Below are 285,112 nucleotides of genomic sequence, written 5' to 3'. Positions count from 1 at the left end.
GGTTTAAAGGTGTTTCATTTTCTTTCTCAAAAAGAATTTCCATATTTCTCAACTTCCCATGTTTCATGATGTGATGAATGAGGATGAATGCATCAAAACACATATGCATGGAAGTAATAATCAACTCACATGTGGTATAATGTTCAAAGTTCTCAAAACTTAACCTACACATGATATTCACCCTCAATAAATAGTAACGGGAAGAACACACTTTCATTTAAATATTCACCCCTTTCTCAACAATATTTCAATACTCAAGTATGCTCAAAACCCCCAACTCAATCTCTCAGGCGGCATCACAAGTCAAATAATATACTCAAGCCTCTCTCTTAGGCAAATCATAATTCACATGCTCTCAAAGCAAATAAGATAACAAATAAGGCCCCCACACGGGCTATGTAATACAAATAAACCCCGTCACGGCAACACATTAATAAATAAGCCTCCACACGGACATCATAATATATATAACATTCTCAACTCATACTACAACCCCATCCCAAAGTCTATAACATATGAATGATTAATTACCCCATCTCAATCTCAAAGAAAGATAGCCAAACCTACCTCAATTGCCGAAACCGCACTCGAATACCTCCACCGGACAAGTAACTCTCGAATTCAGCGCTCGGAATGACAACCCACTATCAACAATGAAACATACACGTCACAAGGAGTCCAATGACACCCATATTGATAGGTTTCGGAACCGGGGGTAAAATGGTCCAAAAATTAACTATTTTCGAAAAGGGTCAAATCTGTAAATTTATTGAACAATCCCATTCTATTGGTAATAAGGAACTCATGGTTGAAAAACCCATAAAAATAGAGCTCAAAACGAGTTGGAAATCACAATTTTCCTTAAATTCGGATTAGGGAAGAAACAAGGATTTTTGGGGTTTGAAACTAAAATTTAAGAGTTAAAATCGTCAAAAACTTAATGAAAAAGGAAGGTTTTAGGTCAAAAATCACTTACCCAACACTTTGCCTCGAAAATCTCTTCTCAAATCACCTCAAGGAGTTCAAGAACTCAAACAAATGTTGAAAAATATTGAAATGAGAAGAAAGGGGCATTTTCTGCCCAAAAAGTTACTGTTCACGCGTGTTACTGTTCACGCGTGTTTTGTACAAATTTACGAAAATCACCCTCAAGGTCATTACAATATCCACCACTAAAAAGAATGTTCGTCCTCGAACATAAGATAAAATAAAGTACCTGGGGTCTCAAAAAGCTGAGGGTATCGAGCCTGCATATCAGACTCTAACTCCCAAGTCGCCTCCTCAGCAGGCCGATGCTGCCACTGCACCTTGACCGAAGCGACCTCCTTGGTCCTGAGTCTACGAAGCCGCCTATCTAGAATAACTGTCGGCTCCTCCTCATAAGTCAAATCCGGACTCAACTCTACCGCATCATAAGAAATCACATGAGACTCATCCGATATGTACTTGCGAAGCATGGAAACATGAAACACCGGATGGACAGCTGACAATTTAGGGGGTAAGGCCAACTTATACGCCACTCCACCTACTCTCCTCAGGATTTCAAACGGGCCAACAAACCTTGGGCTAAGCTTGCCCTTCTTTCCGAACCTCATCACACCCTTCATGGGCGATATTTTAAGCCACACGCAATCACCCACCATGAACTCTAAGGGACGAACCCTCCTATCAGCATAACTCTTCTGACGACTCTGAGCTGTCAATAGTCGACCCTGAATCAAACGTACCCGCTCCACAGCATCCCTAAGTAAGTCAGTATCCAATGCATCAACCGCAACAGAATCAAACCATCCAATGGGTGATCGACACCTACGACCATACAATGCCTCAAATGGTGCCATTTGAATGCTGGAGTGATAACTGTTATTATAGGCAAACTCTGCTAAGGGCAAGTGTTGGTCCCATCGGGCACCAAAATCAATCACACAGGCCCTAAGCATATCCTCCAACACCTGAATAGTCCGTTCAGACTGACCATCGGTTTGGGGATGAAATGCTGAACTCATCTCTAGTCGCGTACCCAAACCACGCTGTAATGCCTTCCAAAAGTGAGAGGTGAACACTGAACCCCGATCCGATACAATAGAGATAGGCACCCCATGCAGCCTAACAATCTCACGAAGATAGATCCTAGCTAACTGATCCGCATTGTAGCTAGTCTTCACCGGAAGGAAATGGGCTGATTTGGTCAATCGATCCACAATCACCCAGACAGAGTCATACTTACCCAATGCCATGGGTAATCCAGACACGAAGTCCATAGTGATACGCTCCCATTTCCACTCAGGAATGGGCATCCTTTGCATAGGACCACCCGGTTTCTGATGCTCATACTTCACTTGTTGGCAATTTAGACACTTAGCCACAAAATCAATAATGTCTCTCTTCATGCCACACCACCAATAATGTTGTTTCAAGTCATGAAACATCTTTGCCACTCCCGGGTGAATCGAATACTTGGAACAATGAGCCTCCTCTAATATCATACGTACCCATTCACTAACCTTGGGCACACAAATGCGACCATTAATCCTCAAAACTCCTTCCTGATCAAGAGAGGCTGATTTTGCTTCACCACTCAACACTTTGTCTCGAATGGCCCTCAACTTTTCATCTTCAAACTGGTGTGTACGAATCTGGTCCATCAAAGTAGACCTAGCCTCCACAAATGCCAAAATACCATGATGTGTAGAAATATCCAGTCGGACCAACTGTCTAGCCAATGACTGAACCTCCAACGCCAAAGGCCTCTCCACAGCCTTAAGAAAGGCCAAACTACCCATGCTAGATGCTTTGCGACTCAGGGCATCCGCTACCACATTAGCTTTGCCCGGATGATAAAGTATGGTAATGTCATAGTCTTTCAATAACTCTAACCACCTACGCTGCCGCATGTTCAGATTCGGCTGAGAAAAGATATACTTAAGGCTACGGTGGTCAGTATAGACCTCGCAATGCACTCCATAGAGATAATGCCTCCACAACTTCAGAACAAACACCACTGCTGCTAACTCTAAGTCGTGGGTAGGATAGTTCTTCTCATGTACCTTCAACTGTCGAGAAGCATAAGCTATAACTCTACCTTTTTGCATCAATACACCACCCAAGCCGACTCCCGAAGCATCACAAAACACAATAAATGCCACGCCCTCCTCGGGTAAGGCTAGAATAGGTGCTGAAGTCAATAATTCCTTGAGCTTTTGAAAGCTCGCCTCACACTCATCAGTCCACTGAAATGCCACGGTCTTTTGAGTTAGCCTAGTCAATGGGGCTGCAATAGAAGAGAATCCTTGAACAAACCGACGATAGTAGCCTGCCAACCCAATAAAACTCCGAATCTCGGTAACCGAAGTAGGCCTAACCCAATCACGAACCGCTGCAACTTTGGCTGGATCAACCATAATACCATCCTTGGTCACTATATGACCCAAGAATGTCACGGACTCAAGCCAAAACTCACATTTGGAGAATTTTGCATACAACTTCTCCTCTCTCAATCTCTGAAGGACTGTCCTCAGGTGCCTAACATGATCCGCCGCATTCTTGGAATAAACCAAGATGTCATCAATAAACACAATCACAAACGAGTCCAAATAAGGTCGAAATACCCGGTTCATCAACTCCATAAAAGCAGCCGGGGCATTAGTCAACCCGAAGGACATAACCACAAACTCATAATGCCCATAACGAGTCCTGAATGCAGTCTTCGGGATGTCAGATTCTCGAACTCTCAACTGATGGTAACCCGACCTCAAATCAATCTTTGAGAACACCGATGCACCTTGAAGCTGGTTAAATAAATCATCAATGCGAGGGAGAGGATACTTGTTCTTGATAGTGACTTTGTTCAACTGTCGATAGTCAATACACATCCTCATAGTACCATCTTTCTTCTTCACAAATAAAATCGGTGCACCCCACGGTGATACACTAGGTCTAATAAACCCTTTCTTCAATAAATCTTCCAATTGTTCTTTCAACTCTTTCAATTCTGCCGGAGCCATCCGATAAGGAGAAATAGAGATGGGTTTAGTGTCATGCTCCAAATCAATCACAAAATCGATATCACGATCAGGAGGAACTCCCGGCAAGTCTGTAGGAAATACATCCATAAACTCTCTCACCACCCTCGTAGTCTCTATATGAGATGACTCCGTGGTGAGATCACGTACATGAGCCAAATAAGACAAACAACCCTTATCCATCAAGCGACGAGCACGAATATAAGATATCACCCCCTTAGGGTATGAACTCGGATTACCCTTCCATACTAAGCTAGGTAAACCGGGATAAGCTAAGGTCACGGTCTTTGCATAACAATCTAATATAGCATGATAAGGAGATAACCAGTCCATACCCAGTATCACATCAAAATCAAGCATGTCTAATAAAATCAAGTCTGCACGGGTCTCTCTACCCGAAAATATCACCAAACATCCCTTGTATACCCGATCCACTACTAAAGATTCACCTATTGGGGTAGAAATAGTAATAGGCACAATAAGGGACTCACTCACATAATCAATACCCACATCAAAATAAGTCGACACATAAGAATAGGTAGACCCTGGGTCAAATAATACTGAAGCAGAACGATGGCAAACTGGAACAATACCTGTAATAACTGCATCAGAGGCTTCTGCCTCATATCTACCCGGTATAGCATAGCATAACTGACGGTCACCCTTAGCCTGCGAACCACCACGAGCACCACCTCGTACTCTACCCCTAGCACCATGGGTGCCACCTCTAGTATTCTGCGAAGAACCTCGAATAGTTGGAGCATCTATAGAATGAACAACTGGTGCCCCAGGCCGTCCATTAGAAGGAGCACGTTTGGGGCAATCTTGGGCCTTATGCCCAAACTCATCACACACATAACAACCTCGAGGACCTGAACTCCGTGGGGAATAACTAGAATTGTCAAAACAACCTCCGGAGCTCGAAGAACCCTGAATAGCTGCCTGGACTGGTCTGCCCTGATAACCATGGGTTCCTGAACCCGAATATTCTCTACCCTTGGAGGAATGATCGCTGAATTGACCCTGCCGACGGAACCTCTTGGCCCCGCCCTGTCTAGCACGTCGGATACTCTCTATCATCCTGGCATGATCAATAATACTCTGAAACGTACCCCCAGACAGTACAAGAGAGGTTGTAGCCTCCTGGAGATAACCGGCGAATCCCTTCACTAGTTTGCGAATCCGCTCGAATTCGGTGGGAATACTCGACATAGCATAACGAGATAACTCATGGAAGCGAGTTTCGTACTCAGATACAGATAAGGAGCCCTGCTCCAGTCTGTCAAACTCATCCCTACGCTGATCACGAAGGCTATATGGCACAAATCTCTCAAGGAACACCTCAGTAAACTGTTCCCAACTCATCATAGGAGAACCAATAGGTCTACGAGCAAGAACTGACCTCCACCATTCTTTGGCCACTCCCGCAAATTGATATGAAGTGTAAGCAACTCCATGTGCCTCTAAAATGCCTAGGTTGAACAACCTATCTTGACACTCAGTCAAAAAGTCATAGGCTTTCTCTCCGGCTTTACCATCAAACCTTGGAGGTGCCAATCGAACGAACCTCTCGAAACTCTTCTGCTCAGCTACCGACATGGCAGCATTAGCAGAAACTGGCGGAGCTGCAAATCTCGGAGGTGCAATAGAAGGCATTGAAGATGAACCAGGAGTCTGAAATCCTACACTAGGCCCCTGAACTGGCGGTGTAGCACCAACTGTGATAGGAGAACCTATAGTACCTGAAATAATACCAGAGGTAGGAGCACCATCCAGTCTAGCCAATAATCGAACCAATAGCTCTTGAAGCATCGGAGTACTATCGGGAACCACAGGAGGCTGGGATGGCCTCTCCTCCTCAGTCTTCTGCTCTAAGTCATCCTCATGCTCATACATGGGCTCAGGTGATAGCTCTCTAGCTCGTCCACGAGCAGGTGCCGCTCCCCTTGCTCGGCCTCGTCCCCTGACTCCACCACGTCCTCTACCTCGCCCGCGTACTGGGGCTTGAGCAGCAGGTGCAGCCTCACCCTCAGTAATTGTGGCTCTAGTCCTCACCATCTGCGCAGAAGGAATAGATCAGAGGTATACAACACTTGATATGAATAAATCGCACGAAGGGAGTAAAAAGAAAGAAATTCTCCTATTAAGTATCTTGTAGCCTCTCGAAGATAAGTACGGACGTCTACGTACCGATCCGCAAGACTCTACTAGACACCCTGCTCTTTAACTTATAAGACCGGTGAACCTAGTGCTCTGATACCAATTGTCACGACCCAAAAATTGAGGTCATGATGGCACACATCTCAAAACCCAATCTGATGTGTAACCCTAAAAATAAAATTCATACAAGACTTCCAAAGAGGAAAGTGATTCCACGATTTAAATAAAAAGAAAAAAAAAACAATGAAGAAATTATCCCAAAACCTGGTGTCATAAGTATAAAGAGCATCTAATACAAGGTTCGAATCTGAAGATACAACATAAGTCTCTGAATGATACAAAAGACTGAAAAATAAAGATAGACTAGTGACGATCCGAATTCTGGGACCTCACCACTAATCTGAGAATTACACAATCCGCTAGAATATTAACTGCCACGTGGGGTACCCCGACTAGTATCTGCATCAAAAAGGGACACAGAAGTAGGGGTGAGTACAATTCACATGTACTCAGTAGGTTTTAGCTGACTGAGTATAAGGAATTAATCGAACCTATGAAATAAACTAAGGAACGCTTTCACCTGCATATAGAAAAGTCCCACTTCGGCATCGGTGCCGCCAGTTTATATATATAGTGGCACGAATAAAGTATAATAACAACTCATAATCACAATTAATCAAATAATTCAAGCAGCACAAATGTCAATGCAATGCAATGCAATATGATGATGCAATGATGTGGTGGTACGGTGGAATCAAGACTGTCGCACAGCCTGTCGTATACACCTGCCGAGCTGTGCTACCAAGCAGGACCCATGGGGGTCTCGCAGACCATATACCTCAATCACAATATCTCATTATCCTTGCCACCTCCTCGTGGTCAAGGGATCACAATGCATCCATTACCCTGCCGGAAAACTACCTCGGTCAGGGACTCAAGATACAAAGGTTGGGATCACAATGCATCCACTACCCTACCGGAAAACTGCCTCGGTCAGGGACTCAAGATACAAAGGTTTAAAGGTGTTTCATTTTCTTTCTCAAAAAGAATTTCCATATTTCTCAACTTCCCATGTTTCATGATGTGATGAATGAGGATGAATGCATCAAAACACATATGCATGGAAGTAATAATCAACTCACATGTGGTATAATGTTCAAAGTTCTCAAAACTTAACCTACACATGATATTCACCCTCAATAAATAGTAACGGGAAGAACACACTTTCATTTAAATATTCACCCCTTTCTCAACAATATTTCAATACTCAAGTATGCTCAAAACCCCCAACTCAATCTCTCAGGCGGCATCACAAGTCAAATAATATACTCAAGCCTCTCTCTTAGGCAAATCATAATTCACATGCTCTCAAAGCAAATAAGATAACAAATAAGGCCCCCACACGGGCTATGTAATACAAATAAACCCCGTCACAGCAACACATTAATAAATAAGCCTCCACACGGACATCATAATATATATAACATTCTCAACTCATACTACAACCCCATCCCAAAGTCTATAACATATGAATGATTAATTACCCCATCTCAATCTCAAAGAAAGATAGCCAAACCTACCTCAATTGCCGAAACCGCACTCGAATACCTCCACCGGACAAGTAACTCTCGAATTCAGCGCTCGGAATGACAACCCACTATCAACAATGAAACATACACGTCACAAGGAGTCCAATGACACCCATATTGATAGGTTTCGGAACCGGGGGTAAAATGGTCCAAAAATTAACTATTTTCGAAAAGGGTCAAATCTGTAAATTTATTGAACAATCCCATTCTATTGGTAATAAGGAACTCATGGTTGAAAAACCCATAAAAATAGAGCTCAAAACGAGTTGGAAATCACAATTTTCCTTAAATTCGGATTAGGGAAGAAACAAGGATTTTTGGGGTTTGAAACTAAAATTTAAGAGTTAAAATCGTCAAAAACTTAATGAAAAAGGAAGGTTTTAGGTCAAAAATCACTTACCCAACACTTTGCCTCGAAAATCTCTTCTCAAATCACCTCAAGGAGTTCAAGAACTCAAACAAATGTTGAAAAATATTGAAATGAGAAGAAAGGGGCATTTTCTGCCCAAAAAGTTACTGTTCACGCGTGTTACTGTTCACGCGTGTTTTGTACAAATTTACGAAAATCACCCTCAAGGTCATTACAATAACTTATGTATCAGCAAAATTGAAAAAAAATTGAAATCGAATTTGGTTTGAATTTATGCTCTGTTTTTGGGCTTGAATCTTCATGTACACAACCGTTATTTTTTTTTAACCAAATTAATCTCATTAATTAGATCAGTAATTGATTTAAATAACTAATCATACCTTATATTAAGATAATATTCATAAATAGATGATCTTCATTAATTATTCTACAGCTAAATTGATATATCAGATACATAACTAATGTATCCGAAAAATTGAAAAAAAAGGGAAATCGGGTAATTTTGATACAATGAGGGATGTATAGTAATTAGACTTTTTCATTATGGGATTTAGGTAAAGTTTGCAATAATGTTCCCATCTTTTTCCATCGATCCTTTTTGGCTTTTGTGTTACTGTTATTGTCTGTGTTCTCAATTTATTTGAAGTTGTGTAATTAAATACGAAATTTAACACGAGAGTTTATTGTACGCAGTTTTATCTTGCATTTTTGTCAGAGGCTGTTTTCAAAGCTTGAACCCGTGACCTCCTGGTTACCTGACTTTATCAGTTATTCCAAGGCTTCCCTTTAACTTGTGGTCTAAAATAAGTCTAAAAAAAATATGATTATAACTTATTAAGAATAAAATAAGAAGTTTAAAATTAAATTATTATTAAATACATATAAAAAAGATGTTATTTTTTCTAGAACCGACTAACTGTCACATAAATTAGAATGAAAGAGAATAGTTAATTAGAGATAACATCCATCCCATTCTCATTCTCACATCTTATTCTAAAACAACAAAGACAAACATAGAAACAACTAGAATCAAATGTACATTAGTTTAATTCATATCATTCAGCATAACACAGCTTTGCTTTAATTTGGCTAAACAAACTTTTCACTATATACTATGAATCGACCTAATTGGTGGTTCCAAATTAACATAGTGAATCACAAGGGAAGGCAGAGAATAGAAATTTCATAAAAAGTGTATTAAACAAATTAAAAGAGGATAAGTACACCATTGCAACATTTACAGGTCTCAAGTCACTTTCAAATCACCACGTGATACCTTCTTATATATATGCTACTTTAAAAATATTTTCTAGTAACACAATCAAGATGCTATTCTGCCCAACGAGTGCCCAAGAACAAATAAAATTGTTAGTATTATAATCTATGTGCAGCTATCATAATTCATATACTAAGATGAAGATGATGTATAATTACAATTAATGTCGATTCATTCACATTTTCATTTTTCGCCGAAAAATGGAATTTTCAAAATTGAAATTGGAGTTGGAGTTGTGTTTTTGGGCCCTTCATTTGAGCCCAATACTTGCCTTGGGCAGGTTGGCCCTTTAAAGATTGGTAAAAGCCCAGAGCTTTTAACGCGCAAAGACGAAAAGCGTGCCGCCATTTACTTAATGACGAAGCTACGTGTCACCGTCAGATGCACGCCGTCTTGCGAATTTACATATATATCCATTTGATCCATCTTCGGCTTTTACAGTTTGTTTTTTTTTTCAAAAGCTTCCAAATTAAATCTAATCAAATTCCCTCTTTTCGTATTTTAGCTTTCCACTTTTCCCGGATTTCGAATTTTGATTAGTTTCTTCTCACCTTAGCAATTCAAAGTCTACTTTCCCGGCGATCAACTGCTCTGATCATTTGATCGGAATACCTCAATCATGGGAGCTTCTCACAGTCGCGAAGGTCTAGAACTTTCCGATGAATCGGATTACGAGGACGACGAGGGAAGCACTAAAACGGAAAGTGAAGAACAGTATGAAGACGCCGCTGAAGATCACGCTCCGATGAGGACTCCACCGGTGAGTAACAAAGCCCTTGACGAATTGGATTCTAAACTGAAAGCGCTAAAACTTAAGTACGGTTCTGTGGAGACACCGACGAATCTAAGAAATGCCGTTAAGTTGTACTTACATGTCGGCGGTAACACGCCGAAAGCGAAATGGATAATTTCTCAGAAGCTGGCTCACTATGAGTTTGTTAAAACACTGAAAATCGGAGGTGATGATGAAGACGATTACGAATTGTCAAGTGGAGGAGATGAGGGCTTTTGGGTTTTGAAGGTGGGGAAGAAGATTAAGGCTAGGGTTTCGACTGATATGCAGTTGAAGATGTTTGGAGATCAGAGGAGGGTTGATTTTGTGGATAACGGAGTGTGGGCTTTGAAGTTTTTTGTGGATGACGAGTATAGGAATTTCATTACCAAATTCCAGGACTGCTTATTTGAGAATGTGTATGGAATGGAGGCTACAGAGGCGAACAAAGTGAAGATTTATGGGAAGGAGTTTATTGGATGGTTAAAACCCGAGGAATCAGATGATGCAATGTGGGAAGATGCAGATTCTGGAGTCTGGAAGGGTAGTGGAAAGAGTCCCATGACGCCGGTGAGGGATAGTCAAGATTTACTGGAGGAATTTGAGGAAGCTGCTACTGGAGGAGGAATACAGAGTTTGGCATTAGGGGCTTTAGATAATAGTTTTCTTGTGAATGATTTGGGAGTTCAAGTTGTGAAGAATTTCAGCCATGGAATCCATGGGAAGGGTGTTTATGTGAAATTTGATGAGAAAGATAAGTGGTCCGGAGGCACAACGCCTAAAAAGGCTCTTTTGATGCGTGGAGAAACTAATATGATGCTAATGAGTCCTTTTAAGGAAGGGAAGCCCCGTTCAACTGGACTTCACCAATTGGATATTGAGACTGGTAAAGTTGTTACTGAATGGAAGTTTGAGAAGGACGGGACTGATATTACCATGAAGGATATAACAAATGATACAAAAGGGTCACAGTTGGATCCTGCTGAATCGACATTTTTGGGCTTGGATGATAGCCGGCTGTGTCAGTGGGACATGCGTGATAAGAAGGGAATTGTTCAGACATTAGCAAATACGAGTTCTCCAGTATTAAATTGGACTCAGGGGCATCAGTTTTCAAGAGGAACAAATTTTCAGTGCTTTGCCACGACTGGTGATGGCTCCATTGTTGTTGGATCACTTGATGGGAAGATTCGCTTGTACTCGAAGACCTCTATGAGGCAAGCAAAGACTGCATTCCCTGGCCTTGGCTCTCCAATTACACATGTTGATGTTACTTATGATGGCAAATGGATACTGGGCACGACGGATACATATTTGATCTTGATATGCACTTTGTTTACTGATAAGGATGGGAAGACCAAAACTGGTTTTACTGGTCGAATGGGAAATAAAATACCAGCTCCAAGATTATTAAAGCTGACTCCTGTTGATGCGCATATGGCTGGGGCAAATAACAAGTTCCATGGTGGACATTTCTCTTGGGTAAGAATGCCTAATTTATTTAGCTGCTTAACATATAAATGTTGCTTAGCTAATTGCAACTCTCATGTTGCTTATATTTTGAAGAGACTATACATCAACATTCATGTTATCTCCATGAAAATTGTTTTTTGTGTTGTGAGTTCATATAACTTGGTTGTTGCTCCTTCTGTGTAAGCTCTTATGCTACTTTTAGTAAATGCAATGACCTTAGAGTGAAATGATTATTATGGCATAGGTAATCGACCTCAACTTTAGTAAAAAAAAAATAGATCTCTCTCAGGAATCAGGATGATTAGCAAAGGGGATCTGAAACCTCATTCCGCTATCTTAGAAACTCAACTACTATTAGAATATGAAAAATCTTTACTCAAGTATTTTTTCCATTAAAAGAACGTACTCAAGGTGCAAACTCCAATTGGCTGCTGAAACTGGCAAGTCTCAGATGGGCGAAAATGTAATATCTTCTTTGTTTTCCATATTAATTAGGCTAGAGGATATCCTTTTTTAAGTCTGAAACATATTACGAGAGTTGGCAATAGAATAGTAGACCGATGCACTTCTTTGTTGCCTGCCATCTGTTGTTACTGTGCTGCAGCAATTCATTTGCATGGAATATTACAGCTTTCGAATGACAGTAGTACAACTTGAATTTGATTACAGTTTTTTACTTGCACCAGATCCACCAAAGATCTGGTTAATGTTCGTTGCATGATAAATTTGTTTGTCATAGCAGCTCTTACCCTCTTTTTGCATGATAAGGGATTGCTTGGAAGTCTCTCTCTTTTTAAAAAAAATGTTTTTCTTTCTCTGATGCAGAATTATACTGTAGTTGCAGTTCATGCTTGTGTTTCTCTCTTCCTTGAGCTGAAAGTAAGCGACTGACCTGACCTGCCTTGTTTGTATGTCATTTCCAGGTTACCGAAAGTGGAAAACAAGAACGCCACTTGGTTACAGCAGTAGGCAAATTCAGCGTGATATGGAATTTCCAACAGGTGAAGGACAGTGCTCATCGTTGCTATCAAAATCAGCCAGGCCTGAAGAGTTGTTATTGTTACAAGATAGTGCCCAAGGATGAATCCATTATTGAGAGCCGTTTCATGCATGACAAGTATGCCGTCAGTGACTCACCCGAGGCTCCCCTGGTTGTAGCAACTCCAATGAAAGTTACTTCCATCAGCATGTCAGGCAAGAAGCGTGGATTTGGGAAGTAGTTGACTGATGATTGATCAATGTGCGTCAGAAGATTTTTCTGTTGTGTACATAGGGAGGTCCTAGTTATGTTCTTTTTCCTTTTCCAATCCATAAATTGTGTTTGATTGTTTGCGTTTATGTTTGAGAAACCTCTTTGCTTTTTACACTCTATCTATGGGTGGAATTCTTTATGGCATGCACGTTTTTATGTCAAAGGATGTTTGAATGAAGAAGTGAATGCATTGATTCAAGCCCTATGTTTTTTTCTTTTGGCAGTGGTCCTGTTGTCCATCTACTGTGCATGAATAGGAGGGGTCCGAAGGATCTTTGCACTCTTTTACTTTATCAGTGCTCTTATTTATATAAGTATCAATTAAGGAAGAAATTCTCTACTGGTTATAAACCCCAGTACTTTTGAAAGGCCAGATTAGCCATTACTAGTTCTAACAGAATCTATCAATACGACGAACACAAGCAAACCAAGGTAAAAACAATCGCAACAGCATGAGGGGAGGTTTGTAATGTCTATGGAATGGTCAGAGTAGCAAAAGGGTATTTTCACACAAGGTTCGGCATAGGCTTGCAACACTCATAAAGCGTCTCTGGCAGCAATTCTGCACGTTATAGCATCTGCAAGTGATGATATCTCCAGCTCCAGATTAGATATCTTGTAATGCTGTCAGAAATTCGAGTTATTAAAATCCATTATAAAGAAAGGAAGCATGACCATCAACGATACACCATAAACCACTTGGAAAGTCAACTTCACCCAGCACCCACCTTTTGAATCTGAGCCTGGTTTATTCTTTGTTCCAATTCCTTCAGGTCAATCTCATTGCCCTTTATGAGTTTTTCTATGGCCACCATCTAGTTACAGAGTAAAAGCACATCATTAATGTCAGGAAAAAAAAACAAAAAATCAGCATTGGTGACATAATATTGTCGCCTTACCTCATCAGCCGAAGCACCAAAGCGTGCTGCCAGGATGTAGCTTGTGTTGTCTGCGATGCCACATCTTTTCAAAGACTCTGAAATCTACTATGATAAAGCCAAGTAAAAGTCAATTGACCACAAAAAGATAAATCCATTATATTTCAGATTAAGCCTAAGAGCTTCTTACATGCTTAGATCCCGAGAAGTTGTAAACAAGCTCAGAATGGAGGGTCCGTGTAGTCAGTGAATCCCTTGATTTAGCTGCAAGTGTCTTGTGTGCAGCTGCCAGAACAGGAAACACATCTGGGATCTGTTGAAATAAGCCCAGAGATGAAATCAGCTGAAATGCAGAAAGCACAAGTAGTGAGCTTTGAGAATGTGTGAAGAGAGTGTGCTTACAAGTGATGCATTCAGAAATGCTACTTCTGGCTCCAGTGTTGCAGACTGCATTAAGTCCAATAGTTCTCTGCGAAAGATGAATCGTTTAGATTTGTTTAAAACTTACAAATAATGTACTTTCGTTTGAAGCATAACTTATTTCCCTGATACTAATAATTCACATTTGCTGATGTAGTCATTTACTTAGTTAGAAATAAATGTCTGGCATTAATTCTCTCCATATATAATGTAGGTTACAGGCTCATAACCAAGTTACGTGATATCTTTTCAAGCTTAGGCCTAAGCGTCCAAAACTTAACATTGAGCTTAGAATTTCATTCTCTTCATCAAAGTACCATGTCCATTTTTTCTACACCCGGATAATTTTGTTAGGCAACCAATTCATTTCCTGAAGCTTTTAGAAGTAGCATATCCTTCAAAGTACCCAAGGATTTACCAAAAAATTGTGCAAGAAATACTTCTGGCCAATACTTAGCAATCCTGGAAAGAATCTCGCTAACAGACATGGATATGCACATATCTTCATAATGGTTACACTTGATGTCTCAGTGTCTATCTGCCATTAGTTCCAATTGAAAAAACTACTGAAGTGCAATGTAGTGAATAGAAAATCCAACTTTACAAGGCATAGACAGCGAAACCATCCATTAAACTAAATGAATAGAAAATTCAACTTCACAAGGCATAGACAGAGAAACCATCCATTAAACTAAAGAGTTCCCGTTTCCTGTGTATAGTTTCATAAACTAAGATAACGTCTCCCCTTGAACCCTGAACTTACTTTCCTCATGAATAAAAAAGAAAACAGTTCAAAAAACCTAAACCTTATAGGGCCCCATGATAGCTCCTTCGCTAGTGCAATCCAAAAGAAGATAAAAATGAATAGAAAGTAGTAAGCTTGTTTCTCTGAGGCATATTCATATCCACGACAGCCATTTCTCAGTCCAAAAAAAGAAAGGAACATGTACACTTTTTAGCATTAAAGAAAAACATATCAGCAACAACACAAGTCAATAAATCAACCAAGCAGGTAGCAGCTCATTTATAGGCTTATACCAGCTTTTACACACATCTCTTACTTCTAAATAAACGATAAGCTCATCCCCATTTACAAGTCTCCAATAAGTTCAGAAATAAGCCGAGAAACTTTTATCAGAAATTACAAGTCTCCAATAAGTTCAGAAATAAGCGGAGAAACTTTTATTAGAAAGAAACCAACGTACTTAGAATTAGTAACATCGCTGAAAAGGGCAAGACAAAGTGTAGTTCCACCGACTTCAAACGCCTTCATTGTTAACTGAAATCATGAAATTTCAAATAAAATCAAATTTAAAATACGAAGAAAACAGTAAAGCAGGAAACTATGAAATTCTGCTAACAAGAAAAGGATTAAAAAACCTTTTTCGCACTTAGCCAAGGCGGCTCAACCCTAAAACCAGTGTCTTTTACGCCCAAAAAATAAGGGCTTCGAAGAACCAAAAAACCCCGAAATTCAGTTACGAAAACATACGAAGATGCACAAAAAAGAAACAAATTCCAGCAAGAGGCAAGATTAAATGAAGAACCAAAAGCACTGAGCAGACAAAAGATGAAGGAGATTACATACATAAAAGAGGCAGCCAGATCTGATAAAACAAATATTAAGTAGAACATAATTTTTTTTATGTATTTATTGTTGTTAGTGTAACGTATGCTATAAATATTTATTTTAAAATAGTTGTTAATTTAAATAATTAAAAAAAAATTAATTATTTTTTTCTAATTTTGTCTTTAACGTTAATTGTTTTAGAATTAAGAGGCACGCACACATACACATATATATATATAGATTAAATAATTAATAAGAGATATATTGTTCTAACAACACTCTTTATTTTTTTTAAAGGTTGGGTCAAATCTTATCATGACAACTAAAAACGAACGGAGAGAGTATTAATTGAAATTTTCTTAATAGTTTGTTGCTAATTTCTTACTTCCTTCGTCTCATATTAGTTGATCATTTTTTTTATACGTATATTAAGAAATTATAAATAAGAAGATAATTTTATTAATTCACCCCTTAAAGAGTTTTTTAGGAATTTTACAAACAAATGTGAATACTTTCAAAAATAATTAATTGCAAGGGTAATATATGAAAAATTTAATTAATGCTCTCTTGATTTAGTAAGGCAGACAATTAATATGGACAAATATTTTTAATAAAATGATCAACTAATATGGGAAGGGAGGGATACTAATTATTATGCACAATTTTTTAAAAATTATTATTGATGTGATTATAATTAAAAATCGTACACAATTAAATTTATAGTTAGTTTTTATTTCTTAATTTGTCCAATTCACTTCAATTTGAATCAATCATGTTTTAAGATTAGCTTTGTAAGATTGTCTTCAATTCTTTGAGATGGTCTATTAAGCATTTCAAACTCAAACTAATTAGATTATCAAATAATTAAATTTTAAAAAATATTGTCTTAACTTTGAATGTCTTATAAAGATAACAATCACTATAATATTGATTTTTATAATTAAAAGTATTACGAAATATTATATAAGTTTTAAAAAATGATACTCTAATTGGCATATTCAATGAAGTGGAGTCTTAATTTTATTTTAAAATACTTTTAGAATAATTTTGATAGTTTGTATAATAATTGATTCCATTGAAAAAGTTTTCAAAACTATAATCAGTAAAAGATATTTAAACATTTATATTATCTTGTAACGTACAATAATTTATATATGTTTATTTTTTTTTTACAAAATATTACAAGAAATGTTATATTGAACAAAAACCAATTATTAAATTATAATCAACTACAATATTTTTTTAGAATTTATGAGAATAAAATATATACATAAAAAGATTAAATAAACATAACTCTATTTTCTAAATTTTGATTTTAGACCATCTATTCTATTGAGACGCTCCTGTATTGAGCTTAACTCAAAGAAATGAAGAAGAAAATAGAATTGTAACATCGCTGAAATGAGCAAGACAAAGGGTGGTTCCACCCACTTCGACGCCTTCATTGTTAAATGGAACCATGAAATTTCAAATAAAATCGAATTTAAAATATCAAATTAATGAATAAAACACTAAAACAAGAAATCATGAAATTTTGGATGCAGAAGTGACAAGTAAGAAATTTGAGAGGGTGAAAAGGATAGAAAAATAAACTTTTCCGCACTGAGCTTAACTTAAAAAACTAACGAAGAAAATCAAGTTGTCGACGGAAACAACAATGGCGGCTCAAAACTAATATCTTTTTTGCATTTTTTTTATTAAGGTGAATTTTTATCGAGTAAATTAAACAGTGGATCCAAAAGTATGTATAATACTTTTTTGCTCTGATATTTTGACCCGTGTTTATAATATCCTCAAATTTAGTTTTAATGTCATTCTCATACTAAAATTAATGCATAAAAGGGAAGAAAAATATTTTCTTGTTTCCCATATAGTTGAATGTAAGGTTGCTTGTCGGTCGATTTGACCCCTTTTTTATATTATAGGTTAGATTTATGGATAATGTCTTTGATTCGGCTTGGACAACCATCCTTTCTTTGAATTAAGCCCAAGATCTAATTTTTTTACATGATATCAGTCATTTGAATTAGGCCCAAGATCTATTTTCTTACATGATATCAGACCTAAACCCATATCAATTTATGATTACTAATGTTGGACCTCCATATTAAATTGTTTATAGATAAGTTGTTCAATCCTAGGTGTGAGTTGGGGTGTCGAGTCCCGATGAGATGAAAAATCTTGGACTTTTTTATATAACTTGGCCATCCTCTTTCATTTGAGCTATTTTTTTTTGATTGAGTTAGATTTAAAATTTATTTCTTTTAGATTTAAAATTTATTTCTTTACCCGACAATTACTATTTTTATAAAGAAAATAACCATCATGTACTAATACTTAATTAAAATTAGCATTTTTATTTGAGATTACATAATTCTTTACTTCATTAAACATCCAAAAAAAAAATAAATGCAACGTAAGGTGATCCAATCAATCTCCTAAGAATGGAATAATCTCCATCTCTTAATGCCCAAAAGCCTTTAATTCCTCTTTCTTTCTTTCTCCCCTTTGCCAGGAGCAACCAGGCCTCTGTCTTATTCCGCCAACAATTATTTTCCAAAAAATGTCCACTTCCATTTTCCTCCTTTGGCTTGTTAGCATTCCTCTAACAATTCATGCCGCCATTAATGTTAATCCACCTCAAGGTAAAATTATTGTGCATTTCAGTAAAATACATTAACATTGTCTTAATTTTTTTCGGGTTATGTGAATTAAATTGAACATATTAAAATGTATACATATAATAAGATCGCGCTCGAATCCGTTAATGTTGTTTCAGGTTTCCTCTTAAATTGTGGTGGAAATGAAAAAATCATACAAGATTCACTTACATACGGACCGGATGATAGGTTCATAAAAACGGGGAATAAATCAGAGATAAAACAAGAAGGTCTAGTGCCATTATTGTCCTCTGTTCGCTATTTCCCGGATGATGCTGAAGAGAAATTTTGTTATAATTTCCCAGTGAACAAAGGGAGGAAATTGATTATAAAAACTATATACTATTATGGAGGTTTTGATGGAGGCACAGAGCCACCAATATTTGATCAAATCATTGATGGTACAAAATGGAGTATTAATACATCGGCGGATTATGCAGCTGGCCTTAGCTCTTATTATGAGGTTGTTATCGTTGCTCATAATAAGATTTTGAGTATTTGTCTAGCTAAAAATGAGCACACAACTTCGGACCCTTTTATCTCAGCAATTGAAGTGTTGTATCTTGATGATTCCCTTTATAATACTACTGATTTTGGGAAATATGCAATGGTTACTCTTGCTCGTCATAGCTTTGGATCTCATGATAAACTAACGTACGTATGCCTTTTACCCTCTTTTATCTATTTCCTTGGAAGGAGTAACATCTGGTACAATCTATCCTCCCAGACTCCATTTATGGGATTACACTGAATTTGTTATTGTTGTTGTATCTATTTCTTTGGATATTGTTTATTAGTTTTTCTTGAATGGTCATCCAACATTCAGTTTATTGCATCAAAATCATATGTTGTGCCTATTATCGTGGAAAAACAAACAATGCCAGAGAAAATGCTATATTCGGTCCCCAAAAAACACAAGTTTGATGCCACATGAATAAATTTTATAGGAGGTATGATCATGTCAGTAACTCAGCTTACATAATATTCACGTGGCACCACTTCAAATAACAAAAGCTAATCTTTCAACCTAACCTAGTACTGGAGCTCTTCACCATGTGGCGCATCATGCTCTTTTTTTTCCCCTTCGTTTGAGTGGCTCTACATGGATATTATGCAAGGTGAGTTGTTGAAGTGGCACCTAGTATTTATGGAATCGGATTTAGCATTTTTCATCAACTTCTTTTATCTTCTGTGGTATATAGTCATTGCCAAGTTATTTTTCCATCACAAAAATTAGCTTTATTATTTTGGTACAACAAATTGGAAGTTGGATCCATTTTTGGGCTGAAACTAGCATAAATATACATCTATTTGATGTTGAAATTTTCACTATATTCTTCTTTAAATATTTTTAGTTACATGCATATTAACTGACATTTGATAGATGATGTTGAACTAGTTTTCCAGATGACAAATTCAATCGACATTGGGATCCATTAGTAGACGACAATCCAGTTGTAACAAGCCAAGCCCCGGTAACTCCAACAACATTCTGGAATATGCCACCAGAGAAGGTGTTTGAAAATTCAGTGACAGCCAGTAGAGGGAAGTCTCTTGTGGTAAATTGGCCAAAATTTCCACTTCCTAAGACTTATTACTACCTTGCTTTGTACTTCCAAGAAAATAGAACTCCAAGTCCCTATAGCTGGAGAGTTTTTGATGTCTTAGTGAATGGAGTAAAATTCTTTAGCAACCTTAATGTCACAACCAGTGGTGTAACTGTTTATAGCACAACTTGGCCTCTTGAAGGAGAGACAACGATCACATTGATTCCCGCGATTAATAGTCCTGTTGGTCCGGTGATTGCAGCTGGTGAACTCCTCCAACTTTTGCCTCTTGCTGGAAGAACTCTCACAAGAGATGGTAATTGTTCATTTCTACAATATTTTCTGTACTAGTCAGTGACGGATCCAAAATATAGATGATGTGGATTCTGAGTTGATAGTCAGTACGAAAGTATGTTTAACTTATCTGTCAATTTAGGTGTTAGCTTCTAGAGTAACACATTTTTGTTGCACTTGAACAGTGGCAGTAATGATTGATGTAAGGAAAAGCTTTAACAAAAAACCTCAAGATTGGCATGGTGATCCATGCCTTCCGAAGGACAAGTCATGGACTGGAGTGATATGTTCTTCTGGCATGAACACACGAATCATCTCCTTGTAAGTTTAATTTCCCGATTTGATCCACGATTACTATTAGATCAATGATATACAACTTTTCTGATGCAACTTTTGTGCTCTTGGTTATGTTTTCTAATAAAGGAATTTAACCGACGCTGGAATTTCTGGATCATTGCCACCAAGCATATCTAAATTAACTGCACTCAGTCATCTGTAAGCTATCCTTTATCATATATTAGATTGCTTGGTTTTGTTATCTATCGATGGAATATATATACTAATTATGAACGACTCGTTTAAAGGTGGCTTGGAAGCAATGAACTTACAGGTCAAATACCTGATTTAAGCTCATTGCAGAACTTAGAAACTCTGTAAGTTCCCATTTGTTGTTCTTCTTCCTATTCTCTTTTTCTAATGACTGAGAAATCTCAGAACGCCAACTGGCTCATTGTTCGATAAGTAATGAACCTGCTTCTCTACCCTTCTCCACTTAATAATCAAGTTTTTCTCGAAAAGGAAAAAATACGAGATTTTTGTTCTTCCTACTTTACTCTAATTCTTATCCTAATTTGTATTTCTAACAAATATATTCATTTCCCCTGCAATGGAAAAAGGCACTTGGAGAACAACCAGTTGGAAGGATCAATCCCTGAATCATTAGGAAAACTACCAAAACTTCGAGAAGTGTATGCTCCTTTTTTTTTTATTACTTAACTCAGTTTTTTATTTTGTATATTTGATGATTACTGTTCATCTCTGTAAGTCCATAACTAATATTTCTGTTTTTATAGATTTCTCCAAAACAACCGTCTCAAAGGGAGTATTCCAGGAAGCCTAATAAACAAAAATGGCATAAACCTTAAGTAAGCAATCTGTAATCTTGAATTGGAACATATCACTTTTTCCAGTTTAATACAACAACTGATCCTGTTGATGTTATACAAATATTTTTTGTTTAGGGTATCTCCTGGAAATGAGGTATCAAGTTAGGGACTGGCATAACGAGAGAATTAAATGAAGAACTACCAGAACTTGTTACATACTTTTCAGAAAGTGGACAGAGTTATTCGGGACCTCTCACGGGAAACACAAGTTATAAGATGGACTGAAGGGATCCGGAAGAAGAGCTTTTAGTATTGGTGTACTTCGTGTATAGCATAAACATAATCACATCTAATAATTTTTTTTAAAAAAAAATAGCAAAGTAAAGGTGTATTTGTACATCAGTCATGACTAGTAATCATTTAATAGAAGATAGATGTAACCATGTCTTCTTATTTTCTTTTTTTGATTCAAATGAAAGGTATGTGTAAAAAATTCGGTATTAAAGGGACTTTGGCAAAGCTATAGAGAAAATGTAAACTGTCATCACGTATTCTAACCACCAAAAAGTTATATTAAGTTAATTGCATTAACCATTTCAAACTTATTTCTGATAGTAAGATTCTTACAAACAGTCAAACCCTTTGTTGTTAATCTCAGGCTTCAGAATAAGGTTGAAAGATAACACAACAGGATAAACAGAGTACTTAATAAACATTTAAATCATCTCTAGAATAATGTTTGAATTCAATCAGGATACGTTTATTTGATACAGAGTCAAAAGTATAGTTAGTTGTTACAGAAGCTAAAAGGGGCATTCCCTTGTAAATATGACTGCCCCTTTGTATCAAAAGATTAGTGAAAAAAACCATAGACATAACTGAATATAAACAACCGTCTTAGACGAAGAGTAAATGCCTAACAAAATAGAAGACATGTTTCTAATTCCGCCTTGTCACTGCTGCTGTTGTTTCTTCTCCAAACTTGAATTCTGGAAATATGAATCCTTTTTCGCTGAACAGCGTATCAATCAAGTTCTCTAAAGCCTCTGGGGTCAGTTGAAATCCATCCCAATGTATATAAGAAGCCCTATCAGAACACGTAGCAGCAGCTCCACTGCCCCAACATACCTTCATCAAATTCTCTGTCTTGAATCCCAGAAACGCGCGGTTTTTAAGAACAGCCATGAATGCTTTGTAGTGATCTGCATATATGATGTGAACATCAGGGTATTTTACACGCAGCTCCAGAATTGCTTGCCAGAGGTGATCATTGTGAAACATTGAGAACATATTCAGTCCCCTGTGGCATCTGTTTTTGCCAATGGCATCGCCCTCTGGAAACAGAGTCCGATAACCAGGAAAACAGCCCATGGGTACAATTCCAGAAACCATAATAGTTGTAGCTTCAGCTTCTTTGATGAGTCTTTCAACTGAATTCTTAATGGTCTCCACCACTTCAGGCACGAGATGGGATGCCTCTGAAATAGATTTTCCATTTAAGAAGGCATGCTTGTAGTCGTTGACGCCGGGTTGATCCATAAAGATGAGGGCTTTCTGAAGAAGCTTGTTTTTGGCGCAGTCATGAAAGTTGAAGCAATGTTTATAAAAGAACTTCATGAATGTGACAATCTGTGATAGTTCATGAGACGGAGGAGGTGGTGTGATACCATTCTTGAGGAAGAAAAAGGGTTTCATGATGGTAGCTCCAGGGGTCGCAAAATTAAGACCAGAGTCGAAGAATTCTGTGCCTAGTAATTTGGTGAATGATTGTGGAGAAGGCAAATTGAGGGTTGCAGCAATATGATTAACGGCTGATGATGATGAAGAAGACCCTAAATTGTATATGGAATTAAAAGGAGCAAGTCGTAGAGCTTCTTTGGCGAGAGAGAAAGAAGGAAGAGAGTAAGAGAGTAAAAACAAGAACAACAAATAGCGGCTGCTGCAATGGGAAGCCATCGAAGCAGAGAAAGAAATTAAAGAGATTAGGTTTGTAATGCAAAACTGTGACTTAGGGTAGATACTGTATTTATAGATGCTAACATGCATGTTTCCTACGTTGATTAGGATTAGGATTTGTTAATTATAATTTGTTTCCTAAGTTGATTAGGAATAGGATTAGGATTAGGATTAGGATTAGGATTAGGATTATATAGTTTTCGTTTAGAAATTTACTGGTTCTTTCCATATTTTCTAAGAAAACAGAATTCACTTTTCTTTTCTTTTTTTTTCACAAAAACTAATGAGGAAAATAAAAGGAATATATTATCTTTCTAGTATATTCTTTCAGGAAGCGAAAAAATTTGGGTCTTCCTGTTATAAACTACTGTTGCGGGGCAAATTAGCAGAACAAACTGCTCTTTCCTGCTGTCTTTTGGTACTCACTTCAACATGTTTTGCAGCTACCAAGACTGACACCATGTTGTCTCTGGCTAATAATAAAGACGAAAGTGAAAAGTGATTTCATGGAATCAGTTTTTGCAAAGTAAATCTCTTGAAAGAACTGATTCAACGAAGCATGACATCCAAAAAATGACACTGCAGTTGCCAGGAACAATGTGATATTAATAATATTCAATAGAGGGGTACGGATGCAATTTGTGCAACATAATCAAATACTACAAAACGCGTTTTGAATGCATAGTAAAAAAGGAAACAAAATGCGTAGTCAAAAAGAAAACAAAACGCGTTTTGAACGCGTAGTAAAAAAAACGCGGTTTGAACGCGTAGTCAAAAAAGGAGGTGCAATACGCTGATTTTACACGTTTCTAATTTCCTATAAATAGAGGGTCTCTTGCCCTCATTTAGATTATCCCACAAAATACAATCTAAAAGAGTAAGAACACAAAGAAAATTATACACCAAGATAAATATTGTAGTCTTGAATGTCCTTTTTAGTGAATTGTTCCTTTTACCATAGAGAAGTGTTAATTGTTGTTTTCTCCTTGTATTTGAGAGCAGTGTACTCCCATATTATCATAGTAAGATCCTTCGACCCCGTGGCTTTTCCCTCTATCTATTTGAGGGATTTTCACGTAAAATTCTCGTATCCAATTTATTTTCATTATTTATTATCATATCAAACTTTAGTTGTAGTGTTTTCTTCTCCAACAGTGGTATCAGAGCCCACAGTTATTCTGTCTGTTTTATGCGAAGGTACTATTTGTAAATAGTAAGTTTCTGTAAATAGTAAAATTCAGTGAAAAGTACTATTCACGTGAATAGTAAATTTCGATGACGGTACAGTTTGTCACGATTGTTTGCAAAAATATTTAGAAATAATTTAGAAGGGTGTGAAGCAAATAACAATATTGAGTACAACAAAATTTGACGTTGAGAAATTCAATGAGACTAATTTCTTGTGAAAAATAAAAATAAGAGCGATATTGAAAAAAGACAATTGCTTAGCTACAATTGAAGGCAGACCTACAGACTTTACTGATAATAGCAAGTGGAACAATATAGACAACAACGCAGTTGCTGATCTACTCTTGACACTAGCTGATTAACTGTTGTCTAGTGTGGCTGAAAAACGGACGGCAAAGAAAATATGGGATATTCTTACGGGATTGTATGAGGCCAAGTCTTTGCATAATAAAATCTTCTTAAAAAGAAGATTGTATACTCTTTGAATGGCAGAGTCCATATCGGTTACTGAACACATCCATACTTTGAATATTCTGTTTTCGCAACTTACAACAATGAGTTGCAAAATGGAGGGGACTGAACATGCGGAGCTTCTACTTCAAAGTCTGCCTGACTCATATGATCAACTCATTATCAACCTGACAAATAATACGAATAGTCTAGTTTTTGATGAAATTGCCACTCCTGTCTTAAAAGAAGAAAATCAATGCAAAAATAAGAAAGACAGACAAACAAGTTCGCAGCAAGCTGAAGCTTTGATGATAGTGAGAGGAAGACCAACGGAATGTGGCTCTAGTGGAAGTCATAATCATGGTAGATCTCAATCAATAAGTAGTAAGAATATCAAGTGTTACAACTTTGGCAAAAAAGGACACATTTGAAGAATGATTGTCAGTTCAAGAAGAAGAGTGAACACACTGAGTCATCAAATACTCAAGGAAATATTGCAAGTACCTCGGATGATGGTGATATTTTATGTAGTGAAGCAATATCAAATAATGAAGGCAGAAAACGTTCACTGATGTCTGTATCATGGACACAAGAGCAACATGGCACATGACTTCTCAGAAAGAATTGTTCCATCAATATAATCTTATTTCAAGAGGGTCTGTGTTCATGGAAGACGATCATGCTTTGGATGTTATTGGTATTGGGTCCATCAAAATAAAGATGTATGATGACACGATACACACCATCTAGGAGGTACGACATGTAAAAGACTTGAGAAGCAATCTATTGTCTTTGAGATAATTAGATGATAATGGATGTTCATATAAGACTCATGGTGGAGTTATGAAAATATCAAAAAGAGTGCTTGTAGTAATGAAAGCAGAAAAACTTACTGTAAATCTATATATACTTAAAGGTGAAACACACTAAGAAGGAGAAACATCAACCGTATCACCAAGTTCATTTGAAGAATCAATGTTGATGTGACATCGTAAACTTGGCCATACGTCGGAATGAGGTTTGAAGATTCTTGCTGAGCAAAAACTTCTTCTAAGGCTTAAAAAGGTTTCACTATCCTTTTGTGAGCATTGTGTTACCAGTAAACAATATGGACTGAAGTTTAGCAGTTCCTCTATTAAAAGCAAGAAAATATTAGATCTGGTCCACTCTGATGTCTGGCAAGCACCGGTGGAGTCTCTAAGAAGAGCAAAATATTTCATGTCATTTATCGATAATTACTCGAGGAGAAGTTGGGTGTATCCAATCAAAAGAAAGACAGATATTTTTTTGGTTTTCAAAGAGTTCAAAGCGCAGGTGGAACTTGAATTTGAGAAAAAGATAAAGTGTTTGAGGACAGATAATGGAGGAGAATAAACTGGTGATGAATTTTATAACTTCTGTAAATAAGAAGGTATTAAAATGCAGCTCACGGTGGCATATACTCCACAACAAAATAGAGTAGCAAAGCGGATGAACAGAACCTTATTAGAACGGATAAGAGCTATGTTGGCAACTGCAGGGTTGAAAAAACCATTCTGGGCAAAAGCAGTCAAAACCGTTTGTTATGTGATTAATCGGTCACCATCAACCACAATTGATCTGAAAATGCCAATGGAGATGTGGACAGAAAAATGAGTTGATTATTCTCGCTTACATATATTCGAAAGTCCTACTTATGTTATGTACAACACCCAAGAAAAATCGAAGTTGGATCCGAAATCCAGGGAATGTATTTTCTTAAGGTATGCTGATGGAGTTAAGGGGTATCGCTTGTGGGATCCCAATGCCCGCAAGGTGGTAATTAACAGAGATGTGTTTGTTGAAAATAAAATACAAGCAAAACAAGGTAGCACTTCGAAAGAAAAATCAGATACTACTGCAATTGAAGTTCAAAAAATAGAAGAAGCTCCAGTTTCTTCTGAGACAGTACCAGAGCACGAAGAACAAGAGCAAACTGAGATCAAAACTCCACAAGTTCGACGGTCAACTAGGGAGAGAAGAGAACCATCTTGGCACTCAGATTATTCTATGGAGGGCAATGTTGCATATTGTCTCTTAACAGATGATGGAGAACCTTCAACTTTTCACGAGTCTATGAAAGGCCAAGAATCATCTCTGTGGATGGCAACAATGCGAGAAGAAATTGAAGCTCTTCATAAAAATAAAATATGGGATCTTGTTCAATTTCCACAAAAGAGAAAGGCCATTGGAAACAAATGAGTCTACAAGATCAAACGGGACGGTAATGATCAAATGGAGAAGTATCATGCAAGATTGGTGGTGAAAGGCTTCGCTTAAAAAGAAGGTATAAACTTCAATGAGATATTTTCTCCGGCGGTTCGACTCACAACAATTCGAGTGGTCTTGGCGATGTGTGCTACATTTAACTTTTACTTGGAGCAGTTAAATGTCAAAACTGCATTTCTTCATGGAGAGCTTGAAGAAGAAATTTACATGTTCTAACCAGAAGGTTTTGAAGAACATGGAAAAGAGAACTTGGTTTGCAGGTTGAACAAATCTCTATACGGTCTCAAACAGGCGTCGAGATGTTGGTATAAGAGATTTGATTCCTTCATTATAAGCCTTGGATACAACAGACATAGTTCAGATCCTTGTGTTTATTATAAGAGATTTGGTGATGACGACTTTGTTATTTTGTTGTTGTATGTTGATGACATATTGGTAGCAGGCTCCAACAAAAATTGTCTCACAAATTTAAAGGCACAGTTGCTTAGGGAGTTTGAAATAAAGGACTTGGGACCAACAAACAAGATTCTAGGGATCAAATTCACTGAGACAGAAATAATAGGAAGATTTGGCTTTCTCAAAAGAACTACTTGAAGAAAATCTTGCAACGCTTCAAGATGTAAGATTGTAAGTCAATTTCTACCCCACTTCTTATTAATTTCAAGTTATCCTCAAGAATGAGTCCTAGAAATGAAGCAGAGAGGATGGAGATGTCTCGAGTGCCGTATGAATCAGCAGTAGGAAGTTTAATGTTTGCCATGGTATGTACAAGATCTGACATTGCACAAGCAATGGGAGTGGTTAGTCGATTAATGGCTAATCCTGATAGAGAGCATTAGAATACTGTTAAGAGGATACTAAGATATGTCAAGGGTACCTCAGTTGTTACTGTTAAAGGTTATGTTGATTCAGATTATGCAGGTGATCTTGATAAAAGCAAGTCCACCATAGATTATGTGTTTACTCTTGTTGGAAGAGTTGTAAGGTGGGTTTCAAAACTGCAATCTATCGTGACTACATCCACGATGGAAGCAGAATATATAGCAGTTACATAAGCTAGCAAAGAGGCAATATGGATGCAAATGTTACTGGAGGAGCTCGGGCACAAACAAAAGAAGGTTGCTCTGTTTTGTGACAGTCAGAGCACTTTGCATCTTGCAAAGAGTTCGACATTTCATTCAAGGACAAAGCACATACGAGTTCAGTATCACTTTGTTCGTGAGAAGATGGAAGAAGGTAGTGTGGATATTTAGAAAATTCACACTAATGACAACCTAGTAGATATGTTTACGAAGTCGATCAACAGTAACAAGTTTATATGCTGTCGATCTTCTGTTGGCCTAGCAGAAATGTAACATTGCAGTAATTGGGTAGAAAGGATGGTGTGAATACTTAATTGATTCTCAATTAAATCTTCAAGTAGGAGAATGCAAGATAGTCAAACACTACAAAACGCGTTTTGAATGCGTAGTCAAAAAGGAAACAAAATTTGTTTTGAACGCGTAGTCAAACAGAGAGGTGCAATACGCGGATTTTACGCGTTTCTAGTTTCCTATAAATAGAGGGCCTCTTGCCCTCATTTAGATTATCCCACAAAATACAATCCAAAAGAGTAAGAACACAAAGAAAATTATACACCAAGATAAATATTGTAGTCTGGAGTTTCCTTTTTAGTGAGTTGTTCCTTTTACGAGAGAGAAGTGTTAATTGTTGTTTTCTCCTTGTATTTGAGAGCAATGTACTCTCATATTATCATAGTAAGATCCTTCTATCCCGTGGTTTTTCTCCTCTATCTGTTTGAGGGGTTTCCACGTAAAATTCTCGTATTCAATTTATTTTCATTATTTATTATCATATCAAACTTTAGTCGTAGTGCTTTCTTCCCCCAACAATTTCCTTCAAAAGAATATAGCGTGTAGTAATTCTCAGGTAGGTAGAAATGTTTGCATCGATTTTATCATACAATAAATGTTATGAACAAGCATATTTCTGATTATTCAAACCAGCTCTCAACTATATACCTTGATCTGGTCTTGTGTGTCTCCATAATCTCTAGACATAATTGCACATTCCATCAGTTTCTGTCCCTGTTGCATAAAAATTATGATCTAATCCAAATTTAATTAATCTTCCGTTTCTTCCCTTTCTCGTGGAACTGCACCAAAGTTCTTAACTAGTAAGTCCACGATAAGTGGTACTAATTCATCACAAGGAACTGCCTTCTTGTATACTTCTCCCAAATGTGAATCACTCCCTATTCTGCCTCCTAAGAAAACATCGGCGCCTTCCACAGTCTTCTTGTCCTTATCTCTAGTCAGGCATCCCATGAATCCAATGTCTGCAACTTGAACTTGTGCACACGTATTCGGGCAGCCTGTCCAGTGCATCCTGACTGGCCTTGTTAGAGATACTTGCCTTTGAACCTCTTCAGTGATCTTCAGGGAACGCGCTTTTGTCTCAATTATGGCTTGTCCACAAAACTGGTTACCAGTACAAGCCACTAAACCTTTCATGAGAATAGGTGGATCAGGTGAAAATTTGCTCAGAAGAGGCTCTTTAAGCAGTGCCTCAATCTTTGAATTCTCAATGTTGGGAATAATAATGTTCTGTTCCACAGTCAGCCGGAGCTCTCCCGAACCATACTCATCAGCCAAACGAGCTAGATCATCCATGTCGTCCGCTTGGACACGCCCCACTGGAACGTGAAGACCAATAAAGCTATAGCCTTCCTGTTTCTGTGGATGCACACCTAGATAATCTCTTCTTTCCCATTGTTTCTGAACCAAGTCTTCTGGAGATGCTCTCTCTAGCTCTTGCTGAGCCATTCTCTTTTCAACCTCTGCCCTGAATCCTTCTACACCCTGCATTAGTTGAAATTGAAACAAGTTAGACCAACTAAAGAAAATTCTGGTCCACCTGATAAGGCATGTAACAGATACCTCCTAGATGAGAACCGATCCATCCGTTTTCACCATTACATGAAGTAGGACTTGCTATAGAACACTATCGAATCAGAAGATAATGTATTTTGGCTGGAAATTAAGCCCTTGATGTAGTTATAAACAGTTCAACTTAGAAAACTTTGTTGAGGCCATTTACAAAACAAGCATGAAAATGGCCAATGTACCGAAGTATCACTCACCAGTTCATCAATTAACCACATCATTCTACATTTCTGCCTGTTCCCTCTGAAACCAAGATCTCTAAAAGCTTCCAGTATTGCTTTGCAAACCGGAACAACATCATCGGCTGGAACCCATGCATCAAGAGGAATTGCCTCATCACATCGTTTCGCACTGAAGAACCCTCCCACAAGCAGGTTGAATCCAAACCGTCCATCTTTTGTGGCAGGCATGTATGCAAGATCATTGATATGAGGGTGCTCATAAAGATCATGAGAGCCTACTACACACGGATTCCACTTCCTTGGCCTGGGATAATATTGCAAAACTCTTGTTAATACAACTACTTTAATTTTCTCCCTCAATAACAAGAACATGAGGCGAATACTCTTTCTTTATACAAAATTAATGATCCCATTCTTCACAATTGTTATCATAAAGATAATTACTCCTAGACTGTTTGCACATAATCAAGTACGCTGTAATTTAACAGAACAGATATATCCATAGATAGGTATGCTAAATCCATTAAGAACCAAAAAAATGATTATAGCACGAACCAACGCATAGAGAAACATATTGTATGGAAGACTTACAAGTTAGAAACTGCCGGATTTCCACGTGAATTACCAGTGATAAATTGGGAGAGCAAATTAGTGTAAGGCCTTGTGTCAACTATTTCTTCAGGATCAATTCCAGCAAGAGGATTTCCTACTGGATTCCTGACATTATCCATGCCACTCTGCAAACTGGTCAAGCCAACTTCTTCAAGTCCCTTTAGTATCTCAGGCACATCATGCAGCACAACTCCACGAATCTGCCAATTTTGCCTTGTCGTAATATCAGCACATCCTTCCTCTCCGTATTTCCTTACCACACTTGCCAAATATCGAGTCTGAGCACTCGTTGTTACTCCATTTGGAAGTTTCAACCTCATCATGAATCTCCCATCTGGTCACACAAATTTGGTAATGAAAATAACATCTTCAATTGAAAATTTGATTACTTGAATAGAGCGGATAAGTAAAAATCTACAAATTCAGCCATGAAAAGGACAAATTTTGATGCATAGAAATCTGGAAACATGAGTTTCTTAAAATATAACAACCACTTTCAAGTCTCAAGTCTAGATTAAGGAAAATGTTAAGGTATACCACAACAAATATGAATTAATTTGCGATTGAGATGTAGTTGATAGTGGCGCCGGATGCACCATACAAATGATGGATTCAACTGATTGCATCAGTTTTGACACGGAATGTGGATACACTTCTAAAAACAATACTAAAATGCCAAACAAATACTCACTCTGTCCCAATTTATATAAGTCAAACTTATTAATTTGACCGTGAATTTGGATATCAAATCTACATAAGTATTATAATTCACAATAATTAATACTTAAAAAGACATTTAAAAATGGAGTCCTTTGTATTGTTGCAATAACATATATATATATATATATATATATATATATATCAAGTTAAAAATTGAATCTATCAAATTTAAATCTTGGATTCACTTGTGATAGTTGAGTTAGTTATATAAATGGAGTGAAGCTGAGCTTGAGAACTTACACTGATTCTTTCTCCTATGGAAGAGGCCAAGCCACTTAAGCCTAACATCAATGTCATCCTTAGTTAGCTTGGATTGATCTATCTCTTCAATAGGGATTTTAGCTAGCTCTTCAATACCATTTTCCATGAACAACTTCATAGGTTCCCTCTCAATCTTCACCTTCTCTTGAGGATTAATTCCTTTCCTAAACTGCTCTTTTAGTATCCAATATCCATCTTTTTCCTCAACTCTTGGCTCTAGTCTCTCAGGAGCAACCTCTGGAGGCGCCGCAGCAGCCACCGTCTGCAGCGGAGTTGCATTGAGCTTGAGAGTAATACTCTTGGAAAATCTAGTTGGATTTGGCAATGAAGGTGCCAAAAGTTTGATAGAAAAAGATGCCATTTTGGAAGTTGGAAGGGGAAGGAAAAGAGATGTCACACCATTTTGTAGAGTTGTGGGAGTGAGTGGATGCGTGGCAAAACGTTTAATGGACTCTTGATTGTTGCAAAGGGTCGTTAATGTTAAGACTTGTTCGGACAAGAATGTCCCTGTTACCGTTAAAAACTTTTCAAAAATGGTAGGATATAATAGCAAGTTTCGGTGTCAGGTGACCATCAAAAGGGATTGGATGCGGTGAAGTGAAATTTATTAGGGAAAATTACCCATTTACACGTGTTATATTACCATATTTACTAATACTCTCAACTAGTTGGAAAAATATCAAAAATCCCTATTTTTTTAACTCTCTCCCTATTTCACTGATACATCACTTTTACCTTATATCAGTTACCTAAATTTACGCCTATTCTTTAGCCTCCTTGATGGCAGTTTCTTGTTTTCAATTTCAGTCCATCTATTACTCAATTTCAAGAATCCAAGTAAGGTATATTCAAGTTTTTCCTTTAATGGTGTCTCACTTCATTCTCACCTTCTTCGATTTCCTCTGTTTTCTTCTGTAATTTTTTTTCTCACATTGTTCACTGATTCACATGGAATCCGCTCCATCTTTTAGTGTTGGTCTCACTCAGTTGAATAAAAATCAAGAAAATCTTGATTCACCGGACGAGGTTAGATCCAAACATCGTAACAATCCATCAGTGATGGATAAGCTCCGTGAGAAAATTGAAATCAAAATCTCAAGTTCAACATTCACCCAAAGAAGCCAACAAGAAGATTGAAGGAGTTTCAACACGCCCTTTTTTTAATGTGGTTTTTTACTGCTCCTGATACATATAATTTTATGTATCAGATTCGTATGTATCAAGCTTGCATGAGAATCTGATACATCCTGTTTATATTTTTTTTAAATGTCATTTTTATAAAGTTTTACTAATTCCTGATACATATACTTTATGTATCAGATTTTTATCTATTTCATGATACATTGTCTTTTTGTATCAAATGCTCATATATCAGGATTTACTGTTTCTGATACATGTTATTTATATATCAGATTCTCAAGTATCAAGCTTACATGAGAATCTGATACATCCTGTTTATATAATTTTTTAAATGTCATTTTTCTAAAGTTTTACTGATTCCTGATACATCTATTCTATGTATCAGATTCTTATTTTTTTTGATACATCATTTTTTTATCGGATTCTCATGTATCAAACGTTAATGCTCCTGATACATCTTGTTTATGTATCAAGATATAATGCTTCTGATACATCATGTTTAAATATAAAAATTAAGTTGTATTTAATCAGTTTCCATGTCAATGCAGGGAATGAAGTACGTCATCAAGAAGATCCCCTCACACTCCCTAAGATTCGGCACTACATATACGACTAATTTTATTGATGATTTCAAATCATAAATAAGTGATGAAGCTATACAATTATTTCGACAAATCATACTTGGTCACTATCTAGATATGCCACAGTACAATTTTCAAGGGCAAATCATCAAATGTCTCTTACTTCTTGAGGTCGAGCAAAAAAACAGAGAGGAATTGCATAGTATGGGTGCATGTCTGTAATGTCTGGAAGGCCACGGATGGTTATGTTAGCGACAACGATGATCCAAAAAAACCTAAGAGAGATTTCATACATCCTGATCAAGGAGAACCGATGGACGTTGAGTAGTTTTTATTTTTTATTTTTTATTTTATAGTAATAGAATGTACAATTATATTTTTGCACCAATAGTAAATATATTTTTTGGCTATTCAACAATTTAGCAGACTTTTAAGTTTTTCTAATATTTATGTATCATATTTTGATTTATCAAACTTGAATGCTTTCGATACATCTACTTCATGTATCACATTGTAATATATCAAGATTTAATGATTCTGATACATCTACATTTTTGTATCAAAATCTCATGCATCAATATTTACAGCTTCTGATACATATTGTTTATGTATCAGATTGTAATGTATCAAGATTTAATAATTCTGATACATCTATATTTATGTATCAAAATCTCATGCATCAATCTTTACAGCTTCTGATACATATTGTTAATGTATCAGATTGTAATGTATCAAGATTTAATGATTCTGATACATCTACATTTATGTATCATAATTCATGCATCAATCTTTACAGCTTCTGATACATATTGTTTATGTATCAGATTGTAATGTATCAAGATTTAATAATTCTAATACATCTACATTTATGTATCAGAATCTCATGCATCAATCTTTACAACTTCTGATACATCTACAACCTATATCAATACAACATGTTATGTATTAACCATAATCCAGTTGACAAACTAATACAACAACCTTTAAAGTATCAACCTTAACACGTCGAATGTTTATGTATCTGCTATTCATATGTATCAGATTCGAAATTACTATCAATACCAAGTAACTTACAATGAACATAATTACCAACCATCCATATATCAATTATTGATATTCAATTACTATTCTAGTTAATGTATCAAATACAACCCACAATGTAAAAAAAACTATGTAAATATAAGTACATGATCCAAATAAAATGTATCCTGGCATAACAAAACATTATTTCTCTTTGAGAATGAAATTACAAGTCTTTCTGTTATGGCCTTCATGGCCACAACGACTACAAAAATTTGTGCTCGTTCTTATCTTCTCACTAGAGTACTTTTTTCTTCCTTTCTTTGGTCTTCCTGACATCCTTTTGTATCTTGGTGGCAAGACGAATTCTTCCAAAATTTCTTTCAGAATAGAACAATCTTTCTTATCTGGCATTGGAACCATTGGAAATTCATAAGTAATTGCCAACGCCTCTGGCTTGTAGTAATCAGAACAGTATGGGTGCATGTCTGTAATGTTCTTGCTCTTCAACACTGCAATTGCGTGTGGACATGGTATCTCGTCTAATTGAAACCTGCCACAATTGCATGTTTTTCTTTCAAGACACACAATGTATCTTATACCTGACTCATAAACAGAATAAAGATATTCTGATGAAGCAACAATCTGCATTAAATAATTATCATAGATATGTATCAGCAATGATGTATCAAATACAGAAATGATGTATCAGGTAATACTGATAACAGAAAATACAAAACTAATGTATCCTATAGCTATGTATCAAGCAACTATGTATCAAGTAGATAACTTTTCCAATTTAACTGTGATCTCTTTTATTTAGTTAACTAGCCTTTTTTTGGTATGTGGTGAGATAACTGCTACGATCCTCTGTTGTGCAGACAAAATTACTTAAAAAAATAACTGGTGTGTACCTTCATTCTCGAACACTTCATTGTGTTTGATACTAGGATATCTTCGAATTTCCTACCCAAAGTATGTTTTGTATAAGCTGTTATTTCCCTATTTTTGCAGTTCCAAGCACCAAATAACACTCTCGTTTGCTCCAAAAAGTCAATTATAGGCAACTCTCGTGCTTCAACAAGACATCCATTGATATGCTCTGTTTTTGAGTTTTCTTTCATAGTCAAGATCTGTTTCTTTTTTTAAAGAATTCTTTGCCTTAATTAGCATGGTAATTGATTGAAACAATCAATCATAACTTGAATTACGTTACTTCCCATAATTAATCCAACAACATTAATTGTTTTACACCCAAAAACTGATGTATCAGCTCAGCAAGTAATGTATCAGAAATTTGAAAAAAAAAGGGAAATCGCGTAATTTCATAAAAATAAGGGATACATTGTAATTGAGCCTTTTCAGTATGTGATTTAGGTAAAGTTTACAATTTATTAATAGTCTGTTATCGCAATGACTGAATTAATTAAGAGTATTACATTACCGATAAAAAAAAGATTAAAAAATCATTATATGAATTATTTTATGATGATTTTTGAACTTTTCATAGAGATAAGAAATAGATTAGAAACAACATCAAATGTTATGTCAATGATACCAAAGGATATTGAATAAAGAATTTGAATATGGATGGAATATAATGAAATAGTCTTTTTGAGGTTTCTTAAAAATGAAATAGGTAGGAGAGCAATTATGAAAAAGGTTTCGGAAATTATGAAGGAAACTTCGAGTTCGTACTAGTCATCAGTGACACAGATATTCTGTATGTAGGATTTAAAGTTGAAACCTCAAGTGAATTTTAAATTCTAAATCAATGAGCCAACCTCTTATTTTGTATTCAAGAGATTTAATATATATCCATTAATTATTTTTTTCAAATATCATATATACATTATAAATTAATGTCAAATAATTTCGAACGAACACCCTTTGGCTCCCTTCTAGATTCACCCATGCTAGTCATGAGTTTGAGAATTGATATTGAACTATATGAGAATGAGATCAAATATATCTTCTTGAATTTCTCTACTCTTAATTCATATTTCGAATTTTCCCCTATTACCTCTTATTAGGTTTACTCAGCGTGAAGTTAGATTAGTTAGCCCGATGGACTTGGATACCTAATGGTTTAGGTCTCGAAAGAAAAAGTTGTGGCACGTGAAGCATGTATTTAAGTAAATTTAAGGCTACCCTTTTGGGAGTATCAATGGGTAAGAGAATAGAGAGGCATGTGGCTATTGGTGATGATAAGAAATTAACTGGTTGGCTGCAGTTTTCCTACTTGGCGGGAGCCCACTCTTCCTTGTCTTGGCATTCTTGGAATTCTACATGATAACAATAATTCGAGCTTTTTTGGGTACGAAATCACTTTTGTTAGGGAGCGCTACTTTTCGACGCAAATTCGAATTTAATCAGATTCCAATACAGATACTGAACATCAAATAAAAAAAAAATAATTCAACTTTATTGTTTCTCCATTCTGAAAATAGACAGCTAAATAGAAAGATGTTTTATGATCACTAGAGAAGATATTCTTTCTTTTTTTAAAAAAAAAAAAACACAAAGAAACCTTTTAAAAACTTTTCTTGAAACAAATTTAGAGCCCGTTTGGATGGGCTTAAAAAAATAACTTTTATGTATGAAGTGTTTTTAGAACTTTGAAGTGCTGAAAGTTATTTTTATAAATAAGCAGTTGAGTGTTTGGATAAAAGTGCTTAAATGAGGAAAATGATGTGAATTTTAGGGTTAAACGAATAAAAATGGTAGTTTGAGAATTTAGTTAAAATATAAGGGATATAAAAGTAATTTTCATGGTCAAAAGAAAATGACTTTAAGCACTTAAAAAAAAAAGTTAGGAATCCTAATTTTTCATTTTTGACTAACTTTAAGAACTTTATGGCTTAAAGTTAACATTAGGCAAACACGTCCAAAAGCTAAAAAGGGGCTTTGAGTTGGTTTTGATCAACTTAAAGCCCATCCAAACGGGCTCTTAAATATTTTATAAGAATATTATTTATGGAAAAAAAGTGGCAACTTAATTTTGTTTCATCAAAGTTTTGACTTTATGTGAAGATGAAATTTCTTTATTCAATCAACCACATCTTGTAAGTGTAGTTAAACTCACGACGTTCCGAATGAAACAATTATTTTAAAAAAATTAAAATATAAATTCAAATTGATCTAGTGAGTAATAACTCATAACATTGAGTGGGATGTTCTTATTTCCAGAGGAATCGAAGCAAATCACTTGTTTAACAGGGACTACGGCATTCGTTGTTCATGCCAACACCATGCGATAATCTCAATCCCAAATAAGTTGAAGACCGCCATAGCCTATATGAATTCTCATTTAGTCATTTAAACTCGTATCCTCATCATTAATAATAATAATAATAATAATAATAGCAACAACTACTTCCCTTTTTTTACAGATTTTTTCTTCAAATTCGTAAATGTACTATCCTAAAAGATTTAAAGAGAAATTAAACTATTTCACCGTGAATCGTGATCACCAACTTTACGGGCAACATGATGGCATAATAAGTCTACAATTATATATATATGTACCATTAATTTCATGGACAAGAAGTGACTTGACTTTTTCAAAAAAGGAGGCAAATTAGCAAGAAGAGCCAAGAGTCCAACATACTGCCATAACTGTGGCCTAAAGTCTTTTGTCATTATCTTTGTCCACAATGTTAAATTATTTGTTGCTACGAGATTTAAGAGAGAAAAATCATTGAAACTTGTGATTTAAAAAGAATATTGATATTTGTGTAAGTATTAGTTATCTCATTAAAGTTTAAAGTGAATTATTTTAAATATAAAAAAAAAATATTCTTAACCACATATAATGAGACAACAGGTAAGTAGTTAGAAGCGAATAAGTTTCGTTATGCATAGTAATGAAACGCAAGAAGCGGAATTCAACTTGTTCATGGCAAGTGCAGATGCACAATATATGGTACGGGTACAACAGAATCCAGTCACTTAGGCCCAAACTCTGTATATAAATTTAAAAAATCAACTAAAAATGTACATATGAAAACTGAGAACCAATTGCACAAATAGGTTCTATATTGCAATTGTTTGATCCACCTTTGGAAAAAGGGAAGGGAAAATGAAGACCATGAAAACTGAATCTCACACATATAATCAAAAGACTCCACCAAGTGTCACACTATTATATGCCTTGGTGATTCTTTACATACTTGAGACAGTAGGTGGCATGCAACTGCTACAGTGCTACAGCATTTTCAATTGGTATTACGTATCATTTTGCACCATCCTGAAGTCATCAACTAATTAAAAAGAGGGGAATGGTTTTCAGACCTATAACGGAGTTCGAGAAAATGGCAAAATTTCCAGATATATACACAGCCAGAGTACAAAACTGATCCAGGTTCATAATTATACAGCAAAATTCTACAGGATTTATCTCATATGCTAACGAGTCTCCTGCAGAATAGATACGTTATATACATGTGTGGGAAGACAGTAACGGCATATCCCCAGAAGCAAGTAAAAGTGCCTTATGTACATGTTAACAATATATAAAATCACCACTTACTAAAGGCTCCCAAATAGTTTCTTATCATCAAATTACCTGAAGCAAGTGAAGAGTGACTCAAACGCTTCCCAGACCAATCAAATGGTACATGCTGCTTTCCATATATCAACAGCTCTCATACACACCACATCATGTCTGCCCATCCCATTAAGATAGGAGATATGTTACTCATTTAACCTGTACACTTTGTGCTAGTAGCCAGCCAAATCAGATCAGCTAGTTAGTTTCACCTTGAAAAGTGACCTCCAATATTTCATCATAAACTTTTTAGATCATAGAGGTAAAATTCTGATATTAACCATACAGTGCATCTCGAAGAAATGCGAAAAGCCGAAGTGAGTTCCACAAGAAAAGGCCTCATAACCGAGAACGGCGGAAGTTTTTGATGGCATTTAGCGGTGAATGCTTACGCGCTGAGGAAAATGGTTGGCCTTTTAAGGAAGAAGTATACTTAACATCCCAACCTTCAACATTCTTAGGAACACAAGCATCAAAAAGGATTTGTCCAAGCACAGTGTGTGCACTTAAACTGGGATTTGGCCAAATAGGCAGATCTTTTCTTTCTTCAGAGGAAGAGCCAGAATCACTAACATTTTGACGGTTGGATGAACTTGGCAAGAAAAAGTGATCATTTGGCCCCCCTGCAACTCTTCTTAAACTTCCATTCGAGTCAGCTGCTGCATTTTGGAGGTCACAAATCAAGTGAGATATCTCATCATGCATATCATCCAAGCCATTTCTCTCTCCTAGTTTCTTAATTCTGCTAGTGAAAACTGAAGTTGCATGAGCAAGTAGTTGATCTATAGCAATGCTGTACTGGATGGGATCACTCTTGTACATACCTGCAAGATGACGATAAATGTTTGATGCACGTGTTCAAAACATGGAACTCAGAGAAAATTGGAACCAACAGTATATCTGCAGAGTAACCGCAGAAAACCAAAAGGGACACAAACGCTACATACAGAAAACAGTGTGTCCAAAGAACAAAAATGCTTAAACGCCCTAATGATATGACAAGAAAAGAATATATCAAGAGACTAGTGTAGTATCAACTGACCTACATGACAGGAATTCTTCCACATTATCATTTTGATATCTGCCCCCATGTCTTGCAAGCTGTGAGCAAATTTACATACAGATTGATATGGAGCAATATCATCATTTTCTGAGCACAAAATGAGAAAAGGGGCCCCAAAACTCTGCAGCGGAACAGGATAAATCAACTAGGAGGGGTAACATAATAGGAATATCGAAATGACTTCCGGCTAGTTGAAACTTACAACCGAGGAGTAAAGAGTACGCCAATACTCAGAACGCTGGGATCCAAACCTAGTTATGAATAAGGCATCCAATCCAGAAGTAAAACCTTTCGCAACCAGAGACAGTAGCTTTGTGGAGCCGGGGAACTTTAGAATTGTGGGAGGCACAGCAAATTGTGTTCCAAAGTCTGCAGTGAAATCAACAGGACAAGAATCATAAATTTGACCTGAGATGCAGTTAATGACCAATTGGCTGTCCTCCTGCAAAAGAGTGAAAGATTCAATAAATAGTTAATGCTATCAATAATTTATCACAGGGGGAAATATGGATCTCAGAATACATAGCAATATATGTATTCCAACCTCACAGCGGATTCAGAATTGCGTACCAGATTAACTTGAGCTTCAGATCTCCCTTTAACAATCTGCATCAAGCGAAAAGTATTAAACGCATTGCTCTACAGTAACCAAAGACCAAGAATTTTATCCTTAGGCCAACATGATTTGCTGATCAAACCAACAAGACACTTCAACGAGGTAGCATAGGGGATGCAAACACACAAAAAGAAAGGATGCATTCAACCAAAAGTGGAACAGTGTACATCAAAAAGTCTTGTGAGTGATTGTCGAAGTCAAAATACCTGAAAAAACTTATACATACAGGCCTTAGAACCACCAGAAAGAGCTGCAACAACAACTGGACAAGGCCGACATCTTAGTTCCTACATAGTTAAAGACAAGAATATTAGGACATGAAAATGGGAAATTTGGGCCAAGAAATTACTACTCTACTGCATGTTTCGACTATATCATCATAATCCCATCATCGTTCACAGATTCTGTCTCATACAGTCAACAAATCCTATAGGACAAAGTATACTAACATCAGCAAAAGCAAAGGTAAACAGCTGACCTCGACGAGCTCTCTTAGAAGAGAATATGCCAGTGATGTAGCCTTCTCAGGTATGTATCTGCATAGATTATTCACTGCTCAAACTTTCAAACTACCCACTAAAGAAAAAGCAACAAATAATATTCATCGGTGTACACTGTTCATGATGCAGTATTAAAACAAGAGGCAAAATCCAGATTGCGACATATTTGCAATATGGAAACCAGCAAATAAATCAATATATGATCAAAATCAGCTTGATGACAATGGCTATGGAAGCATCAAGAACAGAGATGCATTACATTCAAATTTCCGCCTTCTTGACGCTTCAATTGTAAAAAAATTCCATCACTTCCAAACACAGTGCATCATACTAGTACATTTAAATCATACTGCTGCCACACAATAATCATATAACATCCCCACCATGCCCCATGCCCCATGCCCCATCCCCTGACCCAGGGTTTCTCTATTGTCTCCTTCAATCACATTATAAAACAAGATAATCCTTAGCCAAAACTGACATTCCTGAAACCAATCTTTAGCAATCCAACACCAAGTGCATCTCAACTTTCAAAGTTTCAAACCCATAATAATCTCCGGGGAAGTTAGAATGGCAAGACACAATATACCTGCTTCCTAAAGAACCTAAGCTTTCATATGAAGAAAGTTGCAAAAGATTAATCTGCTCATGTACATCACCGAACTCGCTATTTCCTATCCTGCGAAAAGTGTAATGTGATTGCCATGCCACTAAGCTTTACATACAACAGGAATTGCCGAAACTCCGGCATGCTCCCTTGCACAACCAGAATTGTAAACTCAAATCTAAATTAAGCTACTTGATACTCTTAAGGAAAGACGAGAAGTCAAATACAAAATGTGCCCAATATTCCCCTGTATCAGGAAGATAACTAATTTATGTGAACTCACTACCAAACCATCAGATCTTAAACACCTTACCTCTGATTGAATTCAGACTCAAATATGAACACTAAACCAATATAACCACTAACACCAATTTCAATACTAAAATAAAACAACTTACTACACAGTCGATAATAGATTTGCGTTAAGCCAGTTCTACTCATTAGATATTCTTCTAATTTATCTTGAGGTCTTTACTAGAAAAAACACAAAACAAATGGAATGATAAAATTACAAATAGGTCAAAATTCGCACAATCACACTCCCAATCCGGAAAAAAAGAAGAGAGTTCAATTGAGCTTACAGGGTAGCGAAATCAGCAAGGCATACAAGGGAGTTCCAACCAAGAGAATCATAAAGATTAACATAAGTCTTCAATTCAGTTTCCTGAATTGAAACCCAAGAAAAGATTATGACAATTCCTTTGACCTTTTCATCGGAATTCCTCTCCCAGTAAAATCTTCCACCGTCGATTGACATGACAGCTACAACAAAAACTCCGATTACTAAATCCTGTTCCTCTAATGGAAATGAACTTGACGTGAATCGGGAAGTAGAGAGATGAAGGTAGAATGTGGGCGGGTGGGTGGGTGCAATATCGCATATGTGCCACCTCAGATTGTAAGCACGCGTTTAGGATGATTATCCTCCGCCACTACTAGAAAAAGTCCATAACGGCGTCGTATTAGAATAAACTTGTGCCAATTAAGTGAATCCTGACATACGCCCACATGGAAATTATGCTATCGGATTTGGATGTGGTTCACAGGTACAGTACTCTCTGAAATAAATTGAATCCATCGATAAATTGAGTTGCTATTGGTTATTAGATTAATAGATTTTTAATTATTTTATAAAAAAAAATTATCAGTTTATTGGTTTGATATTGATTTTTAATATTGAGTTATTGGGTATCAATAACTCATTAAAACAATAGTAATTTACTATTTTATCCCTAAATAAATATTAAATATTAATATCAATACATTATTGGTTATTACCTTTCCTCTTTAGCTTTCAATTCATATTATTGTCCTAGTTCTTTTCATATTAGTCATTATTGTTTCTAATTTATGAGCATTTCGTAAAGTTAAATTATTGTTTTGTCGCTCCAAATTATTGGAGAAGTCTTATAATAATTTTATGAGCATTTTCTTATTGGTTAAACCGAAAATCGAACCGTTAAGGATCAAAATCGATAAACCAAAAATCGATTAAAAAATAGTTTATTGATTTGTTATTGATTTAACATATTTCAAAATCAACAATCGATAAATCAAATCGATAATACATAAAATCGAATCAATCGATGCACACACTTCTATAACGAGGGGTCAGAAAATAATCACTTTATTTAGTTTTATAATTAAGAAAAATACATAACAATGTATCAAATTGAGCATATTTTCTGTATGAGAACACGTTGCTGTTTTCCTACTAAAATCTTCACTTAAATTTATATTAATCCATGTGTATCTCCAATATCCAATTTGTTCTGTCACTAGTTCTTTAATAGTTTGCGTAATTTTTATTGGAGACTTATGTCAATTTTAATTTCCTACTTCTTCCCTCCCTTTTTCATTAGCTGGTATGATGGAATTGTAGGGAAAAACAATTTGCGGATGAATTGACATGACATATTCAAAAGTAGGTGTGTCATGATGTATGTTATTTGTAGATGACATAATATTGATTGACGAGATATTGTATTTAACAATAGGTTGGAGGTTTAAATACATGCCCTAGAGTCTAAGTTCAGCATGACTAAGACATGGTCCTTGGAGAGAGTTTAGCGAAGTAACTCACGTGGCAAATGCAAAAGTAAAAATCGATGCAAAATTCATTCTGGCGAGAGGAAGTTTCAAGTATTTTGAGTCTGTAATTCAAGAAAACGGGGAGATTGACGATGATGTTGCTCTTATATTTGAGCGGGTGGATGAAATGGTGGTTCACATAGGTGTTTTATGTGATTAAAATGTGTTACCAAGACTTAAAGATAAGGTGTATAAAATTGTTGTTAGACCAGCTATGTTGTATTGGGCATAGTGTTGGCCAATAAAAATTCGCACATTTAAAAAATAAAATTAGCGAAAATAAGGATGTTGAGATGGATGAGCATACTATGAGGGATAGGATTGGAAGGAAAATATTCAAGACTAGGTGGGAGGCCTCCGTGGTGGACAAGATGAGGGAGGCATGAGAAGAGGTAGAGGTAGGCTGAAGGAGTATTGAGGATAGATGATTAGACAGGATATGGTACACTTACATCTCTAGATAGGAGGATTTGAAGGTCAATGATTAGGATAGAAGGTTAGAAGGTAGTCGAGTTTCTGTTTCTCTCCTGCCATCTTATTCTTTGATTTTATTATTTCATATTGTTTTCATACTTGTTTTTGATATGTTTTTACTTGAGCCCAATATCTAACGAAAATATCATCTTTATCTTCATAAGATAAAGGTAGAATTGTGAGCACACTATTTTTTCTGGACTCCATTTGTGGGATATATTTGATATGTTGTTGTAATTACAATTTCTTAGACATTAATTCTCTAATGCTTAAACTTTTCTCCAGAGATTACTGACTGAAATTTTATAAAAAGATTCGTGTTTTAATTGGTATAACAAAAGAAATAATGTTTTCTCTCGACATTATTATGGGATCGGGAGAGTGACACATTATTCGACTAGAGAAATAGACCACAACTGTACTCTAGGAGTGTAGGGAAGGGCAACTGTCACAGCAAGGTTACTGGCAGTAGCTTCAGCCGAAAAGAGAAATGGAAATATATTTACTGCTAACTCCACTAGCACACAACTATATATATATGGTCCCCAACCCCTATACTTTTGTCTGCTACTTACTAATTACTCTCCACTTCTCACTGAAATCCATTTTTATGATCATACTTGCTAATGGATTGAGCATTGTAATCAGTGACAAATTCGAAACTAAACTCTTTAACCAACCTTCTTCTTCTTTTATTGATCCAATGTCCATTATAATATTTACAACATTCCCTCTCTATTTTGAATGCATCAGATCCAGCACATGGAAGTCAGCTGACCCCCACTCCTCTACGGCACGTGCACACCTCCCTCCTACTTCTATACATCAATCTCACATACATACATACACTGTAGCATAAGTAGTATAGAAACATGAATAAAATAAAAACTACTATTCAAATCGTGAAGTCTAATTTCCAACTAAATAGTTCATGTATTTTATTACTTATTAAAAGGTACAGTTGATACAACTCTTTTGGTATTCACATGTGATTGGTGGAATTTTCTTGCATGACACAAGGGTCCCATGGAAAGGGCTTTGTGTACTACTTCCCACATTTTTCTTCCTATTCCTTTTATGGGGCTTCTTTTGAAAAAGAATAAAGTATCAAAGAAAAACTTTATGCCAAGAATCACACAGATCAGCAAGCGAAATAGTACCCAATTAGTTCTATGCCACCTTACTACAAATTAAACTCCATTCTTGGAAAATTTGACTATCTTTCTCTGTTTTGTTTGTACCTTATCATTTTATCTCCCAATATAATGTTCAATAATATCAACTGTTGACTATGTCCTTTTAACTGTCTTTTCCAACTACAATATTCTAGAGTAAAACAAAGCTAAACACTAGGAAATATTGAAGATTAGAAGACAAAATATTGATGAAACAAGATATATAATCCCCACATCACCAACTAGCAAATTAAGCAAACCAGACATATTCATATTTTTCTGGCCGGTGGGCATATATCATTTACTTCTTTCCTTCAAAATAGTATAATGGCCATCCCTTCAGAAAAGCTAAATGACAAAAATCTTTAAATGGATCCTCTCAAGTCCTTTCACATGCCCGACGAAATAGTCATATGCATGCCCACATTTCTATTAAAGACGCGCTCTTCCTTCTCCAACCAAAGAGAGATAAACAGAAAATTGAATTGGCACTTCCAAATAGAATCAATCATCTCTTCATAATTCCAAGCAGAACAGAAAAAAGTACAGCTTTCAACATTTATGCAAGTTCGTTATCTTCTCCCCTTAAAAAAAAGGCAAAACTACGCCCAAATAAAACAAGTTTTTTTTAATAAAAACAAAGAGGACACACAAGAATACTTATTAATTAGATTGTATTTTTCAAATTGAAATTCCAGATCCATCACCATCTTTTCATGCCCAACACAGATAGATAATCACTGGCTCGCACACAGTCTCAGTGTACTTTTTACCATCCAAAAACAGAACCAAAAAGCACACATTTTTTAATGCTGATAGTTCCTACTCATGGGGAAGGTTGCAGATTGCAGAAACAAGGTTCAGTTATGGCACTACTAAAACCAAGAAGGCTTCACATAAATAGCTTCTTTACACAAATATGGAAAGGCCAATGGCTGTACACCGATAAAGCTAAACTAAGCTGAAACAGTAAATAGTAAATGCTGATCTAAAACTAGAAATGGAAAGAAATTTAAAAGGATCAGAGTATTGGATTCCTTTTTTTTGAAACTCGCCGTGTAAACCATCTTTAGCAATTGTACTCTCATCTCCTTTTCTTCATTGATTTATTCTTCAAGGCTTCAAACTAACCCACTGGTAACGTCCCTCTAATGGCGCGTCCTTCACGATATCGTAATTGTACCTGCAAGCACCATTACCAGGAAATCATTACTAGCATATCCTCTCTTTTTTTCACCTTTTTTGGGTCACACTAAAATGAGCTCGTGGGGGTGTATGTATGTTTTCTTATCGTGCACACCCGCAGCTTTTAGCACTTACTTTTCTGCGAATCTTTTTTGCTCGCGCTTTTCCGCGGCTGAAAAGAACTCTTCAATTTCCGCTTCTGGTGGAACCTTCGATGCAGACGCCTTTTTCCGGTGAGCACTGGCAGCCGAAGATGATTTGTTGGTTGTTGTGGATGATGACTCCATATCTTCCGAGTCTTCACACTGCTCACTAGGTAGATTCGGCTGATCAATTGGCTTGAAATTTTCTCTGCTCCAAAAGAAAATTGAGAAACCAACAATAACAAAATTAGATAAATAGAAACGATTTTCTCCACATCAACGTAAACACACGCAAAAACAGCACTTATATAGAAGATGAAATGAACTTGAGTAGTGGAGGAGATTTTTGGAGTTACGGTTTCCAGTTGGAAAATAAAGACACTCACAGCCACAGCCAAAAGAGAACCGTATAAAAACGTAATGTTTACCTGAAACCGCCGTTAAAAGAAGCCGAATTGTCAGTTGCGAATTCCTCGGCCTGCAGCAATTCAAAATTTAAAACCGAATAAGAATTTGAATTTATTCAAGCAGTTATGGCATATGAGAAAAACGATTATTTAAATAAACAATAAATTTGAAATAAATGCGTTCTTACATTTAACCTCACCTTCAGATCTAACGATTCCAATACATTCTTCATCATAACTTCACCAGACTCATTACAACTCGAACACTGCGAATTCGTCGGAATATGAACAGACGTTACAGATGTAGCCTGCGAAGTTGAATTCTCACTAAAATCAACGTCAGTTACAGAATCATCAAATTTTCTTCTCTTAGTTGAGGAGATCATAGAATTACTCGTAACCTCCACATCATTATCTCTTGTCCTCAAACCTCCATTTCCAATCTCCTTCACCTTCATCCCAGCTCTGATTTTCTCGCATTTCTTAAGATAGTCTCCCATGGAAGTCTTCATGTCTTTACAATGAAAATAATGAGTATATAAATATGAATTTACCTTGGAATGAAAAAAGTAACTGGAAAGAGAAGCGTCTCCTCCAGTAGCAGTGATAGCTGAAATTAGTTAAAAAGCAGAGTAGGGGCAAATTAGGAAATTCACAGATTTAATAGGGTGGAGATTAAAGTAGGCGGTTACGGGAAGAGAAACATGTGGTCATAGCTCCGTTAACGGTGACAGCAGAGGCACATGGGAATGCCGTTAAGAAGATCTGGCCGTTTCGTAGAAGAATGATTACCGATGGATTATCGAATCAGAGAGTGACACGTAAGAGAGTAAATTGACCGGTGATGCCAGTCGAAGTAACCGGGAGTAAACCGAGTCGGGTAGAAAGTTGGTTACAAGTAGGCAGAACCGAACCGTACAAAAAATATTCATGCAGTTTGTTTCCAAATTGCCTTTCTGGTAAAAAGCAAACAGTGCTTTTTCATCAACTCTATTTTTTTTAGTTTTTAAAAGAAAAATTAGTTTTCTTTCTTTTCAACTTCTACTTGTTTTGTGAGTCTGAAAGTACTATTTAAAGTACTTAGTTATGTTTCATGAAGTTTTTTTTCCCTCTTTTTACTTGTCACAATTAAATTTTTTGATAGTCAAACTATCTATTTTGACTATGAATTTGATCATAGAGTTTTTAATTTCTAAAAATAAAATTTACATATTTGATAACTACGTAAAAAATACTAGAAATTATAATAATTGACAATTTAAAATATTTAAAAGATATATAAAAAATTATTATCAAAGAATTTTTTTTTTGAATATCAAAATTCAAAAAATATCACATAAATTGAGAAGGACAGAATATAAGATGCTTACTAAATTAGTAATTTAGACAATTTAGCTATTCATAAATTGCCCCGAAGAGCCTAGAGTTTTTTTATATATATAATCATTCATAGAACAAATCAAATATGTAATTAATTCCAATAACAATAATTAATTTCAGAACTGAAATTTGAAAAGTATAAGAGGTAAGTTGACCTTACTGTTATTTTCAGCTCGAATATGTAATTAATTATTAAAATAATTATTGGAGGCTGCGATTATATCTTTATTTTATGTCTAGTTCTTGTTTGGTCCAAATAATACAATACATGCATGCCTTCACAATTTCCAAGAGGGAGAATTAATTTGGAAGTTGATGACGCACAAAATTTAAACTCTCCAAAAGATGTGCAAAAGTTCCAAAATTGTCCCTTCTGGAAATCTTGTGCTAGAGTAATGTATAACTGAAGAAACTTCTCTATCATGTAGTGCAAGGAGACATTTTAAAAAAATATAAATGTCATAGTCTAGAAATTAAATAAAAAATACAAGGAGGGACGATAGATGATATTTTTTAATAATGGAATACTTTATAGAATACTTTAATTTGGAATCCTCCTATACCACTTCTTAATTTCTTATATATATATTTGTATGGTTAAGCACCTCCACCCACGACCGGTAGGTCCTGGGTTCGAGTCACATTGGAGGGGAAGTGTGGAAACACTATAAATCCTCCAAAATGGGGGGTAAAAAAAATAAAGAAAAAAAAATAATATATATATATATATATATTTGTAAAATTCGGAGAAAATTATGCAACCAATAATACATTCAAATAAATATTTTAATATAACGACAGAAATAATTAAGAAGCTTCAAATAGAGATCAAGAGTTATTCGATGATCCATATATACTTGCAAGACTCGAAATTTTTTCCTCTATTCACTATTAAGCCAAGATCCTAATATAAGTCTCTGAATCAACTTAATTTTTGTTTTTTGAAAGATTCTTATATTTCCACAATTCAAATAGATATGATATATAAATTTTCATTTCATAATTGTGGAAGTAGTTCTGTTCATGCATTTTGGCACCATTCATGGCGTTACCATAGAAAAATGTTTATTTTATCGTATTGTAAGGTTATATTAAATATAATATTTATCTTGATTGTTACTTAAATTTTATTATAATGTATTGTTAAATTCATTATTAGGTAACAACAAAAAAATTCATTTTATTTAAGAATCCATGTGGTGTGGTTGCTTCATTACCTCTCTTTTTTCTCATTTTGTCTTTTACTTATTATTTAATAATTTTATTTCATCCTTGTTAGTAAACTGTATTGTAAATATTAAAACAGTAACAATAACTACTAAAAGTAATAAAAGACAGAATCTGGACTGAAACTGAAAATAATAACAGTATCTGGAAAAATTAATGTCAGAACAAAAATCGAGCCCACTGAATACACAGTGTGAACTTATCAAGTATGTTTTCAATATAATGTGACTGTGATAATGCTAGACCTTGTGGAGTTTTATGGATCCTAATTCCTAAGATCAAGTCAGCTAGCCGTAGCCGTAGCCGTAGCCGAGTCGATCGAGCGACGACGATGACGGCACGAGGGGAGATCCTCTTCTTGACCCTTTAGCAACATGAAGGAGTGCTTCTACTTTTAAGTAGGAGACTTTTTCTTTCCACCACATATGTGAGACTAATGTTTATTTCATAAAGCAAGAGAGAACAAATCATTTTTTCCTCAACTTCTTTTCACTCCATTTTTCATTCAACCTATCAATTAAACCCAACAATCCTTTACCCTATTTTTTTAAAATTATAACTCTATCTTTATCCTATAACAATATTAGAGTTTACAATATGATGTATATTGCTTAATTAGTTGTTTCATGACCTTTTGATATCTCGATAACAATTTATAAAGGAGGGGGCAACTCGAATTAGACAAGAAGCAAGCATGTAATTTCAAAGAGACTCGATGGATCGGATGTCATGGAAATTGGGCAAGTACGTACGTACGTACATTAAAATAAGTTAAAATTATGATTGACAATAGGACAGTGTGTAAAATGGATCAATTCTCCTACCCTAAAATAACCTTTGACTTCCACTCCAAACTTATTTATTCAATTTGTAATGTTTAACTACTTATAGTACTACGACAAAGCAAAAACATCAAGAGCCATATGGAAGGACGTTATTGAATGTTTAAATTTGAAGGTACAGAGTTCGAGAAATAGGAAGGAAAAAAAAAAGTAAAAAGCATTTCTCACTATTTCTTTGTCGGTATATATATATATATATATATATATATATATAGTTGTTATTTGGCATTTATTAATTCGGCTAATTTAAATTTGTGGCTCACAGAGCACAACTCGCAAGGTCTATTAAAGAGAGGAGCGTCTTCCTACCAAAAATTTCTTCATTTTCACAAGTCGAGGAACCACCATATACATGATGACAAGTGGTGGCAACTCCGTAAGCAGTACCGGAGCTATTCTTGTCCATGGATGTCCATTAATGACACTAACATCTTCCGCTTGAAAATTAGGACAGTATCGTAGATAGGTAAAAAGAAACTATATATATTTAGCTATTTACTATATGTTAAATTCCTTTGAATTTTTCTTGTTATATTTTGACTTTTTAAATGAATATCTGTATAAATATCGGACAGGTAGGAAGTAAAGGAATAAGTATGTTGTTTCATTTGAATTATGAGAATTTTTAAGGATATAAATTCATTACTGATTGAAATTCATGTTAGTCAGAATTATAATTCTTTCGTAATTCATATAAAGATGATCTACATTCACTTTGTTGGCAACATTATTGTATTATACCAAAATATCTTACTACTAATTAACTTAAGCACTTCAAAAGATTATTTCACGCGTCCATTTTTTACAATCGTGGTTAAGATCAGTTTGCACATATTTTAACTCATTTATCGACTGCCTCCCATCAACATTGATTATCTATACATGTAAGTAACATAAATTGGTAAATACTCCTTCTATTCATTTTTATTTGTCATTGTTTGACTTGGCATACCCATTAGGAAAATAACTATTTATATAGTTATTTTACCACACTATCTATATTAATTGATGTTTATTATTAGGTCTTGAAAAATAAACATTTAATGCTAAAGGTAAAAAATGAAAAAATATAATTGTCTTTTCTTGATATATCAAAAGTGACAATTAAAAATGAAAATTTATTTTAAAAATAAGTGACAAGTAAAAGTGAACAGAGGGAGAGTAAGTTAATTCGAGCAGAAAGGGAAAACCTAACTATTCTCATAAAAGACAATGAATGCAAATGAATGAAGTATTTATTAGCGAAGTATAATATATAATACCCGTTACAAGCAATTAATAACTATGTATTAAGTTATATTGTATGCCTTTAATTACGCAACATCGATTGCCCAATTCAACATTACAGCTTTCCATTAATACTTCTTAAATAGTTACGCAAAAGAAACTATAAAAGTTAGGCAAAAAATAATTCAAACCAAAGTCATTGGAAAAGAAAAAATCAATAAAAGAAGGAAAATGCTAAAATTTTAACTTTATATTACTCGTTTCAATCCCTTATTAGTCTCTAGCACTCAAATGTTTCATCGAAACACTTTCCAATTTGTTGATATTATTATTAACATTTTTTTGTTTTTGCAAAGAATAATAGAATTGAAGTACATAGGATTCCCCCATATTGATTTGTTAAGGGTTGTGGCAAATATGAAAGAGTTATGGGTAGAGACAAGGCCCCCTAAAAACAAGGGAAAATGCCTCTTTATATCTGTTTTTCAACTAATTGTCTCCACATGCCATATGTGGAGGACCACCTCATCTTATTTCTACCCAAGAATGGACGTAACAATTCAGAATTATATGTTGCTATATAATTAACCACAATTATTGAAACAATAACATCGCCTTAATTCCAAGCATATTTGACTAATATTATATATGATGTACTGTAACCTTCTTCCTTTATCAAAACTTTGGAACGTCCAACAACATGAGCAAGCTCACACAGGCGGAAGTTTTTTTTTTTTTTGCTTTTTAAAACTTCTCCCTGCATTGTGGACAGTTGAGAAAGGACTTGTACTTTCTGTGTCCTTGCAACAACTCTGAGTCACAAAGTTTTGATATGATAATATGGGAATAGCTTTTTGGAAATCTCAATTTTAAACTTAAAAAAAAAAAAGCTTTTTCAAAGCTTCAAATGCTCTAACATAATCTGGTACCGATTCTGTAAGTTGCAACTTGTTAAGCAATTTAAATATCTATAAACAAAAGTACTGATTATAAGTGCATTTCCTTGTGAAAGATTTTCATCAGAGTCCCTGTTGATTATTGAATGAAGGAATGCAAGGTACAAAGAAACTCTGAAAGCGTGACATTGTCCAAACGGTTTCAAAGAAGTTAGAAATAGTATAACTAGGCAAAATCTCTTAAAGAAAAAATTGAAGTAGAAATGCCTTAGAAGTATTATTAGAGTGCCACACAGACTATCCCCAACAAAGTTTTAAGTATCTTGGGTTCGTAATTTAGGTCAGTGAGAACATCAACGATGATATCATATATCGCATTGGAGCGGTATGAATAAAATAGAGGTTTGCCTTTGGAGTCTTGTTTGATAAGAAGATATCACCTAAACTTAAAGGTAAGTTTTACAAAATGATGGTTAGACCGTCCTTATAATATGGGGTGGAGCGCTGGCCAGCTAAGAATTCACATGTTCAGAAGATGTATGTTACTAAGAGCGAAAAGATTAGCAATGAGGTTATCTGGGAGAAGGTGGAAATAGTCTTGTAGCAGACAAAATGGGAGAAGCGAAGAGAAGGTGCGCTAAAGGTAGCCCAAAAAAATATTGGGGAGAGGTGATTAGACAGGACACGACGCAACTTTATATTACTGATGACATGACTCTAGACAAAAAAGAGTAGAGGCTTAGGCTTGTTACTGTCTGTCATAGTACTAATCGTGTTCTTGTAGTTCTTGTCATATGTTATTTATTGTATTTGGATTATAACATTATTTTGTTGTTATTATTGTATCTTTCTCATAGACCTTACGGTGCTTTTCATATCAACGGTTATACTTTATTCTATTTTCTTCTTATTCTACTTGGATTTGATGCACTTGAACCAAAAGTTTTTTCATAAACAATCTCTCTGCCTTAATAAGGAAGTGGTAAGATATACATACACTCTACCCTCTTTAGACCTTAGTTAAATTTCACTGGATATGTTGTTGTAATTATGGTATGAAATTCTTCGACTTAGTGGTAGTAATTTCAATCCATTTTTGCCTCGCCCTTAATAAACCCCTACTCAACCCATAAAAAGGTTGAAACGGGTCAAACCCATTCGGGTCTATCAATATCCAGTTGTGCTAAACTCGGCTGTATAAAAATGATTTATAGCATTACAACTTGTCGCACAGACCAAACAATAGCTTTAAAAAAATAGCTTCTTTTACTTTATAAAGGTTAATTATACCATGAAAATGCAAAATGGAATAGCATTATCTTAACATTCAAGCGACTTTTTAGCTGTAAAAGCAGATAAATTAAGCTGTTAGAAAACAATAATCTTGGGACTTTACAGTAAATAATGTGTGAAGCTTAAGCGGTTATTGGAACTTAAATATATTGGCAAGCTAATTTCTTTGCCTTCCAAGGCTTCTGTAAAAACTTGCTACCATCTATGTTCTCAAGAAAAAAGAATTGGTATACTTGCCCATTCAATCGAGTCTTTTTCTTCCCTTTCTTGGCTTCCCCTTTCTTTTAATCCAGGATTTGAAGATTCTAACATCAAATAACGTATACAAGCATTTTCTGAGAAAGACTTGATCAGTATCAGAGTGCTTTCCTGACTTCCAAGAAGTTGGAACGCTCCTTGTTGGCTGCCTCAACATCATCTGGTGATGCTACAGCAACAACCACCCCTTTATCTTTAACTGCCTCCATGACGTCTCCAAATTTCTTGAAATCTTCCACCCTATGAAGGAAACAAAGCATGATTAGTAGTAACTTTATACAACTCATATGGAAGAATAAGAAACTGCTATTGCACAACAGGTTTATAATTGCAAATTTGATTACTAATTTTCTACATATTCAATATTGATCTTTCTTTGCATTGTATGCTGACTTACACAAAGAGTTGTTTTCCATTGCTGATCTATGCTTTTGTATACTTCATTAATTTTTTACTAGGTTAAATGATCTCATCATCCCTAATTTTAAAACAGAACAGGGCTTATCAAGTGAAAATGAAATAACATAACAGCTTATCAATTTGGGGGGAAGTTTACTCAACAGCCAGCAAATAGTAACTTCATCAAATAGACCATACTAGTTCATGATATGATAGATCATTTGCAGCAGCTCACCAGTGCTGCATAGGAAAGCACTAACTATATATCTGCCATATCATATATCCAAACGAAATTCAGCTGAATTTGGTACTATGTTTAAATCTAAAATAGGAAAAGAAATGCATTCATATCAGCCAGAGAAATACCAATTATATATATGTCATAACATTTATGGAAACAAAATTGCACTTAATTTAAAACTATGTTATATCTAAAGATAGAGAATTCATTCATATCAGCCAAGAGAAGGGGGTGGCTACGGCATTTGCTGTTGCTAGAAAACCATGTATTAGACATTACTTGCACTCACTTATTACTATTAGGTCAATATTTAAGCTAAATACAGAAAGTTTCAACACTTTTACCTTGTTGATAATATCTCCTCACGTCTCCTTTGTCTTTCTTCATCTGTTACTCCCAGTAAATATCGTAATAAACTGAGAGCATGAGTACACATCATTAGATTCAAAAAAAAACAGTGAGCATTTTATTATTACCAATGTCAAGAAAATTCTCAATTAACACACAGACCGGACAGAATATAAGGTCAAACTATTACACTCTTTCCTCCAGAGATTATAGATTGACAAACAGTTGGACATTGGCAGATTAAAATAAACTTATTATCAAATCCTTATAGAAAATAAAGAATATGCTCAAACCAAAGACAATTAAGCACCATTTTGGTAGTTTAATTTCTTTTGCCTCTGTATTTCAACAGTTCTATAGATCGCAACAATTTTAGAACAGATCAAGCCTCACTAATCTGAGAAAACACAGACTATGCAGCCTATAAGCATATCGTGAAGAAAAAACATTGACAAGATATATACCGTGTATTACCAAACAGAACATCTAGCATTCACTGAAAAAGAAATCCTTTTCAAAGCACTCCAACAGTATTAAGGTAAATACCGAATCAGGTTCAATATTGACAAGAAACAAGAAAGAAACTTTAGTTATGAAATAATCTAGCCTAGAGAATGGAAGCATACGAAGATATTCTTGCAATCGGAGAATAATATGAGCACAGAACAGGACTGATCATCCACCTACCTACTGTATCCTTTGGCATCAGGCAACTGGTAAGAATCTACATCTCCAATAGTCCCAATAATTGCCTTCGTGAGTGCATCATCATCCATTTCAAGTTCTTTAAGGAAATTACTGGTTCCGTCATACACATCAAGTGTCTTCAATAAATTTGGATCTCGGTAGGATAAAAATGAGAATACCCCTGATGAACCACAATCTAAGATGTTAACTAGAGAAACTTTGGACCTGGATGTGCATCTTCAGATATGATGAACACAAAACCGTACCTGAATGGGAGTCAAAACTACAAAATCCTCCATAAGCTCCACCACTAACACGTACACGATCCCACAGCCATGTATTACTTACATAATTAGAAATAACATAAGCACTGCCTTCAAGCTCATAACCAGCTTCATATAGATTAGCTGCTTTTCCAACATAATTCACCTATAAGAAGGATCCATAAAAATCATCAGCTGAATTTTGACAGTGAGATAGTGTAAAGTCGAAGAACAAAACTTTAGGAGACAGCTAACCTGAGTAGGAACAACAAAAGCTTCATTTGAGCGAGACAACTGTGCATTCCAAGCAGCTGGCTCCACTAGAGATGTGCTTGGAAGCAAATCAAGAAATTTGCTAATATGTTTCTCTGCATTGTTGAGATTCTTCCCATCAGCTGTCAAATTTATCAGACACCCATTCTTGGAAAGTAAGGATTGTCGGATCTCCTCAAGGGATGAAGATATTTGGGTCCAATCCTTCTCAACTTGGTCTTCAAGACCCTTCAAAAATTCCAAGTAGCTGTACACACACAAAAAGAAAAAGAGAGGAAGGGGTAAATTATACTGTTTCAAATATTTATGTTCTCCTTTTTCCCCTGGATGGAGGATGTTTAATCGTAAGTCAATCTAAAATAAAAAAATTATATAAGCCACAGAAAAATTATGGAAACCAATACAGCTAGAACATCAGAAAGAAAAATTCAAATCAGCAAAGGCTGGAGGCCAATCAGGATCAATATGTAGGTACCCAGAGGGATGGGCCCATTGAATATTAAAGGGACAAAGTCATCTAACCTTACACCACCCATTTGTTCAGATATCCACCCGGCAACGTTAAGCTTTGCACCCATCCTTGCAGCAGCAATGCTATGACCACTGCCTCTTAGACGATTCTAGAACCAAAAGTTCATGGGAAAAAGTTAGATGATACACCGTGCACAATCATTTACAACAGCTCTTACTGTTTTAAGACTTCACGTATACCTCCATTCTCGATCTGCTTTGAGAAACAAACTGCTTGAAACGTTTTTGGTCATCAAGTTGTACATCTTGAAGAACGCGGTTGATCTATAACAAACAAATTGACAAGATCTTGTCAATAAAAAAATGGCTAGAGAAATTACGAGCTTCATAGGTATCTACTACCACCATGTTAGAGGTCATATAACCATGTTCGATACTTTATAATTAGAAGGTCAAAATACGAGCACGATTTACATCAAAACTCCTTCCAGATTGCAACTATGATTTTATGATATTGTCTACCCTCCTATGTTGGTATGAGAAATTTGGTGCTTTGCTCAAAATCGAGGTTTAAACCTAAGACTTGAATATAAGGACCTCAACTCCAAATGCCATCACTACAAAGACCTTGAAACATAAAATAACCACCCCACTGCTCACATACAATTAAATCACATCATGTCTCCTATCGCTTGGAAGATGACCATTTACAGCTATCAATTACCAAAGAAACTGATTTACCAAGTTAAATAAATCTTCTGTACGTTGTGACGTGGCTTTGCCTCGAACAATTATCTTGCTACATGGATCCACCTTGCCATGCACGGATGAGGTGAAAGGATAGACTGATATCCCTCCAGTTTTCCTTCCAATTAACTGGTTCAATTGCACAAAGTCTAAATCCTTTGTGCCCATCTCCAGCAGAGACTGACTGTTAAGAAATTTTGCACATCAGAATCAAATAATCTTTAATTCATGAACTCACATCTCACTATTAAAAAAGCTAGGAATGGGTTTCCACATAAGATATGTAGAAAATATGAACTTATTTACACTACCCCAATGGTTAAAAGATGCATTGGCCTATTAGATCATCATAATCCTGCTCCTTCTCATGTTGTAGCTCACTATCATCAGCTAGTCCTTTCAATCACACAATGTTGAAAAGTACTAAAGTAAAAACAACCTACCCTGAACACACTTCAGAAAACCACAAAGCGTATTCTAGAGAGTGATGTGAATATGATGCATAAGTTTTAAATAATGCAGGCATAAACTAGAGACCACTTGAACAAACAGGGACAGACAGAAGGATGGGAAAAACCACTACCGATCTACTGAACACATTCTCGAGAAGAAAGAAGGCAAACAACAAGACTTAGGTTATATGAGAACAAGGACCACTATAATGCTTGAAGATGGCAATGGATTCTGACAGAAACCTGATGCATCTCCCTACAACCCAAGGAGCAAAGAAACCTATACAAATTCCAATCTTCGAGTTCAAACAACATATCAAAAGAATACGAGACCGCAACTACTGGTCCAGTGAGCGCCTACATGAGTGTAACTTTTACCATGCCATAGCCTATGGAGTATGAGTTCATTTATTTCCACTGTGTTTGTTTCACTTCCCTATTAAAAAATCTCTTTCATTGTTCCCTTTTTGAGAAGCAGGACCGACACTGCGAAAGAAACATTAATATCTACGCAGTTCAAAGGAACATATTACCAGAAAAGTGGGACCAATGGTAGCAACTCTTGCTTCAATGAGCTCATGTTGAAGACAACTTCAGCATAAAGAACATCATTTGTGAAGAGATCATGCTTCAAAACTTTTACCCCATTGATGTCTCCAATCTACATAAAAGGGCAAACAAGTTAAACTAAAATGGAATCTATTTAACAGAATCAAAGCAAAGAAAAAGGTAAGTTGTGATCACCTCAGTTGGAACTAGTACAGGTTTTCGAGGAATATCTTGTAAAGAGAGGCTGGGCACACTCTTTAGAGCTTCTGGTGGGTCAGGAGTTTCTTGCTTTAACCGTAGCTCATGTGTTGCTCGAGCCAGCTCAGCAAGATCCTCTGGGGTCATGCTTGCTTTAACTTTATCCAATGTTTCTTTTTCTATTTGTTCCTCACGAGATGCCTTCTCCGGGTCAGGCTGAAGGAAACAACACTCATATTTAACAGACACCAAAAGCTCATATCTTCTCAAAGAAAGGAAATTAGAATTAATGATAATAACCTGCATCTCAACTGTTACACGGTGTGGATTTCTCAAGATGTATTGGTCTATTAAAGGAGCAAAAACAGCTTTGGAGCCTTCCTTAGCTATTCTGGCTTTCAGGGCCTCCAAAGGTTTCTGATACTTCAGTGGTTCAAATGGATCCATTTCATAAATCCATTTCCCCTGAAGAAACATCAGGATGGAAAAAAAAAATCATCCGTTATAAAAGAAAGGAAAAAAGAAAATGCAAGTGATGAGAATCAAGATAAAGGATAGACTTATGAAAGTTTTTCCGTACAATGGAGCGGAGCATCAATGCTAAGCCACGTGGGAATGAGCCAGTGTTATTTTCTCTAAGGGAAAATTCAATTGTGTTCATTGATGCCTCCACAGCATCTGAATCAAAACCTTTCTCAGCTAAGCCTTCTAGGGTGCTCATGATCAATTCTTCAACCTTTTGAATGTTCTCTTCTGAGACACCCTTCAACCCAATGCTAAACTGAGGCTGAAGAAGCTCATCCTCAATCCCTCCACCAACAATAGCATCTCCTAAACCACTTTCTAGCAAGATCTTCCTCAAGGGAGAAGCTGGAGTCCCCAAAAGCAGATGATCCAAAAATCCTAGGGCAAGCTCAGTTTCCAAATCCAGTGGCCTGTCACATAGCAGCCAATTAACGCACACCATGTGCTTCTTTTTCAGGTCCCCATCTTCCCCAACAGGATATTTTTCTACGATCCTGATCGGCTCCGAAAATAATATTTGTGGTTCAACTCTTGATTCGTGTGGAGCTGAACTGGCATCAAACATGTTCAAATACTCTGCACGTAATTACACACATTATAGGAACATGAGATCCACCAGTTTTCAAAACAAGCTTCAGGATTCATATAAAAACTGAAGTCATTACTGGGTAGAACGAACACAGCTTATACCATGTAAATTTTCACAAATTTGCGCGACATTTGATCAAAATATAATTGACATTCGAACTCTATTTTAGCATGTTATACTTATTTATTTCAATTTCTATTTCCTGTTCATTTCAACTATTAGAGAACTCTTGGAATTTTTGACGGCCAGCATATTGTTCAATACCAACAGAGAACAAAGAACAAAAGTTGGACAAGTACATGTATATAAGCTCCACAAAAGGTACAGAAAGCGAGCCTGAGATGTAGCAATAATATATTTTTGGCAAATGTCATATGACTCAAATCAAAGGAAAACAGAAGAACACAGAAACAAATTTCTGACCACATAGTGGGGTCAGATGACTGGCACTACCAAAATAACATCTGACGATTAATAAAATTGTGATAAGATAGAGAGAAAAAAACAAGTACATAGTGAACAATGCGACACATAATAAACTAAATAGTAGATTGGGAACATGCTTTTCATTACCTTGGAAGTTACAAATGCTTCTTCCAGTGTCCCTAGTTAATCTTGGTTGTACTAGAAATTATATACAAAATAAATAATGTAAAATGTGTCATGTCCCCCAAGTTTTAAAAACTGTGTTATGATGTCCATATGCTGTTGAGCTACGTGCAAAAAAAAAAGGCCTCCAATAGGTGTAGCTTCCCTTTTATCTTTTTGAAAAACAAGCAAAAGTCGTCTATATATTATGACATGACCTTTGATAGGTGTAGGTAAAGTTTCTGATATTGGCATGTCAACGATTTTGTTATATCCATGTGTCATTTAAAACATCTAAAAAGTACATAAGAGTAACAAATATACGAGCCAAACCGCTCGTTCAAGAAGGATTCCTAAGTAAAAGGAAAACACATGAAATTAACACTGTTCATGTTCATTTGAAATTGTAAGAGGTAAACGAATAAGTACCACTTAAGATCCGCAGACGTTCATTTGGGTCATCGTCTCCATAAAACCATATTCTTGCATTGCTTGGATGGTAAAATTTTCTGTGGAACTCCTGCAAAAATATAGAACAGAAAACACCAGTCACACTAGGAGGCTAAGGAATCAACTCTTAAAGCAGAATTCCAGACATGTTTGTTAATTAGCCACGACTACTCTTCCTTTTGCCAGCATTTCCAAGTAATAAGTGTAGTTTGAAATAAATTAAGAAGACATATTGATGCATCACCAACATATACACTATATGCACTGTTTAAGATTGCAGTTGTCTCATTGTGCGTCTTCTTTTCTTTTTGATTCCCCAATGCAACTATATACACGGCTCAGTTACAATACAGGATATTTGTCCAATGTGTAACAACTAACAACATCCAATTTTAAGGACTTAACTCTTCCAATAATTTAACTTTAACATTTTAACAGGAACACCAAAGGATTTGCCGCAATAAATGATGAAAACTTGCGTGAAAGTCACCATCAGAACCTTCCAGGAAAAGCCTTGGTTGTCAAAATTTAATGGAAGGTTATAATGTCTTAGATATGATCGGAAATAATGGACACAGGAGAAGAGGTAAGGTGCCACCAAATCAGCCACCAGAAAGAGAAAAGAGAGGTAAGGCTTTGACCAGGAAATAGCGTAAGACCGTTTACTGATAGCTGAAGCAACTTAAATCTCTACAAAGATTGAAGAAATTCTAAAACCATGTGTATGAGAGAAAAGAAGATTTTAATTGAATACAAAACATCTATGTATTGGTGTCGAACACAATACATATAGCAATGTCCATGTAGCACAATATCCAATTTAAGAAGTTAACTCTTCATATATTTATAATTAAACAATCTAATATTAAAACTTAACATCTAGCAATCAACAAAACTTGTAACCATTTCAAGAACAAAAAGGTACCTAATAAACCAGGACTCATTTTTGCCTAATCAATGACAATGGAATCACTACAATGGCCAAGGTAATTCTTCCTGATACCCAAGTACTGACATCTTGCACTAAAAACCGTGATTTCATATGTCCTTCTAGTGTTGTCAAAAGCAAAGTGTAAAAGCGCCAAAGTTAGCTTGGAAATTAGTCTGGTAATTGGCAAAAGTTGTGTTAGTGAAGAAAGGCGTGCATGAAGAAAACATACACACAACCACACACATCATGCTAAAACTAACCATAATAAAAACAGTACCATATTTAAAAAACAACTATAATAAAAACAACCATATGGGCAAAAGAATCGACAAAACTACTACTTGCGTAAAACATGTGAAGTAAAACCATGTTAATTAAACTCAAAACTACTTTAATTTTTGTAATTTAGATGGAAATAAATAGTTGTAACCTCTATTTAAATGTAGTGGCTATATTTCTTATAATAACTTCTAATATCTCTAGCAATTCTTTTATAACTTTTATTAACAATAAGTATGCCAATCCATGGGTTAGTTAGCTGTATGCCAATCCATGGGTTAGTTAGCTAGCTTTTGTAGAGACACACACCTTCACCTTAATGCTTGTAGTGAAGCGCTACCTTACGGAGCAAAACGTCCAGCTTTTACTATGCCTGATATCAAGGTTTACGCATGACTTTAACAACAGTGATCCTTCTAAGAGCCTCAACGAATATTTGCATGATATCTCTACCATGCATCGCCCAAAGCATTTCTCACCTTAAAATTAAAGCATGTCTCTAGATTCTAATGTGTTCAGAACCCATGAAAGCAAGATGACAACAGTATGATGGAAGAACAACCACATCTGCACAACTTGATTATAGAATGATGACAATTCACAAATGTGATGGTTTTTTAATTGTGCATGGAGCATATACAAGGTTTTGTATAACTTGTAAGCAGGAGTGAATCCATTGAACATCATAACTCTAGCTTCTAGCTTATAGGCTTTACTTCGGCAGCTACAAGATGTCAGTCAACCAGATAACATAATGACTTATCATCACCAAAAGGTAGCAGCTAAGTTTTCTCTTCGCACGTGAAAACGCAGGTACACTTATAATACATCAATGGAGCATCTGTATACATGAAGCAAGTAATACAACCACAGACAATTCTGGCCCACAGCTTTCAATAACATCCAAATTCAACTAAACACCTCACAACAAGCATGAAAAAAACATTGGGGAATACTATGAAACAATGGGAAGAATCCAAGAATTGACATAATTAAGTTATGAAGATTAGCATTGTATGATTGTAATAACAAAACTTGTGAATGCTTTGAATGCTTCTTTTTTTTTAATGAATAATGTGAATAGTTTGAAGTTTATAATCTATGAACAAGCAAACTAATGGCAAAGAGACTACCAACCTTAAATTCCTCAAAAGAAAGGCTAGGAATTACTCGTGGGTCACCGCCACTGTCAACACCATAGGTATTATCAGGAAAAAGCGCCTGTAGAAGACATAAGTCACTACTTATAAAAACAATAGTCTGACACGATATAGCACTACTTCTATTTTGTGGAAGAAACCCATGAATTGAACTATAGAATAAAGAAACCTCTGAAGTGTATTGGCATCATCAAATTACATATCCCTTACATGAATTATTAGCGATGTACACATCTTTGTGGTGTGCTCTTTGAATTGACACAAGATTTAACATTTCATAACTTACTTCCAAGCATGAAATTTAGTAGATATGACAATATAAAACAAAGTACTTCACCTTGTAAAATGCACAAAACATTTCTTTAGACACATACAGTTATTCAGTGTTCTTCTGAGTCCACCTGATTTGTTGAGATCATGAACTAAACTACTTTTTGGCATTTACGCTCTAAACCTTGTTAGCATCTACAGTGATTACATGCTTGATATGAGATAAGATATTAACTAATCCAGTGAGCACCATTTAATCAGGACCGGGGAGGTCTTTAAATTATTGAATGAGTTAAAAATTGGATTCTATTCATTGACAACATTTCTAGAGCACATAATCATTAATTATATCCGATCAATAAAAATTGTTATATCTAATAAAAACATTCAGCGATAACAATCAACCCTATCCACATACTCGCAAAAATATAAGAATATTTAAACAATTAATCACAGCTTGTCAGCCCTTATACAAATGTTTGATGACTATCTTAATCCAGAGAGAAACGAAGTCGGTCAATTGGTGGCATCCATACCTGCTGGGAGGTTCGTCCCAGTAGATTATCAGGCTGAGAATAAACTCCCTTCATCTCATTGAACACAACCCCTGAAATTTTACATAAAAGCTTTTGTAAGATATGCAGGGACAAGCTGCAGATGCACCACTATCCATAGGGGTCAAAGAAGAAGACAAAAAGAATTGTTCAAAGAAGCTACAGCAGAACATTGATAAAAACACAAGAAAAAGAAGTTATCACAAGAAACAAACAGAAAAAGAAAAAACAAAGATGATTCAAGAGGCTAATGGGGGAAACCTTTGAAAGTTATGTCATCTGAGGGGTCATTCAGTTCATAATGCCAACCCTCTTGTTGAAATGTTTGGAAATCCTCCACACATTTAGGGAAAAAGACAGCATCTAAGTACACATCAACCAGGTTGTAAAAATCCTGTTTGGAAGAGATAAGCATGAATTAGATGGAATAAAACTTTAAGTTCCATATTAATAATGTTCAACATGTAAGGCTGTCCTAACCTTTGTATTTGTGGACGCCACAGGATAACATGTTCTATCCGGATATGTGAAAGCATTCAGAAAAGTGTTCAAGCTTCCCTTCAACAGTTCAACAAAAGGTTCTTTCAAGGGATACTTTCTTGAACCACACAGTACACTATGTTCCAATATGTGAGGAATTCCGGTAGAATCTTTCCTGCAATAACATTAAGTGTTAAGGCATAGGCTGCTACTCGTTTTCCAGAAAGAAAAACACAAGTAAATTTTATCAAAATCTTGTTTTCCATTGGCAAATAGCTCTTGCTTTGTCTTGCTTTATTTCACTACTCTTAACAGATAAAGAACTTGTCAAGAAACAGATTATTTGTGTAACTTTACAGTCAAATACCACGTAAATACGCTCATCAGCCACATTGATAGAGATAAGTAGTCCTTATAAGCACACTATAATACGAGAAGATAAACTTACGGAGGCGTACGGAAGACAACACCAAAAACTTTATTCTCGTCGTCATTCGACACTGACATTACTTCAGCGCCAGTTTTCTTGTGTTTATACAAAACAGCTTTAGATTTACACTCATCAATAAACTGCTCGGACACTTTCTGGAACCCGAATTTCTCAGCAACTTCATCATCAGCACCAAGAAACTCTAACAAGAAAAATAAATTAGATAGGAAATAGTCAAATTAGAAGAGAGCAATGGAGTACTCACCTTGAGATGATTGAGGGGAAGAAGTGGCGATGGCTCGAACTGAGAGAGGGTAAAACTGTCTTTTCAAGTTGATTGAAGGCGATATGCCGCGAGCGTTGGTCTGGATAAGTGAACGCCGGCGGTGAAGGTTCTGGAGTAAACGGTGTCGTCTAGCTGAGTAAGAAGCGCATCTGTGTGAAGAGCGTGAGAAGATTCTAGAGAAGGCGAGACTGGAAGTGGAAGACAGAGAGCGAAGCAGCACCGCTCTCTCCATTGATGGCTTGAGGAGAGAGGTAAGAGAATGGAAGCAAGCGTGTGAAGAAGATGGGGTTTTGCGTTGAGAAGGGAAATATAGAAATATCGAAGGGGGGGTTTAGTGGTGAACGGTCTAAAATGATTTTGGTTCTTTCCAAATTCTTTTGTTTGCCCAAAATTGTTTTTGTGGAGAACCATTAGGCCATTTTGCAAGCTTCTCTACCTCCCAAATTAGAAGAAATAAATAAAATAAGCTTTGGATTATTCATCAAATTTTTAACTATATGTTAAGTACTATTTTTCAAAAAACTTTCGATTATTAAAAATAAATTGACTTAACAATTAAATTAAATAATAGTAAATATTTCTATGCAAAATCTAGCATCACACCTTATTAGTTGTTTTTTCTTAACATTATAGGGTGTTTTTAACTCAGTTAGTATATCATCAAGGTCATTTATAACTCGAGGAATTTGAGCTTCTTTTTATCGAATGTTTCTCATCTGTTCTGTAAGATATTTCAAAAGAATTTAAATAATCCTAAATTATACTACTTTTAAGATTTTTTAATTGGATATTCATATTCTTTCATACAATATCAGTCAAATCATGGTGAGCTGATTTGATCAATTTTTATCTCTTGTATTTTATCATTCTAGGCTTCTCCTTATCAAATCAACCCATGTCCATCTCTTTGGGCTTCTCCACCTTCCTCAGGCTTTTTTTCAAATCCATTTATCAAGCCACTAACATTGTTACAACCTACACATTAGCATGTTGAGTTTAATATATCTTTATTTCAAAAAATGGCAAAAAAGGAAAGAAAAAAATGTTCAATCCAGTAATCATATCATCATATTATATTAAAAGTGGAAAAAATCTTAACTTAAAAGTAGATTACAAAAATGCCCTTGAAAACTATTTTATTTTTTTACTACAACACTATTTCAATATATGTGTTTGTAAGAAGAAAAAAACGTACACTCCAATTATCAAAAGTAGGGGAATGCATCGGTTGGTTCCGTTCTATGCATTATGGGTTCAATTTATCAGTTTTTGGATTTTAAACACAGTAAACCAATAACTAATCGAATAAGATATTTTTTATCAATTTATCGATTTTTGGTCCTAGTTTGATTTTCAATTTAACCAACAAAAAAATGCTCCTAATATAATTATATGATTTCTCCAACAATTTGGTGCGACAAGACAATAATGTAACTTTAGAGAATGTTCATAAAATAGGAACAATAGTAACTAACATGACAAAAACTATATTAGCGCAACACAAATAAAAGAATTAGGACAATAACGTGAATTGAAGGTTAAAGAACAAAAATAGTAACCAATAAAGTACTGATACTAATATTTAATTTATATAGGGTAAAGTAATAAATTAATATTATCTTAATGAATTTTACTGATCTACCCAATATTAAAAAATCAATATCGAACCAATAACCCGATAACTTTTTTTATAAAACTATTAAAAATTCGTTAATCCAGTAACCATAACCCAATAACATTTTTTTTCTATTCGATTTTTGCACGCCCCAAACGAGAAGAATGAACTTACATTCAATTGCAATTAATAAGGTCAATGAAAAGATCATTGTTTGACCTTTCATCCGTTGTTATAGCCTTCTCAATTAACCTTAATTACTTCATCTTCCCCATTGATTGAAAAAATGCACGGATATTTATGAGAGAAAAATGGGAAATCACGACACATATCAAGAGCACTCAAAAGAACGAGAATACAGAGATATATCATTTCAAGGCATCACAACAACAAAGCGGTACCAAATTTTGTAAATATATTCCAGTTGGGACACGACAATTGTCGTATTTATTTTCACTGTGTCGAAGAATATAATCTCCAAATCTGGAAAGTGTATTGAGTACAAATATTTAGGAGTTCATGCTAACCTTTTCTTTCTTTCAATGGAAAATTTCTTGATCTTCTCTAAATTCTTGCATGAAAAGGTATGATGGCACAAAAAGATTCTAAAATGTTTGTAATTGTTATTGATCATTAGATGGGCGTACAATAGACCTATGAAAGAATGAGTCACAGTTTATTTATTACTTATTTTCATGTTAATTTTCGTTTGAGTTTTGTTATATATATTATGATAATTCTTCCTTGTATTTTTAGTGAATTAATTAATTGTCAAATTTGAATAATATGTTGGCGTAACTGTCTAAGGTAGACTACAATTTTGGGATATGTTTGAATTAATATTTCTGAAGAATTTGTTATTGTATAAATGATCATTTTTTCTATGATATAATCCTAATAATAGAGTCATAGTTTTCTAATTAATCAACAAGCATGTTTTTGTAAAATTTTAATTGTTCTGACGAATCTATAATTATTTAAATGGACACATGTGTAATGCACGTGCCCAGAGATCAGTAGATTATAAAATGGGAGAATGTTATTGTCGGTAAGGAAATACAATTACAGTTGAAAAATAAAATGCATAGTTAGACTGGATCGTAAATATTTCGCTTTTATTAAGGATATTCAAACCACTAATGTAAAATCTTCACTTGTCCAATATTAGTCCTCTTCACTTGTCTTCTCCGTGGTACAACAACTCAACAATATTATATGACTCGAAGTAGCTCTAAATAAGTTATTGAGTCTCAAAACTCTATTTCCTCAATATTAACCTCACATTTTCATTCAGTCTATAATATGTTTCACATCCAATTGAAAGATCATGGAGCCATAAGTCATGAGAATATAGATTGACGATTCTAAGGAATGGGGATGATAATAGGGTGGAACGGAACGAGACGGGACAGGACAGGACAAGGCAAAGCGTTAACGGGGTAGGACAGGGGAGTACTTAAATAGGGTGACGGAATAGGGGAGAGCAAAACTCATTATGTGAAATAATTTTATGGGGGAGGAGGAGGTGTAACGAATCCAATTTTTTTTTTTTTTAACAATAACTCATAAAATAAAGTAGACAATTTTCTTTAGACGTTAGAAGTCAATTTGTTGTCTGTATTCTTATATGTTAGCTTCCTGCAAGAATATGTAGAAATGAGCCATAAAATACTTTCTCTTCAAATAACAATAATTAAATGTAAACTATGATGTAGTAATATAAATTTTTTTATAAAAAAACATAGCTGAATGTTTAGTAGTTCTCATGCTTAGTTCCCTGCCTTGCTCGTTACTAACATGTTTACCACTGACTACTAATTGATGTTCATCCTAATCTAGTTTAGTGTGAAAAAATCAAACAAGAATTCAGTTTCAACTTTTTAATAAGAAATATATTAAAATAATAATAGTAAGAAAAGGGAAGGAAAAAACAGGAAACTTACTGTCAAATGAGCCAACATACTAGACTCTAAAAAATTAAAAACTTCTTGTCTAATAAGGCAGGGCGAGTCTTAGAGGAGAAGGGTGGGGTGAGACAATTTTTAAAAAAAAATATTAAATCGGACGAGATAGGGTGAGTTAAAATCTTAGCGGGCCAAGGCATCGTTGAACCCACTCTAGTGCCATCCTTGTCAAGGAATTATGATCACTTTCTTTATCGAAAGAGTAGCTTAGGTAGTATTTATGACCACTTTCTTTTCTCTAAATAGCAATGATCATTAACATAATTTAATATTTTTATTTTGTAATTCAATAATTATGCTCGTCTCTCATCAGTTGTGAAGATTTTCGTATGACTTTTAGATCGTTCCAAGATATTTTATCTATCACTATAACATTTTGAGTTAGATGCTTAGATGGTAAAAAATAGAAACACAATTACGTCCAATTGATTCATAAAAACAGTACTCAATTCATTTTTGCAAGCCTTGCTAATCTTTATTGTCCTACTTTGGCAACAGCTGCCTTATTGTAGAATTTCCAAGACATACTTTAGCAAGATTAAAAATGAAAATTTCCATTATTAGGCTTCTCCTAGATTAGGCATGGGACTGATTAAGGAAAGAGGCCAACTTTTTCAACATGGCGATGGCATTTTCAGCTTGTGGAGCAAACAGGTGAAACACATGTGCCTCATCTTTAACCTCCACCGTCCCCCGCCATCCACTTTTCTCCAACGCCTCCTTACAGTAAAATCCCCTGAATCTCAACGGATCATTTCGGGCGACATACACAAGTACTTTCTCACACCCTAAGCTATACGATTTCGGATCCTTTTCCGGGTTTATCAACGGGTCATCTAATCCGGAGCTATTGGGATACACAAACACCATAGCTTCTCAAACAAATCCTTGGCACCCAAGTTTTCTCCCTCACCGTCAATCGGATTCTTTTTCGGGTCATCTAATCCGGAGCTATTGGGATTCGCAGACAGCCATAGGTTCTCAACGAAATCCTTGGCACGCAAGTTTTCTCCCTCACCGACAATCGGATCCTTTCCCCAGAAAGATGGACGGGTAAGGAAAATCCCATCAAGTTTCACACCACCCTCCAACTTTTCCGACCCGACCCGAACTGCTATATGGTATGCGATGTTACCACCCGCGCTATCTCCCCCTAAATAGACGCGATTGAAATCGGCATTATCTTTTAGCCATGGCTCATCACCATCACCATTAGCATGTGAAGTGACCCATTTGAAAGCTACTCATGAATCATCATAAGCTATGGGTAACGGGTACTCAGGAGCTAACCTGTAGTTAACAGAGACGATGGCAACTTTTGCTTCAGCTGCTACCATGCTAAGATATTTGTGAAATGTAGGTGAAAAAGCAGATTCGATAACAAAGCCTCCGCCGTGAAAGTAGACGAAAAGGGGAATTTTCTGGACAGGGTCGACATTTTTGGGCAGGTAAAGTCTTGCTGATAGGTTAACTTTTGGATCAATTTGAACGTCTTTGATTTGTAGTCCGGTTTCAGGATCCGATTCAGGTGGGTCAAAACCTTCGCCCATCAGCCTCTCGATCCGTCATTCTTTGTAAACTTTCATCAATGGGAAAAAGTCATGTACTATTTCCGCCATAGCCAAAAGCTAAGTCGCAAGATAAGTTGGTATACTATACACAAGTGCTGTGACAACTACTTCTATAACCAAAAATTGAGAAAATGACCAAAACGGTCCTTATGCATGGGTAATGATTTATTTTGATCTTTAATATATTTCACTTAATTAAAATGGTTCTTAGTGTATAACAAAAATATTCATTTTGGTTCTTAATATAGTTCAATTGATTGAAATGGTCCTCAAAGTATAACACAAGGTGTTTATTTTGATCTTGTACCTTACACCTAACATATTTTTCTTTAGAAAGTGTTAAATTTAACTATAAACGCTACATGACTAATAAAATTCACCATTTTTTTGTTAGAGGAAATAAAGGCAACGTTGTTAGATTTCATGTAGCCTTTCATTGGAGCTAACGAAGAAAACAACAATGGTTGTTTGTTAGCCACGTAAAGTCTACGATTAAATTTACCATTTTTTTGGAATAAATCTATTAGATTTCATGTAGCCTTTCATTGGAGCTAACGAAGAAAACAACAATGGTTGTTTGTTAGCCACGTAAAGTCTACGATTAAATTTACCATTTTTTTGGAATAAATCTATTAGATTTCATGTAGCCTTTCATTGGAGCTAACGAAGAAAAAAACAATGGTTGTTTGTTAGCCACGTAAAGTCTACGATTAAATTTACCATTTTTTGGAATAAATCTATTAGGTTTGAAGTAAAAAAACAAAACAAATACTTTATGTTATATATTAAGGATTATTTCAATCAAGTGAAATGAAATAAGGATCAAAATAAACACATTTGCTACACAATATGAATTATTTTAATCAAATAAAATATATAAAAGACTAAAATAAAACATTACTCATAACATTAAGGATCATTTTAGTAATTTTCTCACAAAAAAAATTGCTTTGGATTTTTATAGATTATATTCTTTAAATTGATGGATTTTGAATCGAATGTCCAAATATCTTTTTTCCCTTTTATATGAAAGCCAAAAAGCTAGGAGTTTGAGGTCAAAGTGTTTACTTAAAGTAACTAATTTAATTTTGATACTCCCTTCATTTTTTTTAATTGTCAAATTTTAACTTGGCATATCTATTAAGAAAATATAATTGGTGTATTGAGTTTATCATTTTATCCCTATTAATTGATAGAGTTTTAAACATATTTATTCACTATATTTTTCAAAGATATTAACTCAATATTAATAAATTAAAGGTATAATAGGAAGAAAAAAATATCCTTTCTTGATTTGTCAAAATTGACAAGTAAAAAAGAAAATCAAATTAACAAATATTTGACAAGTAAATAAGAAGAGGGAATAGTTTTTATGGCCATTGCATTTAATATTTGTGCAATAACTTGTTCATCCCAAATCTGAGCAAACTATTGAGTCCCTAAACTCCAAAAAAAGAACAGCATTCATTTCAACAAATAAAACTCTCTTCTTTAATACTAATCTCATAATTTCATTCACACTACAACATTTATCATATCCCATTAAAAGATAATGGAGTAATAAGTTATGAGAATATAGATTGACGATTTCAAGAAATAATGATCGTTTTTCTACCTCATGAAAAAGTGGCTTGATATGAATTATGACCACTTTCTCCGCTAAATAGCCATAATCATTAACATAATTTAATATTACTATTTCATAATCCAACAATTATGCCGGTCTCTCATCAATTATGAAGATTTTCGTATGGATTTTAGATCGTTTTATAATATCTTATTCATTATTTTAAGATTGAGTTAGATGATTAAATACTTTCAAATACTAGCGATGTTATAATTGCTACGCCAATCTTGAAATAATTTCTAAAAGGGTTTTAAGCAATCATGGTTATTCTATATATTTTTTAAAAATTTAGATGAGTTACTCATATTTTTTTATATGATATTCGAGTCAAACTTTAATGAAATTATGTGCGCAACAACTTTTCCTCTTATATTTTTTGGCATATATTCTGCCAACACACTCACACTGGCTTTTTTATTTTTCCTCTTGCAAAAATAATTTCAAAAATTAATTTAATAACAAGTAAGGATATTAAGTGAATTCAAATATGTTATTTCACTCATATAAAGAGTGATATCATGCAACATTTATCGCAGCAGTATCCCCTGCTTAGATGGATGCCTAAAGTCGACACAATCCTTGCTCATTTTAGCTATTGGGATGAATGATGATTATACATGCTTGGTTAAATGAAAGGGTATTAAGGTAATTACCCTAGGGATTATTATGTTATGTTTGGACATGATTTGTCATCAGTTATTTGAGACCAAGTTGATTTGTAGTTGAAGTTGTGTTTGGATTTACAATTTGAATTTCTAAAGTAGTATCTCATAAACATGGAAATATCATAAATTATGAAAACTATAAAAAATAATTCAATTCTTGTACAATTCTATCAAATAAGCAAAAGTTAATAACAAAGTGTAATACGATACCTCATGATCTTTCTAAATAATTTAACATTTATTGATCGTACTTTAATTTAATAAAATGAAAAATTGAACACGAATTTTCATGTAACTATTCTTTAATATAATCATTCTACATAATACGTATACCATTGTCCCATTCTATATAACACTTTTTTCTTTTTAGTCGTCTCCAAAAACATGTCATTTTGTTATAATTAAAAATAATTTAATTTTAAAATTCTCTTTTTACTCTTAATGACATGATTCTTAGCTACACAAATATTCAATGATTGTTTTAGATCACAAATTTTAAAAGTCTTATTTTTTCTTAAACACCATGTCAAGTCAAAAAATGTCATATAAAATGAGACTGAGGAAGTATAATCTTTTCACATTAAGTATGTATTTTTTGATAAATATTACCGAAAAACGAACCAACATTGTCATTGTAGACATTTTTGTAGAAGTAAATTTGAAACATTAGAGAATGAACTCACTCTAGAAATAAATTTGTAGATTAAATATTATACAAATTTTATAAACAAACGTTGATTTAGCTATTACGTAAGATTTAAGAACAACGAAAGTTTTACCGAATGCGAATTGAAAGGGTAGGTTTAATAGGTTTCCCTTGTCGATACAAAAAGAAAAAAATCAATCTTCAAAAGGATACATTCTCCGAAGATTGAGAAATAAAAAGAAATATATTATGAAAAAGATTTCTCCATGAGAAAATCTGTAACAATTACATCCAATTTTTTTTTGTTGGGTACATTAACAATTATTACATCCAATTTATTCATAAAAGAAATAGTACTCAATTCCATGATTAGACTTAGGTCTTGGACTGATTAAGGAAAGAGATCAATTTTTTTAAGATGGCCATGGCATTTTCAGCTTGTGGAGCAAACAGGTGAAACACATGTGCCTCATCTTTAACCTCCATAACCTCCACCGTTCCCGGCCACCCACTGTTCTCCAACGCCTCCTTATAGTAAAATCCCCTGAATCTCAATGGATCATTTCCTGCGACATACACAAGTACTTTCTCACACCCTAAGCTACACAATTTCGGATCCTTTTCCGGGTTTATCAACGGGTCATCTAATCCGGAGCTATTCGGATTCACAAACAACCATAGCTTCTCAACGTAATCCTTGGCACCCAGGTTTCCTCCCTCACCATCAATCAGAGTCTCCCCCCAGAAAAATGGACAGGCAAGGAAAATCCCAACAAGTTTCACACCTTCCAACTTTTCCAACCCGATCTGAATTGCTATATGGTGTGCGATGTTACCACCCGCGCTATCTCCCCCTAAATAGACGCGATTGAAATCGGCATGGTCTTTTAGCCATGGCTCATGACCATCACCTTCAGCATGTGAAGTGACCCATTTGAGAGCTACCCATGAATCTTCATAAGCTATGGGTAACGGGTACTCAGGAGCTAACCTGTAGTTAACAGAGACGATGACGACTTTTGCTTCAGCTGCTACCATGCTAAGATGCTTGTGATATGAAGGTGAAGAAGCAGATTCGATTACAAAGCCGCCGCCGTGAAAGTAGACGAAAAGGGGAATTTTCTGAACTGGATCGACATTTTTGGGCAGGTAAAGTCTTGCTGATAGGTTAATTTGTGGATCAATTTGAACGTCTTTGATTTGTAGTCCGGTTTCAGGATCCGATTCAGGTGGGACAAAACCTTCGCCCGTCAGCCTTTCGATTCGACCATCTTTGTAAACTCTCATCAATGGGAAAAAGTCATGTACTATTTCCGCCATTGCTAAAAGCTCAGTTGAAAGGCAAGGTTGGTGTTATTATACACAAAGTGTTGTGACTGCCACTTTTAAGAGCCATAATTTGGAAATTGGTAAAACAAATTGGGTTCTTTTGTCTAATTATTTGTCTCCAGGTCGTCTTAGTTTAGCCAACCAACTTTTTAACTATTTAATTTGGGCTTTTAAAATTTTATGAATTTTGAATTGAATATTCGAAAATTCTAAAACTTTTTGGCTTATATCATATACCTCCAATGTTAATAAGTTTAATTTTTAAAAGTCCAATAAATAAATATTTTATTGTCCAAGCAAGTATATCATATTTGCTATCGAATAGCAATATATATGATTTCATTGATTAACGTAAAATAATTCTATTGTCATTTCTAATATCATGTTGTTGTTTTTTTGTTTTGTTTTTCTTTTTACTAAGCTAGTTGAAAAATGAAAAATTGCCAATGCGTAAGTAAAATTTAATCCACGATATGAGTGACAGAGTGATTTTAATCCAATTATAGAAAGTTATACATTTTAATTAACAAATTACTAGGTGAATTGAAGTTATTAATTATTACGATTTGCTTTAGGCTTAAAAATTCAAAATTGAAAATTTAATCAAAACTGATTAATTTTAAATAAATCCTAAAATCTTCAATTGAATCCTAGCTTACTTGAATTGAATTTGAATTATCATTTCTTTGATGCAAATATCAAAAACTCAGAATTAAAATTTTCATATTCAATCTAAAAAGTGTGTACGCCCACTCATGCCACCTCAACATAACAAAAGAAAGAGAGGAACGTTAACACGCAAAGATTAATTAGCAAGTTACAAATGAATGTAACACGGGTAATCATTTCTTCCATTATCACTCAACGTTGATTAGATATTTTATTAAAATAAATTTTGAACATTTAGAAACAGTACACTATAAATAATTAGAAATATTTTATAAAATATAGGAGTAATTAAAAATTAAGGACATCATTCTATTTTAACTCAACATCTATAATAATGTTTTCAAAGTATAGAGATTTCCTTCCTTAATCACAAGTCTCGAATTTGAGCTCCGTGTTTGAAATTTTCTTGGTAGGGAGTAGAGACGGATCCAAAGTTTCGATTAAAGAGAGTCAAAATTTTAAAAAGTAAAATTGTGTAGAAGTCAAGAGGTGTCAATATATAATATATATACATAAAGAAATATTTTTAATTAGCTAAATAATATAATTTTTCGACGAAGAAATATCGATTGACACCCGTCAAGTGCATGTGGCTCCGCCACTGATAGGGAGGGCTTTTCCTCAGCTACACGGCGTAAATTCAAAATAATCAGGCTTATCGAATACTAGATTGGACAATTTATTTATTTTTTTTTAAAAAAAATCTATTTTCGTCCTCACTGATTTTCTTATTCTTATTCATATACGTCCACATCTGATCTTTTTCCCCTCTAAGATAATGATTCATGACCATATATACAAACAATTCAAGTGGCGGAGCCCATACGTCACGAGTCACGACCAAGGCAAGTTCTATTATCTCTACAACTTAACACTACTAAAAACTAGGTTAAAACAGACGGACACGATCACGCCACATCGACGGTTCTGTGCACGGACAAGGTAGGGTAGATATATTTACATGTTCAATTTTATGATAATTTAAGATTTTATTTGTATACACCAAAATACAAATAATACTTAAAATCAAGTACAATAATAGGTTTATGTTTTATGTCTATTCTTTTTCATCACTTAAAGAAGTTTGTTGTCTCAGAAATAAGTGAATCTCTACTTTTTTTTTAATCATTATCTTAAAATTTTTAAAAATCTTTTTCCTGAAAAATTATTGAGACGGGAATTATATGTTGAAGTAGGTTCATATGGATAATAACAAGTCAATATTGACATTGCGCACTAACTGAGAGTGCTTAAACTGCTACTAATTATGAGGGGTGAGTTATTAACTCTTAATGAATTCATAGTCCTTAATTAAAAATAGTGTATTTAAAGCAGTATACACTTGAAGAATTCACCTATATGAGAAATGGAGTGTGGTCGCTCCTAAGACTTTGGCCTAGTCTCTAGAGCTCTCATGAATAACCAGACCCACACATGACTTATTGGCGCAAAACCGCGTTGAACAGCAAAATTACTGAGGTCAAAATGTGATTGAATGATAAAGTCTCTGACTTACGATAAATATTATTGGTTCATAGAAATATTATATTTCACCAATAATTTTATAAATTAAATTTTATCGATCTAAGTTTGATTCATAATCCAAAAAGCATTAAATTTATTGCATTTTGTCCATACAAGTCCAGCAAGTTATATTCTTTTTATATATAAAATCTTTTGAAATATGTGGGAGATTGTAAATAAAATATTTTATTTCAAAAGATTGTTTAAACAGTGTATTGGAAAAGCTTCTCCAATTACGTGGAAAGCATAGCAATAGAGAGAAGTGCTGGCACTCCTTTGAGGACAATTGTCAAGACACTTTGGCTTATTTTTTATTGAAGTCATTTCTCTGTAAAAGACTTGTTCTTTCAACAACAAAAATAAGTTATATACTTGTTTTGTTGTCTCTCTATCCCACTCTCCCTGCGTTCTTCTTCTTTTCCTTTTATGCAATTCTAATTTAATTATCTTGTTTTCTGTTGGCTTTATTTTATCCACTAATAATTTGTTGATGTTAATTAATTTGCTGATTTTTGTATCCTTTTTTAAATAGGAAAGGTTTGTTTAATTTTGGAGAAACATTTTATATCATTGAAATAGTTTATTAGGACAGTGCCCATCACGACTCATGTATTATTTATATGTATTATTGATAATTATTATTGTAGTGATTTCTATCTAATTTTCAGTTTATTATTTTGCTAAATATAAGTTATATTATTATTGTGTTATTTTAATTGTTCCCCAACAATCTAAGCTTGGCTGAAACACAAGGATCTAGCTACTGCCATGTGTAGATTATGCTATTTGTTTTATTTATTTAATTAATAATTAAAGAAATGAATTCCATATGTTATGGCCTATGGGCAATGTATGTAACTATGTATTAGTCTTTTCATTTACTCGAGGTTGTTTGGCTGACCACGCAAGGGAAAAAAATCGCCATCACAATTGCATTGTTTGGCGAAGATAATATATAATTAATACTCTTATTAAGAGTGTGTTCTGTATGAAAGAAACTGTTTTCTAAAAAAATAAGTGTGTTTTTATTTGATAAGTAAGTAAAAATTATTATCTTAAATATTTTGTATATAAACTAAACAAAATATTATAAGGGGTAAAAGTAGGAACTGTAATGGGGATTACGGAGTTGAAGTGAAATGAAGTGTGTTCGAAGTTGTTGAGGTAGGTGAATCTTATTTTTTCTGAGTTAATATTTGACAAGGTCACTCAAATTTGGAAATGTATTTAGCAAAATCATTAAATTTTATTTAGTATTAATAAAATTACACAACATAGACTTTTATATCAATAAAAATCATACAATTAGTAAATGTATGATAATTTTCACCAAGCAAAGTTGTGGATATACCGTATACGTGAGCAAGCTATGTCACTGAAAATGATTTGATATGCTAAAAAAGTTATTACTAGATTAAAAAAAGAATGACCTCCTATTTTTTTTAATTTTTTTTTTAAAAAGTGATCTTTTTCTTTTTTTGGTAACATTTTTCTACGTGACATCTTTCGTATCACAAGATTAAAAGACATTTTTATACATTTGATATAACTTTAATTTAGCACCGATCAACAAACAAGATACTTGGAAGAATTAAATCCGAGATGCTGGTAGAATGGAGTTGTTCCTCTATTTACAACTCTCTAACCCACATTACATTATTCACCCTCGTTTTCTCCTTTCATAGGCAGATTATTCAGATAACAAAGTGTAATGTGCTACCGCAAGATCTTTCTAAATAATTAAATATTTATTGATGATGAACTTTAATTCAATAAAGAGAAAATCTTTAACAGTTACATCCAATTCATTCATAAAAATAGTACTCAATTCCATGATTAGACATCTCCTTGATTAAGGAAAGATACCAATTTTTTCAACATGGCGATGGCATTTTCAGCTTGTGGAGCAAAGAGATGAAACACATGTTCCTCATCTTTAATCTCCATAACCTCCACCGTTCCCGGCCATCCACTCTTCTCCAATGCCTCCTTATAGGAAAATCCTCTGAATCTCAACGGATCTTTTCCGGCCAAATACACAAGTACTTTCTCACACCCTAAGCTACACAAGTTCGGATCCTTTTCCGGGTTAATCAACGGGTCATCCAATCTGGATCTATTGGGATTCGCAAACAACCATAGCTTGTCAATGAAATCCTTGGCAATCAAGTATTCTTCCTCACCGTCAATCAGCTCCTTCCCCCAGAAATATGGACAGGCAAGGTAAATCCCAACAAGTTTCACACCTTCCAACTTTTCCAACCCGATCCGAATTGCCATATGGTGTGCGATGTTACCACCCGCACTATCTCCCCCAAAATAGACGCGATTGAAATCGGCATGGTCTTTTATCCATGGCTCATGACCATCACCATCACCATTAGCATGTGAAGCGATCCATTTGAGAGCTACCCATGAATCTTCATAAGCTATGGGTAACGGGTACTCAGGAGCTAACCTGTAGTTAACAGAGACGATGACGACTTTTGCTTCAGCTGCTACCATGCTAAGATGCTTGTGATATGTAGGTGAAGAAGCAGATTCGATTACAAAGGCGCCGCCGTGAAAGTAGACGAAAAGTGGGGTTTTCTGAACTGAGTCGACATTTTTGGGCAGGTAAAGTCTTGCCGATAGGTTAATTTGTGGATCAATTTCAACGTCTTTGACTTGTACTCCGGTTTCAGGATCCGATTCAGGTGGGACAAAACCTTCGCCCATCAGCCTCTCGATTCGACCATCTTTGTAAACTCTCATCAGTGGGAAAAGATCATGTACTATTTCCGCCATTGCTAAAAGCTCAGTTACAAGATAAGGTTGGTGTTACTATACACAAGTGCTGTGAGATCTACTTTTAATAGCAAGAATTTGTTAATTGGTAAATTCATAGTTTTGGCTGACCAACGACCAACGACCAACCACAATCACATAAGTAATTTCATAAAATTAGATTATGAAGAGAGTAAAGTGTAGGTATATTTTAGGGATAATCTATTAGTACTCCTTCAATTATGATCGAAATTTCAGAAATATATGATAAATATACATGAATCTTATTCCATCGAAATTATTTAAAGTGTAATAAACACACGTTTAAACCTATATAATCAGTCACTGAAGGGAGGTGTTTCACTAGGATGAAATTTGCTGAGCTTTGAATACATCATTTTTGTTCAATAGGTTAGTTGAAGGAGGTACATTAAGTTTTAGGTATATTTAAAGGATGTTTTTGGCAAAAAAATCACTACATCACTCTTGCATTGGTATTAACAAACTGATGCACATGTTTTTATCAGAATTCTTGTTTTCTTAAACCCTTGTCAAGGAGCTTCTACCTTTATGCTTTCTTGGTGACTCGAACCCACAACCTCAAGTTGGAGTTGAAGACTGTTTATCATCCAAGCAAACCCTTTTTGTCAATTTTTGTGTTATTAACTGGCCGGAGAAAGGGTGAATGTGGCCTAACTAGTTTGAGTAGCCTATTATCAGGGTTGTCCTCGAGAAATTGTTATCTTCTCTTTTTTATTTTTTTACTCTTTCCGATTTCCTGTTTCATCCATTTGTTGTGTAATGATTTTGCACGGGAGGAAGAAGCAAAGTCTGAACATGTTGAGGAAAAATAAGCTGAAGCAGTGGAGCCAGATGTTCAATAAATGGAGAGTCCAGTTAAGGACTATGATAGTGAAGATGATTTCTTGAAATGGAGTCAGTATACGAGTGAAGTGTAAATGTTAGTTTCAGTTAATCTACATCCTCCTGCCACAATTGCAAGTCCAAACAAAATTTCAACTTCAAATCAACCTTTATCCAAATCAATAATCTCAAATTCAAGTCCATATGGCTACCTATTCGATCAAAAAAAAGAAAAAAGAGAAACAACTAAAATAGTACAGAAATTCTACACAGCAAGAATTCAGGTTGATTGTTGAAAGAAATTGGCCAGCCATTTCATCAAGGCCTTAGCTTTCTCACAAGTTGGCTTAACCAAATGGAAAACATGTTCTTCCCCTTCTGTTTCTTTAATTTCCACCTCACCTTTCCATCCACATTTCTTCAGCGCCTGATAGTATGTCCACCCTCTGTCCCTTATAAAATCCTTTCCCCCAGTGCATATCAGAATCTTGGAACAAACAAGCTTCGATAGCAAACTTGGATGTGCTGCTGGATTGAATCTTGGGTCATCAGTTTTGGGATTTTCCGGGCAACAATACGACCAAATTCTATCTGGGTTATTGCTACCAAAATAGGGATGAACTAATGCCATTCCAACAAGCCTTAAGCTATCTCCAAGTTTATCTTCATCCACACTTGCTCGCATCATCATGTTATGAGCAATATTGGCTCCTGCGCTATCACCTGAAGTGACAAAATCAATACATTTTCAGTACTCATTCAATCTGCTCAAGTTTCTAAACTTCAAAATTATTGGATCAAAACGAGTCAAAATAGGTAACCTGATTGATCAAAATGCAACCTAAATACAAATATGAAGATTTAAACTAATAATTCAAGAAAAATATACTACCAGTTTTCATATTTACTGTCAAAAGGCATAAAAAAAGTATGAAGATTGGATCAATTTGGGTGGGTTGACTTATGCTTTGTCATCTGTCCATCCTGATCCAATCCAGCAAAAATCAGTGACTCATTTATTGATGTAAAGATATGACAATGTAAAAATATGTTAGCTAACTCAATTTTGAAAACTAGCTCGTGAGCAAAACTAAGTTTATATAAGGAACCATCCGTTCATTCCGCAATTTGACAGTACTTTAACCAATTCTAATAATTGATTTGACCCATTTCACTCCGTTCAATTTGATCCAACCCGGCCATTTACCTGACAAGAAAACTCGGGAGAAGTCAGCATGACTTTTCAGCCATGTTTCAGTTCCCTGTTGATTGGCCTGCTGAGAGACCCATTTCACGGCAGCCCACGAATCATCATAACAGGCAGGAATTTTGTGTTCAGGAGCTAATCGGTACTCGACAGATACGACAAGTACATTGGTTTCTGCAGCTAGAGAGTGAAGATAACTATCATAGTAAGTAGAAAACGCCGATTCGATCACAAACCCACCCCCATGGAAGTACACAAGGAGTGGAAATTTCTGATCATCATTTTGGGTGATTTTAGGAAGGTAAAGGCGTACCGTTACATTGTTCTCCGTTACAATGACGATATCTTTGGATCGAACACCTGTAATTGGATTATCGGAAAGAGGGGCAAAATCATGTTTTCGATACTTTTCGACACGGCCATCTTTGTAGACCTTAAAAAACATCGGGACATCATAAATAATTTCTTTTGAATCCATTAAGTTGCAGTAACGACAGAGATGGAGTAATGCAATGTGATGCTGGGTTTTTATGTGGACAAAAACTGGACGGTGAAATTAATTAGGCGTTTTTGTGTTTATACCTAAGGTTTGAAGGGTAAGCTGGCGTAGGTTACCTGCACATTGTACACTCCGCAATATCTTCCTTATTGGCGCAAAGCCCATAACTTTTCTAGAATTCTTCTCTGAAACTTTTCTAGAAAAGGATCTACTGCCAAATGTAAGGCGATCTCTGATACCTTTCTATGCATAGAAAATCATTTATAAATAGAATAAAGGCGATTTGGTATTTGAGCAAGGATAAATTTATTAATTATTTTAATAGTTAGAGAAATGGTTCCCTATGTTATGGCCTATGACTTGAGTTTGTTTGGTTAGCCACGTTAGGGAAAAAATCGCTTCCACAATTACATTTCTTCATTTTTTTAGTTGAAGGCCAAGTTATGCACTCCTTATCTGATAAAGCTACTAAAACTTGTCATGCTGTGACTTAGAGCCTGATGAGATTGACTTTTGATTAAGCATTTTCTAAATTTATTTAAATACTTAAAAAAATATTAAAAGTTATTTTGACTTAAAACTACTTAAAATAAATTAATTCAAATAGGTTTTTAAGAGTGTTTGGATTGACACTTTTGGTTTTAAGTTTATAAGTCATAAGTTATGATTTCTAACTTATTAGTTATTTTTATTGTTTTAACTTAAAATCATATGATTAAAAATAACTTTTTTATTTTATTCAAATATTATAAAAATACTTAAAATTTATTTAGATTAAAAATATTTAAAATAAGTCAATTCAAATATACTCTCCATGATAAAAAGATAACATTAAAGGCAAGCGCATCCCTTTATTAGATAACCGTAGTGGTAGCTTTAGGCAAAAAGAGATTCTAACACTGGAATGGTTTGGCAGTACTTATGGTTGAGTCTCCTTCATACATGTATTAGTAATAGGCTACAAGCCTAGAAGTTCAGGCAGTGGCTCAAGTATTTTGGTGGCTTAAAGCCAAAAATGAATTGCAGGCCTCAAAATTTTGAATAATACTCAGTACTTTTTTATTGAAAGTATTTTTTTAAGATACAAAGTCATTAATATATCTCATAAAAAATTATTTTGAGATGCAAAATTGTTTCTTTCTTTTTTGTAGGAAAAAAATATTTTCTTACAAATAGTACTACCTCAGGTTCAATTTATTTGTCTGATTTTAATTTTATTTTGAGTTTGAAATTCAATTAAAAAAAAAGAAACTTTTGAATATTAAACTAAAATTTGGAATGGACGATACAATTTTATTTTATTTTTAAAATACCTATAAATAATTTTATTATTCCTAAAAAAAATGAGGCCCCTCAAATTTAGGGGTCTAATGCAAGTGCCTTATTTTGTAAGGCATAGAGCAGCTCGATTATGTCTCATTTGTTTTCACTAACATTAAAACATTTAAATCTAAATGTATCTATGAATGATTATTAAAATATTATTTTTAGATATGAACACTTAATAATTAAAATTATTTATTTTTCAATATTTGAATCATAATTTATTTATTTAAAAATAAATGAATATAATCAAAAAGGAAAAAAAAATACAATCTCAACTTTTAATCCTAGCCTGCAACATTGCCATGTAAAACTTTTCCTACTGGCGTTGCCCTTGTTGGTCCACCAACAAATTCGAACTTTCAAATATCCACTAAATTTTTATTTTAAGCTTCAAAACTCAACTTTCAAAGAAGAACAAGAAGTAAAATTAGATCAATTTTTAATTAAAGGATGGCAGATTAAAATTTTCAGCTATGAAGGAAGAGCTACTCTTGTGAAATCTGTGTTGCAGTCACTCTCAATTCATCTCTTGTCTGCTATTGCTCCGACTATCATTACCCTCAAACAAATTAAGTCTCTCATAGCAGACTTCTTTTGGAGATGGGACAAAGAGAAGAAAAAATACCACTGGGCATCATGGGAGACTCTCAGCTATCCTACTGAAGAAGAAGGTATTGGCTTGAAAAAGTTAACAGATGTGTGCCTAGCCTTGCAGTATAAACAATGGTGGATCTTAAGGTCTCAGAAGACTCTGTGGGGGAACTTTCTGAGGGCCAAGTATTGCCAAAGGGCACATCCAGTAATCAAGAAATGGAACACTTGCCAATCACTTATGTAGAAGCACATGATGAAAAATAAATCTGCTATTGAGCCTCATATACAGTGGCACATTAATTCAGGCTCCTGCAGTTTCTGGTGGGATGATTGGTTAGGAATTGGCCCTCTAGCTAATCACGATGACTATATTCCTAGACTTAACAATATCACAATCTCTAAATTCTTGATTAATGGGGTGTGGAATGAAGAGATGGTGAGACAACATGCCCCACAACACTTGGTACAGAAAATTCTCAGTTTCTCCTTCAAATATCAACCTGACACCCCAGATACAGTATGCTGGAAGCTTAATTTAGATGGAAATTTCACTTGTGCATCAGCTTGGAACCAAGTCAGGCAAAAAAGGAGCAAAACCATGACTGATAACACTATATGGAACAAGACTATACCTTTCAAGGTATCATTTCTAATATGGAGATCCCTCAGAAACAAACTTCCTATAAATGAGAGTATTAGCTCGTTTGGTCATGAACCTGCCCAGTGTTCTTGTTGCTACAGACCAGGGTGGGACAATATAGATCACATATTTATCTCAGGCCACTTTGCTAGACACATTTGGAAGTACTTTTTTGACTGTTGGGGTATACAACATAGCAGCAGCCCCATGATATGTTTTTTGATGAAATGGTGGCTATCTAAACCAAATAATAAGGTTCATAAACTCTTATTGCAAGCTACACCTATATTTATTTGTTGGAATCTATGAAAGAATAGATGTGCTAGCAAATATGGAGGCAAAAGATCTAGTAGTACTAGAGTCAAATTTTCAATCATCAAATATCTTTATATGTTGATTTTTAAAGCTTTCCCTTACATTAATTGGCCAAGTGACTAGAAGGAGTTACTATCTATGGTGGAAAGATGCAGTCATGACATGAAAATTATCCAAGTTAATTGGCACAAACCTCCTTATAATTTGGTTAAACTAAACACTGATGGAGTGCATTAGACAATCTAGGAAGAATTGGAGCTGGGGGTATCTTAAGAGATCACAAAGGAAAGCTCATATATGCCTTTGTTGCACCTCTTGGCCTTGATTCTAACAACCAAGCTGAGGTGCAGGCTGCTTTATTGGGCATCACTTGGTGCATTCAACATGGATACAACAGGATTCTCTTGGAGGTTGACTCAGAGCTGCTTGTGAAATGGCTAAAACAAGAGATCAAACCTCCTTGGAACATCAGGAACTACATCACTGAGCTACAAGATCTGATCACATTGCTGGATCACTTTCAATGCAAATACATTTTTAGGAAAGCTAACTTTGCTGCAGACCTCTTTCCGAGCACAGCCATAAGGTTGACAAGTTGTATCAATTCTACAATTTTCAGCAACTTTCTAAGGAGACAAGGGGTACTACATATTAGACAAACTGGAAATGACAAGTTTCAGAAGGCAAAAGCTGAAGAGGATTAAAGATCCACCTTAAGTGAGCTGCTGAAGATTGGCTCAAGAGGAACAAAAAACAATCATGAGCTCTTCTTATCTATTTTTCTAATTTTCTTTTTTGGTGCTATGTAGTTCTTCACATTGGCTGTCTCTAATTATAGTTATAGCTTCTTTGAGGAATACTTAGTTAGGATTATATTGTTAAGGGGAGAGTCTCCCTTGTTTTATTGCTTTCCTAGTTACCTTATATTGAGAGGAGTCCTCTCATAGGTGCATAGTTACCTAGGGACCATTATTCTCTATTTTCTACTCTTGTGCAAGTACATTACAGAACTGTAGAAGCTGCAGTTTGTGATATTGCTAGGAGCCTTACATGGTGCATACTAAACCACCTAGGAGCAGCATTCAACAATAGCCTGCAACAACTCGCTGTGGAGAAGACCATAAAGCTTGACAACAACATTCAGCAGCTTGTGATATTGAAGGGAGCACTGCAAGATGCAGCCACCTAGGAGCAGCACTCAGCACAACCTGCAACATCCTGCTGAGGAGAAGATCGTTGGATTCTCTATTGAGCTTGGCATAATGTCACATTGGCTGTAATGTAGAGCTGTAGCAGCTGATCCAATTCATGAAATTCTTTCAATGCAAACATTTTCCAAAAGGTTACTTCAAGTTGTCTAAGTACTACCATATACTTGAGCATACACAACCAAAGTTACTTCGAGGGGGACAAACAAGGAATGGCAAGCGTTAGAAGAACAAATCTGAAAAGGACCAAACAAGACTCATTGTAGGTGTTCCTTTTCTATATGTAATTTAAGCCTCCCTTTATATTTGCATAGACTTTTCCTTTATATATGTAAGGGGAGAGTCTCCCTTATTTGCGCTTTCTTAGAATTATTGTATTGAGAGGAGTCCGCTCTTCGGTGCATAGTCTAAGTTTGCTCCATCTTGTAAATGGGGATAAGTCGAATGGCCTTAGTAGGCTACTCGACTTATAAACCACCTTAATCACGCAGGTAAGATTTATGTCCCCCTCTATGTATATTTTTCTGCTTTTATTTATAAAAAAAAAAGATCTATTTTTAACTTTATTTATTTTTGCAATTCCCAAGTTTATCTCACCACTACCCACACTATCAGATCCACCATTTTTGTCGTTGTCACTTAACGAAAAACTACCATTGTCAAGGTAGTGGTGGGTCACCCCTATTCTATTAGCAGTGCATTTTTTGAAAGAGCTCAAGGTTTTCTAATCTTGTTCATGGTTGTTTTAACAATGGAAGTTAACATACAAAATCGAAAATAAGTTATTGTTGCCATTTTGATTTCTGACAAAAAAATGTTTTTTTATGGCATTTGTGTTAGAGATCCGATGTCAAAGGAAAAAAGTTAATTGAAAAGGTAGGTATGGAAATTCTTTGCCATGGATGATGTGCTTATGCAAGGAGTTGGTTTAAGGTCTGAATCCTTTTCAGACTTGGTTTAAGACGCTATTCAGATGTTTTAAGTGGTGAGATCTTAATAAAAATAAATGTACTTAATGGATTGAAATATAAATTATTTAGATTCAGACCTCCAAATACAAACAAATAAGGCCATAATCGCTGTTGGGTAATGACACTTGTTGAAGAAAATTCATTTATTATGTCAACTACGTGAAATAAATTTGAGAAATTTTAGTAACTAAGGTGGCAGGTTACGTAAACTTTAACTTTATTAATAAAAATTTAATTCCTGACTTTGTATTCTTTTTTCTTATTTCTACTTCCACTATCCCCAAATTTGTTTATAAAAAGAAATATAAAATAAACGTGGATATATTGAAGTTTCTTTTGATTTCAAAAACTAAGCTTAGTTTGGACATGCCATATGGTTATAAATTTCAATTTAGTGTTTCGAAGTGCAATTTGAGATCATGATTTCAAATTTTAAATTTCAAATTCTAAAAAAAGAAGTTGATTTCAATTTTTTTTAAATGTAAAAACTTAATTCATAACTTGATACTTTGTTAAAAAAAACAAAAATAAAGAGACTCATAATTGATGTGAAGAGATTATCTGTAATATATAAAATGATTATATAAGAGATAGCTAGGTACTATTATTGTTGATTAGTATATCTTTATTAAAATTTAAATTGTGTGTCTTTAAAAGTTTGCAATCACAAATATTTATTTATAAAATGAACATGAAAAGGTGCAGTTTATCCATACAATGCTATAGAATAATTCGATGTTTTACTTATAAATTATAATTTACTTATTTGACAAAATTGTATAAGAATTTGAGAAATTTTGATAGTTTTTACAAATGGTGAGAGTTTCATATTTATAAGAAATAAATATATCTTAAAAATCTATATTACATGCTCAGCAGCTAGATTTCCTGGCTGCTCTCACCTTACATTTCAAGTTATATCTGTATATGATACCATAAAATAACTCGAAACAATTGTAAACTTTAATAGTGAAAATTAACCAAAACATAACATTATACTGCTTTATTACGTTTCATTATACATAAGCAGCACAGGGGCAAATTAAAGCAAGTGCCGTGGATTAAAAACTAAGCTATAAAAATATAATTATCGTTATTGTGAACTCACGAACTCTAGATTCTGAATTGACATTTTAACGAAGAATTACCATAACACTAGGCTAAGAAGTGGGCTATGGATTTCATCAAGGCCATAGCTTTCTCAGAAGTTTGGTTATATAAATGGAAGACATGTCCCTCACCTTCTAACTCTTTTATCCCCAATTCACCTTTCCACCCAATCTTTTTCAACGTTTCGTAATAAGTCCAAGCCCTGTCTCTCAAAAAATCTTTTCCAGCAGTACAAACTAAAATCTTTGAGCATTTCAACTCCGATAGCATCCTTGGATGAGCTGCCGGATTGAATCTCGGATCATTAATCCCATTACCTTTTGGACATAAATATGTCCATAGTCTATCAGGCTTACCATTACCGAAATACGGATCAACAAGTGCCATTCCTACTAATGATGGGGCAAAATGACTTTCCTCACTTGCCCGAACCATTAAGTTGTGAGCAATATTAGCTCCAGCGCTATCACCAGCTAAGAAAACACGCGAAAAATTGGCGTGTATTTTGAGCCAGGGCTCTGTTCGTTGTGTAGCCCAATTCAGGACGGCCCACGCATCATCGTAACATGCGGGGATTGGATGTTCTGGGGCTAATCTGTAATCGATTGATACGACGATTACATTAGCCTCAGCGGTTAGCTTGTGGAGGTAACTATCATATACGGAAGAAAATGCTGATTGAGTACAGAAGCCGCCCCCGTGGATGTAAAAAAGCAGAGGAAATTTCTGTTTTTTTCCACTGATTTTCGGAACGTAAAGTCGTGCTGATACGGTTTTCTGGGGGGAAATTGTTACGTCTTTGGATTGAACCCCTGTTCTGGGATTGTTTGACGGGGGGACAAATTTGATCTTTTCATACCTGTGAACAGTTCCATCAGCATCAACTTTAAAAAATGGATAAAAATTCTGGGCTTTGCCTGCAAAGGTCGAATTCATACATAAGCAGATAGTAATTATAAGAAAGATTGAAGGAAAATGAAGATGACTGAAATGTAGTGCCATTGAGTTATGGATGATGGTGAATAAATGAATGGTTCGTAGATTTTATAGAACTTGTTTGTGACCCAAATGAGAGCGAGGACCAACATTTTTTTTATTTTCACCCAGTGTTTGATACTTGTATTGCAGTGCGATTAGATTTGAATTCACATAGTAAAGTTCTATATCGAGAGTAAAACATTCTCTAACAAAGACGATTCTATACTAAAAAAAAACAACTTACAATCACAATCTCTGATTAAGATGAAAAGTATTTACTACTCCACGATAATTCTCGTTCGTTAGATAACCAACAGTTTGTGTAGGGCGCCACTAAAGCGTGGCAGATTGTTAGGAATAAGATTGTGTATGTATTATTCTTTTTAAATTACACTTATAAAAATATTTTAAACATGTTAATGTTATTATACATGTCATACGGAATTGGCGTAGTAAGTATGAGTACGATCTTCCATTTAATTTTATACATAGAGATATATTTTTATTGAATATAGAGTTTTTTCTTTTAAAAATGATTATTTCTAAATAATTATTTGTTATAAATGATTTTAAGACTTATGATATTAAATATATCATGACGTTTTTGTAAATAAATGCAGTGGTCCTTACGGCAATTCAAAGATAATGAAATTTTTGACGTTTTTCTTACCGCAATTCAAAGATAAGAAAAAAAATATCTAAATCTCAAGGTCCTCACGGACAAAATTATTAGTATGGACAAGACATTAGTGTTCTTTTTTTCTTCTCTCGTAGACTATTCTATCTTACGCGTCATATAATAATGTCTTAATTTTGTTTGTTTCTTCGTTAGACAATTATATTCTCCCTAGATGATATACATCATATATTAGAGTGTCTTGCATTTAAGTATTTAATGAAAGATATATATTTTTGCTGATTGCGTAAATTGCAAATCAAGACCCTTTTATAATTGTTTTAAAATGAACTCTAATCTCTCACTTAATCCCCAACTAAATTAGTATTTAAACCAGCCTCAACAATATATCATTCACTGTTAATCATCTTTTAGTGACTTTAAATTTTATTTATTATGCGAAAGTGGATGTCCTTTTCCCCTTTAACTTTTTCTTTCTTTTCTCCTCATTTTTTTTCTTCTTTTTCCTCCGCCAAATTTTGTCACCCTCCAAACCAACTTATATACTTCTTTCATTCGCAGTGGCTATCTGCAGTTATACAATAACAACATAGAATTCTGCAAACTCTCTCTCTTTCTCTTATTATCTCTCTTTTTTATTGATTTGCCAAGTTAATTTATTTTATAACACGTTATCAGCACGAGCCTCCACCACTTTGAGCTATTTTAAGAAGGTAACAAGAGGTTAAGAATTTTATTTTCTTAAAATGTCTAATATCTCTAAACTTGAATTTGTTGCTTTTGATATATCTGAAAAATGCTACTCATCTGGCCATTAGATGCCGAAATACACCTAGAATCGATGAGTCTGGTAGACACCATCAAAGATGACAATACGACATCTAGTCAAGACCGTGCCAAAGCCATGATATTTCTCTGTCACCATCTTGACGAGGGTAAAATTACAGTAACTCACATTAAAAGACCTCCTTAAACTGTAGAAGAATCTAAAAAAAAGATATGACCACCTGAAGTTGGTCATCCTTCCACAGGCTCAATCTGAGATTAATAAATTTCAAAAATATAATTGAATATAATTTTACTTTGTTTAAAATTATAGCCTAGTTAAATTTATGCAAAGAAGAAATCACTAAGCAAGACAAACTTGAAAAAACATACTCTATATTTCCACCCGCGAATGCTCCTACAGCAGCAATATCACGAAAAGAGATTTAAAAAATATTTGGAATTACCTTCTTACCTTCTTATTGATGAACTCCACAATGAACTGTTAATGAAAAATTATGATAGTTGTTCCGTTGGTTCTTTGTCATTTCCTAAAGTGAATCAGCCAAACTATAACCAACGAGAAAGAGGTCATGGTCCGAGTCGTGGTCATGCTCTGATCGAAGAAGAAATTATAATCATGATGCTCGGATGGCACCGAAAAATAATCAACAATATAAAAAAAGAGTGAAAAGCCAGAAGTTATACCAAAGAAAAATTCAAAAAGTATATGTCATAGATGTGGATGTATGGGACACTGGTCATGGACCTGTCGATCATCAAAACGTCTGATTCAGCTATATCAGACATCCTTGAAGAGGGAAAGAAAATAATCCAAAGACAAACTTTATTTCTGAAGATAATATTGAGCCTATACATTTAAATGTAGCTGATTTCTTTAATTTTTGAGATGAAAATATGAATATTGATAAGTTTAATAATATTTAAATCATTTTCTTTTTATTTGTCTGTACTAAATAATATGTTTATATGTTTCTGATTCATGTGAATAAATAAAATTTATATAATGAGCAATGTTTTAATTATAATATTTACTTTATTTCTTTTTGAAGAAAAATATGGATATGCCTCAAATTTTATTTGGATCAATGATCAATCACGAGGATATTTGTGTAATTGATAGTGGAACGACTCATACGGTCATACCATTTTTAAAGACGAGAAATATTTTTCTTACTTGCTTAGAATAAAAACAAATATTACTAAAATTTCTGATAATTTAAAAATTATTGAAGTTTTCGGAAGAGCTACTATATTTCTGCCTAATGGGACAAAAAATATTATAGAAGATGCACTATTCTCTTCTAAATCCCAAGAAACTTGTTAAGTTTTAAAGATATACGCAAAAATAGATATCATGTTGAGACACTATATGAAATGAATACTGAATATCTTGGTATAACCAAGAGTGTCTCAGGCCAGAAAAATATATTTTAGAAATATTACCAACTTTGTCGTTTGACCTATATGATGCAAAAATTAATGCGATTAAAGGACATTTAATCGTAAATCAAAAGTTTACTGATCTAAATACATTTGTGCTATGGCATAATCGAATAAGTCATCCTTAATCAGTAATGATGAGACGAATTCTTGAAAATTCAACTAGACATCCGTTAAAAAACTCGAAGATTCTTACGAATGATGAATTTTCATATGCTGCTTGTTATCAAGGCAAATTAATTGCTAGACCATCAACCCTGAAGGTTGGTATCGAATCTCCTGACTTTTTAGAGCGTATACATGGAAATATATGTGGACTTATTCATCCACCTAGTGGATTGTTTAGATATTTTATGGTCCTAATAGATGCATCATCAAGATGGTCTCATTGTACCTCTTATCATCTCGTAACCTAATGTTTGCGAAGTTGTTAGCACAAATAATCAGATTAAGAGCAAAATTTTCAGATTATCCAATTAAGGCTATTTACCTTGATAATGCTGGAGAATTTACATCCCAAGCTTTTGATGATTATTGCTTATCAATTGGGTTAAAAATTGAACATCATGTTGCTCATGTTCATACTCAAAATGGCCTTGCAGAGTCATTTATTAAGTGCTTACAATTGATAGCAAGACCTGTACTAATGAAAACACAATTGCAGATTACTGTTTGGGTCATGCTATCCTACATACAGCCGCACTTGTACATCTCAGACCAATAAATTATAATAAATACTCTCCGTCACAATTATTACTTAGTTATTAGTCAAATATAGCCCATCTTCGAATTTTTGATTATGCGGTATACGTGCCTGTAACACTACCACACCGTATAAAGATGAGCCATCAACGAAGGTTGGCTATATATGTTGGGTTTGAATCACCCTCAATAATTCGCTACCTTGAATAGTTGACAGTAAACTTATTTACTACTCGATTTGCAGATTGTTGGTTTGATAAAATAACTTTTCCACAATTTAGGGGAGAGAAAAAAGATCTGAAAGAAAAATTGTGTGAAAGTTTTATCACTATCTCATTTTGATCCACGTAACCGCATATGTGAGCATGAGGTCCAAAAGATCATCCACTTACAGAAAATAGCAAATCAAATGTCAAATGGATTTACTGATTTGAAACGGTTAACAAAGTGACATATCCATGCAGTGAATGTGCTATCCGAATTAATGTCCCAAAAGGACCATCTACTAGTGTCATAACTTCTGAATTCCAAACACGCCTGAAGCGTGGTAGACCATTGGGTTCAAAGGATAAAAATCCTAGAAAGAGAAGAGTAAGAAATAATAAATATGATACTACAAAAGAACTTCCCGAAGAAGGTCAAGATTTGAGTATCCTGATATTTTTGAAGAAATTAGAGAACCCGAGATTCAAGTGAATGAAGAACTTTCAATAAGTTTTATCGGTGTTGAGATAAATTTAAATCGATCGAAAATTACGATTGATAATGTTTTTGCATATAATATTGCACTTAACCTCATGCAAGATGGTGAAAGTCTTGAGCCTAAATCCATCAAAGAATGCCGACGTAAATGTGATTGGACAGAATGACAAAAGACAATTCAATGAGAATTAGACTCCCTTGCTAAACATGATGTTTTTGGACCTATAGTCCAAATCTCTGAAGGTGTAAAACAGTTGGCTATAAATGGATTTTTGTGCGAAAATGAAATGAGAAAAATTAAATTGTAAAATACAAAACACGCCTTGTTGCACAAGAATTGTCTCAAAGATACGGGGTCAACTATGAAGAAATATATTCACCTGTTATGGATGGAATAACTTTTCGATATCTTATCGGTCTAGTTGTACATAAAAATCTTAAAATACATCTAATGAATGTAGTTACAGCTTATCTCTATGGTTCACTTGATAATGAACTTTACATAAAATTTTCAGAAGGATTAAAATTGCATGAAACTGTACTAAGATCCATTTCGACCTCCAGAAGAGAATGTAGAACTTCTTGGTCATGAAGTAACATATCTCAGTGCTATTGGTGCATTTATGTATCTTGATAACGCAATCAGACCTGATATAACATTTTCTGTTAATTTACTGGCAAGGTATAGTTCATCCCCAACGCGAAGACATTGAAATGATATCAAACATATTTTGCGATACCTAAAGGGTACCATTAATATGAGTTTGTTTTATAGTAACAAAGGTTGTGCAGACCTTATTGGTTATGCATATGTAGATTATTTATCAGATCCATATAAAGCTTGATTTCAGATAAGCTATATATTTACACACGAAGGAACTGCTATATCATGACGATCTACAAAGCAATCTATCGTTGCTACTTCTCCAAATCATGCTGAAATAATAGCAATTCATGAAATAAGTAGAGAATATGTGTGGTTGAGATTGATGACAAAGTTCATTAAAGAAAGATGTTGCCTAAAGTACCCACAATTATATTCAAAGACAATGTCGCGTGCATTGCTCAATTGAAAAGTAGCTTCATAAAAGGAGACAAAACGAAACATATTTCATCAAAGTTATTCTTCACACATGATCTCTAGAAGAATGGTGATATTGATGTACAACAAGTTCATTCGACTGATAATCTTGCAGATTTATTCACAAATGCATTACCAATATCAACTTTTAAGAAGCTAAGGTATACGTTTGGAATGCGCCATCTCCAAAATATTAATAGAAGTTTTGATCAAGGAGAGTAAAATACGCGTTGTACTCTTTTTTTCTTAACCAAGGTTTTGTCCACTGGATTTTCCTGGTAAGGCTTTTAATGAGGCAGCACTCAAGGCGTATTACCATATGTGTGTACTCTTTTTTTCCTCATTAGGGTTTTTTACTGTATTTTTTCCAGTAAGGTTTCAATGAGGCATAAGATCTATGGGTGTTGAGGATAACTATATATATTATTTCTTGTAAAGTTTTTAATGAGCCACATTACACGTGGACATCTAAGGGAGAGTTTATGAAAGTGGATGTCCATTTTCCTTTTTACTTTTTCTTTCTTTTCTCCTCATTTTCTTTCTCCTTTTTCCTCCACCAAATTTTGTCACCCCATCCCCACCCAACTTGTATACTTCTTTCATTTGCAGTGGCTATAAATAACCACTGCAGTTATACAACAACAACATAGAATTCAGCAAAATCTCTCTCTTTCTTATTAATTTGCTAAGTTAATTTATTTTATAACAATTTATGAATTCTAGCAGAACTTAGAATCGCCCGAATCAAAAGTTCGAGTTGATTTCTCCCATGTTAAAAAAAAATTAAAACAAAAAAAGCACTTTTTGAGATAATAAATTTTAGCTGATTAATCAGATTATAAATCAATATATTATTCGGATAGTGGCAAATAATCAGGATCTTCGGAGTTAATTTCTCACACATCACTTAACTAACAATTTTTATCTCATAAAGTACTCACTCAACTTTGTTTTGTAATATAAAAGTTTATCTCAAAAAGTCGCTCAATTTTGTTTTGTTACAGAACAGTCACTCAACTTTGTTTTGTAATAGAAAAGTCATTCAATTATTTTTATTTCAACTACAAAGTGACTCAACTATGCTTATTTCACCTACAAAGTCACTTAATCAATTCAAGTAATGTCAAAAAAATTAAATTAATTTTTTTAAAAGATAAAAAGCTTATCGTGAGTGCCAGTGAAATGCATAGATGATACATAGCAACTTTATTTGGACAGATCTTCGAAAATGCTCTTTTGGTAAAAAAGAAAAATATATGGAGAATTTTTCTTGAGGAATACTTTTGAAGAATAAGTATTCTATGTTTATTAATTTGTTCTCTTCCAAAAGAACTTCGTTTAAAATATTTCAAGATTGTCAGTTGTGAAAACTCCTATAATATTGTGATTTTAGAGATTTCTTTTGGTCTTATGGCTATACAGAATTAGAGCTTGTTTTTATCCCATTTTAATTTTGTCTGCGATTAATTTCAAGCAATATACGGAAAGGGAACAAAATTCAGAACCTTGTTATAAAGTAAGCCACTAAACATATTTAAATTTGGAACTGTTTTATTTCTTAAACAATTAGCTTAATTATTTTTTTTCACGTTAGCAATATCTGTTGAAAATATCGTTTGAATTAGTTGAGTGATTTTATAGGTGAAGTAATAATTAGTCGTGAGACCAGGATATCCATTGCCAAGCTTATAGAAAAAAGAAAGACATACGGTATTATCATCCTCTTAGGACCAATATTAAACATTGTATTTATTGAAAGTAAATAAAGTCACTATTATATATATTTGAAGGAAAGCAAATAAATTTGCTGATTATTTTCTTAGCATGACAAATATTTGTTAACATGGGAAGGAAGACGCCTCGAGGAAATAAATTTTATTCTTCTAACAAACTTTTAAGTCATGCAACTTACCAAAGATATTGAGAAATTTATTTAGTTTTCGTAATGTAACCATACATACAATAACAACAACCCAATGAAATACCACAACGTGGGGTCTGGGGGTAATGTAACCATACATAAACTTGGATATATAGGAATTAGGAGTACAAAGGTCGGTAAAGAAATTACCTACGTAACTTGGAACAACATTTCAACCAGTGTGACAATGCAACGTGACTAGAAATTTATGTGACATTTAATTCTCTACCTGATTTTTTTGCTATGGTGGCGTCTCATGGGTCATGCATGATCCTCCCGTCCTTTTCCACCTTATGGTACTATTCATGGCAAGCCAGACTATTTATTAAAAAAACATACAAAAAAGATTGATAAGAAAATTCAACATACATAAATTCTGTTTGACCTATCTATACAAGATATTTTTTCAATAAAAGAATGATAAATACTCTTGGACAAAGACAGCTCCGCCACTGTATTCCGTTCCTAAATATAGGAAGGAAGCAACAGTTCAGTAACTATGTACCATACATAGGATGATTCTGGGTTTTAGATCTATTGCTAAAGCTCAAATTTGGAACCACAAGAAGAAGAAAAAAAAGGAAATGAGCGTTGTTAGGTTAACCACATGACCAAGTTTAATTACTCATATAAATAAAGACATTTATATTCTGAAGCAAGACACATTTATATTCAACCATTCAATTAAAACAAATAGCAATTCTACATCACATAGATATTTTTATATAACGACAACGTCTGATATAGCTCTCCTTGCTGTTACACTTATAATCACATAAGCATAAGCAAAGCTTTTTCAAGATAACTACTTTTAGGATTATTGGTCATAAATCTATTGCTAAAGCTCAAAATTCAAATACCAAAAACCACAAAATCAACATGTAAATTAAATATAAGAAAAGTACCAGAATTCTTGCAAAAAAAAAAAAAAAAAGACCTTAAAACAAACTTATTACTCTTGCTTCAAGAAATCAACTAGTTTATTCACAAGAGCAGCAGCTTTCTCCGATTTAGGATTAAAGAAATGAAAACAATGGCCTTCGTCTTTCGTCTCCATTATCTCAATTTCTCCATTCCATTCACTCTTCTTCAACCCCTCGTAATAATTCATCGCTCCTTTTTTCAGAGAATCCTTCTCCGCTAAGAAAAACAGAACCTTCTTACACGCCATTGATTTCAACCTTGGATCTATCAAAGGATTTACCCTCGGATCTTCGAAGCATCCTCCAGTAATTGTCGGATTCAAAGCCTTGTACAGCGGATCATTTTCAATCCCAAAATATGGATGAACCAAATAAAGACCCAAAATTTTGATTTTCGAATCGAGATTAGTTACCCCTGCTCTAACGACAAGGTCATTAGCAATGTTTGCTCCAGCACTTTCTCCACCAACGAACAATTTAGTAAAATCAGCATGATTGTTTAGCCATGAATCTGACCCTTTTCCATTAGCATGTGAAATTACCCATTGAAATGCTCCCCACGAATCATCGTAGGTAGTGGCAAAAGGGTTTTCCGGGGCAAGTCTGTAATCGACAGAAACAGCAATAAAATTCGCCTTTTCGACTAACGAGCTAATAAAATGGTGGAATGCGGAGGAACGAGCTGATCCCATACAGAACGCCCCGCCGTGAATGTAAATCACGACGGGGATTTTCTGTTTCGGGTCGGTGATTTTAGGAAGAAATATACGTACGGAAACCCCTGTTTCCGGCTGAATTACGACATCCTTGGATCGGACAGGAGCTTGTGGATCGTCACAAAGTGGAGCATCATCTGCTGGACGGAGTCTGTTGATGCTGCCATCTTTGTGGAGGACGAAAAAGGGGGTCATATCAACTGCTACTTCCTTTGTATTGGGAGCCATGAGAATTGAGTAATGCACAACAGAAATGTGAATTGTGAAGTGAGAAAAAATAAAGAGTGATGAAAAGCCATTAATGGTGGGAAACAGCTATAAATAGCTTGGAATGGACCGGGGCCGGTTCGGACAGTGTGGGGGCGGCGAAAAAGGAAATTTCTATGGTGGGTGAACCGTCAACCGTTTCTTTCTACCTAAGAAATACCAAGAACGTTTTAACATATGCTAGTCTATCTCCTATTAGTTTTTTCTATCGTGTTTAATATATTCCTATTCATATTGAACTCCGATTAATTTGAATTCGTGGATTACAGATTGTTTCATTTCAAGGCTCAAATATAAAATATCTGATTACAAATAGATAGATCACAATTATCCTACTATAACAATACTTGTGTTTTAACTTTGATATGCCAATTTTTATTTTTTTATTTTGGTGTAATTATTGTAATATATGAATTAATAATTACTGAATTATTCACTGCTTATATAATTTTTTTAAGTGAATATTCGATTAGTTAAATTAAGATGTGCTATGGTATATAATTTAATAGATAAATATTTTACTATTACTGTAAGTCTCTAATAAAAAGATGAAATAAAACTTCATTCGGTTTTTTGAGTGTTTTGTCCCCGTAAAGCAAATTTTTGCATAAATTATCTTATGTTGGATTCGATATAAAATAATATCTCAAATAAAAATTGATGGGCTTTTAAGAAGAAGACAAAAGAAATCAAGAAAATAAGAGAGAAAAGAGCAAAGAACAAGAAAGAAAGAGTAATAATATAAATAAATATGCGAAAAATAACATATACTTTACATGCCGAATGGTACTTAATATTTTAGGGAATACTGAGAATATTTAATAGTTTAAATATGAAAGAAATAGCATATATATAATTTATGTAGTGTTTTAATATATTTTTTCAAAAAATAATAATAAAAAATAATTATTATTTAACTTTCAAAATTCAAATTTCACCACCTAAATTGAAATAATTTTTTTTTAATACCTGCATTGGATTAAAAAAGGAAACAAAGAAACTAAATTTAATTCCCCTAATATACTGACTATGGAAATGCAAATAAGTTTGGGTTCAAAATTAACTCCCCTAATTTACTGGCTAGAAAATTGCATAGAATATCGTTGAATACTTTTCTGTTCTATTTGAACAGATTATTTAAATTTTCAAAATAGTAGAAAATTTTCCTCTTGGTCTTCATTCAAACCATGACTTATGATTATTTGAAAAATGGTTAACCTAACTTGCGCAAATATAATTAAATCTTCTAGAAGTTAAGTAAAAAAAGACAAGAGGAGAAAAGGAAAAAAAAAGAAGGTATTTCTTCCGTCACATGTTACTTGATCACTTATTAAATTAAAATAGAATTAATTAACTTTTTCGCATTTTACCCCTACAATTAATATGACATTTTGAATGTGAACAATTCTCAATACTAGCTATTTCTATACTATATGTATATTGCATTGATATAAACAAAGGACAAAATAGTAAAAATAATAAATTTTATTAATGATTTTTTAATCATCGTATAAAATAGAAAATGTTTATCTAATATGAGACGGAGGGAGTAACTGCTAAAATTATTTAGAGCCTGTTTGACATTAGTTGGGAGGCAAAAACACTTATTTTGAAGAAAAAACACTTTTATATAAAATTTAAGGCGTTTGACAATTAGTAAAAAAGCTTTTAAATGAAAGTAGATGAAATGACCAAAATATCTCTTTCATATGCTCATATTTACCAATACATCCCTTATTAATTAATTAGCATATTTCATAAGTTTTGTTAAGTTTCATTTAAGAATTTTATTTTTTATTTTTATATAATAAACTTTTTTATTTTATTTTATACCTTCAGAAATACAAGATAAATATTCTACTATTATGTTGTATTATAAAATTTGGGATAAAATCATTGAAGTTTTTTGTGATGTATGAATTACTTTTATTATTTTTTGTGGTGATTTTTTTCAAATGTTGTAATTTAATTTGCGGAATGATTTTTAAATTTATTTGTTTAATATTTTTAATTAAATTTTAATCATCAAGTTAATATTATATCAATATTTAGTTAATTTATTTATTTATCTATATATAATATTGATCTTTGAATATGTACAATTTAATTTAGTAAAAGTAAAATTTTAATTAATTTTTTATAAAAGATATTTAAAATAATTTCTTTCTATAAAAATAATTTTAATAGTAAAAGTACATTAATACTTGTTCTTTTTTGTAATTTAACTTTTAAAAATATTTTTTTAAAAAAGATTAACTAAAAACTATTTTCTTACAAAAATATTTGAATTAATCGAACACAAACTTACGTTGAAATAGTTATTACTATTATATTCTTTTAAAGAAATTAAATTTATTAATACAACACACCCATAAAAATAAACTCACAGACATATTAGTCAGCACTGAAGCATGGGTCAAGCGGAATACGCATCCCAATACTCTCAGAAATTCGATCAGTTAAATATTGCTCCATCTAGGCTGGACATAATATATATAAAAATAAATTATATTATCTAATCAAATTGAAAATTTTGATAATTTGGTATTTGAATATTTGATATTATATTTGCGATTTTAGAATTATAGTATGCGAGTTTGAATTTAGTACAAGATATTAGTACTACTTATTTGATATTTGATATTTTTTGAATATTAAATTATTTATTTAATGAGGAGCACATTACATATCAATAGTTTCATAAGTACAAATTCAAAGATATCGAATAACCATATACCAAATTATCAAAATTCTCAATTTGATTCGATAATATCATTCGATTATAAAATTATTAAATTCGAAATTTGAAAATTTCGAAATGAATGTTGAATGTCCACCCCTAACTCTATCCATCTTAATTTAAGTGTTTTATTTTATCTCTAGTCTATTTAAAAAATCTTTTCATGTTTAGGAATTTTCTTTTTAATTTTAAGATTCCATATATAAATATTTAATATCACAAGTTTTAAATGATTATGGTTTATAAATATTTTTAATTTAAGATCATAAAATTTAATTATTATTTTTTAAATTTTTTATGTCTAATTAAGCGAAGACACTTAAATTAAGATGAATGGAGCACTATGGTACTCCTCCATTTTGCTGCTAATAAGAGTCAGTTTGAAAGCTTCTAAGAATTACTCTTGCATGTTTTTTTCCCACTTAAATTCTTTTTAAAATAAATTTTATTTTCATTAAGATTTAATTTCGATTTTATTATACAAAAATTAAGGGTAATGCTAGATGAATTTAAGTATTAAATTTTTTACTATATTAGAGGAATGGTGAATAAAAAAGAAGAAGAAAGTTATGTTGCACAAATTATGATAAAAACATGAGCTGCAGTGGCTAGAATTAAAGCTAACAGTAAAAGGAGTAACTTTTTACATCTTGTTTGAAGGTCGCCTAACTTGTACAGCTGTAAAAGCCGGAGTTGTTTACAATTCCTTCAAGACAATTACTTATCGGTAATCGCACAGTTCCAATGAGATTATTCTTGATATAAACGAAAGCATAGTTTTCAACGCAGACGATGGAGGTATCATCGGAAATGAATTCCGGCAAAACACGAAAAAGGAATTTGTCGTTTCAGGTAGGATTTTTGTCACCATGATGATCGATTTTGATACGGAGCTTGGTGGATGAGTCAATCCAGAGTAAGGCGTAAGTTTGCATACGGCGCAAGTTAGCAACTGGGATTTTGAGGGATTGAGCAGAGATCATGGTTGTTACGTGTTATAATATTATATTGTTATTATAGATATAATATTTATTTTAATTGTTATTTAAATTTTATTCTATCGTATTGTTTTAAAGTCATTGTTAGATAACGACGAAAAATCTCATTTTGTGTAACGATCGATTTAAGTGATCGTATTGTTATCTTAACATTCTCTTCTTATTTTATTTTTATTTATTATTTCATAATCTTATTTTTTTTATTCTATTTTTTCATAGTAATTCTATACGTACTCTATTTTTATCGTAGATTTATTATTTAAATTCTACTTTAATAAAAATAAAATCTACGTATACTTTATCCTTTTCAGACTCCACGATGTAAGACTCCATTAAATTGTTATTATTATTGTGTATTTATTATTTAAATTATTAATATGTGAGTTTTGACATTATATAACGACATAAAGTATAATATTATATAATACATTATCTAACAATCATCCAAATAATGAAATTCGCAAGTAATGATTATAAATTTGGTTGACGAGATCAACGCCCGTTTAAACGGTGTCGTACAATATCATTTTTTTGTTTTCTTTCATTCGGATTCGGATCCTACCAGCCATGAGACTCCACATGATTTGCAGAGATGAAGAAGTGGAGCTGCTGTAAATCACAATCAAAAAAGGAGAAAGCAAAAAGATGGAGCGTGATAATTGAACAAAAGGGTCACTAAAAGAATCCTTTCATCATAGTGTTTTTCACGAGAAAATGCTCATTCCCTGCTTTAGTTATTTTCGTATCTCTCTTTCGACATAATTATGTGTGTCTGCATGTATTGTGAGGAAGAAGAGGCGAAGGAATTAGAATGAATAAAGCTAGAAAGAAAAAGGGTATCTTTTTTTGAATCTGGGTGTCCCCAAATGCCTTCTTTTTATACTCCTTTTTGAGCATTTAACCTATGGCTGACTATTTCTGTTTCTTCACCAAGGTATGTAGTGTTACTTATTTTTAATCTTTTTTTCCCCCTAAAAGTTTCTTCTTTTGCCTTTTATTGACATCTGTATGTGCTGTTTTGATCTGGGTGTCTGCTCAATCGCAAGTGTTTGCTTTAATTTGAACTTTTTTTGCTTCTTATGTCATAGCATTAAGTTTCAATTTCTTGTATATTCTATCATCTGTAGTATTTGTATTGTCATGTTAGTAAAATTAGATTAATTAAGCTAGGAAGACAGGTTGTAGGGTGCATCTATTCAAATAATGAAAAGCAGGAGCACTTTAACAACAACAACAAACCCACTGTAATCTCACAGGTGGTGTCCATTTATGGTAGAGTTAACAAAGACCTGAGGCTATTTCCGATAGATTCTTGGCTCGAAGAACGACAAACAGAGGCAGTAGCGACAAAAAAGAAGGAGCACTATTAACAGATATATATTACTCTTATCTAGGTTGTGACGTTCCTGAGATACTGTAGAGTTTACTGGACTCATTTTGAGAATTTCCTGTTTGAGCAAATACTTTTAGACTTCTACAGATTCTAATAACGAGCTCTTATTAGCAGTAAGAGATCAATAAAACCGTATTATCCCTTAGTTATCTTGGATCTTGCTTTTCCCATTTGATGAAACCTACCTAATTTGTTTGAATAACTTTGCAATCAAATTTATTTTATTGAGACCCTGAAGGAAAATTTGAATATGAAAAATGAGATTTAAAATCCTAAGCATTTGAAAATTGAACTTCTGATTCAATTCCAGGATACTTTCATCATAAAGCCACCAAAGAAATCTCCACTGCTGCTGAGAATGGTGGTCTTACTTTTTGCAATGATATGTGGAATTTATATATGTTCAATTTGTCTGAAACAAATTGGTTCGCGTTCCAGTGGACCGCTTGCGACTGTTCATGTTGTTGAAAGGCCATGTGAGACGACTAATGTTGACCCTTCGGAAAAACCTTACATACACTTCCCCAAGCCAAAAACTTTTAGCCGGTGAGACATTGACAATCTGTTTGTATGTTTTAGTATCTCGTTATGGATAAAACTACTTACTAAACCTTGCTGTATCAGGGCTGAGTGTGCTTGCAATCCTGTAAGATTTTTTGCAATTTTGTCAACTCAGAGGTCTGGCAGTGGATGGTTTGAAACATTGTTGAACAGCCATATGAATATAAGCTCTAATGGGGAGATCTTTTCTGTTAAAGTCCGTAAAAGTAATGCATCAACAATTTTGGAAACATTGGACAAACTCTATGATCTAGACTTTTTGACCAGCTCTTCCAAGAATGAATGTACAACTGCAGTTGGTCTGAAGTGGATGCTTAATCAGGTAAGTGCTATCTTCAAAATTCTATTTGTCATGTCTGTTTCTAAGCATGTGGTCAGAGAACACAACTATGTAGTGAGAGTAGCTGTGATTTGTTGAAAACCTTTTGTAATCTCAATTCGTTTTATCAACATTGTGCGTCAGTCGTGTAATGATATAAATAATTTATCATGTTGAGGTTGCTTCTTGATTTTTCTAATGTGAAATTGGCATGTTATGGTTAGTGTCCATATATTTTTCTGTCATCCGAATTCGCTGTTTTCATTAAGATTTTATTTCGGTCGTGATAATAAAATCTGATTAAGGAATTAAAAAATGGGAAGATTGTTGGTGGAATTTCACAATGTACTATTTACTACCGGGCTGTGTTAGCTTGTCTTAAAAGAAGCTTAGATTTCTTTTTTCTTATTCAACATATTGGTTCCTATGTGAAAATATGGTAGCTTTGTTTTCCGAGTTTGGGTCAATGTTATTTACTTATTCATCTTATTCACTACATTGTATGTATGTGTTTCAATATGTAGTGATTATGTTGCAATTCTGGCCTTGCGTAATCAGTTAAGTTCTGATGGTTTCTTATCACTTGACTGCTTCTGTAATACGGTGTATAGTAGATGGACACTAGTATTGGGATAACGAGTAAGATAGGGTCTTAGAATCAGTAACTTGAACGAAACTTGATTTTATGGGATCATATTGAATATTTGACGATACCTTGCGTAACTTGCTAAAAATCGATCCTTGAAGAACCACATGCATTATGATTTCAGGAAAATAGATTAGTTGAAAAAACACTCAAAAGTTAACAGAGACGAAATGCTTGGCTCCTAACTTCTCCCCCCCATCTCACCTGTTTCATTTGAAAAGTGAAGATGGTATTAAATCCTAAATAAAAAAAAAGGGCAGCCCGGTGCACTTAAGCTCCCGCTATGCGCAGGGTCCGGGGAAGGGCCCGACCACAAGGGTCTGTTGTACGCAGTCTTACCTTGCATTTCTGCCAGAGGCTGTTTCCAAGGCTTGAACCCGTGACCTCCTGGTCACATGGCAGCAACTTTACCAGTATTAAATCCTAAATAACTTGGCTTAAAAAGGACCAATCTTATGGATATGTGAAATGCAGAATTTCCATTCCCAGCAAGAAAGGGAGGGAAACATATATTCAATTCAGAAGTGAGTAAACAGTATTTCAAGTTCGATCTCGTAGGTACATATAGTATTCTGCAGAAAGCCATATTTTATGTCACCACTGATCCACCCATGTACAATTGAAACTAGGTAGGAAGGAATTATGAAAATTGGTCTACAAGATATGTCACCTTATGAAGAACTAAATCATGTAAATATTGGTCTACATGATGGTATTACCTTGTGAAGAGCTCATGTAAACTCTGTAAGCAGCTTACACCTTGGTGGCTTGGTTCCTTTTGTCATGGTTATGGATCATGATGGATTGCCTGGACATTTACATGTTATTACAGGGTCTATTGCAGCACCATGAGGAAATTGTTGAGTACTTCAAACGGAGAGGAGTTTCTGTAATTTTTCTTTTCAGAAGAAATCTTTTGCGCAGAATGGTTTCAATGCTAGCAAATTCCTATGATCAGAATGCTAAGTTGTTAAACGGAACCCACAAGTCTCATGTACATTCTCCCAAGGAGGTCAGTTGATCGATCCCTATGATGTAGAGACACATGCTTATGTCTCCATGATGTCTTAAGCAATCACGTTTTACAGGCTGAGATTCTTGCAAGTTACAAGCCTACAATAAAAACAACTACGCTGATCGCTAACCTAAAGCAAATACAAAGCATGGCTGCTAATGCTTTGGAGTACTTCAAAAGCACTCGGCATATGATCTTGTTCTATGAGGACATAATAAAAAATCAGACTGTAAGATATTTGCATATTCTACTATATCCCTGATATTTTAGTTCTCTTGCGAGGAAGCTCGTTTTTTATGTCCACTTCCTGCCATCTTTTCACAGATGGTGAATGATGTGCAAGATTTCCTGAAAGTTCCAAGAATGAATCTCCATAGTCGTCAAGTGAAGATACACAAGGCGCCACTGTCTTTGCAAGTTGAAAATTGGAGTGATGTTGAAAAGGCACTAAAGGGAACACCTTATGAAAGCTTCTTACACGCAGATTACAAAATATGAATGTGCAGTCCTTGTGTGTATATGTAGCTTGTGTTGTTTAACTTTATTCTTTCATTATTTATGTGTAAGTAGAGGCTAGCGGGATTTGGCTGCAGCAGGTTATCATCAAGTTCCACTCGTTCAGCTAATCAATTTTCGGGTATGTTTTTGGGTCGTCATGTTAAATAGGTTTTTGTAGCTGACTGTGAATGAAATTAGCAATTTTGACATCGAACCATTTCTCCCCCTGTCAATTTGGAATTGTGATTTTAATCCAGTTTTGTTTTGCATTTTCCCGCTGTAGGTAAATCACACATGTGGGATAGTCCATAATTCTCACTTCTCATAACCAAATTAAGTGTATTGTGTGGTTTACTGATCTAGACAATGTAAAGAATGAGTGAATTAAGTAGGTGAAAATGTACAAGGAGAGGAGCAATAAATCAACACAACCAAATGTTTAAGCATTCATTGCCTTCATTTGATGCTAATACCTATAGCTACTATTCTACTAAATCATCAACTTTTTTTTTGTATCCACCAACCTTGTATGACGTGAAATGGTGGAAGAAGAGAAAAGTTAAAAGATTTGTCGATATTTGTTTGTATTTAAACAAGAAAAGTTGAAATTTGTTGTGCTAAAAAATGCTTGATTAGAGTTTCAATGCAAAGAAGCAGCAAAATAAAGGCTAGTTTGTACATTATCATTTTCCCCTCCTTTTTGGTATGTACTACTTGGTCTTGGTATGGACAAATTTTGTGCGCATTTTAACTAATTTCACGGGATATTTGTCGTCAACAGTAGATATCTAGTAACTTTATTTATCAAGGATAGGACAAATGAAAATAAATCTCCTAATATTTTTGTCTCAATTAAAATTTGAACATTCTCGATCCAATTCATTGATTACTATTCAATTGACCCGATACCATTAGTTTAGCAAGAAATGTCAATCTTAACAATAACATGATTATTATTCCATAGAGACAACTTTATTAATTTGACAGAATTGGTGGTGTAATTAAAGTAAATTGGGTAACAAAGTAAAACAAGTTAAAAGTCCATTGACATGCACACACTGGAGAGTCATGTGCAAATTTGTTTTTTCTCTCAGTTTTGTCGCCAAATTAATTAAGAAAGAAAGTGAACTACTTACATCTGCAGTTTTGTCCGATAAACAACATCTTCCAACATTAGGCACGCTAGGTGTTCGATAAATGCCTACATGACCCTAGTATGAATGTTCTTATTAATATTGGTCTCAATTGACGTATGTTTTTACTAATTCCTACTATTTCATTTGATACAAATTAGTCCAATGTTTATCTAGGACAACAATTGACAAGTTTATAGTATATTACTTCCAAGTTGCAATTAAAAAAAAATAGAATAAAGGTGTTCAGACTCTTTAAATCAACGGAACGGAATGGTAAAATGTAGCAACATCTTCACACGTCAATATGGACAGATGAACAGCATGTGCATGTTGTCCATGAGCCAACATGATACAAACAACTTTCCAACTGTAAAAACTGTCTCAATCTCATGTTTTCACCCAATAACAATACCAATTTAGTACTATAACTACCCGATTAATTGATTTAATTATCTGTCTTAGTTACAAAAAATAGTTTTTTTTTTCAAATATTAGTAATTATTCTTTCCAATTTTACCGTAGTAGATTATTGTCATTTCAGCACTAAATTTCTCTTGCTAATTATTTAACGTCAGCTCGAAATGCACACGCGGTTGCCGTCACGAACCGCCGATAAGTGTTTTGACTGAAGACAAGGAGTGGGACCCACTTTCACCACCGCGTATCAGCTGGTCCCACAACCAACTTGTTGTTCATCGACGGCTACTATCAAAATTAATCGGACGGTGAAGATTGAAGGTCGTTATACACGAGCGAGATAGAGACCCTAGATCCCCTCTAGTGCATCTTTGTTACATATAATAGTAAGCCGACCCTTCAATAGTCTCCCTTTTTTCTTCTTCCTCTCTCTCGTGACCCAAATATATCTTTGCTCTCTCTAAAACTCCATTGAAGCAACTAGAGAGAGAAAGTGAGCGTGTGTGTGTGTGAGAGAGAGAGGAAGAAGAGGTAAAATTTGAGTGGAAAAAATGAACGGTGGAGATATGAATCAGCAACAGCAACAACAACAGCAGCAGCAGCAGCAGCAGCAGTGGGTGGCGATGCAGCAGTATCAACAGCAATGGATGGCGATGCAGTATCCAGCAGCAGCAATGGCGATGCAGCAACAAATGATGTATGGTCAGCAATACATGCCTTACTACCATCAACAGCAACAGCATCAGCAGAAGATGCAGCAGCCGCCGACTCAGATTCAGAACTCATCTGAAGATAACAAAACGATCTGGATTGGTGATCTTCAACAGTGGATGGATGAAAATTATCTTCATTCTTGCTTTTCTCAGGCTGGAGAGGTTTCATTTATCTATTCATTTTGCTCTGCTTACTACTTGTATTTGACTCCATCTTTAATTGCTGATAACAATTTTGTTCAATTAAACGAGATGTGAAACGCGTTAAAATTGTAGTATCATAGTTAAGAAGTACTAATTTAACTTGGATATTAGCTGCGAACAAGATTTGACCTTACTGAGATCTAAGTCAATGCAGGGGTCTGAGATTTGGATGAGAAATTTTGGGATCTTGTCTCCTCTATTTTGATTAGGGGATTTTCCGGGACAAATATTGATTTTGAGCTTGTTAAGCTAAAATGGTCTCTCCCCAGGGAAATGTCGGGGATAGGAAGGAATTCAAATGCATTTGACTATACAGGATCAGGATATAGAGTTTTCATGCCTTGACTTCTCATTCTTACGTACTAAAAGAAACATTGTTTCGTACAGTATTTAACTCGAATTCAGATTGTCGCGGAGATTCATTTGGGTCTCAAATTTGGGTAGTTGAGATAGTAGAAATGATATATCTAACTAGAATGAGACAAAGTATTGTTAGCTTCATAAGAGTTCTTGTGACTAGAAGAGAAAATTGCCAGCCATGTGTGGCGGTGTCACCTAGGAAACAATTTATGTGATCAAGAGGCTAAAACTGCCGTGGACGAGTTTCAGTCCTAGTTGCACTAACCAGATGAGCTTTTATTGAAAAGAAGTCCAGCCTGTATCCTGAGCATCTAATGTTGGTCACCACTCTCTGGTTACACGGCTTCAGATTTAGTTTTGGTGCTTCATAAGTTTTCACTTTTCTACTCAGCAGCACTGGAGAACATTCGTCTCCCTTCAGTTTCCGTTTCTTTTGAACCTCTATTTCTAGTTAAATTTTGACATCAATTGGTTTCTACATTTGAGAAATAGCATGCTATTTTTTCTTTTTCGAGCACCCGTATGAGATTGTGTGTATCTTCCGTAAAGAATCACATTTCTCTGTAGATTCTGTTTTTTGGTATATCAGTTGTACTTGAATTCTTGATTTTTTCTTCCCATCATCAATATTATTTTACAACTGATATTTTACCTTATTAGTTGTACACAAATTTCCAATAAGATTGTACAATTAGAAGAATACTACTACAAAAGAACCAATGATGCGCACGGACTAGTGTTGTGAAAGGCGATCGCCTCGTCGCCAATGGCGAGAGGCGAGGCAATCCTTCATTGCCTATTAACTTTGTGACCAGGCGATCTTGAAAAGACGACTCCATGGCGACAATCGCAAGAAAGGCGTTGCCTTTTGTATTTTCTTAAAAAGGCGATCAATTCAGGGTTTTAAAAGTTAAAAAGTAATTTTAGGGTTTTCTTTTCAAATTTGCATAGTTGCACTCTTTAGACTGTGACTGCGACTCCAACCAGTCAACTCGACTAGACTTCTCCGGCGACCAACCAAACTCTTCCGGTGACTTTCAAGTCCAACCAATACGTGTATTTTCTTTTCTTCTTCTAATTTCTTCTTCCTCTGTTTCTTTTTCGTTCTTCTTCTTCTGACTTCAGAGTTACTTTTATCTCTGTGTTTTTTTCTCACTATTTTGACTTTTGTTCTTTTTTTTCTCTTTCAAGTTCTAGACCTTTAGTATGTACTATCTATTTTCAATTTTTTAATTGAAATATTTGCTAATATGTTATTTCTATTGAGATTTTGATTATTTATATATGCAATTGATATTTTAATTTTTTGGTATTAATTGGTGCCACACTTCAAAAAGGCGAGGCAGACCCTTGTCGCCTTTCGTCGCCCAAAACACTGACATGGACTGTTATGTAGTTGCATAGAAAATCTGTTAATTTTCTTATCTTCTAGGAAAAGAATTAATGATTATTTGAGGATAATTATTTGTGACAGATGTAAATGATATTTCTTTAGATATTAAAACTTGAAGAAAGATACTTTGATCGTACAGTTTGTTCGATGGCAAAACACTAGAAAATGGAATAGCGAGGATGGAGAAATGCTTTTCCATTCTCAAAACGGAGATTTGAGCTGGCCTGACTGCATTTGATTGAATAATTCTAGCAATTTAGCTTTTCTTTTTTGGAATTCCTTTGCCTTATACTGTAAATGCTGTGGGAAACCCTTTCTTTTTGTGGTTGAAAATTGAAATAAAATTATTCAAGAATTATGTTACCAATTTCAAAATAAAATTATCTCAAGAATATCTTTTTTCAAGCTTATACATTGGTACAAGTATAGTCTACAAGAATTTGATTATTAAGCATGCACTCTGTGATAGTACTTGACCATGAAATCATGCAGGTTATTTCTGTGAAAATTATCCGAAACAAGCAAACTGGTCAATCAGAGCGTTACGGATTTGTTGAGTTCAATACTCACGAAGCAGCTGAAAAAGTGCTACAGAGCTACAATGGCACAATGATGCCAAATGCCGAGCAACCTTTCCGCTTAAATTGGGCAGCCTTTAGTGCTGGTGAAAAGCGTGCAGAAACTGGTTCTGATTTCTCAATTTTCGTAGGAGATTTGGCTTCTGATGTTACTGACACAATGTTACGTGACACATTCGCTAGTAGATATCCATCTGTTAAAGGTGCAAAAGTAGTAGTAGATGCAAACACAGGCCACTCAAAAGGCTATGGCTTTGTAAGGTTTGGTGATGAAAGTGAGAGGTCTCGAGCCATGACTGAAATGAATGGTATATATTGTTCGAGCAGGCCCATGCGTGTTGGTGTTGCTACCCCAAAGAAACCATCAGCACAGCAACAATTTTCTTCTCAGGGTATGTGATATTGCACCTTGTTTATTTGTTCTGCTGCAAGTCATTTACTAGTAAACTAAATATACTGGATCAGATGACCATCAGTGTATGTTGTGTATGCTCTTGCCATTCATACTAATGACTTCTTCTTTCAAGATTCGAATGGTCTTATTTTTTACCAAAGCTTTTGAAATGATTCTTTTAACATTTATTGCATCTTTTTGAATCCTTTGGTTGCTTCATAAATGTTCGAATTTTATCTTCTGGAAAACCAAAAAAAATGACAAATAAAAAAAGAAACATAAAACAATTAATTATTTTCTAGTTAAATCAAGAATTTTGTCAAATTGAAGCTTGACAAACGTAATGGATGTGCTGTTTAGAGCAAAGACAGTATCAACTTTTCTACCAGTCTGAACAAGTTCTCACTGCAAAGCATTGCTGCTATATTTATCCTGGATGCACCAATTTTTGCTAGATTTATTGAGCTTGGTTTTCTTCTGGTCGTTTATTGTGACCAGTTATTTCTTACCTATGTGCTCGCAGTTCCATGTTTGCATCCATTTTTAGATGTCATGTTCAACTTTTTTATTGAGGCCAGAAATGCTTACTCTGTTTGTTCAGCTGTGATATTATCTGGTGGATATGCATCAAATGGTGCTGCAACCCATGGATCCCAGTCTGATGGTGATTCATCAAACACGACAGTAAGTGCTCCGTTTTCTTGTGGAAGTTGGTCATAAGTTAGTTAATTGGAGTAACCCCCCCTTCAATTGATACTTATAGAAAAATAGTTAGTTGGTCTAACTTTTTCTTTATGGTAGATTTTTGTTGGAGGACTTGATTCTGATGTCACTGATGAGGAACTGAGGCAGTCCTTTAATCAGTTTGGGGAAGTGATCTCTGTGAAAATACCTGCCGGAAAAGGATGTGGTTTTGTACAATTTTCTGACAGGTAGAATTCTGTAATGCTCGACTTGAAATGCAAGGTGGTTAGTAGTAGTGAATTTTTTGCGCATCATTATCTGAGAAACTAAGAAAATAGATGGTACGAGTCTTGATGCATGGACATTGATTGGTAGATAACTTCTGTATTTTTTATCATTTAATCTCATTTGATAGTGTACCATTTAAATAATTGGATTAATTCTAGATATTTAATTAAAATAGTAGTTCTTTACATTTAAGGATCTCTGTTATTTGGTTTGGTTTATGATTCTTGAGAAATTGCCCAAGACTGAACACAAATACTGATTTGAGAATAAAATGGTGCGTCTGTTGTGGTAACAATAGCCACTTATGGGCGGAGTATTGGCCTCATATTATTGATTTGTTTCCTTTTGGTCCATTGTTTTAACCTAGCATACTGCCAATTTATTCTTTTTAAAGCTTTGTTTAGTCTAGCATTTTTTTGCCAGAACCACCCAATATTATGTTGGTTCTTCCTTGCTTTTTAGCAGTTAACTCAGCTTCAATTTTTGTTCTTTAAACCTTACGTTTGCACATATATTTTTTTCCTTAATATTCTATCATGTTCTTTTTTTGAAGTAACTTTAACACTGCAAATCATCACAATCTTCTGTTGCTAACTAAAGAGTGTGAGCAACAATAGACTAGTAGAAACTGGATTTTTAATTTTTTATCATGATGAAAAAGTTATTGGGACACTCACTTTTCTGTCGGGCCTTGTGGTTCACTGCTTGATGGTAAATTTTCTTTTGACTTCTAAGTGAAAGTAGAGTTTTGTATGGAGAAATACAGCACGCAGAATATGATATATTTTCTTGGTGCAAGTTTCAGCACAATCAAGATGCAAATATTTTTGCTGAATTCCCTACATGTTTAACAATTAAAAGGTCTTTTTGCTGTACATATTAGTACCTTCTTGGTGCAATTATTCAAATGAATCTTGCTTGTGCCTGGACAACAAAAAATAGAAAAAAACGCAGCATGCTTGACAACCTTCTGGATTTTTATATTTCGTAGGAGCTCTGCTCAGGATGCGATACAAAAGTTAAGTGGAGCTGTAATTGGCAAGCAGGCAGTTCGTCTTTCCTGGGGGCGAAGTCCAGCAAACAAGCAGGTATTTCCTACATCAATATTCTATTCAAACAATATCAAATGTCTGATCAATCAAGTTCTTTTTTAAAATAAAAAATAAAAAAGGGAAAAGAGATATTGGCTGGCTTCTCAATAAAACAATTAAATGTTGGCAGGTGATCAGTTCAGCCTGCAGCCTTAAAAAAGTTGTTGCTTTGCGAAAATGATCGAATCTTCTAAAATGCTACCTTTCAAATGTCGACCTTTGTTCTATATCGAATGTTCTACAAAAGCTTTTCATGTTCACTTATTTAGTCCCTTATTTGAAATCTTTATATGGTTTTGTTTTACATGTTGCTGTAGAAGTCAACCCCTTTCCAAAATTTTACTTTGGGGCTTGATACTTTTACAAAAGATTTCTAATGGTAAATCTTAGAATATGAATTTTTTTGGCCAATTTGAGTAGTTTTGGATGTTATTGATAGTTTCTTGATTGCTACTCCTGCTTCATACGTCTCAATCCTTCTGATTTTCTTTTGGGTAATTGGAACTTCAAGAGTCCAATGGCAAAGTTCAGTTCATGTATCTTTTTGTATGCTCTCCTAGTTGTCTTTTGTATTGGGGATTTTTGATCTATTCAAGCTTCTTGCAGGCTGCATTCTTCAGTCTTATGTTTTGTTCTTGTGGTAAATTACCTTCTTCTGTAACCCGTTTACTTGTCTCTACTTTTGCAGATGAGAACTGATTCTGGTAATCAGTGGAATGAGGGAGGCTATTATGGAAGGCAAAATTATGGAGGATATGGATATGGTGCATCACAAAATCAGGATTCTGGCATGTATGCTGCTGGAGCAGCCTCTAATGGCTACGGAAATCAGCAGCCTGTTAGCTGAACTATAGTCAACCGCTGCTAAATGAGACATTGGCAAAACACTCTCTTTTTCTTTGGGGGTTTCAAATTTAAATGGACTTAAAAGATTAAAGCATATAGTGTTTGATGAGAATTTTGTAGCTGGATTTATTTTATGCTTAGTGAGTGTTAAGATACGTGAAACGTTTTATACTTAGAGATGTGAGCTTATGATGATTGGTGAAACTTATTTCGATTTCTGCTGCCTTTTAAACTTATCTTGATGTCTAGGATCAAGAAATGAGGAAACTTTCATGCAGAATCACATAGCTGCAAGTTCTCCAATGTATCAATCCTAGTATTTTATATACTTGTGTGAGTAGAAATGGTTTGGCAATGGACTTCTTTTTTATTAGTTTGGTGCTTATTGAGATTTAGGTAAGAAACATGTTTTTGACCTTAACCAAATAGTCATAGTACCGGATCAGTATGGTACCCAACTTAGAAGAGGTGATAAATACGAGACTATATAAGATCAATATTCATCAGAAGCATGTTTTATCTATTTGTTCTTTTATCGATGGCCTTTAGAAATGAATGATCAATAGGAGAAATGTGATACAGTGTTAACTCCCTTTGTTTAGCCGAAATCAATATATTTCAGTTTTAGTCCTTCATAGGTCGTTTTTCCTTGCGACTTAAAAGGATGAAACTGCAAAAGTGACTCTAATAGCCCCTGCACCACTAAAAGATTCTAATGGGGTGGTAAGAAGTCACTCTCTTTTAAGGAACGCTTTATCCCAAAAGATATGGTTGTTAAAAGATTGTAGTAGGATGGTAAATACTACTCATTCTTCATCAGAAGTTTTGAATTTGTCGTCTTTTGTATGGCTGGCGCGTCTTGCCCCAAAAATGGGACTTTGTGAATCTAAATGAATCGACTCTAAAGCAGGTATAGAAAATAGGGTGGGATTAAAACAACTGAAAAGAATACACTTTATATTTGATAAAAGTATCAACTGTTAAGGAGGTTATGTGCCAGAAATCCAATGAGAAAAAAATTGCATTCCACAAAAGGACACACTTGATAGAAAATTGTATTTTTCCTCCTGTTGTTGTATTAATATTGTGGAGCAAATAATTGCTCAAGTGTCTATTAACAGTCAAGTACGACTAACTAGTCCCACTATCTTGTAAGGATCAAAATTGGATTAATATAGCCATCATTACAAATAATTTGAAATTCTTTTAGATGGTGGACTTATCTTTCTTGCTACCCCACGGTCGGTCCACAAAGAAAAGCATATTGAAAATCACACTCATGTGTCCCATTTAGTCCCCGTTTTAGCTATGGAATATGGATAGTTCACATTTTTTTCTCCAGAATTTTAATTTTAAAAAATGTTTGGATATACAATTGTTATAATTCTTTTAGAATTCCAAAAGCTTCAAACAGTTGATTTCATGATATTTACTCTTAATCACTCATAAAAATTAAAAATAACTCCAATTTTTTCAACTTTCAACTTGAATACAAATACCTACTACTTTTGTCCAACTTTCATTATTCCTTCAAAGGCGCACTTAATCACACTCTAGAAAATATGCAGTCTTGAACATATAAATAAAGATGATCAAGTTTTCACTTTCACCCCCCTATCGCAGATTTCTTTTTTAAAATATTTACAAAAAAATTATGCAAAAGATTTGGGGATTATGTGCCAAAGAGAATTGACAAATCAACAAGGGCTTTTTAGGCAAACATAATTCGGGTTGAGAACTCGTGAAGTTATTGATATTTCTCGTAATCCAGCGTTTCACCAAAGTATTTAAATTATAAATTACTAAGCTTACAATGTAATTTTTTTGCACAGTAAAGTCTGCGGACACTCTATCTTTTTCAAATCCCACTTAGTTGAATTTCACTGAATATATTGTTGTTTTCGATGAACAAATGTGCAACTCGATGAATTGCAAAATAGAAGTGCATATTGCAGATATTTTTTAGAAAACATTTTTAGCAAAGCTGAGCTGGCATTATGACGTAGGTATACTAGCATTGTTATTTTGGGAATTGGCAACAAGTAAAGTGGTTGTTATTACATATATATGAGCCTGCAATGAAGAGCATCTTGAATAATTGAGTTAAAGATAGGATATGATTATCCATTTTTATCAAGTTTATGCCGAAAAGACAAACTTACCCTCAAATCATATATACTTGTCCGCATATATATCTCTCCCTCTCTATATGTAAAAAAATATTTAACCTTAGTTTCACTAAATACAATTAAACACAAAATAATGGAGAAGCAACACATGAAATACATGTTCCTCACAAAATTGAGTTTTGTTTTTCTTGTAACATTAATTTTTGATGGTCTAATTGTCCATGGCTTCAAAATGGATAATCAGGCACGTACGTTAATGTCGTGGCGTCGTTTGAAAATTCGTTCTCGGACAAGTAATTCTACAGAAGAAAATAAGTTGGTATTTGATTCTGATATTGAAGAAGAACAAGTAGTACATGTTGGAAATATGGAGGATGATTTGATAAAAGGTGGTCTTCCAGGGCAGCCAAAATCAAATTTCAAGTTTAAACAGTACGCAGGTTATGTTAATGTTGATGAAAAAAATGGAAGAAGCCTTTTTTATTACTTTGCTGAATCTGCTTCTGGAAATGCTTCTTCTAAACCACTTGTTCTCTGGCTAAATGGAGGTGATGTCGTCTTCATTTTCTCTTCCTTATCTTCGTCGTTAAATTACTCCTAGTTACTAAATTTCTCAGTCGATAATTTTTTATGTTTGTTTTTGTTTCAATATTTCCATTTCTGTAGTGTGCACAAATATCTGATGATTCATTAGAATTTGACTACTAGCATTTAGGTTTTGACTTTTATTTTTTATATGATTTGAAGGTTTAGTCATTCTTCTATACTGTAGGTGCATAGAAATTAAACCTGACTAATAATACTTTATTTTTCCCCTCAAGTTCATGATTTCTCGTGATAGTGATGCTCACTAAGTCTCTATTATAAGTAATTCTAAGGGTATGACAACTCACACATTCAATAAGAAAAATCATACGATAACATGATAAGAGAAAGAGACTTATTTGACCAATTACCTTCTTTCCTCTATCCATTTTTATTTGTTCATGATTTTAAAAATATTTTTTTACTATTATTTGTCTTTTTCTATATATCAAAAAAAGACAATTATTCTTTTCATGTTTTACCCTTACCCAAATCATTTTGACAATTATTCTTTTCATGTTTTACCCTTACCCAAATCATTTTTTCAAGACTTAATACACCCTCTATTTCATATTAATTAAATTTTTGGGGCTCTTTTCATAATTAAAAATAAATGAATTGTTCAAATTTCAAAATAAATATTTGAATTTTTTTCCATTCTTGTCCTTCATTTACATTTTCTAGGTGATAAGTTCAAGATAATTAATTGTCCATATTTATGATTTTACTTTGAATTATTTCTATTTTCAAAAATAGTTTTACAATTACTAAAAGGATAAAAGTGGAAATGATGTTCAATTTTTTTTCTTAATAAGTGTGTATTGCCTCATAAATTCAGTTAATATGAAATATAAGGAGTACTAAACATCAATTAATAGAGATAATGTGTTAAAATAACTATGTTAATTATTATTTTCTTAATGGGTATGCTAAATCTAAATATGTCAAGTAAGAGTGAACGGAGAAAGTAGATATAAATTTGATTTTTTTTATTTGGATCAAATTTGTAAGATTATAGAAGATCATTTATTGAAGAGGAGGGATATATGACATTTAATTTTCGAAAAGGCATTTAATGGTCCGAGGAACATTTTCCACTCAGTATATAGTTCATAGAAGACAGATGGAGTAAATAAGTGGGGGACGCATAATTGAGAATTATTGGTTGCTTTATTCATATTGTTCACTTCTTTTATTTCTTTTGGTTCTTTTTTTAAAGTAAAAAGAGAAAAAAGAAGAAGAAGAAGATGAAAGTTTAAAACATTATTGGTCAGTATGAAGATAAGAGTTGTCATTTTGTATGGCAATTAGTTAGATGAATAAACATTATTGGGTTGCATTTGCAGGTCCAGGATGTTCATCATTAGGAGTTGGGGCCCTGCTAGAGCTTGGGCCTTTTGGTGTAAACCCTGATGGTAAAACCCTTTATTCCAGAACATTTGCTTGGAACAAAGGTACTTTGTCTGAATAAATCTAACTGATAATATGTAACGAAATCTTAACATCATTAAGATGTATATATTCAAAAGATTTTACAAGGAAAGTAGTTCAAAAATTCCATCCCGACACTATTGTTAATTGCTACAATCAGTCGTCATTATATATGACCAACCACGATTATCATTCACCATCTTCATTAGATAGCACTATCATCCACCATTTTCACTAGCTATTACCTACCATAACACCTTCATTAGCCAATACCATCCCCAATCAACACCATTAACCATCACCGTAAGCCATCATCATCACCAACCGCCATGTAATTTTCAAAAAGTTATATTGTTGATATAATATTAGATGAATCTAATATTTTATTGAATTTATAGTTATTAATGTGTAAAAATATGTCTTTTTTATACAGTTGCAAATGTAATGTTCCTGGAGTCGCCAGCAGGGGTTGGCTTTTCCTATTCCAACACTAGCTCAGATTATGCACAATCAGGCGATAAGAGGACTGGTACACTACACATAACACACCTAACCTTAATCTCCAAATAGTACTAATTGTCTGATTTTTTTAAAATTTAATTTGACAGTCAAAATCATGAAATTTCACTCTTAAATTACTTTTAGTTGTTTTAAGAAATCATAACTTACAAACTATGTTATTGGATGACAGCTCAAGATGCATATAGGTTTCTAGTGAATTGGTTCAAGAGGTTTCCACATTACAAAGGCAGGGATTTCTACCTCATGGGTGAAAGCTACGCAGGTACATTTAATTTACTGTTCCCTCCATTTCAGTTTATTTGTTCTATATTTCTTTTTGATCCGTAAAAAAAATATGTCTTTTCTTTTTTGTCAAATTTTTAATTATAATTTTTCACCTAATATATTTGAGATCATAATATTAAAGATAAACTCCACGGTAGTAATTAATTAGAAAATGAAAAAAAGGAGAAGATACTCTGTTATTGGATCTATCCTTGTAGTAGTGAGAGCCCATGATTGGGTTCTGTCAAATAAGATGTTAAATTTGTAAGAATTAAGGACCACTTTATGAGAGACAAATGTCTGAGCATTCATGATAATTGATCATACAATAGAATACAATTGCGTCCTCTTCTCAAAGACGAAATAGACATTTTGATTGAAATTTTGGCTATTATTTGTTATATAATTATCTAAGACATGCACTGGTCAAGTAGACAGCTAATATTGCTGGATGACAGGATTCTACGTGCCAGAGTTAGCAGACATCATTGTCAAGAGGAACATGCTAACCACCACAAACTTCAACATCCAATTCAAAGGAATCATGGTAATATTTCAATTAATTCTTTACTTTTTCTTTTATTTAATTTATTTCTTCGTTATCATATATCTAGCTTGTATGTATACCTACTGTGACTAAAGACTAGATTAGTTCACAATTTGAACTGAAAATGTATAATTGAAATATTTTATTAGGAGTTAAGGTATTTAATTGAAATAAGACTTAGTTCAAGTATTTAAATAAAATATTCTGACAAATTTAAGGAGTAAGTTATGTATTAAGCCTTTAATTTAAGTCTAAAATATATATTCAATTTATTTTTACATTCTAATTAAATTTTGCGTCAAATCAAATTAACACACATAAAATAAAATAAATAGAGTATATTTAAAGTCTTTTGTAAGATTTGACTTTAGACTATCCATTCCATTGAGTTGCATATTACCTATATATAAGGCTTAAGTCATCAACGGACATTTAAAGTTATTAGCATTTTTCACTTAAACACCTCAATTAAGACTTGTACCTATTGAACACTTCTAGCACTTCGAATTGATATCACTTGAACATTTTTGCCTATGTGGCATTTTGGGTGTGATTCACGGATAAGGAGCGTGTGAAAGCTGAAAGTGTTTGATTAGATTTTTTTTAAAATTAAAAAAATCTCTTTCTTCTTCCTTGTGCTCCGTTGCCAGCACTTTCTCCACCTTATCACCACGTCGTCGCCGCTATAAAACATCCTTCTTTTATTTTTTTTCTCCGGCCACTTCACCTCCTTAATCATCGTGTTCATCTTATTTTTTTTCCAAATTTGTCATTATCATTGTCATCACATCTAATTTTTCCTCCTCTTTTGAGCGACCACCACCCTTCTGCCATTAACGCCATTTTTTTTTGTTTAGATCTAGAATCAATTAAAATTTCTTTCTTTCTTTTCTGAATCTTTGTCATAATGTTGATTTATAGAAGTAAACAATGTTACAAATTTGCAACTTAACTTACTTTATGAGACTTGTGGTACCGGAGCAAAAGGAACTCGAACGGAACCTTTGACGAATTCGACGACGATGAAAAAAACGACGAAGTTCCACACAATCTTTACAAACCGATTTTTAACCTTAATTCTTCTTCATCTTACGATATCCCTTCTGCCATTGACGCCTTTTCCAAAGTAAAGTTCTCTAAGTTTTTTTTTCAATTGGAGCAACAAAATGCTAATCTAATTGGATAGGGTACTTAGAGAATTGTACTCCTTTTCATGTTATTATTTGCAATGCAGTTTGAAATATTAAATATTTGAAATTATTGAAAATTTTCAAATGAAAAAGCTGGAAAGGATATGGATGGACTAGCACATGGTGAGATAGCAAGGGAAGGGTTTGCGTGGCGGGTGGGGGTTTCTGATTTTTTTAATATTTATTTTTAATATTAATAATTTTCTTTTTCTTTCACATTATAATACATTTTAAAATATTTTTTTGGACCCAAATGACACATGTCATTATTTAATTCGTTATGTTTGTCAGGTGGTGTATTAGACACATTATATTCTTTTGGTTGATTGTTAAAAAAGTGTTCAAGTGACATCAATTCGAAGTGCTAGAGGTGTTCAATATAGGTATAAGTCTTAATTGATGTGTCTAAGTGAAAAATGCGAACAACTTTAAGTATCCGTGGATGACTTAAGCCCTATATAACACTACATACAATGTTTTTGGCCCCCAACTTGTGCCTCGAGATGAATCTCCAATCTTTTCATGGCACGTACGTCGACAAAATATGGTCTATTATTTGTATCTATGAGAATAACTAGTATAATTAAACCTGCATTATTATTTGTTTGAAAACCAAAGAATTAATTGGAGAAAAAAAATTAATTGCATGGATGCAGATAGGAAATGGTATAATGAACGATGAAACAGACGAGAAAGGGCAATTGGATTATTTATGGAGCCATGCATTAATCTCAGACGAGACTCATCTAGGCATTCAACAACATTGCAACACACAAACTGAGACAAAAACATGCCAACAACTTCAAAGCACAGCCCAAACTGAGTTAGGAAACATAGATCCTTACAACATCTATGGTCCCCTCTGTTCCATTGATAACGATGATTCATCGTCATCAAAAAGAACAAAAGTATTGAAGAAAAATGGATATGATCCTTGCGGACAACATTATGTTCGCGATTATCTCAATCTTCCACAAGTTCAAAAGGCCTTGCATGCCAATCTCACCAACCTTCTTAACCCTTGGGAAACTTGCAGGTAAGCAAGGCCTAAAACATGTTAAATTACACTGATAATATACAAATTATTTACATTGTCAGTGTATATTCGTTAAACTTTGTTATATATATAATTATTTTTTTTCATTTGGTGTATTAGCGATCTGGTTTGGAAGGATAGTCCATCAAGTATGTTTCCAATATACAAAAGACTTATTGCATCTGGTCTCCGGATACTTCTTTACAGGTAAATTAATTATGGGCTTAGATTATAATTAAACATTTTAATTAGGTTTATGTTTTTGATACTACTATATTCTTATTGAATCTGTTCTAATATTAATTAATTAATTAATTTTGTGTGGAAACAGTGGAGATGTGGATGCAGTAGTTTCAGTAACTTCAACTCGCTATAGCATTAGTGCTATGAACCTTACAGTCATCAAACCTTGGCATGTTTGGCATGATGATACAAAAGAAGTAAGTTCTTCAAATCTAATTAATTCTTTTATATATATAAAAATAAATCTTACGAACTATTTAATTTCCGTTTCTTTTTCTTAATTTAAAGGTAAGTGATTTGTATAATTAATTTGTGCAGGTAGCTGGATATATGGTGGTGTATGATGGATTAGCTTTTGCAACAGTTAGGGGAGCAGGGCATCAAGTTCCACAATTTCAACCACGTAGAGCTTTTGCTTTGTTCAATATGTTCTTGGCCAATCATTTTTAGTATCTGGGGATTGGCCCTATTGGAAGTCCATTTCAAACTCATTAGAATAATTGGACATATTTTAATGATCAAAGTCTTCTTTCATGATGGAGTTTTTATTTTTTTTTATTTTTTCATGATAAGAGTCGAGGAGAAAAAAGATGAGCAAGAATAATCCTGAAGTAAATTTGCTTTAAAACTATTGGGTAATTAATTAAACTTTAAGAGGTTTTAAATAATTCATCCAAGTTTAAATTGATTGAATTATGACCTTACTTGTTGATTCAATGGGTTCAAATTGAAATGTCTCATCAAACTACCAAACATACAAAATCAAATTTTAGAAATTGATAATTATATGTACTTAAGAGGAACTTAAGCTAATAAATTAAGAGAAGTACGTACAATAACTTTCTTTTCGTTCTTTTTTCAAAATGAAAAGTAAAAAGGAGGGGAGGTTGGTTATGAGCTCATTATTTGGACAGATTAAGTTATGACATATTTATTGATTTGACATATTTTATAATATTCAAAATGATTGAGAAATGGATCTTAAACATAATTCAACTCCAAATATTAACTCGCAGGGTAATAAAAATTCCCTAAAATAATACGTCTCTGTTCCATATTAGATGAACATTTTACTACAAATATTTGTCTTATATTACTTGATTACTTATGAAATTAAAATAAAATTAATTAATTTTTTCCTATTTTACCCCTATAATTAATATGACATTTTGAATGGAAATCACCTCTCACAAGAGACAACCTCAGAAGCTTGTAATGAGTACGTTAAGCAAGCAGATTCATCTCAAGGCAATATATATGCTTATAACACATATTCCCAGCTATGCAACTCCTCTGCCTATACTTCCCTTCCTGTAAGTTCGAATGGCTAACTGCTCATTCATTATTGAGGAAACAGATATATTTGTAACCAATTTTATACACATTTAAGTGCCCAAGGTTGAGGATCATGGTGAGAAAAAAGAAGACCACACAGCATTCTGCACCCCAACAGGCACACCTCTCTGTAGATTTTACATGCCTTCTATTAAGTTTTGTGATGGAAACTTTTTCTTTTGTCTATAACAGATATCTGGATTTGATCCATGCTCAGCTAATTATGTAGACAATTACCTAAACAATGCTGAAGTACAAAAGGCATTTAATGTCAAAGATATACCCCAGTCCTGGGATTCTTGCAAGTATGCATTTGAGTTTTCTAAAATATTTTCATTCTTCAGGCTGATTATTTCGTTGGGATTAGTCTCACTTTCTTCATTTCTCACTTGTGCAGTGGTTTCATATTCGGCTCTTGGCAGGACTCCCCACATACTATTCTACCAGTCTTTCAAGAGCTCATGCAAACTGGCATTAGGGTTTGGATTTATAGGTAAGTAAATCAAGCAATGAAGCAGTCATCAGAAAGAATTTAGAATTTTAGTGATTTCAAAACAATTAATATATTTATTTTTTTAAAGAATTTCAGCGGAGACATAGGTCATGTGTTATCTGTAACGACAAGTAGATATGCCATAGACAAAATAGAAACACCAGTCAAAACACCATGGTACCCTTGGTTCTTCCAAGGCGAGGTAACGAAGTTGTCATTATTCTTCAACTCTATGTACAGTCTCTCTTTTCAGAATATCACGTATGTACATGAATTAATTATTTCATATAATCCTTTCCTTTCAAGATTGGTGGTTATGCAGTAGAATACCAGAACTTGGCATTCGTGACGGTAAGAGGAGCAGGACATTTCATTCCAAGCTATCAACCTGGCCGTGCATTGACCATGTTCTCATCTTTCATCAATGGCACGCTCCCTCCTCATCTACACTAAACAGAAGAGAAAAGATTATTGAAGGGGGGAAAAGAAAAGGAAAGCTGATTTCATAAGGAACATTAATTTTCTAGAACTACTATCCAATTATGTTCCTCCTATGGTATTCCAAACAATGAGACGTAGTATATATAATGGAGTATTTGACTACGTGTTTATATGATTAGTTTGAAATAGTTCACTTTAATAGATGTCATTTGTTGCATTGCTGTATCAGAAATGGTTAAATTTCCAGCCGGAGCTCCCTTTTCCTTTTCTCCTATTCTGCCCTGGACCTCTCATCACTTTGTACTTTGAAAAAGAAAAGTAACATAAAGAAGACGAGTCTGTGAATATTCCTCTAACAGTTAGGTTCAAGATTTGCAGCACAAGCATAAATCACATGACGGCAGCAAAAATATACAACAGGAAAAGATGCAACCAAGTCCATACACAATATGGATTCTAAGATATATGAAGTTGAAATGATGTCTCGGCAAAAAAAAAAGTATGTAAGTCGCAAAAAAAGAATCAAATGGACTGCACAATTTGAATATGTGCCCCTACATCCTACTGTTGCTAACAATGCTAAATCGTCTACCCATTCTTCTTTTGTTTTCTTTTTTTCCCCCAAACAAGATGAAGGATAAGTCCTGTCTTAGTCAACATAGCAGGCACACTAAACATCAGGTACTCACTCTCTGGGTTATATCACAACTTACATCGGCTCTTGAACACGTTTTACACTATGAATAACTACTAGAACGACAAATTCTTCAACCCTTCATATTCTTAAGATTGAATTCAACATGGAAATAATTTGCAAAAGATGCAAGTGGGACGCTAACAATTTATACTCCAAATAAACAAAAGTAAATATAAGTTTCAGGTAATTCATAAATGGGGGATAAAGATACTGATTACTGAGATGTGCAGAGTCACTGAAAATAATTAAGTGAAGTAAATAAACAATTATCAATCGAAATGTCAAAACCTAGGCAATTATAATGACAACACCAAGATCAGCATCTAAAGAAACATACATACTTTCACAATTTTTATATAACTGTAACTTAAAAATAACATTCACAAACCCTAATCCTTGTCTGAACAAAAAATGGATCAAAATTAAACCCAACTTTCTCAATAAGAAACACACACAAATTAAAGAGAGAGACACAATTTGGTTTCTGCCAGATTCATCATCCCGCAAATACGAAGAAAAGGAAGAAAAAAAGAGTGATTTTGATGGGAAATTTAAGATGGACCGAATAGAGTAAATTTGGAGGCGTAAACTCTGTTCGTGCTAAACTAGTATAGAAACGCGCGATATATTTGGGGGGAAAGTGGGAAAAAATACAAAACTAATGAACCGTTATATTATATAGGGCAAAGGGCCACAACTTTATGACATTGTCTTTGTTTAAAAATTAACTCATATATATTTTTATTGTTATTAAAATAACATATATATACTCCACAGTTATAAATTAAAAATAACTCATATATATCCTTTTCATCTTAAAAAAGTGAAAAAATTATTTTTTTGATTTTTAATTTAAAAAAAAATTATGTATGAGTATATATCTTTTTTGAGAAAGTAAAAAAATTAAAAATTAAAAATTTATATACCCATACATGTAAAAAAAAATAATTAGCAAAGCTTAGGGGTATATATAATTTTTTTCACACATAATTTTTTTTGACTTCTTTAATTATTATTATTTGAGTTTCTAATTCTTTTTTTTTCATTCTTTAGTGTAAATATAAGAGAAATAAAAAAGTATGAATAGAAAAAAGAGAAAAAAATAAGAAAAAAATTTAAAACTATTTTGCAGCTATATTGTAATTTAAAACTATTTTTTTGGATGCTATATTGTAATTTAGTTTTTGTATCTATAAAAAAAATTGGGGCATGTATAATAAATTTTACAATAAAAGTAGTGAGAAAAATAAATTTGACCATCTAAATAATAAATTCAAATTATCCGTTGAATCAAAAAAATAAATTATATGTGAGAAAGATCAATTATACCCCTATATGTATTTTTTTTTAATAAAAAACTTTAAAAAATAATTTTAAAAATAATATTTTCACTTCTGTTAGAAGAAAAGGGTATATGTATGGGTATATATATATTTTTTTAAATAATTCATTTGTGAAAAAGATTATATATAGGTTAGTAAAATAAATGTATTTCTAATTTAATAAAAAATAATTTGTAACGGTGGGTGGTATATATGTGTCATTTCAATAACGGCAGGGGTATATATGAGCTAGTTTTTAAACAAAGAATATATCAGCTCCATATCATAAAGCTCAGGGGTAAATCAGGCTCTTTGCCCTATTATATATACTTATATTACAGTATAAATAAACAAGAACAACTGTTAGCTCTTGTTTTTCAAGCACTTGAGAAAAAAAATCAAAGTTTTTTAAAGAGGTAATTTATTATTTTTGACCAAATTATCAACAAACACAATTTTTTTTTAAAAATGGTCAAACTATTTTCACCCATTTTTCCAACCAATCAGACAAAAACCCTGCGTTAGAAATGAATAGGAAGTTTTCCTTCCACTGTATGTATTTCATTATCTCATTTGATTTAACGAACAATTAGTTATGCAGAAAATACAATGCAGAAATTGTTTTAGCAATAAAAATATAGTAGGGATTGTTATTTTGAAATTGTTTATTTTAAATATTTTTTTGTTTTAATATCAACTCTTTCCAATAATTGCTATTATTTTTGTTCATATCTTGCACAAAATAATACACGTTCTTCTATAACTTCAATTTTGTAGGTATTAAATAATATTGCACTTTTAAAATTGTAAAATTTAAACTACAAATCTAATCAAACCATCTAAAGTGTATTAAGAAAAATGTTTCTACTTTGAAAGTTCTTTTTTTGACAATAGATTAAAGTCAATCAGCCTATAAGAACTGGAGGAATACTCTCCATCGCAAGGTAATTAAACGTTGTGCGTTGAGGTTTCCCTAGGAGTATATAGTGGAGTACTACTAATAATCTTCATAAGTTATAAAAACGATTAATGTAATACTCATCTTCACTTTATTTATTTTTTACTTGAGCCTTTTCCGTCTGATCAAGAATGACACAAAAATGAAAGCCAACAATCTCCTTAGTAGTACAAGTACTTATTAAGGAACAAGTCATAGCTGTTAAATGCGTATAGCGTTTTAACCAAAGAGCACAAATGACAAAGATGTTAGTCCAATTTGAGTACAAGAAAAAATATATGACGACCTTCTCAACGTTTTGCATAGACTATATAATAAAGAGGAGTAATTGTTGTGTTATCACTCGCCATTTCTTGTTTCATTGAATTGGGAAGGAAGATAATGAATATTTCCTCTGTTTTAAGTCTTTTTCTAGTTTTGTGCTACCTAAGTGCCCAACAATGTTACGCAGGGGAAGTAGATGTTATACGCGAATTTCTCAAGGCTCGACGGGCAAAAACAACAAATGTTATTAACCGCGGCCTAGCGCTTGCTGAGAAACAGAGATCAGTGTCAGAATTCATAGTGCCACAGGAAGGATCAAAGGAAAATGATAAGATCACGGCATTGCCAGGGCAACCAAGTGGGATCAATTTTGCCCAATATTCAGGATATGTGACTGTTAATGCTAATGCTGGTAGAGCCCTGTTCTATTACTTGGCAGAATCGTCTAATGATCCTACTACAAAGCCTCTTGTTTTGTGGCTAAATGGAGGTAAATACACAAGAATTGTCTTTAAAGCTTAACCTTAGGACCATATGCAGTCTGTTTAAAAAAGAACATATATATACCATTTTACCCCTCACGATAGCTCTCATAGACATTAATCAAATTGTAATGGTATGTTAAAAATCACAAGTTCTAAGGGTACTTTTGTATGAATTTGATAGGACCTGGTTGCTCTTCATTCGGAAATGGAGGGATGGTGGAACTTGGACCATTCCGCGTCAATAAAGACGGGAAAACCTTGTGGCTCAACTCATTTGCCTGGAACAATGGTACTTAATACCAAAATCTATTATCACTACTGAAAAAAATAATCAGAAACCTATAAATAACTATGACATTTTTGTGACTATGATTATACAGAGGCAAATATCCTCTTTTTAGAATCACCAGCTGGTGTTGGATTCTCTTATTCTAATACATCATCAGATTATACTACTGGAGACGAAAAGACTAGACGAGACAGTTTCACCTTTCTCATCAATTGGATGGAAAGATTCCCAGAATATAAACACCGTGATTTCTACATTATTGGGGAGAGTTATGCTGGTCACTACGTACCTCAACTTGCTCAGCTAATCTTATCTCACAAGAAAACAGAACGCAACCTTGTTATTAACTTGCAAGGAATAGCTGTAAGCTAATTAACTTGTTCAAATGATAATTTCCTTCCTTTTTTGTCCTGACTAGACCGCTAATGTTATCTTATTTGTATATGACATAATTTTAAGACCGGAAATGCCCTCCTCGACGACGAAACTACAAATAGTGGTTCATACGACTTTTATTGGTCGCACGCACTAATATCAGATGAAGTCCATGAAGGAATTGTCAAGAATTGCAACTTCTCAACAGAAACATCTACCTCAGAAGCTTGTGATGAGTACACAAGTGAAGCAGATTCATGTCAGGCCAATATATATAATTATAACACATATTCCCAACTCTGCAACTCCTCTGCCTATACTTCCCTTCCTGTAAGTTCCACTGGCTGACTGCTCACTCATTCCCAGTGTCTATACCAATTTAAATAATTCAACATCTTAAGTGTCACTAATTAAGGCGAAAGAAAAATAAACGACGACATCCTACGCCCAAATTTCACATAACTTTTTCTTTTGTGTATCATGACAGATAGATGGATTTGATCCATGCTCAGCTGATTACGTATTTAATTACCTAAACACTGTTGAAGTACAAAAGGCACTTAATGTCAGAGATATTCCTCATTCCTGGGAATCTTGCAGGTAATTGATACTTTGAGTTTTTAAACATTTTGCTGATCCTTTTTTGGATTAATTTGATCACTTTCTTAAACACTTTAAACTTGTGCAGTGATATCATAGGCATCTCTTGGCAAGACTCCCCAGATACTGTTCTACCAATCTTCCAAGAGCTTATGCAAAGTGGCATTAGAGTTTGGATTTATAGGTAAGTTAATCAAACAAGATGGAATCAATCACCATAAAAATTACTAATACTGAAAACTTAAGCAATTCCGAAACAAATACCAACATTTTCTGATCAAGTTCCTCTTCTTCTTATTATTTTCTAGTGGAGACGTAGATCATATTTTACCTGTAACGACAAGTAGATACGCTATTGACAAAATCAAAACACCAGTAAAAACAGCATGGTACCCGTGGTTCTTCCAAGGGGAGGTAATTAACCAAGTTGTCATTATTAATTTCGATCTTCAACTCTACAATTTCTTAATTTTCAATATGAATATGAATTTAAGTATTTCATATCTCCAGGTTGGTGGCTACGCAGTAGAATATCAGAACTTGACATTCGTGACAATACGTGGAGCAGGACATTTCGTGCCAAGCTATCAACCTGGCCGTGCATTGACCATGTTCTCATCCTTCATCAATGGAACACTCCCTCCTGGTTTCGACTAAACAGATGATACATTGTGAAAAGAGGATTGCTGGTTTCATGATATGGAATAAATTTTGTAGAACTAATTACATTACTGTTTTATGGTTTGTATTTGAGCATTAGAGGGCTTATGATGTCTTTTCTTGTATGTCAACTTAAATTTATAAAATGTTTAAATTGAAGGGTTTCTGGTACGTCAATTAAATTTCGAAATGTTTATTTTGGTTATTACATAACGACTCCGCCTGGTACAACTTTTGTTATGTACGATTAGTGAAACAACATGACTAATGAAACTTAATAATGACATGCTTTGTTACATTTGAAAGAAGTGATTTCTTGATTCTAAGTATAGTTTCTACCACATTGGTGCCTGTAATTCATTAATGCTCTACCTCTATTAATCACTGATCTTTGTTAATGTAACACTAGCTAATACGATTAGGAGTGGTTTGGTAGTTTGTTAGAATTATGCAAGTATTAATAATGCATGTATGTATTAGTTATGTGAGTATAAATAATTTCATTTTCTATAGATATTTCTCGGCTGTTCCCCTTTTAGATGGAGGGCGTCATCCTGTTGCATTTTATCTTGGAATTTCTTCAAAAAAAAATTAAAAAAAATACTTTTCTTGATATTCACAAGTTAAAGCCCATCCTGTAAATACAACGAAGAAAATTAGGTAGCTAGAGCTTTGAAATAAAACCAAATGACAGAACTATTGCTTCAAATCAGATTTAAGAAAAACAAAAAAACATGATCTTTTAGAACTAGTACTAGTTATCCTCAGTTAATACGATGAAAAGGCACAAGTCTAGCTGTCTGCATCCCTCTTAATCATACTTGAAAAGCCTAGACCATAAGTTTCTCTTTTTAGTTAACTATTCAACGGTGTCTTTGTTTCCTTTCTGAACTACCTTTTCTAATTCATGGCTGTTCGAGAACGACATGAAAATGAAAGCCAACAAACCCTCCTTAAATGTATATCCTTCATTTTGCGTGACATTTAACCAATGAAAGAAAGGATGAAGATGTCACTACCACGGGTTCAATTTGAAGTAAAAGAAAAAAGCATCACAAAATTCTCAGTGTTTTTCTTATTTTATAAACAATGAAGAAGAATTATCCTTGAGTTATCACTCAATGTTTCTTGTTCTTGCATGAGTAGGAAGAAAATGAAAGCTAATTCTGTTTTAACTCTTTCTCTTATTTTGTGCTGCGTAAGTGCCCAACAATATTGATATGCAGGCGAAGCAGATGTTCTACGCGAATTCCTCAAAGCTCGACAGGCAAAAACAACAAGTATTATTAACCACGGCCTAGCGGCTTCTGAGAAACGGAGATCAGTGTCAGAAGTCATAGTGCCACAGGTAGGATCAAAGGAATACGACAAGATCTCAGCATTGCCAGGGCAACCTAGTGGTGTGAGTTTTGATCAATATTCAGGATATGTTACTGTTGATGCTGATGCTGGTAGAGCCTTGTTCTATTACTTCACTGAATCAACTCAAGATCCTTCTACCAAGCCTCTTGTTTTGTGGCTAAATGGTGCTAAATATACCCACGGTTACCCCAATTGCCAAGAGGAAGAATGTTTTAATTTCTAACTCTAGCTTGTTTCATGCAAAACTAGAAAGTTTAATATCATCTTTTTCTTCCCTTGGGCTTTACTGTGTTATTATGAGTGTATTCTGGCTGTGTTGCTTTAGAGCTTATGATGGCTAGCTTATCATGTTTCCTTTGTTGTTTTTGTATGCAATTGGTATATAGGGCCTGGTTGTTCTTCATTAGGGGCTGGGGCAATGACGGAACTTGGACCATTCCGCATTAATGATGATGGAAAAACCTTATGGCTGAACCAATTTGCATGGGTACTTAATTACCTCTTTCTTAAGCTAGAAAAATCTGTCATCATTTGGGTGTAACGATGATACCTTTTTGACATTAATGCAGTGGCGAACATCCTCTTTTTAGAATCACCAGCTGGTGTTGGATTATCTTACTCTAATACATCATCAGATTATATTACGGAAGACGAAAAAACTAGACAAGACAGCTTTACCTTTCTCCTCAATTGGATGGAAAGATTCCCAGAATATAAACACCGAGATTTCTATATTGCTGGAGAAAGTTATGCTGGCCACTATGTGCCTCAACTTGCTCAGCTGATCTTATCCCACAGGAAAACAAAAGCCAACCTTGTTATTAACTTGCAGGGAATAGCTGTAAGCTAATTAAGCTTATTCGAATGATAATTACATTTTTTTCCTCCTGATTAAGTCACTACTATTATCTTATTTGCATAGTAACGTGATCTTTCACAGACAGGGAATGCCCTCCTAGACGTTGGAACAATGCGGAGTGGTTCATATGACTTTTATTGGACACATGCACTAATAATATCAGATGAAGTCCATGATGGAATTGTCTTGAATTGCAACTTCTCGGCAGAGACAACCTCAAAAGCTTGTAATAAGTACGTAAACCATGCAGATGCATCTCAAGGCAACATATATGAATATGACATTTATGCCCCACTGTGCAACTCCAGTGAGCCAATACTTCACATCCCGTAAGTTCCGAACTGGCTAACTACTTATTTGTTGTTCGTGAGAAGATTTTCATTTACTATTGCTGTTTGTGTAAATAAATGAAACATTAAGTGTCACAAGTAAACTGTTTTATTAGATACAACAGGCTTATAAACCTGCTTCTTATTCTACAGTTCGGATGTTTTCATCCCATTTCTCTAGCATGCACACCCGCAATATCATAAAATGCATAATTCAAGTTCTGATAATCATGTAGGGTTTATAAGTTTTCCAACATAAATAAAAGGATATAATAGAAGTATACATCTTCACCAAGATGACACCATGCACAACATCATCATCCAATGCCTCAACAAGCACCCCTGTGCAGATATTACATTCCTTTATTAGATTTCTAACTATTTTCTTTCTTTAAAACAGATATGTGGACTTGATCCATGCACAGACGATTATGTACTCTTACCTAAACTCTGCTAAAGTACAAAAGGCACTTAATGTCAGAGGAATACCATATTCCTGGGCTCCTTGCAAGTAATACATACCGTGATTTTTTATAGTAATATTTTCGATCTTCAAATTGGAAAAGCTGATCGTTTTCTTCTTGGTTTAAATTCACTTCAATTCTCACTTCTGCAGTTTGGAGATTCACTTGGGTTGGCAGGACTGGCCAGATACTGTTCTAACAATCTTTCAGGAGCTCATGCAAAGTGGAATTAGGGTTTGGATGTATAGGTAAGTACAGAGGGAAAATAGGAAGAACTCATAATAAACTAATTCTGAGAATGTAGCAGTTCAGTAAGAATAACACTTTCTCATGATTTTAACGTGTAATTACAGAGGAGTTACAGATAAAATTTTGCCTGTAACAACGACTAGATATGCTATAAACAAAATCAAGACACCAGTCAAAACGCCGTGGAATCCTTGGTACTTCCAAGGCGAGGTAACAAAGTGGTCATTATACTTCACTTCTACGATACAATACTCTGTTTCCAAGAATATCATGTATGTAATTAATTATTTCATATATCCTTTTCTTTGTATGCAGTGGAATATGAGAACTTGACATTTGTGACGGTCAGAGGAGCAGGACATTTCGTGCCAAGTTATCAACCTGGCCGTGCATTGACCATGTTCTCATCCTTCATCAATGGCACACTCCCTCGTAGAAGATAAACGATCATTGTGAAAAGAAAAAAAAGGAAAGTTGATTTGAGATGGAATAACTTTTAGAATCTACTACCCAATTATGCTCTTCATCTGATATTCTTGTAACAAAAAGACTTAACATCAATTATCAGTCTTGACAATGTCTGTTTTTTATATATATAAAAAAAAACATTATCTCTTATGTGGATGTCACTCCAGATGTTAGTTAGTTGCATCTTGAAGATTTTGTTTGCATCTGCAAGTTTATTTCAGCATTACCAAGCCAACCAAGTGGATTTTCTCTTCTTAGAATTAATCATCTGCAGGAGTTGGATTTTCTAACCTCTTATCGATCATCAGATTGTGCAACTGGAGATAAAGGAACTTCTGAAGATAGTTACACTTGTTTAATCAGTTGGATATAAAGCTTAGCTGAAAATAAAAACAAGGAATTTTATATTGCTGGAGAGAGTTATTCTGGACATTATGTGCCCTAACTAGCCAACTTATCCTCTCATAAGAAAATCGACCATCATATTGTCCTTAACTTGCAAGGAATAGATTGCAGTAAGTGTTTACTTTAGAATAAAACTATTGTGAATTCGTTAACGAGAAAGAGTCAAATTTGTCCAAGTCATTCGTCAAACTCTTGATCTATGTATCATTTTTGCTCTTGTCCCCTAATGAAAATTCAACTTGAGGGTACTTATACTTAATATATCATATTCAGAAGTTAAGGGTTAAATTTGGATATTTTACTATAAGACAGTTGGGTAACGTGGAATCCACTCATTTTAACTGAAGCTCTATTAATAGCAAGGGAAAATATGAGTCGATTTGTGAATAGTAAGAATCTGGATGAACCAAAAATCTAATGGCGGACAAAAAATTACCCAATTTGCATAGTATAAAGGTAAATTTGGACCTTTTCCCATTTGATTTATAACTCCACAAAGAATATTGATTTGAATTGTATGTTTTATGCTTTATTTTTCAGCCAGGAAATGCGTTCATTGACATCGAAACACAAAATAGAGTTTCATATGATGCATTAATTGGTCCCATGCTATAGTATCAGATGACGGAATTGTCTTAAATTGCAAATTTTCTGCACCTAGCTAGTTTATCAGAAACTTGTTACTAATACAAAGAACAAGTAGATTTCTTTTGAGCAGAAGAAGCAGATCTAGAATTTTAAATAGGGACAATTTCAAATATATATAATAAACTAATTAATTTATAATAAATATAGTCATGTTTTATTTACATAAAAATAGACAAAATCATAGGAAATATACAGTGACTACACAATATAGCTTGCCAAAAGTCATAGAAATTACACATTAACTATACAATATAAATTACTTATACATGAGCTATACACTAAATATACATTATGAAACACTCAAAAACTAAATATAGCCTAACTATACATAAAATATACACAACCTATATATGCCTATACATCGAAATGATCATTTTTTTGATAATTACTTTTCCGAGTAGTTATCCCTTTAAATTTGGATAAAATATCACTAGTTACGTTGGCCCAACATTGTTGAGATAATCCTTTGGGTTTCCCTAGTCTATTTTCAACCGTTACAAGTGTTCTATCAATATATTTGGGCATATCCTGTTGATAAAGACTCCCACATGCAAGTTCCCTTTTTCCTTCGACTAGTTCTTTTTCTTTTCTAATCAGCACGTGTATATATAAATCAGATCTAGTAGGTTTTCCAACTACTCCAATGTAGGAGCTAGTAATAAATAAATAAATTAAAATCATATATATTTGCTATATATCCTCCCAAACAAAATTATATTGTATTACCACTCGTTTAATCAACCAGAAGATTTCAAGAAATGACGGAAGGAATTATTTTAAGGGAATTTTACGTAGTATATCAAATATGTACTATGTATTTAATAATTATAGTTGTATTTTAAAACTGTTACATTCTATAACTATACTCCATTTTCTCTATCATTTTTCTTTTCTCTCCTAGCCTCGTTTGCCTCTCTCTCTCTCTCTTGTTGCATCTCGCCTCTATCTTCCTCTCTCGCCCCTGCTCTCTTTGTATTGTATATTTCATTGTATGATACTTCATAGCAGAGACATACAATTCATTCAATTGTATTCTGCCAAATATATATAGGGAATGAATACATAGAGAAAAAAGAAAGAAGTACTTGTATCAATTGTACTATCACTTAAATAGTTGTATTAAGTATCGACATATAATCTTGTATGAGTACATATGTATCAACTTATGTCAGCCTGTATGTGTCAAAAATGAATACAAGTGATATAACCTGCATCAAGTGATACATCTTGTATGTATCATCATGTATGTATAGGTTACAACTTGTATCAACTTGCAATGAGTGGTTAATACTCAAATTACAGCTATAAATTACTAATAACATCCAAACTCTGGAGATTTTTTAAAATTCCTCTAGTTTTAAAAATCGTGTTAAATTCATGGGCATATGATATTTGACCTGCAAAACACGTATATACAATTATCTTAGAACTAATCTCCCTATTACGTACATATAGGGGTGGCAAGTGGATATATTGAATTTAATTTGCGCAAGTTAAAACTTAACGATCCACTCAAAAGTTATTTGGACTAAAAAGCGAGTTAAAACTCAATTCTTTTGAGTTTTACTGAGTTTTAATTATTTCATTTTGTTCTTTTATAATATTTTAGTATCTAATAATTTATTTTATTTTATTATGGCTATAAATAACATATTAAATAAATAAATAAAAATTTATTTTGACAAGATTTTCATGAATCAATTTGCATTATATAAATATCAGTCCAAGCTTGATGGATTGAAATGAGCTAATAAATGAATGAATCAATAATCAATTCAAACTTAGACGGATTAAATTTATTATAGTTTTATGGACTAATTTTACCAGCTCGCACATGTGTGTATACTGTGAGTTTATTCCAAACTCAATGGCTAGAATCAGTAAACGATTGTTTATGATCACGTTTCGAATATTTTTAGTTTACTCACGATTAAGATAGTGTTTAATTAATTTTTGGTCAAACCATGATCATCTAGACGTACCAGCTGCCAATTTGTGAAAGTTTAGACACCCGACTGATTTATGAAAAAATCCTATGGGAATATATTTATTTTTTGGGTAAAGAGGAGTTGGAATATTCTATAATTTATATTAAAATTGGAGAAGACTTTAATTTTGTAAAATAAAAAATAAATTGGAGGGTTAAAAATAAAAAGTTAACAAGACACAAGTCAAGTGGGTACCGAATGAGGCTTTTGGATCGTCAAAATTCTATATCAGCTTTATAATATACGTGATTACCTAACTTATATTTATTTTTCTATTTGTTTGGGAAGTCATGAGTTTATTATTCATAGCCTATAGGAGTATTATTTTCCTCCTTTAATCAATTTTTTAGTCTTTTGACGGCTTGGTTCCAAGTATCGACATTTTTTTATTTTTTTATTTTATTTTTTTATCCCCCAATTTTGGAGGATTTATAGTGTTTCCACACTTCCCCTCCAATGTGACTCGAACCCAGGACCTACCGATTGTGGGTGGAGGTGCTTAACCAACTGAGCAACCCTCACTTGTCAAGTATCGACATGAAGGTTATATGGTTAGGTAGACTAAATTTAAAATTGATGGGGGAGGATATTCTGTCTAAATAGTAAACATAGATAATAAATAAAAAAATACTATTAAAATGATACAATTGATAAAAAGCGATGGGTCATCACCTATCCAAAATTTGTCTAATATGGATTTGGTCAATTTGAACAAAATAATAAATCATTACACAATTACTCAGCTAAATCATGACTATTTTTATGTAACTCGTTCAATTATCAAACCAAAGCATGAAAAACATCTCTCCCCCACCCCCACCTTTCTCTATCATTGTCATATAAACAAAACAAATAAAATAACCTTGTTAATACATGTGTATATAAATAGTATATTTTATCTTGGGGTAATTACAGTTGATGGTTATTCTATTATTTTAATTACCAAAAAATAGTTATTCGATGTATATTCATGTATACTCAATGTATATTTCATGTATACTCAGTATATATTTCATGTATAGAATGTAACATAATGTATATTCAGTGTAAAAAAAGGGCAGCCCGGTACACTAAAGCTCCCGCTATGCGCAGGGTCCGGGGAAGGGCCCGACCACAAGGGTCTATTGTACGCAGCCTTACCTTGCATTTCTGCCAGAGGCTGTTTCCAGTGTATAGCTCATATATAAATAATCTATATTGTATAGTTAGTGTATATTTTCTATTACTTTTGCAAGCTATATTGTATAGTCATTGTATATTTTCTATGATTTTTAGCTATTTTTTATGTAAATAAAATATGATTATATTTGTTGTAAACTAATTAGTTTAGTATATATATTTGAAATTGTCCCTTTTATCTTTTAAATGGACCGATATTTTATTTTTGCCGTTTTAAATGAATTGATTTATAAAAAGAAATTTTTTTATTAATTGAACTTATGTCCAATAAAATATAAATTCTTTAGAAACTAAAATTACGTGAAACATAACTTATAGAATATTATAATAAGAAAATATAATTTTATGCTTGAAAAAAAAGTTAGTACTTATTATAAGAGCCCTAAATAAAAAACCAACACAAAATAAGAAAAAATGCAAATGACCCGTTCTTGCATGTACTCAAACTTTTAACCGAATTAATTAACTCGAGTCATGCCCAAATTGACTGGCAATAAATATATGAGTTGAATAGCCGAAAATAATATTGTTAGATCTCAAAGATATATGTAAAAATAGAAGATTATTATGTATAAAAATTAAAATTTCTTGTAAAAAAATATAAAAATAAATTTGTAATTAAAGCACTACAAAATCAAATCTCATTTACATGTATTGTTTAGTTTGTTCCTTTTGACCCGCAAGAACTATTTTAATAATCAGGGGCTGATCTAGCCTTTTATCCGCAAATTTAAGAGAATTTAGTAATTTTTATTCAAATTTTATATTTATATTAAAAAAATAGTTAATATATAAATATTTGACTTTAAATCTAATTATTATTTTATGAACTCAAAATCTCAAATTCGTGCCTCATATTACATATGTTAGAAACCATAAAAGTTACTCATAAGATTGAATACTGGTCTAGCTAAAATGCAAATCATGTGTTAGACAATAATATTATAATTGATAGAGACCATTCACATGAAATGTAGACCAATTTATGTACCTAATATATTCTCAGCAAACCAAAAATTCTCCAAAGCATGAAGTTAATTTATTTATTTATTAAGAAAACATTATGATCTACTAATGATATATTCTATCAGAATATCATTGTCCATTCTTAGTCAATTTATGGCTCACCCAACGTGGCTCATACACTCATGCAACTAGCTTCTTCTTTTTTTTTTTTTATCCAATCTATTATTCGATATCTACATTAAAATTTGACTAAATTCATTTTCGTATCAAAATTTTTTGAAGTAAAATATAATTATTAATTATAAAACACAATGATAATATATAATTCGCTCCGGGAACGCGATCATTCAACTAGCTTTGAGTTATGACTCATGAAATATAATACCAAACAAAAAATTACAAAGAAACTAGTGGTTAAAAAATACAATGGTAATACCTGCCTTATTAATCAAGGTTAGGGTAGTAGTTAATTATTAATTATAAAAATAAGAAGTCTGAAGTTAATGAGTGCTTACATATACGTTACTACTAATTGTGTACTCAACGCTTTGATCCTAGTAATAAATCCATCAATAAAAATGCAAATCTGACTTTTCGTTAAAATCTGCATGATATTATGGGCATCATTATTTCACGCGGTGATATTCCTGTAACCGTTCTGATTGAAAGTCATTCAAGAATCGGGGAGAAAATATTTTTGAAAATTTGAAAACATAGGCATTAATTAGTTTGCAAGAAAAAAAAATCAAATATAGAAATATCAAACTAATTAAACAAGGGAAACAAAATTAGTGTATTTTTTTATCGGGAGAAGAAAAGGTCAGCCAAAAAGTGATAATCAATAACAATTTTTGAAAGTGTGAGCAAAGTGAAGTCAGAAATCTACTTTTATGAGTTGTGATGTTGGGTTCGGCCGAATACGTGTTCGGGCTTCTAGCTCTGCTTCTGAAGGTGAGGTGAGGTTTTCTAGAGATTATTTATAAGAAATAACAATTTTTTCGTGAAATTAATTAAAATATTAAATTTATCGTATTGAATTTAAAATAGATAAATCAAAATAATACGAGGAGAGAAAGACAGAGTAATTAGATTTAAATCAATGACAGTTGATACATTTTTAGCCTCTTATTCTTTGAACTTATCGGCATGATCGAGTGAAAGTTGAATTTGATTAATCCATTCTTCACATTTCTTTTCTTCTTTTGTTTTTAAATCCTTTTTGCTTTGTTTATTTTTCTTCCTCATTTAGGAAAAAAGAAGAAGATTATTATGTGTATGTCAGCCTAGATATCCACTACCTGCATTTAGCTGACTTTAATCTAGCCGTAATTTTTTCATCATCATAGCTTATAAGTTTTCTATCCTTTAATTTAAACTTCAAACAAAAAGGGAAAAAACACTTAAAATGGAAATCAAACGGTAAAATCACAAAATATTCGGATTCTTACGTCACCCTTTGTTTGTTTGTTTTCTAATTAAATGGACAATAAAACCCCTACAGAAGTTATCACAACACACCATTTATCAAAATGAAACAGGGGCAAAATAGTCCTTTCAGAAGTAGTTGCTAATGAGTCTTCATCATCGGGGGGGAAAAAGTCCATAAAAACAAACATATGAAAAGGCGACTCTGTCTCTGTCATTGGCCCATAGCCATTGCCAATTCCTTCTCTTTTCCTTATATATCATTCTTCTCTTCCCCTGTTTTTCTAAAACTGAAATTTCAGTATTCTCTCTTCTTCTTTTTTTCTCTTTAAAACAAAACATCAAACAGTTGGTGTGCATAAATGGAGATAGAGGTGATGATGCCATCTCCGGCGCCGGTGGATTTCAACGTCGATAGTGGTTGTACTACTCCTTACATGAGTGCTCCGTCAAGTCCTCCACGTGCTGCCACGTTGTTTTACAGTGCACCAGCTAGTCCTACTCGGATTTCCCCTCTTTACGATGAATTCAATTGGGAAGAAATCCCAAAAGAGAAAGATAACCCAGATGAAGATGATGAAGATTTTGCTTTTGATTTCAGTGGGCAATTGGAAAGGATTTCTTTATCTGCAGCTGATGAGCTCTTTGATTGCGGAAAGATCAAACCTTTGAAACCACCCCCACGGTTTCAGTATGAAGGAAAACACATCGATTCTCCAAAATCACCGAAGAAATTGTTCAAGGAAACATTTTCCCCTCGACACAAGAAGAAGGATTTTGACCCATTTGTTGCAGCTTTTCAAAAACAGAGTCGAACAGAGGACCCACAAAAGATTTCAAAAATGGGAAGAAATCAGAATCTGGACAAGAGCAAAGAATTGAGAGTTTCCGACTTATTATTTGATCACGAAAGCAGTCAAGACAACACGAAAAAATCCGCCTCTGTTTCGTCATCTTCTTCTTCCTCTTCCTCCTCTTCGTCTTCTTCAGTTTCTTCTATGATCTCACTCTGGTCCAAAAAATGGAAAATCAAAGACTTGTTGCTATTCAGAAGTTCTTCAGAAGGTCGACCAAGTAGTACAGAACAATTAAACAAATATGAATTGTTGAAGAAAACCCATGAAGAAGATGTTAAAAATTCGAGCTTTAGATCAACAGGAAGTGTGAGATCAAGAAAAAAAGGACCCGTTTCTGCCCATGAATTGCATTACACAATGAACAGAGCAATATCAGAAGAGATGAAGAAGAAAACATTTTTACCATACAAACAGGGCTTATTGGGTTGCTTAGGCTTCAATGCAGCGCTGCAGGATTCTGTTTCTAAAAGTGTCGCTAATTCTATGTCTATGACTCGTCGTTAATACTTCACATTCTGTAATTTTTTCCCCTTAATTTTGTTACTCATTTGATCATTTTCCTCTTGGAAAATTAATTTGTTACATATATATTTCTCTCTGGAAAAATATTTTTAAAATACAAAACAGAGAGTGGTTACATTTTCATATTTTGTGTATTTTAGATGAATTTTATTGTGCATAAAACGTTCGCTGCCAAAATCCTCTTCATACACTTGTGTGTATGAATAGTACTAAAGATTACAATTATTTCTCTTCGTATTTTGCTATTTTATTGTCTTCTTTATAATCCTCATTGGTATTCTTCTTTTAAATCAAAACTCCATAAAAAATAATACATTCGAACTTTTGCAAAACTCATTTATGAAATTATAATAATGTTCTGACTCAATATTTAATATTCACATTGAGAAGCCTCAATTATTATAAATTCGCATGATGTCGAAAATATGCTTTCTAACAAAAATTTTCCCTATTTAAAACTCAAAACTCAAAATCAGTTATTAAAAATAAAGCGATACTACCTATCCATCACAATTCTTATAGATGATTCACTACTTTTAGACTCGAATGTTTATTGGTCCTAGTTAACACGTAAGAGTACATATGAGAGCTTCACTATAATAGAATAATAGTTGTAAAATGATTGATATATCTACTTATTTATTACTTAATAATATACTCTTCCTATAATTTCCAATCTTCTTTCACTTATGCATTATATATCATGATGTGTACTTTATGGATGGCACGTCTTATGAACTTACATATCTGTTTTAAAATTTTAGTTGCACATAAAAAAAATCCATTTTTAGAACTATGCAAATGTTTGTTTTTATTTTAACTTATTTCTGTCATTCTTTATATTATACTACACATTCTTATTAGGATTATCCACATGAAGTCTCCGGACAATCAATCAGTATCTAGATTTTTATTTCTTTACAATTTTTTGCGGCTTAAATTTAGTGCATTTATTAAAAAAATTGCAATGAATAATTTAAGATTCTTAGTAATTACCTTAGGAATCTTTGGCATGATTAGTATTCGTTGTTTCCTTTCTGATGATTAAATTACTTTTAACAGTTTTTAAAACTAAATATCCTACAAAGCTAAATTAAAATTGGGCGTAATTGGTTGTACCTCTTATTTGACTTATTTTTGAAACGAGAAAGTTATGAACTAATTATACGATTTCATTCGTTATTTCATCTAGCATTAAATCAATAATCAAATAATATGAGACCTTTCTAAAGCATTTTTTATTTTTTAAAGTTTGCATTTTTTTTCTCTAGGTATAATCATTTGGTATTTGAAAACCTATATATTTAATAACGTAAGTGCTCTCTAATATGATTTCTCCATTTTAAAATTCAAACTCGAGACTTCTAATTTAGAGTGAAAGAAGTTCACCATATCCCTCAATGGTATTTCACGTTTATATCCTATAATTTAAAGTTAGATTGCAAGGGTTTGGAAAAAAGGAACTCCATGGCATTCCCCTTAAGAATCTGAATTGAGATGGAATAAAGTATATGTTGATATTTTTATTACAATATTTCATATTAGAAGGTCATGACCAAGTAGATCATCATGACAAATATTTTTCGGCCGGTGGACAACCATACTTGTGTGGATTCATGTACTATCTAATATAATAAAGTCCACAAAAGGTTGCATAAAAATAATGTGACAAAGTACATACTGTAAGATAAAATATAGGCCATTCAAGAATCTTAAACTAACAAAATTTTCTGATAATTCGATAATTTTTTTTATTTAACTACAAAATTAGTCCATTATTAATTTCTATTATTTTAATAGTGAAAGACGTAATATTTATCGATCTGCGATCAAAACTTTACCTGAATAAATATGGATGGACCAGTACACAAACTACAAGTAATTAAAGTCGAAGCCTAGAGGTACAATTTTCATTATGGTCCAGCTATTGCTATTACTTGGCACAGTTCAATTAAGCAATTAGGACCCCCACCCTAATTATTATTTTTTACTAATTATTTATATCGTGTGTAAGGAAGTGCCAAGTTGTTTATAAATTTCAAATAAACAAATTAATTAGTTGCCAAATGAGACCTTTTTTGGCATAACAAAATTAATTTCCATGCCATTACAGCTCAATGGTATATATTAATATTTTGATTATATACTCAACACTTTAATCCAACTTTTGATATCATTTTCATTTTTAATTACTTCGTTAGTTGTAATTAAAATGTTGTACTACAGTGTCAATAATTTTTTCAAAATAAAATAATGCAATGACTAAAATATTATAAGAGAACTTTGTGCTTTTTTTTAGGGGGAAGTAGCATCATTACGCTGGTATAAACTTTTATTTAAGGAATAGTTAATCTTGTAGGGTAAACGACCACCATCGCGGGAATCAAAGCTTTTTTAGATGTTACTCAAATGAAAAAGAAATGAAATTCATTGAATATAACTATATGTGATATGTTTTAGCTTTTTCTCTTTGTTTTTTTTCTTTTCTATTCTTGATTTACTTTGGCTTAAAATCGACCATATATTCTTATGATTAGATTAGGGAGTAAATGGCGGATTAGATTAGCATCAACGGAGGTGGATGCAATTATTTGGACCATTTGGTGTTACAAATTATATATATATATATATATATAAAAGACTTGTTATTTTTATTTTTAACATGACAATCATGACCTTACAGTGTTTGTGTCGGTGGTTGTTACTATAATTTGTGTTCTTCACAGATGTACTGTTTTTTTTTGGGAGGAAAATAAGGTAAAAATGTTGACGTTTTAGTTGTCATAAAAGAAGTATAGGAACAATTTGAACGTCTTATCCCTTTTGATTCATTTTTCATTCGAAATTGAACTTGCAAAATACGTTTAATCGTTATTGTTGCCTTTGAGGAAAGTACATTGCAGAAGAATTATTTATGGAAGAAAGCAAAAGAATAAAAGCTGATCTGAAAGAAAAGCCATGAAACTAATGACCAGATAACCTTATTGAATGCTAAATATTCAAACATTTTATGTAAACTTAGAAACTCGTTCGAATGAGAACTTTGCCATGTCTCGCAAAATTGTGCAAACTCTTTTATACCATTAAATATAACTAGACAAAGAAACAGTTTTGCTCCTCAAAAACACGATTTTTCTTTTATTAGAAATCAAATCTCAAGCTACTCATACGTAAAACTAAAATATCAACTTAGTAAGACTCGAAAGTACTTATCTGCATCCGGTGTTACCACATGAATAGATTATAACAGCATGAATACTCTACATCACTTTTAAGTCATTAAAGTTTGTGTCTTTGCATTCATTTTCTTAAGCATTTTTTTCATAGCGTAAGTCAATACAGCACTGAAAACAATTAATGAAACGAGAGACTTGTGTGAACCCATTGACCCCATTGTACTACAAGTATCAGATGTCCAGAAAGAAACAAACACAAAGAGCTCGTACTGTTGAGGCATTTATAGCACTTTTTAAGTTCAAAATGCATCAGTCAACCACGTGACTGAACCCACTGGAACACCAATGACTACTAGTTTCACAGTCACGGCTGATTTATTTGACATTCAAAGTCAAATAAAACTGACCCACCTAAGTCAATGTCAATAAACACAATGTTTAATACAACTTGGAAAAGAAAAGCAAACAAGAAGTGTCTCTTTTTCGTTCAATTTCTCTGAATTAGGTGGGTAGGCGGTGGAGAAGACAAAATGCAAAGGGATAACTTGATCTTGAAAGTCTCAACAGGGCAGGTTATAACAGAACGGAAATAATAAGATATCAGTTTCGTTCTTGAACCAAATATCTCCATTTGCATTGCACTCTTTACAACTTTGGGCTATATAGCCACACAAGCGAAATGTTTTACTTGGAGAAACCGCACATGATACTACAACCATACAACTTTGTGATGCTAATGGTAGCTCACTCACTGGAAATGAATGAATAGATTAGGCTGCATATCTCACCCAGACTCCTTGTGTAGGGGATCTAATATAATACACTGTCGGTCAAGTAATTGGCGAAACAGTAACATCACCTTCTCAGACTAACATTGTGTAAGGTGAAGATGAATTTTGGATGATTGAATGTTGTAAATGCCAATGAACAATCCTCAGCACACTTGTTTGGCATCACCTCATCAAATATTCCTGCATTAAATATAAGATGAAAAATACTCAAATGACACCTGTGGTCAATTCTAATGACCAATAATAAAGCCACAACAGCCCTTGACCCCTTTCTTCCTTTTCATGGAGGAGAAAATGAAATTAGGAAAATAGAGACCTGATCCTAACACGTAGAACATTTTTACTACTGTGCTACACCAGCAAGATGTACTTCCTAGGAAATTGGAAAGCCAGGTTGAGAGCTTCCCTAATGATTTGCATATCAGAAGATTCCAGCTAATAAGACAATGCAATCATTCAATAAAACAACCTTGGTGGTCTAACAAGGTAATATGTAAAGTGAATAAATGCGACAAACATTTCAAGTAAACAAACAAGTGTACATCTTTAGCACAAAATAGAATTTCCCATAAAGAACATCATTCACTAAAATATAGGGACATCAAATGACCCAACAAGGCACCCTGACGACAACACCACAGTAAAGTCTTACAAGCATACAAAGACCCAATATGGCTCCTTGATAGCTTCCTGACTGATAGTTTAAAATTCAGACTAGACACAATTCATACTGAAAACTCACCTCCTTTCAGCAAGAAAGTGTTTGATAAAGCATACACAAATCAATGCTTATAAAGACCAAGCAGTGATTTCTCTCTCTCTTCAACTCTCTTCTTTGCAGCTTCCCTGGCTTTGCGTGCTGCTGCTTCCTCCTCAGTGACAGATTTTGGCTTCACATTCTCCCTTTTTCTTTTGTTAACCATCAGTGAAGAAGGTTTACCTTTAACAGATCTCGTGGGATTTGGAGGGGTTGAAACAACACGCCCTGGTGGAGGACCACTTAGAGGAGATTCTGTGCTTTTATTTTCTGAAGATCCATCACCCATTGTTGATACAGGTACTTTTGCTAAAGGTGTCTTTGTCTTTGAAATGGACGTTGAAGAAACTTCAGTTGCAGCAAGTGCCTCTTCCTGACTTACCCACCTACCTGTCACATTTCATTCTATTAGACAAGCTGCCAGAAAAAAGTGTGGGGTAGCTTAACGGAGCTCTGGGAAAGCAAATTTACCTAAAACATCTGTATAATAGAAGCCGGAGTTAGGATCATAGTAGCATCCATTACTTTGATTGTAATAGTAGCCAGATGAGCTGTCATACTCCCATTCTGTTATTAAAAGACACAGATTTAGGTCATACAATTATCAAGACAACATTAAGAAGACCACCATTTTGACTCAACCTTGAAGTAAGTGATGTAAATAGCCTAAATGTGGAGAGAAAGGAACTCTTAGGCAACATAAACCTTTTGTGTTAATTGTCAATACAGTTAGAATCCATCCTAGCAATGTTAATTTCCTATTCACTTCACCACCCTTTCAATCCCCTAACATAGAAGAGAACTTTGCCACTAAAGCAAAATGAGCAAGTTCTTTAAGACGGGAAATTTTCACCCCCCTAAAAAACTTATCATAGGGAAACAGAACAGTAGTATTCTGAAAAATGGAGAAAGGGAGGATGTTTTGTTCATATTGTCACTTAATGACCTGATAGAGTGGTTCCCAGAAAAGAAGTGGATTGTTAACTTTGCCTATTGTTTTGGTATAACGTAATCAAGGTATCCTGTAGACACCATGAGCTGCAACATTGCATTAACCAAGGTGGTCGCGAAGGAATTGCAAAGAATCAGTAGTAGGTACAAAAACCTTAGCAAACCAAAAACCAAACAACAAGAATGAAAAACTACTAGCAGAGATTACTTTTTTGTATACAACAACAACAACATACCTAGTATAATCCCACAGGTGGGGGGGTCTGGGGAGAGTAAAGTGTACGCAGACCTTACCCCTACCTTCTAAGGGTAGGGAGGTTGTTTCTGATAGACCCTACACTCAAGAAGAGATGAAAATGAAGCAGAAATAACAAGCAGTAACAACAAGAAGATAATAAGATAAATAAAATGGAAGAAACAAACATGTAGTTTCTTTATTCATGAAAGTTAAAAGAGTTATTTAACCTAAAATATCAGGACTGCAATCCAGATAATTAAGTGGGAGAACTGAAATATTGTCAAATGATAGTTTAACTCATATGCAATTTAACATAGTAAAAGTTTTTTTCTCAAAATTGACAAATGGATACAAGCTATGAACTCTTCATGAGATATCTCTAGTTTATAACCAACTCCTTTTGTTTGGAAAAGTATCTCTACTTGAAACCAATTGGAAGATGATGTGTCTAATTCAGAGTCAACACAATTATAACCAAATAGTAAAAGGTGTAATGTCATAGGACAGCAGAGAATTTGAACACCTTCTGATACAGCAGATCCCTTGGTAGTAGCTTGACCATTATCATGAGTAGCCAGGGCCTGTATATTGATACTTCTGGCCTCTTTAACTCGAGCCATATCCTTCTGATAGCTGCGTTGCGCTTTCTGGTCAATAAAAGAAAGACGTAATTAATCCATCACATTTTGGTTCATTCAAAATTTCCTCAATGTTCTGCTTTAAACTATAAAACAAGTCAAAAAGACAAAATTATATGAATTCATGTAAAAGAAAAATTAATACCAAATGAAAGAATTACAAAATTTTATTCGTGGAAGCTTAAGAGAATGTATGCAATAAAGATCATGTCAATTATTCCAGAAACAAATGAAAGATAAAGCTGCATTTCTAAGGGAGAGAGGAAATGCATCTTCCCTGAAAGGAGGTCATGCAAATGTCCAGAGCTATGTACTTTACAGTCTACAGGTTGTGAACGACAGCTATTGCACTACTTGCTTACCCACATCAAGAGATATCTTTTCTTTTTAATCAGGATATCCATTTAGTCAAGTGTTCCACTTTGAGCTATCTTATGATAAAATAAGTTGGTACCAACAGCATATTTTGAGAAGCTACATAACCTGCTAATTAAACAATTAAGAAGAATATCCCTCAAAGACACTTTCTCTTGGACATGAAATTATACTAATCTCCCCTAGTTGCTGAGCAGACCTCACCTAGTGGAGGAATTGCAGTAATGGTACTTAAAGAAGATTGCCTTAACAATTTTTAAAACAGATACTTTTTTTCTAAATTAAGTGTTTTAGAACATATATGTAATTACAGAAAGAAACATTAAATGATCTGCACACACAAAAGAGAATGTTTCCGAGGTATAGATGAAGCGCTTCAAATTTAGATAAATATAAACACACACACACAGAGATAATGTAAAACCATTTACATATCCTTCATAACCGTTGTATCTTCTTTTGGATGGTAAATACTGACATCAAAATTTAAGCCACAGGTCCTATCATTTGTTATCAGAAAACTGAAATCCCTTGTCATAAATGGGTAAACTTATATGTAACATATATCCCAATATAATAGCACTTACTGCTTCAATTTGCTCCAGCGCACGGGCTGCTTCTTTTAACTCTTTGTCTTTTGTAGCTTTCTCTTGTCGCATTGTGTTGAGCCTATTGCCCACATTTTCCTTGTGACGCGTACCAAGTTCATGGTTCCTAATGCTCGTAGGATTGTTCGATATGAAGATTTTGCAGAAATCACACCATTTATTTCCTTGGCTAACCCAAAACTGTACAATGAGAAAAATAAGAAACAGCCATATTTATAAAATTGTAAGTTCATCACAAGAAAGTAAACATCAGTATAATTATCTCTGGTTCTGTAATTGGATATTGGAGAAGAAAGAAGAAGAAATCTAAATACAGAAAAGTAACAGGTTAAGGAAACAAGAAATATGCACAATATTCTGGCAAAAGGCTGGACATTCTCATACAATAATAAAAAGGTAGAGCAGAACTAAATCAGAAACAAAAGCAAACCCAACTAAAAGATGATTGAAGAAACAAAAACTTTGTAATGGATGGAATGAAATTGTTGTTAGTTATTCGAATTCCAAATGTCCGTAGCTAAATATGATTATAGGAATACTAGAAACTAAACAAACAGCTAATTTCAAAAAAAAAATCCCCAAAACAAAAAAAAACAACATGAATATTGCTTTCGATTTCTACAACACACGAAAGATCATGACCTTGCAAATTAATCCAAACACTAAAAGTGCATTACCCTATTACCAAACATACTTATCCAGCACAACTCAAAGAACCAGTGAAATGGAAAACAACTTAGGGAAAAAAAACAATGAAAACCAAAAATTGAAAAGTGAAAATCTAGACAATATAGACGATATGAAATATGTGAGCGGACACATTGACACATTACACTTAACAAATGTACAATGAAATAATCATGAAGAAGGAAGCACTATAAGCAACCCCAGAGAAAGATAATCATCATTGATAAAAATTCAAATTGAAATCATAAACTCTGTACTAATTCAACAGTGGTCTATGTTTTTTGTAAGAGGGTTTCACATTGCTTGATCTGTTGCTCAACTAAGGGTGCATGACAAACTAAATAGTCAATAGTGGCTCCTCAACCATGACAACTTAACCATTTCTTGAATGTTCTTTAACATAATTTCTACTGTATAATTCATATCTGAACCAAGTCATATTTCAAAGATTACCAATTCACAAATTTGAATCATTTTACCAAATTGAGCCTATCTCACAAGTGATCAAATATTAACACAGTTGATCAATCAGAAGTCCACAAAAAGAAACCACAAATAACCATTCCTATCATCTAGATAGAATTAGTAGGAATTCGCAAGTAGAAATATGGGGGAAAAAGTTATTTTGAAGTTGAAGAAAAAATGAAAGATTAGCAGAGCCATACCTCAGTCATGGCTGCAACAGATATAAGAATGGATGGAATGAAAGGAGAAGACGGTGATTCCCAAGCTCAAATTTGTTCCCTATTCAAAATCAACGGCCTTTTCTTCTGAACCCTAATTTTGAACCAAAGAAGTAGATTTAATTTGAGGAACAAAAAATAAAATAAAAGAACTCGGATTCGGGCCCCGACCGATCCGTTTTGAGATATTTGTTTCGTGCAGGAGAGAAACGATTTACCAACAAAAAAATGAGAAAAAATAAATAAATTACACACCAACAACAACAACAACATATATCCACATAAAATCCATAATTAGAGTCTGAAAAAATAGAATATACACAAATTTTATCATCAGCTCATGAAGATAAAGAGTCTGTTTTTAAAAGATCCAATAAAATTATACACCATCATTTGATAACATTTTCCTATTTCCTTGACTTTATATCAATTTTAAAATGAATTGTACTTAATTCTTATACATTGATTTATGAATAAACTTACTCACGTTTTACATAACAGGAAATGTAAATTTCTCCATTAGTTGTGATAATATTACCAATACATAATTTAAGATTGGAAAATAAATATTGCATTATTTAAACTCCCTTGGTACTCATTTATGTGTAATAGTTTGTATTTCAAGAGTTATATTTTTAATTTTAATCATAAATTTAAATATCAAAATAAGATTATAATTTAAATTAAGTGATTTTTTAATCATAAAGAATTACAGCTTTACAAGACAAACTTAAAGAAAACTATGACTTGTTATTTCTTGGTTCATAGACCTAAAAAACAAAGTAAACAATAAAAAAAAGTACAAAATATTGTGTTAATAGAGTTCAGAGAAGGACACACTCTAGTAAGTGATATAACACAATCTATCTTAATACAAATATAACTCAATCTTCCATTAACTTTAGTACATTGTGCTGTGTGTTGCCGCCGAAGTTGGGCCACCCACTTGCATAAAGAGCCAAAGAAGCACAATCAATCTAATAGATGTGTTTGAGTTTTTTAAAACTATACGATAGTTCTTTAAGGTATATATATATATATATATATATATATACACGGATGTATATAGAATATTCTTTTTAAGTTAATGAGTGCATGTGCATTCTTTATTATAGGCTAGGTCTGCTCATGAATAATTGTTTTCATGACTCGAATCCTTATTCTATAAGTCACACACATGAGTAAAGTCACCTTAGACGTAAGGTATATATCCTTCGCTGGCAAATTATATGATGTACATAATTTTTTTAATGCTAATTATCATGAGTGTAATTTAATTTGTAGACCGTTAACATAATTGAGAAGAAAATTGTTCGCAAACTTTTTGGACTCGTCATTGATCACAAAACAAGTTTAAATATTGCGGGTAATTATAGACGGACATATTTTATACACACTTCCTCGATGACTTTTACCCAACTATCTCCATGTACAAAGATTCCAAAATGAACTTGAAAATCATGAGCATGAAGCAGTAAAAAATAGGCATTCATTGCCATAATAATGGTGCTTACAGAACGATCAATATCAAAATTAAATTATGTTAATTATGCAAAAACTATTTTAGTAATGTGAAATTTTATACAACAAATGGAGCATTGTACTCCTTTAGTTTATTTTTAAAAAAGAAAATGAATTTCTATTAAGATGGCTTAAATTTCCATTGCACTAAACACTAAGATGGGCTTATTTGCTACGTTGCGAAACTACATGGACTTATTTGCTCTTCTGCTATTAATTCTTCCACCCCCACTCCTCCCACTCGTCGTCAAATATGAATTGTCTTGATTGACATTGCCGCCGGTGGCTGCAAATCCTGTCGGTCGTCTCCGGCAAAGTCGACCCGCAACAATGGATCAATCTTTCCTGCTGATGCTAACAAATCTTCTTCACCTCCACAACCACCTTGACCCCACCACCTCTCTTCTCTCCGATTCCACCTCATCCTACTCTTCCTCCGTCGCTTCACCCACATCCCCTACTTCCCTCCTCACCTCTACCTCCGCCGCCCCTCTCCTCTTCTTCACCATCGCATCCGTTCTCTCCTACCTCGCTACCCACCCACACAAGAAAAAACCCAAAACTTCCACTTCTTCACCTAATAACAACCCTTCTTCTCCATCGCCCGCAGCCGCTGAATTCTCCGTCTCCGCCTTTCGTGCCCTCTCCACTGAACATATTTGGGCTATGGAAGCCCCTCTCCGTGACGCTCAGTGGCGTTCCCTTTACGGACTCTCGTATCCTGTTTTCACCACCGTTGTTGATAAGCTGAAACCCTACATTACCCAGTCCCAACTCTCTCTACCTTCTGATTACGCCGTTGCTATGGTACTTTCTAGACTCTTCCACGGCTTTTCTGCTAAAACCCTAGCTACCCGTTATGGCCTTGAACCTTACCTGATCTCAAAAATTACTAACATGGTCACCAGACTCTTGGCTACTAAGCTTTACCCGGAGTTTATCAAGATTCCGGTGAGTCGACGGCGTCTTGTGGAGACCACTCAAGGGTTCCAAGAGCTGACTTCACTACCCAATATATGTGGAGCTATTGATGGAACGGCCGTGAGGTTGCAGCATCTTCCGTCCGAAACTGTTAACTCGTCCATGTACTATAGCCGATATGGGTTCCCATCCATATTACTTCAGGTTGTTGCTGATCACAAGAAGATCTTTTGGGATGTTTGTGTGAAAGCCCCAGGTGGATTTGACGATGCTACGCATTTTAGAGATAGTCTCTTGTATAATAGGTTGATTTCTGATGATATTGTTTGGGACAAAGTGGTTAATGTTAGAGGAGAACATGTGAGGCCCTACATTATTGGGGATTGGTGTTTTCCGTTGTTGTCGTTTTTGCTCACTCCATTTTCCGGGAATAGGACTGGCTCACCTGCTGAGAATGCCTATGATGAGGCCTTGTTAAAGGGGAGGAAGATGGTTGAGGAAGCTATAGGTTTGTTGAAAGGAAGGTGGAAAATTCTTCAGAATTTGAATGTGGGACTCAGTCATGCACCCCAAACTATTGTTGCTTGTTGTGTGTTGCATAACTTGTGTCAGATTGCAAGGGAGCCGGAGCCAGAACTTTGGGGGGAGCCAGAAGAGAATGGTTCCCCTCCAAGGGTGTTAGAGAATGAGAAGTCTTTCTATTATTGTGGTGGAAGCGCGAGGCAGGCCTTGGCTGATGATCTATATCAACGGCTCTCATCAAGATGAGAAGAGTTTTCAGAAAGATGCTTGCTTTGATGTAAGGATAATTTTACTTGTTAGTTCTAGTTTTTGGTTCATGGTAGTTGATATTGCTCTTTGACAAGGAGTAGCAATGTACTGAATATTGCCTATAGTCTAGGTTTTAACCTTAAAAGTACTTCAACATTTACAATATATTGATTCCATTGTGGAATAATTCTGCTACGTTCTAACTCTGCTATCTGAAAGATTTTTTTTTTTTTGATGACAAGGGAAACCTGCAGCCGCTATCCTTTGGGGTGTGCACAGGGTAACACCCCTGCTCCTATCCGAAAGATTTTATGCTGGAGGAGGAAATAGAAAGATTTACTTGTCTGTGATTCATGAGCACATATGCATCTGTCTTTGTTCAGCTCCTCATTTTTACCTTATTCTGACTATCATGACCTTTTAGTTGTCTATATTTCTGCATTTGCTTGACCTAAGTTAGAAGGCAGCATCCGGAGTCATTGACCATACATAAGCTTGAGATATAAAATCATACATTGATTCTTCATTTATGAAATCTGGAGTAGTTTTCTTCTTTTTCCCCCCTTTCAAGTGATAATGAGACAACTACCCTAAAGGAGCCCACACATTAGTAATCCTTAAAATCTTTAAATGGATGAGAAGCTACTCTTAGGCAAGTCCACACAGCATTTGGTATATGCCAATGTAGACACTGAAATTATAAAATTTAGTGCAATTGAGCTTTATGTTGTTTTGGCTCTCACCAGTTGTGGATAATTTCATGGTTCAATGCTATTGATTTACTGCAACATTGGAGAATGTAAAACTACGGCCAATGTGCTTTTCTTGTTTGTATGATCCCCATATGTTAAGCGGAAGCCATTTCTTTACCTAATTGCCATTATGACTTTGATTCTTTTTGCTTGATTTCTCCGACTTTTGGAAGATCAAAAGCTCATGGTAAGGGGGGCAGAAAAAGAAAGGAAGCCTTGTATTTTGTTTTGAAATTATGCCTGAGTTGCAAAATCCAAAGGTTGATGTTAGTGCAATTTTATATTCCTCACAGCTTGATGTTAATGCAATTTAAAACTCCTCACCCAAGTAAAAAGATAAAGAAGTCATGTTTTTCATTTGTTGTGGAATCTGCTGTAGTACTAAAACATTTTCTTTTGTTTTCACTTTGGAAGGGAAAGGGTTGGTGGACGGGTGAGCGAGGTGAAAGGAAGTAAGTTCAGTTTTATGGAAATGGGGGATTTTGTATTGTACATTCCAACTTTATGCTTCAGATAAAGACGTGAAACTGGATATTTTTCGTGTGAAATCACAGCTAAATACTCATTTGCGACCACTTATTTTTAGTAGAAGATATTGTGCTGTAATATCCCTTCCCCATTCAGTATACTTCGAAGTCTACTTAACTCGTAGATAGTTTATTTGCTGTCCAAAACTTTGTTAAAAAAATGTTATAGTGACGAAGATTAGTGGCCAGGATAAGAATGACTAAAAGGAAACAAGGATACCGAGTGTTGTAACAAAGACAAACTCGAAGCCAGACAAATGGCATCTGAATTAAGAAACTGATCATAGTTTTTCGAAATTGAACCTAACAAATACAGCCTAATTCATCGATACCTAAATACTACTCCGTACTAGCTTATTAAAAAATACAACTTTTTCCTACGTATTTTTTAAAATTTTCTCCAGAATCGAATCCAAAAGCTTTAACAAAATCAAATTGAGTCATCTTGCTGAACTTGCTTGTTTCTGGAAATTCGGAAAAAATAATCTTGCTTACTAGCAAATCAAAATCAAACGATCAACCATTGTCAATTGTAAAGACAAATTAGAGACATTACTGCAATTAAGTTTGTTAAAATTAAAGCCACAGCCACTCTCTTTCATTGCATAACATATTTTTCGAAATTTCAAACTTCAAATTTCCAAGGAAATGATCTCCGACGATGAATTATAATTTGAAGAGAATAGAATGATACTACAAAGATCTCATATCTTATATATAACCATCTCCTGGGAAAATACACAATATAACTAAAACAACATTTGTAATAACTGATCTCCACTTTGCACCATTTCATCCATAAAAGTGAAATATTTATTCAGTTTTCTATTTCCTTGGAAGAGGGTTTTTGGGAGGGGAGGAGGTTTAACAAAGGGCTTGTTACAAGTAGGGAAAATTATCGGTTCCATATAAAACCGAGTTTTCGTCAGTTGTGTGTTGACCTGGAAGTAGAAGCCTAGCAATAAAATAGAGCTTCGTTAAAGTAAATAATTAACCCCAACTAGATTTTCCAAAGAACAGGTGCTCTTGAGCTGCTTAAGTGGCCGTGAACATGATCTTGAAGGACGTATGCCCCATCCAAGTAACTTCAGAGCTTTCTTTGAGAATGAACTTGCTGAAGTTGGGATGAAGAAGTGAAGAACAGAAGAGGCCGCTGTTGTTTGATCAGATAAATCAACGTCCAGCTGTATAAGCAAGGAAAAAACATCTATATATTAGAGTTGGTTCTTAATTCAGACAATTAAGCTCTCTAGGTTCAATGGAAAACTTCAGATACTGTGGATACCTATTTTGCACTCTATGAAGCAATCAGGTACAGCCTTGCCACACCATTGTGAAAATGCAACTGATGGCTGATCTAGTTTGTACTAAAATTTTCAGCTTCACAAGCTTGACATTGAGCACCAACATACTCCAGAAGCAATAATCACCAGCTTATATAACAAACTTCATGACCAATGACCAGAGAAATTCGAAGGATACCCATTTTACATTATGACCAAGACTTAAAGTATCGCCATCTTGTCCTCATCATCATGCATGATGCAAATGAAAAATGCCGTATGCACATGGCTAGTGTTCCAAGCCTTTAACATGTGACAATCCAATTAAAGTATCCATGTCCTTGACCATCCCATAAATATGTATCAACAACATACCCAGTGTAATACCACAAGTGGGGTCTGAGGAGAGCGGTATGTATGCAAACCTTACCCCTACCTTTGTGGATAGAGAGGTTGTTTCCGATAGACACTCAACTCAAAAGAAATGTATTTGAAGCAAGATTGAAAGAAAAATATGACAAAAATCTATTGAAAAAAAGAGGATGTATAATAATGAGTTAATGACGAAGGCAAAGCTAATAAATGATATAATTGTTCAATGAACTGCAATCAATAGATTTAGCAACCCCCCAAGTTATTACAGCCTGCTGAATATCCTGGTCAACCCAATTTTGCAAGTTGTGAAATCACCCATCGTAGTACCAACATCCCAGATACAGTTTCAATACAACAACACCAACATACCCAAACACAGTTTCAATCTATAATTAAAACAAGAAAAGGCTAAGTCACCAAATTCATTACGAAAAATATTGAGCATGATACATGACAACTTTATCAGCAAAACCATCCCGCCACGGACCAATAAAAATGTTCTGAGCATTTAGAATGCCAAAGTCAGAAGACGATAAATCCAATAAGCTTACTTTACTGACTACAAAATCTTTCACTTGGAACTGCCCCATATAAATTTTGCAAAATTATCACCCTAAGTTACCGCAATATAAAAATATAGAAATAAGCCCAGGAAGAGTTCCCTAACCTTGAACAAATTTAATTTTCTGCAATAAGTATCTGATGCTCCATCAGCACAAGTAGATACGATAACTTGCATTATATAATGCTCAAGACTATCAGCAGTACATCTGTGAAGATAATGCCTCTCGCTCAGTGAATGTTCCTATAGAAAAATGCCAGTCTGTAAGTGAATTTTGAGATGCATGCATAAGGTTCAACCTGGTATGTGAAGCCAACTCTTATTACCTAGCTAGCGCAATGTTGGTTAAAAACAATTTGGGCTGTTCCAACTTTACCGGATGTCCCCAACGGCTACGCACAACAACTTGCGTGTTTTGAGACCATCTAGTTTGCCAGTTGTGCATTTATTTATAATTCTTCCGTTTTATTTAGCCATAATTTCTGTAATCATACATATTTGGCCACAAAGAATGAGCATACATTACAAAAGGGAAACTAAAAAGTCAACATTTTTACCTCATTCCCACCCACCCACCCACCCCCCCAAAAAAAACAGTACATTTGTGAAGAGCATAAATTATAGTAACAACTACTTTCTTATTCAAATCAAACCTTGCTCCAATAAATGATCTATGGAGAGATAATGGATACTCCCTCGGTCCCATTAGTTGTCCACTTTCCTCTTTACACGCCCCTTAAGAAATCATAAATAAGATGTGTAGTTTTACTATTTTACCCTTTATCCACTCCTTTGAAAAGGTAACCTTTTGGAATTTATAAACTCGTTTAGGCTTTCAAAAAATATTAATTGTAGGGGTAAAATGGAACATTTTAAATTAATTTTGTCTTCGTTTTGTAAATTGACAAGTAATTTGGGACAACTATTTATAGAAAGGTGGACCACTAATATGGGGCGGTGGGAGTAACTTGAGGAGATATAAAGGTTAACTTAGTCAAATAACCCTTATTATTATTGTTATTAAATGGTTTTCTTAATGTTTATGCCAAAAGCTTAAATTACATTTAAATAGGAATTAAGGTAGTAGTATATAAATGTCTAATGTTCCTGATCCTTGTTGGCTCAGAGGGACTTCAAATACTGATTTTTTTTGTTTGTACTAATATTGTGAACAGATTCCTAAATGTAGGAGGGACTTCTTTCAGGATTAGGGAGCAAACTAGGTAAGACAATTAAATACTAATTCTTCCTTGACCTCTTCAAAATTTTCTCAAGATTGTGTTTTCAAAATCATATGTTTGCTGCTAATGCTAATAATGATTATTTTGACAAGTAAAGGAATTTTATATGGTGTGCGAAACAACAATATTAGTGAAAGTACATGTCCATTAGCTACTCTCAATATCGTCTACTCTGGAGGTACAGTTGTAATGTCACAAGCATGCCCTTGAAGCAAAAATACAGAAATAGGCTTGCTGGTAAAGAAGGAAAGCTAATCCGAAAGACAACAAGCAGGCGTACTTCTTGTACACCGCTCCACCATTTTTCTTTTTCTTTTTTGGCATAAAATTGTATCTCCTGCCGATACTACTTCCTTCTTTGGCAAAATAATCAACTTTGTAGATTAAGCATTCTAAGTTTCAAACAAAACTAAGAATACGAAGGTACGACCCTGTTAAGAGTTCCACATGGGATATGGGAGGGGTAATTGATGACTTGGACAATCCTCACCCATAAGCTGACTTTTGGGGTTGAGTTAGGCCCAAGATTTATTCTTTCTTTAAAAACCCAAAAGTAGCTTTTTTCAGTTGTATGATCCTCCAGAGCCCAAGATGCTTATTCAGTCCCAAGAATCACTCCTATAGTTTCCTTTTTCAGCTATCATCATTTACAATTTTACATTGCTCTGCCACAGTTCAAAAGAATGACAGAGATTTTAACATTCTCATTTCTTCCCACGTTCCATTTTCCTTTTCTAAGTTGTAATATATTTTACTCTCTTTGCTCTTTTCTTTTGTTTTAGTATTTCCTGGCATTCTTTGAAGTTTTATGGTTGTGAATACATTTTTTCGATTTTACACTGCTTGTTGCTTTTAGTATGTCTACTTCATATTACTTCGAAGTCTACCTAGTAATATAAAAGTATAAATCTATTTTGAAATGTTATTACATGTAACGTGGCGGATCCAACATTTTCACTAAGGGGGTTCGGGAAAAAATGTAGTGCTTGAGATTTGAACTTGAAACCTCAAGATGAATTTTGAACCCCCCGTACCACTAAGTCGACCTCTAATCTTATGTTCAGGAGGTTCAAAATTTATATATAAATAAATAAAATAAATAAAAAATACCTTATATATACCGTGTAATTTTTGCCGAGTGGATTTAGGTGAAGCCCCTCGCGACCCTTTCTAGATCTGCCCCTGGACCTATGTTGTTACGTGGGGGCATTTATCAAACTCAGTACTGAGTCTTAATTGTTCCTGGATTATGTATTAATGGCTCTCTAGCTTCTCTTTATTGTAAATATTATCGACTTGTCGTTATAACTTAAAAGGAGATCAAATAGACTTTGTGGTCGACTTAGTTTTCAAACTTTTTGTGGTTGAGCATACCTTATCCTAAAGCTGACATACCTATTTCTTCAATAATCAGAATTCCATCTCCGTATACGGAAGAAGATGCAATAGAAACAACATTTTAATGAACAATTTAGTGACATACCCTTGATGTAGTATCCATATAATGTGGAGCGGGTCTATTTTCTCATGCATTTGCTTTTCCACCCTCATTTCCAACAGTTTCATTTTGCATAGCCATATGATCTAGAAATTTGAATGATTGGGAAATTGAAGGCTTTTGTCAATTACTCCCCCAACTGGATTATACCCACATTGATCAGAGTAGGGAGATTCACTAGTATGGATAGCTAGTAAAGATGGAACCTTTTCAGTAAAAAAATGTTATAGTCTTCTGATGAAGCAAACAAGATTTTGTGATATTAGTTGGCCATGGAAAGGGATTTAGAGAACTAAAGCTCCTATAAAGGTAGCTTGTTTTGGTTGGATTGCAGCATGGGGAGCTTGCCTTACTCAGGATAATCTTCAGAAAAAGGGTTTTGTATTAAGTAATAGATGCTACTTATGTGAAGAAGAGTTGGAGACAGTGAATCACCTTCTTATGCATTGCAAAATAGCTAGACAATGTTGAGAATTTTTCTTCAGTATTTGTGGGTTCTATTGGATCATGCCTCAGAATGTGAAGGAATTATTACAGAGTTGGCAGCAGCAGAGAACACATAAAACTTTGAAGCAAATCTAGAGAACTATACCTTTGTGCATATTCTGGACTATATGGCTAAAAAGAAATAAAGTTTGTTTTGATGGGCAAAAAGACCATAATTCTAGAGATAAAAACAAGCGTTTTACATAGTTTGTTTTGTTGGTGTAAACGTAGTTTCATTATTAATATAGATCAATATATGGAGTTTTTGGAGTTGCAAGGGAGATGTTGTAATTGACTGTATGGATATTCCCAACAGTCTTTCGTAAGTTTTGGTTTTGCTACCTTCTTGATACTTAGTCAATAAGCCTTTACCTTATCAAGAAAAAAAAGATCTAGTACATTATTGTTTATCCTGAAACAAAGTGTAATGCAAGCCATTACAGTTGTAATGACAAGCATATGTAAGTCAAATGTCCTTTGAGACGTTACAATGTAAGTCTACTGTGGAGTCCAGGCAAACTATCTGTAGAGAATGGATATTGGGTTTGTTAAGTCCCACATCGGTGGGATGAGGGAATTATAGACTTGCACAATTCTCCCCTCATAAGCTAGCTTTTGGGGTAGAGACGTAGAGTTAGGCCCAAGATTCATTTCTTTACACGGTATCAGAGTCAGACTCATCCCAATTTATGATTTACCTATGTTGGGCTCCATATTATATTGTCCACGCACCAGATGTCCAGTACCGGGCGTGAGGCAGGGTGTTAAGTCCGACATCAGTAGGATGAGGGAATTATGGACTCCTTATATCCTTATATGGACTTGCGATCCTTCCCTTATAAGCTAGCTTTTGGGGTTGAGTTAGACCCAAAAATTCATTTCTTTACACTAACAAACTTACACGTAAGCACACGGTGACAGACATCAGAATTGACATATTATATGAACCCAAAAAGCAGAATAGACATATCTAATTCATTGAAATTCCATCCAATAAAACGGAAGAATTGGCAAACTAGATGGTCTCAAAACATGCAAGTTGTTGTGCATTGCCGTTGGGGACATCCGGTAAAGTTGGAACAACCAAAATTGTTTTTAACCAACATAGCACTAACTAGATAATAAGAGTTGGCTTCACATACCAGCTTGAACCTTATGCATGCATCTCAAAATTCACTTACAGATTGGAATTTTTCTACAGGAACATTCGCGGAGCAAGAGGCGTTATCTTCTGCCATTGGAGATAGAGATGAGTGTTCTGCAGTAGTAGTTGGTGATACGAGCAGCTTAGCTCCAAGACCAATCTCATTAGGAGGAATGTATTTGTTCCTTGCATAAATTAGAATATTTTCATCATCGGCAGAGATATTTTCAAAGTCTGGTTCCTGTAGATTGTTATAAAGTTGCCTCTGGAGTCTTTCAACAGGGGACAAAATGTGTTGTCTAAGCTTTGATCTCTTTCTTCTAGGGACACTGTCAGGATTCCAGAGAGGATCTTTGTCTGCTTCTCCTAACAAAAGGTGAATGTTAGCACAAACAAAACAATAAGGTTTAATACAATAGATCTTTTTTCTTTGGGGTAAAGCTTTTATTATTTGTATGGTTAAGGTGTAGTTGGACTGATCAGTTCATGTCTTTATTGAAAATCCAAATTACCTATAATTTGTCGATGTCAATTCATTGTGTAAAGGAAAGTAAGTTTTTGAAGCTTAGGAGAGGCTATAATTAATGGTCTATGAGCAAGAAAGAAACCCAATATTTTGTTTATACAGTATCATATAATGATTGATCCCCTACGGCTTTTTTTGGTAAAACCCTGAATGTGATTTGACAAGCACATCAAAATAATCGGGAAACGAAAAGAATTTCCTGCATAAAAATAAACCCGAGTGTCGTGAATCTTGATACATGTTTATCAAGTTGTCTTAGAGCTCAAGTTTTTTGTGGGCGGGTGGGGGGGGGGGGTAAAGGGTTGGGGGTGGGGGTGGGGGGTGGGTGAGCAAATTTATCCATTTTTAATCAATAGAATAAGAGAAGTTCTTAATTGGAATCAATAATAATATTGGGTGAACTGTCTCTTCCTTCTCTTTTGAATCAGAAGACTGCACTGAAGGATTACTTTTTGGGAAGGTGCATCTACAATGATTTGGTAGTCTAATTTCATCTATCTCAGAATTTTCTTTGACATTAAGAGTTTTGGGATTACTATCACACAAAACAGAAGAAAGCAATCGGCCAGAAATTGAATAGGAAGATATTAGTTTTTTCCATTTTTATAACCCTTATGCTTAAGAGAGGATTTGATTCAGAACGCGCAACATATTTGCTGAGACAAGTTAAGTGCTCTATATAAGAGTGAAATTATTTTACCACTTATTTCTTCCATCTGCATGCAGTTGCCTGAAGATGACCCTGCTGAACCTAAGCTTGATATGTTATTCATTTCCTCTTCAAGACAAGCTGAAGAGCCATCCTGTCCAGAAACGTCTACTCCAACTTCTAGCTTTTGGTCATCACAAGCCGGCTTCATCTCAGAATGTAACTGATAGCTCTGTATTTCTCTGTTTGCATGTCTGGGAATATAGCCATCTAGTGTCCTCCTAACCCGCCATCTTGATCCACATGCATTGCAGAGCACTGGTTTTTCAGGTGGCCCATTTCTCCAAAGAATAGTTTCTGTGTGCGTTCACAATTAATTAGTGTTTAAACTGGGACAAAATATGAATACTTTCTTACAGGCAGAAACTTATCTCAGAAACTAAAGCACAATGATCATTGACAATTAAGACTTTCTGTAAAAAGGTATAGAATGTATTACACGAGAAAGGAAGCTTCATGAAACTAGAGTATGTTTAGCGGGGAATTTCTTTGGAAAAACAAGAGGAAATATCTTTCAGTGAAACTTGCATAGATTTTTAGGATGTGTCAACTGCTTTTGTACTCACATTTTCATCAGCATGTTAAGGAACCATACAAAATAGTTGAACTTTGAGCTTTATAGTGGAAAGATTGAAAAGGATTTGCTTGATATTTGAAGGAACCATGCAAAATAGTTAACCTCTTGGCAGACTGTATTTGTTTGCATGATATTTTAAGGAGGAAAGTCACCATCCAAAACGAGTGATTAACTGTACAATATTCAACAGGGACTATCTCTTTCTCCAGCCCCTCTTTATTTCTCCCTTTCTCTCCCTCTCCCTCTGTTTTTTCGTTGCATGCCTCCACCGGTCAGCAAGCATCCAGAACCCCCATCCCGATGACCAATGATTCACCAACTACAACGACCGGCAGACCAAGGAGTACATCAGACCTCGCCGGATTTCAGGAAATCTGCCCATAGTAGTTTTTTTATTCCCATTGACTCCAAGGTACAATCCATCACCCCCTTTCTTTTCTTGTCTTATCTAAACCTGATTTTTCCTTAACAGATTGCGCAGCCTCTTATTGTTGCTTGATTGTTAACTGATTTCCTTAAATCTGATATTGCATTCGGGAATTTATTGCTGCACCCTTATAAATATTACTGTGTTTTTGATTCCTACTTTTAACTGGTTATTGCTTCTTTTTATTTTCTTCATTGTATTGCGAGACTGTCACTGTTCAGATTTAGAGTTTTTTGACATTATGGCTCGCCCATTCTTTGTGTTGTTTATAGTACATTTGATTACTCTATAACTAGAGTTGGTGGATTCGGGGTTCGACAGTAGTTTAAGACTTTAAGGTTATGTCCTCCATTGGGAGCGAGGGCGGGAGGCAGGGTGGTAAGGGTACCAAGGGAGCTTCTAGGTTGAGAGTTGAGTCTTGAAACATAGGAACATTGACGTGGAAGTTAATAGAGTTAGGAAAGATTCATAAGAAGAGGAAGATCAATATAGCTTGTGTTCGGAAACCAAATGGATAAGAATCAAGGCTACGGATGTAGCCGGGTTTAAGTTATGGTACTCAGGAAGCTCGAGGTGTAGGAAGAAAGCTTGAGGAGGAGGAATGGAGTAGGCATTTTAGTAGACAAGGAACTCAGGGAGTAAGTGGTAGAGGTTAGGCGGGTGAATGATAGGATTATGATCATTAAGCTAGTTTTGTGCATTATCACTACAGGCGGGTTTGGATGAGAAGGTCAAAAATGCTTCTAAAAGGAGTTGAACGAGGTAAATGCATACTAAAACTAATTTAGAAAGTGAAATTAGTGGTCACATAGGGACTACTTCGAGAGGATATGATGATGTACATGGAGGTTTCGTATTTGGCCATAGAAATGGAGGAGTTTCCTTTCAACTTTGTGAAAGCTTTCGAGTTGGTGGCACTTGGTGACCTACCGTAATGTGGTGGCTAAGATTTAGATAGATTATCTGCTCCTTAGGAAAGGTGATAGTTTATGCAAGGACTGCAAGGTTATCCCGAGCGAGAAATTTACAACATATCATAAGCTCGTGTTATGAATTTAGATATCAAGGAAGAAAAAGAAGAAGAGGGGTGCATATGACCAACCAAGGATTAGATGGTGAGGGTCAGGAGATTGAAGAGGAGTTGGTGGTTATAAGGGCTTAAGGAGTAGCGGGGATGCATATAGAATGTAGGCTAGGACAACTGACTATACCATGGAATCAACAAAAGAGGTGTTTGAGGTCTCGAGAGGTTACCTAGGCGGGCATAAAGGGGAATGGTAGTGGAATAGAGAGGTCTAAGGAAAAGTGAAAGCCAAGAAGGTTGCATACACAACATTAGTGAAAGGCTTAGACAAGAAGGAATAGGGAGAGGTACAAGACGATGAACAAGAAAGTGGAGCTAGCGGACACGACGGCTAAAATGATCGTTTTTGAGCACGTGTATGAAGAGCTTGAGTGGAAAGGTGGAGATAGAAAATTGTACAGGCTTACCAAACAGAGAAAAGGTTCAATCACCTGGAGTACATCAAGGACAAGAATGACAGTGTTAGTAGAAGGGGCATACATTAGACAAAGATGGCAGACGAATTCACTGGGACAGGGATATCGTGTTGGCGGAGCTAGCGCGTTTCGAGCCAAATGGGATGGATTTTTGGAAGAATGTAGGCGAGGCAAGTATGGAGTGATCAACTAGATTGTTTAATGTTATTTCTAGGATGATTAAAATGCCAGAAGAATGGAGGTGAAGTACCATGGTGTCGTTGTACAAGAACAAGGATGACATTCAGAATTGCAACAACTATAGGGTATCAAGCTATTAAACCATACTTTGAAAGTTTAAGAGAAGGTGGTCGAGATGAGGATGAGAAAGGGTGAGTCTATCTCTGAAAACCAATTCGGATTCATGTCAAGGTGATCTACTACAGAAGTCATTCATCTTCTAAGGAGATTGTTGGAGAAATATAGGGACAAGAAGAAACAATTACACAATGTTCATCGACCTAGAAAAAGCGTACGATGAAGTCCCTAAGGAGATACTTGGGAGATGTTTGGAGTTCAGAAATGTGTTTGTGGCTTACACTAGGGAAATTAAGCACATGTACTATGGAGCCAAAACCTTAGGGGTTAGGACAATGGGAGACTCGGAACACTTTCGGTCATGATAGGATTGCACCAAGGATCAAACCTTAATCATTCATTTTTGCCTTAGTGATGGACGAATTGATGTGACATATTAACAGGGAGGTGTCGTGGTGTGTACTATTCATAGATGACATAATATTGATTGAACAAGACGCGCGGTGGAGTTATTGATAGACTGAAAGTTTGGAGACAGACCCTATAGTCTAAAGTTTTTAGGTTAAGCATGACTAAAATAGAGTACCTGAAGTGCAAGTCCAGTGACATAACACGTGAGGCAAAGGTGGAATTAAAGATTGACGCACAAATCATACCCGAGAGAGTAAGCTTCAAGTATCTAAGGTCCATAAATTAAGGAGACGGAGAGATTGATCATGATGTCGCATATCGTATTCGAGCGGAGTGCATGAAATGGAGGCTCGCATCTAGAGTCCAGAATATGTCGCCAAGGCCTAAAAGTAAGTTTTACATATTGGTTGTTATACCTACATTGTTTTATGGGCAGAGTGATGGCAAGTCAAGAATGCTCACATTCAGAAGATGAATATAACTGAGATAAGGATGCTCAAATGGATGTGTGAGCATACTAGGAGAAAGAGGATTAAGAACAAAGTTGTGAAAGGTAAAGGGGGAGTGACCTTTGTGGCAAACATGATAAGGGAAGCAAGGCTTAGATGGTTCGGGCATGTAAAGAGAATATGCGCGGATGCACCAGTAAGGAGTTATGAGAGGTTGGATGAATCAAAAGTTAGGAGAAATAAAGGTAGGCCGAAGAAAAACTAGGGGAGGTAATTAGATGGGATATGACACGATTTCAACTTAATAAGGACTTGACCAGAGATAGGAAGGTATAATGATCGAGTATTAGGGAAGAAGATTAGTAGGTAACCAAATGTTGTCGCACTTTATGTGGAGAGACCAGGGACTAGCCTTATCTCGTCTCCTTCTTATTAGTAGTGGTATGTAGTAACCACGTAGTTTCTTATTCTCTAATGTGAATTACTGTTTGATGGTGTTACTTACTTTGTGTCTTACTATTTTGTTGTCATATTTTCTTGCAACCCTACTTTGAATAATCCTCTTTTGAGCCGAGAGTCTACCGAAAACAACCTCCCTATCCCACAAAAGTAAGGTAAGGTTTATGCATATACCCTCCCACACCTGACTCGTGGATTACACTAGCTATGTTGTTGTTGTCTATGTGTCGATACGGGTGCAGATCTAGAGTTGGGATCCTTCATGATCTAAATTTTAAGATTCGGGGATACAGATCCAAGTATGAATACAAGTGGGGTGATTCGGCTAAAAATAATTCAAATATCTAAAATTAGAATTATAAAACCTAAATTATGAGATATTAGGTGGAAAACTTTAGGAGAAAATACTGATCAAGAGAAGAATCCGGGAAGGAGATAGAAGGAAATCAGGAGGAGAATCCTACACATAGCCTCCTCCACCTCATTGGTACTTATACGTCTACAATTCCCAAAATCTTGACAACTCTAAGAGTGCTCGAGAATATTAGTGTTTCATGCATGTGAGTTTATTTGATGAATATCAGGCACATAAATTCTAAGCATCACTGAATCAAGTATCCTGTAAAGCATGAGATTATTGATAAACATAAAAGATGGGATATAGATGGTAAATAGAACTTACGCTTGATGCCACAATGGAAACATGGCCCCTCTTTACCCATAAAATCTGGTTCTGAATGATTCCAGTTCAAATCAGATTGAATGTGCTGCTGCTAACCTAGTTCGTCTTGCTCTGAAAATCTAAAATGTCTGAGTGAGGTGACAGATCACAAGATATATAAACAGATAAGAAATCGGTAGACTAAAACTTGTCATTTCCATGGAAATAGATGTATCATGATAGAGTTGTCATTAACTTCGATCTATTCTGAACAATTTTGTTTCCCCTTATGACAGGTCATCAACTTTGATTACTGTAATTTCTCAACTACGTACGCTATAACTCCAATGAGAGAAGTCTTAGATTCTCTAACAAAAGAAAAGGGGCTGGGGATTTAGGGGGTGGGGCGAAAGCTGGATTTGGTGAATCTTCATAATTTTTGGCCTTTAGTCTAGTGGTCAAAACTTGTTAAGCAAGAATCTCAAAGCAAAGGAGTGTTAAATAGTTTCAAGATGATAATTTGAATATCTAAGAGTGAGCAAATAAAAGAGTTGCCAAATAACAAGGATGTAATGCAGTAATTGCCTGCAATTGTGGAATCAGATTTAGTGTTGAAATATCCAAGGCCCTCAGATTACACTACTGAGAGCAGATCTAGAAAAGAATGACTACATTCAATTTCTTTGCAATAATGCTTTTTTACATCTGTTTCTCTTACTTGCCATTTTTACATCTGTTTCCCCTTGCACAGTTGCACTAGAACTCCGGGATATGGATTAATCATTACTTACCAATTTGATGCCATAAAGCTTGGGAAGTATGGATGCAGAAACAGCAGCAGCATTTCGATACCTTTGAGATAAGATAGGCATGTAAATAGTATTAGCACTTTTCAAGAGTTTTTTTTGTGTGTTCTGCATCTGCAAGCAGTGCTACAGGATGTTCATTTGTGGCATGAGCTATTGCCTTAAAATCTTCTATTCTCTGCACAAAGCGATTATTCATGACAAACAGAAATTTTCCCTCATGCCCAATCTAGAAGAAACACAGAACTGAATAACAACACTCAGAAACTAACTATGATGCACACGAAACAGATGCTCCCAACAATCAACATCGCACTCTAGTAAGATGAGACGTCTACTGGTAGCCAGGGAACAGTTGGTCTACATGTGTCGTCAGAACCATTGGAAGCAAATAAATCAAATGTAACTTCTGGATGAACTTGCAAACAGCCATTTGTGGGGCAATATGAAAACGCCCTGCCGCTTCCTGTGAGAAGCCTATTTAACACAAATGCACCATAATTTCTTGAGGTTCATAACATGTTAGCTGTGAATAGAAAGTGAGAAGACCTGGGCCAGTACTCTTGGTCTTTTCTGATCCCATTATGTTCTCAATTATTTTTGTATACCATTATAGTAACACCACACTGCACGTCAATGTATGAGAAATTTGGATGGAGTGTTTAACTTGTCAAAAGACATATTTAAGCCAGAACTAGTTTATACAACCGAAGTTTTTATTAAAGGGGAGAACGCCTTCTACCCTAATTGGCCATTCTGGGCTGATAGACTTCAAGCTTCAAGTTCTTTTGATAAAAATTACAAAAATCAGAAAGTTCTGGGACTAGTTGCTAGACTTGGATTATTACATTTGGTATTAGAATGGAAAAAGTTAGTCCAGAAGTGCAGAGACTAAGTGATAGCTGATCTGAAGGCAAGACACTGTAAATCAAATCCTACTCTCGAAACAGCCATGCCCATCCATAACAGACTTCATCATGGTGCAAATAATGTTCTTGAACAGACAAGCTCCTTAGGCTGCATGGAATGAAGATTTCACAATGGCAAACACGTATCAAATTACTGGCAAAAAGAGTTAAATTATAACAGCATTGTTTTGCTTAAGAAATACTTCAATTGTTCTTTCATCTACAATCATGTCATTGTCTAATGTAGTTTAACTATGAGAACCAAATGTACTAGTAAAAGACATCATACCTGGAGTTTTCACACTTTTTCGAATGAAACTCACTTCCTTCTCTGCATCTTGTTTCACCTTTTCAAATAAGCACCCTACTTATATAGATGAGAGGAATTCAAAACTGTCTGTTCATCTTTTTGTGAATGTGTTGCTGGTATATGGACCCGACCTACCACTAAAATATAGCAGATGTAATAGAGATAGACATTAGGAACATGAGCATCACATTGGCAAGGCCAGTAAATCAGCAATGGGAGAAGGCAATGTATCGGATGGAATATATGACAGATATGCTGGGAGTAAGCAGTTAGCATGATAATGCCATTTCAGAAGAGGAAATCCCGATTTAGCATGATGATGCCATTTCAAAAGACGAAAACCCAAAAAAATTGCAGCTAATGTCTGTACATTGAATTTCCAAACACAGGAACCTAAAACTAATATAATTAAACTTCCTAAAGAAAGTATAAAAAGTGTATTTATGCAGAAGTTAATGTGCAGGAAATTGACAAAAATTGAGGTATGTACTAAGTCCAAAGATAAAAGGAGTTTAATATCTGACCTTCAAGCATGTGGAAAGTTATACAATTTTCAAGCAAAGTGGGAATTTAAACCGCTCGAAAGAATGTTGCTCATCTGAATAAACTAGCTCTCCCCACATTCACAATGGCATGAGAAACCTAAAGGAGGGGAAAACAATTTGTTGCAACCCAGTTTCCTGCTTGCTTGACGCCCTCTACCTCATGCATGGGAAAAGTTGGTGTGATTATTTTTAGACAAGTACTTTATTGTGGCATGTGACAAAAAGCGGTTTTCCCACTATTTGGAAGAAGGCCATCCTTGGCCATATCAGTAAGTGCACTAAATACTGCATCCATGTTCCCTTCCTTGTAGTTCACCTCAATAATAACTTTTGCTAGCTCACCATCAGCAAGTTTACAGGTTTCCAATGTGCTTTGAATTACTTGATTTAATTCCTCACTCATCCCTTCTTTAAAAAGTCCTTTCATCAGCACAATAATACTTACTGTATGAGGAATAAATCCAAGATTAACCATTTCTCTGTAAAGATTCAAGGCTCTATGCAAATTCCCACCCCGGGAATGACCGTGTATAAGTAGGTTATAAGCTACTTCACTCGGCTTCTTGTGTTTTTGCAGCATCAACTCAAAAACTTGGTCAGCTTCATTCAACAAACCTTTCATGCAGAATCCTTTAATAAGATCTACCGCAGTCTTACATTCAAGATCTTTGCAACTTTCTATCAGCATGTCGTAAGTGACACTATTTGGCACTGATTGCTCGTACAACAACTTGAACAGAAGCCGCTTTGCTTCCCTAGTGCGAGCTTGTTTCCTAAGCCCATTGATTAGGACATTGTAAGTGACGACATCAGGAAAGAAACCCTTATAGATCATTTTGTTATGCAGGTGAAAAGCACCCTTAATATCCCCATTTGCACAGTATGCACCAATAAGTGTAGTATATGTAAACTTATCTGGTTGCAGACCTACTCTCAACATCTCTTGGAAAAGTTCACAAGCTTCAGTCAGGCATTGCTGCTCACAAAGACCTTGAATTAGGGATGAATAAGTAATAACATCAGGTAAAACCCCTTTTTCAACCATCTGCTGCTTAACACAGAATGCTCTTTCCAATTCACGGTTTCTACAAAACCCAGATACAATTATACTATAAGTTACAACATCTGGGACCACCCTTCTCTGTTCCATCTCTTGAGTCAAACGTAAAGCACCCTCCATCCTGCCCACTGCACAATGCCCATAAATTAAAGTATTGTAAGTTACAATTGAAGGGGAAAAGCCATTTGAAATCATTTCATTCAAAAGCTTATAAGCCTCATTCATAAGACCCTGCTGAGAAAAGCCAACAATCAATGTTGTGTAAGTTCTATCGTTGGGATATAATCCCCTAGCACGCAATTGATCGAAGAATTCCATAGCGCGGTGCAAATTTCCGGTCTTGCACATGCTATTAATCAAAGAAGTATAAGTCACAACATCTGGAGACAAACCATTCCTTAACATTTCCGAGTGCAAAACAAGTGCTTGGTGGAAATTACCCTCTCTACAATAGCCATTTACCAGTGTGTTATATGTCACCTCGTCAGGCATTAATCCCTTTCCCCTCATCTCTTCCAAAATCTCACTCGTCTCTTTCATCCTTCCTTCTAGACACAACCCATTAATAATAGCATTATATGTGACCACACTTGGTTCCAAGTACCTCACTTGCATTAGTTTCAACAATTCGACTGCCTCATCAACCTTACCTGTCTTACAATAACCACCTATTATGGTGTTATAGGTTACAACATTCCGCAAGCAGCCACTTTTTTCCATTTCATTGAAAACAACTAAACCCTTTTGAAGATCCCCTTTTGCACAAAGCCCTCGGATCATAATATTATAAGTATACACATTAGGTGAAACCCCAGATTTAACCATATCATCATAAAACTTTTGAGCTAATTCAAAAGACCCATTACATGATACCCTGATCAATGCATCAAGAATGGAATTATAGGACAACACAGTGAGCATAAACCCATTAGACTTAGCTAATTCGAAGACATTAATAGCTCTGTCAATCATTTTCAAATGAGAATAGGATTTTACCATCAAGTCGAACACAGCAGAGCTTGACTTGCAAGAATGGTAAGTGTCCCTGAGACAGGAAAAGACCGACTCACCCTTGTTATCGCCGAATTTCAAAGCGACATCCTCCGCAATGGATTGGGCAGTCTTGTAGAGCTTGAAACGAGTGAGAATATGAATGGAAATGCACTTGCAATTAAGGTTGAAGAATTGGCGGTTGCGTGCCCAGTTGATGAATCTTAGAGCAAGGGGTTTATCGAATTGGCATTGGAAAAGCACGGAAGAAGCATATTGAGGAGTGAATTGGGAAGAAATGGAGTTCAAGGAAATTGGGTCGTGACCTTTAAGAATGGATACAGCCCTGTCGACAAAAAGGATGATGGAGGAAGGAGATGGTGAGTCTACGGTTTCGGATTGGACTTGCCGAGTTGAGCTATGGAGGGCCCTCCGGTAGGGTTTAACAAGTAGCATGTCGGAAAGTGCTACAACCGGAGCTACGGCAACTATGATACTAGTTACTAAAGGAATTCAGCATATGACTTCACTGCTGTATTTATCTAAAAGTAGAGAGAACTTATAGTAACTATATTTTTATTTTTTATTTTGAAGTAGCGGCAATTATTTGTAGAGTTATTTAGAAATTAGTACATGCCAATATATTATAGTAGTTTCTAGCATATTTTCCCCGTAAGCATGAAGTAACCAATCAAAATAAAAAATACTCACACAAAAGGAACCGCTAATAATAACATATTACGAGTATTATCAAAAAGCAACGTATTCTCATAATCATCATATGTGTTTGTTATAATCATAGATTCTAAAAAAAAATAGAAATTTTCCCATCCAATGAGCCGAAGTACGAACACCAGGTGAAACACAAAAGTAAAATCCTTAAAGCAAACAGAAAATAAATTACATATACTTGTAGATACATTTTGAGTACATAGATGTACTTTAGCAGGTTCAAGCCAGCAATTACACTTGTACAAACATAACAGTCCCAAACTCCCAATACATCATTGCTATTTGGTATGCTCAGTTGAGCAGAACTGGTGAAATATCATGTCAATATGGAGAATAATACTCATTCCCATTGATTGTGGAATGTATTACTTGAGGCAGCATTATTTTAGTCATTTGGTTTCCAAATAGAAAGCACCTTTGAGATGATTAGCCACCTGAAACAGAAGCACCTTTATCTGCTAAGAACGAAGATACAATTGAACTCCCAGGCAACTTTAGCCTGGACTCAAATTTGGACAATAAATATAAATCAATCAATCAATTCCAGCACTGAATCAACTAAGGTCCTATAATCTATACCGACACCACAATCCCAATTTAAGTGGCAAACTAGCAACTACATCTTGTTAATCCCTGTTGGCAGGAGTTGCAACCAGGACCATTCCCCTTAGTAACAAACAACTGCAAGTCCAATCAACCATGTGTTTACCCGCACAACATCAGAAATCTTTACACTACATGGTGTGGAAGTAAAGCAATCAAATATGTGCTGAGAGTGAAATCCGTGAATCAAACATACTCCAGCAAATTGAATTCAGAGCAGGCCTAGGAATTTTGACGTTTCAGTGCAAGGTGGCTGATATCTGTAATGTTGAAATGCTTGAAGACTATCTCAGCCACAATGTCTAGACTCTGGTATATCGGGCACTCTTGAAAGTGGTTCAAATGTTACTGCACCTTTGCAAGTCCTCGGGTCGAAGGACCATGCAACAATTTCACAAAACCAAGAAAACTTAGCTTTCCATCTGTATGCCTTATCCAGTCATTAAGGACAGCATGAACTGGTATTGAAGGACCCAGTCCAAGTTCCTGAAAGCGAGATTTGATCGCAATATTAGGCATATAATGAAACATACAGTACCCTGTATTCTCAAAAAGTCCAAGTGACAGAGATACAACACTAACATGGGAGCATAATATGGCATTTGTAAGAAAAAAAAGGAAACTTACAGATGCGAGTTCTTCTATAACAATAGCCCTATTGCCATCCTTATCAAAAATTTCATACGCACACCTAGCATGTTGCTCCCAGCGCTCAAGAGCCTCCAGCTGATGAACACTTAAGGCAGCTGCGCAGAATTCTTCAAAATCCATCTTTCTATATTGAAGTGCATTAAGCTGTCAAAGACAACATTGGAAACCACTATTCATAAGCTAGAACCACAGAAGAAGCAGAGAAACACACAAATGGTGGCTATGTCAATACCGAGGCAAGAAAATCTGGAATCCGAGACTCCTTCATAGCATCTGTTCCATATTTCACTAACGCCTATAAGGAACAAAAATAGCAAGAACATGAGACCTTTTTGATAAGGAGACAAGACCTTCAGGCTTGAGCAAACAGCACAGAACAGCTAAGATGAGAGAGTCTAGATACTAACTGATCTTATATTTTCTAGCTTTATGTTGCCATTTTTGTCTGGCTCCAGCAATGCAAATTGCTCCTTTAGATAAAACAGTTCATCTGCTGTCAAAGTTTTCGACAGCGCCTATCAAAGGGAAAAGAATTAGGTGCAATTTACCAAGTCAAATGCTACAAAGACTATAAGCATCAGAGCTGCTAAAGATGACGAATAAGCATATCAAATTTATATAAATCAGCAGAACTTTAAAAAGGTACGGCATTGCATTAACAGATGCAATAAAAAAATTCAAATTTCATTGATTTAATCAACATGGATTTTCTCCGATGAGCCACAAGTAATATTTTATAGTTAGTCTTTCAAAAGTTCATTAGCTACAGAGCAAAAGTGTCAATGACAAGATCAATTTTAACTAAGATTCCACAGATGAAGAATCTTGCGACCCTGATGTGATCAGCAAAAGCTAATGCAAAGTATGAGTTCATCCTGAATACCAAGGGATTAGCTTAACTGCTTAAGGAGTTCCCTTTTGCACCTTTTAAAATTTCGGGTAATAGAGTACAACGTAAAGCTTTATGAAACCATATGAGAAAGAAACACAATAAGATTTGCATTTGTTGTAGGAACATCTAAACCAAACCATGTAAGAGCAATATGCATCCTGAAAGTTATCCAAGATTCCAAGTGAAGTTATCGACACTAACAGCAGAAGAGTGAAGAGACAAAATCAACAAGAGGTTGCTATAGCCTGATCTTTTTTCCATCATAGAATAATAATCTATCAAGATAATTTCACAGGCTAGAAGAGATTTGGCAGAGATGTTCACCAGACTAGTATTTTTTTATCCTACTAAGTTTTTTGATGACCAAAAAATCCGTCTGGGGTCAGCCTTTAGGACCAACTATAACCTTCGAAACTCAGGGATAAAGGAGTCGACCATCTACCCTTCTCCACTTAAATACAAGGCTTAGTTCGCATGGCGCAGGGATCGTACCTCTGACCTCAGTCACAAGTCCCTCAACCTTCATCACTTGAACCAAGCACCGTGGACTATCCTAGTAAGATTTTATTGTCGTCACTTTCTAGGTGAATTAGGGCAACGGCTGCATCCGAATCTCAAGGACTACCAACAAACTAAACAGTAAAGATCTTAAGTTAAATATCCCTGGTGCTGAATATAACTTCTACTGAAAAAATGGAACTGCTTTTGCAGAAGAAAAAACACTGGCCAAAAATCAAAGCAACTTGTCTATTCCAATGATCAATGATGGTAATATAAGTTTTTGCTCACATATACCTGATAATAGGTGAGACATATTTCTCTTTTTTTAGAAGTAATTGGTGAGATTTATCCAGTATCCTATAAGCCATAACTGCATGGATCAGGGTAGAAGGTTCAGTAATCAGTAATCACAGAACCCTTCGTGGCCTGCCTCACTCAAAACAATCTTCAGAGAAGAGACTTTCAACTCTAGTAGATGCGGAGTCACTTCTCTTCACTGCAAAGTCACTTCTCAGTTGTGGAGTTTATTTTTTGCTATTCTTGGCATATGTTGGATTATGCCACTCTCCACTCAAGAATTCCTTACTTGATGGAGCAGAGATTGTCTCCACAAGAAATCCCTCAAATTTTGGAATACTATACCCCAGGTTACTTGGTGGACTGTCTGGCATAAAGGAACAACAGAATTTTGAAGGCAACACGAGAAATACTTTGCCCGAAGAGTTTTTCCTTTGCTAGCTTTTTTATGCAAACTGGTCTTTGTACACGATACTGATTCCTAGTTAGAGATGATAGGGGATCACTATATTTTCAAGCACTAGCTTAGTTCTTTTATCCATCTTTAGTACGACATCTTATCACTTATCAAAAATGTATGCAGAAACCTTCACCAAAGACAAAAGGCAAAGGTAACTTGAAAATCTTATAAACTATTTCAGACCTAAAAACCAAAAGATATAGGTGATCATAAGTAGTTCGGTTATCGGGGCTGAGACAGATAGATCAGGTAACATTGATAATTCCAGGTAAATAATATACGCACACTTAAGGATGATCGCAGATATGCTTTCATGAGACGAAATAAAAGAATATCAAGTGGTAGTTTTTCACCAACGATAAAAGGCAAAGGTAACTTAAGCACCTTATAAACTATTTCAAACCTAAAACCAAAAGATATAGGACTATCAAGGGCAGAGATAGATATATCAGATTATATCAATAATTCCAGCTAAATAATATACACACCCTTAAAGCAGCCTTACGCAAAGAGGATGATCGCATATATGCTTTCATGAGTCGAAATATAAGAATATCAAGCGGTAGTTTTGCACCGCTGTGATTACGCATCCAAGGATGACCTGCACAAGGGAGTCATGAGAAGAGGCAATATGAAGAAAAAGGATGGCAAGAAAATTCAGAGGAGAAAACACTCACATAATGCTTGAGCAGCACTCATTCTTTTTCTAGGATCTTTATTCAATAGTCGCTTGACAAAATCTTTAGCCTCCGAAGTTAGTGTAGGCCAAGGTGCTTCATCAAAAGTTGGATCAGCCTTTAAAACAGCCCTGAAGATTCCAGACTCTGTGCGAGCCCAAAAAGGACGACTACCACACAGAAGAATATATGCTATTACACCTATACTCCACACGTCAGCCTCTATACCATATGATCTGTGCAGAACTTCCGGTGCTACGTAATATGCACTTCCAACAATGTCATTAAGCTTTTCATCTGCATACATCATAGTTTATATTAAATGTTTAATGGAGAAGACAAATATTAGAATTCATAGAAACCTGCCTCGTAAAAACTAACCTGGTCTCACAAAATCCGATAAGCCAAAATCTATGGCTTTTAACTGGGAGGATTCATCTTTAGATGAAAACAAAAAATTCTGAACGAGGACATGGAAAAAATGAGATACTTTTGCAAACATATCAGAAAAAAAAGAAGGAGATATGAGACATAAAAAAAAATCAGAAACTATTTATGCAAGCATGACATGAAAGATAGGGGGGGAGAGGAAAGCTAAACAGAATCATACAAATGACCAGCACAGAGATTTTTCTCCAAGGAACCACTCAAGCCATGAAACTTCCATGATACATAGTAACAACCCACAATGAATCTAACTAGAACTATTTGGCAATATAAGATAAGCCTAATGCATTGAACATTTGACAAAATCTAATAGCACCTTAGAGCTAACTGTTTCTCTCAGCAGTAGAAGTTGGCGTCATGAAATGAGAAGGGTGATGGCAGAAAGTATCTGTAGATGTAAAGTCATCAAAGGGAACAATCTTTCACTTAATTGAAACATGTAATAAAGGGAAAACCTTGATTAGCAAAGAAATTTGAGTCCTCAAGTTTCCAAGGGCCGACACATATCACATTTCCTAATCTCTCTTTTCTTTTCTTTCTATTTATGTAATGCACTGATATGCTAACATATTTAGTTTCAAACATATATATAAATAACCTTCACTAATCAAAAAGCACTTTGTAGAGGATTCAGAAAGAACCACAATAAGAAAAATCAAGGAGAATTTCAGAACAGACATAAGGTTCCTGCACAAACCAATTAGATAATTCGTGTAGAAAGAATATAGTAAAATTAGGAAACAATGCCCCTTATTACCACTGCTTTAGTTAGCGAATGGGATTTCCCAGTGTAAATTTAGATACAATAATGCTCTCTCATATATATATATACATTAAATTTTCTCTACATAGGAATCCACAATAAAATGTTTGATTTATTTAAAGATAGCACAGGGAGAGGTCAAGATTCAGTTGCCTTATAATACAAGTTAATAGGCAGTGTTTCTGAAAGTATTGTCCAATTGGAGTCCTTATCAGTAGGAATATATATTTATTTAAATGAATCTTCAAGGCCGAGTTGTTTATATTAATTGTAATCAACACTTTTCCTTAGTCCACACCAAATTCTTTTTTCCCCTAAAAGAATTACTTTTTGAAAATCTTAGGCCGAGGATTCATAGTCCTGCATTACCCAGGGAGCCTAATTGCTGAAGAACCTATCATCTACACTAGTTGTCAAAGTAAAATCAGATGCCTTTGCCCTTGTTTCCCGTTAACCCCGACAGGACAAAAGCTTAGTTCAATAACCAAGTCGCACCAAGGTGTTATGCGTACTGTCGGAAATGGACACTCTAGTTCAAGTCTGGGAGCACTCCGCAACAAGGAATGAGGACCAATCCATGCACTCTGGAGTAGTACAAATTTATGAAAAAGGTATTATTTTATATTCGATTATTTGGTTTAATTTTTTACAGTCATGTCCTTGTTAGTAATCACCACGATAATTATCATATAAAGTTTTTTTGAGGATGGATGTGCACAGCAGCTACGTTACAAGCAAGGAAAGATATTAAAACAGTTCCATTTTGTATTAAGAGGATCTTCAGCATCCATCAAAGTAATAAGCTAAAGGCACTCTTTGGCATCATAAGCACACCACACACGTTGCAGTAAAATTCAACAGTGAAGTGCTTCTCTCTGTTTTCTTTATTAAATAAAAAGTAACTAATGCTCTAATTTGCAATGCCAGTTTGAGGACTATGTTTACCTCAGGTTTAAGATCACGGTGCACAACACCCTGGAGATGGCAGAATGCAACAACATTTAATATTTGTACCATGACATCCTTCGCATCCTCTTCTGAGTACTTCCCACCCCTACCAAAAGAAATGAGAAGGAAATTAAACAGTATCCCCAAAAAAGAAATATCTTAAAGAAATCCATGAATTAGAAGTAAAATTCCCTAAATCAAACAAAAACATACCGTGCAAGTATTCTATCAAGGAGCTCTCCTCCTTGGCATAACCTGAACAGCAATTTTCAAGAATTCCCTTAGCTTTCATATTTTAAAAAGGACATGCTAGGGATTCAAAAGAAATTCTTCTAAAGCCTGAAGCTATAAGGTTTAGCGTTATGCACTTTCTTTGAGTAACTAAGTTGTGGCTTGATACCCAAACTTTCTTCCATGTTGTGCTTACATGAATTATCCCCAGGCCAGAAGCATCACTAAGACAGACAGGAAAAACCTTACAAGAAATGATTAGATCTCACTAATGTGGTTTTTGATTCTTACTCCATCACTATGTAGACATTATCACGATCTTCAAATGCTTCATAGAATTGTATGAGATTATTATGTCCTGTTAAGGCGCGCAAAATTTTAACTTCCCTTCTGACATCCTCAATGGAAATAGCTGTTGTCATCTGAAAGACAACAAAATTGGAGTATGAGTCTGCTGTTAAGAGGGTAAGATATGAAGTGAAGAGTTGCATCTGACCAAAGAGAGATTGTTATGATGGCTTCTGACAAACTTAAACCCCAAAATTGAATTCAGTTTACTTCATACAAATATAATGCATCACAAGTCAGCGGTAGCAATAATATAACTCCATATGAAGGATACAAAATATGACATGATATTATTAGGACAAGTAGCAAAATTTCACTAAACCTATCTACTACTGAAGCCTTTTCTTTTTCTTTTTTCTTAAGTAGTCTGCTACAGAATCTTTTAAGCAACCAAATAGTTATCATCATGAATTTATATTAAGTTTTTTAGTTTACTGGTAAAGCAGAAGCTTCTCTAACACAAATATCCCCCTTTCTGATAATTATTGATTATGAACAGAATGAAGAGCAATAGTGTGATTGAGTCACCCAATTGGTCCAAGACATAGTATTTTTCCCTTCAAAAATTATATATGATCAATTTATATATTATTTCCTTATATCCAAAACCCTGTGATTGAGTTTGATAAATGATCCATGTCTTCATCAAAAAGCAAATGGACAAAAGATTGCAATTCTATAGTGCTCAAACCTACCAACTCAATATTAAATAGTAAAAACCACTATACTTTTTTTCAAATATTTCATGGACCCCAAAAAATTCCAATTGGAATTCCTAACAAAAGCTACTAGTACTACAAAACAAGACCAGTACAGCTCTTAAGAGCAATTTCCTAGAAAAGGAGAGCTTATAGCCTTATACCCCATAAAAAGTGGAGGTTGAATAGTAAAAAAAGTAAAAGTAGCTTGAGAATCTGGAACTTTGGTTTTGAATCACCAAATTTGTAAGTGCCCAAATTCACAAGATAGGGGGAGAATAAAGTTAAAATTAAAATACGTCTTGGCGGTTGGGGAATTAACGGACTGAAAGGATGATCTAATGGCGTTCATGCCGTCCCAGCTTCCCCTCATCTCATTCCACAAATAAAAGAGGCAGATGGAGAGAGAACAAAACTAAAACCCAACAGAGCTTTAATCAAAGAAAATGGGCTCCTAAAAATGACAATTTTTCCCACCATGCACTTCAAGGATCAGACATTGTAAGTAATTCAATATGCATATATGCTTCAATGCATAACAAAGATAAGGAATAGACAAGATAGGAGAAGAAGAGACCTTGACTTTTGGAATGACTTTAACAGCAACTTGCTGAGCCTTGAGTTCACCTTTCTTGACAATAGCAGAACAAGTATACCCAAAATGGCCTCTACCCACTTCCTCCCCAATTTCATACTTACTCGTAAATTGTTTAGAAAACCCAAAACTCTTATCCAAGTTAGCACCCTCAGTTTCCTCTCCTTCAGGAATAGCTGCAGCATTAGGCTTGACACTACCATGCCGTCTCAAAAGCAAAGCTTTAATGTGCTTTGCCGGAGAAGGAGGAGGAAAAGGGCGTTTTAACAACCTCGCCGGAGTAGAATTAGCACTCTTAGAAGCAGAAGACTGACGGGCAGGTGATTTCTTGGATAGAAAAAAACGAGCAGGACTGGGAGAGTAAAATGGGAAAAAAGGTGATTTTTTAGCTTCATTTTCCTTGTGGGTTTCAGCGACGTTTGGAATTTCCGGTGGGGGGAGGATTTCTTGAGGGGAATAAGGATTCGGTCTCGGAGGTTTTGAGGTACAAGCACCCATGTTGATTACAACAGAACCTTAGGCATACAAGTTGGAAAACATAGTTGTAAATTCAAGAATCAAGAAGAAACATGTGTACCGGAGATTGGGACAATGGGGGTGATTAAAAGATTGAGAATTTCTGGTTCCTACCGGAGATTCTACGGAAGAAGGGAGCACCCCACTATGTATGAATGTATGTATAAATGTATGGATGTGTGAATACTTGTGAATCGGCAGCTCCAACGGGGTTGGGTAGCTCCGTTTTAATGGATGGATGGAGACTGAAGGAAGGGGAAGCTGCTTTATGTCTAAAGGGCACGCGTCATCCACGTGAGAATTTACTGCCCAATTAACTATGAGCTAGCTATTCGAACCAATCTCTTGTGCTCAAGTCATGTGGAATTCTACCCACACACAAATAAGTTATTTCAAAAATTATTATTTTATTTTTAACGTCGAATAAAATAACATTACATTTTTGAGATAATTAATTTTAAATTAATTAAATATGAGAAAATAATTTTGAAATTATTTATCTCTAATCCTTTATGCCAAATCAGCCTTAGATCCTGCCTTTTTTATTTTAAAATTTTCGCCCTCTGTTTGATAGTTAAGATTGGATCAACTTGAATTTATATCGAAAAATCTTATTTTAAAAGTATTAGTATTGCCTGCTAAACATCATATTCATGAATTCAAAACTTTATTAGTATTACTTACTATCAAAAATTATTGTGGTGAATTGATAAATACTTTTTAATTTTTAATTAAAAAATTTGAATTTGAGTATCAGTCTAAAGCTTTACCTGGAAAGACATTCTTAGTTAAGGATGATGAGGCCTTTACCACCAATATTGCAAATCTTGCTTCAACTTTCGTAAAAAAAATAATAATTAGTTCTTGGGCTTAATGTTTCAATTATTTTTATAGAGCTTTTTTTTGGCCACAAAAAATTCATCTTCAATTTTTGAACCAAATTGCTACGTACTTTGTTGTCTGGTAGTTCGTTAGAAATGTCTAATTTCATATTTTCTCCATTTATTTTATATATATATATATGAGAAATTATCTCAATAGTTCTATTGATTGGCTACATGAACTTTTATTTTATTGATAAATGTTCGATTCTCACTTTTAATCTCTTTTTTATAAAATAAAAAAAAATAGACATTCATTTTTACTTGTCCAATTTAAAAAAGGCGTGAGGGAAGTATATGTTTTTGGTACTATGTTGAAGAAGGTGGTTATGTTACTTGATTTGTAAGTATCATTTTTCTATATTTGATAACTTTGTTGTTTGATGTGAGGGATATAAATAAATAGTTTTGGAATAAAAAAATAGTCCAGAGATAAAATTTTGATGTCATGTTTGGTTGTCAAGTTTGGATAACTTACCCACCATTTATATCATGGGATAAGTTATCCTATATAAGATAATTTATCCTATGATAACTAATCCCAGGATAATTAATCTTGGAATAAGTTGTTCCCAACCAAACTACCCAAAAATTAGGCAATTGGCTTCACACAGTGACCATATTTTTGGGAGGTAAAAGTAGAATTTGTTCAACTTGTTGGCTGTAAAATGAGAAGTCAGCCCTTAGCCCCCCCACTATTTTTGCCCTACCAGTGATAATAGTTCGTTTTTCTGAATTTATTTATATATATCTTAAATGTGTACGGTAAACTCCTACATTTTAAAAAAAAATCCATATCAATTGGTATCTATACTCAAGACCTAAATAGATCAATGAAGGGAAGAGGTACATATACAATGTGGATATCGAATATCTAAGGACAATTTCTTTTTAAAAAAAAAAACTGAAACATATATATTCTCTGACTAATTATTATATTTGTGTATCAATGAAATTATTAGAACATTGTTTGCATTCGAGGCCTTCAAATATAATAGTCTTTAATAGAATAAGTTATACTTGTCAAGTGAAAATTGAATTCATCGAACTCAAAATAAATACTGAAATCTTACCAGTAACAATGAAATAGTTATATGTGCATGTGATTTGGAGAGAGGGTCTACAATTAAATAGTTAGGAAAGTGTATATATAAATATGTGCATGTGATGTTGAGAGATGGCTTATTCTCACTTTGGTAATCAATATTTAATAAAGTCCAACTAATTTGAATTTGTATATTATAATTTTATTTTTTTATATTTAAAATTAAGAACTCTAATTAAAGACGAAGAAATTTGCAACTTAAGTAGATAATGATCAAATTAGTTAAGTGAGGGAGAACCTTCACATTGCGAGAAGAACACGCAAAAATTACTGTTATTATAATTACTTGAAGTTCACGAAAATCACATTATTTATGGAGCTCAAATATTTTGGGATTCCTCAAATTATCATCTTTTTGACTACTTGTACATGACACCAAATTCAACTTTACGTAACCTGACATTAACAGCAATTAACAATAAATAAAATCAGTTTTGTTTGTTAATTAATGATATGCTTCCACGAGCCAACCAGCCCACACATGCACATATTAGCTCTTACTCAGTATGTTTCATATTAGTTGATCATTATAGCAAAAAATAATTGTCTTATATTAGTTGTTCATCTTACTAAATCAAAAAAATACTAATTAATTTTTGTTATATTATCCTTGCAACTATTTTTTTTTGAAAGTGTTCGTATTTATTTGTAAAGTTCCCAAAAAGTTTTTTAAGGGTGAAATTATTTTCTTATTTATGATTTCTTAAGCACCATACAAAATAAAAAATGATCAAGTATATGAAACGGAGGGAGTATTATATTAGTATTTAATTAGGGGGGAACGAAATATTTCTTTTTATTTGTGATTGCTACAGGTTGTAACAATTCTTATCAATCGGATCTCGAATAAGAAGATGCTATTGATTATTATTTTTATCCCATATTCTCATTATTATTATTTTTTAGTGTGTGTTAAATTTGCATGTTACATATTATTATATTTTTTCCAACAACAACATACTCATGAAATATCATGAATAAGGTAAAAAAAAAATGTGTGTCCTATGTTAATATTTTTACGTGTTACATGCTAAAAATTGTAATCATTGAATACTAATAAGGATTGAGGAACATATGAATCTCAAATAATAAAGGTGGAGGAGGTAAAATCTTTGATATTTAACGGTCATTTGATATATCAATCAAAACAGGAGTTTGGTCTAATTCATGTATTGTTATCATGTTGCATTAACATAGGGTAAGAAAATTTACCCTTTTTAAATAATTTAACCATACTTGATATTTACATTAAATTAATGAAGACAAGACATGTGTTTTTCATATACATGTTTGTTACTTAATCGTAATTAAATTATACTACATATTTTCAATTTAATTTTTAACGATTAAGATTAAGTTGTTTGGTTTAATATAAATACGAATAAGCACTTAATTTTTTAAATATATATTGTAAAATCCAGCTACTCAAGCTTAGATTGAAGCTTCATGATCACCATTAATGGTGAACATCCAATCTCACCAATGCAGCTAAACAAGAGAAAGAGGAGAAACTGTCTTAGCTACATATATTGTGATATTGTGTTTGTAAAATGAATACAAGCTACCTATTTATACAAGTTACAACTGGCAATACAATAAAATATCTAGCTAACAACTTCAATTAACTCTCTAACAGATTTGTAACTAACTCCTAACGACTTGTATTTAGTAAATGTTAGAATTTTCTTTACTTGTTCCTATTTAAAACCACTTACTAATAATCACGGCTTTGCCACTTGCCATATATACTTGTTATTTTGATTTGTTATTAGTTAATTAATTAAAACACCATATTTTGAGGAACACCACAACGTAAGAAAGGAACCTAATCCGCCGAAGTTTGCATACAAACAAAATACTACTAATTAAAAAAAATTAAAGTTGTGTTCTATTTCAAAACATAATTAATTAGTAATTTTAACAGTCAATTATTGGAATTTCCTGATAGTCACAAATAATATTTTCTTAAAAGAGTTAGATAATCTCAAAAACCAGTACAAGCGTAGGATGGTCCCCATAAGAAATATTAAGCTATTTCATATGGATGTTGAAGGTATTGTAAACTTATGTGGTCATAAGAAAAAAAAAGATGGCATCACTAATTGCGTACCACTTTAATTAGATCAATTAAGTTTTTAATGTTGTCACATAATCATTTCTCTCAATTGATTAGACACAAAATTAAAATCATAAGCAATCATGATTCATGAATAGCTACAATATCTTCTTCATTTATTAGTTCTACATTTGATAAGTCATGGCTAAATTATGTAAAATATTCCTTCTGGCAAGATCATAATTTTGGAGTTAAGAGACAGAAATGTCTGTATTACTTGTGTTTTAGTCTTTTGTTTTGATGGGACTAAATGGAAATGTAGGATTATGCTTTCCATAATTATGAGTCAGGATGCCATAAATTACACACTGACACAGTATTTAGTGAGTCCCCTCTTACAAGGAAAAACCCACTTTGTGCCTTTTTTACCATGTAAAAGCTGTAACCTAAGAAATATTCTTCGTTCAGAATATATCTCCAAAAATAGTACTATATATATTTAAACCAAAAAAGGGGAGAATTATATTCTTTTTGTCTCAAATGGTGTAATTTTTAAAAATAGCTATCTTAAATTATTTATTTATTATTTTAAAATTTTAATATAATTTATTTATTTATTACTATTAGTAGTAATTATTTTAAAAGACTATAAATATTTCAATGTAGCAAATATTTAATAATGAATTATTATATTTTAAGATATAAATAAAAATAAAATAATTAAGAATTCTTGTATACGATAGAAATATGGTGGATAATTTGAGAACGAGAGACTAATTTACCGCCTTACCAAGGAATTTCATCCCATATCTCAGGCATGACTCTCTCTCTATATATATATTACTAATTTACTGTAATGATGAGAGATCCAGCCCATACCCCACAAAGATAGCTTACTAATTTATAGCATTAGAGAAAACAATTGTAACATATATCTTAGCAGCCTTACCAATAGGTGTCTGTTCCACTATATATATATTTGTAGCATTTATATATATAACTATTCGATGCAGAAATTCAGTGTGTTTGGTTCATTTTTCAAGATTTTCTGTTTTTGTTTTTACTGGAAAGCAGTTTTTTGTGAAAAAAATCTTGGAAAATGTTTCCTAGTATTTTATTGGTAAGTGAAATATTCTCCGGAACAAATAGTTTATATTACTTCATTCTTCATTTTTACTTGTTTACTGTATTAATATTTTATTTTTATTTGTTAGTTTAAAAAATTAGAAAATAATTTAATTATTATTTATTTTAATTTCATTCTTATTTATAGTTATTTCTCAGTATATTTTTTAAAATATGAAATTTATTATATTCAAAAAATAATACAATAAAATTATCATTTTATTTATTGCTCTTACCAAATGAATGTCAAATTAATACTGAAGAAGATTATTCTAGAGTCCCAGTAATATAGTGTCAGCAAATTAGAGAGTGTTTCGATGAAAACTTTTGAAAAAGATTAATTAAATAATGCCTAAATGTTAGTTGAACAAGTACTCTCTCTATTTCATTTTACTTGATCTATATATCAAAAATAAATATTTCATGTTCATTTCAATAAATCAAGAAAAAAAATATTATTTCTCCATACCACTCTTAATATTAAATAACTATGTAATAGTCAAATTTAATTTATTAAAATATAGCTCTAATTAAAGCTTTTCTAAAGAGCATGTCATATAATAGAAATCAAATAATATGAAATGGAAATTGGAAGGAGTCATAAAGATAGTTGCACTCTTGCATGTGAAATAATTTCTATTCATAAGTAAGGAAAGTCATTTTCCTCATTTTGTTTTGTGGTAATCAAACATCATATTTTCTTGAGATCGTTTGAAATAAGTTAGATACATGTAAATTTTCTTTTCCCTCTATATTTTTCTTTCTCCCTCTATAGTACCTGAAATCTTCCAAGTATTGATGAGCAAAATATTTCAGAAATTTAAAAAGAAAAACATTGGAAACCATACATCACAATCTACAAATATGAAGTCGACGAACTTGTTGTATGGATTTATGATAGTGGTGTGTCTATTTCAGAATGAGTAGGTTCCCCACTAAAATACCCATTATTAAAAAGGAACCAAACCAAACAAAAAATCAGTAGGTGCTCTTTTTTTTCTTGCGCATCCATCATATCTTGTAATTCATAATTCATGGAAAGAGTTGTTCACTTTATAAATGGAAAACATCATAGTTGACCAATCCTTTATAGCAGCCCTTAGTGGCTTAATCAATTTGTCACACGCCAATTTTTTCATGTTGATGCATTCTCTCTCTTGTCATGTTGGTATCAACTAACAATACCTGTTAAAAGAGTAAAATTCATTTCAAACATCCAAAATTTTTAAGGTTCAATTAAATTTATGTGATATATGTTATCTTTTATCAACAACAGATATTTGATAACTCTATCCATCAAGCTATGAAATAATAACTTTTGATCCACAAAATTGAAGCATTTAAATCATTTTAGAATTAATTTTCATATCACATGAAACCGCCTTATGACAATTAATTAGCTTTAGTGATTTTTTTTACAATTGCATTAATAAAGAGAAGTTATCACAAATTCACAATGTGTGCGCGTACGTGTAGAGCCAAAAAGAGTTGATTGAAATTCTCTCTAATTATTAGTTGGTGAAACCTGTTGGTATCTATTTTGGGTTATGGAAAAAAAATCCCACTAATTCACTTAAAATGAATTAGAGGGAGTATATTAAATAAAACAATAAGTTTATTATATCACTCGGAGTATATTAAATAAATAATAAGTTTACTATATCACCTCTAATTATTATATGTTGGAAAATGAATTGAAATTAACTGTATGACTTAATAATAAGGGTAAAACATATATAAAAAGATAAATTATATTATTTCGGTTTCCAAATTTGAAAAGTAAAACTGGAAAATTAAAATTAGACAAAGGGAGTATCATATTTAAACTATCATTTTTTTTGAATTTCATACATAAATTATTGGAAGTGTGAGTTTCATACCTAAATTATCACTTATTAGTTTGAAAACACGCCTCAGTGGTGTGTGCAATACACTCTCTCTATTTTTTTAAAAATTCTTGCCAAATGGATAAAATATTTCGTCTTGAAAAAAATTATATAAACTATTAATATTAGTTAAAACTTAAAAGTTAAGGACTAAAGTATTTCTATCCCCCCAAAAAAAGAAATTATTTTTTTATAAAAGAAATTATCTTTTTTAAAAATAAAATTTAAAATATTTTCCTCACGCACTCCACCACCTCCCCCATCACAATCCCCGTCCTTTTATTTTTTAACATTTTTAAATTTTATTTTTTATAAAATATATTTAAAAAAAATCATACTTCACCCCTCCCTCACTCCTTTCTTTTTTAAAAAAAATAAAACTATTCCCAAATCAAACTGTTTTAAACAAACGTAAGAATGAAGCAACTAAATTGTCAACAAAAGGTAATTAATGTGATACGTACTCATCACCATTTAACCCCATTTATATATATTTCTCTTTTGTGTTAGATATATACATATATTTTTTAAAAAATATTTTTTCTACTTGCGTACCATATATAATAAAAATAAAAATTTTATTTTAAGAAAAAAATTTACGGTAAGTAAAAAAATATTTTCTAAAATTATATGTATATATCTAACACAAAATTAGAAAGAAATTTGAAAGCGGAGCGATAGATGGGGAGGGATAGAATTTCTTTTTTTAAAATAAAATAAAATATCTAAATTATTATTTGAGGAGGAGAGATGAAGTAATAATTCTTATAAAAACTTTTAGTAAAAAATTGGGGGTGGGTGGGGGGTGGAGAGTATCGTGAGAGAAAGTAGTGGAATGAGATAAGAAAAATATTTTTTAATTTTTTGAGGGTGGGAGATAATAATACTTTAATTTTTAATTTTAACTAATTTTAATAATTTTTATTAAGGTGGAATGTTTTATCCATGTGAAGTGTAATGTGATAAAAAAAATTAAATAAAAAAAAGAGTGTAATACACATATAGTTTAAATATGAAACTTAAGCTAACTAATTTATCTCTCATAAACTTTTGAGCTAATAATGACTATTCTTGTTTTTTAGGAAAACTCTCGTTTTTTTACGAATGACTTTTAATGGACTTTAAACGTAAGTGTAATTTTAAATCGTAATTAAAATTTAAAGAAATAAATTTGAACTTTTCATAAAGAATTTAAATACGTAGAGTCGAGTCATGTTACGTAAGTAAGGGTACGTAACTAATGAATCCAGCTACCAGATTAGTAAGTCCAAGTTCAGTTAAAGATTAAAGGACCTTGGTTATTAGTCATAGCTGCTTGACCTCAAAAATTACAAGGCATTAAATAATACAAAAGGGGAATGATTGACTTTGAAATATTCAGTATATATCCCTTTCTCTTGATTTTCTTTAGCAAATCTCTTTAAACCCAATAATTAAGAGGGTTTTTAAAACTATATCGTTCTTCATCAATCATAATATTAACCCATAAGTGAGACCATCTAACTGTTATTATAGTCTTAGAGAATAATACCTACTAAATATAAATTAAAAAATAATTAATTTTATATTAAATTTTTACAATAATAAATAATTCGAGACTAATATTGGACAAATATATAAAATATGTGTAAACTTATTCTTTGGTCATGCAACACGGCAAAGCAGGAGTCGTCTTACAACTTCTCAGTTGCAATCACAGGATGTTAAGGAGATGGTGATTGCTCAACAACAAATCACTCGTCATTAGTTATTACTAGCCTAGGAATATGAGACAAAAACATTGATCCTTATACAACTACCTACCTCTGCCAAATCAAATCTTATATTTTCAAGGTATTTTTTCATTATTGATCTGTACATTTATTTGAATTTAGACGTAGAAAATTAATCTGTGAAATCATAATTCATTCAATCCATTTAAATTTGAACTGATTATTATTCTGATTATTCATTAACTCAATTCATTAAAATTTGTACTGATATCTAATTCAAATTAATATACAAAAAATCTTGTTAAAATAATTTCAGTCAAGTGGATTATCCATACAATAGGAAATCATTCGTATATATGAATGGTGTTGGAATGTTACCAAATTAAACTGTTTTAAACAAACGTAAGAATGATGCAACTAAATTGTCAACAAAAGGCAATTAATGTGATACGTACTCATCACCTTATGAAACACGATCAGGTTCTCGAAGATCGGAGAAACACTTGCTTGCCTGATCCAATTTGAAAACGTTAACGGGCCTTGTAGGCTTTGAGCCCAAAAGATCGACTAATTTACAAGAATAGTTGGATTTTTTTTTGGATATTTTACTTAAATTTCATAGTAAAAAAATCCAATTACAAATTATCTCGATTTTTTTGATAATTACCCGAATTTCCTTTTTTTTTCCAGATTTCTGATACATACGAATGACGCTGATATATCGCGATTTAATACATAAGTCCTTTTTCATGATACATCGCTAGTTGATACAAACCAAACATTGTAATATCAATAAAACTTATGAATCAGCTTATAACACCTAATATATCATGAACACAATAAAAATAGCAGTAAAATTTATGTTTTACTGATATATTTTTTGTTTGGTCTGTATCAATTAGCGATGTATCATGAAAAGAACTTATGTATCAAATCGCGATGTATCAGCATCATTTTTATGTATCAGAAGAGGGATTTTTGAAATTTTTACAAATGGTAGGGAATAATTAAAAATATAAAATATAAGGTGTGTAATTTGATAATTTTTTTTTTTTGAGAAAACTAAGTCCACGATTTATAAAAATAAAATAATTACAGACAAATACCACTTTACAATTCATACTCCCCAAAGCATGAAATTCGTGATCAAGATACCATCATAGTACTATATGCTGACATGGTATCATTGAGGCTGCTTCAGTCCTTAATGATACCACCACAATATATCTATGTACTGTCATGGTATCATTGATGTCTACTCTAATTCTTAAGCTACATCTCTATGAAATCATCATATACTGGCATGATATCATTAAGGATCGTTTCATATAATCATTAAGGATCGTTTCATACAAATGTTGAATGATACCATCATAGTATATTTGTATATTATCATGGTATTGAAAAATCTCAATGAGACACTTTAAAAATCTCAATGATACCATAACAATATATTGATACCTTATCAGTATCATATAGGATTGAACTCTTTTTTTTAAGAAACAAAAATAAAACAATTAAAAGAAAATTATTTATTAAACTAATTAGTAAATATATCCTTTATGATACTCCGTCGGTATATTGATAGAATATCGGTATCATATAGGATTGAGCTTAATACTCTGTGATACTTCATCGGTATATGATACCCTATCGGTATCATGTAGGGTGGGTGCTAACGTCAGCGTGACGTCAGCGCACAAATTTAAAAATAATTAAAGGGGGTATAAGGGTAATTAGTTTGACCGAATGGGTACTGGAAGGAATTATTTTGGGGTGAGGTATGAGGTGGTAAATAGTTTGTTTAAAAGGTTGATTTTGTGTAGCTTTCCCTATTTTTTTAGGGCTGAACATTCGGTAATTCGGTTCGGTTTCAATTTTTTAATTTCAATTTTTGATTTATGTATTTGTTGTACTAAACACCGAACTGAACCAATTCGGTTCGATTTTTTGTATTTCGATTCTGTTTATTAAATTCGATTTTTTTGTATTATGAGCCTGCTTAATGAACTTTTTCAGATTTTGTATTATATGATTTTTTACAAGTACTATGGCTACTACATTATAAATAGGTAACTCATATCATGAAATCTTTTTTTAAAAAAATTAAAATTAATTAACTTTGACTATTTTTTTTTTTTCAATTAAGTAAGAAAATTGATTCAAGGTGTAGTGACCCAGATAAAAAAAAGGTATGAAGAAATCGATTGAATTTCCTGCCATTCTCATCTATTATACCTCAACCAATTCCTAAAAAATAGCATAATATTTGAAACTATTCAACTAATAATTTTGAAACGATTTACTTGCCATCAGGACAAGTGAAGCCTTTTTGACATTGTTAGGATGATGCAATTTCAGAAGTTAAGGATGACTTCTGCTACTTTTCATAAGAAAAGCAAAACCTGACTTCGGTTTAACAAAACCTTTCTTAAGTACAGTCAATTATGTACAGTAGTGCACTAGTGCGTATATTTCGGTTAAATCAAAATACCGAAATACAAAAATTGTGTTATCAAAAGTCGAATCGAAAATCAAAATACCGAAATCAAAAAATCAAAAAAATTTGGTTTGATCCGATATTTCGATTTTTCAATATTTATATCCGGACCTAATTTTTTTTGCTGACCTTAAAGGTTTTTCCAATGAGATAAGCAGAAGTTAAAGTTTCAAAATCACCCATTTACAAAGTTGTTGAGCGTAATTTGCTGCAAAAGAAGTGGCTCATCTATGTAGGATAGGCTAAAGATTTATTAGAAAAGTAAAGTATCTTTGCAAAAGTTTTGCTTGGTTTACGTTACATTCATCCTAATTGCTACCCAATTTCTTACGTTATGAAACGTACATATCAAATTACTTTCTAATTATTACTTTATACTTTAGTTTAAATAATTATTCACACAATATATCCAACTTTATGATCTTTCTCTTGCATTCCAAAATTAATTATAAATTGAGGGTAAAGTGCAAATGCTCCGCTTTAGCAAAAACGTAAGGACTTAAAATCCCTTTAAAAAATGTTCTTCAAAATTTGTCAGTTCCATCTTGTAGCTCACCTCTATCAACTACTCCACTCTATCCCAAAAAGAGAAAGGGCCTTAAAAAAAAGAGACAAGACAAAAGAAATAGAACTTCTTTATTCTTTTCTTCATTTGCAAGTAAAGATTAATTAATTCCCTTCTTTAATCTTTTTTTGTCGGATTTTTAGAAATTGAACATTGTATTCGGTTATTCGTGGGAGGGTTTCGTTATGTAGAAATTACAACTTTAAATAGAGATTCTAGGCTTTCGAATTAACCTGACTTCAATGCACATATTGAACATCGAAGGAAAATCAAGAAAATAAAATAAAAGTGGAATCACTGCTTTATTACAACTCTTGCAATATTTTAATGCATTGAGATAACAGGTGTAATCTTGATTTAATTTCAAAGGACTTGTGCTTTAATATAGGAACCACTCATTATGTTACAAAGAGAATTAAGAAAAATCGAGATTCTTTTTTTTTAAAAAAAGGAAGTAAAGGAAGAAATGAGAAAAGAATAAAAGTAAAATGAACGGAGGGCCCAATTGAAAATAAGTTTAATTAGAGAAGAGGATCCAATTTTAAAATTGACACGTGTACAAATTAATTTTGTCTTAACATTCTTTTTAAGCTTCTCAAGTGTTTTTTTAAGGTAAAAATACTTTTTTTTTTATTTATCCATATATTAAGTGGGTGTTTAAATTGACTTAATTTAAGTGATTTTTAACTTTTAGTTTTTTTTTTTTGTTTTAGATTCTTCTTTTAGTTTTGAAAGTGTTTAGCAAACACATATTTTTAAGTACTTCACTTTAGACTTAAAAAGTACCGAAAAAAACTAAACTACCTGCTTTTGACTTTTAGTACTTTTGATTTTTCGCTTTTTACTTAAAAAAAAACTTATCCAAACACCTCCTAAAATTTTACTTGTCCAATTTATAAAATCAAGAGATAATTTATTATTTTATGTCTATTCTATTGTTGTTAGTTAAATAACTATTCATCCCCAACATTTGAATGACTTATAATTAATAAAGATCACATAGTAAAATATACTCTTTTATTCATCGTTTCAATATTAATACCAAACAGGAAACATCGTAAATAAATAGATATTAAGCCTAACGTAATGTCACAAAAATTAACTCACGAGGAGAGAATGGTAAACTACTAATTTGGGAGTTCTTTGCCCTTCAACAGAGACCGAAAAGTTAATGTGTGCAAATGACTTGTTAGGAAAAAGATGTCAACTTTTCATGGTCCAAGTAAATTTTCAAATTGATTATAGGATCAATTAAATACTATATTAAAATTCAAAGGCAGGGGGCATCTATAAATATAAGCAAACCCAGAGAAGATATCTATCTTCTCCAAACCATTGCACATCCACACATATATATATGGTCTATTATTAGAGTACATAATTAGGTAGATATGAGTTCTCCGTGTACAGTTCAGGGTAAGTTTTGCTTCTTATTACATTATTGTTTGTTGTCTTCTCTCCGATTAATTGTTAAAATTAATGTGTACAGGTAAGACTGCTTGGCCAGAACTATTGGGGCAAAATGTGGAGAAAGCAGTGAGTATAATAGAGAAAGAGAACCCAACTCTTCGTCCCGTCGTGTTAAACATTTCTCAGAATGTTCCAGATCCAGATCCTGTGGACTGTACCCGTGTTCTCGTATTTATTAATGATAACAACCAGGTTGCTCTCGTACCTATTGTTCGCTAACGTTCTGATCTAATTCAATCTCTGTCCTCGGAGCAGCAATATTACTGCTTCGGATTAGCTATTGTACTACTCAAGTATATGGGACTTTGTTGTATTGTATTGTAATGTCTCCTTCATGCCTATGCACAATTCTCTTCCTTTTTGTCTTTGGTTTATCAACTTATTCTCACTGTCTTTATTCCAATGGAATTTCTTCTAAGTGGCTGTCAATTTTGATTCACCTTTCAATAATTGGATATGTTAGTCTCGGGTCGCATGTGCCAACAACAGTTGTATATGTTCGTTTTACCATTAATTTATGTACAACTAACGGATCACTTTCGGTTATACTTATATCTATAAAAATTAACCACTTTCTATTTAACTTATCTTCAAAAGTTATGAGATCATGTATAAGTAAAAATTGATATTTCTTCTTACAACTGATATAAAATTTCAATACATAATATGGGATCTAACATATGATAAATTGATAATCAAAATAGATTGACTTTAATATTATTATAAGAAAATAATTTCAAGTCTAACTTAAATATTATTTTTCAAATCCTACAAGTGAAAATTGCCGTTACTTTCTTTGATAATTTGTTGATTTTTTTGTCCCTTCCTCTCAAAAGTTTGGTCCGCTAGACATTTGACCAGGAATTAAGTGGAAGTGTTTGACCATAGACAACTTTCTTTCCACTAAAGTAAGGTATGTATTGAGTGCCTCCCAATTGGGGGTGGGGGTGGGGGTATGTACAGAGAGAGAAGAGAAACTAATTTATTTAATCTTTTTTTTCAATCACAACTCCTATCACAAATAATTAAAAATGAAATTCCAAAATCAACTAAGTATAACACTCGTTATTTGTTCCAAACACAAAACCTAAATCATGCCTTAAAAGTATCAAACATCTTATCTAATCAGAAAGGCCAACGTTTGAGTGGCATGACAACAAACTTCATGGTACCATTGTTGCAATGGATTCCCCCATGCTCTCCACAAGCAAAATAGTAAGGCTGCATTTTCTTCAACACAAACTCGAATCCTTCTCCTGCACCCTGGTTCGGATTTGCTATTCTCTTAGCTCTTCTAAAGTCACACTTGATGAAGCTCCAGTAGTTTGGTAATAAGTATACACTGTGTGGAAATCCACCGTTTGGATTTGGTGGATCATACTTGAAAACTGCTAGACGAATTTAGAATTTTAAATTTAAAGGCATGATACATTATTTTGTTATTAACCTAAAAGATAACTACACGGGTGTATAAGTGTTAAAAAATAAACTTTAAATTTTAAAATGAAAGAAGAGGTACATACCTAATGTGTCATTAACAAAGAAAGGGCCATTCTTGCGAGCCCAATCCATGTAATCGAAACCATAATGCCAATTTTCGAAACCACCAACGTTGAATTTATTTGAGGTTTGAGTAGCATTTGGGTGATTATTACCATAGGGGCAATTGGTTTTGTTCCACTTTCCTCCGGCCCAAGTGTAGTTAAAGTTGGCCATACTAAGGACAAACATGAAAGAAAACACTACGAAAAACAGAATTGTTTGTGCGTTAGCCAAAGCCATTTTTTCAAGAATAACTAGTTTTGATTTGTCAATAAAGATAGAAGAGAAATGAAATTGATGAGAGAGCCAAAAAGAGGATGGGCTATATATAGGAAGGCAAGTACAAAATTATATATGACTAATTAGGAAATGAGTCAAAATTTTCTTGAAGTTGGTAGGTTAAACACAAAAATGGTTACTGACCTAAACCGAGTTTCTTAGACACTTTTAGTCTTAATTAGAACTTTGCTGGCCGCTTTTACACTTTGAGATATTCTAAGGGTTCATATATTTCTGTATTTGACGTAGCTATCTTTTTCTTGTTTGGAGGTTTTCTTCTTAAGTTTGCCATATTAATTAATAATTAGGTCAGTGACCATTGAATTAGTTCATGGTCCATTAATGGTTGGTACGGTTTGGGAATCTGAGTCATTTAATAATTAGGAAACTTATATAAATATACAATATTAAAAAAATATTTATCATCTATAGCAAAAAAAAATATTCACTGAACACTTATAATACATTTATAATACAGTTTTAATACATATTGCAGAGAACTATTTATAAAACATATATAATACAAGTTTTATAGATGGATAATACATTTATCACATACTTTAATAGACTTATAATACATTATGTCAGTTTCTTACTACACAAACATAATATATATTTTAAAACACTTATAATACATTTATATTGTATGCATAATTCACTTTTAATACAAGTGTAGATTTATCATAGTATTGCTATGTATTGTTATAAATGGTAATAAATAAAAAATATCACTAAAATCAGTAATTAATTTTTAAAAAGCACCCAATCAAGTAATTTTTCCTTATAATTATTACATATGTCAAATGGTGTTTCATGTGTAAGAGTTTGGGCATAGACGTGGACTGAACGTGCGGAGCTTCTACTTCAAAATCTGTCTGACTCGTATGATTAACTCATCATCAACCTGACGAACAATACAGACAGTCTAGTTTTTGATGAAGTTGCAGCCGCTATCTTAGAAGAAGAAAATCGACGCAAAAATAAGGAAGACAGACAAGCAAGCTGAAGCTTTGACGATGGTGAGAGGAAGACCAACAGAACGTGGCCCCAGTGAGAGTCACAATCATGGTAGATCTAAATCAAAAAGTAAGAAGAATATCAAGTATCACAATTGTGACAAGAAAGGGCACATCAAGAAAGATTGTTGATTCAAGAAGAAGAGTGAACACCTTGAGTCATCAAATGCTCAAGGGAATGTTGCAAGTACCTCGGATGATGGTAAAATTTTATATAATGAAGCAATATCAAATAATGAAGGTAGAAAACGTTTCACTGATGTCTGAATCTTGGACATAGGAGCAACATAGCGCATGACTTTTCGGAGAGAATGGTTCCATCAATATAAACCTATCTCAGGAGGATCTGTGTTCATGGGAGATGAGCATACTTTGGATATTATTGGTATTGAGTCCATCAAAATAAAGATGTATGATGGCATAGTACGCACCATCCAGGAGGTACGATATGTAAAAGACTTGAGGAAGAATCTATTGTCTTTGGTAGTGTATGTGATGGTCTTGTTTTCCGTATTTATTTCATATACTTGTTAAATTGCTTCATGATATGCATAAGTGGGTATGATTAAGGGAAATAGATTAGACTTGATGCAATGATTAATTCCTGACTTGTTTTGTGATGAATATATTTTTCGTGATATAAAGTGGTCTATTATTGATAGTTGTGGTTATTTTGCATAATCATAGCGGGTGTCATATTTCGACACATATTTAGATCGGGTGTCATGTTTCAATGCGTAGTTGGATCGAATGTCATGTTCTGACATATATATGACTGGATTGGGTCCTCAGAGAGGGTCAAGTATGTGTGTGTGGATGGTTCCATGAGAGGACCTGATGATATTGGTATTTACATGTAATAATAAGGTTAGTGGTGGATAAGCCACGGATTAAAGACCTAAAAAGGAACGCTTGAATTGAGGTGTGTTAGTTCTAAATAGTTGCGAGCGTGTATAAATTTATTCGTGGGGTAAGAGTATGGGCTGTATTAGGCTTGATGTGACATATGTGTTATATAAAATATTCTATATTCATGGACTCAAAGGTGGAGGTTTCTTGTTGACAGGCAGTTTTATCATTGAAGTTCCACGAGTATCTGTGGTAGTAGTAGTGGATATCTAGAACCAGGTTTTAGTGTAGAAGTGTGGTTATGTAATAGCTAGGCCCCAATGTTGCGAGACAAATGGAACAGGACTAGTAATGGCTGGGTGGAATTATTGAGTGCTTAAGCTTGTTAGGTAGAGACTATTAGAGTGAATGAACAGCAATATGGTGGGTCTATAACCCACAGATCTTAAGTTGTAACTAGTGTGGATAGTGAAACTCTGGAGCGGCGAGTGGTGAAGACCTTAAGGGTGAGACCAAGGAGTGTACTTATTGGGTTGGGATGAACAAGTTGAAATAGTTTAATTATTATGATCTCTCTCTTATTTTCTGTTCATATAACTATGCGGTGGGGATCAAATTGAACGATGATGCCTACCGGTAAGTGTTGTTTGTACTGATACTACTCTTGCTATGCCACTTGACCTAGTCTGGTTCCAAGGTCAGTTATGCCTCTTAGGTGAAACGAAAATGATCCTCCAGCAGCTTCTATTTTTCCTTTCTTATGGTGGAAGCTGAGTCATTATTCTTTTATTTTATTACTACTTTTAGAAGCTCTTGTACCCGTTTTATACAGTACCATGGGAGTTTTATGTGTTATTTTTGTACAAGTGTATTATTATAGATTTCTATAAAAATCTGGTTTATTTACTCAAGTTTTGATTTAAATTCCGCAATGCTTTTTATACAAGGGGTTAAGGGTTCTCCTACTTGAGTCATATAGTGGGTGCCCGCACGACCCAGATTGATCGTGACATTTTATTCCCTTTAGTTCGCTATAATTAATATGATATATGTAGTCGTTTATTTTGATTTAATATAAGAAACGATGCAATGAATAATACAATAATTTACCAACATCCTCTCTTTAATTCTTTTTTATAACAAATTTCATGCCAAAAAACATTTTGAAATAATAGATATGAAGAAGTGTAAGCTAACAATAGGCAAAAGGCATATTATATATAGTTAAAACGTGTATTCAAGCTTAAATATCTGGAAGACTCTGTTAACAATTGAAATATCCGAACATGAAATAGTTACATACATATCTCATTATCAATCTATTTTTAATCAAAAGTTCAATCATAATAAATCCAAATTTAATACTAACAAGTCTACTCAACGTTAAAATTCGTTATTTTCGTTCCAAACAAAACTAACATGCGAAAAATTACTAAGTATTTATTATATTTGATGCCGGATTTCTCCGACAGGTTTAATTTGGAGCAACACCGTAACTCAAAAAGGCCAACGTTTGAGTGGCATGACAATAAACTTCATGGTACCATTGTTGCAATGGATTCCCCCATGCTCTCCACAAGCAAAATAGTAAGGCTGCATTTTCTTCAGCACAAACTCGAATCCTTCTCCTGCACCCTGGTTCGGATTTGCTATTCTCTTCGCTCTTCTAAAGTCACACTTGATGAAGCTCCAGTAGTTTGGTAATAAATATACACTGTGTGGAAATCCACCATTTGGATTTGGTGGATCATACTTGAAAACTGTACGTTGCATACATAAATGAATTCAGAAATTTAAAGTTAATAAGCGAGTAATGCATACTCCATTATTTTGTTATAGTTGGTGCACATTTAGTACAAAATATATTGACAAGTAATCTAAAAGATAGCGATAGATAACTCTAAATTCCTTAAAACGTACGTACCTAATGTGTCATTTACAAAAAAAGGGCCATTCTTGCGAGCCCAATCCATGTAGTCGAAGCCATAATGCCAATATTCGGAACCACCAACGTTCAACTTATTTGAGGTTTGAGTAGCATTTGGGTGATTATTACCATAGGGGCAATTGGTTTTGTTCCACTTTCCTCTAGCCCAAGTGTAGTTAAAGTTGGCCATACTAAGGACAAACATGAAAGAAAACACTACAAGAAACATAAATGTTTGTGCGTTAACCAAAGCCATTTTTATCTTTCCCACTAATATATTTTGACAATGAAGAGAAGAGAAATGGGATTGATTGTGGTGATGAATGATGGGCTATATATAGGAAGGCAAGTACAAAATTGTGACAAATCTGGAAATGTAATGAGTCAACATTTTCTTTAAGTTGGTTGGTGAGACAGAAAAATTAGTGCAAAAAGCCATTCGTTACTTTTTTTTCTAAATGAGACTTGGTCATTAACTATCTGTAAGTCCACCACCCAAAAGCCTTTTTTCTTTAATTAACTTTAAGAATATCAAAATGGTTACTGACCTAATTCACAGAGTTGCTTAGACACTTTTCGACGTACCAATTAGCACCTTTGCTGCAGGTCGCTTCTACACATGAGAATTGAGATTATATCCTAGCTAATTAGGGGTTCATATAATATTTCAATCCATGAGTTTAAATTCTAAATTAGTCTGTATCGATCCATGAACTGGAATTGAAAAATTACAATCACCACTACTGTCAATCACCAAATCATCAAATCACCAATAGACATCATTTGTAATTATCATCACCAATCATTATTAAATCTACTAATTATCACTACCAATAATTATCATCATTAGTCAACCTTATATATCGCTAATTGTCGTCATCATTCAACACTGCAATAATTAATTATTAGTGTCATTCCACTACTAATTATCATACGTCACCAACAACAATCATGGTTAATGACTACTGCCAACTACGATACTATAAGATACTATCCACAAATCACCATCATCAGTCAATATTATCCCAAATCGATACAGACAATCACTATCGTTAGTCATCACTGCCATCAATCGTCATACAAATTTTTAATATACTTTATTGATATAATATTAGACCAATTTAGTATTTTATTTGAATTTTATACTTATTATTTACAAAGAATAAATAAATTTTATATATTCAGATGTTGACAAAACAAACAATCATTACTATTTAGTATTCATATCTTAATTAATATTTAGATGTGTATTCAAACTCAGTACTCTAAAATCTTAATGCACATCCAAATATAATTTAGATGTTGCATTCAGATTCAAATTTCTTAATCTTAATAAAAACAAATGAGGCCTTAAAAGTCAAAAGTAACTGTTATCAAATTTCTGATTGCAAAATTATATTGCCAAAAGACCATATAACATATGCCAGAAGGTACCATATAACATATCCTAAGTTGTAAAAGTTTGTAGATATATGCACATAAATCAATTTTAAAATCGATTAAACTTGAAATATAATTTATCCTGAATAATGAAAAATATTGTTTTTTAAATAGACAAAGGTGAATGGAAGTTAACAACTGCAATTCTTGGTGGTCTTCAGTTTATATATCTCTAAAACTTTTTCCTCCAAAACAAGAAATTGTGGAATATGAAAATGATTTATATTTTCTTCAGAAAATTAAAAACATTTAAGGTAACATTTTGACTTTCATTCAATAAAACTCAGATATGGTAAAAAAAAAAATAAGAAGGGAAAACCCCTAACAAAAAATATACTTCACAAAATAAATCGGTGAGAAATGTGTCGAAATATAGGGAAAATTATACGTATAAATAAACATATACTAGTTAATTAGCTAACATAGCTATAACTTGAAGTAATTACGACTCGCAGCTTAATTTTAGCTGTAATTACGTCGTCTCTCTCCTCTCTTCCTCTCTCTCACCTCTCTCCTCTTTTACACATATACAAATGATCGAAAACAAATTATTCATATACGTATACAATTATATGACAGATATACAAATATAATTAGAGCCTCTCTCTCGCTTCTCTCCTCTCTCGCTCACCTCTCTCCCCCCTCTCCCAATCTTGCTTGGCAGATATACAAATGCATATGTATACCAGTTACAAATTATACATATACATATACAATTATATGACGGATATACAAATACAATTAATCTTTTTCCCCTCTCTGCCCTCTCTCGCTCGCCTCTCTCCTCCCTCTCCCAATTTCGCTTGTCAGATATACAAATACATATGTATACCAATTACATATATACAATTATTTGACATATATACATATACAAATTAAAGCGACATACAACAACAACAACCCAGTGCAATCCCACATCGTAGGGTCTGGGGAGGGTAAAGTGTACGCAGACCTGACTCCTACCAGTGTAGGACGGCTGTTTCCGAAAGATCCTAAATTAAAGCGACATATATATATATATATATATAAATCGCCTCTTTCCACTCTCTGCCTTCTCTCGCTCGTCTCTCTCCTCCCTCTTGCTCTCCTCTCTCCTCTCTCTAACATGTAGCTACGAATCGTAATTAGCAAATTATAGTTATGAAGTATAATTAAGGCATTTTGTGTGTCTATATGCAAAAATTCCTCCTAAATATACTAGTTAAATAAAATAAAATTAAAAAAGATCATCCAATCAAAAAAAGACACGTACATTTTAATACGTTTTAAAGTTCTTTTTAGAGAAAGCACGTCCTATATTTAAATATGCTAATAAATTCTTAATGGGAATATTGATACAGTTTGGGAAAAATAATGAAGTTAAGGAGTAACCCCCACCCCCACCCCAAACAAATTTGGATGGTGTAAATAATATTTTGGGACAAATTTAGAATGTAATTTATGTATTTGCCAATATAATGATGTGTGTTTGATATCTCTATCCCTAAATATGCTAATAAATCAAATAACTAACCTTAAGTTCTCCAATTTTCAAATCCTAAGTATATTTTCAAATATGGAAAAAACATTAAAATCAAAGACAAAATACAGCTATAAATATAGGCATCCCAGGATTATTTTCTACAATCCATTGAACATCTATAATAGGATCAGAAAATTACTTAGCCAAATATGAGTACTGCTAGGTGCCCGTCTGAACCGTGCAAGATTCCCGGTAAGTTAATTTTCAGTTCAATTTTTATCACCTTGTTTTTGCTTCTTGTTGTTCTTTATAATTGCAACAATTGTTATAACGGATGATTGGTATAGGGAGATCTGACTGTATTTGTTAATGTATATATAGGTAAGTCATCGTGGCCGGAGCTAATGGGACAAAATGTGGACAAAGCAGTGAGTATAATACACAAAGAGAATCCAAGTCTTCACGTTGTGGTGTTAAACATATCGAAGCCAATTCCAGAGCCAGTGGACTGTGCTCGTGTTCTTGTTTTCATTAATGACAACCAGCAGGTTGCTCTCCCACCTGTTGTTTGTTGAACTTCATTAGTATTCCCAGTTTCCTCCTTAAATTCAATGTAGTCACTATCTATTTTAATTTCATGTCTTTTTAATTTCAAGCATATCCGCAATTTCTATCCTTGTTTCAATGGAATTTTATTAAAGTTATATTTTGATCTATATATACTGCGTGTCAATGTATAGTTGGGATATCTACTACATCGATCCGATTGCATGCAATAATATTTCTTTGTTATCCTGTTATTTTTATTAGGTGTGACATGAGTGGCAGGTCAATTTGAGCGTAACCCAAATTAAATAGACCATCTAAGAAGTTGGGGCAATTTGGACTACGCACATACATCAAATTGACCCATAATAACGAATCAAAACATAGAGAGAATTTCTGTGGATTTGTTGGTTGTTACGTTATAGTCATGATAAATAAAATAAATTATTTTTTAATTTGATTTGGCTTATAAATAACAAAATCGAACGAGCTGTTTAGTCCAAATTGATATGCATGTCATGACACAAGCAAATTTTACGCTTGGTTATGACTCAAGCCGTTTACTGAATACGTTTAAGTTACTCTGGCTCAACCAGACAATCTGATACTTCTATATCAAAATGAAAAATCTTTTATAATTAAAAACAGAATTAATTAAGGGGTTTAAAAAGAGGGTAAAAGGTCATATTTTTGTTTTGTGTACGTAGTAATTCTTCAAAAGATGAATATAAAGTAAAATCAATATGAAATTAATTAAATATTGTAAATAAAAGAGCAATCATTTCTATACGTTCACTCTTTAATGGATTTTCAATGAAAGAAACAATTGCATATATGTTATCAATAATAGTTTTTACGCATATTGTACTTTTATTGATAGAATATTTATTTTCTTTTTAGTTTTAAAAATATTTTTAAATATAATTTTCTTTCAAGTCTAGGATTTATAATAATTACAAAATATTTATTTCCTTTTAGTTTTGGATCTATAACGAAAATGATATATTCCTTTTTATTTTATTCTCTTTAGCTTTCTATAAACAGTGATCGATGTAGTTTTCTTTTTATGTTTTGATTTAATATGCAATAAACAATACAATGAGTTCATCGACATCCTCTTTAGTTTCTTTGATTTTTTGTTTTATAACAAATTTAACGTTCAAACATTTTGAAATGATTCAGATATTAGAATTGTCAAGAAATCAAATATCCGAACAAGTAATACTTACTCATATATCTCATTATCAATCTGTCAAAACTCCAAACACAATATAAATTCAAAGTAAAGTAAAATTCCAATATTATCTGATAATTAAGTCTACTCAACGTTAAGACACGTTATTTAATTTGTTCCAAACAAAAGTAAAATCCAAAAAGTTATAACTAGTAGTATTGTATTTGGTGCCGTAATTATTATACCAGTTTGGAGAAACCAACGTAACTCAGAAAGGCCAACGTTTGAGTGGCATGACAACAAACTTCATGGTACCATTGTTGCAATGGATTCCCCCATGCTCTCCACAAGCAAAATAGTAAGGCTGCATTTTCTTCAGCACAAACTCGAATCCTTCTCCTGCACCCTGGTTCGGATTTGCTATCCTCTTAGCCCTTCTAAAGTCGCACTTGATGAAGCTCCAGTAGTTTGGTAATAAGTATACACTGTGTGGAAATCCACCGTTTGGATTTGGTGGATCATACTTGAAAACTGCAAGTTAGACGAATTTAGAATTTTAAATTTAAAGGCATGCTACATTATTTTGTTATTAACCTAAAAGATAACTACACGGGTGTATAAGTGTTAAAAAATAAACTTTAAATTTTAAAATGAAAGAAGAGGTACATACCTAATGTGTCATTAACAAAGAAAGGGCCATTCTTGCGAGCCCAATCCATGTAATCGAAACCATAATGCCAATTTTCGGAACCACCAACGTTGAATTTATTTGAGGTTTGAGTAGCATTTGGGTGATTATTACCATAGGGGCAATTGGTTTTGTTCCACTTTCCTCCGGCCCAAGTGTAGTTAAAGTTGGCCATACTAAGGACAAACATGAAAGAAAACACTACAAAAAACAGAATTGTTTGTGCGTTAGCCAAAGCCATTTTTTATTTTCTCCCACGAATATATTGTTCCTTAGCTTGTTTTGCCAATGAAAAGAAGAGAACTGGAATTGAATGTGGTGATGAGAGAGCCAAAATGATGGGTTATAAATAGGAAGGCAAGTACAAAATTGTCACTAATCAGGAAATGTAATGAGTCAACATTTTGCTGTAGTTGGTAGGTGAGACGGGAAAATTAGTGTAAAAAGCTATTCATTGACTTTTTTTTCAAAATTCACTTTTTTACTTTAATAAACTTTAAGAATATCAAAATGGTTACTGACCTAAATCGATTTTCTTAGACACTTTTCGACTAATTATAGAACCATTTGCTAGTCGCTTCTACACTAGAGATATGTTAAAGAGGTTCATATATTTCTTAAACATGTTTTACAAAATCTTTTTTAACGGTGTTCACAGGTTTGCACATTACAACAATGGCTATAAGAAAAAATACACTATAAGTATATAGGACTTAAATCCGTGGTTGTATATTTACACAAGGGTCCTATACAGATCGATCGTTATTGTCCAATTATCGTTGCAAATTAATATTCTAGATCAAACTTGTTAGGACCAAGGTTCTTCATATACTTTTACTGACTTTTTAAAAATTCTAAAAAGTTTACTTAAAGAAAACCATGTTAACGATTTGATTTTAATGTTTTCTGTTCCAATATGCAAGGCAATTGAAGTCAAAAGTAACAGTTGATAATTATTGGTTTAATTAGTGGGATGTTGATCAAGAAAAAGTTATAATCCATCATTTGGTGAGCTAGTAGCGGGTGAATATATAATGCTTTTGGAACTGAATAAAAGAAGTCGGCCGGGAAAATGGACAGAAGAGGAGTTGTTTTTTTTTTGACGATAGATTAACGTAATAATGACATCAAGTTAGACCACCAAAGGTTATGACGACGAAATGAATATCACACAATCCTTAATCAAAAGTCTAGAATTTCAATTTTGAGAATGGAATCGTCTCTAATACAAAATGCTTTATAATATGTTCAAAATTCGGTAAATAACAAATGTGTCCATCTATCATTCTTCACAAATATATACCAAGCATTGAATTAAATTTGAACATGTAACGTGCGCCTTACCCACAATCAATTGTATTTCACCATTAGACAAAAGCCCTGGGGACAATTGTGCATGCTACTCTAATTCACTTATAAGAATGGTTAAATTCATTAATTACTTTCTTTATGACACAGCAGATAGCCTACAAATACGTTGAAGAGTAAATATAATCCTCCATGTCTTAGTTACATAATTTACAAATATCTATTTATTCTCTACATAAATATTTGTCCACCTACTAAAAGTAGACCTTTCCTAAAGGGAAAACTAGGGCTTACAATAATAATGATATACTCAATATAATTCCACAATGATGTTCGGAGAAAGTGATGTACATGCAATCTTATTCAATAGATGAATGTCAAGCAAGATCAAAGTTCCTTATATAAATGATTTTTTTAATTTAACATCTCAAAAACACACCTAAAGTATCCAAATTTTTTCGAGTTTCATACCTGAATTATCAACTGTGTAATGCGATAGAGTTTCCGGAGGGGAGTAGAGAATTCTACTCCTTGATTAGGAGGTTAAGTTAGTGCTAGTGTGGTACGTAAACGAGGATAGATCACATGGTTTTATACTGAGCCATTTTGAGTTATTGAGTGACGATTGTTTGTATATAATGTTTCTTTATATAAGAAAGGATATTTTCTCAATTTCTTTCTATACTTTATTTAATCCGGCTTTTTCTCGAGAAAAGAGTTATTTAATCTTAACCTTTCCTCCTCCCTTGACCTTCCCTGCTCTTCTTTAAACTTCTTTGTTTCCTCCCTTAACTTTTGTGTTTCCTCCACCTACCCTTTTTCAACACCATTTTGCTCATCAACATTTCTATTTATTTTGTCGTCTAATTCGAATTCCTTATTTGGAATCTCCCTTCTTTTTTGGAATCTCTCTTCCTTTTCTTTTTCACTTTCAGTGACCTTGTTCGTATGAAGAATTTGTCTGTATTATGACATCTTTCGCATGAAGAAAATCTTGTATTTTGGATATTTATTTCCTTGTTTGACCATCTTTACACGAAGCAGCACTCTCACCCATGGAAATATGAAGATGCTTAGCATCAACCCATGCTCCATGTTCATTATAGGAGAAATCATGCAAAGGGACGAGATGGTTATTATGTACTTAAGCTATGGTTTCAGTTAATTATTAAACATGGCTATAGTTTAATTTAATCAATTTTGTTATTTAATTTGTATAATTCAGTTTCTTAATTTTATAAATTCAGAATTTGTATGATTCTACTTGTATACGATTTGCTGATACATTTGATTTTTAAAAGTTATGAAAAATTCATAACTTTATAAATTCAGAATTTGTATATAATTATCCTATTTGTATATGATTTGTTGATACATTTGATTTGTATAAATTCTAAAAAAAAATTAAATGTATAAATACAGAATTTTTATATACTACCTGTTTGTATATTGGCAAGCGAAATATACAAACGGAGTTCAGAAAATTCTTAATTATATAAATACAAATTTTGTATATACTTATCATGTTTGTATATTGACAAGCAAAATATATAAACAGAAATATCTATAGCAAACGAAACTACAGCTATTGAGCGTAATTAGGCAAATTATAGCTAAAGACTATAATTAAAATATTTATAGTAGTTAATTACCAAATTTCCTCATTATATACTTAAGGCTCTCCGTTTAGGCCCATCTCGTATGTTATCCGTTCCACGCGGACTTGTATTTTAGGCCTAATCACCCAAAATAAGTTCTCCACCTCTGCTAGTTGTATACGAAATAGGTCGTAGTACTGGCACTCAAACCACTCTAAAATGACACATTTTTTAACAGGCCCCTTAAACTTGATTATGGAAAAAGTACACCCTATTGGCAGATAAAAAGAATCCCTCATCATTTCATCCTCTAGCTTAAACTTTCCTATCCCTAAAGGAGAAAGAACATCACATGGGAGTGGATGACCAAGCAAAACGGAGTCCGTGTCCGTATGATTCACTAACTATTTATCAAAAACACATTTCAATTATCAATTGTTCCCTTACTATGGTGATATTCCAGATAAGAAAAGAGAACAAATGAAAGTTGAACTGTGTTTTAATAAATAGTTGTTGATAGTTGATGCAGAAAACTCACAAACCTAATAATTCAAATATGAAATTAAAAAACTGGAATATTTTGAAATGTGATTTTGATCATCTAACTCTATTTTTAACTTCCAATGTTAAAGTCAAAACAAATTGCATTTCCACTGTTTCAGCACTACTGAAATGGGACCTCAATTTTTTTCATGTACTTTTTTTCCAAGAATGAGGTGGGCACAACTGCACAATATGACTTACTCTATACAGAAGCATCTTTTTGGTTCTCTTTTTCTTTCTCATGTGCAGAAGAATACAGTAGCCAAAAAAAAGGGATGTCCCCACTGTAGATTTTGTTTAGTCACTTTGGTTCTTTTTTTGGTAAAGTTCATGTCTTCATTCCCAAAAGAGGATACTCATAATAAAGGGGGATCGGTTACAAATAACAAGTTATCATACACAGGTCACAAAATGTTGGACCAGAACACTCTAGATAATTCTAAGACGACTCTTACTCAACAGCTCTTTTGTTTCCCCCTAACCCATGGAATACTAGGGACTCACAATGCATGGTCAGGCGCGAGGAAATGATCTCTAATGGCCTAACTTACAATTTGAACAGAAGAATATCACTCCACAAAGATCTCTTCTGTTATTTACAGATCACATGTGCTAATTTGTACCGATTTCCTGTTAGAAGGGACACAAGTCAATAACTAGAATTAACATATGTAATGGACTACAAAACCAAATTTCCCATCATACTCCCTTTACCATTGCAGGAAAGTTACATACAAGTTACTTCCATCTCAGAGGGGAAATATTAGGCCACAGAGATTGCAAGAAAGTTACCTTACAAGTTGGCACAATTTTAAAAGAACATTGGATCACAATGCTCATGATTGGGGGAAAAAAATTCCATGTAGCCTATTAATAGCTGATTAATGACAAACAAGAGTGCATTGACACCTAAAACCCCTTCTGCTAATTGGTGCATATAACCAAGTATAGCCTGAGCAGTTCATCTCAAGTTAATTCAGTTCATACATCAGGATCAATATGTCTCGAAACAATATCCTGTTTCTGAAAGCAGAAGCAACTCCCAGAATGATGGGAATTGATAAGTATTAATTGCAAGCAGGGGTGCCAAATAGATGAGTACCAAAACTAACTTTGGAACATCCTGGAAAATGCTTTTCTCTCCTTGTCACGTCTATCAGCAATCTATCACAAGGAAAAAGAAAGAACAGAAAATAAGTAGGACAAATAGATTGTCTGGGAAAAAACTAATTATGTGGTGTGTTAAACTCCTACTGAGTCTTCATGCCATGTACTAACCTTCTTTTTGGCAGCAGCAAGCTGGTTTTTGATTCCTCCTGAAAATTCATGTCCAAGTAAGTGACACTATAGTAAAAATAACCTACAAGTGTGATAGACACTTCGCTTGTCCCCATCCAGCTATCACTACTGTTCTCATGCAATTAATCACGCCATACATGGTATAATTAAACAATTCTAATGATATTACAGCAGACACATTCTTACATCACAGTTTAATATTTTCTGATTTCCAATCAGTGTTAATTCTAGTTTGGTGACAAAAACATGTCAAAAACCTCTAAAGGCAAAAAAAAAAAGCTCAACAAATTAACCAGAAAATGAATACAAAACAAACTATGGAAATATCACTAACCATCATTTGGCTCCAGCTCCAAAGCTCTGTTGAAGCTTTCTACTGCAGCATCTATGTCATTAAGAGCCATGTGTGCCTGATTGGTCAAAACAGATAGACGTTATTGTTTAAAGACACAGGAGCCGTTGTAAGGAGTAATAGAAGATGGTTGTGAGTAAACATTAGCCATAAGGACATTAATGATGTATACAAGCAGCTACTATGTTGGCAATTAAACAGCAAGCATGTACAACTTACCACTAAAGGCTAACCATTCCCCCCACTCTACATACACACGGAAAAAGTAAAAACGTAATCATCAATGAACATGTACATCCAAAGCAGGGCTCACATTGTAAAAAAACATATTAACAAAATAATCACTCAAATAAGCACCAGGAACCCACAGAACTTAATCCTTTTACCATGTCAATTAAACTTCAGAAGTAGATTATAATGGCCATCTTATTTTGCCCCTTTTACCACTTCAACTTTTTGGTGAACGGCACATAACTGCACCTTCTGATGCCAAGAGAATAGGATAGACATGACCTACACAACTCTACTGAGTTATAGAACCATCCGTTGGAAACACAGATCACCGAGAAATACCATGGAGTTTAACTTTGTTGACCAATGACCACTAGAAAGTTTTACCAAGAAATAGCAGAGTTCACTCAGAGTTAAATTGTAAAGCTGTTAGGTGTATCAAAAAGTATATATCCATTACTTTCAAACTTGAGTAGTACCAAATGTTCGACCCAGCAATAGTAAGAAAAGGCTGCAATCTAATTTATATCTATTATTCCAAAACCCGCTTTACTTGAGCCGAGAGGTCTATCAGAAACAGCTTCACTACCTTCACAAGGTAGGGGTAAGGTTGTGTACACACCATCCTCCCCAGACCCCACTTGTCCAATTACACTGGGTATTGTTGTTGTTGTTATCCCAAAACCCAAAATAACAAGCAGGTTATTGGATATAGTTAAGATGATCAAAGCTGCTGCAGAAAACAAAAGCCCTTGATAGATACCAACCTGCCCCTGACGAAATAGAGCTTTTGCATTGTTTTCTCCGTCCCGCATTGCAAAGTCAGCATCTAGAAGTGCTCCCTTCAGATCTCCTAGTTTTAGTTTAGAAGCCTGGTTATACATATCAGATATCAATAATTTTGTTTGGTTGGTTAATAGGCAAACAAATATGAAGTTAAGAAAGCATGACAACTGAAGTTATGAAGGCAAGTGGTGAACTCGAGATATGTGATGAAATTATGAGGTTTCAATCAATGACAAATGTGCAATCAGCAAATATAAACATCAAAACAAAAAGGGGCCTAGATGAAGAGGATAGTGCAATTAAAAAAAATAGTACTACATTGATCTCAATAATGACTTTAATGCTGTTTAGTCCCTGTACTATCCTGAAATGATCTAGATGGAGTAAAAACTAATTACGACCATTAGTAACAAAAAGCAAAGTAGGTGTATTGTTACCAAGAAGGCAAATCGTACGACGAGCATTCCCTATAATGTAAATTCAGTAGTGCAGCAAACTAAAGCAGCAGAAAGGAAACTCACAGAACTGTTGGTAAAAATCTGTGATTTCATCCTTCTCAAATATGCGCTTCTATCTGCAAGAGGAACAAGTAGATAATAGCAGAATTATAACTCATGTGACAACATTTACGGACAGATCCATATTCCAGAGCTGTTTATGTTCATAGAAACAGATATATTTCAGAGCCATTTATGTTGCAAAAGATTTTACAATCCATACCTTCATCTATCCCTTCTTTCTCCCAGCAGATATCCAAATAGCGCAAAGCTTTTCGATATTTTCTAAGAGCCATCTTGTAATCTTGTTTCTGTGGGAAGAAGCAAGCATACGTTAGAAAGACAGCTAAAAGATATGTAGTCACATGTCAATGAGAAAAGAGAAGCAAGGGGAATGGAACAGTTAATAACACTGATGTTGTTTTAAAATAAATACCTTAAAATTTTCATTACCAAATGCCTTAATAGACTCTAGAGCAGTAACCCACCAAGGGAGATCATCAGTATTGTTATCAAGATCAGCAGGCCAATCAGGATATAGATCTCCGTCTTTAAAAAAATTTGCAATACCATCATCAGCCCCCTCAGGAATTTCTCCACAATCCGCGATACTGACATCTACTGTTGGGCAATCATTTTCACCAGTAGTCACATGTTCCATAGAGCGGACAACCCCCATTCCTTTGATTACTTTTGCAAAAACCACATGTTTTCCATCAAGATGGGAAGTTCGAGTAGTTGTGATGAAAAACTGAGATCCATTAGTGTTAGGTCCAGAATTAGCCATAGATAACATTCCCTTTCTTTCATGCTTCAATTCAAAATTTTCATCTTCAAATTTTAGCCCATAGATGGATTCTCCCCCAGTACCATCGCCAGCAGAAATATCACCACCTTGCACCATGAAGCTCTTAATCACACGATGAAAACGAACTCCCTACAATGGATGAAAACAGCCGTTAGGGACCAACTAAAGAACATGAATCAGGAGTCAAAAGGGCAATAATTTTTTGCTAAAATGCCAAAAGGGCAATCAAAAACTGAAAAATACCAAAGGGACAAAGGCACAGGAATACCCACGCCTTGTCTCTTGTCCCGTTAACGCCGTTTAACAATGTTAAGGGAAAGGTGTACGGCCCTACACGCCTTATAAGGCGCAGGACCAGCACGCCTTATACCCTAGCTCACCTAAGCTGCCACACACGCACTGCCCCACCCCCCTTCCCCTCAATTAATGCAATCTGATCACGAAGACACAACCCCCCCCCCTCCCTTTTTTGTCATTATTTTGTGCCACTTTTACCACTTACTGTTTTTATATATAATGATAACAAAATTCTATCAAGTTTAGGTTCATCTCAATAGCAGTTTCTTGAAAACTTGCTTCAGATATGAAACATTGAGTATTGAGAAGACAACTCGGTAACAGATCGCTTCTTCCAAAGCGTGCCTCATTCTTTCTGCACTTTTGATTCTGCAATATTTTCTTTATTAATCACTCCATATTCTTTCATTTCCATGTAAAGATCATTTCCTTTCCGAGTACGTTCACGCACTCCGCCAAAGACGGATACACCCCCGTGAGCTTTAGCAATATTGTTATCAATAATTATTTTATCAGATATTTTACTAGCATTTGACCATAGATTTTAAGATTTTATTTTTAAATATCCATTTGATCGTGAAAATTGATTTGATTTGAAAATCTGATTTTTAAGTTTTCAAAAATTGGCTTAGATTAGTGAGCCAGCTTTCGCGGCTTCCACTTACAAAACTTCTGAAAAAATTCAAGTAAAATGTAAGTCGAAACACAACTTCAAATTTCAAAAATCACAACTTCAAAACTCAAATTTTCAATTTCAAAATCTATCCAAACGAGAGTTTTCTATTTCACCTGTTTTAATTGATGTGACGTAATCTAAATTAAATCAAAAAGAAAAAAATAACGACTTTTAAATTTGTGGTTTATATATGGAATAATAATAACATATGTGTGTACACATATAAAACGTTTGAATCTTATAATCTTAAACATGTCATAATATTTATGTGATTATAATCTTTTTCATTAAAAGGTAAAATGAGAAGTACAACACTGTAAACAAAGGAATTTACTTTATAAATCATATTCACAGTTATGTGCCATTTCCTAATTTTTCTTTTAATCTTATGGTTCATTTTATATACTATTGATTTAATGGAGAGTAGATTTAAACCTTTACAATGTGATTTATATGCCAATTTGCTAAAAGTGGAAGAAAAAAATCAACATAGAAGATCAAAAGAGGTACAAAGCACTTGGAAAATATAAAAGAGACAACTTCCTGAGGTGAACATATAGAATTAATCGAGGGGAAGGGGGTTGGGAATTGAGGCAGTGTATGTGTGTGGCGGCTGAGGTGAGCTAGGGCGTAATGCATGGCGGCCCCTGCGCCTTATAAGGCGTGTGGAGCTTCCTCTTAACATTGTTAAACGGTGTTAACGCGATAAGAGGCAAGGCGTGGGTAGCTCTGTGCCTTTGCCCCTTAGCTATTTTTCAGTTTTTGATTGCCCTTTTGACATTTTAGCAAAAAAAATATTGCCCTTTTGGCTCCGAACCCTAAAGAACATTGTAATGCTCGGTATGAGAAGAGTACAATTTCTTTTCAAGAATTCAGCTAAAACGGGATTGCAAAGTGTTAATCACAAACAATAAAATAGTGAAATCATTCATCTAAACATTTCCTTTCATTATACTCAAAAAGGAGAAAAGAGCAGCTGCCAAAGAGCAAAAACTCTCCCATCCTACACCAAGCCTTCTTGACTATATACAAGCAATCAGCAGGATATCTAAATCCACCTTGACTATATACTGGATAGTAAACGTACTTGAAAAAGGGGATTTCTAGAGTATCAAGACCTGAAGAGCATCCACTGTCAAAATTTAAAAAAAAAAACTTGCAAAAATAATAATCTTCTTGAGGGAATCAAGTGAATTTCATAATGTCCCCTCGTCTGATCATACAGCGCAATTAGAAGACGGTTCTGGGAGAAGCCAGCAATAAATAGAAATCAAATAATATCTCATCCTTTCTAGCAGGAAATGTATAAAATCATTTTATTTGAAACCAAAATGACCAACTTCACCTAGTATGAATAAAAGTTGGTAATAAGATCTAGAGCCCGTTTGGAAGGGCTTTAAGTTGGTCAAAACCAACTTAAAGCCCCTTTTTAGCTTTTGGACGTGTTTGCCTAATGCTAACTTTAAGCCATAAAGTTCTTAAAGTCGGCAAAAATGAAAAGTTAGGATTCCTAACTTTTTTTTAAAGTGCTTAAAATCATTTTCTTTGACCATGGAAATTACTTTTATATCCCTTATATTTTAACTAAATTTCCAAACTACCCTTTTTATTCTTTTAACCTTAAAATTCACATCATTTTCCTCATTTAAACACTTTTATCCAAACACTCAACTGCTTATTTATAAAAATAACTTTCAGCACTTCAAAGTTCTAAAAGTACTTAATACATAAAAGTTACTTTTTTTAAGCCCATCCAAACAGGCTCCTAAAATGGACAATAATGCTAAAGAACTGCCTGTCGCGACCTTAGAAAGATGGACAACTAAATTCCATCAAGATAGAGCATCGTTCTCAAAAGCAAAGAATAACTGACAATCTGCTTGGAGGAGAAATTGAAAGGACACTAAAGTAAACATTAAAAAAGAGTGAACTTTTCTACAAGAAAATTTACAAAACAGTACTAACCAATGAAATAAAAGAAATTAAGTCATGGTTTCTTATTCTATTCATCACCTTTAATACCGTTCCAAACAATTCACCAGCTTTACACAACATAAATAACCCTCAAAAATTCAGTCTTTCTATGTACTTCGGACAAGCAAAAGAAGACTGATCCGACAAAGTCAGTCTTCATTGCTGATGAATTTCAAATGGTTATACACAATTTCATATTTTTGACAGTAATCCACAACACCAAGAATCTTGAAAAGTTTCACCGACAATTTCTTAATCTGTTCAGATCAAAGAAACAACATTTACACAAGAATATGTATACTTGTAACAACCAAAACAAGACTTACCCAACAAAGTCCCCTAAATTAAAAAGTTGTTATTAGTGCTAAAACTTCAAAAGGGTATCTTTAATTTCCTATTTATTAACGATCCAGGAAACCAAGAATCTGAAAAGAAAAGAAAACAAGAAAGAGCAAGAACCTTGTAATGAAGGGGAACACCAGTGTTAGGACCAATACCCTTTTCACCAGTACAAAGAGCCCTAAAATTCTCAGCAGTTTTAGGGACAACATCATTGTAAAGTTCCACAACAATCCTTCCTTCAAGTTCTCCTCCTATGCTTATGTCCAAATAACAACGTGGTCTTGACATTCTTCTCTACTGTTTCTGTCACCCTCTGTTGTGTTTTGGGTAAATAAATTATAAAAAAAAAAAAAGAAGAGAAAGGAGTTATGAGAATAGAAGAAGAAGAAAAACCCTAGAGTAGTCCCGCTAAATATATATTATTCGAAATTCTTCAAGCTCTCCTCAAACTTTCTCCCTTGCCTATTATTAATTAATTAAAAAGAAACTCAAATAAAACCAAAAAGAAATAAAGAGTGCGTGTGATTTTCGATGAAATAAAAGAAAAAACAAATCTTGGGAAAAACGTTACTTCCGTCCTTTCATTTTATATATGACAAATTTTGTTTGGACGATCCCTCAATGCCTTTTAATCGAGTTTGTCGCAAGAAAAACGTGACTTATATTTTTTTTTTTTGTGATTTACAGATTATTACATAGTAGATATTTACTCAATACGTATAAAGTATTCACCTGCAGGGATAAAAATTATAGCGGCTATAGATTATTTTTGGAATCTCAAAAAGAAAAAAAAAATTATTTGAACACTCAAATTTCTTCAATTTGTCATATATTTTTTTTCGTTTCATATTAGTTATTCATTTTTTTTTTACATATTCCTCAATAAATCATAAATATATTTTTACTATTTACTTTTATAAAAAAAACTGCAAAAGAAATTGTAAGAATAAAATGGGTTTCTTAAAAATTAATTCTATATTGAGTTTGTAAATTAACAAGTAATTTAAAATAACTATTTTTAGTTATGCAAATAACTAGTATTTCCTAAAGATCTTTGGTTCAAGGGATTAGGTGGGTTAATTAATAACGTACACATTGTAATTTCATAAATGAGACTTTGGAGAGTGAATATATATGAGAGAGAGAGAGAGGTGCTAGATAAATTAGAACAAAATTTTGATTTCCTAAAATCACAAGAATTGGAAATAGATAGAAAGCTTCAATACTTAAATACAAAGTTTAATTTAGCAAAAAATATCCACAAAAACTGAAATAGAAAAATTGATTAAGACAATAACAGAAAAGCCTGAAGAATTAGAAATTAAAAATACTCAAATAGTAAAAAAATCATAGAACAAGTAGAAGTAATAGATAATAATATAAGTGAATTAAAAAGAATAAGTTAAAGACTAGAACAAATTTCACTTTCATGAGTGAAGAAGACATAAATTATAAAAAAACATTAGATTATACAACAAAATTTCAAACCAAACCAGAAGGATTTTCAAAACATATTTCGTCAAATCAAACATATAAGGTCATACTAAAGCAGAATAATACGATAATAACTTTACTAATAGAGTTAAAGGGCAATCCGGTGCACTAAAGCTCCCGCTATGCGCGGGGTCCGAGGAAGGGCCTGACTACAAGGATCTATTGTACGCAGCCTTACCTTGCATTTCTGTCAGAGGCTAAGTAGAGTTAAATATCAAAATAGATAAACTAATTAAAGAAAAATAATCTGAAAATCAGGTACCTAAGAATACATAAATAAACGAATTAATTACTCAACTAAAGAAAGTTGAAATAACCCCACAAAAAAATAGACAAAAAATAACTCAAAAATCACAAAAATGAACTTTCTTTCAAATAGATCAAGAAGACCCATCGAAGAAGACAGACCAGGAGTGACTTTTTCAGACAATAGAATTGGAAATAACCTTATTTCTAGAATATTATCAAGGAGACACTCGAATGAAGAGCAAAGTCAAGAATTAAATGAAATAATAGATGTAGACAAAGATTTATGAATTTTTCAGCAAAATCAATTAAAAATTTTAAATCAAAAGACTTTATATAATGCAAAATATTTCTCTCGAGACAATCAATTATATAGACATTATAGAGAAGAGCAAATATCGGCCATGGGAGAAAACTTTTCAATCCTAAATTTAGTAAACCGTGAATCCCTAAAAGGAATAAGAAATTCAAGAATGATGTTAATGCATATGGGATTAATAATCATGAGAATTAAAGTACAAACTAGAAAGAATTTAGGATCTAAAGTTTTAATAATATTATATGATCATAGATGGACAGACCTAAGGAAATCTATAATTGGTTTAACAGAAGTAGATATGACTAATAATGGAGAAATATTTTATATCAGTCCAAACTTCTTAATAAATCTAAAAGTATTTGGAAAAAAATATTTAAATAGAAATTCAGATCAAGGGATATGAAGAGATGAATAATGAGAATAATTTATTAATGTCTGTGGATTTTATAGAAAAATTGACTCTAAGCAGTAATACAAAGTTTGAACTTCAAATAAATGATGTAGTTGATGAAATGGAAAACAAAGGAATAAAATTAATAAAATCAATAAAATCAATAAAAATAAATTCAAAAGAATATGCAGGATTATAATGAAATTTAGACAAATTTAGCAGACCCAAAGTGTTTGCACCACAAGCTCATTTAATGTATACTAGTTCAAAAGGAGAAACATCAATTAGATTTACCAACTATACATATACAAGTCAAAAAGAATTAGATGATAATGAGACAGAAAGCACTATAGAAATAGAACAAGAAAAAATAATGAATATAGAAATAATTCAAGAAGGGTATGAAGTAAACAACGTCATAGAAGAAGCAAAAAGAATAAATGAAAAAAATAATTATACAGTCTTTACATGCAAAGGATGTAAACAAGGTAATATGAATATAACGGAAACCATAAAATATTTTAAAACATGTAAAGATAGAGATGACAATTTAGCATATAGAACAGAATATTCTGATTCTTTATATACAGTTTCTAATAATGAAGAAAACGAAGATATATTATCTATAACAAGTCATAAGGAGTTGATGGAAGCAACTAGCTCTACTAGTGCTAGTCCTTCCCAAAAGACGGCTCCTGCTCAGACACTTGATTATAGCACAGAAAATATACCACGAAGAAGAGTATATAGACTGAATTCAGACAAAGAAATAAAAGAAAATATAAACCAGCAAGCAGAAGAAGGCCTATAGAAGAACCCGTTAGATTACAAAAGAGAGGAAATAAATAAAAACTACTAAATATAGCGGCCCATGATCCACAAATGTGAATACAGTTATTGATTTGTGGAAAGTAATAGTAGTAGAAGATTATATAAAAACTTATAGTGAAACAGATATAGAAACGATGTATAAATACTTAGAGAGTTTTCTAGGAGAATCTACAAAGTCAGTGTGGGAAGCATTTAAACAAAACTTTCCTCAAGAATTTCAAGTCTTAATAAGTTAGGGCCAAACTCCTATAATTTTACAAATAAAATACATAGTTTACTAACAGGAGAAGACTCAAATAATGATTTAGTAACATTACAAAGAAATGCTTTAATCAAATTAGAGCAACTAAGTATTTCAAATTGGTTACATATAAAAAAATATTCTAAAAGACTATTTTTACTTTTGTACAATTAGTGAAAATACTTTTGATGAAAAATTGGGAAAGAAATTATTTAATAAATTAGCAGGAGCTTTAGGAGGAGAAATAGAAGATTGGTGGTATAAAAGAGATGGAGTAGTTCAGAATTCAACGGCTCTATGGTCTATTGGACAAAAAATACAACATGTAATGAAAATATTACAAGAAAAATGTACAAATATACAAACATAAATATAATTAAAATAAAATGAGACGAATTTCTGTAAAACCATGATATATACAACACAAAGTTATGATAGAGAACAACGTAAACAAAAAAGATATAAAAGACGATCTACTTATAACCAGAGACCATATAATCGTAAAAAATACTACTTACATAAATCCTCGGCTAAAAAATTATATTTAAATAAAGACAGACATGTTAAAAAATATAGAATTGATAGAAATTATAAAAATAAATTAGAATGTTTTACCTGTAGAAGTATAGAATATTTAGCTAACATATGTCCAAAAAGAAATAACATTAGAACTAGAAATCTAGTCTAGATGGTGTAACGACCTATAAGGTCGTTTTGAGCACTTGAGTTTTTTAATTCATAAAAGGCTCGTTCCGTAAATTTTTAATGGATATTTGGACTATTCGATAACCATAATTATTTAGTTGAGGGGTAAATTTAAATCATTAATTTAATTGAGGGGCTAAGTTAATAATTTATTTAATACCCTATACCATTTATTAAAATAAGTGGGGAGGGTTATTGGTGCAGTTTTGCACGAACCGCAAAAGAGTAGGCGACGATCCCAGGTACGAATATGTTAAAGCTTCAAGCTCCTGCAATGTACATAGGGAATTGTATGATGTTGCTACATTAATATTAGTGTAATTAAATATATATATATATATATATATATATATATATATATATATATATATATATATACTAAAGAAAGTGAAGTAAGCCAACAAATTGTTGCTCGGTTGAAAAGTTTTTTTTGAAAATAGTAGACAGACAAATAGTAATCCAATCCTTAATAATGATGATAATATTGAATAGAAAATTATGATGGCCAATGAAGGGTTAATTATTGTGGCTAATTTGTGGTGCAATTTTGGATGATATAGGCAGCATGCAGATTGATTTCATTATGGTAGGATATTGACGGCCTAATTTAATTTGGATTGGAAAAGTTTTTCATGATTATGGTATTGTGATTCAAGTTTTGATATATTGAGGTAGATAATTAAACATTAGGTTATTAGATTATATAAATATCATTAGAGGTTATTTAGGGGAATTGAGACTTAACCCTAGACGTAAAATTTAGGAATTTGATTATAAATTTGAATGAATTATTGGGTCTAGGTTAAACATATATATAATACTGGTGTCTATGGATTCGTTTGCTTACGAATATGGTATACTTGATAGATTGAAAAACGTGAGGCATCGAAAAAAAGGAAAATCACCGGTGAATTAACTTGCTTGGATTCGGTTCTTCGGTTGAGGTAGGTTATGTTTTTTATTCTATATCATAGATAGACTCTTAATAGTGATTGATATTCATTGAGTAATATGTGTAAAGTTTACTACACATTTAATTATTGTGGTTTGGATGGTTGATATTGTTGATTGGTTATGTAATTGTTTATTGGTTGCCACCGGTTAAGTGTTATGGTTGATTTTCCACTATTATTTTATGTATATTGATTTCTATTTTGAGTCGGCCGATGATACCTACTCAGTACATGTTGTCCTGTACTGACCCCTACTTGTATCTTTTCTTGTTTTACTTTGTGGAGTGCAGCGAGTGTTCCACAGACTTCGAGTCGACCTCAGCTCTAGTCAGTCTCAAGATCATCGGATTTCAGGGTGAGCTATCCTTCTAGATCGTGATGGATTCTCTCGGTTATGGCATGGTGTCTTTAGTTTTCGGACACATTTTGTTATTTGTTTATTCTGGTGTTTGATAATTCGAGACTTAGTTTTAGAATTTAAATGTCCTTCATGTGATGACTTTCAGATTTTGGGGAAAGCGTATTTATTTGAGCTTCCGCATTATTGTTATTAGTTGGGGTTTGTATCGTTGGTTCTCCCACCCTGGAGGTTAAGTGTGGGTGCCACTCAAGGCCCATTTTGGATCGTGACAGATGGGTTATTTCAATATAAATTTATTTCATATTTAATTAAAATCAAAATTATTTTTATATAAATTTAGTATAACTCATCTCATATAAATAGCCGTATTAATTTATCCATGTCCTTGGAATATCCTAACTTCGAACCAAAACTGCCCCTAAAATATATATGGTATATATGCTAAAAATCAACTAAATTAAACAAATTAAGTTTTAGGTTTCTAAGTTAATAAATCAAATAAATTTTGGTAAAATTTTGAATTTGGATCAGACCCTTATTACATGGTCTTACAAGTTGCAGTGCTATGCCATAATATCTCCGGTTCATTTTACTTGTTATTTTGTTTCTTTTACGTTTCTTAGAAAAATATTAATTAAAAGATTAATTTGATTAAATTATTTTTATTTATTATTTAATCTCAATCTGATATTACTCTTTTACAACAATGTTAAACTTTCTCCACATTTGTTGAGTAAGATTAAAGGTGAAAACTAAAATGATATAACTAATTTGAAATAATTATTTTTAATAGTCACAACAATTAAAATAGACAGGAGGTAGTATTAATTATATAGTTAAACTATACCACTAAAGATAAAATAGAATTTTTACAATTATTTTAAAAAAAAAAACAGGTTTAAGTGTAGCCATAACAACAACAACAACCCAGTGAAATCTTACAACATGGTGTTTGAAGAGGATAAAGTGTACGCAGATCTTATTCCTTCCAAGATAGGACGGTTATTTCCGAGAGACCCTCGACTCAAAAATAACATAAAAAGAGGTCAGACTCTGCTCAAAAGAAGCATAAGTGTAGCCATACTGACACCAATTCTCTGTTTGCATCTTTATGAGAAAAAAAACAAAAAGTTGTAAAGATCCTATAGCTCATGTAATTTATTTTAAAGCATTTTTCAGCAATCTATTTATCTTAGTTATTGTCTGGCTTAAGAAAAAGAGAGAAAATAATTAAATGTCACTTCAATTTATTAGCTAATTTTTAATTATGTACTTATATTTTATACTTTATAAGGGTTCTATTACAATGGCTTTCTATAAACATTTGACTATTATATGGTGTAGATAGTTAAATTTAGTGATTAGACTATTATATTACTAATCATTGCCATGCTTATATAAATATATATAAAGTTACTTCAACGACAGTACCATTTTCTCTAACGCTTATTTTAAATTAACGTTTGTGATTAAAGCTGTTGCCAACTAGTAACATAAATTAAAGAAACAAGTAAAGTGAGCCAGACAAGATTAATTAGTAAATTAAAGAAGTCATCAAGTTAATTAAGCAATTGGGTAGCAATATAATAGCTAGCTAGCCTATCGTTGTTTATTATAATTATTATTATATCTGCATGTTGTGATGCAGAATTGCAGATATCACAACCATTGAGTATTTTTTTAGCTACTAAAGAAGAACTACTTTATTGTTAATTAATTGGCAAAAAGATGGATAATATTGCAAACTGATAATTTTATATCAAGGTATTGGTGCCATCTAACTTATGGCGAAACCCAAAATAATAAAAAAGAGAAGACTCTAATATGCCATCAAACTTTGGAAAATGGCTTATTTATGTCATCCGTTAAAAGTTTGGCTCATCTATGCCATCGTCGTTTGAGAAAAGACTCATTTATATCATTATTATTTAACTCCGATTTTGCAATACCACACAAATAATTTTTAACACTTTTCTATTGAAATTTTGAATCAAATTTTTTTTTTTGCTTCTTCTTATTCAAGAACACGTGAAGAACACCAAGAACTACAAATTTTCAACTTTTTTTATTTTTTCACGAAATCACCTCAAATTTCAATAGTAGCATTCCTCCGAGCTAGATATCAAAATTCAATATCTTTTGAGGTCAAATTCAATTTAATCCAACAAGGCACTTAAAATTTCTTCAAAGTTTTAAAATTTTAACCTCCTTTAATGGTAGAATTTTCTCCACAACTCCAAATCACTTAAAATTTTAAACATAGAGATAGTAAACTTTAACATTAAAGGAGATTGAATTTTGGAGTTGCAAAACCGGGTTAAAAAATAATGGCATATATGATCCTTTTCTCAAACAGTAATGACATAGATCAATCAAACTTTTAACGGATTGCGTAAATAATTCTTTTCTCAAAATTCGATGTTATATTTAAGTTTTTTTAAAAAAAGAATTTTAAAATGCTGACATGACCCGCTTCCCAACATTTTTTTTCTTTTTGTCTGGACTAACAAACATTGCTAATTGGATATGATGCTGTAGAACATTCTTAGATATAAATATATATGAAAAATAAATAAATTGGGAAAACACTTTGGAAATCAATATTGTATTGAACGTGAGAATATTATGAAAAAGAATATTTGACTTTAATACAATTCATTTTTTTTTACTTATTGTATTATTTGGAAAAACTTATATTAGCTTGAAAAACAAAACTCAATTTTTGTGACTGAAACTCATTGCTTTACTTGAATCGAAATTCAATATTTATTAATATTGATGGTGGCGGAGAAGCGATCAAATGGTGGTCAATCAAGTATTATTTATCGAAATACTATATTGAATATATATAAAAAAAAAATTGTACTTAATTTGTCATTTAATGACAGATATGTACGTATTTAATTTTGACAAATACTAAAATATTATTTGCGCTAAAGGAAAATAGATTTTTTCTAATAAATTGACAATGGAGAACACAATTGCAGACAGCTTGTAGTGTGTAGATCTGTAGGTACTACGATTGTTTTTTTTTGTATGTGTATATATGGAAACATTTTATGCTGTAGCTGTAGATCTTGATTAGTTTTGTTTAGTCTTTGGTCAATAGATATTGGAATAAAACAAAGCAATTTAGATTTTAGTGTCTATTGGTATTGATGAAGTTGATGTTTGGTTTTTTTTACATATATTGTACACAAATACATTGACAAGGAGATGTAACTACTAATCCACCAAAAGTTTGGATTTTTACTAATTTACCTGTTAAGTCTTTTTAGTATATTTTATTCATTCGTCTTATTCATCAATATCAAGATTAAGGGTGTTTGGATTAACTTTTTTTAATCTAGCGTTTGACTATAAATTTTTAAGTATTTTTGGATAAAGTTTCACCATGCACTTGGCAATAAATTTTGGGAGAAATATTGACATTTTAAAAATTTATAACCATAAGTTATAAAAATTATCAAAATTACCATTCGTTTGTATTATCATTTTATAATGAAAATTTCATTGAAAAATAATCTTATGAAATAATTGATGACAATAAAAACAATCATATGAGCAAAAACAATACAATAATCACACTCAAACTTGTCACAAATAATAGCAAGTTATATAGCTAAACATTAATTCCTCAAATTTTCTTTTTATTTTTTTTCCAAATATATTTATGGTCAAACAACACCTAAATAACTTATAAATTAAATGTTTCAAATTTTTGGCTTTTAGCTTTTGGCTTCTTTTTTTTTTTTTTAAAAAGTCCATCCTAAAAAAAGTGCTTAAACACTTTTTGTGTTCCCAAATACTTTCAAAATAAATAATACGAAAAAAACAACCAAGCCAATCCAAACACCAACAAAGCATGAAGGAACTTTTCTTGAAACTTTATAATATTTGAATAATAAGCTAATTATTTAAAGGTAATAAAAGGTAACTAGTGACCACAAACTAGTGAAACGCTTAATATAAAGAATATAGCACGTCATTTTTTACAAGAAGTTAAATTGTATTTTATATAAAATTTATTTATATAATTACCAAAATAAATCCTTCTAATAAATCGGACTGAATGAGGAGATATTTTGGGGTAATTGGGCCCCTTCCAATCCGAATTCACTTCAAAACAATTTTAAATATACCATGTTTGAAGTTTTATACGATTAAAGTTCATATATATATATATATATATATATATATATAAAACTAATCTAAATACAAATAAAATAGCAATATTTATGACATTTTAAAGAAGTACACAAACATTTATTGTTTTGGGTAAGAGAGGCCTGCGGATAACACACTAATGTGTTATGAAAAGATCCAACAAAGAAGGCCCAGAGGCCACAGCCCATAAATGATTAAACCAAGAGTTGGTTTGGGACCAGAATTATTTAAGGAAAATTATCTAAATACACAACTTATTTTACTCTCTAAAATATTTTACCATTTGAAAAAATTTCAAAAATTCCTACTCTCTTTTATTCTCTGCCACATCACTATACGCGATGTATCGGTCGGATACATCACTTTACATGATGTATCGGGAGGTCAGATACATCACTTTACGCGATATATCGATTGAATACATCATTTACGTCATGTATCAGGACATACGTGATGTATCCGAAAGTGACCAAAAAAAGGAAATTTGGATCATTTTTTAAAAAGTAGGGATAGAGTGTAATTTAAAGAGTCACTATGAGATTTAGATAAATTAGCCAAAATTTAAATGTAGTAGATTTTTTCTGCAATTAATGAGGCTACGATTTTTGCCCTATGTACTTGCTCGAACATCGACTAATTTTATAAGCAAAACTTTTTAGAGAACATTTTGACATAAGTTTTAGAGAACTTATGCATAACATGTATCACTGCACTTATATCTTGGGCACAACTTATGTCTTAGACTTAATTTCTTGAGTATTTCTTTTTAGCTTGGATAAAACTAAAGATCACTCAATTTAAGTGACAAAAATTAAAGACTCCAAAATAGGGGTATTTGTCGGAATTACCCCTGGAACATTGAAACTACAATGTGAACCTTAATAGTCTTAATTGGATGAGCCCATATTCAGGGTCCACTGGGCCAATTTAGAGCCACCTATTTAGGTGGAAATACCTCAAGCTGGCACTCTTGGTCTGTCTTTGTAAAAAAGGGACAGACTCACTTTCATAAAGTTTCAAATTTTATAATTGAAACTCACCATGATCATATTTTTTAACGAGGGCTAAAAAAACTATTTGTTATTTTAACCCTTTATTAAGAAGCAGCTAAATACTCGTAACTAAAAGCAATGCTGATTTATATGATCTTTTCTAACTTGTTTTAGATTGAGATATCGTTATTGTTATCGTAATTAAGAAAAGCAACCCATGATCGGGAAGAATTTGATGACTAATGGAATCTAGATTATAGTTGGATCAATTTACTTAATCCATATAAATCAGTTTTTTTTCAAGAAAGTATGATCTAAGTTTTTAATCTTAATTTTTATAGTCGATTGTTGTTGAATTCTTCCTCTATCACTTTGTTTAAAGAAAAAAATGAATGAAATCATTCATTCTTAATCAAATATTTCGAATTTAAATTTTTAGAAACGTTGAAAATCTCTTATAGAAAACGTTTTTTTTTCTTAAATGAACATACATCATGAGAACCTCAATTAATTAGCATGTAACAATTATTTTATACGAGAGACACTTGATAGAAAAAAATATGTCATTTGTTAAAACTTCAACATCAAGGTCCTTCTTTTCAAATACTTGGCTTTCGAATGTAAAGTTTTGAAATAGGATCGTGATTCGCTATAAAAAAAAATGAATGGCCAAATTAGTTGATTCCTTTGGAGTTTTTTCTAATTCTATATACTAATAATAAGAAGAAGCCACACAAATACTTTTCATTTCACATGTGAGAATATTAACAAATTCTTGTATCATCACATCAATATAGTGCAAAATTATATAAACATAAATAAAATGTCAAAAGAGATATGAAAAATATAGAAAGAATTGCTACAATATATATATTACTTCGGAAATTCCACTATTAGAAAATACTCAGATTAATTGAACATTAAACACATTTTTTTTAAAAAAAGAAGAAAGCTCAAATGGAAAAAGAGAAAAAGAGAAAAAGAAAAAAAAAGCATTTTCAAGACTCGGCTCTTTCATGTGGATGATGCTCATGTGAATTACTTTCTTGATTAGATGCCTCTTCCTCTTTCATTTCCACCGGCTCCGGCGCAGAACCGCCGGGGCTACCGCTGCTGCTGCTCTCAGCAACCACCACCGGCGGCGGTGGTGCCGCTATAGTCACGGGTCGTGGTATCGGATCGACCCGGCCATCGATACAAGACGCGCACTTGGTCTCAACCCATCCTTCAAAATCGTACTGACCACGACCCATTATCTTCCGACCCGAACACAACCTGCCTATCATGATAGCGATGGCTCCCAATACAGCTATAACAGCAAGAACAGCGATTACGGGTCCAACTGACCCGTGACCCGGACGATCCGAATAAGCTTGTTGGCTCACAAACATGGGAGGTGGTAGTTGTTGTTGTAAAGGATATTCAGCTGGTGTAGAGGACATTTTGAAGAATACCCAAAACTAAAAAATCCGATTAAGAAATTTTCTTGAGATTTGAAAGGAGTGTGTAGGGTCGGAGATATTCTTGTTGTTGTCAAGTTTGGAAAGATAATTACATTTGATATTATTAAACAATAAAGTTGTAATCTTGGAAGGGGCAAAATGCAAAGAAGGGGAAGACGATAGTTTGTGATTGAAAGGAAAAGAGAAAGGTAAAAAGGAAAAAGGGGAAGAATGGCCGAATGGGGAGTTGTTTAACAATTTAGTTTATGTTTATGTGAGGGTGAAACAGAACAAAGCCCAAGAAAAATGCCTTTTAGTCTAACTTTATACAAAAATGAACAAAACAGGGGTGGGGTGGGGTGAGCGACCTTTTTCTTTCGTTTTCTCTAAACAATTTTTTTCTTTCTGGTAGAGATAGAAGCTGTGGGAAACTGGTTCTTGATATGATGTGAAATCTTGAAATGGCAGTATTAAAAAGAAAGACTCTGTACGGCTCTGTCATTAAAGCAAAAAACTTCCTCAAATTTGTTCTGTTTTGTTCTTTTCTGGTTCTGTTAATATATTTTAAAATCCCAGGAATTCTTTCTGTATCATGTGAATGGACCACTAAGAAATGTCATTAATTTGAATTTAGAACTGATCTGGTTCTGTTTCTGCTGCTTTTCTTTTAAAAATTATTATTAGTAACATTTTCTAAATCCTGATAATGAGAGAAAAGAAGATCGAAAATTTCATAAGTAGCGAGATTAGTATCCTTTATCCCCCCCGCCCCTCCCCCCCCCCCCCCAAAAAAAAAAAAAGCAAGCCGAAGGATTCATTTAGATCAAAGGGAAGTGTAATGGATATTGGACCATTGGTTCAGAATGACAACAGTTAGAAAATTGAATGAAGTTTGTGGGTACAAAAAGAGGGTGCCTGCAAGTTCTAATAACAAATCTGCAAGAAATCAAAAGGAATCCTCTAAAGGCATCTTTGCACTGCACAAATGGCCTAGTCCCGCTTGGAATAATTCATCACCAGTACTTCCAAAAAAGCCCCAAATTTTGAGTCTTGGGCTCATATATCCTTAACTGACTGTACAACCAGTACACTTCTCTTGTGTAAATATTTTGACTTTGTACATGTATCAAGAGTTCAAATAGCTGGAAGTGTCATCTTTAAATAGATTCTGTATTATGCGTTTTGAATTTAATCAAAATATTAAAGCGGATATATCAATTAATATGTAAAGTATATACTATGTATATACTATGAAATATCAGAGATAGGAAGATTATAAAAAAGAAGATTTAAGCACAAAATTTTTTCATATCATCAAATTCTGGCTTTTGAAATATGACATGATTTGCCAATTGTTTATATATAATCTTTTATTCTTTTAACTGTTGTTTGCTTTAGTTAACAAAGTCAAAAAGCTCAACAATAATCTCAATCTCCCTCCTTAGGCAAAGTTCATCCATTTTACATTTTAAAATGTTTCTTTACTAGTCCAATAATGTTTAGTGACTTGTACGTCTATCCAAGTCAAAAGTTCTTGCCTTTCCCGCAATTTATTACTCCTACTTAAGATAATCATGCCAGATTAATAATACCAAAAGCGCTACTACTACTTATATTCATTTGAAATTGAGATTTTATTTAGATATATAATTTGAATTTTATAAGTTATATTTATTTTTTATTGACATGAAAGTCCACAATTTGCAAAATCATAATTCATAAACAATGTATCATAATATTACATTAATAAATCACATATCTTTTTTTTAATACACAAAACTTGTGATTACATGCTAGTACAAACTTTTAAATAAATATAATTTTACAAAAAAATATTAATTATTAATAATAACTAGCTATTCTTTATATAATCTTATTGCATGATATCTTTTTTTTTTGGTAAAATTTAAAATGATAATATTTTTTTACAGTGCTAATTTTGAAATTTGAAATCATAATTTCATAAATAAATTTTGATATATAAAAAAACTTGAAATTTGAAATCATAATTTGATATTAAAATTATTTTTTGTGTGTAAATTTCATAAATAAATTTTGTTTCCAAGTCAACTTCAAATTGAACCCAAATGTTAATGGTCAAACGCCAAATCGTTTGGCCACCAAAAATAAAAAACATTTTCACTTTATTTGAAGTTTTTGACATTGTAATTGGAGTTAGTGTTGTGTTTGAACATAATATTTACTTGTTTTTTCTTAAGAATTTGAATGTACTTTTTTATAAATATAATTTATTGTTTTAATTTATAAAAACTAGCAAAATAACTTAACTTTTACAACTTCACTATAATACCAAAAGTAAACAATATTGTTACGTTGTTGAACATCGAATCACATAGAGCAATTTTATGTCTCCCATAACATCATCGCTCAACTTGCCGAGTCCCATGAATATTGAATCAGGAAGAGTTGAGGAAGAACAAGATATGTAAAGTTGGCTTGTTTAGTAAGAGAATGCCCGAAAGTAAATTATTAATGTGTGTTTATTAGGGTTTAGTGGTTAAAAATAAGTTATTACGAAATTACTTATCGTATAATAAATTATATCATCATTTATATGAAATAGCTTATTCCATTATTAAAATATAAATAATTCAAAAATTATATAATATTTAAACTAAATAAAAAATAAAATAATCTTTTATTTTATTCTAAAATTATTATACTTTATATCTCCTACTAAAATAAACTTGTCCTTAACTTATTAATACGTTAGTGGGGAAAGTGCAATTGAGTACAAACATACTCATGAAAAGGTGTCAAAAAAGAATCTGTGGTGAGAGAGGAATATCTCTGTCTCTTGGGTCTTGGGGATAGTGATGACTGATAATGCAGAAGAAACACACCACACACACAAATTTTTAGATGCTTTTTTTTGCAGGAAATGACAAAGGAAAAATTAAAAGGTCAGATAGATTGATGTAAATAGCACTATTACAATACATAGGTTTAGTCAGCTTCAGCCCCACTTTGCCAATCCAACTTGCTTCTCCATTTTTTTTTAAAAAAATAATAATAATAATTGTAAAATTCATATCGACTTACGTTTTTTATATTTGAGTTGAAGATTTTTAAAAAATAGTCTTTTTATCTTTATAAAATAGAAATAAAATTTGCATACTAGATTGAATATATTGTTATTGTTGAATTGACTTGCGTTTACTTCTACTAATTTTACGGATAACATGCTATTTTTCGTGAATAAAAATATCTGGTGAATCTACCTGATAAAATAAGTGAGAATCAGCTAAATTTAAATTTGAAGCCTCATTTTATTTTATTTCACTTTTTTGAATCTATGGTTCTCTTGTCTCCCTACTTTCCTTTTCTTTCCTCATATTTATAGAATATAGAACATGTTATTGCATTCAGTTTGAACTTGTCATTCTAATGAAGGACATTTTGAACTATAGAATTAAAAGAGGCAAATAAATTTAGAGAACATAGAATCAGTGACAAAATAAAATCGAAGGGGAATGAGCATAAAGAACAAAAGAGTCCAATGTTTATTTAGCACATCGATAGTCAAGCATTAGGACCACCTTTTCTTTTTTAAAATATATTCTAATTGACCAAAATTTTCTTATATAAGTGGGATCCCATTGTCCATATACCGCAAATTTTCGATACTTTTTTTATGTTCCAAAATAAATAAATCACACCGGATTATATTAATATATTAAAACGAAAATATTTACTTGGACGACATCAACTGATATCTAGTTAAATTATTAGTATAAACATACATACAGAACTGAAGCAAACACACTTGATAAAATAAACATGCTTGACATAAGCACTTTGTTAGTTACTACTTACAGAGCTACATACTTTCCTAATTTGTCCAGTTTGTCCAGTAAGGACACCGACATTTCCTAATTTTACCATTGATGCAGCAAAGTCTTTGTAGAAAAGATAAGGGTACAAGCTGTAGGATTTAACCATATCAGCTGTCTGAGAATTTGACATTAGAGCTTGATCAGATTCAAGAAGTCCTGAGTTGTTCATAAGGTTTATGTAATATGCATTGTCGAATCTCGTAACGGATTGAATGTCCAGAGGAGCAATCTTGCTGTTGGATCCATCTGTGTCAGGACAAGTGCTTTGCAAATTTGACAACATTGAAGAATCAAGATTTGGATCTGGCTTTCCTGAGTTTTGAAAGTTGAAAAGTCTCCTCTTGAATGTGAAACATTGAGCAAAACCAATTGTGTGCGCTCCTATATCACCAAAGGACAAGTCACAAAGTCAGAAATTTCATTAAGGTGAATTCAAGAAAATGCAAGTCGACCATGCCTGAGATTTAAAAACTGTGGCCTAAACTATCTTTTGAACGACATTTGATGTTGTTACACTAGAAACTGTCAAGTGGATTCAAAGATCTCTCTCTATATATAGAAAATGATTGTTGTTATCTTATTTTGCATGCATAGTTTAATTTTCCTACAAAGGGGATTAAATCGAACCATGTAGCTCCGTCCCTAATAAGAGAATGGGCAAAACAAAGCCATATATGTCAAAGACTTGCAGTTTATAGTATATGTTTGATCTATTTCAAGGTGTGCGCTAAACTTGAACATTTGTTATTCATATTTTGCACTAGGGAGTTGTACTTGAGCATTTCTGAGTTCCAAAAGGGATAATTACTCTTTGCATCTGAAATTAATTAAAAAGTTGTAATAAGATTAAAGGAACCTGAAAGAACTACGACATCCCTTAGATCAAGACCCTTATCAGTAAATTTGGCCTCAATTTTATCCAGAGGCTCAAAGGGTGAAGGTAATTGTTCATTTGCTGCTTTCTCACTTGCAGTTAGTCCATCTCGTCGACCAAGTAAAACTGGCCAAAATGGTCCTCCAGACTGTAAAGAAAGAATGGAAAATTTATCGTCTTTGGTTTATTTCCAGGCATTACTCGTCAGAACGTAAATGTTGCTACTTACCATGACAACCACTTCCCTAGCTACCAGAGTTAATATATCCACACAAGATACAGTTGATGGGCAAGCTCTTTCAAGGTCTGCTTTTATGATATCGATTGTCTCAAATCCTCGGACTGAATTGCGGTTTGGTGCAGCATTCTTCTCACCCTTGAAATCATTTGTGTCATCAAGAAGCACGGATCCATCACAACCCTATCAAGCATAAGCATAAACTGATCATGACACAATAAAGTATGCAATTAAACGTGATGAGTACTCAATAAAATGAAGACGGGTAATATGCTGGCGACAAGTTTAAGCAGAGAAATTACATTTACAAAACAGTCGTGGAAGTGCAAACGAAGGAGGGATGCAGCTATTCTGGAGTCATTACGGAGAGCAGCCCAAAGATTCCAACGAACGATCCTAGGCAAGCTGGGGCATGCTCTCTCATAGTAACTGTAATCAAGCTGACCAGCAGTTAAGGGAGACAGAATACTGATCACACAGAAGAAAACAGTAAGGCAGGGGCACAAATTACGACTTGCCATAACTTTCAAGTACTAAAAGCTTTAAGCAATTCTGATTCTTGTGACTTGTGTTGAGATACATAGAGCAATTTATATACTGAGAAAAAACTAAGTTACATTAGTGGACTTAAGAGTGGGAATGCCACTATGTACATGAGAGCTTAATGGACAATTTTTATAACGACAACCAGTATATATATTTTACTAAAGTTCAGTGCTGGATGAAGTTATCTACTCTGACATTTAGTGACCTTTAGTACATTAGTTTGAAAAAAATGCAGCAAAGATATTTAATAGAGTTTCGACATTGCATCCAACCACTCATGAGAGATGAAAGTGCATGTCAATCAAAGCGCTTATGACTTCAATGGAACAGTGTATATCCGCAAAATAACAACAACAGATGAAAGTGATTCACAAATCTGATAGTCCAAACACTCTATAACTTACGAGATATATCTAACATGTATTAAAACATCGATTGGGACATTAATACTACCATACAGGCCATATGAAATCCAGATTTAGTTCAGAAAGGGTGTCACAGGCGCGTCTTTCGTTTCGCTAAAAAGCAAGTCCAAGCTCTAAATTAAATCAGATGGTTTCATACAACAAATTAGAGCAAGTAATGGTAAGTGTTATTAGAATTTTTTTTTAGTATTTTCTGTGGCTGCTAAGGATGTCAAACTTGGATACCTATGACCTAATCGATCATTATTCGATGTACTTTAAGTGGCGATCACTACAAAAGTATTTTTCGAAGAAGACGGAGAATTGATCATGAATGTCCACTTTTCAAATGAGACAGAAACTAAAATAAGAGATTTGAACATGTGCTGAAAATTCAATTTAATAGAAAGAGTTGCAAATAGTGCAGGATACTGTCATTGCCACTTTGTTATATATTATCTTTAAATAGTGGAGAAGAGTGAAGACACAGAATACTTGTTACGACGGAAGCACGCAAATCCGAAAATAGAGAAAAATAAATAATACCAAATTTAACGTGGAAAAACCCTTCAAATCGAAGGTAACAACCACGGGATCTTCGAAATTTAAATTGCTCCACTGTAACAATAAGAGGGTTACAAATATTCTCCTAAATGGCTACACAACAATTGACAAGCAAAGGAGAAGCAATAGCTACACCAACAAAAGTAATAGGAAGAAAACCACCCAAAACAGAGCTACTGTTCGGGACCTAAATCAGGATGTTTCTGACATCCAAATCCGATCTTCAACGTTCAAATTAAACACTAAGATGTTAGGAACACTCAGTGAAAATTTCAGCCCGATCCTACGGTTAATGAATCGAAAACGCAATTTGAAGGACACTTTTTTCTTCTCTCTTCTCTCTTGTTGAAAGCTCTCTCAATACTAACAAGTATCTGTGGGTGTTATATGCATAAACACATTATACAAAAATGTATAGACAAAGCGTGCGTGCACTACTTAATTTTTATAGCTTCATTCTGAGTGGTTACCAAACTCACTTAGCTATTCATTTCATATTCTATTGGAGTGCCGGTTAAAGGGATTATTAGACCCATCAATCTCAGAACAAACGTTGACATACAAAGCTGATAAGCATCCATAAAGACAAAATTAATATCATGTTTACACGATCGGATTTCAAAAAGTCCTCGCCCCTTATGTTCTCGTCTATCTTCTTTATCTTCTGATCTGTCTTCTTTCAAGATTGTCGATATGAAGTTATTTTTTTTGTTGAAAAAAATTAAAATCAAGAATAAAGATGATTTCTGAGATATAACTAAAAGTTGAGCTAAGACAATATTGTAAACTAAAAGTCGCCTTTTATTTTTGTTGAAGAAAAATTCAAAATAATAAAAGGTATATTCCTAATATAATAACTACTAGACTAGTGACCATATGTGAAATCAACCTAGACAATATATCATTATTACTCTTTTTTGGAAGAAAATTGAAATCAAGAAGAAAAGAACTTTCAAACATAAAAACTATTTATCATACGAGTTTGTTTTTTTTTTAAAAAAAAAACATATGAAAAATCTAACCCTAGACAATATAAAGTCACCTGTTTTTTTGACGAAAATTGAAATGAAGAAGGTGTTGGCAAGAAGCCATCTCTGAAGTTGAACATGCAGCAAGCAGATGAAGTGAAGATGAAGAGAAAAACAAAGAAGAAAGAAGAAGAACTCAACCGACAGAAATAAAAAGAAGTCTCCAGAAGAAGAGAAAATAGAGAAGATATTTATGTCCAAATCTCCAAATAATGGACAGGTTCATCACAGCCATTGATTTGCCACATTAAATCATAGCTATTGATATTCAAGATAACATCACAACCATTGAAGCAATCTTGATGGATCAAATCTGGACCATACATCTCAATATACAACACCTGTACATAAAAACAAATTTAGTTAGTTTGTTATATTTTTCAGCCAATGAGAATAGCACAAATATGTAGGATTTTTTATTTTCTTTAATAGATTATTAGTTAGGTATTTGTATATAAGATGGATGGATAGAATATTAATGGAGATATACAGAAAATTCCCAAATTTCGTTTCTTCAGTTTTGATTTCCTTCATGGTATCAGAGCACTGATCTCGATCCACCTCTCAATTTCTGTATCATCATCTTCATTACCGTTGTCACATCTTCACCTTACTCACAAAAGGGTAAGCAGAAATGGGTGACAATGTTGCAGAAATGGGTGACAATGTTGCATCAGTTGCTGAAGCTGCAAATAACACCATGGTGACTTATGATGTAGGCCACCCATATCACCTCAATCCTTCAGATTCCCCTGGGATGAATCTCATCCATTCTATATTTGATGGAAAAGGTTTTCCAGGATGGAGAAGATCAATCTTCATAGCCTTGTCTGCAAAGAAGAAATTAGGCTTTATCAATGGATGCATTAAAGCACCAGAACCAACATCTAAAGATTATGAACAATGGAGCTGTGTAAATGATATGATAATAGCATGGCTTTTGAATGCATTATCTCTAGATATTAGAGATAGTGTCATTTACTCAAAAACAGCTAAAGAGCTATGGGATAGTTTGGAACAAAGATTTGGAAAGCTGGATGGAGCTAAACTCTATCAACTTCAAAAGGAATTGTCCACTGTAGTGTAGGGAAACAACAACATAGCTGGGTATTTTACCAAGCTTAAAAGGATATGGGATGAGCTAGATTCTCTTAACCTTGCTTCATATTGCACCTGTGTCTGTCTATGTGATGGTAAGGGTAAGTTAATGAAGTCACTAGAAGATCAAAAGTTAATTCACTTTCTCATGGGACTCAATGATGCCTATGCTCAAGCTAGGAGTACCATCATCATGATGAATCCATTGCCATCAATGGATGTTGCCTATTCTTTGCTACTTCAAGATGAAAATCAAAGAGAAGCTAGTGTTACTGCTTTCAGCATCCCACCTGATTCTGGTTCTTTTATGGTTTCTGGGAGAATGAAGGGAAACTACAAACCTGGAAATCAATTTAATAAGGGAGGAAACAGTCCTCATTTGAATGGACACAGTGCTGCCAAACCTACAAGAGGAGGAGTTAGCCAAAGGTTCAAGCAGAGGAGAGCAAAATACAACTCTAATGTGTCTTGTACTTACTGTAAGAAGATAGGACATGTACAAGATGACTGCTTCAGACTTCATGGTTTCCCTGAAGATTTTGAATTCACCAAGCCCAAGGAGTATGGACACAATATCAAAGGGAATGCTGCTATAGGAAATGAAGAAGCTGAGGACATGAACTCCACACCTGCTGCTCAACCAACTCAATTTAGCAAAGAACAATACAATGAAATAGTCCAGCAGGTGTTAAAGGAAATGAAACTTTCCCACTCAAACTCATCAGGTTCAACTGTCAATGCCAATGCCATGACTGGTACTATTTTAAAATATTCAGGATCATGCTTTGCAGCTTATAACACTAGCTCCTGGATCATTGATTCAGGGGCCTCAGAACATATGTGTTTTAATCCTAATTCCTTTCTAACCCTTAAGCCCTTGCCTGCACCATTGAATATAAGTTTGCCCAATTCTTTTAGAATTTCTGTCACACATGTGGGAAGTGTTACTGTTCTCCCTAATCTAACCCTGAATAGTGTCTTGCTTGTCCCAGATTTTAAATACAACTTACTTTCAGTTCATAGATTGTGTGTGCAACTTCAATGTGATCTTTTATTCACTCTTACTGGGTGTGTGTTACAGGACCCTTTCCTGAGGAAGGCACAAGTTTTTGGTGAAGTAGGGGATGGACTCTATCTACTCAAGCCTACTAAAATAGAGTCAAGTCAAGTCAAAGAAGTCTTTTCTATTCAAAAAGGAGGAAATTCCACAGTTCCTGTTCCTAGGGAAGTAGTTTCAAAGGTAGTAGCTACCAAAATTGTTCCCAGTTCTGTTTTAGTGTCCAATACAGAATGTAATACTTCATCTGTTGGTGTGCATGCAAATACTATTTCTAATGTAAGATTGTGGCACATCAGATTGGGGCACCTACCCTTTCCAGCAATGAAAAACTTAAGTTTCATTCATTTTCCTTCTTGCTCAAATTATGTGTGTCCTATATGTCCTCAAGCTAGACAAAGTAGACTACCTTTTCCATTGAGTTTCATCAAAACACAAAGAATATTTGAATTAATCCACATTGACACTTGGGGTCCCTTTAAGGAACCTACTTATAATGATTATTCTTATTTTTTAACCATAGTGGATGACTATAGCAGGGGGACATGGACTTTTCTCCTGAAAACTAAATCTAATGCATTTCCAGTCCTCAGAGATTTCTTATTAATGGTGGAAAGACAATTTGAAGTAAAAGTTAAAAGGATAAGGTCAGATAATGCCTTAGAACTTGGAAAAGGATCACTAGAGGCTGCTTATCTCAAATCAACAGGGGTCATTCATGAGACATCTTGTGTAGCTACACCTCAGCAAAATGGAATTGTTGAGAGGAAATATAGACATCTGTTGGAAATAGCAAGAGGGTTATATTTCCAGTCTAAAGTTCCTATTCAATACTGGGGTGAGTGTATACTCACTGCCACTTATCTCATCAACAGACTGCCTACCAAGGTCTTGAAGAACAAATCCCCATATCAAGTTCTTTTCAGAAAATCACCATCCTACAACAATTTTAAGTGTTTTGGATGTTTGTGTTTTGTTTCTAGTCTGGCACAACATAGATACAAATTCCAACCTAGAGCTAAAACATGTGTTTTTTTGGGATATTCTCAGACTCAAAAGGGGTATAAAGTTCTGGATATGGAAACCAGGAAAGTGTTTGTTTCTAGGAATGTAAAGTTTCATGAAGAATACTACCCTTTTGCCAAAATTCCTCATTCAGGTGGGACTCTTTTTCCACCATTTGATCTTGCTGCTGAGCCTACCAAGCCTATCTCTAGCTCACCACATTTTCATTCAGCTGCTCCACCTCCACCCTCACTCACACCCACACCTAACACTCCCAGTTCTTCCTCAGATTCACCATCTACTTCTCAAATTCCCCCTCATGATGTGCCTTCTGGATCACCTTCTGTCTTTCCTGACCTTCAACCATCTCATACTCTAACTCTACCTCTTTCCACTAGACAATCAACCAGAATTAAACAGGCACCTGCTTACCTTCAAGATTTCATCTGTAACAGCATTCAGCTGACTGATATTACAAATTCCTGCTTCATTCATCCCACTACACCAACCATTTTCTCTTTTGCATCTCTATCTCTCTCCAACCAGACTCTGCTTCAATCCTTTTCACAAATCTCAGAGCCTACAAGTTATGCTGAGGCAAGCCAACACCTTGGTTGGGTCCAAGCAATGGAAGCTGAAATTCAAGCCCTACAAGATAATAACACATGGTCAGTAATGGAATTACCTGCCGGAAAGAAACCTTTGCCATGTAAATGGGTATTTAAAGTAAAACATAAATCAGATGGATCCATAGAAAGGTTGAAAGCCAGACTGGTTGTAAGGGGGGATGTTCAACAAGAAGGCATAGATTTTACTGAAACTTTTTCCCCAGTGGTCAAAATGACCACTATTAGATGTTTACTCACAGTTGCTATCAAGAAAGGCTGGAGAGTGTCTCAACTTGATGTCAACAATGCTTTCCTACATGGTGAATTGCAAGAGGAGGTTTATATGAGATTCCCAGCAGGTTTGGACCCTCCTTCACCTAGGCATGTTTGTCTTCTCAAGAAGTCCTTGTATGGCCTTAAGCAAGTATCTCGACAGTGGTATGCTAGGCTTGCTGGAGCTTTAAGTTTCAAAGGATATACTAGTTCTTTAAATGACTATTCTCTATTTTTCAAGACTACTGGTGGTCTTGTTTCCATTATTGCAGTTTATGTGGATGACATTTTACTCACAGGTGATGCTGTTTCTGAAATTCTTGATGTTACTCACTTTCTCAATGCTGAATTTAAAGTCAAAATGTTGGGTGATATCAACTATTTTCTGGGTATGGAAATAATCAGGGAAGCCTCAGGTTTCATCATCAGTCAACGACAGTTTACTATGAATCTTCTTAAGGAATTTGACTGCACTGGTTCAAGTGTATCCTCACCTCTTGACCCTTACATGAAGTTGCAAGCTGATGATGGACCTTTCCTGGACAACCCCACTGCATATCGGCATCTAGTTGGAAAATTGAATTTTTTGACTCATACTAGACCTGATCTTTCCTATGCCGTTCTGTGCCTTAGTCAATACATGCAGCGGCCTTGTCTTTCCCATTTCTCCGCTGCTCTGAGGGTGCTTCGTTATCTTAGGGACGATCCAGGCCAAGGTATCCTTCTCTCATCTCTGCCTTCTTTTGATCTCCTTGCTTTTTGCGACGCCGACTGGGCTTCCTGCAAGGACAGTCGTAGATCAGTTAGTGGTTTCTTTATTACACTGGGAGGTGCTCCTATTTCGTGGAAATCAAAGAAACAGATGTCTGTTTCCCTTTCTTTTGCCGAAGCAGAGTACAGATCGATGAGACGAGTTACAGCGGAGCTTACCTGGTTAGTGCGTCTACTGGATGATCTATCTACTCATCCATCTCTCCCTATTCCTCTTCATTCTGATAGTCAGGCAGCTATTCATATCGCTCGGAATCCGGTCTTCCACGAACGCACGAAACACGTTGATTTGGACTGTCACTTCGTGCGTCAACAATTTCTCTCCGGTCTGATTTCACTGCACTTTGTTCCTTCTCATCATCAGCTTGCCGATTTGTTTACCAAGCCTCTTTCTGGGGCTTCTCACCGTGCGTTGATGGACAAGTTGGGTGTTATGACCCTTCCCCCCAACTTGAGGAGGGATGTTGGCAAGAAGCCATCTCTGAAGTTGAACATGCAGCAAGCAGATGAAGTGAAGATGAAGAGAAAAACAAAGAAGAAAGAAGAAGAACTCAACCGACAGAAATAAAAAGAAGTCTCCAGAAGAAGAGAAAATAGAGAAGATATTTATGTCCAAATCTCCAAATAATGGACAGGTTCATCACAACCATTGATTTGCCACATTAAATCATAGCCATTGATATTCAAGATAACATCACAACCATTGAAGCAATCTTGATGGATCAAATCTGGACCATACATCTCAATATACAACACCTGTACATAAAAACAAATTTAGTTAGTTTGTTATATTTTTCAGCCAATGAGAATAGCACAAATATGTAGGATTTTTTATTTTCTTTAATAGATTATTAGTTAGGTATTTGTATATAAGATGGATGGATAGAATATTAATGGAGATATACAGAAAATTCCCAAATTTCGTTTCTTCAGTTTTGATTTCCTTCAGAGTAAAACTCGGAAACAAAAGGACAGGCGATTTAAAGGAGAAAGAAACAAAAAAGAATGGCCCATGCAGGTCTCGAACCTGCGACCTTCGCGTTATTAGCACGACGCTCTAACCAACTGAGCTAATGGGCCATTGTTGTCATATTATCTACTGAAATATTGATCTTCGCAAATGACCGGAGCTTTTTCCTCTCCGATGGTTATTTGTCGCTCTTGTAAATAGGTTTACTTTCCTAAGGCCCATAACCCGTTTGGAAATGATTTCAAATCATTTAGTTTGGAATCAGGTTAGTTTGGAGTTAAAATTTTGGTTAAATATATAATTTAGATTTTTAAAGTTGCTAACTTGTAAAAACTATTAAAATTTTTCTATTCTTTACAAACTTACAAATGAGTATGAAATATCTTAAAATATTGAATTAATAAATTACATATCACCATGTTTGTCTGTAGTTTGTAATTCGTATTGCCGCTATTACAAAACATTATTCCGTTCTATCTTGGAAGGAAGTAACTCATGTCCTTATCAACAATGAAGGGATTATAATTCTTTAAGGACATAAAAACAACTTATGGGTTTGGTATATTTTTTCTATCTCTTGTACATCTTTGGTTTACTGCTTTGAATACAGGATATAAGTAATTTTATGTTTCAGGCTATACCATCTTTAATCAGTAGAATTTAGGTAATATCCTCTCAATACAAATCATCATTTATAATAACACTTCACTATAACAACTATATTTTTGGTGAAATTAATCTTTTATGTTAATATATTTTTTATAATAACATCTCGCAATCTATATATATTGATAAAAAAATACCTGAGACAAACGAGATCGTTATCGAAAGGTTTCACAAATACATTTAAATTTAAATTACTGCAACATGTTAATGCACGCACCCCTGAGCTGTAAAAGAGAAGTGAACATCGGGAGATAAAAATGCAAAAATGCCTCATTTTGCTCGATCTCTTTCTAAAAGTTATTTTTTTTTTCCTTAAACAGGAAAATGAATCAATAGTCATCCTGATTGATTATGCCAACAATTATATCTCCTATATATTGAAGTGAAGGGAATCAAAAGAATATAGATGGCAGATAAATCTGACAATAATGCAAAAATACGTAGAATCAAATCTCAGATTCCAGGACAAAAACAAGTTATAAATAGTCTCAAGCAAGACTTATAGGACCTATATACTACTATACATTTTTTGTTGAATGAATGAATGCTAAAAAAACACTGCATAAAAGTAGAACATAACATTATTTTCTTGACTCTTAAAAACTCTGAAATCCAAAATCTCATTTTGGTGACTATTTTTCATAGTAACCATAAGGGAAAAAAATTGATCAAGGTTCTAATTAGGCAACATGTACTCCGGATATAACAGTAGCAGTGAGAGGCTTCCCTCTTCCCATGGTGAAACCTCTCGTTCCATCCGGCATTCTTGGCCCTTTTGTAACCTGTCTCACTGGTCCTTCACCTAGACCCGACCCACTGCTGCTTTGTGGAAGTGCAGCAAGCAGGCCCCGACCACCATGAATTTGAGGACGCATTCTTAATTTCCCACGCCCTTTGTTCCATGCTTTTTTAGCTGATCCTACACCGTCTTCAACCTAAAAATTTTAATAGCAGACAGTGCATATAAGTTAAATCCTTAATAACAACAATGACTTTTTTAGCCATGACATTACTTACATTATTGCTATCAGAGTCTTCAGGGGGCAGTCCATCTTCATCATCAAAACATCCATCAAATTCACACTTCCTGATCTTTAGGACAGACTTTGGCTGCAAATTCAACGAGACATTTCATAATAAATATTCGAGTTGGAAATTGAAGAATTGTGATGCAGAAGCGTGTAAATAAGTGAATAGAGAAGACAATTGATTTGCTTTCTTGTTTTGTAACATAAAAGGCACGTAACTAATGGTAAATAAGACTTACTGAACGTCTGAGGAGCAACCTCACTCTTAGGCCTTTTCTCCAATTCCTTTCATCATTTAACTTCTCAACCTGATCAAATTCAAAACGAAGTAGATTTAAATAAAAAATAAAGCAAGCAAAATAAAGAACTTAAATTAATGTTAAAAATTTATGGACATACTGCTCTCTCAGCTGCTTCAGGATTCTCAAACTCAATCAGTGCATGGAGCTTTGAAGCAAAATTAACAAGAAGCAAAAAAAAACAAAAAAAACAGAATGAGAATTTCTTCTTAATGGAACAGAGTAAGCTGTTAATGACAGAAATTTTATTGGGGTTACCTTGTTGCTAATGCCAATGTCACCTCTAGCACGCGGCAAATTTGGATCCTGGGGATGGCATACGCGGATGGTTTTGACACTTGAATTGGAAATATAACAAGTTAGTTCAATTTTTCCATAGAATAAACAAAGCCAATTAGATGGAATGTACTTATAGATAAAGGGCCAAAAATATCACCTTCCAGCTACCTTGAATATTTTCTCAATGTTGTGATGGGAGTGATCATCTGGTAAATTCTCAGCAACAACTGTGCGTAGCTAAAAGTAGGAAGCCCCAAAGTAAAATATTAGCACCATAAAAAAATGGACCTAATCAAAACCATAGTGCAAAGATATATGAGTAAATATATGTATACCTGCAAGTCCTCTTTATCCTTATCAGTAAATGGAATTCTTCTTTTAACTTTTTTCCCATCACTGCTTACAATCTTCATTACAAAGTAAACAAAAACTCAGTCGTTTATCGATGTTCATAATGAAAATAAATTCATCAATATAAAAGTTTATAAAAGTACCAGCTTTGTAGAGGACAGGAGGGCATGAGCAAGTGTCTGCTGATTGGTTATGAGTGACTTGATTTTCTTTGTAGCCGAAACAGAGGAAATTGGGACTGCAATAGTACAATTAATTATAATTTAAAACAAAAGACATTAAAACAAGAATAATAAATAAGTTTTTTTCATTTTAATACTCACCAAAGCCTTCAAGGTCCTTATTCATCTGTCTCAATAAGTTCTCATTTGCCAGCAAGCTCATGTCACTCAGTTGATATTCGACCTATGAATATATTAACACATCAGATTATGGACATACAAATGTGGAAAAATATCATATATGAACAGTCATCACACAGAAAATTGTCTACAATTGCATTTTTGAGGTATTGGTTCTTATTATATATGCAGACATTCCACATTATTTGCTTTAAATGGACTCTATGCATTATGTTTTTCTCCTCTCAAGCATTTTAATTGGGACACTGGCGGAGCCAAGATTTTTATTAAGAGGTTCAAAATATGAAAAAGTAAATATAAAGGATTCAACATTGACTATATATACATAAAACAACAATTTTAACCACGTATAAAGATTGTAATTTTCCGCCGAAGGGGTTCGGCCCTACCTGGCTCCACCCCTGAATTTGGATGCCATGAATGAGACATTTGAGTGTCAAATTACAAAACCCTTGTAACCACCTAAGAGTTTCGTGGAATAACAAAGCGTCTTGCACCCTTAACCAGAGGTTTTAAGTAGCAGAAAACAAGAATGAAAAAAATAAAAGCAATGACCTGTTTAATGATCTTGTTCTTGACATCTTCAGGTAGGAGATCTTTTTGAAGTATAGCAGAGAAATTTTGATTAGGAACATAAGAAAGAGTGTCTTGATCACCAACATATAACCAATCAGAAGTAGCATTACCCCCCGAAAGATATTGAAAATATGGGTAAAAATAACTTGAAATTGGTGTTGTAGTAGTACTGTTAGTATTAGTATTAGTAGTAGTATGAGATCTTGGTACAAATTCAGGGGCTTGCACATTGAATTTGAAAGAGGCACTATCCTCCTTATTACTACTTTTCTTAGCCTCAAAATGTGTAGTTGTATTTTCTTGAATACATTCTTCTACAACTCTCTCAGGTTGTAATTGTGCCATGTTTATCTTCTTTTTTTACCTTTTTTTTTGTCCAGTACTTGGAATCAATTTTCTTGAAGATTTATGATTATGAGTAAAGTATTGATATGATAGTGTTTGTTTTCTCTTTCCATTGATGTAGTTGAATGGTGGAGCGACAAAGTTGCTACAGTCTCTCCACAAGTTAACTAACATTTGACCAATTATTCATTCCGATGTTTGCTAACGGCCTCTATTCTTCATCCTTGACCCTCCTATACCCACTCACTAAACTTATTCATAACTTTGGTCAAATATAACCAAAAAAATCACTTCTAGAAATTAAACCAAAATAGAATTTTGTCTAGTGGTATAAATTCGTTAAAAATAATTTTTGTTAGAAAAAAAAATTAATCCAAATCTAGATGGAAAATTGACAAGTTGAGTCAAATTTAGGCATGTTAAAACGTGTCAAATCAATAAATAGATCATGATTCAAATCACGCACAATTTGCTTTTGCAAAAATAAGTCGAATAACACGGGCTTTAACCCAATTTGCCCAGCAAGATCCAACTTACATGCCTTCTTATTTTTAATTTTAAAGAAAAATGTGAAAATTATTATATTTTTCTAAATTGTATAGCGAATTTATTCAAAATTAATATAATTCTCAATCACCAAATTCATTTTTTATATATTTAACATCAACAATCCAGTGTGATCTCACAAGGGGCTTGTGGGTCTAGAGAGGATGGATGGGTGTACATAAGCTATACCTTTGTGTGGATGAAGAGGTTATTTCCAATAAACCATCGGCGCAATAAAAATAAAATTAAAAACACACAAAAGTAAAGAAGCTACGATGAAAATATTGAAGCCAAAAAATATACTGCCAACAAAATATTAAAGAAACTCAAAATAAAAAAAAATAATGGTAATACTAAAACTAAAGAACGAGACGATACTACAATAATAATAATTCTAGTAGGTAGTACTAAAATTAGAAATGTTGATTGAACTAAAATTGAAATTGTTGTCTCAAGATTTTTCACTATATATAGATAGTTATAGCATTTAGTAAATATAGAGAAAAAACAATCCGTGGATGAAAAATTGGCAGGTTGACTCAAATTTAGGCATGTTAAAATGTGTCAAATCAGTAAATAGACCATGGCCTAACTCACACACGGTTTGCTTTTGCAAAAATGAGTCAAATAACGGGTTATAACTCAATTCACCCAATAAGATCCAACTTCCACACTTTCTTATTTTAAATTTAAAGAAAACATGTGAAAATTATTATATTTATCTTAAATTATAGAGCAAATTTATTTCAAATTAACATAATTCTCCATCAACAATAGTAACTCGATGTGATTTCACAAAGGGGATTTGAGGATGCATTTATTAATGAGCATTTTTGCATTCAACCCATTTATAAACATGAGCAAGTTGGACGAATTATTAAAAATGGATTGATTTTGTTGCCTCTAATTTTGGAAAGGAATAGTAGAATACATTGGAGTTAGAACTCAACTTGATATTATCATGGTTTGATCTATGCAAAACGTACTTACTATGTTTTTGCTAAGACCAAAAAAGAAAAAAATATTAAACTAGTCAAAATTAACAGCTTTTTTAAAAAAATTAAACTAGACAAAATTAGCAGCTTTTTTAATGAAAAATAGCTATAATTTCAAAATATTATCAAAATATATATATATATATATATTGTTATTATAGCAAACAATTTCTTTCTCTCTCTTAACTCTTCTCCTTCTCTCTTGCCTCTCCTCTTTTTCACACTCACTCTCTCTCTCTCTCTCTCAGTCCCCTCTCCTCTCTCGCACCCACTCTCCCTCTCTCTCTCAGTCTCCTCTCCCTTGTCTTTCCTTCCTCTTTCTTGTCATCTCCTCTCTCCCGCCTTCTCTTCTGCCCTCTCCTCTCTCGCCCTCTTTCTCTCTCTCCTGCTAATAAGAAGAAGTACATTCAAATTTATTATGTATCAATTGTATTTAAAAAATATAGGTAAGAGTTTTGTATTTTATTTTAATTGTATTCGAAAAATTGTATTTTGTATTTTTTTTGTATCAATTGTATTGGTATTCATACAAATACAATATGCATTCATCATCTCTGTCAAATGTATTTATATCCAATCAAAGAGAGGATGGATACAATTGTATTCGTTGTATTTCGAATACAATTAATACAAAATAAATACAGAATAAAATACAAAATACAAAATACAATCCTCTCTCCTTCCTCTCTTGATCTTGATCGTCTCTTTCCTCCCTCTCTCCGTCTCGCTCGCCTCTCTCCTCTTAATATGTATACATTTTGATACAAATCAGTTTATTTTTGTATTCTTCTTCTCCAAAATCAGTGAAAAAAATACACTCTCTCCTTTCTCTCCCCGATATCGGTATCCTCTCTCCTCCCTCCTCCCCTAATATTTTTCTATTATTCATAATTAAGCAAACTATAGCTATAGAGTCCCATTTAATGCTAAAATGCTAGTACTATTTTGATAAATTTCCCCAGAAAAAAAACTTTTTTTTCTTGGAAAAATTACTTGATTGATTGATTTTTAAAAATTAATTACTGATTTTAGCGATATTTTTTATTTATTACCGTTTATAGCAATAAATAGCAATATTATGATAAATCTACACTTGTATTAAAAGTGAATTATGCATACAATATAAATGTATTATAAATGTTTTAAAATATATATTATGTTTGTGTAGTGAGAAACTGACATAATGTATTATAAGTCTATTAAAATATGTGACAAATGTATTATCCATCTATAAAACTTGTACTATATATGTTTTATAAATAGTTCTCTGCAATATATATTAAAACTGTATTATAAATATATTATAAGTGTTCAATGATTTTTTTTATTGATATAGATGGTAAATATTTTCTTAATATTGTATATTTATGTAAGTTTCACTTTTTTCTTTGTGAAAGCCCATATGGAAGTCCAACATCATTTTTCAAGTTCTCTTTACTTTTCAAGGAAGTAGTATTTCCAACATAAGACTATTGTGGTTTGTTAGAATAACATTTTAAGCCCATATGCAATTTGTTCACCCATTTCCTCCAATTTACTATGACTGTTTGTTTCGGTTTTATCCATTTATCATATTATTTGTTGTTGTTGCTTTTTTTTTTAATCATTAGTTTTAGTATGACTTTTTTACTATTATATTTCTTTTTATATTTTTTTGTATATGTGTTACTTGAGCTAAAGATCCATAGGAAATAACTTCTCTATCTTCACAAGATAGAGAAAAGTCTGCATAGACATCCTCCTCCTTAGACATCACTTATGACCTCGTGGGATTACCCTAAGTATATAATTGTTGTTGTATGTTTTTGTTTAACTTTTTTTCTTGAAATTTAATCTTCAAAAATGTTTTCAAAAGATTGTCGAAATATCAATTTACTATTTGTTGGGACTCGGGGGGGGGGGGGGGACATATACATATTATAGTGAACTTTTAGCATTTAACAATATAAAAAAAGATTGTATTGGAAAAGATATATAGAATAAAGTACAATAAATTGACATTTTTCCTTTACGCAAAATACAAAATACTTTTGGACCTGAAAAAAAAAAGTATTTTCATTGAAACATATGGAATATACTTTGTTATTCAAACAATATGCAGCATATTTCTGTAAAAATAGAATAATATTTGGTAGTCCGTGAGAAAATATCTAGATGTGTTTACTCTTATATGTTTGTCAAATAATACCCTTCTTCATTTAAAAATAAATAAATTAAGATTTTGTCCATTAGAAAAAAGAATGGCTATTTTACACCAATGACATTAAGTATACAAAATATTTTAACGTCACATTGCCTAGCTAATTTTCTTTATTTATTGATTCTCCTCTTCTTTTTTTCTTTTTTTTTTTGTTAAATAAGTTTTTTCACAATGAATAGATAGTGAAGTTGATGTAACATGCCAGTTTGTTTGCACCTAATCTCAAGCTAACATTTTATAATGTGAATTAAATAATAAAGTGATAAGGCTACATAAAAGGATATTCTTAACAATTCTGAAAGTACGACAACGACTTGTTTGGTGGATAGACGTCAAGAATGATGAAGAGGCAGAAATAATAACAAAACCATTTTGCCCATTTCTTCATGGTTATTATCAACCAAGTAATATCAACCAAGTAAAATGGTTGTTCACTTAAAATGGTGGATAGTCCATTTACTTTTTAAGTGGGTAAAATGCCCATTAATATTTTCCTCCACTTGTAAATATGGCTATAAATATAGCCTTAAACTTCAATGTAAAAACATACAAACACATAAAAGAAAGAATTACTATTACTCTCTCTATATTACTACTCTCTCTATTAATACTTTCTATATACATATTCTCTTGTTCTTCTTCCTTTATAAAATTGTCAAGTTAGTTAATTTATAACACGTTATCAGCACGAAGCTCTAATTTTTCAGAAAATTAACTTCTATATCAGGTATATCTACTAAAGAAATTTAATTTTTAAGTTATCTTTGTTACTTTCAAATTAATTTTCATCATGTCAAACTTGTCAAAATTGGAATTTGTGGCACTTGATATTTCTGGTAAAAATTATTTGTCATGGGTACTTGATGCTGAAATTCACCTTACCGCTAAGGGTCTTGGTGATGCTATAATTGAAGGAAATACAGCATCAAGTCAGGATAAAGCAAAGGCTATGATTTTCCTTCGTCATCATCTAGATGAAAGCCTAAAAATGGAATACTTGACAGTGAAAGATCCACTTGAATTGTGGAAAGACTTAAAAGGGAGGTATGACCACCTCAGGGCAACGGTATTGCCAAGGGCTCGTTATGAGTGGATGCACTTACGGTTTCAAGATTTTAAAACCGTAATTGAGTATAATTCTGCTGTATTTAGAATAACTTCCCAATTAAAATTATGTGGGGAAAATATAAATGATGAGGACATGTTAGAAAAGACACTAACTACTTTTCATGCCTCTAATGTAATATTATAGCAGCAATACCGTGAAAAGGGTTTTAAAAAATACTCTGAATTGATATCATGTCTTCTGGTGGCTGAACAACATAATGCCCTTTTAATGAAAAATCATGAAGCCCGTCCCACTGGAACTGCTCCGTTACCGGAGGCAAATATGGTAAAAGCACATGGCCAGTCTGAAAGAAGACATAATAAATATCAAGGTCATAATAATGTGCGTGGGCGTGGCAATGGCAGAGGACGATATAATAATCGTCGTGGTGGTGGTCAACATAAAAGGGAGAACAATATCAGTTCTCAAAATGGCCCTTCAAAAAGTAACTGTCATCGTTGTGGCATGAAAGACCACTGGAAAAATGAATGTCGGACGCCTGAGCATTTTGTAAGACTTTATCAAAATTCTTTTAAAAGAAAGGCAAATAGAGGTGGTGCCTCTTCTTCTAATGCTCGGATAGAGTCACACTTGGCGTTCGAAAATAATGTTGAGGCAAGGCCTTTGAATAATGATAATATTGAAACAAATCTGGCCTTAAGGGATGATGATTTTAATGACCTCAATGATATTACTCATTTGGAGGTTGAAGATTTTTTTAAGGATCTTAATTGATGTTTAATTTCATGTTTTTCAATATGTTATCATGTATTTTGAATTATTGTGTTTTTACGTTTATGTATTTGAAGAAAAAAATAATAATCAAGGTTACATTTTTATGATAATTGTATATTATTTATTACATTGTGCTATTTTACAATGTTGTAATTAATTACTATTAGTGTGCTATTATTTAATCTTAATATCATATTGTTACCAAAAATAATATTCGCCTTATTTAATGTCATTATACTAACTATTTATTCTTGTTAATGTTTTAGACATTAATAATATATAATGATTGTATTATTTTTGTCAATAAACAAATTATTTATACATGATGAATAATATTATATTAATGTTTTATAATATTTTATATTTGTTTTTAATACTTGTGTATAATATTTATTTAAGGTTAATAAGTATATAATTCCATAAACTAAATTATTGTAACATTCATCACAATTGAATCATATAATTTTTTAAATTCTAAATTACCATAATTTAACTTTTAAAAAAAAAGTACTTATGTTTTTCTAGCAAAATTGTTACTTATTTTATTTCTTACAATGCATTTTTATTTTATGAAGATAAATAAATTTATCAGTCTTCAATTGGATTCAAGATGAATAATGGAGATATGTGCATTTTGGATAGTGCCACAACTCATACGATATTAAAAGAAAAGAAATATTTTTGTCATTTGATTGTGAAAAAGGACTATGTCAATACAATATCTGGTAGTACAAAATTAATTGAAGGCTCTGGAAAAGCAACCTTATTACTACCTGGAGGAACGATATTGGTAATTGATAATGCATTATATTGTAGTAAGTCTCAAAGAAACTTGTTAAGTTTCAAGGTTATTCGCCAAAATGGCTATCATATTGAGACTGCAAATGAAGGAAAGGTTGAATACCTTTATATTACTACAATAAATATGGAGAAGAAAATTGTGCACGAAAAATTACCTGCACTTTCTTCTGGGTTGTACCATACAAATATTGGTACTGTTGAATCACATGCCATTGTAAACAAAAGGTTTACTGATTCTGATGATTTTATCATTTGGCATGACCGGTTGGGCCATCCCGGTTATAATATGATGCGCAGAATTATTGAGAATTCACATGGGCACACTTTGAAGAATCAGAAAATTCTTCAATCTAAGGAATTCTATTGTGTTGCTTGTTCCCAAGGAAAACTGATTATCAAACCATCAGCAACTAAGGTTGGGATTGAATCCCCTGCGTTTCTGGAACGTATACATGGTGATATATGTGGGCCAATTCACCCTTCATGTGGACCATTTAAATATTATATGGTCTTGATAGATGCATCTACAAGATGGTCACATGTGTGCTTATTATCAACTCGCAACATGGCTTTTGCGAGATTGTTAGCTCAAATTATAAGGTTAAGAGCACAATTTTCAGATTATGCAATAAAGACAATTCGTCTTGATAATGCTGGTGAATTCACATCTCAATCATTTAATGATTATTGTATGTCGATTGGAATAAAAGTTGAGCATCCGGTCGCTCATGTACATACACAAAATGGTCTAGCGGAATCATTGATTAAACGCCTCCAATGGATAGCTAGACCATTGCTAATGAGGACAAAACTTCCTATTTCAGTATGGGGGCATGCTATTTTGCATGCAGCAGCATTTGTGCGCGTAAGGCCAACAAATTATCATGAATTTTCCCCATTACAGTTGGCGTTTGGAAGGGAGCCAAATATATCCCATCTTAGAATATTTGGGTGTGCGGTATATGTCCCAATTGCTCCACCGCATCGCACAAAGATGGGTCCCCAAAGAAGGTTGGGAATATATGTTGGGTATGAATCTCCTTCTATTATAAAATATCTGGAACCTATGACTGGAGATTTATTTACGGCAAGATTCGCTGATTGTCATTTTGATGAATCAGTATACCCAACATTAGGGGGAGAACATAAGCAGATGAAAAATGAGATAGATTGGAATTCATTATCACTATCTCATTTAGATCCTCGAACAAATCAATGTGAACAAGAAGTTCAAAAGATGATTTATTTGCAGAATATTGCAAATCAACTGCCGGATGCATTTACTAACCTTCCACGGGTTACTAAATCGCATATCCCAGCTGCTAATGCTCAAGTTCGAGTTGATGTCCCGGTAGGATAACTTATTCAGGCAAATGAGTCTAGACCACGCTTAAAACGTGGAAGACCATTTGGTTCCAAAGATAAAAATCCTCGAAAAAGGAAAGGAATAAATGATCAAGATGATCATAATTTGGAGGCGAGTGCTCAAGAAGAGCCCAGAGACACAACAAATGGTGATACCACCGAGGAGGTCCAAGTACCTGAAAATAATGAGAATGAAGAAATCTCAATAAGTTATGTCTCGACAGGAAAATGGTGGAACCGAAATAATATTGTGGTCGATAATATTTTTGCTTATAATGTTGCCATTGAAATAATGCAACAAGATAAGGATCTTGAATCAAAATCTGTCGATGAATGCAGACAGAGAAATGATTGGCCAAGATGGAAGGATGCAATTCAAGCAGAGTTAACTTCACTTGAAAAACGTGAAGTTTTCGGATCAATAGTTCGAACACCTGAAGGTGTCAAGCCAGTAGGGCACAAATGGGTTTTTGTGCGTAAACGAAATGAAAAGGGTGAAGTCGTAAGATATAAAACACGACTTGTAGCCCAAGGTTTTTCGCAAAGACCTGGCATTGACTATATGGAAACATATTCCCCTGTGGTGGATGCAATTACTTTCAGGTATCTAATGAATTTGGCAGTTCATGAAAAGCTTGAAATGCAGTTAATGGACGTGGTCACTGCCTATTTATATGGCTCATTGGACCACGACATTTTTATGAAAATTCCCGAAGGGTTCAAAGTGCCTGAAGCATACAAGGATTCTCGAGAAAATTGCTCAATAAAACTTCAAAAATCCTTGTACGGGTTAAAACAATCAGGGCGAATGTGGTACAATCGTCTTAGCGAATATTTGCTAAAAGAAGGATATAAAAATGATCTAATTTGCCCTTGTGTCTTTATGAGAAGGTCTGGATCTAAATTTGTCATAATAGCAGTATATGTTGATGATTTAAATATTATTGGAACTCCAGAAGAACTTTCAAAGGCAGTAAAATGCCTGAAAAAGGAGTTTGAAATGAAAGATCTTGGAAAGACAAAATTTTGTCTTGGTCTACAAATTGAACATTTTACAAATGGGATATTTGTCCATCAGTCAACATATACTGAAAATATTTTAAAGAGATTTTATATGGATAAAGCACACCCATTGAGTACTCCAATGGTTGTGAGATCTCTTGATATTAATACAGATCCGTTTCGGCCTTATGAAAATGATGAAGAACTTATTGGTGCTGAAATACCATACCTTAGTGCAATTGGTGCATTAATGTATCTTGTCAACAATTCTAGACCAGATATAGCTTTCTCAGTAAACTTGTTAGCAAGATTTAGTTCTTCACCAACACGCAGACACTGGAATGAAATTAAGCATATATTCAGATACCTTCGAGGTACCATTGATATGGGATTATTTTACTCAAATGATTCCACGTCACAATTGATTGGTTATGCAGATGCGGGATATTTATCTGATCCCCATAAAGGTCGATCGCAAACAGGCTATTTATTTACATGTGGTGGTACAGCTATATCATGGCGTTCAACAAAGCAAACTATGGTTGCCACTTCCTCAAATCATGCAGAGATAATAGTCATTCATGAAGCAAGTCGAGAATGTGTTTGGTTAAGATCAATAACTGAACACATTCAAGAAACATGTGGTCTTTCTTTGACAAAAGACGCTCCAACAATATTGTATGAAGACAATGCTGCATGTATAGCTCAACTGAAGGGAGGATACATCAAAGGAGACAGAACAAAATATATTTCACCAAAATTCTTTTTCACTCATGATCTTCAAAAGAAGGGTGAAATAGATGTCCAACAAATTCGTTCAAGTGACAATTTGGCGGATATGTTCACCAAAGCATTGCCAACATCAACCTTTGAGAAAATGAGATACAAAATTGGAATGCGTCGTCTTCGAGATATTAAGTGATATTTTCATCAGGGGGGCAAAATACGCGCTGTACTCTTTTTCCCTTAGTCAAGGTTTTGTCCCACTGGGTTTTCCTGATAAGGTTTTTAATGAGGCAGCACTCAAGGCGTATTATCAGATATGTGTACTCTTTTTACTTCATTAGACTTTTTCCCACTGGGTTTTTCCTAATAAGGTTTTAACGAGGCACATTTCTCGTGGACATCCAAGGGGGAGTATTATCAACCAAGTAATATCAACCAAGTAAAATGGTTGTTCACTTAAAATGGTGGATAGTCCATTTACTTTTTAAGTGGGTAAAATGCCCATTAATATTTTCCTCCACTTGTAAATATGGCTATAAATATAGCCTTAAACTTCAATGTAAAAACATACAAACACATAAAAGAAAGAATTACTATTACTCTCTCTATATTACTACTCTCTCTATTAATACTTTCTATATACATATTCTCTTGTTCTTCTTCCTTTATAAAATTGTCAAGTTAGTTAATTTATAACACTGGTAGAGTTGTTTATTCATTTTTTTGTGAATTATTTCAAAATTCATCAATTTTACCACCAAATATTGTTGTGAGTCGGCAAGTATTTGAGAATATAGTTATCTTTTGTAGAAAGTGTTTTACTCATGAAATTTGAATTAATCGAGTCCAAAGTGAATATCAGACATAATGAAATAGATGAAAGAAGAAAACTTATAAAATTATAATATTTAAAGGCAAAGGAAATTGACAAGTTGAAGAGAAAATTTGACATTTAATATCCAACGAGGTTGTATGAGCAAAGTTGAATTAAATTGATTTAGGCCAAAGGGATTTTAAGTAAAGTACCCATCTAATTATCTAAAATATTGTTTGGATTGATATGAGTTGAAAACAAATAGTTGAGCTAGAGATCATGAGACAACTTGTCCAACTTAAATTGATTTTTCAAATATGTTGCAAATATATAGAAATCTCAAATCACTTAAAAATTGGGGGTACCTTAACAAATGATAAATAGATTAGTTAATGTTTAAAACAAGTTTAAATTATTATTATTTTATGAGTTACATATATTAACTATCAATTATTTAAATTATTTATTTAAATTATCACTTATTTGTATTAAAATACACTTCAATGTTGAATTGACAAATATTTATTCCCAATCAACAATACGTGTAAGCCAACTCAACATTGATGTGTGTTTTAGTTAAAAAAAGAAAAGAAGAAGTAATAATTAAAGTATTAAACCCATGAAAAACTAATAATTTATATGTATTTTAAACCATAAGTCTAAATAGGTCCTTTTTTAATTATTATTTTTCATTCGGTGTCCGATATTCATATTGGAGTCCAACTTAATTCGAATTCGCGTCAGAAAATCCTACATTGAGGGTAAAGCGCTGCCTAACAAAGGCGATTCTGTACCAAAGAGACTCGAACCCGAGACCTCTTAGTTAAGAATGAAGGAATACTTACCACTTCACCACAATCCTTGTTGGTAAGTCTAAATAGGTCTATTTAAGCAATTAAAATACATATTACTGTAAATATTAAATGAAATGCATTCATTCTTCTATCTCAGTGTTATCCTACGCACGTTTAACCCTTTCTCGATCAATTTATAATCTTTGGAGAAATTAATGATCCAAAAATGTCAGATAATCACGTGTTGACAAAATTCATAAATGAGAATAAATGATTCCTTTGTATTTTTCCATCTATTAAAAAAAATAGCTTACTTTAATGTACGAGGATTTACACATCTACTCAATTGATTGTGAAAATTCATACAACGTTTTCTTGATAATTTTGAAGGAAAAAAATAATATATTCAAAACTACATAAAATATGGACTGTAAATCACACTTAACATAAATAAATCATAGTTATAAGAGTGTCGGTTATTTATTGGAGGATTATATATTTTCACTCAGATATTTTTCACCAAACAGTGGTAAACAAGAAATCTATGTGGGCCCACAAACCAAATCTAGTACATAAAGATTCTTTCTCTATTATTTTTGCTGGTGAAACTGACCTTTTTGGTCATACTCTTTGGATATACATAGCAACTATATATTACATCTTTGTTTTGGAATTCTTCTTAGTTTTGAGGACATTTTTATTTTATATAATGTTGGCTCAAGATAAACTTTAATTGAAGAAATTTCATCAGTAATTTTTTTTTTTAATTCCAAAATAATTCGTAACTGCTATAACATCTGCAACAGTCTCAGCCCTTTGGATGAACATTTTGTGGTGAACACTTTGTGCACTTCACTATGTAATAATCTGGAAACCACATAAAAAATGTAAACTGCATTAGACAACAAATTTGACTCAAAAGACATTGAGAGAGGATTGATCTCGAGATCATCCGTGTGGATAACCACCCTCCAAACCAATTGAGGCGTCCTCAAAGGCATCAGCAAAGGTTTATATAGTTAATCTTTGTCTTCTTTTTAACTTTTCGGCCAAACTTTTGATTTGAAGTGACTGTTAATTTAGAACAAAGGAAGTAATAAACATCTAGGATAAAAAAGTATTTATGGTTGTATTTTTTTTTCTTTTCTCAAGTGGAATAAGAGAACTAATTCTCAACCTCCACATGGTTGTATTAATTTCATGTGATTGCTCTGACTCAAAGGAAGGAATATTTTTGAGCCAAGAGAAAATTGTTCTTTATGGGACATCCCACAAGATTTTTGGTTGAAAAATGAATAGAATCAAAGATCCTTCAACTAAACTACATCTATAAATTTGGACTATTCTTTCTTTGCCTTTATATGTGTAGATTCTTCTCTTCTTCTTTTTTCTACACCAATTTGCTTTTTGTTTATCATCTTTCTCATTGTCCTTTTTCTCTTGATTCCTCTTCTTTTTTAGTAGCATGATGAATTGAAAAAAAAAAATATAATGCAAGATTCCTTTCTTGATGTCTACAAGTTTTTGTTTTTACACCTGTCATGAAGGAGCAAAAGTGGTCCATTTATTTATATTTTTAAAAAAATAGAAAAGAATAGAACATAAGGCAACTACCTAATGCTTGTAATAAATGAGAAAACAGACAGCATATTTAATTGAAGATATATTTATAATAGGAGTATCTTGCAGAGGATAAGATCAAATCTTGCCTAGTCTATTTTACTACACAAGATATCTAATGATTCTTCAAGAACATGAACCGAGATATTTATTTAATATATAGGTTAGATATAATTGGAAAGATCCCTAACAGGTCATACCTGGCTACACATATCAATTCTTGATCCATAAAGAGCCCCCTGAAGTCATGATTGCCAAATGAATTTCAAATTAAAATTAGACACTAAACTAATACAACATGCTTCTGTTCTTATCATTCTTCATTTTCTTTTTGGTTGTAGAATTGAGTAACTGATCTGATTTCTTGGGTCACAGACTAAGACACATAATAATAAATTTTTAAAAAAAGATTCATTAGACAAGGACCAAGACTTTGTCTTGTGGAAGACAAGCTATTGTTTGGTGATTTTGGTCTTGCCTAATCTTAGAAGGCATCTATGTTCCACTTTCTTAAAGAAAAAAAATAAATCCACATATTTCTTTAGATCAAAGAAATCTCTTCACAAAGATAATATAGTATATGTTAGAAGTCATTGGAGAAGAATAAGTTAACTCAAGAAATAGTAGTGCAATGATGAATCCCCTGCGACTTAGAAACAGCACAAGAATTCTCAACAGAAAGTAATAGTATTTGATCCCAGAGAGGCACTGCTCTTTCATTTTTTAAGTGTTGGACTTATATTCAAGTTCCTTATACTGAAGCAACAAATAACTAGAACACGGTTCGAAATGCACAGACAAAAAAAAAAGAAAAAAAAAAAAGAGGAGATCTAATCCTGCAAAATTTCACATCTCTCTCAAGATTTATATATAAGTATATAGGGTATCAATTTATGGTAATTTAATTCCTCCAATGTATAATCTTATCTGCAAAATTCATGGTGGAGATCTATACATCAATCTTTCGAGAGGTGTGAAAGTGATTTTTCCAGCTGTGATTCTCGGATTTTACATCATCTTCTTCTTCCATGCTATCACCCACAGTCGTGGAAGTACCTCCGCAACTCCCAGCCAAGTGTAGAGGACCCTGAGGGGAACCAGATTGAGAACTGCTCTGCTTTGAGGATTCCCCATATTGGCCTTGGGACATCCATAAATTACCTAGAGCCACACCAGACTGATTTGCTGGTTGAGTCTGTGAATTTGGGATTCTTCGTGTATGAAGCCTGTATTTCTGAAATCATATAAAAGTATTTATTAATATGGTCAATTCATAAACAAACAACACATAATGGTACTTCACAAAATAGTATTGAGTTCAAACTCACCTGCAAATGACTCTTTACTTCATCATTGGTTAAGCCATCCACTTGCATGAGCTCTCTAATCTGCTTAGGAGTTGCAACTGCAAAGAAGACAGAAAGAATATGAGCATGAAAATTGACAGAACAATTAAGCTGGAAATGTTTAATTCAATGTTGTTTCAAGATTCTGGCAGCTATTGGGAAATCATTTTATATATATATTTTTTCACTAGAGGACTAGATTAAATTCGTAGCCCGGTGAACTAAAGCTCCCTCCACATTTTCACCTTTCAAAGGCTGTTTTCAAGGCTTGAACCCATGACCTCCTGATCACATGACAACAATTTTACCAGTTACTCCAAGGCTCCACTTCTTTCACTAGAGGACTATATTTTCAATATATCAAAGATGTCGATTTCCTAACTTAAGTATATCATGCATTCATGAAAATGTACACAGGACTTCAATAATCCACACAATAATCAAGAGTTAAATTCTCCTAATTCATCTACCGCCGAGTCTAAGCCAAACACCATGGACTTGTATGCTCAAAAAAAGTATAACCTATAGGAAATCATGAAACGAGCACTTAATTCTGTTATACAATAAGGAAACAAAAGAGCTAAATGGCAGTCACAAATTTTTCCTGCACTTGAAGAATAGCATAAAGTTCTAACCTTGTGAACCCCCAAGTTGTTGGAGTGCATCAACAAATCGCCTATGCAATTCTGGTGACCAGCATCTTCTTTGCTTTCTAGCAGACTGCTGCTGAGCCAGTGATCCAGCAATCCTTATATTTGATTGGCAACCTGCTACACTAGATAATCCACCTCTGCTACCATTGTATTTCAAATTCAAACCACTAGTCACAGTATCCTCCCTCGGCTTCGTAATTCCAGGAGTATGAAGTGATAATCCTGGTAGTTCATCTTTATTGTCCTTCCTAACCGCTGTCACTGAGAAACTAGAAAACCCTTTGAAAGGTGAAAATGACTTCCCCACATTCATGGTTTTACAAGATTGGAATAGATCTTCAGTTAATGAACTATTTCCTTCTTCAGGAGATCTCTGAGTATCCTAACGAAGAGTAAAAAGCAAAAAGTTGATCAGCAAAGATGAACACAAAACAATCTAAGAATTTCATTGTCTATAATAAGAAAATCCAAGTCAGTTATGTTCTCACCACTTTCAATTCTGATTTAGATGGTTGTTTATTAATCACTTCATCGGTAGTTTTGCACTGAGATTCACTGTTCCAGAGCTGCACAGAGCTCATCCAACTCATCTTTTCTCTACTATCCTTATCTTTAGTGATTTCAGCTTTAGTATCTTCATGGGAACTCTTCTTCAGTGGAATAAATTCTTCCAATATTGGTTCTGTTCTTGATTTTCTATATTGCATTGATTCTTCTCTCAGAGCAACAATAGCTGCAATAACAACCATCACCAGGGGAAAATAATTAACATCCTCAATCTTTCCATTCACAATACTTCACAAAAATGAACAACATACACATAGTACTGAAACACAATTACAATCTTCAGACATCAATTGTTTTACCATCTTTTGCTTTCCCATTTACATAATCAATAATCCCAAACTACATGACAAATTAAACATCAATAACAACATACCCAGCGTAGGGTCTGGGGAAGTAAAGTATACGAAGAATACGCAGACCTTACAACTAACTTACCTTAGACCCTCAGCTCAAAGGAAAAAATTAGTCCAACGCAGTATTATAGAGAAAGAAATAACGGAGAACATGAGAAACGAAACATTACCCACAAAAAATTACTCAAAAGTAATGAATACCCAAAAAGCATCAGAAGTTGATTACCACAGGAAATATCATAATTGATGAAAACCTAAATAAAATTAGAAACTAACCATCTTTAACAAGAAGGACAGAAAGGGGAAGCTCTCGTTTGAAGGCATCGATTTTCCTCATTTCATCTTCAAGTCTGGTGATATAATCATCAATCTGTGATAGTTTATCAGGTACGTTACGGATCAAAGATAGTTGTCGAAGAAAATCAGTAATGGATTTGGGAATGAAACTTGGTCTGCAATCTAAGCTCAATTCTGCTGGGATCGAACCCATTTCTCCAGATCTTCCACTATCTCAGATTAGATCTTTACAATCAAACATACAAAAAATTGAATCTTTTGCTTCACTTGCTCTCTGAATCGATAAAAATGGAACCCCAAATATGCATAATAAGAAATTATTCTATATATATATATATAAAGAGAGAAAGGAACTGTGGAGAAAAGAAAAGAATAAGGTGGGTGGTTAGGTGTTGAGGCGAGGAAAGAGGGTTAAGAAGGAGAAGATTCTGTTAAACAACGGCGGGTTTTGACAGAAAAGAAAGGAAGCCGTATAACCTGAAAGGTATATTTCGTGTCGTCGCATATTTTATCTCTTTAGATTCCCCATTTTCAATGGTCTAAATTGCCCCTCCACATTTCTCTCAATTAATTAATTCAAATTATTTTTAATATACTATTCTTTAATTACTATACTTAAAACTTGTTTGTTTGATGTCAAAAATTTATATTACTTCATTGTGTGTTTTGTACTTTTGTTTAAAGCTCATTTTTCTATTAAAAAAGATTTAAAGTTATAAATTAATTTCTTAAAAATATCTTTTACAATGACAAATAAAAATAGTTTATTTAAAATAATTAAGTTAAAATTAAATCATTATAACCAAAAAAAAACATAAGATAATGAAGGTGTATGAGATTGTTCAAGAAATGACAGCTTTTAAGATAAGATAAAAATAGTGTCTTTGACAAAAATTATTTTTAAACTATACTCTAAATTTAAATTACATCTTTAAAATATTATTCTTGGCATAAAACATCCTCCAAACATTTAAAAGTTAACAACTTTCATCTTTCTATTAGAATTTGTCATGAAACTAACATATCCCATTAAAATTAAGCCACTCTTTCGTATTTATTATTCTGAGATATACCAAAAATATTATCGTGAACTTTTTCGTCAAATTGAGTTTAGCATTATGCAAAATCTTTTAATTAACAGTTTTTTTTCATTTATTTTTTCTGTTAATAAATATTATAAAAACTTGTTAGTTGAAATATGTTTCTTCTCAATTGAATTTGCTAAGAGAAGTGTTTGTTGGAGACTTCCACTTTTAATAATGGAGAATGAAACTTGAATGCGATAATCAGAACTTTGATCACCTCAATATCAGAATGCCCCATAAAATTATTGATCTAACTACAATTTGATTTTAAAAAATATGAAGATAATTAAACTCTGGCTTCGTCCACTGGTAAATGAGAAGAAGAGCAGATCATGTATCCTCACACTTTCTTAACATTTTTTATTTCAGCAAGCATTAGTCTTCAAGATTTTTTATATTCTTCTCTTCAGGAGCTTTTTATAGCAAATAATCAAATTCTGTAGGAAAATATTTGTCGATAGTCACGTGAACTACATATGTTTTTATAGGATTCTTTAGTTTTTTAACAATATCTAACAGCAGGATAGAAATTGTTAACTTTCAAATACTTGAAGTATGTTTTGTGCCAAAAAGTATATATTTTAAAGGTGCAATTTAAATTTGGGGTATACTTTAAGGATGTTTTTGACCAAAAACTCATAAAAATACTAGTAAAACTTTATATTATGACAAATATAAAAGTTATATGTTTATCGATACTAGTATTATATAAAGCTAGAAATTCCAACACTTCTGTTCTTCATTAATACTAAAAAAAACTTTATTTCACTCCGTTTTAATTTATGTGATATTTTTTGAATTTTAATATTCAAACAAGTCTATTTTTTATCGTAAATTTTTCATATATCTTTTAAATATTTTGAATTGTCAATTATTGTGTCTTATAGTACACTTTTTACATAGTTTAATATTTCAAAAAATTTGAAGATTATATGAGAAAATTCTAGATCAAACTTAAACTGTTTAACTCACGAAAAATGAAAAGTCTCACAAGACAGAGGTAAAATTATTATTTTTTGTATTCATTATTTGACATTTTTACTAAATACAAATTATTTACCACAAGCAGACTAAATCTTTATTCAAAAGAGTTGCACTTATTTTTTAAAACATTAATATGATCTTCGTATATTTATTATTTAACTTTTTCTATTAATGAAAAACACTTTCAAAGAGGTAAAGATAAGATATATGTAATGATAAGGAGAAAAAAAAAACGGCTAACGATAGTTAAAGAGAGCCGTCAATCAAATCTTATTTCGACGCACAAATTTCTTCCACTAAAAGTTTGTTTTCACATTATTGATTCATTTGTAGTTTTTTTTTTTTTTTACATCATTTAGATTTTAGATTTCAAACTCTGTCAATTACTCTTTCATACAATCAACAAGATCATGACATGTATCACCTAGCAAAACACCCAAGTCAAAACAAAGGTCCATAAAATTATTTCAATTGATCACATGATTCTACTATATTATATCTCTTCTTATAAGAAAATAATAATTTGAATAGTTTAATAATTGAAGAGAACTAATCAAATCGTGTGAAAGATTCATCTAAAATGCATTTCACTCTCTTCAATAGCTAAATACACCACTCACAAAATTAAATGACACTAATATGATAAGAGAGAAAAATATAAAGTATAAATTTTATTAGATGCAGTTTCTTAATTGATCACAGATAATTTATCAATTGCTTTATTCTAGGGTGAAGCAAATTATCAGCATTGTATCATGAGTTTGAGACGGATTAAAATTATGTCCCAAAAATTTTAATCTAAACATAACCTTAAATTCTACGCAAAATTATCTTTATTAATCTGAATTTAACTAGACTCAAATCATCAAGTATACTTTCCTAATACGTCCAATTGTTAAATTCATACTTTGACCAATACAATTAATGTTTTAATAATTAGATAGTGCAATATTCTTTGATTTTTCCCCTTGGGTTATAACTCATAAGTGATAATGTCCTATGTGGCAAGTGTACCATACGTTAAATTAAGTAAAAAGTACTCTACTATTATGTCTGTCTACCTAAAATTATCTACAGAATGATTTAACTTCTTCTTTTTTTGTGCGGGGAGTGGGGGCGGGGGGGTAAGGGTCTGGTCGGCACGGAAGAATATTGTTTTCATATTATATATAAATATTTTAAAAATAATATTATTTACTTACATGCCAAATATAAACAAATAAGTAAAAAATATATTTATTTTAAAAGAAAATTCATGGACAACATTTTCCATATAACATCTCTTGAAATAAAAGAATTTTCTATTTTAAGGGGTGACTCACAAAAAGGTGTAGAGGTAGGGGTTTAACTTTTAAGTGTAACGGCGTCTTTATCTGTTGACGTTTAGATCACTCCATGTTTTTATGCTTTTTCTAATCAACCATTCTTCTTGGGAATATAGTACTACACATTTCTAGTTGTAGTACACATAAGAATCTTATTCATACACCTATCATTAGTAACCTCTAACCTGCTTAAAGAACCTGTTTCTTGGAGAAAACTGTTTTCAGAGCTATTTATAAGCTGTTTGAGTAATCTAAATAGGCTGTTTGAGTAATCTGCTTTCAAAGCTACTTATAAGCTAATAGAATAATTTACTTATAGAACTGCTTATATGAGTAATAAATGAACATTCATAATTAAATATATTCATAACAATTCTTATATTACTGTCATTTTGGACAACTGATAGTTTCTTCTTTTTTTATTGCAAATAATTTTAGAATTGAGTTATACAAGCTGCTTACTCGATTATTTATACTACAAGTAAATAATAATTAACAATAGATAACTTTTATTGATAAATAATAATTATTTATTATCATCATCAACAACAATAACAATATATTCAGTGAAATCCCACTAAATAAATCTGAAAAGAATAAAATATACATATATCTTATATATAAATATTATAATAATCAAAATACAATAAATAACATAGTGCAGCAACAAGGTTTGGAGGTGCTGCTATGGACAAAAACATTTTTTCTCTAATTAGCTAAAACTTATTTTGGGATAAACTACTAGTGTGCAGCCAAGGAATAAGGAATGTTAGATTAATAATTATGGGGTGGGACACATATGTCCACACATTTCTCATTTCCCTAACCCTCAGCTCCAATCCAATTAATTAGCACGTCTCATTTTGAATAACATATCCTTTTCTTAAAAAAACAAACTTTTAATGGCAAGCCTTTACACCCATTAGATTCCCATCTTAAGAGTTAATACAACAAAGGAGAATCCCACACCACCTTCATTTTTAATTAATCTCATATTACTTCCTCCTCCATCTTTACTTATTCGTCATATTTAAAATAATTATTTATTTTTAAAAATACTTTTTTAAAATATTAAATAAATTATATTTAAAAAATATTATGATAAAATTATTATTTTATAGATTATTTTTAGAAAAGTGTGTCAAGTTGAATATGAAGAAGTAATAATGAATGAAGAGAGTAATTGTTTTCCTTCCATTTCCTTCTTCCTAATTTGTCTATTTATTAATTGAAGTTCAATGCTTATTCTTACCGAGTTCCTCGCAATTTACGCTTCTAATATATGCTCTTTTATTGACTTGCATCCTAATTTTTTTTTCATTTCCTTGCAAAACAATTTTAACTAAAAAAAAGTTTTTTTTAATTAATTATACATGAGGACAAAATAGGAAAAAACACAGAAAATAATAGGAAAACTATATGCCTCGCCTGCAACGATATGCAATTATTGCTTACGAATAGTTATATTAGTTAGGCCATCTGAATTAGTGTTTTTATGTGGTATGATATCAAATAATGTTAAATTGAGAAATCGTCATAAAATTCAAGAATTTTCATTATAGAGTATCAAATTTATGCATTTAAATTTTAAATCCACCTTTATCGTCCTCAAGCTTAATTTCACATGAATTCGCCTGTTGTAAACTCATTTCATTTGATGTAGAAATATCTGTAAAAAAAGATATTTTAATTTAGTTGACACTGAAATGAGGGGCAATAGAGTCATCAGATTAAATTGCAAGTGTAGTAAGGAACGGAAGCATTAGATTCCTTTGAAAGTTGCCACTACTTAATTATATTGTTGTATTTCCACACTGACAGCAGAAGCCAAATGATGGCATGGAATTTGGAAAAAACACACGTCAAAAGGTCACCACCTTCTCACCCACCAAAGTTGTTAATTGTGGTCAATTCAAGAAAAAGAACTCAACAATTAAACAAAGATTTTATATAAACTTGTGATTCCACATTTCCATTTGTCTATTAAGTATACAATTAATTAATTAATATAAGTATCAAAATAGAGAGAGAGAGAAAAAGGGAACCTCAAAAGGGCAGATGCCAAGAAGAAAATGGCACGGGACTTTATGGCATCTGAATTATGAGTACATTCAGAATCCAAAGAAATGGTATCTTATCTTAAGCGCAATTCATTCTTCACGATTTTGTTTCTACTTGGAAAAAGTTTTAAAAGAGTTTCGGGGTGCACGCATTTCGAGAGATAATATTACTCCATTCGTTTCATATTAATTGTCATAAGTTATTTGCCAGTTTACAAAATAAAAAAGAAAAATGATTTTTAAAAAAATTGCAATTTTTCCTTTACAATTTTAGCTTGACTTTCATAAAATATTTGATAGAACTTTTAAAAAGAGAAATATGCCATTTTATTGTTTTTATCCCACATAAAGTATAGTATAAAGTAGTATCCTTGTAAAGAATCTCAAAATTTCATGGATATATCAAAGCAAAAATTTCAATCAATCGTAAGATGAGATAATTTCATATTTTATCTCGAGATTATATTGTACTATTTCTTATCGTTGTAACCAACCTATCCCTTAGTGTTAGTTATGGGGTCAAGCCGCTATTTTGTTCAATAAAGTGGCAGCCTCCATTTTATTCAACAAAGTGGAGCTATCCTTTTTTTCTTCTTTTCTTCAAACTATAGCCGCCCACTTTTTGTTTTGTCAAACGAAGTGGGCGAGTTAGCTGAGAAGAGTTCCTATAAAAGGAGTTCTTTAGCTCTTCATTTGATACACCCAAGATATAGAGAAAAATATTTGAGCTGTGAGGTTTTCATCGATTATATATAAGAAAATAATCTGTGGAAATAAATAGAGTGTAAGCGATATTTTTTTGTAAAGTGGAAACTAAAAGAGTGTTATTCCTTTTTTGAGTGTGTGGTAGTCATTTTTGAATATTGTACTCGGTACTTTCCAGTGTAAAATTCTTTACTATAGTGATATCAGTTGCTTCTCTTGGTCCATAATTTTTCCCTTATTTGGATTTTCACATAAAATTCTTGGTGTCATTATTTTTCCATTTATTTTTATTATTTTTTTACTACATATATTTTTGTATTAGCCATTTTCCCCCAACAAATCTGGTATTAGAGCAAAGTTTTATCTGAGTATGCTCTGTGATTGCAGCATAGTCTGAACTTCCACATCAGAAAAGATTTACTTTGATTTAATATTTTTGGGGGGGAAAACGATGGAAAACAACACTAGTAGAATGATTACTTTGAATGGTGTTAATTCTGCCATTTGAAATGAAAAAAATAAAAAATCTTCTTTATCTCAAGAATTTTTATCAACCATTCTTTACAACTGTAAAACCTGAAAATTAAACAGATGAAGAGTGGAATCTGTTGCACAAACAGGTGTGTGGATTTATTAGATAATAAGTTGACGATAATGTGTTGAACCATATTTCTGGAGAGACACATACTCGTACCCTATGGGGGCATCTCGAAAGCTTGTATGCTCGAAAGACTGGGAACAATAAAATATTCTTAATAAAGCAGATGCTAAGTTTGAAATATCATGATGGTTCTCCGATGATAGATCACCTGAATAATTTTCAGGGAATCATGAACCAGTTGTCTGCTATAGGCATTAAATTTGACGAATAAATTCAAGCCTGACTTCCACTTAGTTCCCTACCAGACTCTTGGAAAATATTTAGAACTTCATTGCCAAATTCTGCTCCGAATGGTGTGATCTCTATGAATTCCGTCAAGAGTAGTGTCTTGAACGAAGAGATGAGAAGAAAATCTCAAGGCTCTTCTTTTTCTTCGGATGTCCTGGTAACTGGCTCTAGGGGGAGAAATAAAAATCATGGTTCTCAGAATAAAGAACATAGTAGGATTAAATCCATAGGCAGACTTAGGGATATTGAGTGCTATCATTGTGGCATGAAAGGGCACACAATGAGGTCCCGCCAAAAATTAAAGAGGGCGAACAAAGACAAATAGGAAAATAAAGAAGATGACAATAAAAATTGCCTAGCCACCGTCTCCACCGAAGATCTTGTTACAGTCCTTGATGCAGATCTTATAGATACTACTTGTGATGAGTCAAGCTGGGTTGTGGACACTGATTCCGCATCTCATATGACATCAAGGAAGGATTTTTTCTCTTTTTATACTCCTGGTGACTTTGGAACCTTGAGTATAGGTAATGAGACTGTATCTAGGGTGATTGGTGTTGGTACAATTTGTTTAAAAACTAGTATTGGAACTAAATTAGTTTTGAACAATGTAAAACATGCACCTGATGTTCGTCTGCACCTAATTTCTGTTGATGTTCTAGATGATAAAGGATATGTTAATATCAATGGTAGTGAAAAGTGAAAACTCATTAAGGGCTCCTTGGTTGTGGCTCATGGAAACAACATCAAGGTCTATACTAGATTATGGCTTCTACTTGTGCCAATATGGTTAATGCAGTTGAGAGTGATAAATCCTCAACATTATGGCACAAGAGGCTTAGTCACATCAGTGAGAAAGAACTCAATGTTTTGGTCAAGACGAAATTGTTGTCTAATTTTTAAAGTGCTAAATTAGAAAAGTGTGATCACTGCTTGGTGGAAAAATAAAACATGGTCTCATTTAAGTCTAACTGTCCTTCAAGAAAGACAGAGTTGTTTGAATTGGTGCACTCTAATTTATGTGGTCCAATGAAGACAATGACATTGGGTGGTGCATTCTATTTTGCCACTTTCATTGATGACTGCTCAACAAAGCTTTGGGTCTATGTCTTGAAGACTAAACATTAAGTGTTAGGTGTCTTTAAGCAATTTCAGTCTTCAGTTGAAAGAGAAACTAGAAGGAAATTGAAATGTATTTGTACTGATAATGGTAGTGAATACTATAGACCATTTGACGAATACTACAAGCATTAAGGTATTAGATATCAGAAAACTCCTCTTAGGACTCCTCAGCTTAATAGGCTGGCTGAGAGGATGAACAGGATCTTGATGGAAAGAGTTAGATGTTTTCTTTTTGAAGTAAAGTTGCCAAACTCCTTTTGGGGTGAGGCCTTATTGACTGTTGCACATGTTATTAACTTATCTCCTGTTGTTGCTTTGCAAAGTGATGGTCCAAAAAATATTTAGTATGAAAATGATGTTTCCTATGACCATTTAAGAGTATTTGGTTACAAAGCTTTCGTATATGTGCCAAAATATGAGAGGTCAAAGTTAGATATCAAGACAAGGCAGTGCATCTTTGTTGGATATGGCCTTGATAAATTTGGTTATACGTTATATGATCTAATTGAGAAGAAGCTTGTAAGAAGTCGCGATGTCGTCTTCATGGAAAATCAAACCATTAAAGTTATTGACAAAGCAAAGAAGCTAAAAGCTTCAAGTTCTGATGGCATAGTTCATCTTGATTAAGTTCCTCCTACAAGTGTGCATGATGTTGATAGAAATGATGATCATGGTGATGCTCAAAATCAAATCCAGATCAATATGTTGATGATAACAATGATGTTGTTATTGGTAATGCTCATGTTCATGAAGTTGTGAAAGAAGCAAATAATCCTCTTAGAATATCCACAAGACAACGTATTCTTTCATCTCGTTATTCACCTAATGAGTATGTGTTACTGATGGGGTGAACCAGAGTGTTATGATGAAGCTATGAAAAATGAGTATAAGGATCAATGGATTGAAGCCACGCAAGATGAGATGAAATATTTGCATGAGAATCACACTTATGAGTTGGTGAAATTGCCTAAGGGCATAAAAGCTTTGAAGAACAAATGGGTGTTTAAAGTTAAAGATGAAGAACACAGCTTGAAGCCCAAGTACAAAGCTAGATTGGTTGTTAAAGGATTTGATCAAAGGAAGAGTATTGACTTTGACAAAATATTTTCTCCTGTTGTGAAAATATCCTACATTTGTACAGTTTTTGATTTGGCTGTTAGTCTAAATTTAGAGATTGAGTAGATGGATGCGAAGATGGTTTTTCTTCACGGTGACCTAGAAGAGAAAATTTATATGGAACGACCTGAGGGCTTCAAAGTAAATGGTAGAGAAAATTTTGTGTGCAAACTCACAAAAAGTCTCTACGGGATAAAGCAAGCTCCTAGACAGTGGTACAAAAAGTTTGAATCTGTTATGGGGGAGCAAGGCTACAAGAAGACTTCTTTAGATCATTGTGTATTTGTACAAAAAATTTCTAAAGATGATTTTATTATCTTCCTGCTATATGTGGATGATATATTGATTATGGGCAGGAATACTTCCAAGATTGATGAGCTGAAGAAATAGTTGTGTAAGTCTTTTGCTATGAAAGACTTGGGTCATGCCAAACAAATTTTTGGCATGAGAATTATTCATCTTAGGGATGAAAGGAAGATTTATTTGTCACTAGAGAAGTACATTGAACGTGTAATGGAGCACTTCAACATGAAGAATGCTAAGTCTGTTAGCACACCTCTTGCTGGTCATATAAAGTTGAGCAAGAAGATCTATCCCACAACTCGGGAGGAAAAAGAAAGCATGGCCAAAGTTTCATATTTCTCCATCGTCGAAAGTCTGATGTATACAATAGTATGCACTAGACCTGATATTGCTCATGCTATTGGTGTTGTCAGAAGATTTTTCGATAATCCAAAAAAACAACATTGGGAAGCTGCAACATGGATACTTGTCTTCTCATATAAAAACTTGTGTTTTGGAGGATCAAATCCAATCTTGAAGGGCTATATAGATGCTGATATGACAGGTGACCTTGATAACAGAAAATTCACTACTGGATATTTGTTTACTTTTTCAGGAGGAGCTATATCTTAGCAGTCAAAATTGCAAAAATGTGTTGCACTATCTACAATTGAAGTTGGCAAGGAGATGATATGGCTCAAACAATTTCTTCAATAGCTTGGCTTGCATCAGAAGGAGTATGTCATTTATTGTGACAGTCAAAGTGTAATAGACTTGAGTAAGAACTCAATGTACCATGCAAGGACTAAACACATAGACGTGAGATATCACTGGATTCGAGAAAAGATAGAAGACGAATCTATGCAGGTTGAAAAGATCTCTACAAATGAGAATCCTGCAAATATGCTAACCAAAGTGGTAACAGGAACAAGTTCGATTTATGCAAAAACCTTGTTGGCATGAGCTCTCTCTGAGAAGATGAAGATACCTCCTTCTAGTGAATGATACTGGAGGGGGAGATTTGTGGGGTCCAACCCCTATTTTATTCAACAAAGTGGCAGCCTTCATTTTATTCAACAAAGTGGAGTTGCCCCTTTTTTCTTATTTTCTTCAAACTACAGCTGCCCACTCTTTGTTTTGTCAAACGAAGTGGGCAAGGTAGCTGAGAAGAGTTCCTATAAAAGGAGCTCTTCAGCTTCTCATTTGATACACTCAAGATAAATAGAAAAATATTTGCACTGTGAGGTTTTCATAGACTATATATATATAAGATAATAGTCCGTGAAGAAAAATAAACTGTGAGCAATTTTTTTTGTAAGGTGGAAACCAAAAGAGTGTTATTCCTTTTTTGAGTGTGTGGTAGTCATTTTTGAGTATTGTACTCGATACTATCCAATGTAAAAAAATTTACTATAGTGATATCAGTTACTTTTCTTGGCCCGTGATTTTTTTCTTATTTGGATTTCCATGTAAAAATTTTGGTGTCATTATTTTTCCATTTTATTTCTATTATTTTTTTACTACATATATTTTTGTGTTAGTCCATTTTTTTCACTAAAGCTCCCGCTATGCACAGGGTTCGGGAAAGGGCCCGACCACAAGGGTCCATTGTATGCAGCCTTATTTTGCATTTCTGCTAAATGCTGTTTTTAAGGCTTGAACCTGTGACCTCCTTGTCTCTTAAAAATATCTCGAAATAAAATTGAAACAATTGATCAAAACCAATCCATTTTAGAGGTTAACGACCTTTTTTTCTTTTAAAGGTAATTTTAAGTCTCAACAAATCATCCAAGTTCGATCCGTAAAAGACAAATGCTCATCTTTATCCTATTAAATAAGGAGTAAACATATCAAAGTTTTTGAGACCTTTCAAATCATAATTGAATTTATTATTTGATTGAGCATCATGATATGATCAACTTGTCACGTTATAAATTTTGAATACAAAATATATAGCTAGTGAAGGAAAATTATAGGAAGTGGGGAAAGATGATTGGTTTTTTGCCTAATATCTGGTATTTGTATTGAGCTCGATTAAATTAATATTCGTATGTGAAAATGTCATATAGTGGGAATAAAATACTTTTTAATAAATTAAAGATGACTTCATATTATATTCATGACTCAAATTTAAAGTCTTTAATTAACAATGAAAAAAATACTTATCACATCATCAAAATAGCGATACAGAAAAAATATTCACTTTTAACTTTAAAGTGAAAAAGAAGGAAAAAAAAAGTGGGAAGGTTGGTATAAATCTAGTGCTTAGTTTGGTTGGATTAATTTGCTACTCACAAGATTCATGTAAAGGAAACGTCCTAATGCAACATTCATATTTTTGTAGAAAGAATAAGATGCCCTTATTCAATGGTGCAAACGAAGAGGACAACAACAACTCAGTCCTTATCATTTCAAAGCATCTTTCACGTGATGACAAGCTTATCATTCATTCCCATTTTTATCATCATCTATATATGTGTTTGTCACTCATCTCTATCTCATCCTTATTGGTCATATTCCTTTTTTTATTTTTTATTTTTTACTATTCTATACCCATTGTATTTGTCTTCTTATGAGGGTTTTCTTGTCATTTGATCATATACCAAACCAAGCCATCACCACTAGGAGTGGTTGGGTGGTAATTATGGATTGTAAGTGATATTTTCGTGTCTTTAAGATTATTTTTCTCCGAATCTGAAATTTACTAATTTGATTAATTTGAATTTGTATAGATAAACATACTACAAAAGATAGAATTATTGATTTCTAACGAAAGAATTTTTTTATTTTCAATGACCGAGTTTTTGAAACTTTTGATTAAGATTAAGAAGTAATTCGAACTACTTCATGACACTAGTAAAGAAATGGATCTTGATAACTTAATCCTAAAAAAACTAGCTTATGAAGTGAATTAAGGTTATCCATGATCATATAAAGAAACCAAAGACCCGTAGAACGGATGTCGGACTTTAATACACATCCCTGCATGTCCAAAACAAGACATCTCTAGAGCGTGGACAGTATAATGTAGGAACGACCCAACATCTAATAAATCAAGAATAATGATGAATTTTAACTCTAATATCCTAATAAGAAATCAACATTATTAGGACCTAACTCAACCTAAAAATTAGTTCATGGACGAGGATTATTCATAAGCCGATTTAGAATTTAAAATTTATGAATTAATACAACATTTCATATATAATAAAGTTCCCATTCAAATATTTTACACAGTGTATTCGTCTTGCCGAGAATATATAAAAAATCCATCAAAAATCGATATAAGATTCTATAACGCACGCCTCTTCGATGTTTTTACTCTATGCTTTTTATGCCCCCTCCCTCCTTCTCTTCCTCTAAAAGAAATTGTTTCTCCCCTTTTTACAACCCAACTTTACAGGTTGCATAACATGTCTTTTTCCCTCTATTATCATTCTCTCATGAATTCAAAGAGAAAAAAGATGTATAACTTGAGTAAAAGTAGAACTGTGCCATCTAGCTAGTACTAGTATTACATCTTTATTTGACTTCATTTTTTTAGTCAAAGACTAATGAATTCATCCTGTTTTAATAGTTTGTCTTTTAAGAATTGTTAGTTCAAATATAAACAGTTTAAGCAAAAGTAATATCACAATATTAGATTAAAATTTAAGCTAATAGTTTCAAATTCAAGTATCTTGTCGTGAAGTTTGAAATAAATAAAATATCATTAGTGAAATAATAATTAAATTAAATTATTTAATAGGAAATGATTAAAACAATATTAAAAAAAAAAACTCTGACAGACAGCATTGCAATAATTGATGGGAGGAAATTAAATAGGTGGGGTCGAAAGAGAAGGAGAGATTCCATAGGAATCCGATAAAAACGTGGAATTGTCGGCTATTTATCAGTAATATCGTTTCGCCGCATATCTAACGCCGGTGCTCTCCAATAAATGCAACGGCCCCACTCTCAATAGATTCTCTCCCCTATTTAGAGTAAACGAAATGACAGAAATATCCTTTAGATTACAAGGTACGCGAGATGAGATGGGAATAAGAAAAGAAAACAATAGCCTATTTCATGAAATTAGCTATCTCATGAGATCATTAATTTCGAGATTAATTAATATTCATAATCAAATACAAAAAAATAATTTAATATTTTATTCTAAAATTATTATTCTTATTACATCCTAAATATATTTTTGAATAATGTTAGTCATTTAAGCTTCCAAGTGTAAGTGTTTTTGTCATTTGATTATTAGATTTAAAGATAATTATGATTAAGGAAAACTTTAATTATTAAAAACATCAAGAAAGTTCTGCCTGATTTCGAAAATTTTATCAAATACCTAAATTATAAAAAAAATAATTAGAAATTGCACCTCAAGAAATTATACCAAATACTAAAAAATAGACAACAATGTAGATTTTTTTTTTTTTAAAAGAACTATACCTTCAAATGCGAGTTGTTGTTAATTTTTAAATTTAACCAACGATATTTGTTAATTTGATGGAGACCAAAGATTCCCACTTTTGATCAAGTTAAAGGACCAATATTGGTCGAGATGTAAATTTAAGGAACTTGTTAAACCTATTCACAAACATAATGGACCATTTTGTCATTTTCTCCTTTTCTTATACATCAAATACGTTTAGTAGTAGAACTAAATTATTTTAATAAAAACGACACAATGTATGAAAAAATTGTTTGAAAGACGTTTGTACTGGTGCAAACACAAATACTCCTAAAATTCTTTTCGCGTGGTCGGAGCTAGATAGAGTCAAGCGATTTATTTGAACCTGTTTCAACAAAAAATTATATTTTTTATACATAATTTTTTAAAAATATAATCATAATAGATATTAAATCCTCAATAGCTTCTTCGTATGTTTACTTACACCGTCTTCGCCTCCCGCTTCCTTTATTGTGTATCTATCATTCAAGCATCCCAAAAGAGGAGATAAAATCGAAAAATAAAACGATAAACTATAGTATGCTTCAATTTTAACCTGGAAAGGGGAAGAGAGGTTTTGTAATATGTAAAGTCATTTCAATTTTGAATGATATATAAGATTACAAAAAAAAAACATATTATTGAAGCGTAATCTCACTAAATAACAAACCTCTAAACTTTAATTTATTGAATAAAAAATAGGGAATGAATCTGAATATTCATAGGGACAAAATAAGTAAACCTAATGTGATAAAAAACAGTGTGTTCAACACTACTGTGTTGTCCTTTCAATTTAAGTCACGCCACCCATCATTTGTAGTATCCTTTTATCATCTATTTGGGCTTTTTCATTCATGCCACACCACACATGCACCTATTACTAAATTTAGAATTTGTAATTATTAAAAAAAATTCGATGCTTTCATCATAAAATATTTGTTACTTTGTAATTAATCTTTTGTTTTCCCAATAAGTAGTAGTAGTAACTCATATTATAATGGTGTTTTCTTTCCTCTTTTTGCATCACAGAATCATATTATTGCTGCATGCAAGGCATAGTCCTCCAACATCATGATTCCTTTCTTGGTCAATATAAAAGATAAAAAGTCAAATGCAAAATACTTTAAGCCAACACAATTAAAGTTTTTGATTGATTCTGAATTTTTTTCCATCAATCTTAATTCGTTTAAACGTTTGAGCAAATTTTTGGAGTTAAATTGGAGTAACTACTTTCTTTAGATTACAATTTAGCCATTTATCTAAATGCCCAAAAAAAAACATTCAAGACTATTAGGGTCGTTTGGTATAAAGATTAATAATGTGGAGATTAGTAATATAGAAATTATTTTTATTGCGTATTTGGTTCATTACTTCCCACCTAATCTTATGTTTGATTTAAAACTCTACAAAAAGCTTCTTTCCAATTAAACCTTTAGAATTATTATGAGATTTTCTATTTCATATAATTGATCAAGATAGATAATTGCAAGACAATATTATTATTTTCGTGACCTTCTAACTAGCTAGGAGGAGTAATTTTGCCGTCATGTTTGCCATATTCTCACTTGAATTATTTGAGGATAAATAATTGTCATTTTAATAAATTAATCACTCACAAAATGTCAATTTTCAATTTAATAAATATAAACCATAAAAAAGGCAGCCCGGTGCACTAAGACTCCCGCTATGCGCAGGGTCCGGGAAAGGGTCTGACCACAAGGGTCTATTGTACGCAGCCTCTACTTTTAAAATCGAAAGATGATAAACAATGATAAAATCGAATAAATCATTTACGTTTACACATAAAAATTGCAACTTGTAGTTTTAATATGGAGTTAATATCTTAAAAGGTCAGTGAACTTTAAGAATTTATCTAACAAAGTCATTGAACTATGGTTTGTATCAAAAAATCACTCAATTAGACCTTTGTATCAACAAAATCACTCGAACTAAATTAGTTTTCAAAAAAAAAAATTGACTTTGCAAAATATTTTTCTTATATTATCTAAATCTGAACCCACAAATAAATAAAATTTGTAAGCTAATTTATTTAAATAAATTTACTAGTATGAAACTACAAATATAAAAGATCAGAAAATATAATTAAAAAAATGATTAAAAGGATTTGACGAGTATTTTTGTCTGTACATATTTAATCCAGTGGTATTAAATCCTATTTATTACTAATACCACCAAATGAAAGTATTAGTTATACACCATATAATACCATGTAGGGTGTAATTATTGCTAATTAATACCATATAACTAACAAGGATTGCGATGAAGTAGTAAGTACTCTTTCATCCTTAACCAAAAAGTTTCGGGTTCGAGTCCCCTTTGTTAGGGAGTGTTTTATCCCCCAATGTGGGACTTTCCGATTCGAATCAGAATTTGGTTGGACTCCTGTGTGGATACCAAACATCGAATGAATAATAATAATAAAAATATATCAAATTTAATACATGAACTATTTAACCTAATCGCCCTACCACACCATCCAAAGAGTATTGGCTCACAAATGCTTCAGCAAAATAGTCCATCGAAGTCCAACATAAAGATGAAAACATTGAGAACATTTAAGAAAGTAAGGTCTATAATTGTGTTTGGGTGTGCTTAGATGATTTATTAAAAAAAGAAATAAAAGTGTATTTTTGTGGCTAAACATCTTTTTTTTTATATTATTACTTCCTCTTTACATTTGGCTTCTTTGGAAAAAAGAAAGAAAATTGGCCCTTTTCAAAAGGGTAAGGGCTGTCAGGAAAATTGGGTCTTTAATTTATGATCTCAAAATTCAAGTCTTCTTTACTTTCTTAAATTTCATGTCAAGTTAAAATTAGACAAACAAATTGAAACGGAAGGAGGGAGGGAGCAAAAAGAATACATTCAGGTTCCAAGACTTAACTTGTTGATCATATTTTGAATTCAATTCTCATAAGCAACCACAAAAAAAAAAAAAAAACTTGATAACCCTGTGTTCCTCGTATGAAGACCTTAACAACAAAGAACATTGAAGTGTTCTTTTCTTTTTTCCATCTATTGGGTGATGGAATGTGTTACCACTGTGAGCTATTCAATTCTTGTTAATGGAAAACTCTCTAAGCCATTCACTGCTGCTAAAGGACTGAGACAGGGAGACCCAATCTCTCCATTCCTTTTAGCAAATAGTTATGGGATATCTGAGCAGAAGTTCGAATAAACTAAAAGAGAACAAGAACTTCAAACACTTGAGTTTTGCAGATGACCTTTTACATGTGTTTTGTGGTATTAGAATGCTCCTATACCAGAAAAATATGGAACAGGCTCTTACTGTGGTTGAGAAAACAGACCATCCTTGGAGATGCTCAACTCTTCAAGATATATGCCTTACGGACAGAAAGAAATCAAAGAGTCTGGAGTAACTTAGCAGAAGAAGTAGCATACATTTGTACTGTTAGAGCTAACTCTAGAACTAGTCTAGTCCTACATAAGCTTATTTACTAATTGGTAGTGATTGAGACTTACCTTGTAGCAGTAATTGCTGAGATATGGCTTTCTAACGTTTCACTTGGTGATAAAATACAGTTAGTTACCAAAAAAAAAAAAGAACCAAAGGATATAACAATTTTGTTTTTTCATTGTTCCAATTTTATCGGAGTCCGGAGAGGGATAACAATTTAGTTTTCTTCATTTTATCTTTTTTGCGTTGGCAGAAGGGGCTGATTAATAGGAGGACCAAGAAGTATTTTGCTAACATTCAAGCTCATATATTCCTATATTATGGCTAACTAATATACCTAAAAGCCATAGAAACTAAGACAGAAGCAGCAACCACTAACAGGGCCAGATAGAAGACAAATTACCCTCATTGCCAATCGCAAGCAAGCCACAATATCAGTCTTCTCTTTTGATAAAATGAGCAGTCAATAGCTTCGTAACTGTGAAGCCATGGAAGGAATCAACTTGAAATAGTTCTTTTAACCTTTCATCACAGATGATTGTCTTCTTATCAGATGGATCCTGGAAAGAAACAAGTACACTGTCAAATCCAGAGATTGGTGATTTGACCGCGTTTTGAAACCTACTACACATGCCTAACATACAACCACTGGAGAACTGTTAAGGGATGAGACAATACCCTTTTAATTCATGACATGTCCAAGAAATATTCATGCTCTTTATTTTCAGGAAGATGATATTAATTATACACACACACACAGAGAAATATACCACATAGCAGTACTGGGAAGAGAAGGAACTAATAAAAAGAAGAGGTAAGATAAGTTGGATAGTTAAACATGAAATACGTTGCTGTTCAAAAGAGAAAAGGGTCGCCATTATCTCATATTCAATTACTTTTTTATTCCACAACTTGTTGAAAAGGGTAATGGCATAACTCAAAACAAAGTTGAAAGGGAGGTCAAATAAAACAAGATGACTGCAGACATAACCCAATAGTCATGATTAAAATGTTATTACTTAGAAGTTAACAAGAACTTCACATACGCAATCTTAGTAGCTCAGTTGGTTGACTACCTTATTGGTAAGGGTTTGATTCCCCACCTTGTAATCCCTTCCACCATATCCCCTGCCCCTGCCCCCATTTTTTTTAAAGTGTGAGAGAGAGAGAGAGAACTTCAGACAAATTTATTTAGCAGGTCAGAGGTCCAATAGATTATCTTAAGTGAAGTACAATTAGATTCTTGAAACACAGAAACAGAATGTCAAACCCTGAATGCCCTGAAACAATTAATATTATCATACTATTGTACATAAGCCTAAATTATGATGGCATTTTAAGGTGGTATGGCATATATTTTAAATCTCCAGTCAGACTCATTTTTATCCCCAAGATGGAATGATTCATCCTAGAATTTTAAAAGCGTTAGATGCAAGATAATGTGAACCATAGAAAAGTTTTCACTACCAAAATCGCCATCACTTAAATTTATTTGATGATATCATCCAATCATAACAGCTTCAATGACAATGCTACATCGTGAGAAACTCAAAGAGTGCCAACTTTTTTTATAAAAAGGAATATGTTAACTGAATGAGTGTTAAAACCAAAACAAGAACTAAAGATAGTGAAGGATGTCAGCAGAAAATGCAACAAACCTGCAGCTCATTTTCTTTTATATATTGCCATATTCGCTTGATAACATCAGCTCGCGGCAATGCATTTTCACCAATACCTAAGAATTTCACAAGAGCATCTGATAATCGAACTGGAGCAAGAAAACCAGATCCTCCACCTTTCTGCCTTTTCTCTTTCTGCTTTGGCTCATCTAAAGCTGGTTAATTGAGAGTTGTAGATTTGACTTAGCATAATGTTGGATATGTCATTAGTTGGAGAAAACCTGAAGCAAAGGCTTCACCATACTGCAAGCAACCTATAAAGACCGGAAAGTATTTCGAAATCGAAGCCTATTACTTTCTGCACTTCGAGCAATTAATTCTCACCTTCTTCTCTGCCTTGTTTCGGTAGCCTTCTCTTCACAGAGGATTTGACTTGAGTGGCTGCATGAGTCAAGGAAAAAGGTCCTAAATATAAAAAGTATTTCACAAATTCACAAGCACCTCAACTAAGTTGAGTGTGATCTTATAGATATGATAGGTGAAGCCACTACCAAGCAGAAATTTTAATCTAGACAGGCTGCTATACACAACAACAACAACATGCCTAGTGCAGTCCTACAAAGTGGGGTCTGGAGAGGGTATAGAGCGTACGCAGACCATACCTCTACCTTAGAGGTAGAGAGGCTATTTCTGATACACCCTCGGCTCAAGACAATGTTAATCTATAAAAAGAAGTAGTGGAAGTACAAGAAACAACAAACAGTAAGAAAACAACAGCAGTAACAAAACAACAAATAATAGCAAAACAATACTGCAAAATAAGACTATAATCAAACTACACTAAACAACAAATAGTAATAGAAATTGAAGAACAAGAAATTAAAAGAGTAATACTACGACTACTAGTATGGACAACAAGACAAACACTCCTACCTACTAGTATGGATGCACTCCTACTTACTACCGTTCTACCCTAATTTGTGTCCTACACACCTTTCTATCTAAGGTCATATCCTGAGTAATCTTCAATTGTTCATGTCATATTTAATCACCTCTCTCCAATACTTCTTTGGTCTACCTCTACATCTCCTGAATTCATCCATAGCCACCCTCTCACATCTCTGCACTGGGGCATCCGTGCATCTCCTTACATGCTGCTATGTGTACTGCTGAAACCCCTTACTTGAACCCCGTAATTGGTATGATGTCAAATAATTACGCAATAAAGCAGGAAAGTAAGCAACTATTTGCTTCAAGAAAACAAATAAACAACTGACCATAGGCACAGTGCTCTTCTGCAATCATTTTGCTAAAAGCAATATTCCCAATAACTATAGCAATACCATGATAATGCGAAATGGCTCATATTGCAAAATTCCACAATGAAATTGTCAAAAGGAAAGTAAAAATACCATCTTTCTCATCTATGGGCCAAATATGCTTGGATAGCACCTTGTTCATCTGAAACATGTCTATTGTTTTGACCCGAAAAATTCCAGTCAAAACTTCATCACATAAAATTTTCCGCTTGTTCTTTGGGTTTTGTAAATTCTTCTCCCGGATATAGGCCCAAATCTTCTTGACGACCTATTAACAAAAATACATCACCAAAAGTATACATGAAATTAGATCGAAGACAAAGTAAGGGTCATAACAACGACATGCCATAGAAGTAATGCAACACCTCTGGTCTGCCAAGTTCTGACTCGCCAACCAATTTCTGAAGCTGTGGAGAAAGTTCACATGGCTTGTTAAAGCCCCCTTTTTTCTTTGCCTTTGCTTCTCCATTCATTTTCTCAGACCTACTTTGATAATATTCGGCGTGAACAACATTAGAAAAAGCAGTATTTACAAGTGGTTGATCAAAATTAAGCCAGGAATGAGCTTTCTGATCCTATTGCAGCTTTCCTATATCACATGTAATTGCTGATACTTGTGATAATTATCAGTAAACAATACCATTTAGATTATTTATTAGCATACAGATTCTTGCCTTCACTTATTTTTTTCTTGCACTTGAACTATCTACAGTAACAGAATATCTGCCAGCAACATGATTAGAATGCAGTGAACAATCTACTGACACAAGATCAATAATTGAATCAATGCAAGATATCATACCGCGCTTTCTTCTTTGCCCCAGTGGCACTCTCATCCTCTTCTTCTTGGGAGCAAGAATCACCATTTTCATCTTCCTTCACATTCACTGATTCTTGTTCTTTCTCCTCTTCTTCTTCTTGGGAGCAAGAATCATCATTTTCACCATCCTTGTCATTCTCTGCTTCGTGTACGTCGTCGTTAGGAGTTTCCTCAACATGGGTTCGAAGGAAAAGATCGATTTGGTCTCTGATAAAGGCTTTCCTGTCAAGTAAATCAACCCCAAATTCCTCCTCAAGCCTCCGACGTACGGTGCCAGCGGTGGCAATTTCAAGGTCGGAAACTCGGAGTATTTCCCGGAGCCGATGAACCAACACGGAATCCGACACCATTGTTGGGTATAATGGAAAAGAAAATCAACTAGTGTTCCATGGACGAAGTAAACCTAACTTCGTCAGAGAAACAGAGTTGAATGCTGGCAAGTAAAATAAGAGACTCTGCTTAATGTCAAACAAGGAAACTGTTAAGTACTCTCTCAATTCTTTCGCTAAAAACATCCGGAACAGACTTATTATAAAAGTAAAATGAACAAAAAGCTTTCTTTATTAGCGATTGTGGTCTAAAAGTCACCAGTTTAGCACAATTTAAATTCAAGAAAAGAAAAGACAAAATTCAAAATTGAATAAACAACATAAAATACTATATACAATTTATTTAGTTTTATCATTTATGAATCAATTGACTCAAATTTAATTTTTTAAATGCACACTTAAACCAAAAAAGAAAAAAATATATCAAAGAATAAGTCTTAATAGATATGAACAAAACAATCAAAGCTACAATTGAAGCAT

At 33.5% G+C, this 285,112-nt stretch overlaps 34 protein-coding genes, 1 long non-coding RNA gene, 1 other non-coding gene and 2 pseudogenes across 47 annotated transcripts; 12 read left to right on the top strand and 26 right to left on the bottom strand.

The window, feature by feature from the left end:
- The first annotated feature begins 9,862 nt into the window (after positions 1-9,862).
- Positions 9,863-13,117, top strand: LOC129885543 (protein CYPRO4). Its single transcript, XM_055959847.1, has 2 exons — positions 9,863-11,671; positions 12,586-13,117. The coding sequence occupies exons 1-2, from the start codon at positions 10,037-10,039 to the stop codon at positions 12,880-12,882; spliced, it is 1,932 nt and encodes a 643-aa protein (XP_055815822.1). The 5' UTR covers positions 9,863-10,036; the 3' UTR covers positions 12,883-13,117.
- Positions 13,118-13,437: 320 nt separating this feature from the next.
- On the bottom strand, positions 13,438-15,858 carry LOC129885544 (uncharacterized). Of its 3 annotated transcripts, none has more exons than XM_055959848.1 (7): positions 15,797-15,858; positions 15,418-15,491; positions 14,195-14,261; positions 13,983-14,105; positions 13,814-13,897; positions 13,643-13,729; positions 13,438-13,538 (listed from the first exon to the last, which is right to left on the bottom strand). In XM_055959848.1, the coding sequence occupies exons 1-7, from the start codon at positions 15,845-15,847 to the stop codon at positions 13,452-13,454; spliced, it is 573 nt and encodes a 190-aa protein (XP_055815823.1). In that variant the 5' UTR covers positions 15,848-15,858; the 3' UTR covers positions 13,438-13,451. The 3 variants fall into 3 exon arrangements, with proteins under 3 accessions (XP_055815823.1, XP_055815824.1, XP_055815825.1); XM_055959849.1 differs by having other exon boundaries at positions 15,801-15,846; XM_055959850.1 differs by lacking the exon at positions 15,797-15,858 and adding an exon at positions 15,593-15,787.
- Positions 15,859-18,345: 2,487 nt separating this feature from the next.
- On the top strand, positions 18,346-21,780 carry LOC129884519 (probable LRR receptor-like serine/threonine-protein kinase At1g67720). The gene is made up of 9 exons (XM_055958814.1): positions 18,346-18,427; positions 18,562-19,096; positions 19,842-20,305; positions 20,469-20,604; positions 20,707-20,778; positions 20,868-20,936; positions 21,180-21,251; positions 21,357-21,428; positions 21,525-21,780. The coding sequence occupies exons 1-9, from the start codon at positions 18,346-18,348 to the stop codon at positions 21,553-21,555; spliced, it is 1,533 nt and encodes a 510-aa protein (XP_055814789.1). The 3' UTR covers positions 21,556-21,780.
- A 335-nt stretch (positions 21,781-22,115) lies between these two features.
- LOC129884518 (GDSL esterase/lipase At5g03980-like) lies at positions 22,116-23,374 on the bottom strand. Its single transcript, XM_055958813.1, has one exon. The coding sequence runs from the start codon at positions 23,343-23,345 to the stop codon at positions 22,329-22,331; it is 1,017 nt and encodes a 338-aa protein (XP_055814788.1). The 5' UTR covers positions 23,346-23,374; the 3' UTR covers positions 22,116-22,328.
- Positions 23,375-29,130: 5,756 nt separating this feature from the next.
- LOC129885542 (ferredoxin--nitrite reductase, chloroplastic-like) lies at positions 29,131-32,473 on the bottom strand. Its single transcript, XM_055959846.1, has 4 exons — positions 31,930-32,473; positions 30,949-31,303; positions 30,373-30,661; positions 29,131-30,091 (listed from the first exon to the last, which is right to left on the bottom strand). Exons 1-4 carry the CDS (start codon positions 32,309-32,311, stop codon positions 29,354-29,356), a joined length of 1,764 nt encoding a protein of 587 aa, XP_055815821.1. The 5' UTR covers positions 32,312-32,473; the 3' UTR covers positions 29,131-29,353.
- Positions 32,474-39,005: 6,532 nt separating this feature from the next.
- On the bottom strand, positions 39,006-42,999 carry LOC129885541 (uncharacterized). 3 transcript variants are annotated; one of them, XM_055959843.1, is made up of 7 exons: positions 42,608-42,999; positions 41,398-41,455; positions 41,126-41,206; positions 40,874-40,909; positions 40,506-40,745; positions 40,283-40,424; positions 39,006-40,064 (listed from the first exon to the last, which is right to left on the bottom strand). In XM_055959843.1, exons 1-7 carry the CDS (start codon positions 42,781-42,783, stop codon positions 39,580-39,582), a joined length of 1,218 nt encoding a protein of 405 aa, XP_055815818.1. In that variant the 5' UTR covers positions 42,784-42,999; the 3' UTR covers positions 39,006-39,579. The 3 variants fall into 3 exon arrangements, with proteins under 3 accessions (XP_055815818.1, XP_055815820.1, XP_055815819.1); XM_055959845.1 differs by having other exon boundaries at positions 42,733-42,998; XM_055959844.1 differs by having other exon boundaries at positions 41,398-41,471; positions 42,608-42,731.
- Positions 43,000-46,657: 3,658 nt separating this feature from the next.
- Positions 46,658-48,112, bottom strand: LOC129884517 (cyclin-dependent kinase inhibitor 7-like). 2 transcript variants are annotated; one of them, XM_055958809.1, is made up of 4 exons: positions 47,690-48,112; positions 47,523-47,572; positions 47,087-47,302; positions 46,658-46,949 (listed from the first exon to the last, which is right to left on the bottom strand). In XM_055958809.1, exons 1-4 carry the CDS (start codon positions 48,011-48,013, stop codon positions 46,880-46,882), a joined length of 660 nt encoding a protein of 219 aa, XP_055814784.1. In that variant the 5' UTR covers positions 48,014-48,112; the 3' UTR covers positions 46,658-46,879. The 2 variants fall into 2 exon arrangements, with proteins under 2 accessions (XP_055814784.1, XP_055814785.1); XM_055958810.1 differs by having other exon boundaries at positions 47,702-48,111.
- Positions 48,113-54,373: 6,261 nt separating this feature from the next.
- LOC129885540 (presequence protease 1, chloroplastic/mitochondrial) lies at positions 54,374-66,157 on the bottom strand. Its single transcript, XM_055959842.1, has 19 exons — positions 65,774-66,157; positions 65,527-65,710; positions 65,079-65,253; positions 64,860-64,992; positions 64,581-64,651; positions 63,752-63,835; positions 61,384-61,474; positions 59,833-60,353; positions 59,553-59,717; positions 59,250-59,468; positions 59,039-59,166; positions 58,048-58,237; positions 57,547-57,630; positions 57,358-57,455; positions 56,818-57,082; positions 56,566-56,728; positions 56,300-56,480; positions 55,609-55,680; positions 54,374-54,864 (listed from the first exon to the last, which is right to left on the bottom strand). Exons 1-19 carry the CDS (start codon positions 66,024-66,026, stop codon positions 54,723-54,725), a joined length of 3,219 nt encoding a protein of 1,072 aa, XP_055815817.1. The 5' UTR covers positions 66,027-66,157; the 3' UTR covers positions 54,374-54,722.
- Positions 66,158-69,841: 3,684 nt separating this feature from the next.
- On the bottom strand, positions 69,842-71,050 carry LOC129884516 (probable carboxylesterase 12; annotated as a pseudogene).
- Positions 71,051-74,107: 3,057 nt separating this feature from the next.
- LOC129885539 (probable carboxylesterase 7) lies at positions 74,108-75,313 on the bottom strand. The gene has a single exon (XM_055959841.1). The coding sequence runs from the start codon at positions 75,200-75,202 to the stop codon at positions 74,258-74,260; it is 945 nt and encodes a 314-aa protein (XP_055815816.1). The 5' UTR covers positions 75,203-75,313; the 3' UTR covers positions 74,108-74,257.
- A 3,817-nt stretch (positions 75,314-79,130) lies between these two features.
- Positions 79,131-80,292, bottom strand: LOC129885537 (2-hydroxyisoflavanone dehydratase-like). Its single transcript, XM_055959839.1, has one exon. It carries the CDS (start codon positions 80,189-80,191, stop codon positions 79,241-79,243), a length of 951 nt encoding a protein of 316 aa, XP_055815814.1. The 5' UTR covers positions 80,192-80,292; the 3' UTR covers positions 79,131-79,240.
- Positions 80,293-81,184: 892 nt separating this feature from the next.
- LOC129885538 (probable carboxylesterase 12) lies at positions 81,185-82,882 on the bottom strand. Its single transcript, XM_055959840.1, has 2 exons — positions 82,242-82,882; positions 81,185-81,757 (listed from the first exon to the last, which is right to left on the bottom strand). Exons 1-2 carry the CDS (start codon positions 82,717-82,719, stop codon positions 81,315-81,317), a joined length of 921 nt encoding a protein of 306 aa, XP_055815815.1. The 5' UTR covers positions 82,720-82,882; the 3' UTR covers positions 81,185-81,314.
- A 5,882-nt stretch (positions 82,883-88,764) lies between these two features.
- On the bottom strand, positions 88,765-89,941 carry LOC129885536 (2-hydroxyisoflavanone dehydratase-like). Its single transcript, XM_055959838.1, has one exon. The coding sequence runs from the start codon at positions 89,904-89,906 to the stop codon at positions 88,950-88,952; it is 957 nt and encodes a 318-aa protein (XP_055815813.1). The 5' UTR covers positions 89,907-89,941; the 3' UTR covers positions 88,765-88,949.
- A 7,864-nt stretch (positions 89,942-97,805) lies between these two features.
- Positions 97,806-99,182, bottom strand: LOC129885535 (probable carboxylesterase 13). Its single transcript, XM_055959836.1, has one exon. The coding sequence runs from the start codon at positions 99,019-99,021 to the stop codon at positions 98,107-98,109; it is 915 nt and encodes a 304-aa protein (XP_055815811.1). The 5' UTR covers positions 99,022-99,182; the 3' UTR covers positions 97,806-98,106.
- Positions 99,183-103,249: 4,067 nt separating this feature from the next.
- On the top strand, positions 103,250-107,463 carry LOC129885534 (uncharacterized). Its single transcript, XM_055959835.1, has 6 exons — positions 103,250-103,732; positions 104,502-104,737; positions 104,816-105,074; positions 106,550-106,729; positions 106,806-106,961; positions 107,057-107,463. The coding sequence occupies exons 1-6, from the start codon at positions 103,703-103,705 to the stop codon at positions 107,228-107,230; spliced, it is 1,035 nt and encodes a 344-aa protein (XP_055815810.1). The 5' UTR covers positions 103,250-103,702; the 3' UTR covers positions 107,231-107,463.
- A 1,673-nt stretch (positions 107,464-109,136) lies between these two features.
- Positions 109,137-115,546, top strand: LOC129885533 (polyadenylate-binding protein RBP47). Its single transcript, XM_055959834.1, has 6 exons — positions 109,137-109,658; positions 111,946-112,423; positions 113,027-113,109; positions 113,227-113,357; positions 114,389-114,485; positions 115,177-115,546. Exons 1-6 carry the CDS (start codon positions 109,335-109,337, stop codon positions 115,333-115,335), a joined length of 1,272 nt encoding a protein of 423 aa, XP_055815809.1. The 5' UTR covers positions 109,137-109,334; the 3' UTR covers positions 115,336-115,546.
- Positions 115,547-117,470: 1,924 nt separating this feature from the next.
- LOC129885530 (serine carboxypeptidase-like 26) lies at positions 117,471-123,815 on the top strand. 2 transcript variants are annotated; one of them, XM_055959833.1, is made up of 9 exons: positions 117,471-118,011; positions 119,395-119,502; positions 119,913-120,008; positions 120,171-120,263; positions 120,724-120,812; positions 122,659-123,038; positions 123,159-123,245; positions 123,370-123,482; positions 123,604-123,815. In XM_055959833.1, the coding sequence occupies exons 1-9, from the start codon at positions 117,597-117,599 to the stop codon at positions 123,729-123,731; spliced, it is 1,509 nt and encodes a 502-aa protein (XP_055815808.1). In that variant the 5' UTR covers positions 117,471-117,596; the 3' UTR covers positions 123,732-123,815. The 2 variants fall into 2 exon arrangements, with proteins under 2 accessions (XP_055815808.1, XP_055815807.1); XM_055959832.1 differs by having other exon boundaries at positions 117,472-118,011; positions 123,370-123,478; positions 123,600-123,815.
- Positions 123,816-124,465: 650 nt separating this feature from the next.
- On the top strand, positions 124,466-125,275 carry LOC129885531 (uncharacterized). Its single transcript, XR_008766087.1, has 3 exons — positions 124,466-124,921; positions 125,014-125,109; positions 125,198-125,275. It is a non-coding gene; the product is annotated as an uncharacterized LOC129885531 (long non-coding RNA).
- Positions 125,276-128,899: 3,624 nt separating this feature from the next.
- Positions 128,900-134,969, top strand: LOC129887980 (uncharacterized; annotated as a pseudogene).
- Positions 134,970-141,753: 6,784 nt separating this feature from the next.
- Positions 141,754-143,025, top strand: LOC129884514 (uncharacterized). The gene has a single exon (XM_055958808.1). It carries the CDS (start codon positions 141,905-141,907, stop codon positions 142,901-142,903), a length of 999 nt encoding a protein of 332 aa, XP_055814783.1. The 5' UTR covers positions 141,754-141,904; the 3' UTR covers positions 142,904-143,025.
- Positions 143,026-146,489: 3,464 nt separating this feature from the next.
- On the bottom strand, positions 146,490-152,020 carry LOC129885529 (zinc finger protein ZOP1). The gene is made up of 6 exons (XM_055959831.1): positions 151,808-152,020; positions 150,435-150,635; positions 149,358-149,481; positions 148,117-148,212; positions 147,631-148,035; positions 146,490-147,068 (listed from the first exon to the last, which is right to left on the bottom strand). Exons 1-5 carry the CDS (start codon positions 151,814-151,816, stop codon positions 147,671-147,673), a joined length of 795 nt encoding a protein of 264 aa, XP_055815806.1. The 5' UTR covers positions 151,817-152,020; the 3' UTR covers positions 146,490-147,068; positions 147,631-147,670.
- A 1,431-nt stretch (positions 152,021-153,451) lies between these two features.
- Positions 153,452-156,369, top strand: LOC129885528 (protein ALP1-like). 2 transcript variants are annotated; one of them, XM_055959830.1, is made up of 2 exons: positions 153,452-155,066; positions 156,205-156,369. In XM_055959830.1, exon 1 carries the CDS (start codon positions 153,677-153,679, stop codon positions 155,033-155,035), a length of 1,359 nt encoding a protein of 452 aa, XP_055815805.1. In that variant the 5' UTR covers positions 153,452-153,676; the 3' UTR covers positions 155,036-155,066; positions 156,205-156,369. The 2 variants fall into 2 exon arrangements, with proteins under 2 accessions (XP_055815805.1, XP_055815804.1); XM_055959829.1 differs by lacking the exon at positions 156,205-156,369 and adding an exon at positions 155,281-155,590 and having other exon boundaries at positions 153,453-155,066.
- A 590-nt stretch (positions 156,370-156,959) lies between these two features.
- On the bottom strand, positions 156,960-174,113 carry LOC129885527 (pentatricopeptide repeat-containing protein At5g39710). Of its 3 annotated transcripts, none has more exons than XM_055959827.1 (7): positions 171,471-174,113; positions 170,926-171,083; positions 169,714-169,906; positions 168,944-169,062; positions 164,133-164,438; positions 157,603-163,272; positions 156,960-157,501 (listed from the first exon to the last, which is right to left on the bottom strand). In XM_055959827.1, exon 1 carries the CDS (start codon positions 173,995-173,997, stop codon positions 171,694-171,696), a length of 2,304 nt encoding a protein of 767 aa, XP_055815802.1. In that variant the 5' UTR covers positions 173,998-174,113; the 3' UTR covers positions 156,960-157,501; positions 157,603-163,272; positions 164,133-164,438; positions 168,944-169,062; positions 169,714-169,906; positions 170,926-171,083; positions 171,471-171,693. The 3 variants fall into 3 exon arrangements, with proteins under 3 accessions (XP_055815802.1, XP_055815803.1, XP_055815801.1); XM_055959828.1 differs by having other exon boundaries at positions 169,714-169,774; XM_055959826.1 differs by lacking the exons at positions 156,960-157,501; positions 157,603-163,272; positions 164,133-164,438; positions 168,944-169,062; positions 169,714-169,906 and adding an exon at positions 170,424-170,745.
- Positions 157,295-165,100, bottom strand: LOC129887978 (GATA transcription factor 26-like). Its single transcript, XM_055963245.1, has 4 exons — positions 165,073-165,100; positions 164,133-164,438; positions 162,944-163,272; positions 157,295-157,501 (listed from the first exon to the last, which is right to left on the bottom strand). The coding sequence occupies exons 1-4, from the start codon at positions 165,098-165,100 to the stop codon at positions 157,295-157,297; spliced, it is 870 nt and encodes a 289-aa protein (XP_055819220.1).
- A 286-nt stretch (positions 174,114-174,399) lies between the features above and the next one.
- LOC129885526 (CDPK-related kinase 5-like) lies at positions 174,400-183,195 on the bottom strand. The gene is made up of 11 exons (XM_055959825.1): positions 182,367-183,195; positions 181,035-181,165; positions 180,726-180,767; positions 180,510-180,618; positions 178,736-178,814; positions 178,355-178,651; positions 178,166-178,278; positions 175,935-176,042; positions 175,760-175,822; positions 175,504-175,671; positions 174,400-175,362 (listed from the first exon to the last, which is right to left on the bottom strand). Exons 1-11 carry the CDS (start codon positions 182,880-182,882, stop codon positions 175,222-175,224), a joined length of 1,767 nt encoding a protein of 588 aa, XP_055815800.1. The 5' UTR covers positions 182,883-183,195; the 3' UTR covers positions 174,400-175,221.
- Positions 183,196-195,955: 12,760 nt separating this feature from the next.
- On the top strand, positions 195,956-196,541 carry LOC129884513 (protease inhibitor HPI-like). Its single transcript, XM_055958807.1, has 2 exons — positions 195,956-196,146; positions 196,220-196,541. The coding sequence occupies exons 1-2, from the start codon at positions 196,122-196,124 to the stop codon at positions 196,417-196,419; spliced, it is 225 nt and encodes a 74-aa protein (XP_055814782.1). The 5' UTR covers positions 195,956-196,121; the 3' UTR covers positions 196,420-196,541.
- Positions 196,542-197,125: 584 nt separating this feature from the next.
- Positions 197,126-198,020, bottom strand: LOC129884512 (uncharacterized). The gene is made up of 2 exons (XM_055958806.1): positions 197,724-198,020; positions 197,126-197,588 (listed from the first exon to the last, which is right to left on the bottom strand). Exons 1-2 carry the CDS (start codon positions 197,980-197,982, stop codon positions 197,326-197,328), a joined length of 522 nt encoding a protein of 173 aa, XP_055814781.1. The 5' UTR covers positions 197,983-198,020; the 3' UTR covers positions 197,126-197,325.
- Positions 198,021-201,220: 3,200 nt separating this feature from the next.
- LOC129884509 (uncharacterized) lies at positions 201,221-202,104 on the bottom strand. The gene is made up of 2 exons (XM_055958803.1): positions 201,811-202,104; positions 201,221-201,646 (listed from the first exon to the last, which is right to left on the bottom strand). The coding sequence occupies exons 1-2, from the start codon at positions 202,067-202,069 to the stop codon at positions 201,384-201,386; spliced, it is 522 nt and encodes a 173-aa protein (XP_055814778.1). The 5' UTR covers positions 202,070-202,104; the 3' UTR covers positions 201,221-201,383.
- Positions 202,105-204,924: 2,820 nt separating this feature from the next.
- On the top strand, positions 204,925-205,302 carry LOC129884511 (glu S.griseus protease inhibitor-like). The gene is made up of 2 exons (XM_055958805.1): positions 204,925-204,967; positions 205,097-205,302. Exons 1-2 carry the CDS (start codon positions 204,925-204,927, stop codon positions 205,288-205,290), a joined length of 237 nt encoding a protein of 78 aa, XP_055814780.1. The 3' UTR covers positions 205,291-205,302.
- A 1,210-nt stretch (positions 205,303-206,512) lies between these two features.
- On the bottom strand, positions 206,513-207,427 carry LOC129884510 (uncharacterized). The gene is made up of 2 exons (XM_055958804.1): positions 207,106-207,427; positions 206,513-206,966 (listed from the first exon to the last, which is right to left on the bottom strand). Exons 1-2 carry the CDS (start codon positions 207,362-207,364, stop codon positions 206,704-206,706), a joined length of 522 nt encoding a protein of 173 aa, XP_055814779.1. The 5' UTR covers positions 207,365-207,427; the 3' UTR covers positions 206,513-206,703.
- Positions 207,428-211,264: 3,837 nt separating this feature from the next.
- LOC129885525 (peptidyl-prolyl cis-trans isomerase CYP40) lies at positions 211,265-218,373 on the bottom strand. Its single transcript, XM_055959824.1, has 8 exons — positions 217,952-218,373; positions 214,174-214,674; positions 213,961-214,048; positions 213,762-213,814; positions 213,222-213,326; positions 212,206-212,281; positions 211,851-211,888; positions 211,265-211,736 (listed from the first exon to the last, which is right to left on the bottom strand). Exons 1-8 carry the CDS (start codon positions 218,120-218,122, stop codon positions 211,680-211,682), a joined length of 1,089 nt encoding a protein of 362 aa, XP_055815799.1. The 5' UTR covers positions 218,123-218,373; the 3' UTR covers positions 211,265-211,679.
- An 11,032-nt stretch (positions 218,374-229,405) lies between these two features.
- On the bottom strand, positions 229,406-230,518 carry LOC129884508 (uncharacterized). The gene has a single exon (XM_055958802.1). It carries the CDS (start codon positions 229,974-229,976, stop codon positions 229,533-229,535), a length of 444 nt encoding a protein of 147 aa, XP_055814777.1. The 5' UTR covers positions 229,977-230,518; the 3' UTR covers positions 229,406-229,532.
- Positions 230,519-233,689: 3,171 nt separating this feature from the next.
- On the bottom strand, positions 233,690-235,743 carry LOC129884507 (peroxidase 10). The gene is made up of 4 exons (XM_055958800.1): positions 235,248-235,743; positions 234,937-235,128; positions 234,690-234,855; positions 233,690-234,214 (listed from the first exon to the last, which is right to left on the bottom strand). Exons 1-4 carry the CDS (start codon positions 235,464-235,466, stop codon positions 233,799-233,801), a joined length of 993 nt encoding a protein of 330 aa, XP_055814775.1. The 5' UTR covers positions 235,467-235,743; the 3' UTR covers positions 233,690-233,798.
- Positions 235,744-238,121: 2,378 nt separating this feature from the next.
- On the top strand, positions 238,122-238,574 carry LOC129887887 (uncharacterized). Its single transcript, XM_055963120.1, has one exon. It carries the CDS (start codon positions 238,122-238,124, stop codon positions 238,572-238,574), a length of 453 nt encoding a protein of 150 aa, XP_055819095.1.
- A 4,731-nt stretch (positions 238,575-243,305) lies between these two features.
- On the bottom strand, positions 243,306-243,379 carry TRNAI-AAU (transfer RNA isoleucine (anticodon AAU)). Its single transcript has one exon. It is a non-coding gene; the product is annotated as a tRNA-Ile (tRNA).
- Positions 243,380-244,504: 1,125 nt separating this feature from the next.
- Positions 244,505-247,198, bottom strand: LOC129884506 (la-related protein 6C). The gene is made up of 10 exons (XM_055958799.1): positions 246,810-247,198; positions 246,216-246,297; positions 246,036-246,130; positions 245,877-245,948; positions 245,699-245,778; positions 245,521-245,599; positions 245,363-245,410; positions 245,203-245,271; positions 244,929-245,045; positions 244,505-244,870 (listed from the first exon to the last, which is right to left on the bottom strand). The coding sequence occupies exons 1-10, from the start codon at positions 247,173-247,175 to the stop codon at positions 244,616-244,618; spliced, it is 1,263 nt and encodes a 420-aa protein (XP_055814774.1). The 5' UTR covers positions 247,176-247,198; the 3' UTR covers positions 244,505-244,615.
- Positions 247,199-260,549: 13,351 nt separating this feature from the next.
- On the bottom strand, positions 260,550-263,551 carry LOC129885524 (transcription factor HHO6). The gene is made up of 5 exons (XM_055959823.1): positions 263,077-263,551; positions 262,369-262,613; positions 261,863-262,262; positions 261,210-261,286; positions 260,550-261,115 (listed from the first exon to the last, which is right to left on the bottom strand). Exons 1-5 carry the CDS (start codon positions 263,288-263,290, stop codon positions 260,831-260,833), a joined length of 1,221 nt encoding a protein of 406 aa, XP_055815798.1. The 5' UTR covers positions 263,291-263,551; the 3' UTR covers positions 260,550-260,830.
- A 15,713-nt stretch (positions 263,552-279,264) lies between these two features.
- On the bottom strand, positions 279,265-284,837 carry LOC129885523 (upstream activation factor subunit spp27-like). 3 transcript variants are annotated; one of them, XM_055959821.1, is made up of 7 exons: positions 284,286-284,837; positions 283,849-283,969; positions 283,577-283,751; positions 282,549-282,605; positions 282,204-282,379; positions 280,949-281,105; positions 279,265-279,512 (listed from the first exon to the last, which is right to left on the bottom strand). In XM_055959821.1, exons 1-6 carry the CDS (start codon positions 284,651-284,653, stop codon positions 280,980-280,982), a joined length of 1,023 nt encoding a protein of 340 aa, XP_055815796.1. In that variant the 5' UTR covers positions 284,654-284,837; the 3' UTR covers positions 279,265-279,512; positions 280,949-280,979. The 3 variants fall into 3 exon arrangements, with proteins under 3 accessions (XP_055815796.1, XP_055815795.1, XP_055815797.1); XM_055959820.1 differs by lacking the exon at positions 279,265-279,512 and having other exon boundaries at positions 280,703-281,105; XM_055959822.1 differs by lacking the exon at positions 279,265-279,512 and having other exon boundaries at positions 280,703-281,105; positions 283,849-283,966; positions 284,286-284,836.
- Between the last annotated feature and the right edge of the window lie 275 nt (positions 284,838-285,112).

Source organism: Solanum dulcamara, chromosome 4, assembly GCF_947179165.1.
Source record: "Solanum dulcamara chromosome 4, daSolDulc1.2, whole genome shotgun sequence".
Lineage (NCBI taxonomy): Eukaryota > Viridiplantae > Streptophyta > Magnoliopsida > Solanales > Solanaceae > Solanum > Solanum dulcamara.
The sequence above is the reverse complement of the archived record's forward strand: the minus strand, read 5'-3'. Positions and strand labels throughout refer to the sequence as shown.

What these genes read in the sequence shown, in the direction of transcription:
- LOC129885543 (XM_055959847.1), top strand. Translation starts at nt 10,037, where the DNA reads ATGGGAGCTTCTCACAGTCGCGAAGGTCTAGAACTTTCCGATGAATCG. An exon ending in ATGGTGGACATTTCTCTTGG is followed by an intron (nt 11,672 to 12,585) that starts GTAAGAATGCCT and finishes TGTCATTTCCAG; the next exon opens with GTTACCGAAAGTGGAAAACA.
- LOC129885544 (XM_055959848.1), bottom strand. Translation starts at nt 15,847, where the DNA reads ATGTTCTACTTAATATTTGTTTTATCAGATCTGGCTGCCTCTTTTATG. An exon ending in TGGCTGCCTCTTTTATGTAT is followed by an intron (nt 15,492 to 15,796) that starts GTAATCTCCTTC and finishes TCATGATTTCAG; the next exon opens with TTAACAATGAAGGCGTTTGA. An exon ending in CATTTCTGAATGCATCACTT is followed by an intron (nt 14,106 to 14,194) that starts GTAAGCACACTC and finishes TTATTTCAACAG; the next exon opens with ATCCCAGATGTGTTTCCTGT.
- LOC129884519 (XM_055958814.1), top strand. Translation starts at nt 18,346, where the DNA reads ATGTCCACTTCCATTTTCCTCCTTTGGCTTGTTAGCATTCCTCTAACA. An exon ending in TAATGTTAATCCACCTCAAG is followed by an intron (nt 18,428 to 18,561) that starts GTAAAATTATTG and finishes ATGTTGTTTCAG; the next exon opens with GTTTCCTCTTAAATTGTGGT. An exon ending in AAGAACTCTCACAAGAGATG is followed by an intron (nt 20,306 to 20,468) that starts GTAATTGTTCAT and finishes GCACTTGAACAG; the next exon opens with TGGCAGTAATGATTGATGTA.
- LOC129884518 (XM_055958813.1), bottom strand. Translation starts at nt 23,345, where the DNA reads ATGGCTTCCCATTGCAGCAGCCGCTATTTGTTGTTCTTGTTTTTACTC.
- LOC129885542 (XM_055959846.1), bottom strand. Translation starts at nt 32,311, where the DNA reads ATGGCATCTTTTTCTATCAAACTTTTGGCACCTTCATTGCCAAATCCA. An exon ending in CCATAGGAGAAAGAATCAGT is followed by an intron (nt 31,304 to 31,929) that starts GTAAGTTCTCAA and finishes TTGTGTGACCAG; the next exon opens with ATGGGAGATTCATGATGAGG. An exon ending in AATCCGGCAGTTTCTAACTT is followed by an intron (nt 30,662 to 30,948) that starts GTAAGTCTTCCA and finishes ATATTATCCCAG; the next exon opens with GCCAAGGAAGTGGAATCCGT.
- LOC129885541 (XM_055959843.1), bottom strand. Translation starts at nt 42,783, where the DNA reads ATGTCAATCGACGGTGGAAGATTTTACTGGGAGAGGAATTCCGATGAA. An exon ending in GTATGTATAAGTTTTTTCAG is followed by an intron (nt 40,910 to 41,125) that starts GTATTTTGACTT and finishes CGCTTGATGCAG; the next exon opens with ATTGTTAAAGGGAGATCTGA. An exon ending in CTGAAGCTCAAGTTAATCTG is followed by an intron (nt 40,746 to 40,873) that starts GTACGCAATTCT and finishes ACTCTTTTGCAG; the next exon opens with GAGGACAGCCAATTGGTCAT.
- LOC129884517 (XM_055958809.1), bottom strand. Translation starts at nt 48,013, where the DNA reads ATGAAGACTTCCATGGGAGACTATCTTAAGAAATGCGAGAAAATCAGA. An exon ending in TCTTTTAACGGCGGTTTCAG is followed by an intron (nt 47,303 to 47,522) that starts GTAAACATTACG and finishes CTTTTGGAGCAG; the next exon opens with AGAAAATTTCAAGCCAATTG. An exon ending in CAAAAAAGATTCGCAGAAAA is followed by an intron (nt 46,950 to 47,086) that starts GTAAGTGCTAAA and finishes TGGTGCTTGCAG; the next exon opens with GTACAATTACGATATCGTGA.
- LOC129885540 (XM_055959842.1), bottom strand. Translation starts at nt 66,026, where the DNA reads ATGGAGAGAGCGGTGCTGCTTCGCTCTCTGTCTTCCACTTCCAGTCTC. An exon ending in CTGTACTAGTTCCAACTGAG is followed by an intron (nt 59,167 to 59,249) that starts GTGATCACAACT and finishes CCTTTTATGTAG; the next exon opens with ATTGGAGACATCAATGGGGT. An exon ending in GAGGAGATATTATCAACAAG is followed by an intron (nt 54,865 to 55,608) that starts GTAAAAGTGTTG and finishes TTTCCTTCATAG; the next exon opens with GGTGGAAGATTTCAAGAAAT.
- LOC129885539 (XM_055959841.1), bottom strand. Translation starts at nt 75,202, where the DNA reads ATGGCGGAAATAGTACATGACTTTTTCCCATTGATGAGAGTTTACAAA.
- LOC129885537 (XM_055959839.1), bottom strand. Translation starts at nt 80,191, where the DNA reads ATGGCGGAAATAGTACATGATCTTTTCCCACTGATGAGAGTTTACAAA.
- LOC129885538 (XM_055959840.1), bottom strand. Translation starts at nt 82,719, where the DNA reads ATGGATTCAAAAGAAATTATTTATGATGTCCCGATGTTTTTTAAGGTC. An exon ending in CTCCCGAGTTTTCTTGTCAG is followed by an intron (nt 81,758 to 82,241) that starts GTAAATGGCCGG and finishes TTGTCACTTCAG; the next exon opens with GTGATAGCGCAGGAGCCAAT.
- LOC129885536 (XM_055959838.1), bottom strand. Translation starts at nt 89,906, where the DNA reads ATGGCACTACATTTCAGTCATCTTCATTTTCCTTCAATCTTTCTTATA.
- LOC129885535 (XM_055959836.1), bottom strand. Translation starts at nt 99,021, where the DNA reads ATGGCTCCCAATACAAAGGAAGTAGCAGTTGATATGACCCCCTTTTTC.
- LOC129885534 (XM_055959835.1), top strand. Translation starts at nt 103,703, where the DNA reads ATGGCTGACTATTTCTGTTTCTTCACCAAG. An exon ending in TGAAGTGGATGCTTAATCAG is followed by an intron (nt 105,075 to 106,549) that starts GTAAGTGCTATC and finishes ATGTTATTACAG; the next exon opens with GGTCTATTGCAGCACCATGA. An exon ending in ATGTACATTCTCCCAAGGAG is followed by an intron (nt 106,730 to 106,805) that starts GTCAGTTGATCG and finishes CACGTTTTACAG; the next exon opens with GCTGAGATTCTTGCAAGTTA.
- LOC129885533 (XM_055959834.1), top strand. Translation starts at nt 109,335, where the DNA reads ATGAACGGTGGAGATATGAATCAGCAACAGCAACAACAACAGCAGCAG. An exon ending in GTGATTCATCAAACACGACA is followed by an intron (nt 113,110 to 113,226) that starts GTAAGTGCTCCG and finishes TCTTTATGGTAG; the next exon opens with ATTTTTGTTGGAGGACTTGA. An exon ending in TTTGTACAATTTTCTGACAG is followed by an intron (nt 113,358 to 114,388) that starts GTAGAATTCTGT and finishes TATATTTCGTAG; the next exon opens with GAGCTCTGCTCAGGATGCGA.
- LOC129885530 (XM_055959833.1), top strand. Translation starts at nt 117,597, where the DNA reads ATGGAGAAGCAACACATGAAATACATGTTCCTCACAAAATTGAGTTTT. An exon ending in CATGGGTGAAAGCTACGCAG is followed by an intron (nt 120,264 to 120,723) that starts GTACATTTAATT and finishes GCTGGATGACAG; the next exon opens with GATTCTACGTGCCAGAGTTA. An exon ending in TCCAATTCAAAGGAATCATG is followed by an intron (nt 120,813 to 122,658) that starts GTAATATTTCAA and finishes GCATGGATGCAG; the next exon opens with ATAGGAAATGGTATAATGAA.
- LOC129884514 (XM_055958808.1), top strand. Translation starts at nt 141,905, where the DNA reads ATGGAGATAGAGGTGATGATGCCATCTCCGGCGCCGGTGGATTTCAAC.
- LOC129885529 (XM_055959831.1), bottom strand. An exon ending in CGCTGGAGCAAATTGAAGCA is followed by an intron (nt 149,482 to 150,434) that starts GTAAGTGCTATT and finishes TTTATTGACCAG; the next exon opens with AAAGCGCAACGCAGCTATCA. An exon ending in CTATTATACAGATGTTTTAG is followed by an intron (nt 148,036 to 148,116) that starts GTAAATTTGCTT and finishes GAAATGTGACAG; the next exon opens with GTAGGTGGGTAAGTCAGGAA.
- LOC129885528 (XM_055959830.1), top strand. Translation starts at nt 153,677, where the DNA reads ATGGATCAATCTTTCCTGCTGATGCTAACAAATCTTCTTCACCTCCAC.
- LOC129887978 (XM_055963245.1), bottom strand. Translation starts at nt 165,100, where the DNA reads ATGGGCAGATTTCCTGAAATCCGGCGAG. An exon ending in ATTTCCTGAAATCCGGCGAG is followed by an intron (nt 164,439 to 165,072) that starts GTCTGATGTACT and finishes GAACGCACACAG; the next exon opens with AAACTATTCTTTGGAGAAAT. An exon ending in CTGTAGAAAAATTCCAATCT is followed by an intron (nt 157,502 to 162,943) that starts GTAAGTGAATTT and finishes TTGCTTATACAG; the next exon opens with CTGGACGTTGATTTATCTGA.
- LOC129885527 (XM_055959827.1), bottom strand. Translation starts at nt 173,997, where the DNA reads ATGCTACTTGTTAAACCCTACCGGAGGGCCCTCCATAGCTCAACTCGG.
- LOC129885526 (XM_055959825.1), bottom strand. Translation starts at nt 182,882, where the DNA reads ATGGGTGCTTGTACCTCAAAACCTCCGAGACCGAATCCTTATTCCCCT. An exon ending in AATGTCTACATAGTGATGGA is followed by an intron (nt 180,768 to 181,034) that starts GTAAGAATCAAA and finishes ATTGCTGTTCAG; the next exon opens with GTTATGCCAAGGAGGAGAGC. An exon ending in AGCTAGAAAATATAAGATCA is followed by an intron (nt 175,823 to 175,934) that starts GTTAGTATCTAG and finishes TGTTCCTTATAG; the next exon opens with GCGTTAGTGAAATATGGAAC.
- LOC129884513 (XM_055958807.1), top strand. Translation starts at nt 196,122, where the DNA reads ATGAGTTCTCCGTGTACAGTTCAGG. An exon ending in TTCTCCGTGTACAGTTCAGG is followed by an intron (nt 196,147 to 196,219) that starts GTAAGTTTTGCT and finishes TAATGTGTACAG; the next exon opens with GTAAGACTGCTTGGCCAGAA.
- LOC129884512 (XM_055958806.1), bottom strand. Translation starts at nt 197,982, where the DNA reads ATGGCTTTGGCTAACGCACAAACAATTCTGTTTTTCGTAGTGTTTTCT. An exon ending in CTTTGTTAATGACACATTAG is followed by an intron (nt 197,589 to 197,723) that starts GTATGTACCTCT and finishes TTCGTCTAGCAG; the next exon opens with TTTTCAAGTATGATCCACCA.
- LOC129884509 (XM_055958803.1), bottom strand. Translation starts at nt 202,069, where the DNA reads ATGGCTTTGGTTAACGCACAAACATTTATGTTTCTTGTAGTGTTTTCT. An exon ending in TTTTGTAAATGACACATTAG is followed by an intron (nt 201,647 to 201,810) that starts GTACGTACGTTT and finishes TGCAACGTACAG; the next exon opens with TTTTCAAGTATGATCCACCA.
- LOC129884511 (XM_055958805.1), top strand. Translation starts at nt 204,925, where the DNA reads ATGAGTACTGCTAGGTGCCCGTCTGAACCGTGCAAGATTCCCG. An exon ending in TGAACCGTGCAAGATTCCCG is followed by an intron (nt 204,968 to 205,096) that starts GTAAGTTAATTT and finishes ATGTATATATAG; the next exon opens with GTAAGTCATCGTGGCCGGAG.
- LOC129884510 (XM_055958804.1), bottom strand. Translation starts at nt 207,364, where the DNA reads ATGGCTTTGGCTAACGCACAAACAATTCTGTTTTTTGTAGTGTTTTCT. An exon ending in CTTTGTTAATGACACATTAG is followed by an intron (nt 206,967 to 207,105) that starts GTATGTACCTCT and finishes TCTAACTTGCAG; the next exon opens with TTTTCAAGTATGATCCACCA.
- LOC129885525 (XM_055959824.1), bottom strand. Translation starts at nt 218,122, where the DNA reads ATGTCAAGACCACGTTGTTATTTGGACATAAGCATAGGAGGAGAACTT. An exon ending in TTGGTAATGAAAATTTTAAG is followed by an intron (nt 214,049 to 214,173) that starts GTATTTATTTTA and finishes TTCTTCCCACAG; the next exon opens with AAACAAGATTACAAGATGGC. An exon ending in CTCTATTTCGTCAGGGGCAG is followed by an intron (nt 212,282 to 213,221) that starts GTTGGTATCTAT and finishes TTGACCAATCAG; the next exon opens with GCACACATGGCTCTTAATGA.
- LOC129884508 (XM_055958802.1), bottom strand. Translation starts at nt 229,976, where the DNA reads ATGTCCTCTACACCAGCTGAATATCCTTTACAACAACAACTACCACCT.
- LOC129884507 (XM_055958800.1), bottom strand. Translation starts at nt 235,466, where the DNA reads ATGGCAAGTCGTAATTTGTGCCCCTGCCTTACTGTTTTCTTCTGTGTG. An exon ending in CTAGGGAAGTGGTTGTCATG is followed by an intron (nt 234,856 to 234,936) that starts GTAAGTAGCAAC and finishes CTTTCTTTACAG; the next exon opens with TCTGGAGGACCATTTTGGCC. An exon ending in GGATGTCGTAGTTCTTTCAG is followed by an intron (nt 234,215 to 234,689) that starts GTTCCTTTAATC and finishes TTGGTGATATAG; the next exon opens with GAGCGCACACAATTGGTTTT.
- LOC129887887 (XM_055963120.1), top strand. Translation starts at nt 238,122, where the DNA reads ATGGGTGACAATGTTGCAGAAATGGGTGACAATGTTGCATCAGTTGCT.
- LOC129884506 (XM_055958799.1), bottom strand. Translation starts at nt 247,175, where the DNA reads ATGGCACAATTACAACCTGAGAGAGTTGTAGAAGAATGTATTCAAGAA. An exon ending in ACATTGGCATTAGCAACAAG is followed by an intron (nt 245,411 to 245,520) that starts GTAACCCCAATA and finishes TTTGCTTCAAAG; the next exon opens with CTCCATGCACTGATTGAGTT. An exon ending in GTAATGTCATGGCTAAAAAA is followed by an intron (nt 244,871 to 244,928) that starts GTCATTGTTGTT and finishes TAAAATTTTTAG; the next exon opens with GTTGAAGACGGTGTAGGATC.
- LOC129885524 (XM_055959823.1), bottom strand. Translation starts at nt 263,290, where the DNA reads ATGGGTTCGATCCCAGCAGAATTGAGCTTAGATTGCAGACCAAGTTTC. An exon ending in CTAAATCAGAATTGAAAGTG is followed by an intron (nt 262,263 to 262,368) that starts GTGAGAACATAA and finishes ACTCTTCGTTAG; the next exon opens with GATACTCAGAGATCTCCTGA. An exon ending in ACAACTTGGGGGTTCACAAG is followed by an intron (nt 261,287 to 261,862) that starts GTTAGAACTTTA and finishes TCTTCTTTGCAG; the next exon opens with TTGCAACTCCTAAGCAGATT.
- LOC129885523 (XM_055959821.1), bottom strand. Translation starts at nt 284,653, where the DNA reads ATGGTGTCGGATTCCGTGTTGGTTCATCGGCTCCGGGAAATACTCCGA. An exon ending in CAGAACTTGGCAGACCAGAG is followed by an intron (nt 283,752 to 283,848) that starts GTGTTGCATTAC and finishes TTTTGTTAATAG; the next exon opens with GTCGTCAAGAAGATTTGGGC. An exon ending in GCCCATAGATGAGAAAGATG is followed by an intron (nt 282,606 to 283,576) that starts GTATTTTTACTT and finishes TGACTCATGCAG; the next exon opens with CCACTCAAGTCAAATCCTCT.